This window comes from Pseudophryne corroboree, chromosome 9 (assembly GCF_028390025.1).
Source record: "Pseudophryne corroboree isolate aPseCor3 chromosome 9, aPseCor3.hap2, whole genome shotgun sequence".
Classification (NCBI taxonomy): domain Eukaryota; kingdom Metazoa; phylum Chordata; class Amphibia; order Anura; family Myobatrachidae; genus Pseudophryne; species Pseudophryne corroboree.
The window spans coordinates 3,624,865-3,913,222 of NC_086452.1; the positions used below are offsets into that span (position 1 = coordinate 3,624,865).

General features: G+C 50.4%; 3 protein-coding genes, 1 non-coding gene and 1 pseudogene across 6 annotated transcripts in view; 4 read left to right on the forward strand and 1 right to left on the reverse strand.

Annotated features, from left to right (window-relative positions):
- The first annotated feature begins 21,494 nt into the window (after positions 1 to 21,494).
- ZYG11B (zyg-11 family member B, cell cycle regulator) lies at positions 21,495 to 170,129 on the forward strand. Of its 2 annotated transcripts, XM_063938894.1 has the most exons (14): positions 21,495 to 21,657; positions 25,335 to 25,500; positions 27,892 to 28,646; positions 30,372 to 30,512; positions 30,584 to 30,760; positions 63,754 to 63,818; positions 65,712 to 65,811; positions 116,963 to 117,013; positions 121,553 to 121,714; positions 128,124 to 128,171; positions 137,495 to 137,692; positions 154,374 to 154,426; positions 167,706 to 167,803; positions 167,889 to 170,129. In XM_063938894.1, exons 1-14 carry the CDS (start codon positions 21,655 to 21,657, stop codon positions 168,074 to 168,076), a joined length of 2,205 nt encoding a protein of 734 aa, XP_063794964.1. In that variant the 5' UTR covers positions 21,495 to 21,654; the 3' UTR covers positions 168,077 to 170,129. The 2 variants fall into 2 exon arrangements, with proteins under 2 accessions (XP_063794964.1, XP_063794963.1); XM_063938893.1 differs by lacking the exon at positions 21,495 to 21,657 and having other exon boundaries at positions 25,311 to 25,500.
- Positions 59,424 to 59,542, forward strand: LOC134959544 (U5 spliceosomal RNA). The gene has a single exon (XR_010187565.1). It is a non-coding gene; the product is annotated as a U5 spliceosomal RNA (small nuclear RNA).
- Positions 170,130 to 185,500: 15,371 nt separating the features above from the next.
- ECHDC2 (enoyl-CoA hydratase domain containing 2) lies at positions 185,501 to 254,071 on the reverse strand. Of its 2 annotated transcripts, XM_063938898.1 has the most exons (11): positions 253,846 to 253,933; positions 221,865 to 222,002; positions 210,119 to 210,186; positions 209,556 to 209,643; positions 209,263 to 209,349; positions 207,633 to 207,725; positions 207,499 to 207,555; positions 207,231 to 207,418; positions 205,894 to 205,944; positions 204,266 to 204,313; positions 185,501 to 186,547 (listed from the first exon to the last, which is right to left on the reverse strand). In XM_063938898.1, exons 3-11 carry the CDS (start codon positions 210,167 to 210,169, stop codon positions 186,470 to 186,472), a joined length of 741 nt encoding a protein of 246 aa, XP_063794968.1. In that variant the 5' UTR covers positions 210,170 to 210,186; positions 221,865 to 222,002; positions 253,846 to 253,933; the 3' UTR covers positions 185,501 to 186,469. The 2 variants fall into 2 exon arrangements, with proteins under 2 accessions (XP_063794968.1, XP_063794967.1); XM_063938897.1 differs by lacking the exon at positions 221,865 to 222,002 and having other exon boundaries at positions 253,846 to 254,071.
- Positions 254,072 to 254,211: 140 nt separating this feature from the next.
- The window catches only part of SCP2 (sterol carrier protein 2), a 135,212-nt gene continuing 101,065 nt past the window's right edge, over positions 254,212 to 288,358 (forward strand). The window contains exons 1-2 of the mRNA XM_063938895.1: positions 254,212 to 254,366; positions 283,407 to 283,458. Coding sequence (XP_063794965.1) covers positions 254,316 to 254,366; positions 283,407 to 283,458 — 103 coding nt within the window. The 5' untranslated portion in view covers positions 254,212 to 254,315. The remainder of the gene's footprint in view (positions 254,367 to 283,406; positions 283,459 to 288,358) is intronic.
- On the forward strand, positions 285,865 to 285,983 carry LOC134961860 (5S ribosomal RNA; annotated as a pseudogene).

A 288,358-nucleotide genomic window follows, 5' to 3' on the forward strand; every position in this document is an offset into this window, starting at 1 on the left:
TTCCTCCTCGTCCGCTACCTGTGCCACAGTGATGGCGGCAAGACCACCAGCCTCTGGATCCTGTGTGGCATCCACTACAGGGAGGCTGCGTGTCTTCCCCGATCTACTGAGCACAGGCAGGGGACCTGCTATGTCCACAGCAACTGGCTGTAAAGGTTCTCCTATGGGCAGAGGCCCAGAGACAACACAACCGCTGGAGTGCCCCGGCTGCCAACGCATGGCACCAGCCTTACAGTTGGTCTGGGCGTCATCCGACATTCCAGACCAGGGTAAGCTCTGTGTCAGGCACTTCAGGGTACGGTCTGTCTCCGGGTTACTGTCCAAAGGGGTTTCACTGGCAACCAACACCGGTTGTGCAGGAACTTTCCCTGAGGGGACCAGTTGGACACATTCCCTATCTGGTCTATCCCCTCCCACTTTCCTGTCTACCCTATACCTTAACCCTTCCCGCCCGGTCAAACTTCCTGCCCCAACCCTGTCAAGGCCGCTGCCAGAGTGGCGCCTCATGCCTTTCGGGGATGGTTTAGAGAGTTGAGCCTCCCTAAACTCCTGCCTGTGGCCCTCAATCTCTCCTAAATTGGGACACTCTACAGGGGGATCTAGGTGGGGACTACTAGGGTCAGTCTGGTAGGGGTCAGTCATGGAAAAGTCAGTGTGGTTTCTCATACTCACCGCCGGAGTTGGCAAACCACTTGGGTCAGGAGCATCATTGGGCACCCCCACAGGATCAAACGAGCTGGAACCGACATCCTCTGCGTTGCTAGTGGACGTGGGCATACCAGAGGCAAAAGGCATGCGGGGTCGATGTGCTGATCTAGCCGCTGTAATCTTTTCCTCTGGGCTGGTTGAAGCTGTGGTTGGCTGTGCTGGCAGTTGTCTAGCAGCTGTAGTCTTTTCCTCTGGGCTGGGCTGTGCTGGAGTAGCTGATGTCAACGGTGGGTTTGGAACTTGACTCCGGGGAATGGCGCCAACAAACGTAGTGACGATCCCACCACCCAGGTCATTTCCTAGGACCACATCAGTTGGGAGACCATCCATGACGGCAACTTCTCGCAACTCTGGTCCAGCTCCCCAGTCCAGGTAGACTCTTGCCATGGGAACCGCTTTTTCTGTTCCTTCTGCCAGGGTGATCGTGGCAGTGCGACCCTGCAATACTGCAGCAGGATCTATAAGGTGGGGGCTCACCACAGTGATTGAGGCCCCAGAGTCTCTTAGGCCTTCTCCCTGCAGGGGTCCCACGTGGACTGGCTGCAGGTGCCTCCACATGTTGTGTAGGGGCTGTTTGGCCATGCAGGTGACTCTCTCTGCAGAGTGCACCTGTCTCTCGCCACACTCCATCGGACTGACTGGAGGGGGAACAGTCTCTGTAGGCTCATCTCCTCTCGTCAAACAAGCGATCCGGGCTCCAGCACTCGGATTTGGGGCACGAGTCTGGGGTGCTTGGGATGCAGGACAGTTCATCCTCAGATGTCCGATTTTCCCACAGCCGTAGCACTTCTTCTCCAGTCGTGGCACCGATGATCTCTGATCAGTTGCAGGGACGCTGCGGTGCGGTTGCTGGCCAAGAGCACCCGGGTTGGAAGATGCTTGTCTTTGTGGTTGATGAGCTGAAGAGGGTGGTCCCCTTGGTGGTACAGTCTGTTGGAGCTGGCTGCTGGCGGGGCGCTTCTGCCCCCGTGGCCGAATTGCCACATATTTGTCGGCTAATTGGGCAGCCATTTTTAAGCTGGGTGGCTCCCGATCTAGCACCCACTCCTTCACTTCTTGGGCGCACCTGCGGTAGAACTGCTCCCTGCAGATCAGGTCGATCAGTGCGTCCCATGTAGTGGCTTCCGAATCCTTCACCCACTTCACCACGTACTGCCGCAGCTGGGTGGCGAACTGCTCATGGGTGCTGCTAGGATTCTTGGGCAAGTCTCTGAACCTCTTCCTGTAAGACTCTGGAGTGATGAAGAATCGCTGGAGGAGGGCCTTCGTGACTTCGTCGTAGTTCCCGCAGTCCTCCGTGGCCACTCCTCGATAGGCCTCCAAGGCCTCTCCATGCAGAGTGGGCACAAGGTGTCTCACCCACTCTGACTTGGGTAGATCGTGTAGTTTACAAGTCCTTTCAAAAACTTGCAAATGTCCATCAATGTCCCCATCACTGTCTGCAAACTTGGCAAACTGTATACGTCCTGATCTGTGTACAACAGCTGACAACGGCTCCCGGGGTACCACGGCCTGTGGTGCCCGCTCATCACGCCACATCTGGATGATGATCAAGCGCTCTTGCTCCGTTGCCCTTTCCCCCAATTCCGCTAGCCGATCTGCTAGGGTATCCGGGCCGCCCCCCCTGGGACGTTGGGATCCTGGCCCTGCTAGGGATTGCTGGGAAACATTGCTGCTGTGAGAGAGGGCGGGGCTTGTGGTTCTCACCGGTTCCTTACGAAGGTCCACTGTTGGGCCGTCCTCTGCGATGCTGACGCCGTCAGTGCTTTCCACCTCCGCCCGATGAGACTCCTCCACGCTCCTGAGCGCCGCCTTCATGACGCTTCTGGACGCGTTGGAAGGGATATCCACACCCTTCCCCTGGCATACGATCTCCAGATCCTCCTTGGACATTCCGCTGAATTCCGCCATCTTGTGCGTTCTCCTGCGCTGCAGTTACTCCTCTCCTGAGTAACTCGGCTTCTCCAATCGGGTGATGAAAAGCCGCCTGGGATTATCCCACCACTATGCCACCAATTTCTGTGACAGGACGGTACCGTACGAAAGCACTCGCCGCTTTCGCGTCCCGTTGACTGCGCACAGATTGGAAGGTCAAGCCGCACGAGGCCTGACCACATAGGGGATTCCCGCTTACCGTCAGTAACCGCCTGTTACTGACTCCACCCACTGCGCTGTGGGCGGGTTCTTGCTGCCACCACCAAACTCCTAACCTGCCGTGGCGTTTGGAACCACGGTTCTGCTCTGTATGTGCCGACGCACTGCTTTACCACACCTGTGTGGTGTCGACGAATCCCCACTAGCCACTTGCTAGGCCTCTACCGGTAGCTGGCGGAAGGCGGAGCTTGGAGACGTCAGGTGCTTCCCTGGACAGCCGGAGAACGGGGCTAGGTTTGGCCTAACCCTGTAGGTCACAAGATGAAGCAGTCTTCTTGAGGCAAAGGTGTTTATTGCTCAAATAACCTTTAAAAAGGCTCCTCCCTATTGCTAGGGGCAACAGCATACAATCAAGATGTTTTCAGCAGAAGAAGATGTTACAATACACACTCCTATGGGCCAACTGCCCTTCTTTTATCCCTCTCCAAGACCCCTTACCACAGGGGGTAAGCCCGCCCTGTGGTGCACAACCAATCAATGTTTACCCATGAGCTGTGCATGCTCTGGTCTCATGCACACCTAACATTGTTCCCTATGGACAGTGGGGAGTGGTCGGTCTCCTTTGTCTCTCCCATCTGGGAGAGCAGGGTACTCCCACGGTGCCGTTCAGTCTGGCTGGGGGGAGGTTTTCCCTCCTAAACTGACTTCCAGAAACCTGCCCGGGACCCCTCTCACTGCCTGCAGCCTGGATTTGGGCTCCAGAGCTGGGCAGCCGGGCTCCCCGGTCCAGGTTTCTTGGCACTACGGCTGATCTCCATGGAGCTCCAAGAAACCACTCAGCTTGTTTTATAGCTAAGCTGCTTCTCTTTCTCCCTGTACCCTTTGGAACTGTGAGGCTGGATGGGAAAACATTCCGTTTTTGGGGAAAGGGTCTGGGAGAATCCATCAGCCTGCACAGCTATGGATTCCCCCCTCCTGGGACACACAATCAAGTAAGTGCACTTTCTCTTTAAATATATTACATTTAAAATCACACTGTACATTGCTGAGCCTGTGCCTTGCACAGACTCTACATACTCAGGCACTGCAGTGCCTTCCCTAGCCCTGCAGCCTGGCTGCTAGGGCTCTCCCTCTCAGTGCTGGAGGTATGGGGCTGGCTTCCCCCATCCTCCAGCCTGCTTTCCTGCCTCTGGGGTTCCAGGGAGCTGGCTCTCCCTGTCCCCCCAGTGTGGCACTAACCAGTGGCCTCGCCGCACGCAGCGGCGCACCCCCCTGTACCGAAGTCCGGCGGCCCGGGACACTTGTCCCGGCCGCCGGGACCCTGGCTTGTTTCAGCGCTGAGGCGCCGGGAGCGTAGCTCCCGGACCCCAGTGCTTCACCATCCTGCTCGGCAGCCTAATTTGCCCACGCCGCTAGGGAGCCGGCTAGCCCGGTCCCCCACGAGCGGCGCCTGTCTTGTGGCCTCGCTGCAGCGTCCGGCGGGGAGCCGGGCTGCAGCGCACCCCCCTCGCCGGCTAGCAGCCCGGGACGTCCGTCCCGGCTGCTGCGGCTGGCCACCTGTGCTGGGCTGAGGCGCTGGGAGCAGAGCTCCCGGCCCCCAGCGGCGGCTCTCACAGAGAGCACTGCAGCGGGAGCCGAGCTCCCAGCCGCAGCGCTCACCCTTCTCCCCGGCGCGCACACTCCAGTGCGCCCGGGGCTACACTGACCGCTGCCGGGAGCGGAGCTCCCGGACTCCGGCGGTCAGCGGCTGCCTCCTCTCCCCCGGCGCGCACACACTGCTGAGCGCGCCGGGGGGCTGTCCTCCCTGCCGTGGTCCCCGGAGAGGTCCGGGACCACGGCACACTTAAAAATACATTTTTACACATTTTACACATCACGGCGCCTAGCGCCCAACATAATTCAAATTTGGCGCCAAGCGCCCCTTTGTCTTTAAAAATGGCGCCGGGCACTAGGGGTTAACCCCTTCAGTGCCGCAGGCGGCCATTTGCCTCGTGGCTGGGGCTCTCCGGCCACATACAGTAAGAGGGAAGAGCAGGAGCAGAGCATTGTGTCCTCCTGGAGAGGGTCATGTTGGGAGGTATGACATAGGTGTAAGCACTGGGTCAGTATTAGGGTACAGCACAGGTGATGGTAATCATACAGTAAGAGGGAAGAGCAGGAGCAGAGCATTGTGTCCCTCCTGGAGAGGTCATGTTGGGAGGTATGACATAGGTATGAGCACTGGGTCAGAATTAGGGTACAGCACAGGTGATGGTAATCATACAGTAAAAGGGAAGAGCAGAAGCAGAGCATTGTGTCCTCCTGGAGAGGTCATGCTGGGAGGTATGACATAGGTATGAGCACTGGGTCAGTATTAGGGTACAGCACAGGTGATGGTAATCATACAGGAAGAGGGAAGTGCAGGAGCAGAGCATTGTGTCCTCCTGGAGAGGTCATGTTGGGAGGTATGACATAGGTATGAGCACTGGGTCAGTATTAGGGTACAGCACAGGTGATGGTAATCATACAGTAAGAGGGAATAGCAGGAGCAGAGCATTGTGTACCTCCTGGAGAGGTCATGTTGGGAGGTATGACATAGGTATGAGCACTGGGTCAGTATTGGGGTACAGCACAGGTGATGGTAATCATACAGTAAGAGGGAAGAGCAGGAGCAGAGCATTGTGTCCTGGAGAGGGTCATGTTGGGAGGTATGACATAGGTATGAGTACTGGGTCAGTATTAGAGTACAGTACAGGTGATGGTGATCATACAGTAAGAGGGAAGAGCAGGAGCAGATCATTGTGTCCTCCTGGAGAGGGTCATGTTGGGAGGTATGACATAGGTATGAGCACTGGGTCAGTATTAGGGTACAGCACAGGTGATGGTAATCATACAGTAAGAGGGAAGAGCAGGAGCAGAGCATTGTGTACCTCCTGGAGAGGTCATGTTGGGAGGTATGACATAGGTATGAGCACTGGGTCAGTATTAGGGTACAGCACAGGTGATGGTAATCATACAGTAAGAGGGAAGTGCAGGAGCAGAGCATTGTGTCCTCCTGGAGAGGTCATGTTGGGAGGTATGACATAGGTATGAGCACTGGGTCAGTATAAGGGTACAGCACAGGTGATGGTAATCATACAGTAAGAGGGTAGAGCAGGAGCAGAGCATTGTGTCCTCCTGGAGAGGTCATGCTGGGAGGTATGACATAGGTATGAGCACTGGGTCAGTATTGGGGTACAGCACAGGTGATGGTAATCATACAGTAAGAGGGTAGAGCAGGAGCAGAGCATTGTGTCCTCCTGGAGAGGTCATGCTGGGAGGTATGACATAGGTATGAGCACTGGGTCAGTATTAGGGTACAGCACAGGTGATGGTAATTATACAGTAATAGGGAAACGCAGGAGCAGAGCATTGTGTCCTGGAGAGGTCATGTTGGGAGGTATGACATAGGTATGAGCACTGGGTCAGTATTAGGGTACAGCACAGGTGATGGTAATTATACAGTAATAGGGAAACGCAGGAGCAGAGCATTGTGTCCTCCTGGAGAGGTCATGTTGGGAGGTATGCCATACCTGTCATACTGGCCTGTGCACCAGAGACCTGACCACATCATAGAGTATATGATAAATACAGAGAATACATGAGAAATATCTTCTCTGCATTACTCATTATTATAGTCAGTACTCTGGAGTAAAAAGTCTATGAGGGTGACACAGTGTATACAGACCCTCCAACGTGACCCGCCCCACTAGGTACAAAATGCTCTGTTCCTGGACTTCCCTCTTAATTTATGATTTTCATCACCTGTGTTGAACTAGTTAAATGATAAGAAAGCTGTTCCTTCACAGGTGATGGCAATAATAAATTAAGAGGGAAGTCAAGAAACAGCATTTTGTACCTAGTGGGGTCATGTTGGAGGCTATGTGTATATACCGCTGCACCTGTGTACAATGCCCACATGTATATACCGCCGCACCTGTGTATAATGCCCACGTGTATATACCGCCGCACCTGTGTATAATGCCCACATGTATATACTGCTGCACCTGTGTATAATGCCCACGTGTATATACCGCCGCACCTGTGTATAATGCCCACGTGTATATACCGCCGCACCTGTGTATAATGCCACATGTATATACCGCCGCACCTTTGTATAATGCCACATGTATATACCGCCGCACCTGTGTATAATGCCCACATGTATATACCGCCGCACCTGTGTATAATGCCCACATGTATATACCGCCACACCTGTGTATACTGCCCACATGTATATACCGCCGCACCTGCGTATAATGCCCACATGTATATAACGTCGCATCTGCGTATAATGCTCACGTGTATATACTGCTGCACCTGTGTATAATGCCCACATGTATATACTGCTGCACCTGTGTATAATGCCCACGTGTATATACCGCCGCACCTGTGTATAATGCCCACGTGTATATACCGCCGCACCTGTGTATAATGCCACATGTATATACCGCCGCACCTGTGTATAATGCCACATGTATATACCGCCGCACCTGTGTATAATGCCCACATGTATATACCGCCGCACCTGTGTATAATGCCCACATGTATATACCGCTACACCTGTGTATACTGCCCACATGTATATACCGCCGCACCTGCGTATAACGCCCACATGTATATACCGTCGCATCTGCGTATAATGCTCACGTGTATATACTGCTGCACCTGTGTATAATGCCCACATGTATACTGCTGCACCTGCGTATAACGCTCACATGTATATACCGCCGCACCTGCGTATAACGCCCACATGTATATACCGCCGCACCTGTGTATACTGCCCACATGTATATACCGCCGCACCTGCGTATAATGCCCACATGTATATACCGTCGCATCTGCGTATAATGCTCACGTGTATATACTGCTGCACCTGTGTATAATGCCCACATGTATATACTGCTGCACCTGCGTATAACGCTCACATGTGACAGTGCTGTGCAGTGTAATGTGAGTAACGGACGCCGCTAGGCACTGTCAGAAATAAATCTATCTACAGACAAGGGTTGGGGGAGATGTACTAAGCCTTGAAAAGTGATACATTTCACGGTGATAAAGGACCAGCCAATCAGCTCCTCACTGTCATGTTACAGGCTGGGATTGAGAAATGACAGGAGCTGGTTGTCTGGTACTTTATCTCCGTGAAATTTATCACTTTTCAAGGCTTAGTACATCTGGCCCAAATAATTATCCAGTAAAGGAGCGCAGCACACCACACTCATATCTTTTATTTAAAACCACTCAGTCCTGGCTATGGGGTGTACTTAATTAGAGTCGGAAACTGCCATCTTGTCGGAAAGACGTCAGTTTCCGACTAGAATAGGTCGGAAGGCGTTCTGACCTATTCAATCTGGCCTCATTTTTCAGACAAGTTGGGAAATCCGACTTGTCGGAAAGCAAATAGATCAGCGGAATAGCCGCCAATCCGCGTGCTTCTGTCAGAAAGGGGACCAAATCCGACAGGTTGTGGCCACCTTTCCGACAAGCTCAATCCGACTGGAAAACAGGTCGGATTGAGGTGAGGAGACGGGGGGCGGGATGTACTAACCTGTCCTGCCACGTTAACTGCTTTACTCTGCGCTCCCCTGATATTGTCCACGGTAACCTGATGTCTCCAGCTCCCCCCCCCCCCCCCCCCCCCCCCCCCCGGCGCTGCTATTTGCTCCTTGCTTACTCATGCACCGCCGCGGCGCTCGGCTTTATTAAAGCTGAGACCTGAGTGGCTGCTGCGGTGCATGTGTTACCGTGGACAATATCAGGGGAGCGCAGAGTAAAGCAGTTAACGCGGCGGGACAGGTCAGTATATCCCGGGAGCAGTGCGGCTGGGGGAGCTGAGATCGGTGGCTGGCGGGGGGAGGCACTGCAGGGAGAGAAGTGCCTGTCCTGACAGCAGCGGCTGGACAGAACCCTGGGTACGGCCAAATCCGACAGTCGGATTTGGCCGTCCATTGAATAGGCGTTGTCGGATCCATTCTAACAACTGCATGTCAGAACGGATCTGAATCTTATTGAATATACCCCTAAGAGCTGCTGCGGTTACCATACCACAACCAGACTGAGGCCTCCCGCAATCTGCGCCAGGTGAACTGGAGCTATTGGTTACAAGGGGCTGCCTAATCTGAATGTGACCACACAGACTGATCCTTCCTAGCAGACCTCGGTCAAGCAGTCACGCTTCACACTGTTCCTATTAAGCAAAAAGAGAATGGGGTTGTACTGCTAGGTGCACTGAATTGAGATAAAATTTAACTTTTATTATTATATTATATTAAAAGACCGATATTTCGGACCGTGTGCGAAAGATAGGGTTAAAAATTGAATAAAGAATCCAACTGTGTGCTCAAAGATATAGACGTGATAAGAAGTAAAAGATGTGTCTGCTCCTCTGATTACACTGACTCTTGGGGTTTTTGAAATATATTTAATGTGTCTCACATATGTTATATACCCCTGATAAAGAAAAGACCCAATCACTTGTATTTTAAGGGTACCGATCCTATCATGACACACCATATATTGGGTAAAGATGTGTTATATCGGGTAAGAATAGACTCTGTTGTTTCTATTAATCCCACTAGTTACATTTGTCTATATTTGTTAAGAATTCAAATTATATCGTAAGATACCAGATGCTCATTTTCCATAATGGTAGGATGCCAATTGCTATCTATGAAATCGGCCGCTGCAGATCCACAGACTGCTGATCCTACGTCAGCAGAAAGAGATATACGCTGGAATTTATATGCTGATATACCAAATCTCAGGACTGGTCACAGTGTGTTCCACACCCCACAGACCCACAGATATTGTGTATCACTTCACATGAACGGTGCCCTGGTGATTCAACTGTAACAACTGATACAGGTAAAATTATGATGATACTGACAACATTGGGCAGATGACAGTATCTGTATGTATTCATTAAACCTCTATCCCATGAGTTGCTGGTATTGTGTTTTCTTATATTACTGGTGTGGGTATTCTATACATTTAATACGTCTAGTATTTGTTTTATGACACGAAATAAACTGCCACAGACATACAGTCCATTGAGCCCATGTGATAATTATTTATGACGCAAATTGCACTACTACAGACATTTAGACCATAAAGCCTGTATCAATTGCGGCTATATCTACAGAGAACCCTGTATAGTGTGTTAGTGAATCACATATTGACTATGAATTGCCCCGAGCTTTATTGGTGTGTATCCACTTCATACTGATTCACATTGATATTGCCCCGGTATTTATATACTGATAGGCTGTCTACAATTTAACAATGGCAGTGATGGTAATCAGTATGTAGAATCTGCACATAGGACAATTCTGATATGTGATTGATCAGGCTAGATTATTCAGCAATCACCGGCCACTGTTCATTGTCAGTTGTATAACTTTATATTGCAATGGACCGTGTTCATATAACAAATTCCTATATTTGTGTAATACTGCTACACCAGATCTGTGAATTGATCCACAATATGACAGTATATTTATTGTTCCTGATACTATGCTGTTGTAATGGATCAAGGAATGACTGTGGGGTATCCCGTGCCTATTGGATCTGAATCTCCTCAATATTAATTTCAATACATATCGCTCTGCCAATTATGTAGTGTCAATTATCTTGAATACCATAAAAATTGTCAGGAGCAATACTAATATAATATGCACATGGGACACGTCCAATATATGTTGTGAGGCAAACTGAAATCCTACGTATGCATAGCCCGCTGTGCCTACACTGAAATTCTACATGTGCACAGACCGCTGAGCCTGCACTGAAATTCTACACAAACATAGACCGCTGAGCCTACATCTGCTGGAGACTGTGTATGCAGATTGTTGTATAAATGTGTGTGTCAATTGAATGTAGAGATGTGATATCGCACCAGGAATCTATAAGTGAATCAGCATTAATATGATATGCAAAATATATTCTGATTTCTGGTGCTTAGCACTACACCAATATCACATTCTCTCTAGTACATTTATACAACAATCTGCATACACAGTCTCCAGCAGATGTAGGCTCAGCGGTCTATGTTTGTGTAGAATTTCAGTGCAGGCTCAGCGGTCTGTGCACATGTAGAATTTCAGTGTAGGCACAGCGGGCTATGCATACGTAGGATTTCAGTTTGCCTCACAACATATATTGGACGTGTCCCATGTGCATATTATATTAGTATTGCTCCTGACAATTTTTATGGTATTCAAGATAATTGACACTACATAATTGGCAGAGCGATATGTATTGAAATTAATATTGAGGAGATTCAGATCCAATAGGCACGGGATACCCCACAGTCATTCCTTGATCCATTACAACAGCATAGTATCAGGAACAATAAATATACTGTCATATTGTGGATCAATTCACAGATCTGGTGTAGCAGTATTACACAAATATAGGAATTTGTTATATGAACACGGTCCATTGCAATATAAAGTTATACAACTGACAATGAACAGTGGCCGGTGATTGCTGAATAATCTAGCCTGATCAATCACATATCAGAATTGTCCTATGTGCAGATTCTACATACTGATTACCATCACTGCCATTGTTAAATTGTAGACAGCCTATCAGTATATAAATACCGGGGCAATATCAATGTGAATCAGTATGAAGTGGATACACACCAATAAAGCTCGGGGCAATTCATAGTCAATATGTGATTCACTAACACACTATACAGGGTTCTCTGTAGATATAGCCGCAATTGATACAGGCTTTATGGTCTAAATGTCTGTAGTAGTGCAATTTGCATCATAAATAATTATCACATGGGCTCAATGGACTGTATGTCTGTGGCAGTTTATTTCGTGTCATAAAACAAATACTAGACGTATTAAATGTATAGAATACCCACACCAGTAATATAAGAAAACACAATACCAGCAACTCATGGGATAGAGGTTTAATGAATACATACAGATACTGTCATCTGCCCAATGTTGTCAGTATCATCATAATTTTACCTGTATCAGTTGTTACAGTTGAATCACCAGGGCACCGTTCATGTGAAGTGATACACAATATCTGTGGGTCTGTGGGGTGTGGAACACACTGTGACCAGTCCTGAGATTTGGTATATCAGCATATAAATTCCAGCGTATATCTCTTTCTGCTGACGTAGGATCAGCAGTCTGTGGATCTGCAGCGGCCGATTTCATAGATAGCAATTGGCATCCTACCATTATGGAAAATGAGCATCTGGTATCTTACGATATAATTTGAATTCTTAACAAATATAGACAAATGTAACTAGTGGGATTAATAGAAACAACAGAGTCTATTCTTACCCGATATAACACATCTTTACCCAATATATGGTGTGTCATGATAGGATCGGTACCCTTAAAATACAAGTGATTGGGTCTTTTCTTTATCAGGGGTATATAACATATGTGAGACACATTAAATATATTTCAAAAACCCCAAGAGAGAGTCAGTGTAATCAGAGGAGCAGACACATCTTTTACTTCTTATCACGTCTATATCTTTGAGCACACAGTTGGATTCTTTATTCAATTTTTAACCCTATCTTTCGCACACGGTCCGAAATATCGGTCTTTTAATATAATATAATAATAAAAGTTAAATTTTATCTCAATTCAGTGCACCTAGCAGTACAACCCCATTCTCTTTTTTCTTAATAGGTGTTATACATGGTTGTCTTAGGTAGCACCCCCGATACGAGACTATAGGATCTTTCCAGAGATTATAATCGGGGTCCTGTTTAGATATCCTATATGGTATTTGGAGAGTGCAGATTTCTTTTTTGTTTTTTGTTGTCGGATTCACACTGTTCCTGCAAGTTACTGCCCCCCATACATCAACGGCTGCGATTATCCAATCCGTCGGCACCTCTGATCTGCCGATCAGCGATCCATTGAGAAATCAGGGAAATGACATGTTAAAAAAATACCTGATTTGCTGATCCCGACTGTTTTTTAGTCGGGAAGTGTGAGGTGTGTCCAGACTGATGGCTAAATGTATTATACATGCCGCTCTAACACTTCATCATTAACGAGGCGAACAGGAAGGGACATTGACAAGATGTATTACCATCTGCCGAGTGCTCCCTCCTCCGGCGATGTTCCCCTGAGCTCACAGCTGTGTCTCCCTGTCCGGCCGGCTCCACTGTGCACGTGCGGTATCTCATACTCACGCGAGATCCCCTACGCAGCCCGGAGCCGGCACCCGCCACAGCTCTGTCCCTGCTGCGGTGTATGGGCATCGCCACCTGCAGCTGTGGAAAGTGTTAGATAGCAGTGGCGATATGGACAGGGCTCTATCTGAGCTATAACGTGCGCTGATTCCGCTTCTCCTCCATAGCGGGGGGTAATACATTTACCCCTATAATCTAAAGTGCAGTGTAGAAATGAAGCTGTCCAGTATTTGTGGGATACAACCCAATCTAAATCGCTCTGCACATGTTATATCAGCCCCACGTGGTTTTGCCCAGTTGTGTTCTTTTTGCCTTTGCTTACAACTCTGACTCAGGCCCTGAGTGACACCACCACTTCCACATGCTGTTTGATGCATTGGACGGGCACCAGCGCATGTTGGTAAAATATTGAGGTGTGCCGGAAACGCTGTGACTGTTTTTTTGTAATTTTTCCAAAAATTGTCAAAAATCTAGAATCCCATAATTTGGGCCTTTTTGTGTTCCCAGAGTATTACTGACCTCAATAACATTCATTTTATTTTATTAATAAACCATAGTTTGTGTTTTTTGTGTTGTTTTTCTTCAGACAGGTATATGCTTCATTTAAGCAAAGAGGAGGAGGAGATTGAAGTGGGTAAAGGAAGGTGGGTAGCTATGCCCTCCTCACGGCACAGACCACACCCCCATATCAGTAGTCACACCCCCTGCGGCAGCCCACAATAGGCCCTTTATAAATTTCAGCTCCAGGCACATCGGGACCTTAATCTGGCACTGGGCACAGCTATAAGTAGACACTGAGCCATATAAAGAGGGTGGCAGAGCTCCGGCATGTGCCCGCGGTCGTCATCTCCTGCTGTCACCTCTGGCCTGCCCCATTTTCTGGCGCCCGGAGCTCACGCTCCACCTTCGCTACAGTCCTGTATAGACCCCTGGAGTATCTATGAGTACGGCACATCACGCAGAGTCCTGGCTTCTGCCACACTGCAGTCACTGGAGGAAGGGTCAGCGGGGTAACTCAGCAGCAGCAGACACTGGAGGAGGGGTCAGTGGGGTAACTCAGCAGCAGCAGACACTGGAGGAGGGGTCAGTGGGGTAACTCAGCAGCAGCAGACACTGGAGGAGGGGTCAGTGGGGTAACTCAGCAGCAGCAGACACTGGAGGAGGGGTCAGTGGGGTAACTCAGCAGCAGCAGCAGACACTGGTGGAGGGGTCAGTGGGGTAACTCAGCAGCAGCAGACACTGGAGGAGGGGTCAGTGGGGTAACTCAGCAGCAGCAGACACTGGAGGAGGGGTCAGTGGGGTAACTCAGCAGCAGCAGACACTGGTGGAGGGGTCAGTGGGGTAACTCAGCGGCAGACACTGGTGGAGGGGTCAGTGGGGTAACTCAGCGGCAGACACTGGTGGAGGGGTCAGTGGGGTAACTCAGCAGCAGCAGACACTGGAGGAGGGGTCAGTGGGGTAACTCAGCAGCAGCAGACACTGGAGGAGGGGTCAGTGGGGTAACTCAGCAGCAGCAGACACTGGTGGAGGGGTCAGTGGGGTAACTCAGCGGCAGACACTGGTGGAGGGGTCAGTGGGGTAACTCAGCAGCAGACACTGGAGGAAGGGTCAGTGGGGTAACTCAGCAGCAGACACTGGAGGAGGGGTCAGTGGGGTAACTCAGCAGCAGACACTGGAGGAGGGGTCAGTGGGGTAACTCAGCAGCAGCAGACACTGGAGGAGGGGTCAGCGGGGTAACTCAGCAGCAGCAGACACTGGAGGAGGGGTCAGCGGGGTAACTCAGCAGCAGCAGACACTGGAGGAGGGGTCAGCGGGGTAACTCAGCAGCAGCAGACACTGGAGGAGGGGTCAGTGGGGTAACTCAGCAGCAGCAGCAGACACTGGAGGAGGGGTCAGTGGGGTAACTCAGCAGCAGCAGACACTGGAGGAGGGGTCAGTGGGGTAACTCAGCAGCAGCAGACACTGGAGGAGGGGTCAGCGGGGTAACTCAGCAGCAGCAGCAGACACTGGAGGAGGGGTCAGTGGGGTAACTCAGCAGCAGCAGCAGCAGACACTGGAGGAGGGGTCAGTGGGGTAACTCAGCAGCAGCAGACACTGGAGGAGGGGTCAGTGGGGTAACTCAGCAGCAGCAGACACTGGAGGAGGGGTCAGTGGGGTAACTCAGCAGCAGCAGACACTGGAGGAGGGGTCAGTGGGGTAACTCAGCAGCAGCAGCAGACACTGGAGGAGGGGTCAGTGGGGTAACTCAGCAGCAGCAGACACTGGAGGAGGGGTCAGTGGGGTAACTCAGCAGCAGCAGACACTGGTGGAGGGGTCAGTGGGGTAACTCAGCAGCAGCAGACACTGGAGGAGGGGTCAGTGGGGTAACTCAGCAGCAGCAGACACTGGAGGAGGGGTCAGTGGGGTAACTCAGCAGCAGACACTGGAGGAGGGGTCAGTGGGGTAACTCAGCAGCAGCAGCAGACACTGGAGGAGGGGTCAGTGGGGTAACTCAGCAGCAGCAGACACTGGAGGAGGGGTCAGCGGGGTAACTCAGCAGCAGCAGCAGACACTGGAGGAGGGGTCAGTGGGGTAACTCAGCAGCAGCAGCAGACACTGGAGGAGGGGTCAGTGGGGTAACTCAGCAGCAGCAGCAGACACTGGAGGAGGGGTCAGTGGGGTAACTCAGCAGCAGCAGCAGACACTGGAGGAGGGGTCAGTGGGGTAACTCAGCAGCAGCAGCAGACACTGGTGGAGGGGTCAGTGGGGTAACTCAGCAGCAGCAGACACTGGTGGAGGGGTCAGTGGGGTAACTCAGCAGCAGCAGCAGACACTGGTGGAAGGGTCAGTGGGGTAACTCAGCAGCAGCAGACACTGGAGGAGGGGTCAGTGGGGTAACTCAGCAGCAGCAGACACTGGAGGAGGGGTCAGTGGGGTAACTCAGCAGCAGCAGACACTGGAGGAGGGGTCAGTGGGGTAACTCAGCAGCAGCAGACATTGGAGGAGGGGTCAGCGGGGTAACTCAGCAGCAGCAGACACTGGAGGAGGGGTCAGTGGGGTAACTCAGCAGCAGCAGACATTGGAGGAGGGGTCAGCGGGGTAACTCAGCAGCAGCAGACACTGGAGGAGGGGTCAGTGGGGTAACTCAGCAGCAGCAGCAGACACTGGTGGAAGGGTCAGTGGGGTAACTCAGCAGCAGCAGACACTGGAGGAGGGGTCAGTGGGGTAACTCAGCAGCAGCAGCAGACACTGGAGGAGGGGTCAGTGGGGTAACTCAGCAGCAGCAGACACTGGAGGAGGGGTCAGTGGGGTAACTCAGCAGCAGCAGCAGACACTGGTGGAGGGGTCAGTGGGGTAACTCAGCAGCAGCAGACACTGGTGGAGGGGTCAGTGGGGTAACTCAGCAGCAGCAGACACTGGAGGAGGGGTCAGTGGGGTAACTCAGCAGCAGCAGCAGACACTGGAGGAGGGGTCAGTGGGGTAACTCAGCAGCAGCAGACACTGGAGGAGGGGTCAGTGGGGTAACTCAGCAGCAGCAGACACTGGAGGAGGGGTCAGTGGGGTAACTCAGCAGCAGCAGCAGCAGCAGACACTGGAGGAGGGGTCAGTGGGGTAACTCAGCAGCAGCAGACACTGGAGGAGGGGTCAGCGGGGTAACTCAGCAGCAGCAGACACTGGAGGAGGGGTCAGTGGGGTAACTAAGCAGCAGCAGACACTGGAGGAGGGGTCAGTGGGGTAACTCAGCAGCAGCAGCAGACACTGGAGGAGGGGTCAGTGGGGTAACTCAGCAGCAGCAGACACTGGAGGAGGGGTCAGCGGGGTAACTCAGCAGCAGACACTGGAGGAGGGGTCAGTGGGGTAACTCAGCAGCAGCAGACACTGGAGGAGGGGTCAGTGGGGTAACTCAGCAGCAGCAGACACTGGAGGAGGGGTCAGTGGGGTAACTCAGCAGCAGCAGACACTGGAGGAAGGGTCAGTGGGGTAACTCAGCAGCAGCAGACACTGGAGGAGGGGTCAGTGGGGTAACTCAGCAGCAGCAGACACTGGAGGAAGGGTCAGTGGGGTAACTCAGCAGCAGCAGACACTGGAGGAAGGGTCAGTGGGGTAACTCAGCAGCAGCAGCAGACACTGGAGGAGGGGTCAGTGGGGTAACTCAGCAGCAGCAGACACTGGAGGAGGGGTCAGTGGGGTAACTCAGCAGCAGACACTGGAGGAGGGGTCGGTGGGGTAACTCAGCAGCAGCAGACACTGGAGGAAGGGTCAGTGGGGTAACTCAGCAGCAGCAGCAGACACTGGAGGAGGGGTCAGTGGGGTAACTCAGCAGCAGCAGACACTGGAGGAGGGGTCAGTGGGGTAACTCAGCAGCAGCAGACACTGGAGGAGGGGTCAGTGGGGTAACTCAGCAGCAGCAGACACTGGAGGAGGGGTCAGTGGGGTAACTCAGCAGCAGACACTGGAGGAGGGGTCAGTGGGGTAACTCAGCAGCAGCAGACACTGGAGGAAGGGTCAGTGGGGTAACTCAGCAGCAGCAGCAGACACTGGAGGAGGGGTCAGTGGGGTAACTCAGCAGCAGCAGACACTGGAGGAGGGGTCAGTGGGGTAACTCAGCAGCAGCAGCAGACACTGGAGGAGGGGTCAGTGGGGTAACTCAGCAGCAGCAGCAGACACTGGAGGAGGGGTCAGCGGGGTAACTCAGCAGTAGACACTGGAGGAGGGGTCAGTGGGGTAACTCAGCAGCAGCAGCAGACACTGGAGGAGGGGTCAGTGGGGTAACTCAGCAGCAGCAGACACTGGAGGAGGGGTCAGCGGGGTAACTCAGCAGTAGCAGACACTGGAGGAGGGGTCAGTGGGGTAACTCAGCAGCAGCAGACACTGGAGGAGGGGTCAGTGGGGTAACTCAGCAGCAGCAGACACTGGAGGAGGGGTCAGTGGGGTAACTCAGCAGCAGCAGACACTGGAGGAGGGGTCAGCGGGGTAACTCAGCAGCAGCAGACACTGGTGGAAGGGTCAGTGGGGTAACTCAGCAGCAGCAGACACTGGAGGAGGGGTCAGTGGGGTAACTCAGCAGCAGACACTGGAGGAGGGGTCAGTGGGGTAACTCAGCAGCAGCAGACACTGGAGGAAGGGTCAGTGGGGTAACTTAGCAGCAGCAGCAGACACTGGAGGAGGGGTCAGTGGGGTAACTCAGCAGCAGCAGACACTGGAGGAGGGGTCAGTGGGGTAACTCAGCAGCAGCAGCAGACACTGGAGGAGGGGTCAGTGGGGTAACTCAGCAGCAGCAGCAGACACTGGAGGAGGGGTCAGCGGGGTAACTCAGCAGTAGACACTGGAGGAGGGGTCAGTGGGGTAACTCAGCAGCAGCAGACACTGGAGGAGGGGTCAGCGGGGTAACTCAGCAGCAGCAGACACTGGAGGAGGGGTCAGTGGGGTAACTCAGCAGCAGCAGACACTGGAGGAGGGGTCAGTGGGGTAACTCAGCAGCAGCAGACACTGGAGGAGGGGTCAGTGGGGTAACTCAGCAGCAGCAGACACTGGAGGAGGGGTCAGTGGGGTAACTCAGCAGCAGCAGACACTGGAGGAGGGGTCAGCGGGGTAACTCAGCAGCAGCAGACACTGGAGGAGGGGTCAGCGGGGTAACTCAGCAGCAGCAGCAGACACTGGAGGAGGGGTCAGTGGGGTAACTCAGCAGCAGCAGACACTGGAGGAGGGGTCAGTGGGGTAACTCAGCAGCAGCAGACACTGGAGGAGGGGTCAGCGGGGTAACTCAGCAGCAGCAGACACTGGAGGAGGGGTCAGCGGGGTAACTCAGCAGCAGCAGACACTGGAGGAGGGGTCAGCGGGGTAACTCAGCAGCAGCAGACACTGGAGGAGGGGTCAGCGGGGTAACTCAGCAGCAGCAGCAGACACTGGAGGAGGGGTCAGTGGGGTAACTCAGCAGCAGCAGACACTGGAGGAGGGGTCAGTGGGGTAACTCAGCAGCAGCAGCAGACACTGGAGGAGGGGTCAGTGGGGTAACTCAGCAGCAGCAGACACTGGAGGAGGGGTCAGTGGGGTAACTCAGCAGCAGCAGACACTGGAGGAGGGGTCAGCGGGGTAACTCAGCAGCAGCAGCAGACACTGGAGGAGGGGTCAGTGGGGTAACTCAGCAGCAGCAGACACTGGAGGAGGGGTCAGCGGGGTAACTCAGCAGCAGCAGCAGCAGCAGACACTGGAGGAGGGGTCAGCGGGGTAACTCAGCAGCAGCAGACACTGGAGGAGGGGTCAGTGGGGTAACTCAGCAGCAGCAGACACTGGAGGAGGGGTCAGTGGGGTAACTCAGCAGCAGCAGCAGACACTGGAGGAGGGGTCAGTGGGGTAACTCAGCAGCAGCAGACACTGGAGGAGGGGTCAGTGGGGTAACTCAGCAGCAGCAGCAGACACTGGTGGAGGGGTCAGTGGGGTAACTCAGCAGCAGCAGACACTGGAGGAGGGGTCAGTGGGGTAACTCAGCAGCAGCAGACACTGGAGGAGGGGTCAGTGGGGTAACTCAGCAGCAGCAGACACTGGTGGAGGGGTCAGTGGGGTAACTCAGCAGCAGCAGACACTGGAGGAGGGGTCAGTGGGGTAACTCAGCAGCAGCAGACACTGGAGGAGGGGTCAGTGGGGTAACTCAGCAGCAGACACTGGAGGAGGGGTCAGTGGGGTAACTCAGCAGCAGCAGCAGACACTGGAGGAGGGGTCAGTGGGGTAACTCAGCAGCAGCAGACACTGGAGGAGGGGTCAGCGGGGTAACTCAGCAGCAGCAGCAGACACTGGAGGAGGGGTCAGCGGGGTAACTCAGCAGCAGCAGCAGACACTGGAGGAGGGGTCAGCGGGGTAACTCAGCAGCAGCAGCAGACACTGGAGGAGGGGTCAGTGGGGTAACTCAGCAGCAGCAGCAGACACTGGAGGAGGGGTCAGCGGGGTAACTCAGCAGCAGCAGCAGACACTGGTGGAGGGGTCAGTGGGGTAACTCAGCAGCAGCAGACACTGGTGGAGGGGTCAGTGGGGTAACTCAGCAGCAGCAGCAGACACTGGTGGAAGGGTCAGTGGGGTAACTCAGCAGCAGCAGACACTGGAGGAGGGGTCAGTGGGGTAACTCAGCAGCAGCAGACATTGGAGGAGGGGTCAGCGGGGTAACTCAGCAGCAGCAGACACTGGAGGAGGGGTCAGTGGGGTAACTCAGCAGCAGCAGCAGGCACTGGTGGAAGGGTCAGTGGGGTAACTCAGCAGCAGCAGACACTGGAGGAGGGGTCAGTGGGGTAACTCAGCAGCAGCAGCAGACACTGGAGGAGGGGTCAGTGGGGTAACTCAGCAGCAGCAGACACTGGAGGAGGGGTCAGTGGGGTAACTCAGCAGCAGCAGACACTGGTGGAAGGGTCAGTGGGGTAACTCAGCAGCAGCAGACACTGGAGGAGGGGTCAGTGGGGTAACTCAGCAGCAGCAGCAGACACTGGAGGAGGGGTCAGTGGGGTAACTCAGCAGCAGCAGACACTGGAGGAGGGGTCAGTGGGGTAACTCAGCAGCAGCAGACACTGGAGGAGGGGTCAGTGGGGTAACTCAGCAGCAGCAGCAGCAGCAGACACTGGAGGAGGGGTCAGTGGGGTAACTCAGCAGCAGCAGACACTGGAGGAGGGGTCAGTGGGGTAACTCAGCAGCAGCAGACACTGGAGGAGGGGTCAGTGGGGTAACTCAGCAGCAGCAGCAGCAGCAGACACTGGAGGAGGGGTCAGTGGGGTAACTCAGCAGCAGCAGACACTGGAGGAGGGGTCAGTGGGGTAACTCAGCAGCAGCAGACACTGGAGGAGGGGTCAGTGGGGTAACTCAGCAGCAGCAGCAGACACTGGAGGAGGGGTCAGTGGGGTAACTCAGCAGCAGCAGACACTGGAGGAGGGGTCAGTGGGGTAACTCAGCAGCAGCAGACACTGGAGGAGGGGTCAGTGGGGTAACTCAGCAGCAGCAGACACTGGAGGAGGGGTCAGTGGGGTAACTCAGCAGCAGCAGACACTGGAGGAGGGGTCAGTGGGGTAACTCAGCAGCAGCAGCAGACACTGGAGGAGGGGTCAGTGGGGTAACTCAGCAGCAGCAGACACTGGAGGAGGGGTCAGCGGGGTAACTCAGCAGCAGCAGACACTGGTGGAAGGGTCAGTGGGGTAACTCAGCAGCAGCAGCAGACACTGGTGGAAGGGTCAGTGGGGTAACTCAGCAGCAGCAGCAGACACTGGTGGAAGGGTCAGTGGGGTAACTCAGCAGCAGCAGACACTGGAGGAGGGGTCAGCGGGGTAACTCAGCAGCAGCAGACACTGGTGGAAGGGTCAGTGGGGTAACTCAGCAGCAGCAGACACTGGAGGAGGGGTCAGTGGGGTAACTCAGCAGCAGCAGCAGCACATACACAGACTGTATATACCAGCGGCCTCTAGCACCACCCAGTGGACAGAGCGGGCACAGCACAGACGTGCGCCCATACAAGTGCTGTGCGGCCCCTTTAAGAGCGGTTACCTGGCAACGCGTTCCCTTCCCTGCCTGCTGCTGCTGCTGCTGCTGCGTCCGGCCTCCTCGGCCTCCTCCTCCCCGGGCCCGGCTCAGCCTGTGCTCCCTCCTCCCCGCCGCCTCCTGCAGCCCGAGGTGCGCCGGGGCCCGAGCCGCCGGAAGCCGCCATGGTAGGTACCCCGGAGCACCCCCCGCACTCGTCCGCGTACATGCGTGTGCTTAGTATGTTGCTGCAGCTGTGTGCCGGCCTGAGGGCCCGCACACACATCATACACACGCAGCAGCACTTGTCATACATGTACAGGCTGACAGGACAACATGTGAGTCATACATGTACAGGCTGACAGGACAACATGTGAGTCATACATGTACAGGCTGGAGGGACAACATGTGAGTCGTACATGTACAGGCTGGAGGGACAACATGTGAGTCGTACATGTACAGGCTGGAGGGACAACATGTGAGTCATACATGTACAGGCTGACAGGACTACATGTGAGTCATACATGTACAGGCTGGAGGGACAACATGTGAGTCGTACATGTACAGGCTGGAGGGACAACATGTGAGTCATACATGTACAGGCTGACAGGACAACATGTGAGTCATACATGTACAGGCTGACAGGACAACATGTGAGTCATACATGTACAGGCTGACAGGACAACATGTGAGTCATACATGTACAGGCTGACAGGACAACATGTGAGTCATACATGTACAGGCTGACAGGACAACATGTGAGTCATACATGTACAGGCTGGAGGGACAACATGTGAGTCATACATGTACAAGCTGACAGGACAACATGTGAGTCATACATGTACAGGCTGACAGGACAACATGTGAGTCATACATGTACAGGCTGGAGGGACAACATGTGAGTCATACATGTACAAGCTGACAGGACAACATGTGAGTCATACATGTACAGGCTGACAGGACAACATGTGAGTCATACATGTACAGGCTGACAGGACAACATGTGAGTCATACATGTACAGGCTGGAGGGACAGCATGTGAGTCATACATGTATAGGCTGACAGGACAACATGTGAGTCGTACATGTACAGGCTGGAGGCACAACATGTGAGTCGTACATGTACAGGCTGGAGAGACAACATGTGAGTCGTACATGTACAGGCTGGAGGGACAACATGTGAGTCGTACATGTACAGGCTGGAGGGACAACATGTGAGTCGTACATGTACAGGCTGGAGGGACAACATGTGAGTCGTACATGTACAGGCTGGAGGGACAACATGTGAGTCGTACATGTAAAGACTGGACAGACAACATGTGAGTCATACATGTACAGGCTGACGGAACTACATGTGAGTCATACATGTACAGGCTGACAGGACAATATGTGAGTCATACATGTAAAGACTGGACAGACTACATGTGAGTCATACATGTACAGGCTGACGGGACTACATGTGAGTCATACATGTAAAGACTGGACAGACAACATGTGAGTCATACATGTACAGGCTGACGGGACCACATGTGAGTCATACATGTACAGGCTGACGGGAAAACATGTGAGCCATACATGGACAGACATGTGAGTCATACATGTACAGGCTGCCGGGACTACATGTGAGTCATACATGTACAGGCTGACAGGACAAAATGTGAGACATACATGTACATGCTGACGGGACTACATGTGAATCATACATGTACAGGCTGACGGGACTACATGTGAGTCATACATGTACAGGCTGACGGGACTACATGTGAGTCATACATGTACAGGCTGACGGGACTACATGTGAGTCATACATGTACAGACTGGAGGGACAACATGTGAGTCACACATGTACAGGCTGACAGGACAACATGTGAGTCACACATGTACAGGCTGACAGGACAACATGTGAGTCATACATGTACAGGCTGACAGGACAACATGTGAGTCATACATGTACAGGCTGACAGGACAACATGTGAGTCATACATGTACAGGCTGACAGGACAACATGTGAGTCACACATGTACAGGCTGACAGGACAACATGTGAGTCATACATGTACAGGCTGACAGGACAACATGTGAGTCATACATGTACAGGCTGACAGGACAACATGTGAGTCATACATGTACAGGCTGACTGGACCACATGTGAGTCATACATGTACAGGCTGACAGGACAACATGTGAGTCATACATGTAAAGACTGGACAGACAACATGTGAGTCATACATGTACAGGCTGACGGGACCACATGTGAGTCATACATGTACAGGCTGACTGGACCACATGTGAGTCATACATGTACAGGCTGACGGGACAACAAGTGAGTCATACATGGACAGACGTGAGTCATAAATGTACAGGCTGACGGGACTACATGTGAGTCATAAATGTACAGGCTGACGGGACTGCATGTGAGTCATAAATGTACAGGCTGACGGGACTACATGTGAGTCATACATGTACAGGCTGACGGGACTACATGTGAGTCATACATGTACAGGCTGGAGGGACTACATGTGAGTCATACATGTACAGGCTGGAGGGACTACATGTGAGTCATACATGTACAGGCTGGAGGGACTACATGTGAGTCATACATGTACAGGCTGGAGGGACTACATGTGAGTCATACATGTACAGGCTGGAGGGACAACATGTGAGTCATACATGTACAGACTGGAGGGACAACATGTGAGTCATACATGTACAGACTGGAGGGACAACATGTGAGTCATACATGTACAGGCTGACAGGACAACATGTGAGTCATACATGTACAGGCTGGCCGCCGGCGTACCCTACTACACCCTTCTAGCACAGCATACTGCGTTCTAGCACGGGTGGTCTTCAGTTTATGCCGGCGTACCCTACTACACCCTTCTAGCACAGCATACTGCATTCTAGCACGGGTGGTCTTCAGTTTATGCTGGCGCCGGCATACCCTACTACACCCTTCTAGCACAGCATACTGCGTTCTAGCACGGGTGGTCTTCAGTTTATGCTGGCCGCCGGCGTACCCTACTATACCCTTCTAGCACAGCATACTGCGTTCTAGCACGGGTGGTCTTCAGTTTATGCCGGCCGCCGGCATACTCTACTACACCCTTCTAGCACAGCATACTGCGTTCTAGCACGGGTGGTCTTCAGTTTATGCCGGCCGCCGGCGTACCCTACTACACCCTTTTAGCACAGCATACTGCGTTCTAGCACGGGTGGTCTTCAGTTTATGCCGGCCGCCGGCATACCCTACTACACCCTTCTAGCACAGCATACTGCGTTCTAGCATGGATGGTCTTCAGTTTATGCCGGCCGCCGGCGTACCCTGCTACACGCTTCTAGCACACATACTGCGTTCTAGCACGGGTGGTCTTCAGGTTATGCCGGCCGCCGGCGTGCCCTACTACCCCCTTCTAGCACAGCATACTGCGTTCTAGCACGGGTGGTTTTCAGTTTATGCCGGCCGCCGGCGTACCCTACTATACCCTTCTAGCACAGCATACTGCGTTCTAGTACGGGTGGTCTTCAGTTTATGCCGGCCGCCGGCGTATCCTACTACACCCTTCTAGCACAGCATACTGCGTTCTAGTACGGGTGGTCTTCAGTTTATGCCGGCCGCCGGCGTACCCTACTACACCCTTCTAGCACAGCATGCTGTGTTCTAGCACCCGGCGCCTGCCCAGTGAGGAGGGCAAACAGTAGCTGTTGTGATGTATCATGTCTAAAATCTGCCCTCCCCACTAATTTCATGGTGCTAGACCAAACACTACATACTGGTACCGCTGGTGAGTATTTAGACTGTAAGCTCTTGCGCTGTATTGTATATGATTATGCATGTTGTGAATGAGTCATGTCTCTCTCCCGCAGGAGGAAGCCTCTCCCAAGTCGCTGATTGACATAACCCTGCATTACTTAAGCTCTCACCTTGAAAAGTTCTGCTGGGAAAGACCGGATGGAACCTTCTGCCTGCAAGATGCGGCCATGTTTCCCCAGGAGGTTGCGGATCGGCTGCTGCGGACCATGGCCATTCAGAGTAATCTACATTCTGCCCTTTATTCCCCGTTATCACTCCGTTCTAACGCTGTGTCTGTATCACATGTGCGTCATGGTGTGTCTGACACGGGGGGGCGCTCCTTACACACAGGTGTAGTCTTACACAGCGTATCTAGCATCCCCCGTCTAGTTTACCTGTGTCAGGAGCTGCAATCTGATGTAGTAGAGCAGGGCTTCCATCTGTCAGCCCAGGAGCGTACAACATCTTTTTCTGTCTTATTTATTTTCATTTACATGAATGAATATATGCCCAGTATAAGCCGAGTGGCCAGCATCTTGTCAGGGTTTAATGTGTGTGATTGGGTGGAAGGGGGGAATGTGGACAGAGCTTCCAGTATTAAATGTCCCACTGGTAGGTGAGGTCTATAATATTTTCTAGTATTATAGCAGATCAACGGCCCACTTCATATAAATACTAATATACTGCAATTATAAAAATAACCTGAGTTTGTCTGACTCACTGGGCCCTGTATTTTATTCAATGCTTTGGGGTGTGTGTCTGACTCGCTGGGCCCTGTATTTTATACAATGCTTTGGGGTGTGTGTCTGACTCGCTGGGCCCTGTATGTTATACAATGCTTTGGGGTTTGTGTCTGACTCGCTGGGCCCTGTATTTTATACAATGCTTTGGGGTTTGTGTCTGTCTCGCTGGGCCCTGTATTTTATACAATGCTTTGGGGTTTGTGTCTGTCTCGCTGGGGCCTGTATTTTATACATTGCTGTGGGGTTTGTGTCTGACTCGCTGGGCCCTGTATTTTATACAATGCTTTGGGGTTTGTGTCTGTCTCGCTGGGCCCTGTATTTTATACAATGCTTTGGGGTTTGTGTCTGTCTCGCTGGGGCCTGTATTTTATACATTGCTGTGGGGTTTATGTCTGACTCGCTGGGCCCTGTATTTTATACAATGCTTTGGGGTGTGTGTCTGACTCGCTGGGCCCTGTATTTTATACAATGCTTTGGGGTGTGTGTCTGACTCGCTGGGTCCTGTATTTTATACAATACTTTGGGGTTTGTGTCGGACTCGCTGGGCCCTGTATTTTATATGATGCTTTGGGTTGTGTGACTGACTCGCTGGGCCCTGTATTTTATACAATGCTTTGGGGTGTGTATGACTCGCTGGGCCCTGTATTTTATACGATGCTTTGGGGTGTGTCTGACTCGCTGAGTCCTGTATGTTATACAGTACTTTGGGGTGTGTGTCTGACTCGCTGGGCCCTGTATTTTATACAATGCTTTGGGGTGTGTCTGACTCGCTGGGGCCTGTATTTTATATGATGCTTTGGGGTTTGTGTCTGACTCGCTGGGCCCTGTATTTTATACAATGCTTTGGGGTTTGTGTCTGACTGGCTGGGCCCTGTATTTTATACAGTACTTTGGGGTGTGTGTCTGACTCGCTGGGCCCTGTATTTTATACAGTACTTTGGGGTGTGTGTCCGACTCGCTGGGCCCTGTATTTTATATGATGCTTTGGGGTTTGTGTCTGACTCGCTGGGCCCTGTATTTTATACAATGCTTTGGGGTTTGTGTCTGACTGGCTGGGCCCTGTATTTTATACAGTACTTTGGGGTGTGTGTCTGACTCGCTGGGCCCTGTATTTTATACAGTACTTTGGGGTGTGTGTCTGACTCGCTGGGCCCTGTATTTTATATTATGCTTTGGGGTTTGTGTCTGTCTCGCTGGGCCCTGTATTTTATACAATGCTTTGGGGTTTGTGTCTGACTCGCTGGGCCCTGTATTTTATATGATGCTTTGGGGTTTGTGTCTGACTTGCTGGGGCCTGTATTTTATATGATGGTTTGTGTCTGACTCGCTGGGCCCTGTATTTTATACAATGCTTTGGGGTGTGTGTCTGACTCGCTGGGCCCTGTATTTTATACAATGCTTTGGGGTGTGTGTCTGACTCGCTGGGCCCTGTATTTTATACAGTACTTTGGGGGGGGAGGGGGTCTGACTCGCTGGGCCCTGTATTTTATACGATGCTTTGGGGTGTGTGTCTGACTCGCTGGGCCCTGTATTTTATACAGTACTTTGGGGGGGGGTCTGACTCGCTGGGGCCTGTATTTTATACGATGCTTTGGGGTGTGTGTCTGACTCGCTGGGTCCTGTATTTTATACAATGCTTTGGGGTGTGTGTCTGACTCGCTGGGTCCTGTATTTTATACAATGCTTTGGGGTGTGTCTGACTCGCTGGGCCCTGTATTTTATACGATGCTTTGGGGGGGGTGTCTGACTCGCTGGGCCCTGTATTTTATACGATGCTTTGGGGTGTGTGTCTGACTCGCTGGGCGGTAGAGGGTTGGAGAACGCTCTATTCTGTACAATGCTTATCCTGCCAGTATAAGTCTCTGGTCTGTATTATCATTATCTCTAGGACAACTGAACGAGGTGACGGTAGGAATCTTCAGAGGGAGCCAGCTGCGACTGAAGCGAGCTTGTATCCGCAAGGCTAAGATCTCAGCGGTAGCCTTCCTCCGAGCCTTCTGCCACCACAAACTGGTGGAACTGGATGCCACTGGTGTCAATGCCGACATAACCATTACTGACATCATTAGCGGGCTCAGTAGCAGCAAATGGATCAGGGACAACCTCCAGTGCCTGATCCTCAACTCTCTGACTCTGTCTCTGGAGGACCCCTATGAACGCTGCTTCAGCTGCTTGTCTGGACTCCGTGCTCTCAGCATCACCAACGTCCTGTTCTATAATGAAGATCTGGCAGACGTGGCTTCCCTCCCCAGACTGGAAAGCCTGGATATCTCCAACACCTCCGTAACGGACATTACTGCGCTGCTGGGCTGCAAAGACCGACTCAAGTCCCTCACTATGCACCATCTGAAGTGTCTAAAGATGACAACCACACAGATCCTGGAAGTCCTCAAGGAGCTGAAGCACCTCAGCCACTTGGATATATCTGATGACAAGCAGTTCACGTCGGACATAGCGTGCCGTTTGCTGGAGCAGAAAGACATCCTGCGCGGTTTGGTCTCATTAGACATCTCTGGGAGAAAGCATGTTACAGATAAAGCCGTGGAGGCCTTCATCATGCAGCGCCCTCAGATCCAGTTTGTTGGACTCCTGGCCACCGAGGCCGGCTACTCGGAGCAGCTTTCTGGAGAGGAGCATGTTAAGGTGCGACATTTATATACTGTGCTGATTTAGGGGCGTGTGTCCGCATCTTCTATGTAATGGTAGAACTTATGAGGGTACCGCTGTGGTTGGTCTTCTATCCTTTACCAGTCCCCATAGATGTCTATGGGCAAATTTACCAAGATCCCAAAACTACCTAAAGTAACCTCCTCCTCAGATGGCGTCACCCCATAGTAGCCGACGGTCTTCTTTTCCGCTTATTTCCTTAGAGGGGTGGCTCCCTTACATTTTGGCCTGTGCTGTTGCTGCGCAGCCTCGCCGGGCACCTACCTGGAAGCGAAGCAGTAGCTATTACTTCTAGCTCTTGGTAGTGCTCGTGTCCCAGCAAGAGACACCAGGTAAGTACCATATTATCATTTCTTATTGCAGCGAGAAGAAGTTATATTTAACGAGTCAAAATTCCTAATATTGCTAGATATGCCCACAGTCAGTCATTGAGTGCGTGTTACGGTGCCCACGCGCGGTAGTTGCATAGGATGTGGTTGTAAGACGCCCTATACTTTGCCCTCTCTGCTTAGGTTTGTACTTGTAATAGAGTTTATTGTACGATACAGTAAAGTGATATCATTTATCAAGTGCCAGAAGTTACCTATAATTGATGGAGTGCAATTATTTTAGCTACTATCCTGCAGCTTTTAGTGGTTTATAATCTACTGACCCCCGACAGCATCACTCCGGCAGAATCAGCCGCCAGAAAGTGCCTCCAATCTGTATGATCATTCCTGTAGTGCAGATTATTAGAGGGAAGGGACTGATCTGGTTCCTGTACAGAATGTAAGTGACTCCATGTGTTTGGGTAATTACAGCTGGCTGACCCCTGACCTGCTGGGACGTATGGAGCATTAGAGAGACTCGGGTCGCCTGTCGTTATTGTACACATATGCTTAGTCTGGCGCCGCGGGTCGGATAGAGAACACAGTCTGATTTGTATAAAAGAGCTATGGGGGCGTAATCCAGACTCTGGGGGTCATTCCGAGGTGATCGCTCGCTAGCTGTTTTTAGCAGCCGTGCAAACGCCAAGCCGCCGCCCTCTGGGAGTGTATTTTAGCTGAGCAGAAGTGCGAACGAAAGGATCGCAGAGCGGCTACAAAAAAAGATTGTGCAGTTTCAGAGTACAGTAGCTCCAGACCTACTCAGCGCTTGCGATGACTTCAGACGTCAGTTCCTGTTTTGACGTCACGAACACGCCCTACGTTCGCCTAGCCACTCCTGCGTTTTTCCTGGCACGCCTGCATTTTTTTGAACACTCCCTGAAAACGGTCAGTTGACACCCAGAATCGCCCCCTTCCTGTCAATCACTCTGCGGCCAGCACTGCGACTGAAAAACTTCGCTAGACCCTGTGTGAAACTACATCGGCCATTGCGAAAGTACGTCGCGTGTGCGCCGCATGCGCAGAAGTGCCGTTTTTTTTGCATCATCGCTGCGCAGCGAACGAAAGCAGCTAGCGATGAACTCTGAATGACCCCCTCTGTCAGGACTTGCACCTGGAGAGGAGGAATACACCTGGGTTTGTGTAGACTCTGCGGAGTAGCTGCCCCATGCACTCAGCGTTGTCCTCACAACCTGCGCACGCCCTTATACTCTCATAGGATGCGGTAACCGCTCAGCCCGGGAGTTTACATTCCTGCTATGGAATATACGCTGTATATTGTACATCATATATATATATATCTTACTGTGACTCCTTTCTCTGTGTGTACGTGCAGGTGTCTGGAGAAGCCAATCAGACCCAGATCGCAGAAGCTCTACGGCGATATAGCGAGCGATCCTTCTTTGTGCGTGAGGCGCTCTTCCACCTGTTCAGTCTGACGCATATCATGGAGAAAGCCAGCCCGGAGATGCTGAAGGTAACACTTCCCGTCACATACATGAGGTTCCCTCAGGAGACCAGGCTTTATCTCTGCTCTTTATGTTGCAGCTAGTGGTGGTCGGCATGAGAAACCACCCAACCAACCTACCTGTGCAGCTGGCGGCCAGCGCCTGTGTCTTCAACCTCACCAAGCAGGACCTAGCGGCCGGCATGCCTGTGAAGCTCCTGGCTGATGTCACTCACTTACTGCTAGAAGCCATGAAACACTTCCCCAATCACCAGCAGGTATGGTAGAGCCGGCGGCATAGGTGAGCCATCAATATGAGACCCCTCTCACCGCACTCATCTGCTGGTGTGTGCTGTGTGTGCTGTGTGTGTGTGTATGCTGTGTGTGTGTGTGCTGTGTGTGTGTGTGCTGTGTGTGTGTTAATAGTTTATTTTTATCAATTAACAAAATGCAGAGTGAATGACCAGAAGAGAAATGTAAATCATCAGTATGTGGTGTGACCATCCTTTGCCTTCAAAACAGCATCAATTCTTCTGGGTACACTTGCACACAGTTTTTGAAGGAACTCTGCAGGGAGGTTGTTCCAGACATCTAGGAGAACTAACCACAGATCTTCTGCGGATGTATCTTTCTCAAATCCTTCTGTCTCTTTACGTAATCTCAGACTCCATGATGTTTAGATTAGGGCTCTGTGGGGCCATATCATCACTTCCAGGACTCCTTGTTCTTCTTTACGCTACATTTTGAGCCAGTCAGATGCCTTCCTGATGGTATTTCATGATGGATAAGTACCTGCCCGTATTTCTTCCACACCTGCCTAGTGTTCCCTCTAGAAATGAAATAGGGCAGGGCTCCGGGGGCATATTTTGCAGTGCGCACGGCCATGTAAATTTAGTGGGCGGTGCGGCCCACAGACGTTGCTGTAGGGGGCGTCCGTGGCCAACGGCATCACTGTTGGGGGCTTCCCCCAGCTCTCTCCAATAGCGTGAATGGATGCCGTGCGCATACACAGGTGCAGCGGTATATACATGTGGGCATTATACACAGGTGCAGCGATACATACATGTAGGCATTATACACAGGTGCAGCAGTATATACATGTGGGCATTATACACAGGTGTAGCGGTATATACATGTGGGCATTATACACAGGTGCAGCGATACATACATGTAGGCATTATACACAGGTGCAGCGATACATACATGTAGGCATTATACACAGGTGCAGCAGTATATACATGTGGGCATTATACACAGGTGTAGCGGTATATACATGTGGGCATTATACACAGGTGCAGCGGTATATACATGTGGGCATTATACACAGGTGCAGCGGTATATACATGTGGGCATTATACACAGGTGCAGCAGTATATACATGTGGACATTCTACACAGGTGCACAGTGTATAGCTCCTAGGCCCTGGTTCTTCTTAAAAGCCTGCAGTGTTTCCCCTGGGAGCCTCCCAGGGGAGGATGGATCCTCCTGGGGAGGAGGATGATGGAGAGTCCCAGGCTGCAAGGCCTGAGGGAGGCCCTGGGAATTCTGACCTACCGATTGCAGTGGAAGCCTCAGTGCTGGAGGATTTGGACAGTACAGCGTTTCCAGTGATTGTGGGTCCGGTGATGAAACCGGATCCCCAACTGGAGACCCCCAAACCACAGGATGCCGGCTCTCTGGGTGAGGTAACCCAGGGAGGTGATAAGGTGAATGAGCTTGCCTGTGGTGGGGCGGGGGTTAGTGCTGCAGGTGGAGATGCTGAGGTTTCTGACAGCAGCCTGGAGGATTCATCATCCTCTAGTGATAAATACATGAATATGAGTCTAGAGGAATTAAGAATGGAGCAGAACCGTATATACTCCCGCATTACTTATAAAAAAAAGAAGGCGTAACTGTAGCAGCAGATGGGAGAGAGTTGCCCTGAAAGATGAACTTTGGGAGCTGAATGACAGTTTGGCTGCAGTTAAAAAGAGGATTAAAATGTTGCAGGATCAGGCTCTATTGCAAAAGGAAAAAGCACTGCTAGAGTCCATACCAGGACAAGATGGCGGATGTGATGGCGGCCCGGTCCCGGCGGGTTCTGTGGCGGCATCTGGGCTCATATTTCCAGTGGAAGACATGGAGGTGGGCAGCCAGACTGCGGAGGAAGTGGTGGATATCGTGGGCCATGATGGAGGTGAAACCTCTGGGATTGCGTCTGGTGCCGTGGATACCGAGGGGAACCCTGCGATGACGTCATCCTGTGCTTTCCATGAGGGGGAGGCGTCTCTCCCAGAGAGAGTGCTGGGTGGTGGCAGTGCAGGGGGCATGGTGGCTGCCGGGGTGACGGCGGGTGCCGGAGCTCTGGTGGCTGCTACTGCTTCCTGTGGACTTGCTCCCGATGCACTTGTCTCTGAAGCTGCGGATATGGGGACGGCGCGGGCCGTGGTAGATGCTGAGGCTGGCTCTCCCTGTAAGCCAGCAGCGACTGGCTCTGGCTTAGTCGCTGTGGTGGCTGAGGGGGGCGGGGCCAAAGACGCATCATGTGTGACATCACGAGTGACATCATTAACTGCATCAATGGGAATTCCGGAGTATGAAGCCATATTAAAAACTGGGCAAAGATTGGCCCAAGGACTGCCTGCAGTTGATAAGAGCAGCTTAACCCCTGAGGAGACTACACTAGTAGAAACAGTTTACGGAGATATGGATATGCCTGTGAGGGCTTTAGCGGCCGTAAGCTTGATCCAGGCAAACCAAACTAGGATGGCTGGTGGGGCTGGTAGTGCGGGTATAGAGGTCAGTAAGAAGGTAAATGTTCAGGCACCCAAGGGTCTCCCTGTAATCTCTCCTGTGGTTAGACCAGGATCTGGTTCATATGCCAAAACTTTGGAGGGTTCTGGTTGGGCTAGTACTGGTCCTCAGCTTGGGGTAAGTGGGGGTCAGCCTATAAAAAGGCGTAATGTGGTTCAGTTTAGATGGGTAGGGGAAGGGGAGGCTCCTTCAAAGTTGGAGTTCTTGGATATAGTATTCTCGCTGGGTTTTAGGGCCGCAGACCTTTTTGCGTGCATCCATCCGGTGAGAACTCCTGACTTTGATCTGAGCTTCCTCTCCCTGAATGGCTTGTAAGCTTTTGGCTCCCAATGGGAGAAGAACAAGACCAAGGAGCCGTACTGCCATTTTAAAACCAACACCATCACCAGGCAGGATAGGGTAAAGATTACTGTTCTGGTGCGCATTGAGTCACTACCGTCCGCGGATATCGCATATTGGTTGTCCTGGTCCTGCACAGTGTTGTCCCCACTTGAGACATTTGATTACACTAAGAGGGTCTGGGGTGGTGCCTATTCGACCTTTGTGAGATTGCACCAGGTAGGGGCTGAGACTAAGCACATACCATCTGCTGCTTATATTGGCTGTGACCGGCTTCAGTGTTTCTATCCTGGGCAGCCCAGAACTTGTCACAAGTGTGGTAACTTTCGCCACCTTAGTAATGATTGTACGGTTGTTAAATGTGCTTTGTGTGGCCAGATGGGGCACGGGTCCCGTGAGTGTAATAAGGTGAGGTGCAATCTCTGCGGAGCGGATGGCCATCCCTATAGTCGGTGCCCTAAAGCATTGCATAATCATGATGCAGGGGTGGTTGAGGAGGCACTAGAAATCAGGCCCAGTCATGAGGATAACATGGTGGTTGCTTTACAGCATCAGGATATGTTGAGGAAACTAGAAGCTGATGGGGTAGGGAAAGTCCAGGTCGAAAGGGGGGAAGCATCTTTTCAGGCAGTGAGTAAAGGCAGGAGGAAGAAGCTGAAAAAGAGGGGGGTGGATGTTGTATGCTCTAATAGGTTTGACGTTTTGTCCTCTGCTGATGATGAGGATGAGGGGGAGGTAGTCATGGTTGGGGGAAAAGAGTTAGTGTTTGTTCCGAATACTTCTAAAAGTAAAAAGCCGAAACACCTCTAATCTGTCTGTTGATGGGGTGGCAGTTACGGTCAAAGCTAAACAGGGGATGTGGTAAAGTTCAGAGCAAAACCAAGCACTTAGATAGATCTCAGGGGGATCTAGAGTGGGATCCTACAGGGACAGAGTTAAGCCAGGCCTTGGGACCGCTATTAAATAAGGTTGAGGTAGTGCAGAGTTCAGAGGGGAAGGCCCCTCAATCTACGGGAGAGGTGATTGTGGTGGAGGAGACTCCTAGCCTTGAGGCGGGGAGCCTTACCTATTCTCCTTTGGCGTTCTCTGGTGGGGATGATCCTGGGGGCGGTTCTTGTATTATTGCCCCAAAAGCCCCTGATCCGGATCCTCCCCCAGACAGGGTTGCAAATGGGGAGGGGTGTGATATTAGGGAGGGTGTTGTTGTAGAGGGATCTAAGGGTCTGTTCTGTGAGACTGCGGTCTCAGTTGTTGGTGGGGTGGAGGAGGGGGAGGTGGAAGAAATCTTTGTCCGATGAGGATGTTCTTCCCTTCGGGGTTACGTATAAAAGAGTAGGGTCCTCGGACGAGGATTCTAAAAGACAAGCAAAGAAAAAGTGAATGGGGTCCTACCTCTATAATTCAAGAAACATGGATCCCCAACCTATACGATATGCCACCATTAATGTGGCTTCCGTGTTTTCTGAACGTGCTCGTTTCTTGGCCTTCGATTTTTTTCAACACGGTTGATGTTGACTTTTTATTTTTGCAGGAGACCAGGGTAGGTGACTTGGCCACACTCCATCGGGCCAAGTGTCAGTGGAAGCGGGGGCCTTCCTTCTGGTCTCTTGCGGCCGAGGCGTCCAGTGGGTTGGCAGTGCTTTTTACTGATATGGTAAACGTGCACAGGATTATAGATTTACAGGTAGGTAGGCGCATGGTTTTGGATGTCAACCTGGGAGGACATGACCTGAGGCTAATAAACATCTATGGGCCCCATTCAAAGTGGGATAGGAAATGTCTTTTCAGGGAGATAAAACCGTTTCTTTTTACGGCCCGGCAGATTGTCTTTGGAGGTGATTTTAACACCGTCATTAGGCCAAAAGACATAGGGGACACAAAGGCGACCCTGGGCTATGATTCCAATTTTTTAGTTAGCATGGTTAGAGAGGCTGGTTTGGTGGATGTGCACGTTCACCATTTCCCAGACCTCACAGGTTTCACCTATCATTGTGGTAGTCGTAGGTCTAGGATAGATAGGTTTTTTGTTAAGGAGTCCTCGAAAACTTTGCCTCCTGAGACAAAGGCAGTAGAGTTCTCCGATCACGTTTTTCTGTGTGTTGCTTTGAACGTCTCGGAAACCCCTCAGAAAGGGCGGGGCCTTTGGCGTTTGAATTCCGAGCTCCTAAAGGAGGAGGGAGTTAGACAGTCCTTTAGAGACTTTCTTCAACTACAGGAAACACTTCTGGAGGCTGGTTGGAGTAGGTCTGAGTGGTGGGAGGAGTGTAAAAAGAGGACTCGAAGGCTTTTTCAAAGGCTGGTAGCCAGGAAAAACTTGACAAAAAGATGTATCTACCAGAGCCTGAGAAAGAAACTGGATTTCTTGATCTCTGAGCGTGGAGATAGTGGGGAAATCTCCCGGGTGAAGGCTCAGATGAAGGAATATCAGTACGATCGACTGGCTTCTTTGATTCTGGAGAGGGATTATGGAAAGTACCACTCACCTGATCCCTACCAGAGTTGCAGAAAATCAGTTGATTTGAGGGAGGTCCGGGGCCTGTTTGATGACCAGGGTACTCTTCATGAAGACAGGGAGGGTATTTTGGGAGTCATCAGGTCCTATTACTCCAGCCTTTTGTCTGAGCAGCCACTCATCAGAGAGAGGATGGATCAGTTTCTGAGGGAGACACCTGGGCTTGAGCAACTTGATCCTTCTTTTGACTCTTTGGGGAGTGATGTGACAGTGGAGGAGGTCAAGAAAGCCATAGACTGTTTGTCTATAAAAAAATCTCCAGGCCCAGATGGGCCAACATCTGAAGTTTTTAAAGCTTTTTCAGACATCTTGGCTCCTCATCTCATGGAGGTATTTAATGAAAGCCTGGGTAAGGGATCACTCCCTCCCTCTATGAGATCCTCTGCTCTCATATTATTGTCTAAAGGTAGGGACCCGGTGCGTGTTGAGAACTGGCGCCCCATCGCTCTTCTCAATACGGACAGAAAGATTCTGGCAAAGGTACTTTTTAATCGGCTGATGGAAGTTTCCGGGCTGTTACTTTCTCCGTCTCAGCATTGCACTGTAAAAGGCCGAAGCACCTTAAGTGTTGTCCTTGGCATCCGGGAGGCTGTGGAGCAATGTCGTGCTGAAAAAAGGGGGTAAGTATTTGCTGGCATTGGATCAGTCCAAGGCTTTTGACCGAGTTAATCATCAGTACCTGTGGGCTGTGCTGGAGAGGTATGGTCTTCCAGCGAGGGTGGTAGATTGGCTTTGTGTCATTAACAATCAGGCTGAGAGCTTCCCACTTGTCAATGGCTGGGTGGGCCCTGCTTTTGCGGTCGACTCGGGTGTCCGTCAGGGGTGTCCCCTGAGCCCCCTTCTATATGTATTTGCAATTGATCCTTTTGTGCGGAGGATTGAGAGTGGTGCTGTGGCAGGGGTTCAGCTGGGCCCTGGGTTACCGCTGAGGGTAGTGGCCTACGCAGACGATGTTACTGTGGTCCTGTCATCTGTGGCAGAGGCACGTGGCATGGAACATCTTATCTGTGAGTACTCTGAGGCTTCGTGCTCCAGAATCAATCAGGATAAGTGTGAAGCTTTCTGGATGGGGGAGGAAGGTGATGAATTTACCCTTCCGGATAGCCTCCCCCGCGCCAGTCCAGAGATAAAAATTCTAGGTATCAAATTTGGCCGTGGTGATTATGCCACTCAGAATTGGGAGAAGAGGCTGGAAGACGCTACCATGAAGGTGCAGTCCTGGAGAAGGTGGCAACTTTCTCTCAGGGAGAGGGTTGACTTATGCAAAACCTATCTGATTCCGCTTTTTCTGTATGTCAGTTATGTGTGCTTCTTGCCACAGTCTTTGTGGACCAAGATGAATTCTTATTCTTCCTGATGTTATGGGGGAATAGAATGAATCTGGTCAAGAGAGGGATCACCTACAGATCGAGGGAACAGGGGGGGCTGAGTATGGTCAACCCTGTGGTGTTTTTTGCTACAACGTTTTTAAAACTGAACCTAGGGAGTTTGTTCCTAAGAACTCCCCCTCGATGGGTAGAGAGTTTTAGGGCCTGGGTGTTTCCCTTCCTCAGGTTATGGATGGATGGTGGCCAAGTAAAAACCTTTCGAGTCCGGCATGGCTACCTCCCGATCTACGTTATACTGTGCTTGAAGATGACGAGGCTTTGGGGGCTGGAGGTGGGTGAAGTCAAAAACTTCTCTAGAAGGGAGTTGGAGAGAAGAATTTGCGGACTCACTTTTATGCTCCGCTGTCGTTGAGGGACTGCCCAGGCAGTGTCTGCTCAGATGGGTTGTCTTTGATTAATTCTCAAAGAATCCCACTGAAGTTCAGAGATATTGCCTGGCTTTCTTTCCAAGGGAGGCTTTATGTGCGGGGTAACCTCAAGTGTCGAAAGTGCCAATGATCGTGGCTGCCCACGTGAGGAATGTCTAGGGGAGGTGGAGACAATGGACCATTTCCTCCTTGAGTGTCCCTTCAATATAAAGGTTTATAGAGCAGTATCAAGGGCCTTACGCATCCCGTGCCTTTCGGGGCTTAGTTACCCTGAGTGGGTTTATGGGGCGTTCAAAGGGTATAGAAGGTTTGATTTAACCACAGTTTTTATAGTTAGTTTAGCAGTTAGGTTTCACACATGGGGTGCACGGTGTCAGGTTTCCCTCAGAGCAAAGGTCCTCCCCTGTGAGGAGGTGGTGGGAAATATTCTGCACGAGGTTAAGAGGATGATGGATATGGATAGGAAGAGGTTGGATGCTGTCGGTTGGTCCAGGCTCTGGCGCCACCTGAAACCCCCTTGAGTGGGTAGCAGAAGTCCTTTTCTTGTTCATCTTATGGCTTCCTATCCTTCACCTTCCCGTAGATTTTCTTTTTTCTGTTTTTTTCATTAAAGCGGTTTGCATGTGACTAAAAGACTTTATTCATCTTTTCATTGCTTATGGTTATGAGATGTATTGTTCGAATACAGTAGGTTGTTTTTTGCTTAGATGTTAAGCAATATTGACATTGCGTATAGTTATACAAGCTTTGTTGCTTTTTGGTTTGGATTATTGGGCAACAATTCAATGTATATTGTATGTCCTATTTTTATGAGTTTTACCATATTTATGTAATGTATGTTGCAATTTTTCTTAATAAAAGATAGCAGTAAATACATGTGGGCAGTATACACAGATGCAGCGGTATATACATGTGGGCATTATACACAGGTGCAGCGATACATACATGTAGGCATTATACACAGGTGCAGCGGTATATACATGTGGGCATTATACACAGGTGCAGCGGTAAATACATGTGGGCATTATACACAGGTGCAGCAGTATATACACATGGGCATTATACACAGGTGCAGCGTTATATACATGTAGGCATTATACACAGGTACAGCGGTATATACATGTGGCCATTATACACAGGTGCAGCGGTATATACATGTGGGCGTTATACACGGGTGCAGCGGTAAATACATGTGGGCATTATACACAGGTGTAGCAGTATATACATGTGGGCATCATACACAGGTGCAGCAGTATATACATGTGGTCATTGTACACAGGTGCTTTGAAACTACACATCCCAGCTTGCCCTATTAGCAAAGCTGTGGCAGGGCATGCTGGGATGTTTAGTTCGACAGCAGCTGGATTGCTACATGTTGAATACCCCTTACCTAAAACTTCTGTTAGTGAACTCATAGGCTGTCTGCGATATGCATTGATGGACCTTCAGGCCACAACCTTCAGTGTTCCTGCATTCCCGTACCTCTGTATACATACGTTATGTACAGGTGAGGGGTAGCGGATACCTCTGTATACATACGTTATTTACAGGTGAGGGGTAGCGGATAGCTCTGTATACATACATTATGTACAGGTAAGGGGTAGCTCTGTATACATACATTATGTACAGGTGAGGGGTAGCGGATAGCTCTGTATACATACATTATGTACAGGTAAGGGGTAGCTCTGTATACTTACGTTATGTACAGGTGAGGGGTAGCGGATACCTCTATATACATACGTTATTCACAGGTGAGGGGTAGCGGATAGCTCTGTATACATACATTATGTACAGGTGAGGGGTAGCTCTGTATACATACATTATGTACAGGTGAGGGGTAGCGGATAGCTCTGTATACATACATTATGTACAGGTGAGGGGTAGCGAATAGCTCTGTACACATACATTATGTATAGGTGAGGGGTAGCGGATAGCTCTGTGTACATACATTATGTACAGGTGAGGGGTAGCGGATAGCTCTGTATACATACATTATTTACAGGTGAGGGGTAGCGGATAGCTCTGTATACATACATTATGTACAGGTGAGGGGTAGCGGATAGCGCTGTATACATACATTGTGTACAGGTGAGGGGTAGCGGATAGCTCTGTATACAGTATGTACAGGTGAGGGGTAGCGGATAGCTCTGTATACATACATTGTGTACAGGTAAGGGGTAGCGGATAACTCTGTATACATACATTGTGTACAGGGGAGGGGTAGCGGATAGCTCTGCATACATACATTATGTACAGGTGAGGGGTAGCGGATAGCTCTGCATACATACATTATGTACAGGTGAGGGGTAGAGGATAGCTCTGTATACATACATTGTGTACAGGTGAGGGGTAGCGGATAGCTCTGTATACATACATTATGTACAGGGGAGGGGTAGCGGATAGCTCTGTATACATACATTGTGTACAGGTGAGGGGTAGCGGATAGCTCTGTACACATACATTATGTACAGGTGAGGGGTAGCGGATAGCTCTACATACATACATTGTGTACAGGTGAGAGGTAGCGGATAGCTCTGTACACATACATTGTGTACAGGTGAGGGGTAGCGGATAGCTCTGTATACATACATTATGTACAGGTGAGGGGTAGCGGATAGCTCTGTATACATACATTATGTACAGGTGAGGGGTAGCGGATAGCTCTGTACACATACATTATGTACAGGTGAGGGGTAGAGGATAGCTCTGTATACATACATTGTGTACAGGTGAGAGGTAGCGGATAGCTCTGTATACATACATTATGTACAGGGGAGGGGTAGCGGATAGCTCTGTATACATTGTGTACAGGTGAGAGGTAGCGGATAGCTCTACATACATACATTATGTACAGGTGAGGGGTAGCGGATAGCTCTGTATACATACATTATGTACAGGTGAGGGGTAGCGGATAGCTCTGTATACATACATTATGTACAGGTGAGGGGTAGCGGATAGCTCTGTACACATACATTATGTACAGGTAAGGGGTAGCGGATAGCTCTACATACATACATACATTGTGTACAGGTGAGAGGTAGCGGATAGCTCTGTATACATACATTATGTACAGGGGAGGGGTAGCGGATAGCTCTGTATACATTGTGTACAGGTGAGAGGTAGCGGATAGCTCTACATACATACATTATGTACAGGTGAGGGGTAGCGGATAGCTCTGTATACATACATTATGTACAGGTGAGGGGTAGCGGATAGCTCTGTATACATACATTATGTACAGGTGAGGGGTAGCGGATAGCTCTGTATACATACATTATGTACAGGTGAGGGGTAGCGGATAGCTCTGTATACATTGTGTACAGGTGAGGGGTAACGGAAAGCTCTGTATACATACATTATGTACAGGTGAGGGGTAGCGGATAGCTCTGTATACATACATTATGTACAGGTGAGGGGTAGCGGATAGCTCTGTATACATACATTATGTACAGGTGAGGGGTAGCGGATAGCTCTGTATACATACATTATGTACAGGTGAGGGGTAGCGGATAGCTCTGTATACATTGTGTACAGGTGAGGGGTAACGGAAAGCTCTGTATACATACATTATGTACAGGTGAGAGGTAGCGGATAGCTCTGTATACATACATTGTGTACAGGTGAGGGGTAGCGGATAGCTCTGTATACATACATTATGTACAGGTGAGGGGTAGCGGATAGCTCGGTATACATACATTATGTACAGGTGAGGGGTAGCGGATAGCTCTGTATACATACATTATGTACAGGTGAGGGGTAGCGGATAGCTGTGTAATACATACATTATGTACAGGTGAGAGGTAGCGGATAGCTCTGTATACATACATTATTTACAGGTGAGAGGTAGCGGATAGCTCTGTATACATACATTATGTACAGGTGAGGGGTAGCGGATAGCTCTGTATACATTGTGTACAGGTGAGAGGTAGCGGATAGCTCTGTATACATACATTATGTACAGGTGAGGGGTAGCGGATAGCTCTGTATACATACATTATGTACAGGTGAGGGGTAGCGGATAGCTGTGTAATACATACATTATGTACAGGTGAGAGGTAGCGGATAGCTGTGTATACATACATTATGTACAGGTGAGGGGTAGCGGATAGCTCTGTATACATTGTGTACAGGTGAGAGGTAGCGGATAGCTCTGTATACATACATTATGTACAGGGGAGGGGTAGCGGATAGCTCTGTATACATTGTGTACAGGTGAGAGGTAGCGGATAGCTGTGTATACATACATTATGTACAGGTGAGGGGTAGCGGATAGCTCTGTATACATACATTGTGTACAGGTGAGGGGTAACGGATAGCTCTGTATACATACATTGTGTACAGGTGAGAGGTAGCGGATAGCTCTGTATACATACATTGTGTACAGGTGAGAGGTAGCGGATAGCTCGGTATACATACATTATGTACAGGTGAGAGGTAGCGGATAGCTCTGTACACATGCATTGTGTACAGGTGAGGGGTAGCGGATAGCTCTGTATACATACATTGTGTACAGGTGAGAGGTAGCGGATAGCTCTGTATACATACATTATGTACAGGGGAGGGGTAGCGGATAGCTCTGTATACATTGTGTACAGGTGAGAGGTAGCGGATAGCTCTACATACATACATTATGTACAGGTGAGGGGTAGCGGATAGCTCTGTATACATACATTATGTACAGGTGAGGGGTAGCGGATAGCTCTGTATACATACATTATGTACAGGTGAGGGGTAGCGGATAGCTCTGTACACATACATTATGTACAGGTGAGGGGTAGCGGATAGCTCTACATACATACATTGTGTACAGGTGAGAGGTAGCGGATAGCTCTGTATACATACATTATGTACAGGGGATGGGTAGCGGATAGCTCTGTATACATTGTGTACAGGTGAGAGGTAGCGGATAGCTCTACATACATACATTATGTACAGGTGAGGGGTAGCGGATAGCTCTGTATACATACATTATGTACAGGTGAGGGGTAGCGGATAGCTCTGTATACATTATGTACAGGTGAGGGGTAGCGGATAGCTCTGTATACGTACATTATGTACAGGTGAGGGGTAGCGGATAGCTGTGTATACATACATTATGTACAGGTGAGGGGTAGCGGATAGCTCTGTATACATACATTGTGTACAGGGGAGGGGTAGCGGATAGCTCTGCATACATACATTATGTACAGGTGAGGGGTAGCGGATAGCTCTGTATACATACATTATGTACAGGTGAGGGGTAGCGTATAGCTCTGTATACATACATTGTGTACAGGTGAGGGGTAGCGGATAGCTCTGTATACATACATTATGTACAGGTGAGGGGTAGCGGATAGCTCTGTATACATTGTGTACAGGTGAGAGGTAGCGGATAGCTCTGTATACATACATTATGTACAGGGGAGGGGTAGCGGATAGCTCTGTATACATTGTGTACAGGTGAGAGGTAGCGGATAGCTGTGTATACATACATTATGTACAGGTGAGGGGTAGCGGATAGCTCTGTATACATACATTGTGTACAGGTGAGGGGTAGCGGATAGCTCTGTATACATACATTGTGTACAGGTGAGAGGTAGCGGATAGCTCTGTATACATACATTGTGTACAGGTGAGAGGTAGCGGATAGCTCGGTATACATACATTATGTACAGGTGAGAGGTAGCGGATAGCTCTGTACACATACATTGTGTACAGGTGAGGGGTAGCGGATAGCTCTGTATACATACAGTATGTACAGGTGAGGGGTAGTGGATAGCTCTGTATACATACATTATTTACAGGTGAGGGGTAGTGGATAGCTCTGTATACATACATTATGTACAGGTGAGGGGTAGCGGATAGCTCTGTATACATACATTATGTACAGGTGAGGGGTAGCGGATAGCTCTGTACACATACATTATGTACAGGTGAGGGGTAGCGGATAGCTCTGTATACATACATTGTGTACAGGTGAGAGGTAGCGGATAGCTCTGTATACATACATTATGTACAGGGGAGGGGTAGCGGATAGCTCTGTATACATTATGTACAGGTGAGGGGTAGCGGATAGCTCTGTATACATACATTGTGTACAGGTGAGGGGTAGCGGATAGCTCGGTATACATACAGTATGTACAGGTGAGGGGTAGCGGATAGCTCTGTATACGTACATTATGTACAGGTGAGGGGTAGCGGATAGCTCTGTATACGTACATTGTGTACAGGTGAGGGGTAGCGGATAGCTCTGTATACATACATTATGTACAGGTGAGGGGTAGCGGATAGCTCTGTATACATACATTATGTACAGGTGAGGGGTAGCGGATAGCTCTGTATACATACATTGTGTACAGGTGAGAGGTAGCGGATAGCTCTGTATACATACATTATGTACAGGTGAGAGGTAGCGGATAGCTCTGTATACATTGTGTACAGGTGAAAGGTAGCGGATAGCTGTGTATACATACATTATGTACAGGTGAGAGGTAGTGGATAGCTCTGTATACATTGTGTACAGGTGAAAGGTAGCGGATAGCTGTGTATACATACATTATGTACAGGTGAGAGGTAGCGGATAGCTCTGTATACATACATTATGTACAGGTGAGGGGTAGCGGATAGCTCTGTATACATACATTGTGCACAGGTGAGGGGTAGCGGATAGCTGTGTATACATACATTATGTACAGGTGAGAGGTAGCGGATAGCTCTGTATACATTGTGTACAGGTGAAAGGTAGCGGATAGCTGTGTATACATACATTATGTACAGGTGAGGGGTAGCGGATAGCTGTGTATACATACATTATGTACAGGTGAGGGGTAGCGGATAGCTCTGTATACATACATTGTGTACAGGGGAGGGGTAGCGGATAGCTCTGCATACATACATTATGTACAGGTGAGGGGTAGCGGATAGCTCTGTATACATACATTATGTACAGGTGAGGGGTAGCGTATAGCTCTGTATACATACATTGTGTACAGGTGAGGGGTAGCGGATAGCTCTGTATTTATACATTATGTACAGGTGAGGGGTAGCGGATAGCTCTGTATACATACATTGTGTACAGGTGAGGGGTAGCGGATAGCTCTGTATACATACATTGTGTACAGGTGAGGGGTAGCGGATAGCTCTGTATACATACATTGTGTACAGGTGAGGGGTAGCGGATAGCTCTGTATACATACATTATGTACAGGTGAGGGGTAGCGGATAGCTCTGTATACATACATTATGTACAGGTGAGGGGTAGCGGATAGCTCTGTATACATACATTGTGTACAGTTGAGAGGTAGCGGATAGCTCGGTATACATACATTATGTACAGGTGAGGGGTAGCGGATAGCTCTGTATACATTGTGTACAGGGGAGGGGTAGCGGATAGCTCTACATACATACATTGTGTACAGGTGAGAGGTAGCGGATAGCTCTGTATACATACATTATGTACAGGGGAGGGGTAGCGGATAGCTCGGTATACATACAGTATGTACAGGTGAGGGGTAGCGGATAGCTCGGTATACATACATTATGTACAGGTGAGGGGTAGCGGATAGCTCTGTATACATACATTGTGTACAGGTGAGGGGTAGCGGATAGCTCTGTATACATACATTATGTAAAGGTGAGGGGTAGCGGATAGCTCTGTATACATACATTATGTACAGGTGAGGGGTAGCGGATAGCTCTGTATACATACATTGTGTACAGGTGAGAGGTAGCGGATAGCTCTGTATACATACATTATGTACAGGTGAGGGGTAGCGGATAGCTCTGTATACATTGTGTACAGGGGAGGGGTAGCGGATAGCTCTACATACATACATTGTGTACAGGTGAGAGGTAGCGGATAGCTCTGTATACATACATTATGTACAGGGGAGGGGTGTCACAACTGAGGGCCTGAGCTGACGGGAGGCAGTCTCAGTTGTAGGGGCTGAGATGTAACGGAACCTGGGAGGTTGTATCAGACCCCTAGACATGTAAGTAACATGTAGAATAACTGCCCGAAGGCGTGACCACGACAACCAGGATAAAAGTCAATGATGTTTATTATGACAAACTCCGTAACACAGCAGCAGTAAAAGGAAACATAAAAGTCAACAGAGGATAAATACAATTCCTGGGTACTACAGGGTGGCAAGGGCCACAGGCACTGGTAGTGTGAGACAGTTCTTATAATCTTCTAGTTGGAAAGTCCTTACCAGGCCTTACTGTAGCAGTGGAGAGAACCCAGGATCGTACCAGCTGATGTTCCAGGAACGGCTGGGCTGCTGAAGGTAAAACGGCTGCTGTGGATACTGGCTGGAACCAGACTGTTGTTGGTACGGAGTGGATACTGGCTGGAACCAGTTAAATAATAAACGAACTTGAGAGCGATGAAATAATAATGAAGTTTGGAGTTTGAGAGCGGTGAAATAATAATACCGGTGGAGAGTGGTAAACTGCAGAAAAGGACACCGGCCCTTTAAGAGAAGCTATACACTGCTGGAAGCAGGTGATTGTTTGAGAGCGGTGAAATAATAATACCGGTGGAGAGTGGTAAACTGCAGAAAGGACACCGGCCCTTTAAGAGAAGCTGTACACTGCTGGAAGCTGGGCTGGAAGCAGGTGATTGTTGTAGCTGGAAACAGGTGAGTCCAGAATGGATCGGAGAGTCAGGCTACACCGCAGATGGAATGCTGGTGCGGGTCTCTATAGCAGAAGTCTGGAGACAGGAGCTGGAACCTGGAAGACAACCACAGGAGAGAGACAAACTGGAACTAGGTTAGACAACCAAAGCACTGACGCCTTCCTTGCTCAGGCACAGCATACTTATACCTGCAGCAAGGAAGGGGTTGGCTAGGCAATTATGCAAATCAACAATACAGACAGCAGATTGGTGGAAATAATCAGATGACAAAATCCAAGATGGCTGCGCCCATGCAGACACTTGGAGGGAAGTTTGGTTTGTAATCCATGTGAGAATTGAAACAGTAATGGCGACGCCGGCCACAGGAGACAGGAGACGCCAGACTGACAAGCGCACATTTAACCACGCAGGCACAGCGGAGGCCGCGGCTGATGAAATCACCACTCTGACATTCTGCATGTGGAAACTCAGGAACAGCGGAATCCGGTCCTGGAACGCTGAGCCAGCCTTAGGAGGCATCTGAAGGGTAAGTAATGGCGTCCAGATACCCGGATCGTGACAGCACCCCCCCCTTTAGGAGTGGCCCCAGGACACTTCTTAGGCTTTAAAGGAAACTTTGCGTGGAAATTTCGGACCAAGGCAGGAGCATGGACGTCTGAGGCATTGGTCCAAGAGCGTTCTTCAGGACCATAGCCCTTCCAGTCAATGAGGCATTGTAACTGACCGTAACGGAAACGTGAGTCCAAAATCTTGGCCATCTCGTACTCGACTCCCCGTTGAGTCTGAACTTTGGGAGCTGGAGGAAGTGCGGAATGAAACCGATTCAGGATCAGCGGTTTCAACAAAGAAACATGAAATGTCCTGGGTATTTTCAAGAAGGATGGTAACTGTAACCTGTAGGCAACAGGATTGATGACTTGTTCAATCTTGAAGGGTCCGATGTAGCGAGGTGCAAATTTCATGCTGGGAACTCTCAACCTCAAATTCTTCGTGGACAGCCACACACGATCACCCACCTTGAGAGCAGGAACCGCTCTACGCTTCCTATCGGCAAACTTCTTATACCTGAATGAGGCTTTAAGCAGGGCTGCGCGGACGTTCCTCCAGTTATTTGAAAACTGACGCAAGGTGACATCCACTGCTGGAACAGAAGTTGCGGGAAGCGGTTGGAATTCTGGGACTTTAGGGTGGAATCCATAATTAATGAAGAATGGTGTAGAAGAAGATGAGGAATGGTATTGATTGTTGTGGCTGAACTCGGCCCAAGGAAGGAGTTGAACCCAGTCATCTTGAGAGGAAGACACATATATACGGAGGAAGGCCTCCAAGTCCTGATTCACCCTCTCGGTTTGACCATTGGTCTGAGGATGGTAAGCCGTGGAAAACTTTAACTTGACTTGGAGGGCTTGACACAAACTTCGCCAAAATTTAGCTACAAATTGTACTCCACGATCCGAGATGATCTCTTCAGGAAGACCGTGAAGTCGGAAGATCTCTTGTATAAACACTTGAGCCAACTTGGAAGCTGACGGAAGACCGGTGAGAGGGATGAAATGTGCCATCTTGGTGAACCGGTCAACTACCACCCAGATGGTATTAAACTTGTTGCAGATAGGTAGATCGGAAACAAAGTCCATCGACAAATGGGTCCAAGGTCGACGGGGAACAGATAATGGAACCAGTTGCCCCGCAGGCGACTGGCGGGAGACTTTGTGTTGGGCACACTTTGGGCAGGAGGCAATAAATTCCATAACGTCCTTTTTCAGAGTTGGCCACCAGTAGGACCTAGAAATAAATTCAAGGGTTTTCTGAATGCCTGTATGTCCAGCAAAACGGGAAGCATGGGCCCAATGCATGAGCTTCTTCCTTAGAACTGGCTTAACAAAACTTTTCCCTGGTGGAGGCGTAGAGTCCATCCCTACCGTGGAGAATGCCAACGGATTAATAATAGGATGCTTGTCTGCAGACTCGGACTCATTTTCTTGCTCCCATGAGCGGGAAAGGGCATCGGCCTTACGATTCTGAGAACCCGGACAGAACTGGAGTTTAAAGTCAAACCTAGAGAAGAAAAGTGCCCATCTGGCCTGACGAGGATTCAGACATTGTGCGCCTTTGAGATATAAAAGATTTTTGTGGTCGGTAAGTATGGTGATTGAGTGGGAAGCTCCCTCCAACAGGTATCTCCACTCCTCCAGAGCGAGCTTGATGGCTAGCAACTCCTGATCGCCAATGGCATAGTTGCGCTCAGCTGGGGAGAACTTCCGGGAGAAGAAACTGCAAGGATGTAGATGTCCATCTTTGGCCCTCTGGGATAACACTGCTCCTACTCCAACGGAGGAGGCATCTACCTCTAAGATAAAAGGAGAGTCGGTGTCGGGCTGTTTCAGAACTGGTGCAGAGATGAACCGTTGCTTCAGAAGGTGAAAGGCCTGTGTAGCTTCCTCGGACCACTTGGACGGATTAGCACCTTTCTTGGTTAATGCAGTGATAGGCGCCACGATGGTGGAAAAGTCTCGTATAAATTTTCTATAATAATTGGCGAACCCTAAGAACCTCTGGACCCCTTTGAGGCTTAAGGGTATAGGCCAATTCTGGATTGCTTGGAGTTTCTCAGGATCCATCTCTAGTCCGGAACCGGACACAATGTAACCTAGAAACGGAATGGTTTTAACTTCAAACACACATTTCTCCAATTTACAATAGAGGTGAATGACACGGAGACGGGAAAGAACCTCTTTTACCCAGAAACGATGATCTTCGAGATTATTAGCAAAGATGAGGATGTCGTCTAGATAAACCACGACATGGCGGTACAAGATGTCCCTGAAAATCTCATTTACGAAGTGCTGGAAGACTGCTGGAGCGTTGCTCAATCCGAAGGGCATGACGAGGTACTCATAATGTCCGTCACGGGTGTTAAAGGCGGTCTTCCACTCGTCACCCTCACGGATTCGGATGAGATTGTAGGCACCCCTCAAGTCCAGCTTTGTGAAAATAGTTGCACCACTAACTCTATCAAAGAGCTCGGTAATCAGGGGTAAAGGGTATCGGTTCTTGACGGTAATGTCGTTCAGAGCTCTGTAGTCTATGCACGGACGCAGACCACCGTCTTTCTTCTTAACGAAGAAGAAGCCTGCGCCGGCTGGAGAAGAAGATGGTCGGATGAAACCCTTCGCCAGGTTCTCTTTGATGTACTCTTCCATGGAGTGTGTCTCAGGCAGAGACAACGGATAAGTTCGGCCTCGCGGTGGAACCTTCCCTGGAATGAGGTCGATTGGGCAGTCCCATTCTCTATGAGGAGGAAGGATATCAGCAGAGGCTTTACTGAACACGTCCGTGAAGTCTTGATATGGAGGAGGCGGAACATCAGATGACCTGGGGAAGGAAGAACAAACAGGAAGAACTTTGGCTAAACAAGTCTCAGCACAGGAGGGACCCCATGCCAGTATTTGCGTAGTCGTCCAGTCAATTGATGGGTTGTGGAGACGGAGCCATGGAAGGCCTAAAACCACTGGATGTGTGGCTCTTGGAATCACTAAAAAAGAAATATACTCAGAATGAAGAACTCCCACTCTCAGACGAACTGGAAGAGTCCTTAAGGAAATGACTGCGTCAAAAATCTTGCTGCCATCCACGGCAATCAAAGAGATGGACGAGGACAGTCTCTCGGTGGGTAGGGACCACCGTTTAACATAAGCTTCGGTTATGAAATTCCCAGCTGCTCCGGAATCAAGGAGGGCAATGACGTTCCTGTAACGTTGAGCAATTTGGAGCGACACTGGGAGGTTACAGTCATGAGGAGATGGAGAGGAGATCATTACTCCTAGCCGGCCCTCTCCTTGGCGAGCTAGGATCTGGAGTTTCCCGGACGTTTGGGACAGGCATTGATAGTGTGCGACGGAGCTGCACAGTAGAGACAGAGAGACTCAGAGAGACGTCTTCGGCGCTCAGCGGGAGATAGACGGGAACGACTAATTTGCATAGGCTCATCCTTGGATGGAGATGGTTGACGAGGAGGAGGAGCAGAAGATTTAGGAGTAGATGATCTTCCTCGCTCGGTTGCTCTCTCTCTGAAACGTAGATCAACCTTCGTGCAAAGAGAAATTAGCTCATCCAACTTAGAGGGCAAGTCTCTGGTAGCTAACTCATCCTTGATGCGTTCTGATAAGCCATGCCAGAATGCAGCATACAGGGCCTCGTCGTTCCATGCCAGTTCGGATGCCAGGATTTTAAACTGTATAAGATACTGTCCCACAGTACGTGTTCCCTGGCGTAAACGGAGAATCTCAGATGAAGCAGATGTTATCCGGCCTGGCTCGTCGAAGATGCGCCTGAATGTAGCTACAAAGTCAGTATAGGAGGATAGCAGGGGATCAGACTTCTCCCATAAAGGTGATGCCCAGTCAAGGGCTGAGCCACTGAGAAGGGAGATGATATAGGCAATTTTGGTACGGTCACTGAAGAAATTGCCAGGTAGAAGCTCAAAGTGGATTTCACATTGATTGAGAAATCCCCTGCAGAACCTTGGAGATCCATCACATTTTGCTGGCGTTGGAAGATGAAGATGTGGACTGGAAATGGGTAAGGTGGGTGGGGTTACAGCTGGTGATACTGTAGTGGACGCACCGGACGTGCCAGGTCCACGGAGGGTCGTTTGAATCCCATCCAGCCGTGTAGAGAGATCCTGGAGACAGCGGATGATGTGGCCCTGTGCAGCCTCCTGATGTTCAAGTCGGGCTGCCAGTTCTTGCATCGGCCTGGCCGCTTGATCCTGGTCTCCGGCTGGATTCATTAGGTCAGTGCTTACTGTCACAACTGAGGGCCTGAGCTGACGGGAGGCAGCCTCAGTTGTAGGGGCTGAGATGTAACGGAACCTGGGAGGTTGTATCAGACCCCTAGACATGTAAGTAACATGTAGAATAACTGCCCGAAGGCATGACCACGACAACCAGGATAAAAGTCAATGATGTTTATTATGACAAACTCCGTAACACAGCAGCAGTAAAAGGAAACATAAAAGTCAACAGAGGATAAATACAATTCCTGGGTACTACAGGGTGGCAAGGGCCAGAGGCACTGGTAGTGTGAGACAGTTCTTATAATCTTCTAGTTGGAAAGTCCTTACCAGGCCTTACTGTAGCAGTGGAGAGAACCCAGGATCGTACCAGCTGATGTTCCAGAAACGGCTGGGCTGCTGAAGGTAAAACGGCTGCTGTGGATACTGGCTGGAACCAGACTGTTGTTGGTACGGAGTGGATACTGGCTGGAACCAGTTAAATAATAAACGAACTTGAGAGCGATGAAATAATAATGAAGTTTGGAGTTTGAGAGCGGTGAAATAATAATACCGGTGGAGAGTGGTAAACTGCAGAAAAGGACACCGGCCCTTTAAGAGAAGCTATACACTGCTGGAAGCTGGGCTGGAAGCAGGTGATTGTTTGAGAGCGGTGAAATAATAATACCGGTGGAGAGTGGTAAACTGCAGAAAGGACACCGGCCCTTTAAGAGAAGCTGTACACTGCTGGAAGCTGGGCTGGAAGCAGGTGATTGTTGTAGCTGGAAACAGGTGAGTCCAGAATGGATCGGAGAGTCAGGCTACACCGCAGATGGAATGCTGGTGCGGGTCTCTATAGCAGAAGTCTGGAGACAGGAGCTGGAACCTGGAAGACAACCACAGGAGAGAGACAAACTGGAACTAGGTTAGACAACCAAAGCACTGACGCCTTCCTTGCTCAGGCACAGCATACTTATACCTGCAGCAAGGAAGGGGTTGGCTAGGCAATTATGCAAATCAACAATACAGACAGCAGATTGGTGGAAATAATCAGATGACAAAATCCAAGATGGCTGCGCCCATGCAGACACTTGGAGGGAAGTTTGGTTTGTAATCCATGTGAGAATTGAAACAGTAATGGCGACGCCGGCCACAGGAGACAGGAGACGCCAGACTGACAAGCGCACATTTAACCACGCAGGCACAGCGGAGGCCGCGGCTGATTAAATCACCACTCTGACATTCTGCATGTGGAAACTCAGGAACAGCGGAATCCGGTCCTGGAACGCTGAGCCAGCCTTAGGAGGCATCTGAAGGGTAAGTAATGGCGTCCAGATACCCGGATCGTGACAAGGGGTAGCGGATAGCTCGGTATACATACAGTATGTACAGGTGAGGGGTAGCGGATAGCTCTGTATACATACATTATGTACAGGTGAGGGGTAGCTCTGTATACATACATTATGTACAGGTGAGGGGTAACTGATAGCTCTGTATACATACATTATGTACAGGTGAGAGGTAGCGGATAGCTCTGTACACATACATTATGTACAGGTGAGGGGTAGCGGATAGCTCTGTATATATACATTATGTACAGGTGAGGGGTAGCGGATAGCTCTGTATATATACATTATGTACAGGTGAGGGATAGCGGATAGCTCTGTATACATACATTATGTACAGGTGAGGGGTAGCGGATAGCTCTGTATACATACATTATGTACAGGTGAGGGATAGCGGATAGCTCTGTATACATACATTATGTACAGGTGAGGGGTAGCGGAAAGCTCTGTATACATACATTGTGTACAGGGGAGGGGTAGCAGATAGCTCTGTATACATTATGTACAGGTGAGGGGTAGCGGATAGTTCTGTATACATACATTATGTACAGGTGAGGGGTAGCGGATAGCTTTGTATACATACATTATGTACAGGTGAGGGGTAGCGGATAGCTCGGTATACATGCATTATGTACAGGTGAGGGGTAGCGGATAGCTCTGTATACATTATGTACAGGTGAGGGGTAGCGGATAGTTCTGTATACATACATTATGTACAGGTGAGGGGTAGCGGATAGCTTTGTATACATACATTATGTACAGGTGAGGGGTAGCGGATAGCTCTGTATACATACATTATGTACAGGTGAGGGGTAGCGGATAGCTCGGTATACATGCATTATGTACAGGTGAGGGGTAGCGGATAGCTCTGTATACATTATGTACAGGTGAGGGATAGCGGATAGCTCTGTATACATGCATTATGTACAGGTGAGGGGTAGCGGATAGCTCGGTATACATGCATCATGTACAGGTGAGGGGTAGCGGATAGCTCGGTATACATTTATGTACAGGTGAGGGGTAGCTGATAGTTCTGTATACATACATTATGTACAGGTGAGGGGTAGCGGATAGCTCTGTATACATACATTATGTACAGGTGAGGGGTAGCGGATAGCTCTGTATACATACATTATGTACAGGTGAGGGGTAGCGGATAGCTCTGTATACATAATGTACAGGTGAAGGGTAGCAGATAGCTCTGTATACATACATTATGTACAGGTGAGGGGTAGCGGATAGCTCTGTATACATTGTGTACAGGTGAGGGGTAGCGGATAGCTGTGTATACATACATTATGTACAGGTGAGGGGTAGCGGATAGCTCTGTATACATACATTGTGTACAGGTGAGGGGTAGCGGATAGCTCTGTATACATTATGTACAGGTGAGGGGTAGCGGATAGTTCTGTATACATACATTATGTACAGGTGAGGGGTAGCGGATAGCTCTGTATACATAATGTACAGGTGAAGGGTAGCAGATAGCTCTGTATACATACATTATGTACAGGTGAGGGGTAGCTCTGTATACATACATTATGTACAGGTGAGGGGTAGCGGATAGCTCTGTATACATACATTGTGTACAGGTGAGGGGTAGCGGATAGCTCTGTATACATACATTGTGTACAGGTGAGGGGTAGCGGATAGCTCTGTATACATACATTGTGTACAGGTGAGGGGTAGCGGATTGCTGTGTATACATACATTATGTACAGGTGAGAGGTAGCGGATAGCTCTGTATACATACATTATGTACAGGTGAGGGGTAGCGGATAGCTCTGTATACATACATTATGTACAGGTGAGAGGTAGCGGATAGCTCTGTATACATACATTATGTACAGGTGAGGGGTAGCGGATAGCTCTGTATACATACATTATGTACAGGTGAGAGGTAGCGGATAGCTCTGTATACATTGTGTACTGGTGAAAGGTAGCGGATAGCTGTGTATACATACATTATGTACAGGTGAGAGGTAGCGGATAGCTCTGTATACATTGTGTACAGGTGAAAGGTAGCGGATAGCTGTGTATACATACATTATGTACAGGTGAGAGGTAGCGGATAGCTCTGTATACATACATTATGTACAGGTGAGGGGTAGCGGATAGCTCTGTATACATACATTATGTACAGGTGAGGGGTAGCGGATAGCTCTGTATACATACATTGTGTACAGGTGAGGGGTAGCGGATAGCTGTGTATACATACATTATGTACAGGTGAGAGGTAGCGGATAGTTCTGTATACATTGTGTACAGGTGAAAGGTAGCGGATAGCTGTGTATACATACATTATGTACAGGTGAGAGGTAGCGGATAGCTCTGTATACATACATACATTATGTACAGGTGAGGGGTAGCGGATAGCTCTGTATACATACATTATGTACAGGTGAGGGGTAGCTCTGTATACATACATTATGTACAGGTGAGGGGTAGCGGATAGCTCTGTTATACATACATTATGTACAGGTGAGGGGTAGCTCTGTATACATACATTATGTACAGGTGAGGGGTAGCGGATAGCTCTGTATACATACATTGTGTACAGGTGAGGGGTAGCGGATAGCTCTGTATACATACATTGTGTACAGGTGAGGGGTAGCGGATAGCTGTGTATACATACATTGTGTACAGGTGAAGGGTAGCGGATAGCTGTGTATACATACATTGTGTACAGGTGAGAGGTAGCGGATAGCTGTGTATACATACATTGTGTACAGGTGAGAGGTAGCGGATAGCTGTGTATACATACATTACGTACAGGTGAGGGGTAGCTGTGTATACATACATTGTGTACAGGTGAGGGGTAGCGGATAGCTCTATATATACATTATGTACAGGTGAGGGGTAGCGGATAGCTCTGTATACATACATTATGTACAGGTGAGGGGTAGCGGATAGCTCTGTATACGTACATTATGTACAGGTGAGGGGTAGCGGATAGCTCTGTATACATACATTGTGTACAGGTGAGGGGTAGCGGATAGCTCGGTTTACATACATTATGTACAGGTGAGAGGTAGCGGATAGCTCTGTATACATACATTATGTACAGGTGAGGGGTAGCGGATAGCTCTGTATACATACATTATGTACAGGTGAGGGGTAGCGGATAGCTCTGTATATACATTATGTACAGGTGAGGGGTAGCGGATAGCTCTGTATACATACATTATGTACAGGTGAGGGGTAGAGGATAGCTCTGTATACATACATTATGTACAGGTGAGGGGTAGCGGATAGCTCTGTATACATATACATTATGTACAGGTGAGGGGTAGCGGATAGCTGTGTATACATACATTATGTACAGGTGAGAGGTAACGGATAGCTCTGTATACATACATTATGTACAGGTGAGGGGTAGCGGATAGCTCTGTATACATACATTATGTACAGGTGAGAGGTAGCGGATAGCTCTGTATACATACATTATGTACAGGTGAGGGGTAGCGGATAGCTCTGTATACATACATTATGTACAGGTGAGAGGTAGCGGATAGCTCTGTATACATTGTGTACAGGTGAAAGGTAGCGGATAGCTGTGTATACATACATTATGTACAGGTGAGAGGTAGCGGATAGCTCTGTATACATTGTGTACAGGTGAAAGGTAGCGGATAGCTGTGTATACATACATTATGTACAGGTGAGAGGTAGCGGATAGCTCTGTATACATACATTATGTACAGGTGAGGGGTAGCGGATAGCTCTGTATACATACATTATGTACAGGTGAGGGGTAGCTCTGTATACATACATTATGTACAGGTGAGGGGTAGCGGATAGCTCTGTATACGTACATTATGTACAGGTGAGGGGTAGCTCTGTATACATACATTATGTACAGGTGAGGGGTAGCGGATAGCTCTGTATACATACATTGTGTACAGGTGAGGGGTAGCGGATAGCTCTGTATACATACATTGTGTACAGGTGAGGGGTAGCGGATAGCTGTGTATACATACATTGTGTACAGGTGAAGGGTAGCGGATAGCTGTGTATACATACATTGTGTACAGGTGAGAGGTAGCGGATAGCTGTGTATACATACATTGTGTACAGGTGAGAGGTAGCGGATAGCTGTGTATACATACATTACGTACAGGTGAGGGGTAGCTGTGTATACATACATTGTGTACAGGTGAGGGGTAGCGGATAGCTCTATATATACATTATGTACAGGTGAGGGGTAGCGGATAGCTCTGTATACATACATTATGTACAGGTGAGGGGTAGCGGATAGCTCTGTATACGTACATTATGTACAGGTGAGGGGTAGCGGATAGCTCTGTATACATACATTGTGTACAGGTGAGGGGTAGCGGATAGCTCGGTTTACATACATTATGTACAGGTGAGAGGTAGCGGATAGCTCTGTATACATACATTATGTACAGGTGAGGGGTAGCGGATAGCTCTGTATACATACATTATGTACAGGTGAGGGGTAGCGGATAGCTCTGTATATACATTATGTACAGGTGAGGGGTAGCGGATAGCTCTGTATACATACATTATGTACAGGTGAGGGGTAGCGGATAGCTCTGTATACGTACATTATGTACAGGTGAGGGGTAGCGGATAGCTCTGTATACATACATTATGTACAGGTGAGGGGTAGCGGATAGCTCTGTATACATTATGTACAGGTGAGGGGTAGCGGATAGCTCTGTATACGTACATTGTGTACAGGTGAGGGGTAGCGGATAGCTCTGTATACGTACATTATGTACAGGTGAGGGGTAGCGGATAGCTCTGTATACGTACATTATGTACAGGTGAGGGGTAGCGGATAGCTCTGTATAGGTCCATGAAACCAAACCGACTGGCAAAGGTGCTGACTGGTTTTCTGGTCTGATTCTGGCCAGCCCACATGATGAATGGTAACGTTGGGCTCAGTGGATTTCTTTATCATCCACTAGGGGTCACTGGAGTACTCTTGGGATATGGACGGGCGGAGCCGAACAAAGGCACTGAATATTCAAATTTAGGACTCTCCCCCCCTCCATATCCCCGAGTACCTCAGTGTACTTTGTCAGTGTTTTTTCGGTGCTCACAGCACGAACATAGGCTTGTGGTATACCCACACTTGGATTTTTATTTTTCATTTTTATTTTTTATTTTTAATTTTACACATCCCTTCCCAGTTTCTGGAAAAACATGGGTCCGGGATAGTGCCGCTGCAGGGACAGCGCATGGCGTGTCGGTCCTCACAAAGAGCACCCTCACAGCCACAGACAGCATGGCGTGTCGGTCCTCACAAAGAGCACCCTCACAGCCACAGACAGCCCACTGCTTCTAAAAGAGCAGCCAGGACTAGAGAGCTGGACGGCCTTGCACAGAAGAAGCCCGTCGCAGCCATAGATCACTGGGACGCTGACTGGAACGGAGCTTACACATCGAAGCCCCGTCACAGCCAGGACTACAGAGCTGAACGGAGCTTACACAAAGAAGCCCCGTTGCAGCCAGGACTACAGAATGACTCACACTGGAACAGCATGAGTCACATCAATGAAGACTGGACGGAGCTTACACAGAAGAAGCCCGTCACAGCCATGACTCACTTCACTGAAACGGAGCTTACACACAAGAAGCCCCGTCACAGCCAGGAGTTACAGCGTCGCAAAGGTAGGCTGGGGAACGGGGCGGTCAGCGCAGGCTGCCGCCCCGCTATGAGGGGGTTAAGTGCCTCGCGCTTATACTGAGCTCCGTCCGGCTGCACAGCAGGGGGAGCTCAGACGCGCTATGCCCAGCCGCTACGCAGAGCGCTCCGTTCGGCAACACGTGGCTGCTCTCCTCACTCAAAGGCAGCAGAGCAGGGGGATAATACTTATAGCCGCTCTGTCCGGGTTTAGCCAGCGGTAGAAGCGCTCCAGGCACGCAGCTGATCTCCCTACTCAGGAGCCCTCCCAACGGCCACAGCAGACCTCAGTGCAGGGATGATTTCTTCTCAGAGGCTGTCGGCCGCCGCAGCAGTCTCAGTACAGAGACGGTGGGGGGAAGAGAGCTGGCAGGTAAAAGAAGTCCTGACAGTAATAGGCTTTTGAGCCTATATATATATATATATTGTACATAGGTTTGAGCCTATATATAGATATATTAAATATATATATATTAATCTATATTACTGTCTGTGATGGCAGTATAATAGGCTTTTGAGCATATATATATAATGGAAATAGGTTTTTGAGAGCCTATGTGTGTTGTAAATAGGCTTTTGAGCCTATATATATTAAATATATATAAATGTATCTATATTACTGTCTGTGACGGCAGTATAATAGGCTTTTCAGCATATATATAATGGAAATAGGCTTTTGAGCCTATATATTAATGGCTGTTATTAACATTGTAAAAAGGCTATTGAGCCTATATTCATGCTGTATAAATATATTAATCTGGAATATATATATTTATTTATTCATAGAGCATGTGTTGTACCCGGCCTGTGATTATACTGTATAATAGTCTAGATTAACACGGGAACAGTTGTAATTTGTTCTGTGATTATCACAGTCAGCATGGCAAAGGGGCCATTTTAAACATTCTTCCTGTTGTTTTCCAGTTTGTAATTCTGGAACATTCCTGCCCTACATCTCTGAGCCACCAGAGGCGCAGGGGTGTTAGTAGGAATTTTTTGGTCAGCATAAGTTAGCCATGTAAACTGTATTTCTACATAATTCTAGAACATTCCTGCCCTACATCTCTAAGCCACCAGAAGGCGCAGGGGTGTTAGTAGGAATTTGGTTCGGGTTTCATATGAATATCAACTGCTTTTCATAAAGATTACTGGTTTCTCTTCACAGCGAATAAATCTTTCGTTTTTTACTAAAGATTTCCGTAGAGAGAAACAACCAGGAGTTTAATATAAATATGCTGTTCAGCAATAAAATATATATATAACATAATAACGTCATAGGCGTGCAATGTCTGTCCGTTGCCTATTGTGGTGTCTGTCTGCATAGCGAGTAAGGCTCTAGCGCAGACCAAAAATAATTTTAAACCTATTTTAAGCATTGGCAATTCAAATAAACATAGGAGTCTCGGAAGTTATTCCGCCAGCTCTAACAAAAGACAGTCTTTCCAAAGGGCCAATTTTCCTTTGGGTATCACAGTGTTTATTTAACTGATCTTATAATATAATGCACGATTCTATGTCAAATCTCACACCGATAACTACGAGTGAGAAGGCTACATTAAACCAGCACTCAGATAGTGCAGGGTTGTTGCCAACATACATTGCTAAATTACAGTGAGTCAATGTCTCCATTTTTACACTTAGTACACTTTGACCACTATTTAATCGTTTCCAAGATGACGCCATACGCCATTGCTAAATGCGTCTGTGTCAAACATTATAAAGGCCCAAGAAACATTTGGGTCACTAGACTATGTATGGAAACAATGAGATTTCTGTTAAAAGAAGCTGCAGGTAATATCTGTAAAGCTTCTTCTAACGACGGTACTGCGAATCTCACTTTTCATTGTCGCTAGTTCAGCACGACAAGGCCACAGCTTGTTGGTCCTAAATTTGTTATTCAGCCATTACCGCATTCAGTATCAAAACAGAATACTTGGCCCGGCATTTAATCCCTTTAGACTTCAGTTTTTCAAGGCGTTGGTACAAAACACTCACGCTTTGTAACGACAGGACGCTACGGTCAGCAAGCCAGTAGTTTCATGACCTCTTTTCCTATTGTGGAAGCGTGTCTTTAAATGTTACTTTTGGAGGGGTTTCCAAACTTCAACTCATGAAGAACATGACTGCCTCAGTCGAACGGTTTGGCAGGTGGCCATTTGGTCTCTGCTGGGTTTCAGCTGTCTTTATAATACAGGCAGTAGTACAACAACAGAGTCAGGGTTGTTTATTCCCCTCTGTTTGGGGTAACAAAACCATACAGCTCCGTCGCAGTTTCAATCAGCAAGTCACTTACTGCAGGTTGAAAATGGATTTGCTGCGTTTAGTATTGGCATATTGGAGCCACAAAATTGCATATTTTGCACTTGATCTTCACAATGCATATATATCCATTCCGGTTTGCTCATCACAGGTTTAGCGTTTGCAGATCGCCACAACCATTAACCATTTCAGGTCTACCGTTTCTTATACTCTGGTATTTACCAAAGTGATGTTGGAAGATGATAGTTCATCTCACATAAGAACTCTGTCGCAACAGAGTTTCTCTATCTTAGATGATCTGCTCATAAGAACTCTGTCTCAACAAAGTTCCTCTAACTTGAGCTACTAAGGTATACTGCGGTGGCAGATCACGTTCAAAATACAATTCCGTCTAAACGATCTCAAATCCTAGGTAATATTATAAATACAGTAAATCAAAGCATTTACCTACTACACCAGCAAGAACAAATGTACATCTAGTAATTAGTGCAAATCACGCACACTAACGGTACATTGGTGTATTCACCTAGTTAAGATAATAATGCGTTTTAAAGCGCTTTAGGTCGCCGGCCTTCACTCGCCGTTCCCACAGAGGGCCGAGGGTGTATAATACTCTGGACGAGAGTCGCAGAGGTTCAGGAGTTGTAGTTTACAAAAGATCAGCGACAGAGGTTCTAAAACACGATAGATTGCTGTCGATAAATGTTCTGGAACTACGTGAATTTTACAATGCACTACATGCTTCGCTTTCAGTCTGACCACGGGCAGTCAAACAACGCAACGGCAGTTGCATACAGAGAAAAAAGCCGCATGGCAATGCGGCAGGTAACTCCAATCCTCAATGGCTCAGAACACTATTATGTGAAAATGTCAAGAGATTATTCCGTGAGTGGACATCTGTTAGACAGATGATCTCACCCGTCAGAATTGGGATCCTGAAAACTGGACATTAAATCCAGAGGTGTTTCATATGTGAGTCCACAGAAGGGAGTTACCCTCAGGTATACATGATGGCATCTCGCCACAATTACAAAAGCTCAGTATGTGTACAAAACAACAGATCACAAGGGCAGTGGCGGTGGAGTCTCTCACATTCATGTGGTCATTCAGCATCGTGTATCTGGCTCCACCATTTTCCGCTGCTCTCTCCGTTGTCAAAACGGATCATAAGACAGTTCGTCACAGTCATACTGATGGTATCTCATGTGTGTCGGAGAAGTTGTTTCTCGAAATTCCAAGGAATACTTGCACACGATCTTGGGGCGCTCATAATACGTCCAACCTGTTACATCAGGGAACGTTCTTTTACCCATAGTTACCTAGGTGCCTATTACCTATGTACCGCAGCTGCGGTTGATGGGGTGAGGGTTCAAACCGCCCTCTTAAGAAATAGAGCATTAAAATATCGGTTATACCAACCATGTTACCAGCTAGTAGACCGCTTAAGGCAGCTCATTATTACAAAATTTCGTGTGCTTACATAAGTCGTAAACCTCGGAAGTTTCCGACATCATCCTTCGAAGTTACCCGTATTTTGTTAAACGGGGTGGTATGGAAAACTGCGTTTACTTGCACGGAGGGTGCAGGTATCTGTGTAGTAAACTTATCTTCAAAGACGTTTGTCTTTATTGCGTCTGTACACACCATTATACAAGGTGTCACCAAAGTTCAGACTCTATTTATCTCACCTACAACGCCAGGCGACTTGAGGTTGAGTTCAGATTTCTTACAGTTTTCATATTTTGAACCCTTACAACAAATGGGGATTAAGTTTCTCACTTTGGAAAACATTTTTCTTCTAGCCTTGGCTTCGGCAAGGGTTTAGTTTTCATATTTGGGTGCTTTGTATTCCAAGCCACCGTATTTGAGTTTTCTCATGACAAAGCAGATCTTCCGACGAATTCCGCTTTCGTATCCTTCACATCTATATACCAATAGTGGTTCCTGTGTGGACAGCACATTCTATTCTAGAATTCTGAATGTGGTACACGCATTACGCGTTTATATATGTCCCGAACGTCTACAGTACGTGATATGAATACGTTGTTTGTTCTCTATGATACTGCCAACTGGGGTTAACCAGTTTCTCAGCAGACATTATCCAGTTGAATAATAATAATGACTACAAGTCAGGGTTCCTTTAAGGCTAAGTTACAATCGCCTACGTCAGTAATAGCTCATCCCACAGGTTCTGTGGGAATGTCAGACCCAGCGGGTCGGGGAGCGTCTACGACGCGGCTACATAGCCTTCAGTGCACCACGTTTGTGCACGTTTACACGTTATAATGGTGGCGCCATCAGCATCTAGCTTTGGTCTGCCTACTGTTACAAGTATCAAACAGCTCTCCCGCCCACGAGGGAAGCTTTGGTACGTCCCAAGAGTACTCCAGTGACCCCTAGTGGATGATAAAGAAAATAGGATTTTGGTACTTACCAGGTAAATCCTTTTCTTTGAATCCATAGGGGGCACTGGACGCCCACCCAGAGCAGTTTTACCTGGGTTGTTTTAAGCTCAAGGGAGCTTAGGGTCACAAGTTTTACTTGGTTTATATTAAGCTCAGAGGAGCTTGTGGTAACACATTTTCACCGATTGGTTCAAATTATAAGGTTCTATCGGTTAAGGTGTCAACTGTTTAGTTGACAATAAGGTTATGGGTCAACTTTGTTGTTGTCCGTTATGTTATAGGTATTCTCCATTGTCAACCTCTCTATATCCTGTTCGCTCAGTAAAAAACACTGACAAAGTACACTGAGGTACTCGGGGATATGGAGGGGGGGAGAGTCCTAAATTTGAATATTCAGTGCCTTTGTTCGGCTACGCCCGTCCATATCCCAAGAGTACTCCAGTGCCCCCTATGGATTCAAAGAAAAGGATTTACCTGGTAAGTACCAAAATCCTATTTTCAGAATCACAAGAGACGTGAAGTTTCCTGTGGGTTAGAGACTAGTGTATCCTTCATAGTTATACTGTAGACCGGAGTGGCCTGAAATCATTATTTTGTGCCTTCATTCCTGGATTCAGGTCAGACAGTGGCCGTATTATGGTCTGTAATGTCTGCCTTAGTGATAACAGCTGTAGGTAGGAATCCTTAGGTGACCTATAAGTACAGATGTGTGGCTGTAGGTGTGTGCTTGCACACCCGCCGTTCTGTCACTGGTGTCATTACGGCTTGCTGAGACGCATTGTATTTACACTCACTTTATTTTTTCTTTTAGCTGCAGAAAAACTGTCTCCTCTCCCTCTGCAGTGACCGAATCTTACAGGACGTCCCATTTAACAGGTACGTGTTCAGGGAATGTGCGTTAGATGACACTGGGGCCTGTGTAACTAGTAATGTGATTGGTCACCGCACATCACAGTGATCAGAAATTATATTAAGTGTGTTGTGACCGGACGGTCCTGTACAAAAGACCTCACCGCTTTCGGGTCCCGTCCCCAGTACACAGAATGGATGTTTAGGTCACACGGGACTTGGCCTCCTAGGGGATTCCCGCTTACCGTCAGTAACCGCTTGTTACTGACTCAACCCACTGCGCAGTGGGCAGGTTTACGCTGCCACCACCAAACTCCTAACCTGCCGTGGCGTTTGGAACCACGGTTCTGCTCTGTATGCGTTGACATGCCGCCTTACCACCCCTGTGTGGTGTTGACGAATCCCCAAACATTGCTTGCCCAAGCACAGCACGGTAGCAGGCCGAAGGCGGAGCTTGGAGACGCTGGTTACACCCTGGACAGCCGGTGAACGGAGCTAGGTTTCGCCTAGCCCTGCAGGTCACAAGATGAAGCTATCGTCTTTAGGCAAATTAGAACTATTTTTGGCATATAAATATAAGGAGAACTCTTCCCTATTGCTAGGGGAAACAGCATACAGCAAGATGTTCACAGCAGAAAGTAGTTGGTATAATACACTCTGGAGGCACGCAGGCCTCCTTTTTATCTCAGTTCTACACACAGTACCACAGGGGGGTAAGCCCTCCCTGTCTTCTCCAACCAATCAGATTATCGCACAAAATATAAATAAATACAAGTTACATTTCAAAAGATAATCATTAGATAAAGCGCATTCCTGCTCCTCTTCATATATAACCAAACCAGCGGCTTTCACAAACACAATCTGATTACCATGCTCCCGTCTCTCTCAAATCTCCATGTAAAACCAGCATGGCTTATCACACAACAGGAAAGGCTGGAAACACAAACAGTCTTCTTCCCAAACCTTCACTTGTATCTCAAAGAAAATGTTTGGCCACCAAATGGCCGGCTTATTGACACTTACCTGTACATAGCAAGTCTGGAGCTAGGACAATTACCATATGACTGGCTATGTACAAGGGGCTGAAGAACAATCAAAGCCCTTTAGAATCAAAATAACTCAGACTGTACTTTTCTCATAAGTGCTCTGTCCATGCCGTCCTATAACCGCGCAGTCCATCATTCTCCAACTACGCACTGCGCAGCGATATAACATATGACACATTATTAAACATACATTTAGTCATGTATAGTGCATGGTGCCTAGAGCCAAGTGGTCCTTTTTAAAATGGCACCTAGTGCCCTTTGTCCATTTAAAATGGCGCCTGGCAGCTGGGGGGTCTCTGCGGCCACATGTGTATTTAACAAAAACGTCTGATCAGATCTTGTCCCAGTAAAGTGCTTGCTATAACCCCTCACTACTGGCGCATGTGTACCTGCCATACCCCGAGGCAGGGGAGGGATCAGGAGATGCGTTCTTCAGTAATGGGGTAGCCCATAGGCATGTAAAGATGGCATTACATATTGGCACCAAGTATTTTGGAACATGGACCAGCGGCAGTCTCCCTGGGTGAGGCTGCAGTAACCATGCATGTCCCATATTCCCGACAGCACCTCTAGCCTCGGCCGGGGCCTGCGCTCTAGCCTCGGCCGGGGCCTGCGCTCTAGCCTCGGCCGGGGCCTGCGCTCTAGCCTCGGCCGGGGCCTGCGCTCTAGCCTCGGCCGGGGCCTGCGCTCTAGCCTCGGCCGGGGCCTGCGCTCTAGCCTCGGCCGGGGCCTGCGCTCTAGCCTCGGCCGGGGCCTGCGCTCTAGCCTCGGCCGGGGCCTGCGCTCTAGCCTCGGCCGGGGTCGGCGCTCTAGCCTCCGCTGGCAGGGACGTGGCACCTGTACTGTGTAGTGACATAATACACTTTCTCCGCAGGTTTGATGCGGCAAAGCTGGTGATGCAGTGGTTGTGTAACCATGAAGACCAGAACATGCAGAGGATGGCGGTGGCCATTATTTCTATCCTCGCTGCAAAGGTTTGTATTGCGCTCTCTGTCCTATAGGCGGTATAAGTCATCTCTCTTTCACACCCTGGCCGGCTTCTAGCTGCGTTGTTTTCTCGCTGTCCCCTAGGGGGCGCTGCAGATTTGTGGACTTTACCACATACATGATAGATGGGACAAGCCACAGGGCCTCAGACTTCTGCTTCTCAGATGCCTCCACAATACACTATATTCTAGATGATCTGCAGATGTGCCACATACACCTGTCCTCAGAACGCACCAAATAGCCACCGCCTTTCTACTCAGCTGGGCCCAAGCACCTAGTACACCCTGGGCCTGATTCACATGAGGTTGGAAGCTGCGGTGATAGCGCTGTATGGGGATGCAGCAGGAGGCGTCTGTTACATGCTGTGGTGATAGCGCTGTATGGTGATGCAGCAGGAGGCGTCTGTTACATGCTGTGGTGATAGCGCTGTATGGTGATGCAGCGGGAAGCGTCTGTTACGTGCTGTGGTGATAGCGCTGTATGGTGATGCAGCAGGAAGCGTCTGTTACGTGCTGTGGTGATAGCGCTGTATGGTGATGCAGCAGGAAGCGTCTGTTACATGCTGTGGTGATAGCGCTGTATGGTGATGCAGCAGGAGGCGTCTGTTACATGCTGTGGTGATAGCGCTGTATGGTGATGCAGCAGGAGGCGTCTGTTACATGCTGTGGTGATAGCGCTGTATGGTGATGCAGCAGGAAGCGTCTGTTACATGCTGTGGTGATAGCGCTGTATGGTGATGCAGCAGGAGGCATCTGTTACGTGCTGTGGTGATAGCGCTGTATGGTGATGCAGCAGGAGGCGTCTGTTACGTGCTGTGGTGATAGCGCTGTATGGTGATGCAGCAGGAAGCGTCTGTTACGTGCTGTGGTGATAGCGCTGTATGGTGATGCAGCAGGAAGCGTCTGTTACATGCTGTGGTGATAGCGCTGTATGGTGATGCAGCAGGAGGCGTCTGTTACATGCTGTGGTGATAGCGCTGTATGGTGATGCAGCAGGAGGCGTCTGTTACGTGCTGTGGTGATAGCGCTGTATGGGGATGCAGCAGGAGGCGTCTGTTACATGCTGTGGTGATAGCGCTGTATGGTGATGCAGCAGGAGGCGTCTGTTACGTGCTGTGGTGATAGCGCTGTATGGTGATGCAGCAGGAGGCGTCTGTTACATGCTGTGGTGATAGCGCTGTATGGTGATGCAGCAGGAAGCGTCTGTTACATGCTGTGGTGATAGTGCTGTATGGTGATGCAGCAGGAAGCGTCTGTTACATGCTGTGGTGATAGCGCTGTATGGTGATGCAGCGGGAGGCGTCTGTTACGTGCTGTGGTGATAGCGCTGTATGGTGATGCAGCAGGAAGCGTCTGTTACATGCTGTGGTGATAGCGCTGTATGGTGATGCAGCGGGAGGCGTCTGTTACGTGCTGTGGTGATAGCGCTGTATGGTGATGCAGCAGGAGGCGTCTGTTACATGCTGTGGTGATAGCGCTGTATGGTGATGCAGCAGGAAGCGTCTGTTACATGCTGTGGTGATAGCGCTGTATGGTGATGCAGCAGGAGGCGTCTGTTACATGCTGTGGTGATAGCGCTGTATGGTGATGCAGCAGGAAGCGTCTGTTACGTGCTGTGGTGATAGCGCTGTATTGTGATGCAGCAGGAGGCGTCTGTTACGTGCTGTGGTGATAGCGCTGTATGGTGATGCAGCAGGAAGCGTCTGTTACATGCTGTGGTGATAGCGCTGTATGGTGATGCAGCAGGAGGCGTCTGTTACATGCTGTGGTGATAGCGCTGTATGGTGATGCAGCGGGAGGCGTCTGTTACGTGCTGTGGTGATAGCGCTGTATGGTGATGCAGCAGGAGGCGTCTGTTACGTGCTGTGGTGATAGCGCTGTATGGTGATGCAGCAGGAGGCGTCTGTTACGTGCTGTGGTGATAGCGCTGTATGGTGATGCAGCAGGAGGCGTCTGTTACATGCTGTGGTGATAGCGCTGTATGGTGATGCAGCAGGAAGCGTCTGTTACGTGCTGTGGTGATAGCGCTGTATGGTGATGCAGCAGGAGGCGTCTGTTACGTGCTGTGGTGATAGTGCTGTATGGTGATGCAGCAGGAGGCGTCTGTTACGTGCTGTGGTGATAGCGCTGTATGGTGATGCAGCAGGAGGCGTCTGTTACGTGCTGTGGTGATAGCGCTGTATGGTGATGCAGCGGGAGGCGTCTGTTACGTGCTGTGGTGATAGCGCTGTATGGTGATGCAGCAGGAGGCGTCTGTTACATGCTGTGGTGATAGCGCTGTATGGTGATGCAGCGGGAGGCGTCTGTTACGTGCTGTGGTGATAGCGCTGTATGGTGATGCAGCAGGAGGCGTCTGTTACGTGCTGTGGTGATAGCGCTGTATGGTGATGCAGCAGGAAGCGTCTGTTACGTGCTGTGGTGATAGCGCTGTATGGTGATGCAGCAGGAAGCGTCTGTTACGTGCTGTGGTGATAGCGCTGTATGGTGATGCAGCAGGAAGCGTCTGTTACGTGCTGTGGTGATGGCGCTGTATGGTGATGCAGCAGGAGGCGTCTGTTACATGCTGTGGTGATAGCGCTGTATGGTGATGCAGCAGGAAGCGTCTGTTACATGCTGTGGTGATAGCGCTGTATGGTGATGCAGCAGGAGGCGTCTGTTACGTGCTGTGGTGATAGCGCTGTATGGTGATGCAGCAGGAGGCGTCTGTTACGTGCTGTGGTGATAGCGCTGTATGGTGATGCAGCAGGAGGCGTCTGTTACATGCTGTGGTGATAGCGCTGTATGGTGATGCAGCAGGAGGCGTCTGTTACGTGCTGTGGTGATAGCGCTGTATGGTGATGCAGCAGGAAGCGTCTGTTACGTGCTGTGGTGATAGCGCTGTATGGTGATGCAGCAGGAGGCGTCTGTTACGTGCTGTGGTGATAGCGCTGTATGGTGATGCAGTAGGAAGCGTCTGTTACGTGCTGTGGTGATAGCGCTGTATGGTGATGCAGCAGGAGGCGTCTGTTACGTGCTGTGGTGATAGCGCTGTATGGTGATGCAGTAGGAAGCGTCTGTTACGTGCTGTGGTGATAGCGCTGTATGGTGATGCAGCAGGAGGCGTCTGTTACGTGCTGTGGTGATAGCGCTGTATGGGGATGCAGCAGGAGGCGTCTGTTACGTGCTGTGGTGATAGCGCTGTATGGTGATGCAGCAGGAGGCGTCTGTTACATGCTGTGGTGATAGCGCTGTATGGTGATGCAGCAGGAGGCGTCTGTTACGTGCTGTGGTGATAGCGCTGTATGGTGATGCAGCAGGAAGCGTTTGTTACGTGCTGTGGTGATAGCACTGTATGGTGATGCAGCAGGAGGCGTCTGTTACATGCTGTGGTGATAGCGCTGTATGGGGATGCAGCAGGAGGCGTCTGTTACATGCTGTGGTGATAGCGCTGTATGGTGATGCAGCAGGAGGCGTCTGTTACGTGCTGTGGTGATAGCGCTGTATGGGGATGCAGCAGGAGGCGTCTGTTACATGCTGTGGTGATAGCGCTGTATGGTGATGCAGCAGGAGGCGTCTGTTACGTGCTGTGGTGATAGCGCTGTATGGTGATGCAGCAGGAGGCGTCTGTTACGTGCTGTGGTGATAGCGCTGTATGGTGATGCAGCAGGAGGCGTCTGTTACATGCTGTGGTGATAGCGCTGTATGGTGATGCAGTAGGAGGTGTCTGTTACGTGCTGTGGTGATATCGCTGTATGGTGATGCAGCAGGAGGCGTCTGTTACGTGCTGTGGTGATAGCGCTGTATGGTGATGCAGCAGGAGGCTTCTGTTACGTGCTGTGGTGATAGCGCTGTATGGTGATGCAGCAGGAGGCGTCTGTTACGTGCTGTGGTGATAGCGCTGTATGGTGATGCAGCGGGAGGCGTCTGTTACGTGCTGTGGTGATAGCGCTGTATGGTGATGCAGCAGGAGGCGTCTGTTACGTGCTGTGGTGATAGCGCTGTATGGTGATGCAGCAGGAGGCGTCTGTTACGTGCTGTGGTGATAGCGCTGTATGGTGATGCAGTAGGAAGCGTCTGTTACGTGCTGTGGTGATAGCGCTGTATGGTGATGCAGCAGGAGGCGTCTGTTACGTGCTGTGGTGATAGTGCTGTATGGTGATGCAGAAGGAGGCGTCTGTTACATGCTGTGGTGATAGCGCTGTATGGTGATGCAGCAGGAAGCGTCTGTTACGTGCTGTGGTGATAGCGCTGTATGGTGATGCAGCAGGAGGCGTCTGTTACGTGCTGTGGTGATAGCGCTGTATGGTGATGCAGCAGGAGGCGTCTGTTACGTGCTGTGGTGATAGCGCTGTATGGTGATGCAGCAGGAAGCGTCTGTTACGTGCTGTGGTGATAGCGCTGTATGGTGATGCAGCAGGAGGCGTCTGTTACGTGCTGTGGTGATAGCGCTGTATGGGGATGCAGCAGGAAGCGTCTGTTACGTGCTGTGGTGATAGCGCTGTATGGTGATGCAGCAGGAGGCGTCTGTTACGTGCTGTGGTGATAGCGCTGTATGGTGATGCAGCAGGAGGCGTCTGTTACATGCTGTGGTGATAGCGCTGTATGGTGATGCAGTGGGAGGCGTCTGTTACGTGCTGTGGTGATAGCGCTGTATGGTGATGCAGCAGGAGGCGTCTGTTACGTGCTGTGGTGATAGCGCTGTATGGTGATGCAGTAGGAAGCGTCTGTTACGTGCTGTGGTGATAGCGCTGTATGGTGATGCAGCAGGAGGCGTCTGTTACGTGCTGTGGTGATAGCGCTGTATGGTGATGCAGTAGGAAGCGTCTGTTACGTGCTGTGGTGATAGCGCTGTATGGTGATGCAGCAGGAGGCGTCTGTTACGTGCTGTGGTGATAGCGCTGTATGGGGATGCAGCAGGAGGCGTCTGTTACGTGCTGTGGTGATAGCGCTGTATGGTGATGCAGCAGGAGGCGTCTGTTACATGCTGTGGTGATAGCGCTGTATGGTGATGCAGCAGGAGGCGTCTGTTACGTGCTGTGGTGATAGCGCTGTATGGTGATGCAGCAGGAAGCGTTTGTTACGTGCTGTGGTGATAGCGCTGTATGGTGATGCAGCAGGAGGTGTCTGTTACATGCTGTGGTGATAGCGCTGTATGGTGATGCAGCAGGAGGCGTCTGTTACGTGCTGTGATGATAGCGCTGTATGGTGATGCAGCAGGAGGCGTCTGTTACGTGCTGTGGTGATAGCGCTGTATGGTGATGCAGCAGGAGGCGTCTGTTACGTGCTGTGGTGATAGCGCTGTATGGTGATGCAGCAGGAGGCGTCTGTTACGTGCTGTGGTGATAGCGCTGTATGGTGATGCAGCAGGAGGCGTCTGTTACATGCTGTGGTGATAGCGCTGTATGGTGATGCAGCAGGAGGCGTCTGTTACATGCTGTGGTGATAGCGCTGTATGGTGATGCAGCAGGAGGCGTCTGTTACATGCTGCGGTGATAGCGCTGTATGGTGATGCAGCAGGAGGCGTCTGTTACGTGCTGTGGTGATAGCGCTGTATGGTGATGCAGCAGGAGGCGTCTGTTACATGCTGTGGTGATAGCGCTGTATGGTGATGCAGCAGGAGGCGTCTGTTACATGCTGTGGTGATAGCGCTGTATGGTGATGCAGCAGGAGGCGTCTGTTACGTGCTGTGGTGATAGCACTGTATGGTGATGCAGCAGGAGGCGTCTGTTACGTGCTGTGGTGATAGCGCTGTATGGTGATGTAGCAGGAGGCGTCTGTTACGTGCTGTGGTGATAGCGCTGTATGGTGATGCAGCAGGAAGCGTCTGTTACGTGCTGTGGTGATAGCGCTGTATGGTGATGCAGCAGGAGGCGTCTGTTACATGCTGTGGTGATAGCGCTGTATGGTGATGCAGCAGGAGGCGTCTGTTACATGCTGTGGTGATAGCGCTGTATGGTGATGCAGCAGGAGGCATCTGTTACATGCTGTGGTGATAGCGCTGTATGGTGATGCAGCAGGAGGCATCTGTTACATGCTGTGGTGATAGCGCTGTATGGTGATGCAGCAGGAGGCATCTGTTACATGCTGTGGTGATAGCGCTGTATGGTGATGCAGCAGGAGGCGTCTGTTACGTGCTGTGGTGATAGCACTGTATGGTGATGCAGTAGGAAGCGTCTGTTACGTGCTGTGGTGATAGCGCTGTATGGTGATGCAGTAGGAAGCGTCTGTTACGTGCTGTGGTGATAGCGCTGTATGGTGATGCAGTAGGAAGCGTCTGTTACGTGCTGTGGTGATAGCGCTGTATGGGGATGCAGTAGGAAGCGTCTGTTACGTCCTGTGGTGATAGCGCTGTATGGTGATGCAGCGGGAGGCGTCTGTTACGTGCTGTGGTGATAGCGCTGTATGGGGATGCAGCAGGAGGCGTCTGTTACATGCTGTGGTGATAGCGCTGTATGGTGATGCAGTAGGAAGCGTCTGTTACGTGCTGTGGTGATAGCGCTGTATGGTGATGCAGTAGGAAGCGTCTGTTACGTGCTGTGGTGTTAGCGCTGTATGGTGATGCAGCAGGAGGCGTCTGTTACGTGCTGTGGTGATAGCGCTGTATGGTGATGCAGCAGGAAGCGTCTGTTACGTGCTGTGGTGATAGCGCTGTATGGTGATGCAGCAGGAGGCGTCTGTTACGTGCTGTGGTGTTAGCGCTGTATGGTGATGCAGCAGGAGGCGTCTGTTACGTGCTGTGGTGATAGCGCTGTATGGTGATGCAGCAGGAAGCGTCTGTTACGTGCTGTGGTGATAGCGCTGTATGGTGATGCAGCAGGAGGCGTCTGTTACGTGCTGTGGTGATAGCGCTGTATGGTGATGCAGCAGGAGGCATCTGTTACGTGCTGTGGTGATAGCGCTGTATGGTGATGCAGCAGGAAGCGTCTGTTACGTGCTGTGGTGATAGCGCTGTATGGTGATGCAGCAGGAGGCGTCTGTTACGTGCTGTGGTGATAGCGCTGTATGGTGATGCAGCAGGAGGCATCTGTTACGTGCTGTGGTGATAGCGCTGTATGGTGATGCAGCAGGAGGCATCTGTTACGTGCTGTGGTGATAGCGCTGTATGGTGATGCAGCAGGAGGCGTCTGTTACGTGCTGTGGTGATAGCGCTGTATGGTGATGCAGCGGGAGGCGTCTGTTACGTGCTGTGGTGATAGCGCTGTATGGTGATGCAGCGGGAGGCGTCTGTTACGTGCTGTGGTGATAGCGCTGTATGGTGATGCAGCGGGAGGCGTCTGTTACGTGCTGTGGTGATAGCGCTGTATGGTGATGCAGCGGGAGGCGTCTGTTACGTGCTGTGGTGATAGCGCTGTATGGTGATGCAGAAGGAAGCGTCTGTTACGTGCTGTGGTGATAGCGCTGTATGGTGATGCAGCAGGAGGCGTCTGTTACGTGCTGTGGTGATAGCGCTGTATGGTGATGCAGCAGGAAGCGTCTGTTACGTGCTGTGGTGATAGCGCTGTATGGTGATGCAGCAGGAAGCGTCTGTTACGTGCTGTGATGATAGCGCTGTATGGTGATGCAGTAGGAAGCGTCTGTTACATGCTGTGGTGATAGCGCTGTATGGGGATGCAGCAGGAGGCGTCTGTTACGTGCTGTGATGATAGCGCTGTATGGTGATGCAGCAGGAGGCGTCTGTTACGTGCTGTGGTGATAGCGCTGTATGGTGATGCAGCAGGAGGCGTCTGTTACGTGCTGTGGTGATAGCACTGTATGGTGATGCAGCAGGAAGCGTCTGTTACGTGCTGTGGTGATAGCGCTGTATGGTGATGCAGCAGGAGGCGTCTGTTACATGCTGTGGTGATAGCGCTGTATGGTGATGCAGCAGGAGGCGTCTGTTACATGCTGTGGTGATAGCGCTGTATGGTGATGCAGCAGGAGGCGTCTGTTACGTGCTGTGGTGATAGCGCTGTATGGTGATGCAGCAGGAGGCGTCTGTTACATGCTGTGGTGATAGCGCTGTATGGTGATGCAGCAGGAGGCGTCTGTTACATGCTGTGGTGATAGCGCTGTATGGTGATGCAGCAGGAGGCGTCTGTTACGTGCTGTGGTGATAGCGCTGTATGGTGATGCAGGAGGAAGCGTCTGTTACGTGCTGTGGTGATAGCGCTGTATGGTGATGCAGCAGGAGGCGTCTGTTACGTGCTGTGGTGTTAGCGCTGTATGGTGATGCAGCAGGAAGCGTCTGTTACGTGCTGTGGTGATAGCGCTGTATGGTGATGCAGCAGGAAGCGTCTGTTACGTGCTGTGGTGATAGCGCTGTATGGTGATGCAGCAGGAGGCGTCTGTTACATGCTGCGGTGATAGCGCTGTATGGTGATGCAGCAGGAGGCGTCTGTTACGTGCTGTGGTGATAGCGCTGTATGGTGATGCAGCAGGAGGCGTCTGTTACGTGCTGTGGTGATAGCGCTGTATGGTGATGCAGCAGGAGGCGTCTGTTACGTGCTGTGGTGATAGCGCTGTATGGTGATGCAGCAGGAAGCGTCTGTTACGTGCTGTGGTGATAGCGCTGTATGGTGATGCAGCAGGAGGCGTCTGTTACGTGCTGTGGTGATAGCGCTGTATGGTGATGCAGCAGGAAGCGTCTGTTACGTGCTGTGGTGATAGCGCTGTATGGTGATGCAGCAGGAGGCGTCTGTTACGTGCTGTGGTGATAGCGCTGTATGGTGATGCAGCAGGAAGCGTCTGTTACATGCTGTGGTGATAGTGCTGTATGGTGATGCAGGAGGAAGCGTCTGTTACATGCTGTGGTGATAGCGCTGTATGGTGATGCAGCAGGAAGCGTCTGTTACGTGCTGTGGTGATAGCGCTGTATGGTGATGCAGCAGGAAGCGTCTGTTACATGCTGTGGTGATGGCGCTGTATGGTGATGCAGGAGGAAGCGTCTGTTACGTGCTGTGGTGATAGCGCTGTATGGTGATGCAGCAGGAAGCGTCTGTTACGTGCTGTGGTGATGGCGCTGTATGGTGATGCAGCAGGAAGCGTCTGTTACGTGCTGTGGTGATAGCGCTGTATGGTGATGCAGCAGGAGGCGTCTGTTACGTGCTGTGGTGATAGCGCTGTATGGTGATGCAGCAGGAAGCGTCTGTTACGTGCTGTGGTGATAGCGCTGTATGGTGATGCAGCGGGAGGCGTCTGTTACATGCTGTGGTGATAGCACTGTATGGTGATGCAGCAGGAGGCGTCTGTTACATGCTGTGGTGATAGCGCTGTATGGTGATGCAGCAGGAAGCGTCTGTTACGTGCTGTGGTGATAGTGCTGTATGGTGATGCAGCAGGAGGCGTCTGTTACATGCTGTGGTGATAGCGCTGTATGGTGATGCAGCAGGAAGCGTCTGTTACATGCTGTGGTGATAGCGCTGTATGGTGATGCAGCAGGAGGCGTCTGTTACATGCTGTGGTGATAGCGCTGTATGGTGATGCAGCAGGAAGCGTCTGTTACATGCTGTGGTGATAGCGCTGTATGGTGATGCAGCAGGAGGCGTCTGTTACGTGCTGTGGTGATAGCGCTGTATGGTGATGCAGCAGGAGGCGTCTGTTACGTGCTGTGGTGATAGCGCTGTATGGTGATGCAGCAGGAGGCGTCTGTTACGTGCTGTGGTGATAGCGCTGTATGGTGATGCAGCAGGAGGCGTCTGTTACATGCTGTGGTGATAGCGCTGTATGGTGATGCAGCAGGAGGCGTCTGTTACGTGCTGTGGTGATAGCGCTGTATGGTGATGCAGCAGGAGGCGTCTGTTACATGCTGTGGTGATAGCACTGTATGGTGATGCAGCAGGAGGCGTCTGTTACATGCTGTGGTGATAGCGCTGTATGGTGATGCAGCAGGAAGCGTCTGTTACATGCTGTGGTGATAGCGCTGTATGGTGATGCAGCAGGAGGCGTCTGTTACGTGCTGTGGTGATAGCGCTGTATGGTGATGCAGCAGGAGGCGTCTGTTACGTGCTGTGGTGATAGCGCTGTATGGTGATGCAGCAGGAGGCGTCTGTTACGTGCTGTGGTGATAGCGCTGTATGGTGATGCAGCAGGAGGCGTCTGTTACATGCTGTGGTGATAGCGCTGTATGGTGATGCAGCAGGAAGCGTCTGTTACGTGCTGTGGTGATAGCGCTGTATGGTGATGCAGCGGGAGGCGTCTGTTACGTGCTGTGGTGATAGCGCTGTATGGTGATGCAGCAGGAGGCGTCTGTTACGTGCTGTGGTGATAGCGCTGTATGGTGATGCAGGAGGAAGCGTCTGTTACGTGCTGTGGTGATAGCGCTGTATGGTGATGCAGGAGGAAGCGTCTGTTACGTGCTGTGGTGATAGCGCTGTATGGGGATGCAGCAGGAGGCGTCTGTTACGTGCTGTGGTGATAGCGCTGTATGGTGATGCAGCAGGAGGCGTCTGTTACGTGCTGTGGTGATAGCGCTGTATGGTGATGCAGCAGGAGGCGTCTGTTACGTGCTGTGGTGATAGCGCTGTATGGTGATGCAGCAGGAAGCGTCTGTTACATGCTGTGGTGATAGCGCTGTATGGGGATGCAGCAGGAGGCGTCTGTTACATGCTGTGGTGATAGCGCTGTATGGTGATGCAGCGGGAAGCGTCTGTTACGTGCTGTGGTGATAGCGCTGTATGGTGATGCAGCAGGAGGCGTCTGTAACGTGCTGTGGTGATAGCGCTGTATGGTGATGCAGCGGGAGGCGTCTGTTACATGCTGTGGTGATAGCGCTGTATGGTGATGCAGCAGGAGGCGTCTGTTACGTGCTGTGGTGATAGCGCTGTATGGTGATGCAGCGGGAAGCGTCTGTTACGTGCTGTGGTGATAGCGCTGTATGGTGATGCAGCAGGAGGCGTCTGTTACATGCTGTGGTGATAGCGCTGTATGGTGATGCAGCAGGAGGCGTCTGTTACGTGCTGTGGTGATAGTGCTGTATGGTGATGCAGCAGGAGGTGTCTGTTACGTGCTGTGGTGATAGCGCTGTATGGTGATGCAGCAGGAGGCGTCTGTTACGTGCTGTGGTGATAGCGCTGTATGGTGATGCAGCAGGAGGCATCTGTTACATGCTGTGGTGATAGTGCTGTATGGTGATGCAGGAGGAAGCGTCTGTTACGTGCTGTGGTGATAGTGCTGTATGGTGATGCAGCAGGAGGCGTCTGTTACGTGCTGTGGTGATAGCGCTGTATGGTGATGCAGGAGGAAGCGTCTGTTACGTGCTGTGGTGATAGTGCTGTATGGTGATGCAGCAGGAGGCGTCTGTTACGTGCTGTGGTGATAGTGCTGTATGGTGATGCAGCAGGAGGCGTCTGTTACGTGCTGTGGTGATAGCGCTGTATGGTGATGCAGCAGGAGGCGTCTGTTACGTGCTGTGGTGATAGCGCTGTATGGTGATGCAGCAGGAGGCGTCTGTTACGTGCTGTGGTGATAGCGCTGTATGGTGATGCAGCAGGAGGCGTCTGTTACATGCTGTGGTGATAGCGCTGTATGGTGATGCAGCAGGAGGCGTCTGTTACATGCTGTGGTGATTAGTGCTGTATGGTGATGCAGCAGGAGGCGTCTGTTACGTGCTGTGGTGATAGCGCTGTATGGTGATGCAGCAGGAGGCGTCTGTTACGTGCTGTGGTGATAGCGCTGTATGGTGATGCAGCAGGAGGCGTCTGTTACATGCTGTGGTGATAGCGCTGTATGGTGATGCAGCAGGAAGCGTCTGTTACGTGCTGTGGTGATAGTGCTGTATGGTGATGCAGCAGGAGGCGTCTGTTACGTGCTGTGGTGATAGTGCTGTATGGTGATGCAGCAGGAGGCGTCTGTTACGTGCTGTGGTGATAGCGCTGTATGGTGATGCAGCAGGAGGCGTCTGTTACATGCTGTGGTGATAGCGCTGTATGGTGATGCAGCAGGAAGCGTCTGTTACATGCTGTGGTGATAGCGCTGTATGGTGATGCAGCAGGAGGCATCTGTTACGTGCTGTGGTGATAGCGCTGTATGGTGATGCAGCAGGAAGCGTCTGTTACGTGCTGTGGTGATAGCGCTGTATGGTGATGCAGCAGGAAGCGTCTGTTACGTGCTGTGGTGATAGCACTGTATGGTGATGCAGCAGGAGGCGTCTGTTACGTGCTGTGGTGATAGCGCTGTATGGTGATGCAGCAGGAAGCGTCTGTTACATGCTGTGGTGATAGCGCTGTATGGTGATGCAGCAGGAGGCGTCTGTTACATGCTGTGGTGATAGCGCTGTATGGTGATGCAGCAGGAAGCGTCTGTTACGTGCTGTGGTGATAGTGCTGTATGGTGATGCAGCAGGAAGCGTCTGTTACATGCTGTGGTGATAGCGCTGTATGGTGATGCAGCAGGAGGCGTCTGTTACGTGCTGTGGTGATAGTGCTGTATGGTGATGCAGCAGGAGGTGTCTGTTACATGCTGTGGTGATAGTGCTGTATGGTGATGCAGCAGGAGGCGTCTGTTACATGCTGTGGTGATAGCGCTGTATGGGGATGCAGCAGGAGGCGTCTGTTACGTGCTGTGGTGATAGCGCTGTATGGTGATGCAGCAGGAGGCGTCTGTTACGTGCTGTGGTGATAGCGCTGTATGGTGATGCAGCAGGAGGCGTCTGTTACGTGCTGTGGTGATAGCGCTGTATGGGGATGCAGCAGGAGGCGTCTGTTACATGCTGTGGTGATAGCGCTGTATGGTGATGCAGCAGGAAGCGTCTGTTACATGCTGTGGTGATAGCGCTGTATGGTGATGCAGCAGGAAGCGTCTGTTACGTGCTGTGGTGATAGTGCTGTATGGTGATGCAGCAGGAAGCGTCTGTTACATGCTGTGGTGATGGTGCTGTATGGTGATGCAGGAGGAAGCGTCTGTTACGTGCTGTGGTGATAGCGCTGTATGGTGATGCAGCAGGAAGCGTCTGTTACATGCTGTGGTGATAGCGCTGTATGGTGATGCAGCAGGAGGTGTCTGTTACATGCTGTGGTGATAGCGCTGTATGGGGATGCAGCAGGAGGCGTCTGTTACGTGCTGTGGTGATAGCGCTGTATGGTGATGCAGGAGGAAGCGTCTGTTACATGCTGTGGTGATAGCGCTGTATGGTGATGCAGCAGGAGGCGTCTGTTACATGCTGTGGTGATAGCGCTGTATGGTGATGCAGCAGGAAGCGTCTGTTACGTGCTGTGGTGATAGCGCTGTATGGTGATGCAGCAGGAAGCGTCTGTTACTTGCTGTGGTGATAGTGCTGTATGGTGATGCAGCAGGAAGCGTCTGTTACGTGCTGTGGTGATAGCGCTGTATGGTGATGCAGCAGGAAGCGTCTGTTACGTGCTGTATGGTGATGCAGCAGGAGGCGTCTGTTACGTGCTGTGGTGATAGCGCTGTATGGTGATGCAGCAGGAGGCGTCTGTTACATGCTGTGGTGATAGCGCTGTATGGTGATGCAGCAGGAAGCGTCTGTTACGTGCTGTGGTGATAGCGCTGTATGGTGATGCAGCAGGAGGCGTCTGTTACGTGCTGTGGTGATAGCGCTGTATGGTGATGCAGCAGGAAGCGTCTGTTACGTGCTGTGGTGATAGCGCTGTATGGTGATGCAGCAGGAAGCGTCTGTTACGTGCTGTGGTGATAGCGCTGTATGGTGATGCAGCAGGAAGCGTCTGTTACGTGCTGTGGTGATGGCGCTGTATGGTGATGCAGCAGGAGGCGTCTGTTACATGCTGTGGTGATAGCGCTGTATGGTGATGCAGCAGGAGGCGTCTGTTACGTGCTGTGGTGATAGCGCTGTATGGTGATGCAGCAGGAGGCGTCTGTTACATGCTGTGGTGATAGCGCTGTATGGTGATGCAGCAGGAGGCGTCTGTTACGTGCTGTGGTGATAGCGCTGTATGGTGATGCAGCAGGAAGCGTCTGTTACGTGCTGTGGTGATAGCGCTGTATGGTGATGCAGCAGGAGGCGTCTGTTACGTGCTGTGGTGATAGCACTGTATGGTGATGCAGCAGGAAGCATCTGTTACGTGCTGTGGTGATAGCGCTGTATGGGGATGCAGCAGGAGGCGTCTGTTACGTGCTGTGGTGATAGCGCTGTATGGTGATGCAGCAGGAAGCGTCTGTTACGTGCTGTGGTGATAGCGCTGTATGGTGATGTAGCAGGAGGCGTCTGTTACATGCTGTGGTGATAGCGCTGTATGGTGATGCAGCAGGAAGCGTCTGTTACGTGCTGTGGTGATAGCGCTGTATGGTGATGCAGCAGGAAGCGTCTGTTACGTGCTGTGGTGATAGCGCTGTATGGTGATGCAGCAGGAAGCGTCTGTTACGTGCTGTGGTGATAGCGCTGTATGGTGATGCAGCAGGAGGCGTCTGTTACGTGCTGTGGTGATAGCGCTGTATGGTGATGCAGCAGGAAGCGTCTGTTACGTGCTGTGGTGATAGCGCTGTATGGTGATGCAGCAGGAGGCGTCTGTTACGTGCTGTGGTGATAGCGCTGTATGGGGATGCAGCAGGAAGCGTCTGTTACGTGCTGTGGTGATAGCGCTGTATGGGGATGCAGCAGGAAGCGTCTGTTACGTGCTGTGGTGATAGCGCTGTATGGTGATGCAGCAGGAGGCGTCTGTTACGTGCTGTGGTGATAGCGCTGTATGGTGATGCAGCAGGAAGCGTCTGTTACGTGCTGTGGTGATAGCGCTGTATGGTGATGCAGCAGGAGGCGTCTGTTACGTGCTGTGGTGATAGCGCTGTATGGTGATGCAGCAGGAGGCGTCTGTTACATGCTGTGGTGATAGTGCTGTATGGTGATGCAGCAGGAGGCGTCTGTTACATGCTGTGGTGATAGCGCTGTATGGTGATGCAGCAGGAAGCGTCTGTTACGTGCTGTGGTGATAGTGCTGTATGGTGATGCAGCAGGAAGCGTCTGTTACGTGCTGTGGTGATAGCGCTGTATGGTGATGCAGCAGGAGGCGTCTGTTACATGCTGTGGTGATAGCGCTGTATGGTGATGCAGCAGGAGGCGTCTGTTACGTGCTGTGGTGATAGCGCTGTATGGTGATGCAGCAGGAAGCGTCTGTTACGTGCTGTGGTGATAGCGCTGTATGGTGATGCAGCAGGAGGCGTCTGTTACGTGCTGTGGTGATAGCGCTGTATGGTGATGCAGCAGGAGGCGTCTGTTACGTGCTGTGGTGATAGCGCTGTATGGTGATGCAGCAGGAGGCGTCTGTTACGTGCTGTGGTGATAGCGCTGTATGGTGATGCAGCAGGAGGCGTCTGTTACATGCTGTGGTGATAGCGCTGTATGGTGATGCAGCAGGAAGCGTCTGTTACATGCTGTGGTGATAGCGCTGTATGGTGATGCAGCAGGAGGTGTCTGTTACGTGCTGTGGTGATAGCGCTGTATGGTGATGCAGCAGGAGGCGTCTGTTACGTGCTGTGGTGATAGCGCTGTATGGTGATGCAGCAGGAGGCGTCTGTTACGTGCTGTGGTGATAGCACTGTATGGTGATGCAGCAGGAGGCGTCTGTTACGTGCTGTGGTGATAGCACTGTATGGTGATGCAGCAGGAGGCGTCTGTTACATGCTGTGGTGATAGCGCTGTATGGGGATGCAGCAGGAGGCGTCTGTTACATGCTGTGGTGATAGCGCTGTATGGTGATGCAGCAGGAGGCGTCTGTTACGTGCTGTGGTGATAGCGCTGTATGGGGATGCAGCAGGAGGCGTCTGTTACATGCTGTGGTGATAGCGCTGTATGGTGATGCAGCAGGAGGCGTCTGTTACGTGCTGTGGTGATAGCGCTGTATGGTGATGCAGCAGGAGGCGTCTGTTACGTGCTGTGGTGATAGCGCTGTATGGTGATGCAGCAGGAGGCGTCTGTTACATGCTGTGGTGATAGCGCTGTATGGTGATGCAGTAGGAGGTGTCTGTTACGTGCTGTGGTGATATCGCTGTATGGTGATGCAGCAGGAGGCGTCTGTTACGTGCTGTGGTGATAGCGCTGTATGGTGATGCAGCAGGAGGCTTCTGTTACGTGCTGTGGTGATAGCGCTGTATGGTGATGCAGCAGGAGGCGTCTGTTACGTGCTGTGGTGATAGCGCTGTATGGTGATGCAGCGGGAGGCGTCTGTTACGTGCTGTGGTGATAGCGCTGTATGGTGATGCAGCAGGAGGCGTCTGTTACGTGCTGTGGTGATAGCGCTGTATGGTGATGCAGCAGGAGGCGTCTGTTACGTGCTGTGGTGATAGCGCTGTATGGTGATGCAGTAGGAAGCGTCTGTTACGTGCTGTGGTGATAGCGCTGTATGGTGATGCAGCAGGAGGCGTCTGTTACGTGCTGTGGTGATAGCGCTGTATGGTGATGCAGCAGGAGGCGTCTGTTACGTGCTGTGGTGATAGCGCTGTATGGTGATGCAGCAGGAAGCGTCTGTTACGTGCTGTGGTGATAGCGCTGTATGGTGATGCAGCAGGAGGCGTCTGTTACGTGCTGTGGTGATAGCGCTGTATGGTGATGCAGCAGGAAGCGTCTGTTACGTGCTGTGGTGATAGCGCTGTATGGTGATGCAGCAGGAGGCGTCTGTTACGTGCTGTGGTGATAGCGCTGTATGGGGATGCAGCAGGAAGCGTCTGTTACGTGCTGTGGTGATAGCGCTGTATGGGGATGCAGCAGGAAGCGTCTGTTACGTGCTGTGGTGATAGCGCTGTATGGTGATGCAGCAGGAGGCGTCTGTTACGTGCTGTGGTGATAGCGCTGTATGGTGATGCAGCAGGAGGCGTCTGTTACATGCTGTGGTGATAGCGCTGTATGGTGATGCAGTGGGAGGCGTCTGTTACGTGCTGTGGTGATAGCGCTGTATGGTGATGCAGCAGGAGGCGTCTGTTACGTGCTGTGGTGATAGCGCTGTATGGTGATGCAGTAGGAAGCGTCTGTTACGTGCTGTGGTGATAGCGCTGTATGGTGATGCAGCAGGAGGCGTCTGTTACGTGCTGTGGTGATAGCGCTGTATGGTGATGCAGTAGGAAGCGTCTGTTACGTGCTGTGGTGATAGCGCTGTATGGTGATGCAGCAGGAGGCGTCTGTTACGTGCTGTGGTGATAGCGCTGTATGGGGATGCAGCAGGAGGCGTCTGTTACGTGCTGTGGTGATAGCGCTGTATGGTGATGCAGCAGGAGGCGTCTGTTACATGCTGTGGTGATAGCGCTGTATGGTGATGCAGCAGGAGGCGTCTGTTACGTGCTGTGGTGATAGCGCTGTATGGTGATGCAGCAGGAAGCGTTTGTTACGTGCTGTGGTGATAGCGCTGTATGGTGATGCAGCAGGAGGTGTCTGTTACATGCTGTGGTGATAGCGCTGTATGGTGATGCAGCAGGAGGCGTCTGTTACGTGCTGTGATGATAGCGCTGTATGGTGATGCAGCAGGAGGCGTCTGTTACGTGCTGTGGTGATAGCGCTGTATGGTGATGCAGCAGGAGGCGTCTGTTACGTGCTGTGGTGATAGCGCTGTATGGTGATGCAGCAGGAGGCGTCTGTTACGTGCTGTGGTGATAGCGCTGTATGGTGATGCAGCAGGAGGCGTCTGTTACATGCTGTGGTGATAGCGCTGTATGGTGATGCAGCAGGAGGCGTCTGTTACATGCTGTGGTGATAGCGCTGTATGGTGATGCAGCAGGAGGCGTCTGTTACATGCTGCGGTGATAGCGCTGTATGGTGATGCAGCAGGAGGCGTCTGTTACGTGCTGTGGTGATAGCGCTGTATGGTGATGCAGCAGGAGGCGTCTGTTACATGCTGTGGTGATAGCGCTGTATGGTGATGCAGCAGGAGGCGTCTGTTACATGCTGTGGTGATAGCGCTGTATGGTGATGCAGCAGGAGGCGTCTGTTACGTGCTGTGGTGATAGCACTGTATGGTGATGCAGCAGGAGGCGTCTGTTACGTGCTGTGGTGATAGCGCTGTATGGTGATGTAGCAGGAGGCGTCTGTTACGTGCTGTGGTGATAGCGCTGTATGGTGATGCAGCAGGAAGCGTCTGTTACGTGCTGTGGTGATAGCGCTGTATGGTGATGCAGCAGGAGGCGTCTGTTACATGCTGTGGTGATAGCGCTGTATGGTGATGCAGCAGGAGGCGTCTGTTACATGCTGTGGTGATAGCGCTGTATGGTGATGCAGCAGGAGGCATCTGTTACATGCTGTGGTGATAGCGCTGTATGGTGATGCAGCAGGAGGCATCTGTTACATGCTGTGGTGATAGCGCTGTATGGTGATGCAGCAGGAGGCATCTGTTACATGCTGTGGTGATAGCACTGTATGGTGATGCAGTAGGAAGCGTCTGTTACGTGCTGTGGTGATAGCGCTGTATGGTGATGCAGTAGGAAGCGTCTGTTACGTGCTGTGGTGATAGCGCTGTATGGTGATGCAGTAGGAAGCGTCTGTTACGTGCTGTGGTGATAGCGCTGTATGGGGATGCAGTAGGAAGCGTCTGTTACGTCCTGTGGTGATAGCGCTGTATGGGGATGCAGCAGGAGGCGTCTGTTACATGCTGTGGTGATAGCGCTGTATGGTGATGCAGTAGGAAGCGTCTGTTACGTGCTGTGGTGATAGCGCTGTATGGTGATGCAGTAGGAAGCGTCTGTTACGTGCTGTGGTGTTAGCGCTGTATGGTGATGCAGCAGGAGGCGTCTGTTACGTGCTGTGGTGATAGCGCTGTATGGTGATGCAGCAGGAAGCGTCTGTTACGTGCTGTGGTGATAGCGCTGTATGGTGATGCAGCAGGAGGCGTCTGTTACGTGCTGTGGTGTTAGCGCTGTATGGTGATGCAGCAGGAGGCGTCTGTTACGTGCTGTGGTGATAGCGCTGTATGGTGATGCAGCAGGAAGCGTCTGTTACGTGCTGTGGTGATAGCGCTGTATGGTGATGCAGCAGGAAGCGTCTGTTACGTGCTGTGGTGATAGCGCTGTATGGTGATGCAGCAGGAGGCATCTGTTACGTGCTGTGGTGATAGCGCTGTATGGTGATGCAGCAGGAGGCATCTGTTACGTGCTGTGGTGATAGCGCTGTATGGTGATGCAGCAGGAGGCGTCTGTTACGTGCTGTGGTGATAGCGCTGTATGGTGATGCAGCGGGAGGCGTCTGTTACGTGCTGTGGTGATAGCGCTGTATGGTGATGCAGCGGGAGGCGTCTGTTACGTGCTGTGGTGATAGCGCTGTATGGTGATGCAGCGGGAGGCGTCTGTTACGTGCTGTGGTGATAGCGCTGTATGGTGATGCAGCGGGAGGCGTCTGTTACGTGCTGTGGTGATAGCGCTGTATGGTGATGCAGAAGGAAGCGTCTGTTACGTGCTGTGGTGATAGCGCTGTATGGTGATGCAGCAGGAGGCGTCTGTTACGTGCTGTGGTGATAGCGCTGTATGGTGATGCAGCAGGAAGCGTCTGTTACGTGCTGTGGTGATAGCGCTGTATGGTGATGCAGCAGGAAGCGTCTGTTACGTGCTGTGATGATAGCGCTGTATGGTGATGCAGTAGGAAGCGTCTGTTACATGCTGTGGTGATAGCGCTGTATGGGGATGCAGCAGGAGGCGTCTGTTACGTGCTGTGATGATAGCGCTGTATGGTGATGCAGCAGGAGGCGTCTGTTACGTGCTGTGGTGATAGCGCTGTATGGTGATGCAGCAGGAGGCGTCTGTTACGTGCTGTGGTGATAGCACTGTATGGTGATGCAGCAGGAAGCGTCTGTTACGTGCTGTGGTGATAGCGCTGTATGGTGATGCAGCAGGAGGCGTCTGTTACATGCTGTGGTGATAGCGCTGTATGGTGATGCAGCAGGAGGCGTCTGTTACATGCTGTGGTGATAGCGCTGTATGGTGATGCAGCAGGAGGCGTCTGTTACGTGCTGTGGTGATAGCGCTGTATGGTGATGCAGCAGGAGGCGTCTGTTACATGCTGTGGTGATAGCGCTGTATGGTGATGCAGCAGGAGGCGTCTGTTACATGCTGTGGTGATAGCGCTGTATGGTGATGCAGCAGGAGGCGTCTGTTACGTGCTGTGGTGATAGCGCTGTATGGTGATGCAGGAGGAAGCGTCTGTTACGTGCTGTGGTGATAGCGCTGTATGGTGATGCAGCAGGAGGCGTCTGTTACGTGCTGTGGTGTTAGCGCTGTATGGTGATGCAGCAGGAAGCGTCTGTTACGTGCTGTGGTGATAGCGCTGTATGGTGATGCAGCAGGAAGCGTCTGTTACGTGCTGTGGTGATAGCGCTGTATGGTGATGCAGCAGGAGGCGTCTGTTACATGCTGCGGTGATAGCGCTGTATGGTGATGCAGCAGGAGGCGTCTGTTACGTGCTGTGGTGATAGCGCTGTATGGTGATGCAGCAGGAGGCGTCTGTTACGTGCTGTGGTGATAGCGCTGTATGGTGATGCAGCAGGAGGCGTCTGTTACGTGCTGTGGTGATAGCGCTGTATGGTGATGCAGCAGGAAGCGTCTGTTACGTGCTGTGGTGATAGCGCTGTATGGTGATGCAGCAGGAGGCGTCTGTTACGTGCTGTGGTGATAGCGCTGTATGGTGATGCAGCAGGAAGCGTCTGTTACGTGCTGTGGTGATAGCGCTGTATGGTGATGCAGCAGGAGGCGTCTGTTACGTGCTGTGGTGATAGCGCTGTATGGTGATGCAGCAGGAAGCGTCTGTTACATGCTGTGGTGATAGTGCTGTATGGTGATGCAGGAGGAAGCGTCTGTTACATGCTGTGGTGATAGCGCTGTATGGTGATGCAGCAGGAAGCGTCTGTTACGTGCTGTGGTGATAGCGCTGTATGGTGATGCAGCAGGAAGCGTCTGTTACATGCTGTGGTGATGGCGCTGTATGGTGATGCAGGAGGAAGCGTCTGTTACGTGCTGTGGTGATAGCGCTGTATGGTGATGCAGCAGGAAGCGTCTGTTACGTGCTGTGGTGATGGCGCTGTATGGTGATGCAGCAGGAAGCGTCTGTTACGTGCTGTGGTGATAGCGCTGTATGGTGATGCAGCAGGAGGCGTCTGTTACGTGCTGTGGTGATAGCGCTGTATGGTGATGCAGCAGGAAGCGTCTGTTACGTGCTGTGGTGATAGCGCTGTATGGTGATGCAGCGGGAGGCGTCTGTTACATGCTGTGGTGATAGCACTGTATGGTGATGCAGCAGGAGGCGTCTGTTACATGCTGTGGTGATAGCGCTGTATGGTGATGCAGCAGGAAGCGTCTGTTACGTGCTGTGGTGATAGTGCTGTATGGTGATGCAGCAGGAGGCGTCTGTTACATGCTGTGGTGATAGCGCTGTATGGTGATGCAGCAGGAAGCGTCTGTTACATGCTGTGGTGATAGCGCTGTATGGTGATGCAGCAGGAGGCGTCTGTTACATGCTGTGGTGATAGCGCTGTATGGTGATGCAGCAGGAAGCGTCTGTTACATGCTGTGGTGATAGCGCTGTATGGTGATGCAGCAGGAGGCGTCTGTTACGTGCTGTGGTGATAGCGCTGTATGGTGATGCAGCAGGAGGCGTCTGTTACGTGCTGTGGTGATAGCGCTGTATGGTGATGCAGCAGGAGGCGTCTGTTACGTGCTGTGGTGATAGCGCTGTATGGTGATGCAGCAGGAGGCGTCTGTTACATGCTGTGGTGATAGCGCTGTATGGTGATGCAGCAGGAGGCGTCTGTTACGTGCTGTGGTGATAGCGCTGTATGGTGATGCAGCAGGAGGCGTCTGTTACATGCTGTGGTGATAGCACTGTATGGTGATGCAGCAGGAGGCGTCTGTTACATGCTGTGGTGATAGCGCTGTATGGTGATGCAGCAGGAAGCGTCTGTTACATGCTGTGGTGATAGCGCTGTATGGTGATGCAGCAGGAGGCGTCTGTTACGTGCTGTGGTGATAGCGCTGTATGGTGATGCAGCAGGAGGCGTCTGTTACGTGCTGTGGTGATAGCGCTGTATGGTGATGCAGCAGGAGGCGTCTGTTACGTGCTGTGGTGATAGCGCTGTATGGTGATGCAGCAGGAGGCGTCTGTTACATGCTGTGGTGATAGCGCTGTATGGTGATGCAGCAGGAAGCGTCTGTTACGTGCTGTGGTGATAGCGCTGTATGGTGATGCAGCGGGAGGCGTCTGTTACGTGCTGTGGTGATAGCGCTGTATGGTGATGCAGCAGGAGGCGTCTGTTACGTGCTGTGGTGATAGCGCTGTATGGTGATGCAGGAGGAAGCGTCTGTTACGTGCTGTGGTGATAGCGCTGTATGGTGATGCAGGAGGAAGCGTCTGTTACGTGCTGTGGTGATAGCGCTGTATGGTGATGCAGCAGGAAGCGTCTGTTACGTGCTGTGGTGATAGTGCTGTATGGTGATGCAGCAGGAGGCGTCTGTTACGTGCTGTGGTGATAGTGCTGTATGGTGATGCAGCAGGAGGCGTCTGTTACGTGCTGTGGTGATAGCGCTGTATGGTGATGCAGCAGGAGGCGTCTGTTACATGCTGTGGTGATAGCGCTGTATGGTGATGCAGCAGGAAGCGTCTGTTACATGCTGTGGTGATAGCGCTGTATGGTGATGCAGCAGGAGGCATCTGTTACGTGCTGTGGTGATAGCGCTGTATGGTGATGCAGCAGGAAGCGTCTGTTACGTGCTGTGGTGATAGCGCTGTATGGTGATGCAGCAGGAAGCGTCTGTTACGTGCTGTGGTGATAGCACTGTATGGTGATGCAGCAGGAGGCGTCTGTTACGTGCTGTGGTGATAGCGCTGTATGGTGATGCAGCAGGAAGCGTCTGTTACATGCTGTGGTGATAGCGCTGTATGGTGATGCAGCAGGAGGCGTCTGTTACATGCTGTGGTGATAGCGCTGTATGGTGATGCAGCAGGAAGCGTCTGTTACGTGCTGTGGTGATAGTGCTGTATGGTGATGCAGCAGGAAGCGTCTGTTACATGCTGTGGTGATAGCGCTGTATGGTGATGCAGCAGGAGGCGTCTGTTACGTGCTGTGGTGATAGTGCTGTATGGTGATGCAGCAGGAGGTGTCTGTTACATGCTGTGGTGATAGTGCTGTATGGTGATGCAGCAGGAGGCGTCTGTTACATGCTGTGGTGATAGCGCTGTATGGGGATGCAGCAGGAGGCGTCTGTTACGTGCTGTGGTGATAGCGCTGTATGGTGATGCAGCAGGAGGCGTCTGTTACGTGCTGTGGTGATAGCGCTGTATGGTGATGCAGCAGGAGGCGTCTGTTACGTGCTGTGGTGATAGCGCTGTATGGGGATGCAGCAGGAGGCGTCTGTTACATGCTGTGGTGATAGCGCTGTATGGTGATGCAGCAGGAAGCGTCTGTTACATGCTGTGGTGATAGCGCTGTATGGTGATGCAGCAGGAAGCGTCTGTTACGTGCTGTGGTGATAGTGCTGTATGGTGATGCAGCAGGAAGCGTCTGTTACATGCTGTGGTGATGGTGCTGTATGGTGATGCAGGAGGAAGCGTCTGTTACGTGCTGTGGTGATAGCGCTGTATGGTGATGCAGCAGGAAGCGTCTGTTACATGCTGTGGTGATAGCGCTGTATGGTGATGCAGCAGGAGGTGTCTGTTACATGCTGTGGTGATAGCGCTGTATGGGGATGCAGCAGGAGGCGTCTGTTACGTGCTGTGGTGATAGCGCTGTATGGTGATGCAGGAGGAAGCGTCTGTTACATGCTGTGGTGATAGCGCTGTATGGTGATGCAGCAGGAGGCGTCTGTTACATGCTGTGGTGATAGCGCTGTATGGTGATGCAGCAGGAAGCGTCTGTTACGTGCTGTGGTGATAGCGCTGTATGGTGATGCAGCAGGAAGCGTCTGTTACTTGCTGTGGTGATAGTGCTGTATGGTGATGCAGCAGGAAGCGTCTGTTACGTGCTGTGGTGATAGCGCTGTATGGTGATGCAGCAGGAAGCGTCTGTTACTTGCTGTGGTGATAGTGCTGTATGGTGATGCAGCAGGAGGCGTCTGTTACGTGCTGTGGTGATAGCGCTGTATGGTGATGCAGCAGGAGGCGTCTGTTACATGCTGTGGTGATAGCGCTGTATGGTGATGCAGCAGGAAGCGTCTGTTACGTGCTGTGGTGATAGCGCTGTATGGTGATGCAGCAGGAGGCGTCTGTTACATGCTGTGGTGATAGTGCTGTATGGTGATGCAGCAGGAGGCGTCTGTTACATGCTGTGGTGATAGCGCTGTATGGTGATGCAGCAGGAGGCATCTGTTACGTGCTGTGGTGATAGCGCTGTATGGTGATGCAGCAGGAAGCGTCTGTTACGTGCTGTGGTGATAGCGCTGTATGGTGATGCAGCAGGAAGCGTCTGTTACGTGCTGTGGTGATAGCACTGTATGGTGATGCAGCAGGAGGTGTCTGTTACATGCTGTGGTGATAGCGCTGTATGGTGATGCAGCAGGAGGCGTCTGTTACATGCTGTGGTGATAGCGCTGTATGGTGATGCAGCAGGAAGCGTCTGTTACGTGCTGTGGTGATAGTGCTGTATGGTGATGCAGCAGGAAGCGTCTGTTACATGCTGTGGTGATAGCGCTGTATGGTGATGCAGCAGGAAGCGTCTGTTACGTGCTGTGGTGATAGCGCTGTATGGCGATGCAGCAGGAGGCGTCTGTTACATGCTGTGGTGATAGCGCTGTATGGGGATGCAGCAGGAGGCGTCTGTTACGTGCTGTGGTGATAGCGCTGTATGGTGATGCAGCAGGAGGCGTCTGTTACATGCTGTGGTGATAGCGCTGTATGGTGATGCAGCAGGAGGCGTCTGTTACATGCTGTGGTGATAGCGCTGTATGGTGATGCAGCAGGAAGCGTCTGTTACGTGCTGTGGTGATAGCGCTGTATGGTGATGCAGCGGGAAGCATCTGTTACGTGCTGTGGTGATAGCGCTGTATGGTGATGCAGCAGGAGGCGTCTGTTACGTGCTGTGGTGATAGCGCTGTATGGTGATGCAGCAGGAGGCGTCTGTTACGTGCTGTGGTGATAGCGCTGTATGGTGATGCAGCAGGAGGCGTCTGTTACGTGCTGTGGTGATAGTGCTGTATGGTGATGCAGCAGGAGGCGTCTGTTACGTGCTGTGGTGATAGCGCTGTATGGTGATGCAGCAGGAAGCGTCTGTTACGTGCTGTGGTGATAGTGCTGTATGGTGATGCAGCAGGAAGCGTCTGTTACGTGCTGTGGTGATAGCGCTGTATGGTGATGCAGCAGGAAGCGTCTGTTACTTGCTGTGGTGATAGTGCTGTATGGTGATGCAGCAGGAGGCGTCTGTTACGTGCTGTGGTGATAGCGCTGTATGGTGATGCAGCAGGAAGCGTCTGTTACATGCTGTGGTGATAGCGCTGTATGGTGATGCAGCAGGAGGCGTCTGTTACGTGCTGTGGTGATAGTGCTGTATGGTGATGCAGCAGGAAGCGTCTGTTACGTGCTGTGGTGATAGCGCTGTATGGTGATGCAGCAGGAAGCGTCTGTTACGTGCTGTGGTGATAGCGCTGTATGGTGATGCAGCAGGAGGCGTCTGTTACGTGCTGTGGTGATAGTGCTGTATGGTGATGCAGCAGGAAGCGTCTGTTACGTGCTGTGGTGATAGCGCTGTATGGTGATGCAGCAGGAAGCGTCTGTTACGTGCTGTGGTGATAGCGCTGTATGGTGATGCAGCAGGAGGCGTCTGTTACATGCTGTGGTGATAGCGCTGTATGGGGATGCAGCAGGAGGCGTCTGTTACATGCTGTGGTGATAGCGCTGTATGGTGATGCAGCAGGAGGCGTCTGTTACGTGCTGTGGTGATAGCGCTGTATGGTGATGCAGCAGGAGGCGTCTGTTACGTGCTGTGGTGATAGCGCTGTATGGTGATGCAGGAGGAAGCGTCTGTTACGTGCTGTGGTGATAGCGCTGTATGGTGATGCAGCAGGAAGCGTCTGTTACATGCTGTGGTGATAGTGCTGTATGGTGATGCAGCAGGAGGCGTCTGTTACGTGCTGTGGTGATAGCGCTGTATGGTGATGCAGCAGGAAGCGTCTGTTACATGCTGTGGTGATAGCGCTGTATGGTGATGCAGCAGGAGGCGTCTGTTACGTGCTGTGGTGATAGTGCTGTATGGTGATGCAGCAGGAGGCGTCTGTTACGTGCTGTGGTGATAGCGCTGTATGGTGATGCAGCAGGAGGCGTCTGTTACGTGCTGTGGTGATAGCGCTGTATTGTGATGCAGCAGGAGGCGTCTGTTACATGCTGTGGTGATAGCGCTGTATGGTGATGCAGCAGGAGGCGTCTGTTACGTGCTGTGGTGATAGCGCTGTATGGTGATGCAGCGGGAGGTGTCTGTTACGTGCTGTGGTGATAGCGCTGTATGGTGATGCAGCAGGAGGCGTCTGTTACGTGCTGTGGTGATAGCGCTGTATGGTGATGCAGCAGGAGGCGTCTGTTACGTGCTGTGGTGATAGCGCTGTATGGTGATGCAGCGGGAGGTGTCTGTTACGTGCTGTGGTGATAGCGCTGTATGGTGATGCAGCAGGAGGCGTCTGTTACATGCTGTGGTGATAGCGCTGTATGGTGATGCAGCAGGAGGCGTCTGTTACGTGCTGTGGTGATAGCGCTGTATGGCGATGCAGCAGGAGGCGTCTGTTACATGCTGTGGTGATAGCGCTGTATGGTGATGCAGCAGGAGGCGTCTGTTACGTGCTGTGGTGATAGCGCTGTATGGTGATGCAGCGGGAGGTGTCTGTTACATGCTGTGGTGATAGCGCTGTATGGTGATGCAGCGGGAGGCGTCTGTTACATGCTGTGGTGATAGCGCTGTATGGTGATGCAGCGGGAGGCGTCTGTTACATGCTGTGGTGATAGCGCTGTATGGTGATGCAGCAGGAGGCGTCTGTTACGTGCTGTGGTGATAGCGCTGTATGGTGATGCAGCAGGAGGCGTCTGTTACGTGCTGTGGTGATAGCGCTGTATGGTGATGCAGCAGGAGGCGTCTGTTACGTGCTGTGGTGATAGCGCTGTATGGTGATGCAGCGGGAAGCGTCTGTTACGTGCTGTGGTGATAGCGCTGTATGGTGATGCAGCAGGAGGCGTCTGTTACGTGCTGTGGTGATAGCGCTGTATGGTGATGCAGCAGGAGGCGTCTGTTACGTGCTGTGGTGATAGCGCTGTATGGTGATGCAGCGGGAGGTGTCTGTTACGTGCTGTGGTGATAGCGCTGTATGGTGATGCAGCGGGAGGCGTCTGTTACGTGCTGTGGTGATAGCGCTGTATGGTGATGCAGCAGGAGGCGTCTGTTACATGCTGTGGTGATAGCGCTGTATGGTGATGCAGCAGGAGGCGTCTGTTACGTGCTGTGGTGATAGCGCTGTATGGTGATGCAGCGGGAGGTGTCTGTTACATGCTGTGGTGATAGCGCTGTATGGTGATGCAGCGGGAGGCGTCTGTTACATGCTGTGGTGATAGCGCTGTATGGTGATGCAGCAGGAAGCGTCTGTTACATGCTGTGGTGATGGCGCTGTATGGTGATGCAGCAGGAGGCGTCTGTTACGTGCTGTGGTGATAGCGCTGTATGGTGATGCAGCAGGAGGCGTCTGTTACATGCTGTGGTGATAGCGCTGTATGGTGATGCAGCAGGAGGCGTCTGTTACATGCTGTGGTGATAGCGCTGTATGGTGATGTAGCAGGAGGCGTCTGTTACGTGCTGTGGTGATAGCGCTGTATGGTGATGCAGCAGGAGGCGTCTGTTACGTGCTGTGGTGATAGCGCTGTATGGGGATGCAGCAGGAGGCGTCTGTTACGTGCTGTGGTGATAGCGCTGTATGGTGATGCAGCAGGAGGCGTCTGTTACGTGCTGTGGTGATAGCGCTGTATGGTGATGCAGCAGGAGGCGTCTGTTACGTGCTGTGGTGATAGCGCTGTATGGGGATGCAGCAGGAGGCGTCTGTTACATGCTGTGGTGATAGCGCTGTATGGTGATGCAGCAGGAAGCGTCTGTTACGTGCTGTGGTGATAGTGCTGTATGGGGATGCAGCGGGAGGTGTCTGTTACGTGCTGTGGTGATAGCGCTGTATGGTGATGCAGCAGGAGGCGTCTGTTACGTGCTGTGGTGATAGCGCTGTATGGGGATGCAGCAGGAGGCGTCTGTTACGTGCTGTGGTGATAGCGCTGTATGGGGATGCAGCAGGAGGCGTCTGTTACATGCTGTGGTGATAGCGCTGTATGGTGATGCAGCAGGAAGCGTCTGTTACATGCTGTGGTGATGGTGCTGTATGGTGATGCAGGAGGAAGCGTCTGTTACGTGCTGTGGTGATAGCGCTGTATGGTGATGCAGCAGGAGGTGTCTGTTACATGCTGTGGTGATAGCGCTGTATGGTGATGCAGCAGGAGGTGTCTGTTACATGCTGTGGTGATAGCGCTGTATGGGGATGCAGCAGGAGGCGTCTGTTACGTGCTGTGGTGATAGCGCTGTATGGTGATGCAGGAGGAAGCGTCTGTTACATGCTGTGGTGATAGCTCTGTATGGTGATGCAGCAGGAGGCGTCTGTTACATGCTGTGGTGATAGCGCTGTATGGTGATGCAGCAGGAAGCGTCTGTTACGTGCTGTGGTGATTAGCGCTGTATGGTGATGCAGCAGGAGGAAGCGTCTGTTACGTGCTGTGGTGATAGCGATGTATGGTGATGCAGCAGGAAGCGTCTGTTACGTGCTGTGGTGATAGCGATGTATGGTGATGCAGCAGGAGGCGTCTGTTACGTGCTGTGGTGATAGCGCTGTATGGTGATGCAGAAGGAGGAAGCGTCTGTTACGTGCTGTGGTGATAGCGCTGTATGGGGATGCAGCAGGAAGCGTCTGTTACGTGCTGTGGTGATAGCGCTGTATGGTGATGCAGCAGGAGGCGTCTGTTACGTGCTGTGGTGATAGCGCTGTATGGTGATGCAGAAGGAGGAAGCGTCTGTTACGTGCTGTGGTGATAGCGCTGTATGGGGATGCAGCAGGAAGCGTCTGTTACGTGCTGTGGTGATAGTGCTGTATGGTGATGCAGCAGGAAGCGTCTGTTACATGCTGTGGTGATATCGCTGTATGGTGATGCAGCAGGAGGTGTCTGTTACGTGCTGTGGTGATAGCGCTGTATGGTGATGCAGCAGGAGGTGTCTGTTACATGCTGTGGTGATAGCGCTGTATGGGGATGCAGCAGGAAGCGTCTGTTACGTGCTGTGGTGATAGCGCTGTATGGTGATGCAGCGGGAGGTGTCTGTTACGTGCTGTGGTGATAGCGCTGTATGGTGATGCAGCAGGAAGCGTCTGTTACATGCTGTGGTGATAGCGCTGTATGGTGATGCAGCAGGAGGCGTCTGTTACATGCTGTGGTGATAGCGCTGTATGGGGATGCAGCGGGAGGTGTCTGTTACGTGCTGTGGTGATAGCGCTGTATGGTGATGCAGCAGGAAGCGTCTGTTACGTGCTGTGGTGATAGCGCTGTATGGGGATGCAGCAGGAAGCGTCTGTTACGTGCTGTGGTGATAGCGCTGTATGGGGATGCAGCGGGAGGTGTCTGTTACGTGCTGTGATGATAGCGCTGTATGGTGATGCAGCAGGAAGCGTCTGTTACGTGCTGTGGTGATAGCGCTGTATGGTGATGCAGCAGGAGGCATCTGTTACGTGCTGTGGTGATGGTGCTGTATGGTGATGCAGCAGGAGGCGTCTGTTACGTGCTGTGGTGATAGCGCTGTATGGGGATGCAGCAGGAAGCGTCTGTTACGTGCTGTGGTGATAGCGCTGTATGGTGATGCAGCAGGAGGCGTCTGTTACATGCTGTGGTGATAGCGCTGTATGGGGATGCAGCAGGAAGCGTCTGTTACGTGCTGTGATGATAGCGCTGTATGGGGATGCAGCAGGAAGCGTCTGTTACATGCTGTGGTGATAGCGCTGTATGGTGATGCAGCGGGAGGCGTCTGTTACATGCTGTGGTGATAGCGCTGTATGGTGATGCAGGAGGAAGCGTCTGTTACGTGCTGTGGTGATAGCGCTGTATGGTGATGCAGCAGGAGGCGTCTGTTACATGCTGTGGTGATAGCGCTGTATGGGGATGCAGCAGGAAGCGTCTGTTACGTGCTGTGATGATAGCGCTGTATGGGGATGCAGCAGGAAGCGTCTGTTACATGCTGTGGTGATAGCGCTGTATGGTGATGCAGCGGGAGGCGTCTGTTACATGCTGTGGTGATAGCGCTGTATGGTGATGCAGGAGGAAGCGTCTGTTACGTGCTGTGGTGATAGCGCTGTATGGTGATGCAGCAGGAGGCGTCTGTTACGTGCTGTGGTGATAGCGCTGTATGGTGATGCAGCAGGAAGCGTCTGTTACGTGCTGTGGTGATAGCACTGTATGGTGATGCAGCAGGAGGCGTCTGTTACGTGCTGTGGTGATAGCGCTGTATGGTGATGCAGCAGGAAGCGTCTGTTACGTGCTGTGGTGATAGCACTGTATGGTGATGCAGCAGGAAGCGTCTGTTACATGCTGTGGTGATAGCGCTGTATGGTGATGCAGCGGGAGGTGTCTGTTACGTGCTGTGGTGATAGCGCTGTATGGTGATGCAGCAGGAGGCGTCTGTTACGTGCTGTGGTGATAGTGCTGTATGGTGATGCAGCAGGAGGCGTCTGTTACATGCTGTGGTGATAGCGCTGTATGGTGATGCAGCAGGAAGCGTCTGTTACATGCTGTGGTGATAGCGCTGTATGGTGATGCAGCAGGAGGCGTCTGTTACGTGCTGTGGTGATAGTGCTGTATGGTGATGCAGCAGGAGGCGTCTGTTACGTGCTGTGGTGATAGCGCTGTATGGTGATGCAGCAGGAGGCGTCTGTTACGTGCTGTGGTGATAGCGCTGTATGGTGATGCAGCAGGAGGCGTCTGTTACGTGCTGTGGTGATAGCGCTGTATGGTGATGCAGCGGGAGGCGTCTGTTACGTGCTGTGGTGATAGCGCTGTATGGTGATGCAGCAGGAGGCGTCTGTTACGTGCTGTGGTGATAGCGCTGTATGGTGATGCAGCGGGAGGCGTCTGTTACGTGCTGTGGTGATAGCGCTGTATGGTGATGCAGCGGGAAGCGTCTGTTACATGCTGTGGTGATAGCGCTGTATGGTGATGCAGCGGGAAGCGTCTGTTACGTGCTGTGGTGATAGCGCTGTATGGTGATGCAGCAGGAGGCGTCTGTTACGTGCTGTGGTGATAGCGCTGTATGGTGATGCAGCAGGAGGCGTCTGTTACGTGCTGTGGTGATAGCGCTGTATGGTGATGCAGCAGGAGGTGTCTGTTACGTGCTGTGGTGATAGCGCTGTATGGTGATGCAGCAGGAAGCGTCTGTTACGTGCTGTGGTGATAGTGCTGTATGGTGATGCAGCAGGAAGCGTCTGTTACATGCTGTGGTGATAGCGCTGTATGGTGATGCAGCAGGAAGCGTCTGTTACGTGCTGTGGTGATAGTGCTGTATGGTGATGCAGCAGGAAGCGTCTGTTACATGCTGTGGTGATAGCGCTGTATGGGGATGCAGCAGGAGGCGTCTGTTACGTGCTGTGGTGATAGCGCTGTATGGTGATGCAGCAGGAAGCGTCTGTTACATGCTGTGGTGATAGCGCTGTATGGTGATGCAGCAGGAGGCGTCTGTTACGTGCTGTGGTGATAGCGCTGTATGGTGATGCAGCAGGAGGCGTCTGTTACGTGCTGTGGTGATAGCGCTGTATAGTGATGCAGCAGGAGGCGTCTGTTATGTGCTGTGGTGATAGCGCTGTATGGTGATGCAGCAGGAGGCGTCTGTTATGTGCTGTGGTGATAGCGCTGTATGGTGATGCAGCAGGAGGCGTCTGTTACGTGCTGTGGTGATAGCGCTGTATGGTGATGCAGCAGGAGGCGTCTGTTACGTGCTGTGGTGATAGCGCTGTATGGTGATGCAGCAGGAGGCGTCTGTTACATGCTGTGGTGATAGCGCTGTATGGGGATGCAGCAGGAGGCGTCTGTTACGTGCTGTGGTGATAGCGCTGTATGGTGATGCAGCAGGAGGCGTCTGTTACGTGCTGTGGTGATAGCGCTGTATGGTGATGCAGCAGGAAGCGTCTGTTACGTGCTGTGGTGATAGCGCTGTATGGGGATGCAGCAGGAGGCGTCTGTTACGTGCTGTGGTGATAGCGCTGTATGGGGATGCAGCAGGAGGCGTCTGTTACATGCTGTGGTGATAGCGCTGTATGGCGATGCAGCAGGAGGCGTCTGTTACATGCTGTGGTGATAGCGCTGTATGGTGATGCAGCAGGAGGCGTCTGTTACGTGCTGTGGTGATAGCGCTGTATGGTGATGCAGCAGGAGGTGTCTGTTACGTGCTGTGGTGATAGCGCTGTATGGTGATGCAGCAGGAGGCGTCTGTTACGTGCTGTGGTGATAGCGCTGTATGGTGATGCAGCAGGAAGCGTCTGTTACATGCTGTGGTGATAGCGCTGTATGGTGATGCAGCAGGAGGCGTCTGTTACGTGCTGTGGTGATAGCGCTGTATGGTGATGCAGCAGGAGGTGTCTGTTACATGCTGTGGTGATAGCGCTGTATGGTGATGCAGCAGGAGGCGTCTGTTACGTGCTGTGGTGATAGCGCTGTATGGTGATGCAGCAGGAGGCGTCTGTTACATGCTGTGGTGATAGCGCTGTATGGTGATGCAGCAGGAAGCGTCTGTTACGTGCTGTGGTGATAGCGCTGTATGGTGATGCAGCAGGAGGCGTCTGTTACGTGCTGTGGTGATAGCACTGTATGGTGATGCAGCAGGAAGCGTCTGTTACATGCTGTGGTGATAGCGCTGTATGGTGATGCAGCAGGAGGCGTCTGTTACATGCTGTGGTGATAGCGCTGTATGGTGATGCAGCAGGAGGCGTCTGTTACGTGCTGTGGTGATAGCGCTGTATGGTGATGCAGCAGGAGGTGTCTGTTACGTGCTGTGGTGATAGCGCTGTATGGTGATGCAGTAGGAAGCGTCTGTTACGTGCTGTGGTGATAGCGCTGTATGGTGATGCAGCAGGAAGCGTCTGTTACGTGCTGTGGTGATAGCGCTGTATGGTGATGCAGCAGGAGGCGTCTGTTACATGCTGTGGTGATAGCGCTGTATGGTGATGCAGCAGGAAGCGTCTGTTACGTGCTGTGGTGATAGCGCTGTATGGTGATGCAGCAGGAGGCGTCTGTTACATGCTGTGGTGATAGCGCTGTATGGTGATGCAGTAGGAAGCGTCTGTTACGTGCTGTGGTGATAGCGCTGTATGGTGATGCAGTAGGAAGCGTCTGTTACATGCTGTGGTGATAGCGCTGTATGGTGATGCAGCAGGAGGCGTCTGTTACATGCTGTGGTGATAGCGCTGTATGGTGATGCAGCAGGAGGCGTCTGTTACATGCTGTGGTGATAGCGCTGTATGGTGATGCAGCAGGAGGTGTCTGTTACGTGCTGTGGTGATAGCGCTGTATGGTGATGCAGCAGGAAGCGTCTGTTACATGCTGTGGTGATAGTGCTGTATGGTGATGCAGCAGGAAGCGTCTGTTACATGCTGTGGTGATAGTGCTGTATGGTGATGCAGCAGGAAGCGTCTGTTACGTGCTGTGGTGATAGCGCTGTATGGTGATGCAGCAGGAGGCGTCTGTTACGTGCTGTGGTGATAGTGCTGTATGGTGATGCAGCAGGAGGCGTCTGTTACGTGCTGTGGTGATAGCGCTGTATGGTGATGCAGCAGGAGGCGTCTGTTACGTGCTGTGGTGATAGCGCTGTATGGTGATGCAGCAGGAAGCGTCTGTTACATGCTGTGGTGATAGCGCTGTATGGTGATGCAGCAGGAGGCGTCTGTTACATGCTGTGGTGATAGCGCTGTATGGTGATGCAGCAGGAAGCGTCTGTTACGTGCTGTGATGATAGCGCTGTATGGTGATGCAGCGGGAGGCGTCTGTTACATGCTGTGGTGATGGCGCTGTCTGGTGATGCAGCAGGAAGCGTCTGTTACATGCTGTGGTGATAGCGCTGTATGGTGATGCAGCAGGAGGCGTCTGTTACATGCTGTGGTGATAGCGCTGTATGGTGATGCAGCAGGAAGCGTCTGTTACGTGCTGTGGTGATAGCGCTGTATGGCGATGCAGCAGGAGGCGTCTGTTACGTGCTGTGGTGATAGCGCTGTATGGTGATGCAGAAGGAAGCGTCTGTTACATGCTGTGGTGATAGCGCTGTATGGTGATGCAGCAGGAGGCGTCTGTTACATGCTGTGGTGATAGCGCTGTATGGTGATGCAGCAGGAGGCGTCTGTTATGTGCTGTGGTGATAGCGCTGTATGGTGATGCAGCATGAGGCGTCTGTTACGTGCTGTGGTGATAGCGCTGTATGGTGATGCAGCAGGAGGCGTCTGTTATGTGCTGTGGTGATAGCGCTGTATGGTGATGCAGCATGAGGCGTCTGTTACGTGCTGTGGTGATAGCGCTGTATGGTGATGCAGCAGGAGGCGTCTGTAACGTGCTGTGGTGATAGTGCTGTATGGTGATGCAGCAGGAAGCGTCTGTTACGTGCTGTGGTGATAGCGCTGTATGGTGATGCAGCAGGAGGCGTCTGTTACGTGCTGTGGTGATAGCGCTGTATGGTGATGCAGCGGGAGGCGTCTGTTACATGCTGTGGTGATAGCGCTGTATGGTGATGCAGCAGGAGGCGTCTGTTACATGCTGTGGTGATAGCGCTGTATGGTGATGCAGCAGGAGGCGTCTGTAACGTGCTGTGGTGATAGTGCTGTATGGTGATGCAGCAGGAAGCGTCTGTTACGTGCTGTGGTGATAGCGCTGTATGGTGATGCAGCAGGAAGCGTCTGTTACATGCTGTGGTGATAGCGCTGTATGGTGATGCAGCAGGAAGCGTCTGTTACGTGCTGTGGTGATAGCGCTGTATGGTGATGCAGCAGGAAGCGTCTGTTACGTGCTGTGGTGATAGCGCTGTATGGTGATGCAGCAGGAAGCGTCTGTTACATGCTGTGGTGATAGCGCTGTATGGTGATGCAGCAGGAAGCGTCTGTTACGTGCTGTGGTGATAGCGCTGTATGGTGATGCAGCAGGAGGCGTCTGTTACATGCTGTGGTGATAGCGCTGTATGGTGATGCAGCAGGAGGCGTCTGTTACGTGCTGTGGTGATAGCGCTGTATGGTGATGCAGCAGGAGGCGTCTGTTACATGCTGTGGTGATAGCGCTGTATGGTGATGCAGCAGGAGGCGTCTGTTACGTGCTGTGGTGATAGTGCTGTATGGTGATGCAGCAGGAAGCGTCTGTTACGTGCTGTGGTGATAGCGCTGTATGGTGATGCAGCAGGAGGCGTCTGTTACATGCTGTGGTGATAGCGCTGTATGGTGATGCAGCAGGAGGCGTCTGTTACGTGCTGTGGTGATAGCGCTGTATGGTGATGCAGAAGGAGGAAGCGTCTGTTACGTGCTGTGGTGATAGCGCTGTATGGTGATGCAGCAGGAAGCGTCTGTTACATGCTGTGGTGATAGCGCTGTATGGTGATGCAGCAGGAAGCGTCTGTTACATGCTGTGGTGATAGCGCTGTATGGTGATGCAGCAGGAAGCGTCTGTTACATGCTGTGGTGATAGCGCTGTCTGGTGATGCAGCAGGAGGCGTCTGTTACGTGCTGTGGTGATAGCGCTGTATGGTGATGCAGAAGGAAGCGTCTGTTACATGCTGTGGTGATAGCGCTGTATGGTGATGCAGCAGGAGGCGTCTGTTACGTGCTGTGGTGATAGCGCTGTATGGTGATGCAGCATGAGGCGTCTGTTACATGCTGTGGTGATAGCGCTGTATGGTGATGCAGCAGGAGGCATCTGTTACATGCTGTGGTGATAGCGCTGTATGGTGATGCAGCAGGAGGCGTCTGTTACGTGCTGTGGTGATAGTGCTGTATGGTGATGCAGCAGGAAGCGTCTGTTACGTGCTGTGGTGATAGCGCTGTATGGTGATGCAGCAGGAGGCGTCTGTAACGTGCTGTGGTGATAGTGCTGTATGGTGATGCAGCAGGAAGCGTCTGTTACGTGCTGTGGTGATAGCGCTGTATGGTGATGCAGCAGGAGGCGTCTGTAACGTGCTGTGGTGATAGTGCTGTATGGTGATGCAGCAGGAGGCGTCTGTTACATGCTGTGGTGATAGTGCTGTATGGTGATGCAGCAGGAGGCGTCTGTAACGTGCTGTGGTGATAGTGCTGTATGGTGATGCAGCAGGAAGCGTCTGTTACGTGCTGTGGTGATAGCGCTGTATGGTGATGCAGCAGGAAGCGTCTGTTACGTGCTGTGGTGATAGCGCTGTATGGTGATGCAGCAGGAAGCGTCTGTTACGTGCTGTGGTGATAGCTCTGTATGGTGATGCAGCAGGAAGCGTCTGTTACGTGCTGTGGTGATAGCACTGTATGGTGATGCAGCAGGAGGCGTCTGTTACATGCTGTGGTGATAGCACTGTATGGTGATGCAGCAGGAGGCGTCTGTTACGTGCTGTGGTGATAGCGCTGTATGGTGATGCAGCAGGAGGCGTCTGTTACATGCTGTGGTGATAGCACTGTATGGTGATGCAGCAGGAGGCGTCTGTTACGTGCTGTGGTGATAGCGCTGTATGGTGATGCAGCAGGAAGCGTCTGTTACGTGCTGTGGTGATAGCGCTGTATGGTGATGCAGCAGGAAGCGTCTGTTACGTGCTGTGGTGATAGCACTGTATGGTGATGCAGCAGGAGGCGTCTGTTACGTGCTGTGGTGATAGTGCTGTATGGTGATGCAGCAGGAAGCGTCTGTTACGTGCTGTGGTGATAGCGCTGTATGGTGATGCAGCAGGAGGCGTCTGTTACATGCTGTGGTGATAGCGCTGTATGGTGATGCAGCAGGAAGCGTCTGTTACATGCTGTGGTGATAGCGCTGTATGGTGATGCAGCAGGAGGCGTCTGTTACGTGCTGTGGTGATAGTGCTGTATAGTGATGCAGCAGGAGGCGTCTGTTACGTGCTGTGGTGATAGCGCTGTATGGTGATGCAGCAGGAGGCGTCTGTTATGTGCTGTGGTGATAGCGCTGTATGGTGATGCAGCATGAGGCGTCTGTTACGTGCTGTGGTGATAGCGCTGTATGGTGATGCAGCAGGAGGCGTCTGTTACATGCTGTGGTGATAGCGCTGTATGGTGATGCAGCAGGAAGCGTCTGTTACATGCTGTGGTGATAGTGCTGTATGGTGATGCAGCAGGAAGCGTCTGTTACATGCTGTGGTGATAGCGCTGTATGGTGATGCAGCGGGAGGCGTCTGTTACGTGCTGTGGTGATAGCGCTGTATGGTGATGCAGCAGGAAGCGTCTGTTACATGCTGTGGTGATAGCGCTGTATGGTGATGCAGCGGGAGGCGTCTGTTACGTGCTGTGGTGATAGCGCTGTATGGTGATGCAGCAGGAGGCGTCTGTTACATGCTGTGGTGATAGCGCTGTATGGTGATGCAGCAGGAAGCGTCTGTTACATGCTGTGGTGATAGCGCTGTATGGTGATGCAGCAGGAGGCGTCTGTTACATGCTGTGGTGATAGCGCTGTATGGTGATGCAGCAGGAAGCGTCTGTTACGTGCTGTGGTGATAGCGCTGTATTGTGATGCAGCAGGAGGCGTCTGTTACGTGCTGTGGTGATAGCGCTGTATGGTGATGCAGCAGGAAGCGTCTGTTACATGCTGTGGTGATAGCGCTGTATGGTGATGCAGCAGGAGGCGTCTGTTACATGCTGTGGTGATAGCGCTGTATGGTGATGCAGCGGGAGGCGTCTGTTACGTGCTGTGGTGATAGCGCTGTATGGTGATGCAGCAGGAGGCGTCTGTTACGTGCTGTGGTGATAGCGCTGTATGGTGATGCAGCAGGAGGCGTCTGTTACGTGCTGTGGTGATAGCGCTGTATGGTGATGCAGCAGGAGGCGTCTGTTACATGCTGTGGTGATAGCGCTGTATGGTGATGCAGCAGGAAGCGTCTGTTACGTGCTGTGGTGATAGCGCTGTATGGTGATGCAGCAGGAGGCGTCTGTTACGTGCTGTGGTGATAGTGCTGTATGGTGATGCAGCAGGAGGCGTCTGTTACGTGCTGTGGTGATAGCGCTGTATGGTGATGCAGCAGGAGGCGTCTGTTACGTGCTGTGGTGATAGCGCTGTATGGTGATGCAGCGGGAGGCGTCTGTTACGTGCTGTGGTGATAGCGCTGTATGGTGATGCAGCAGGAGGCGTCTGTTACATGCTGTGGTGATAGCGCTGTATGGTGATGCAGCGGGAGGCGTCTGTTACGTGCTGTGGTGATAGCGCTGTATGGTGATGCAGCAGGAGGCGTCTGTTACGTGCTGTGGTGATAGCGCTGTATGGTGATGCAGCAGGAAGCGTCTGTTACGTGCTGTGGTGATAGCGCTGTATGGTGATGCAGCAGGAAGCGTCTGTTACGTGCTGTGGTGATAGCGCTGTATGGTGATGCAGCAGGAAGCGTCTGTTACGTGCTGTGGTGATGGCGCTGTATGGTGATGCAGCAGGAGGCGTCTGTTACATGCTGTGGTGATAGCGCTGTATGGTGATGCAGCAGGAGGCGTCTGTTACGTGCTGTGGTGATAGCGCTGTATGGTGATGCAGCAGGAGGCGTCTGTTACATGCTGTGGTGATAGCGCTGTATGGTGATGCAGCAGGAGGCGTCTGTTACGTGCTGTGGTGATAGCGCTGTATGGTGATGCAGCAGGAAGCGTCTGTTACGTGCTGTGGTGATAGCGCTGTATGGTGATGCAGCAGGAGGCGTCTGTTACGTGCTGTGGTGATAGCACTGTATGGTGATGCAGCAGGAAGCATCTGTTACGTGCTGTGGTGATAGCGCTGTATGGGGATGCAGCAGGAGGCGTCTGTTACGTGCTGTGGTGATAGCGCTGTATGGTGATGCAGCAGGAAGCGTCTGTTACGTGCTGTGGTGATAGCGCTGTATGGTGATGTAGCAGGAGGCGTCTGTTACATGCTGTGGTGATAGCGCTGTATGGTGATGCAGCAGGAAGCGTCTGTTACGTGCTGTGGTGATAGCGCTGTATGGTGATGCAGCAGGAAGCGTCTGTTACGTGCTGTGGTGATAGCGCTGTATGGTGATGCAGCAGGAAGCGTCTGTTACGTGCTGTGGTGATAGCGCTGTATGGTGATGCAGCAGGAGGCGTCTGTTACGTGCTGTGGTGATAGCGCTGTATGGTGATGCAGCAGGAAGCGTCTGTTACGTGCTGTGGTGATAGCGCTGTATGGTGATGCAGCAGGAGGCGTCTGTTACGTGCTGTGGTGATAGCGCTGTATGGGGATGCAGCAGGAAGCGTCTGTTACGTGCTGTGGTGATAGCGCTGTATGGGGATGCAGCAGGAAGCGTCTGTTACGTGCTGTGGTGATAGCGCTGTATGGTGATGCAGCAGGAGGCGTCTGTTACGTGCTGTGGTGATAGCGCTGTATGGTGATGCAGCAGGAAGCGTCTGTTACGTGCTGTGGTGATAGTGCTGTATGGTGATGCAGCAGGAGGCGTCTGTTACATGCTGTGGTGATAGCGCTGTATGGTGATGCAGCAGGAAGCGTCTGTTACGTGCTGTGGTGATAGTGCTGTATGGTGATGCAGCAGGAAGCGTCTGTTACGTGCTGTGGTGATAGCGCTGTATGGTGATGCAGCAGGAGGCGTCTGTTACATGCTGTGGTGATAGCGCTGTATGGTGATGCAGCAGGAGGCGTCTGTTACGTGCTGTGGTGATAGCGCTGTATGGTGATGCAGCAGGAAGCGTCTGTTACGTGCTGTGGTGATAGCGCTGTATGGTGATGCAGCAGGAGGCGTCTGTTACGTGCTGTGGTGATAGCGCTGTATGGTGATGCAGCAGGAGGCGTCTGTTACGTGCTGTGGTGATAGCGCTGTATGGTGATGCAGCAGGAGGCGTCTGTTACATGCTGTGGTGATAGCGCTGTATGGTGATGCAGCAGGAGGCGTCTGTTACATGCTGTGGTGATAGCGCTGTATGGTGATGCAGCAGGAAGCGTCTGTTACATGCTGTGGTGATAGCGCTGTATGGTGATGCAGCAGGAGGTGTCTGTTACGTGCTGTGGTGATAGCGCTGTATGGTGATGCAGCAGGAGGCGTCTGTTACATGCTGTGGTGATAGCGCTGTATGGTGATGCAGCAGGAGGCGTCTGTTACGTGCTGTGGTGATAGCGCTGTATGGTGATGCAGCAGGAAGCGTCTGTTACGTGCTGTGGTGATAGCGCTGTATGGTGATGCAGCAGGAGGCGTCTGTTACGTGCTGTGGTGTTAGCGCTGTATGGTGATGCAGCAGGAGGCGTCTGTTACGTGCTGTGGTGATAGCGCTGTATGGTGATGCAGCAGGAGGCGTCTGTTACATGCTGTGGTGATAGCGCTGTATGGTGATGCAGCAGGAGGCGTCTGTTACATGCTGTGGTGATAGCGCTGTATGGCGATGCAGCAGGAAGCGTCTGTTACGTGCTGTGGTGATAGCGCTGTATGGCGATGCAGCAGGAGGCGTCTGTTACGTGCTGTGGTGATAGCGCTGTATGGTGATGCAGCAGGAGGCGTCTGTTACGTGCTGTGGTGATAGCGCTGTATGGTGATGCAGCAGGAGGCGTCTGTTACGTGCTGTGGTGATAGCGCTGTATGGTGATGCAGCAGGAAGCGTCTGTTACGTGCTGTGGTGATAGCGCTGTATGGCGATGCAGCAGGAGGCGTCTGTTACGTGCTGTGGTGATAGCGCTGTATGGCGATGCAGCAGGAGGCGTCTGTTACGTGCTGTGGTGATAGTGCTGTATGGTGATGCAGCAGGAAGCGTCTGTTACGTGCTGTGGTGATAGCGCTGTATGGTGATGCAGCAGGAAGCGTCTGTTACATGCTGTGGTGATAGCGCTGTATGGTGATGCAGCAGGAAGCGTCTGTTACGTGCTGTGGTGATAGCGCTGTATGGTGATGCAGCAGGAGGCGTCTGTTACGTGCTGTGGTGATAGCGCTGTATGGTGATGCAGCAGGAGGCGTCTGTTACATGCTGTGGTGATAGCGCTGTATGGGGATGCAGCGGGAAGCGTCTGTTACATGCTGTGGTGATAGCGCTGTATGGCGATGCAGCAGGAGGCGTCTGTTACGTGCTGTGGTGATAGTGCTGTATGGTGATGCAGCAGGAAGCGTCTGTTACATGCTGTGGTGATAGCGCTGTATGGTGATGCAGCAGGAGGCGTCTGTTACGTGCTGTGGTGATAGCGCTGTATGGTGATGCAGCAGGAGGCGTCTGTTACATGCTGTGGTGATAGCGCTGTATGGTGATGCAGCAGGAGGTGTCTGTTACGTGCTGTGGTGATAGCGCTGTATGGGGATGCAGCAGGAGGCGTCTGTTACATGCTGTGGTGATAGCGCTGTATGGTGATGCAGCAGGAAGTGTCTGTTACGTGCTGTGGTGATAGCGCTGTATGGTGATGCAGCAGGAGGCGTCTGTTACGTGCTGTGGTGATAGCGCTGTATGGTGATGCAGCGGGAGGCGTCTGTTACATGCTGTGGTGATTAGTGCTGTATGGTGATGCAGCAGGAGGCGTCTGTTACATGCTGTGGTGATAGCGCTGTATGGTGATGCAGCAGGAGGCGTCTGTTACATGCTGTGGTGATAGCGCTGTATGGTGATGCAGCAGGAGGCGTCTGTTACGTGCTGTGGTGATAGCGCTGTATGGTGATGCAGCAGGAGGCGTCTGTTACATGCTGTGGTGATAGCGCTGTATGGTGATGCAGCAGGAGGCGTCTGTTACGTGCTGTGGTGATAGCGCTGTATGGTGATGCAGAAGGAAGCGTCTGTTACATGCTGTGGTGATAGCGCTGTATGGCGATGCAGCAGGAGGCGTCTGTTACGTGCTGTGGTGATAGCGCTGTATGGTGATGCAGCAGGAGGCGTCTGTTACGTGCTGTGATGATAGCGCTGTATGGCGATGCAGCAGGAAGCGTCTGTTACGTGCTGTGGTGATAGCGCTGTATGGTGATGCAGCAGGAGGCGTCTGTTACATGCTGTGGTGATAGCGCTGTATGGTGATGCAGCAGGAGGCGTCTGTTACGTGCTGTGGTGATAGCGCTGTATGGTGATGCAGCGGGAGGCGTCTGTTACGTGCTGTGGTGATAGCGCTGTATGGTGATGCAGCGGGAAGCGTCTGTTACATGCTGTGGTGATAGCGCTGTATGGTGATGCAGCAGGAAGCGTCTGTTACGTGCTGTGGTGATAGCGCTGTATGGTGATGCAGCAGGAGGCGTCTGTTACGTGCTGTGGTGATAGCGCTGTATGGTGATGCAGCAGGAGGCGTCTGTTACATGCTGTGGTGATAGCGCTGTATGGGGATGCAGCGGGAAGCGTCTGTTACATGCTGTGGTGATAGCGCTGTATGGTGATGCAGCAGGAGGCGTCTGTTACATGCTGTGGTGATAGCGCTGTATGGCGATGCAGCAGGAGGCGTCTGTTACGTGCTGTGGTGATAGCGCTGTATGGTGATGCAGCAGGAGGTGTCTGTTACGTGCTGTGGTGATAGCGCTGTATGGTGATGCAGCAGGAGGCGTCTGTTACATGCTGTGGTGATAGCGCTGTATGGGGATGCAGCAGGAGGCGTCTGTTACATGCTGTGGTGATAGCGCTGTATGGTGATGCAGCAGGAGGCGTCTGTTACATGCTGTGGTGATAGCGCTGTATGGTGATGCAGCAGGAGGCGTCTGTTACGTGCTGTGGTGATAGCGCTGTATGGTGATGCAGCAGGAGGTGTCTGTTACGTGCTGTGGTGATAGCGCTGTATGGGGATGCAGCAGGAGGCGTCTGTTACATGCTGTGGTGATAGCGCTGTATGGCGATGCAGCAGGAGGCGTCTGTTACGTGCTGTGGTGATAGCGCTGTATGGCGATGCAGCAGGAGGCGTCTGTTACGTGCTGTGGTGATAGCGCTGTATGGTGATGCAGCAGGAGGTGTCTGTTACGTGCTGTGGTGATAGCGCTGTATGGGGATGCAGCAGGAGGCGTCTGTTACATGCTGTGGTGATAGCGCTGTATGGCGATGCAGCAGGAGGCGTCTGTTACGTGCTGTGGTGATAGCGCTGTATGGTGATGCAGAAGGAAGCGTCTGTTACATGCTGTGGTGATAGCGCTGTATGGCGATGCAGCAGGAGGCGTCTGTTACGTGCTGTGGTGATAGCGCTGTATGGTGATGCAGCAGGAGGTGTCTGTTACGTGCTGTGGTGATAGCGCTGTATGGGGATGCAGCAGGAGGCGTCTGTTACATGCTGTGGTGATAGCGCTGTATGGCGATGCAGCAGGAGGCGTCTGTTACGTGCTGTGGTGATAGCGCTGTATGGTGATGCAGAAGGAAGCGTCTGTTACATGCTGTGGTGATAGCGCTGTATGGCGATGCAGCAGGAGGCGTCTGTTACGTGCTGTGGTGATAGCGCTGTATGGTGATGCAGCAGGAGGTGTCTGTTACGTGCTGTGGTGATAGCGCTGTATGGGGATGCAGCAGGAGGCGTCTGTTACGTGCTGTGATGATAGCGCTGTATGGGGATGCAGCAGGAAGCGTCTGTTACGTGCTGTGGTGATAGCGCTGTATGGTGATGCAGCAGGAGGCGTCTGTTACATGCTGTGGTGATAGTGCTGTATGGTGATGCAGCGGGAGGCGTCTGTTACGTGCTGTGGTGATAGCGCTGTATGGGGATGCAGCAGGAGGCGTCTGTTACGTGCTGTGATGATAGCGCTGTATGGGGATGCAGCAGGAAGCGTCTGTTACGTGCTGTGGTGATAGCGCTGTATGGTGATGCAGCAGGAGGCGTCTGTTACATGCTGTGGTGATAGTGCTGTATGGTGATGCAGCGGGAGGCGTCTGTTACGTGCTGTGGTGATAGCGCTGTATGGTGATGCAGCAGGAGGCGTCTGTTACGTGCTGTGGTGATAGCGCTGTATGGTGATGCAGCAGGAAGTGTCTGTTACGTGCTGTGGTGATAGCGCTGTATGGGGATGCAGCAGGAGGCGTCTGTTACGTGCTGTGATGATAGCGCTGTATGGTGATGCAGAAGGAAGCGTCTGTTACGTGCTGTGGTGATAGTGCTGTATGGTGATGCAGTAGGAAGCGTCTGTTACGTGCTGTGGTGATAGCGCTGTATGGTGATGCAGCAGGAGGTGTCTGTTACGTGCTGTGGTGATAGCGCTGTATGGGGATGCAGCAGGAGGCGTCTGTTACGTGCTGTGATGATAGCGCTGTATGGGGATGCAGCAGGAAGCGTCTGTTACGTGCTGTGGTGATAGCGCTGTATGGTGATGCAGCAGGAAGTGTCTGTTACGTGCTGTGGTGATAGCGCTGTATGGTGATGCAGCAGGAAGTGTCTGTTACATGCTGTGGTGATAGCACTGTATGGTGATGCAGCAGGAGGCGTCTGTTACGTGCTGTGGTGATAGCGCTGTATGGTGATGCAGCAGGAAGCGTCTGTTACATGCTGTGGTGATAGCGCTGTATGGTGATGCAGCAGGAGGCGTCTGTTACGTGCTGTGATGATAGCGCTGTATGGGGATGCAGCAGGAGGCGTCTGTTACGTGCTGTGATGATAGCGCTGTATGGTGATGCAGAAGGAAGCGTCTGTTACATGCTGTGGTGATAGCGCTGTATGGCGATGCAGCAGGAGGCGTCTGTTACGTGCTGTGGTGATAGCGCTGTATGGTGATGCAGCAGGAAGCGTCTGTTACGTGCTGTGGTGATAGCGCTGTATGGTGATGCAGCAGGAGGCGTCTGTTACGTGCTGTGGTGATAGCGCTGTATGGTGATGCAGCAGGAGGCGTCTGTTACATGCTGTGGTGATAGCGCTGTATGGGGATGCAGCGGGAAGCGTCTGTTACATGCTGTGGTGATAGCGCTGTATGGCGATGCAGCAGGAGGCGTCTGTTACGTGCTGTGGTGATAGCGCTGTATGGTGATGCAGAAGGAAGCGTCTGTTACATGCTGTGGTGATAGCGCTGTATGGTGATGCAGCGGGAGGTGATAGCACCTCTTGAAATCTTTTTATTAGGGTGTGCAGTCCAGGCCCCCCTTTTTCCCGATGCAGCAGGAAGCGTCTGTTACATGCTGCAGTAGTGATCTCTGTCATCATCTGACAGCTGCACGTCACTGTGGCCAGGAAATCTCTGTCCTTTGACAGATCCGCGGCCTGTTCCCTCACCCTAAACAGCGACGATACGCCTCCATTTTCTCTATCGTCCTAGTGGATGCTGGGGTTCCTGAAAGGACCATGGGGAATAGCGGCTCCGCAGGAGACAGGGCACAAAAAGTAAAGCTTTAGGATCAGGTGGTGTGCACTGGCTCCTCCCCCTATGACCCTCCTCCAAGCCTCAGTTAGATTTTTGTGCCCGGCCGAGAAGGGTGCAATCTAGGTGGCTCTCCTAAAGAGCTGCTTAGAAAAGTTTAGCTTAGGTTTTTTATTTTACAGTGAGTCCTGCTGGCAACAGGATCACTGCAACGAGGGACTTAGGGGAGAGAAGTGAACTCACCTGCGTGCAGGATGGATTGGCTTCTTGGCTACTGGACATTAGCTCCAGAGGGACGATCACAGGTACAGCCTGGATGGTCACCGGATATGGAGATATTTAACCCCTGCCAAACTTCACTAAAGAGCGGGAGACGAGGCCGCCGGAAAAGGGGCGGGGCCTATCTCCTCAGCACACAGCGCCATTTTCTCTCACAGAAAGGCTGGAGAGAAGGCTCCCAGGCTCTCCCCTGCACTGCACTACAGAAACAGGGTTTAAACAGAGAGGGGGGGCACTAATTGGCGATATAAATATCTATATAAAGATGCTATTAGGGAGAAACACTTATATAAGGTTGTCCCTATATAAAATTATAGCGTTTTTGGTGTGTGCTGGCAAACTCTCCCTCTGTCTCTCCAAAGGGCTAGTGGGTCCTGTCCTCTATCAGAGCATTCCCTGTGTGTGTGCTGTGTGTCGGTACGTGTGTGTCGACATGTAGGAGGACGATGTTGGTGAGGAGGCGGAGCAATTGCCTGTAATGGTGATGTCACTCTCTAGGGAGTCGACACCGGAATGGATGGCTTATTTAGGGAATTACGTGATAATGTCAACACGCTGCAAGGTCGGTTGACGACATGAGACGGCCGACAAACAATTAGTACCGGTCCAGACGTCTCAAAAACACCGTCAGGGGTTTTAAAACGCCCGTTTACTTTAGTCGGTCGACACAGACAGGGACACTGAATCCAGTGTCGACGGTGAATAAACAAACGTATTCCTTATTAGGGCCACACGTTAAAGGCAATGAAGGAGGTGTTACATATTTCTGATACTACAAGTACCACAAAAGAGGGTATTATGTGGGATGTGAAAAAACTACCATAGTTTTTCCTGAATCAGATAAATTAAATAAAGTGTGTGATGATGCGTGGGTTTCCCCCGATAGAAAATTATTGGCGGTATACCCTTTCCCGCCAGAAGTTAGGGCGCGTTGGTAAACACCCCTTAGGGTGGATAAGGCGCTCACACGCTTATCAAAACAAGTGGCGGTACCGTCTATAGATAGGGCCGTCCTCAAGGACCAGCTGACGGGAGGCTGGAAAATATCATAAAAAGTATATACACACATACTGGTGTTATACTGCGACCAGCGATCGCCTCAGCCTGGTTGTGCAGAGCTGGGGTGGCTTGGTCGGATTCCCTGACTAAAAATATTGATACCCTTGACAGGGACAGTATTTTATTGACTATAGAGCATTTAAAGGATGCATTTCTATATATGCGAGATGCACAGAGGGATATTTGCACTCTGGCATCAAGAGTAAGTGCGATGTCCATATCTGCCAGAAGATGTTTATGGACACGACAGTGGTCAGGTGATGCAGTTTCCAAACGGCACAAAGGTGTATTGCCGTATAAAGGAGTTATTTGGGGTCGGTCCATCGGACCTGGTGGCCACGGCAACTGCTGGAAAATCCACCGTTTTTACCCTAAGTCACATCTCTGCAGAAAAAGACACCGTCTTTTCAGTCTCAATCCTTTCGTCCCTATAAGATCATATCTGCCCAGGGATAGAGGAAAGGGAAGAAGACTGCAGCAGGCAGCCCATTCCCAGGAACAGAAGCGTTCCACCGCTTCTGACAAGTTCTCAGCATGGCGCTGCGACCGTACAGGACCCCTGGATCCTACAAGTAGTATCCCAGGGGTACAGATTGGAATGTCGAGACGTTTCCCCTTCGCAGGCTCCTGAAGTCTGCTTTACCAAGGTCTCCCTCCGACAAGGAGGCAGTATGGAAAAAAATTCACAAGCTGTATTCCCAGCAGGTGATAATTAAATTACCCCTCCTACTACAAGAAAGGGGTATTATTCCACACTATATTGTGGTACTGAAGCCAGAAGGCTAGGTGAGACTTATTCTAAAAAATTTTTTGAACACTTACAAAGGTTCAAATCAAGATGGAGTCACTCAGAGCAGTGATAACGAACCAGGAAGAAGGGGACTATATAGTGTCCCGGGACATCAGGGATGCTTACCTCTATGTCCCAAATTTGCCCTTCTCACTAAGGGTACCTCAGGTTCGTGGTGCAGAACTGTCACTATCAGTTTCAGACGCTGCCGTTTGGATTGTCCACGGCACCCCGGGTCTTTACCAAGGTAATGGCCGAAATGATGATTCTTCTTCGAAGAAAAGGCGTCTTAATTATCCCTTACTTGGACGATCTCCTGATAAGGGCATAGTCCAGGGAACAGTTGGAGGTCGGAGTAGCACTATCTCGGATACTGCTACAACAGCACGGGTGGATTCTAAATATTCCAAAATCGCAGCTGATCCCGACGACACGTCTGCTGTGCCTAGGGATGATTCTGGACACAGTCCAGAAAAAGGTGTTTCTCCCGGAAGAGAAAGCCAGGGAGTTATCCGAGCTAGTCAGGAACCTCCTAAAAACAGTGCATCATTGCACAAGGGTCCTGGTAAAAATGGTGGCTTCCTACGAAGCAATTCCATTCGACAGATTTCACGCAAGAACTTTTCAGTGGGATCTGCTGGACAAATGGTCCGGATCGCATCTTCAGATGCATCAGCGGATAACCCTATATCCAAGGACAAGGGTGTCTCTCCTGTGGTGGTTATAGAGTGCTCATCTTCTAGAGGGCCGCAGATTCAGCATTCAGGATTGGATGCTGGTGACCACGGAGCCCAGCCCGAGAGGCTGGGGAGCAGTCACACAAGGAAAAAATTTCCAGGGAGTGTGATCAAGTCTGGAGACTTTTCTCCACATAAATATACTGGAGCTAAGGGTAAATTTATAATGCTCTAAGCTTAGCAAGACCTCTGCTTCAAGGTCAGCCGGTATTGATCCAGTGGGAAAAACATCACGGCAGTCGCCCACGTAAACAGACAGGGCGACACAAGAAGCAGGAGGGCAATGGCAAAAACTGCAAGGACTTTTCGCTGGGCGGAAAATCATGTGATAGCACTGTCAGCAGTGTTTCATCCCGGGAATGGAAACTGGGAAGCAGACTTCCTCAGCAGGCACGACCTCCACCCGGGAGAGTGGAAACTTCATCGGGAAGTTTTTTCCACATGATTGTAAACCGTTGGGAAATACCAAAGGTGGACATGATGGCGTCCCGTCTGAACAAAAAACGGGACAGGTATTGCGCCAGGTCAAGAGACCCTCAGGCAATAGCTGTGGACGTTCTGGTAACACCGTGGGTGTACCAGTCGGTGTATGTGTTCCCTCCTCTGCTTCTCATACCTAAGGTGCTGAGAATTATAAGACGTAGAGGAGTAAGAACTATACTCATGGCTCCGGATTGGCCAAGAAGGACTTGGTACCCGGAACTTCAAGAGATGCTTACAGAGGTCTTATGGCCTCTGCCGCTAAGAAGGGACTTGCTTCAGCAAGTACCATGTCTGTTCCAAGACTTACCGCAGCTGCGTTTGTCGGCATGGCGGTGGAAAGCCGGATCCTAAGGGAAAAAGGCATTCCGGAAGAGGTCATTCCTACCCTGGTCAAAGCCAGAAAGGAGGTGACCGCACAACATTATCACCACATGTGGCGAAAATATGTTGCGTGGTGTGAGGCCAGGAAGGCCCCACAAAGAAATTTCAACTCGGTCGTTTCCTGCATTTCCTGCAAACAGGAGTGTCTATGGGCCTCAAATTGGGGTCCATTAAGGTTCAAATTTCGGCCCTGTCGATTTTCTTCCAATAAGAATTGGCTTCAGTTCCTGAAGTCCAGAAGTTTGTCAAGGGAGTATTGCATATACAACCCCCTTTTGTGCCTCCAGTGGCACTGTGGGATCTCAACGTAGTTCTGGGATTCCTCAAATCACATTGGTTTAAAACCAGTCAAATCTGTGGATTTGAAGCATCTCACATGAAAAGTGACCATGCTCTTGGCCCTGGCCTGGACCTGGCGAGTGTCAAATTGGTGGTTTTTTCTCAAAAAAGCCCATATCTGTTTGTCCATTCGGACAGGGCAGAGCTGCGGACTCGTCCCCAGTTCTCTCCCTAAGGTGGTGTCAGTGTTTCACCTGAACCAGCTTATTGTGGTGCCTTGCACCTACTAGGGACTTGGAGGACTCCAAGTTGCTAGATGTTGTCAGGGCCCTGAAAATATGTTCCAGGACGGCTGGAGTCAGGAAAACTGACTTGCTGTTATCCTGTATGCACCCAACAAACTGGGTGCTCTTGCTTCTAAGCAGACTATTGCTAGTTGGATGTGTAATACAATTCAGCTTGCACATTCTGTGGCAGGCCTGCCACAGCCAAAATATGTAAATGCCCATTCCACAAGGAAGGTGGGCTCATCTTGGGCGGCTGCCCGAGGGGTCTCGGCTTTACAACTTTGCCGAGCAGCTACTTGGTCAGGGGCAAACACGTTTGCTAAATTCTACAAATTTGATACCCTGGCTAAGGAGGACCTGGAGTTCTCTCATTCGGTGCTGCAGAGTCATCCGCACTCTCCCGCCCGTTTGGGAGCTTTGGTATAATCCCCATGGTCCTTTCAGGAACCCCAGCATCCACTAGGACGATAGAGAAAATAAGAATTTACTTACCGATAATTCTATTTCTCGGAGTCCGTAGTGGATGCTGGGCGCCCATCCCAAGTGCGGATTATCTGCAATACTTGTACATAGTTACAAAAATCGGGTTATTATTGTTGTGAGCCATCTTTTCAGAGGCTCCGCTGTTATCATACTGTTAACTGGGTTTAGATCACAAGTTGTACGGTGTGATTGGTGTGGCTGGTATGAGTCTTACCCGGGATTCAAAATTCCTCCCTTATTGTGTACGCTCGTCCGGGCACAGTACCTAACTGGCTTGGAGGAGGGTCATAGGGGGAGGAGCCAGTGCACACCACCTGATCGGAAAGCTTTACTTTTGTGCCCTGTCTCCTGCGGAGCCGCTATTCCCCATGGTCCTTTCAGGAACCCCAGCATCCACTACGGACTCCGAGAAATAGAATTATCGGTAAGTAAATTCTTATTTTCCCAAACTGAGGCAGTCACCCCCCCATCCCCGCCACAGACGACAGCAGAATGCCAATCGCTTACAGTCTGCTGCCGTCCTGCGTTGTTGGCGCACGTGCATAGCGACTCCTGCGCATAGTAGTGAATATCGGTGCTGTTACTATGGGTGCAGGACTGACCATTATGCGAATGAGGACACAAAGTTGAGGAAATAGGTAAAAGACAGGTGTGATGGGAGTGACCAGCACTACACGTCGCTCCATCTGCAGCTGAATACTAATTCCTGTGCTACACACCATGCGGGAGAGAAGAGGAGGACGCAGCTGTAGGACGCTCTGATTATACAGTGTTTAGATGTTATAGGAACATTGTCACCTCACGTAATACATGAGTCTGTAGGATATGTGACACGTGTAAGGCAGGCGATCTCTGTGTAATGTGTGGTGAGCGCAGCTCTGGGAGGATATACAGTATGTAACCCGGAGGTTCCCAAACACGCTCCTGGTTTTATATGTATCCATGCTTGGCCACAGGTGACTGAATTAGCACCTTAGTCAAGTTGATATAACCATCTGTGATGAGCCAGGGATATACCTAACACCTGGACTGCTGGGTGCCTCGAGGACCGCGTTTGGGAACCTCTGATTTAAGGTCTTATTTCATTTCTTTCAGCTGTCAACGGAACAGACGGCTCAGCTGGGGGCCGAACTCTTCATTGTCAGGGTATGTATCGCCCTGCACGTGGGGTGTGTGTGTATCGCCCTGCACGTGGGGTGTGTGTGTATCGCCCTGCACGTGGGGTGTGTGCGTGTATCGCCCTGCACGCGGGGTGTGTGCGTGTATCGCCCTGCACTCGGGGTGTGTGTATCGCCCTGCACGTGGGGTGTGTGCGTGTATCGCCCTGCACGTGGGGTGTGTGCGTGTATCGCCCTGCACGCGGGGTGTGTGTATCGCCCTGCACGTGGGGTGTGTGCGTGTATCGCCCTGCACTCGGGGTGTGTGTATCGCCCTGCACGTGGGGTGTGTGCGTGTATCGCCCTGCACGTGGGGTGTGTGCGTGTATCGCCCTGCACGCGGGGTGTGTGTATCGCCCTGCACGTGGGGTGTGTGCGTGTATCGCCCTGCACGTGGGGTGTGTGCGTGTATCGCCCTGCACTCGGGGTGTGTGTATCGCCCTGCACGTGGGGTGTGTGCGTGTATCGCCCTGCACGTGGGGTGTGTGCGTGTATCGCCCTGCACTCGGGGTGTGTGTATCGCCCTGCACGTGGGGTGTGTGCGTGTATCGCCCTGCACGTGGGGTGTGTGCGTGTATCGCCCTGCACGCGGGGTGTGTGTATCGCCCTGCACGTGGGGTGTGTGCGTGTATCGCCCTGCACGTGGGGTGTGTGCGTGTATCGCCCTGCACGCGGGGTGTGTGCGTGTATCGCCCTGCACTCGGGGTGTGTGTATCGCCCTGCACGTGGGGTGTGTGCGTGTATCGCCCTGCACGTGGGGTGTGTGCGTGTATCGCCCTGCACGCGGGGTGTGTGTATCGCCCTGCACGTGGGGTGTGTGCGTGTATCGCCCTGCACTCGGGGTGTGTGTATCGCCCTGCACGTGGGGTGTGTGCGTGTATCGCCCTGCACGTGGGGTGTGTGCGTGTATCGCCCTGCACGCGGGGTGTGTGTATCGCCCTGCACGTGGGGTGTGTGCGTGTATCGCCCTGCACGTGGGGTGTGTGCGTGTATCGCCCTGCACTCGGGGTGTGTGTATCGCCCTGCACTCGGGGTGTGTGTATCGCCCTGCACGTGGGGTGTGTGCGTGTATCGCCCTGCACGTGGGGTGTGTGCGTGTATCGCCCTGCACGCGGGGTGTGTGTATCGCCCTGCACGCGGGGTGTGTGTATCGCCCTGCACGTGGGGTGTGTGCGTGTATCGCCCTGCACGTGGGGTGTGTGCGTGTATCGCCCTGCACGCGGGGTGTGTGTATCGCCCTGCACGTGGGGTGTGTGCGTGTATCGCCCTGCACGTGGGGTGTGTGCGTGTATCGCCCTGCACTCGGGGTGTGTGTATCGCCCTGCACGTGGGGTGTGTGCGTGTATCGCCCTGCACGTGGGGTGTGTGCGTGTATCGCCCTGCACGTGGGGTGTGTGCGTGTATCGCCCTGCACGTGGGGTGTGTGCGTGTATCGCCCTGCACGTGGGGTGTGTGCGTGTATCGCCCTGCACGCGGGGTGTGTGCGTGTATCGCCCTGCACGCGGGGTGTGTGCGTGTATCGCCCTGCACGCGGGGTGTGTGCGTGTATCGCCCTGCATACGGGTTGTGGGTGTGTATCGCCCTGCACGTGGGGTGTGTGCGTGTATATCCCTGCACGTGTGGGGGGGGGGGGTGTATCGCCCTGCACGTGGGGTGTGTGCGTGTATCGCCCTGCACGCGGGGTGTGTGCGTGTATCGCCCTGCACGCGGGATGTGTGCGTGTATCGCCCTGCACGCGGGGTGTGTGCGTGTATCGCCCTGCACGTGGGGTGTGTGCGTGTATCGCCCTGCACGTGGGGTGTGTGTGTATCGCCCTGCACGTGGGGTGTGTGTGTATCGCCCTGCACGTGGGGTGTGTGCGTGTATCGCCCTGCACGTGGGGTGTGTGCGTGTATCGCCCTGCACGTGGGGGGTGTGCGTGTATCGCCCTGCACGTGGGGGGTGTGCGTGTATCGCCCTGCACGTGGGGGGTGTGCGTGTATCGCCCTGCACGTGGGGGGTGTGCGTGTATCGCCCTGCACGTGGGGGGTGTGCGTGTATCGCCCTGCACGTGGGGGGTGTGCGTGTATCGCCCTGCACGCGGGGTGTGTGCGTGTATCGCCCTGCACGTGGGGTGTGGGGTGTGTGCGTGTATCGCCCTGCACGTGGGGTGTGTGCGTGTATCGCCCTGGGTGTGGGGTGTGTGCGTGTATCGCCCTGCACGTGGGGTGTGTGCGTGTATCGCCCTGCACGTGGGGTGTGTGCGTGTATCGCCCTGCACGTGGGGTGTGTGCGTGTATCGCCCTGCACGTGGGGTGTGTGCGTGTATCGCCCTGCACTCGGGGTATGTGTGTGTATCGCCCTGCACGTGGGGGGTGTGTGTGTATCGCCCTGCATACGGGTTGTGGGTGTGTATCGCCCTGCACTTGGGGTGTGTGTGTATCGCCCTGCACTTGGGGTGTGTGTGTAATGCCCTGCATATGGGTTGTGGGTGTGTATCGCCCTGCACTTGGGGTGTGTGTGTATCGCCCTGCACATGGGGTGTGTGTGTATCGCCCTGCACGTGGGGTGGGTGTGTATCACCCTGCACGTGGGGTGTGTGTGTATCGCCCTGCATACGGGTTGTGGGTGTGTATCGCCATGCACGTGCGGTGTGTGTGTATATCCCTGCACGTGGGGGGGGGGGGGGGTGTATCGCCCTGCACGTGGGGTGTGTGTGTGTGTATCGCCCTGCACGTGGGGGGTGTGTGTGTGTATCTGCACGCGGGCGGGGGTGTATCGCCCTGCACGTGGGGGGTGTGTGTATCGCCCTGCATACGGGTTGTGGGTGTGTATCGCCATGCACGTGGGGTGTGTGTGTGTATATCCCCGCACGTGGGGGGGGGGGGGGGGGGGTGTATCGCCCTGCACGTGGGGGGGGGGGGTGGATCGCCCTGCACGTGGGGGGGGTGTATCGCCCGGAACGTGGGGTGGGTGTGTATCGTCCTGCACGTGGGGTGTGTGAGTGGGTGTGTATCGCCCTGCACGCGGGGTGTGTGAGTGGGTGTGTATCGCCCTACACGCGGGGTGTGTGTGTGTGGCCCCACGCTGGGTGTGTATCACTACGCAGCTCTCAAGTGCACTTCTCTGCACACCCTCACTGTCTGATGCTGTGGCGGTGATGGTGACGGTGACCTGTGGCTGTGACGGTGACCTGATGCTGTGACGATGACGGTGACCTAATGCTGTGGCTGTGACGGTGACCTGATGCTGTGACGATGACGGTGACCTGATGCTGTGAAGGTGACCTGTTGCTGTGACCTGATGCTGTGACGGTGACCTGATGCGGTGACGGTGGCAGTGACCTGATGCTGTGACGGTGACCTGATGCTGTGACGGTGGCAGTGACCTGATGCTGTGACGGTGACCTGATGCTGTGACGGTGGCACTGACCTGATGCTGTGACGGTGACCTGATGCTGTGACGGTGACCTGATGCTGTGACGGTGGCACTGACCTGATGCTGTGACGGTGACCTGATGCTGTGACGGTGTCTGATGCTGTGACGGTGTCTGATGCTGTGACGGTGACCTGATGCTGTGACTGTGACCTGATGCTGTGACGGTGGCCGTGACCTGATGCTGTGACGATGACGGTGACCTGATGCTGTTGCTGTGACGGTGACCTGATGCTGTGACGGTGACCTGATGCTGTGACGGTGACCTGATGCTGTGACGGTGACCTAATGCTGTGGCTGTGACGGTGACCTGATGCTGTGACGATGACGGTGACCTGATGCTGTGAAGGTGACCTGATGCTGATGCTGTGACGGTGACCTGATGCTGTGACGGTGACCTGATGCGGTGACGGTGGCAGTGACCTGATGCTGTGACGGTGACCTGATGCTGTGACGGTGGCAGTGACCTGATGCTGTGACGGTGACCTGATGCTGTTGCTGTGACGGTGACCTGATGCTGTGACGGTGACCTGATGCTGTGACGGTGACCTGATGCTGTGACGGTGACCTGATGCTGTGACGGTGACCTGATGCTGTGACGGTGGCACTGACCTGATGCTGTGACGGTGACCTGATGCTGTGACGGTGTCTGATGCTGTGACGGTGTCTGATGCTGTGACGGTGACCTGATGCTGTGACTGTGACCTGATGCTGTGACGGTGGCAGTGACCTGATGCTGTGACGATGACGGTGACCTGATGCTGTGACTGTGACCTGATGCTGTGACTGTGGCAGTGACCTGATGCTGTGACGGTGACCTGATGCTGTGACGGTGGCACTGACCTGATGCTGTGACGGTGACCTGATGCTGTGACGGTGACCTGATGCTGTGACGGTGGCACTGACCTGATGCTGTGACGGTGACCTGATGCTGTGACGGTGACCTGATGCTGTGACGGTGACCTGATGCTGTGACGGTGTCTGATGCTGTGACGGTGACCTGATGCTGTGACGGTGACTTGATGCTGTGACGGTGACTTGATGCTGTGACGGTGACCTGATGCTGTGTATAAGGAGAGATAGTAATGTCTGGTATTCTCTTCTCTCTGTGAAGCAACTTCTGCAGATAGTGCGCCAGAAGAGCAGCCAGAGCCTGGTGGACACCACCCTGAAGTTTACGCTCAGTGCCTTATGGAACCTGACTGATGAATCGCCGACGACATGCCGACACTTCATAGAGAACCAAGGCCTGGAGCTGTTCATGAAGGTGATTGAGGTAAAGGAGAATTGCCCTCCGCACACAGGTCACACTGACGCGGCCACCCTCAGCGTGATGCGTCCTCTCCTCCCCTGTGTGTGACCAGTGGATAGTGATTCCCCCACAGATCACACACGGAACCATTATTGTGATATGTCCCAGATAATTCTGCTCATCTGCAAAAGAAAAGAACAAAATTAATGCTAAAAAGTGGCCTAAAAATGATGGAATACCCCATTTACTGTATCTGCAATATTATGTTATCCACGTTCTATCGCGTCAGGACCAATAGTGTCACTTATTCCACTAATCATCATTATCGCTTTTCTATGTGTTACTAGTAGTCCTTTCTCTTTTATTTCCAATTATTATGACTTTCTTATTAGATGATTATTACTGAGCTATTATATTATTATGACTTTCTTATTAGATGATTATTACTCGGTTATTATATTATGGCTTTCTTATTAGATGATTATTACTCGGTTATTATATTATGACTTTCTTATTAGATGATTTTCTCTAACGTCCTAGTGGATGCTGGGGACTCCGTAAGGACCATGGGGATAGACGGGCTCCGCAGGAGACAGGGCACTTTAAGAAAGAATTTAGGTTCTTGTGTGCACTGGCTCCTCCCTCTATGCCCCTCCTCCAGACCTCAGTTTGATACTGTGCCCAGACGAGCTGGGTGCTTTTCAGTGAGCTCTCCAGAGTTTACTGATAGAAAGTATTTTGTTAGGTTTTTTTATTTTCAGGAAGCTCTGCTGGCAACAGACTCCCTGCATCGAGGGACTGAGGGGAGAGAAGCAGCCCTACTCTCTGCAGATAGGTCCTGCTTCTTAGGCTACTGGACACCATTAGCTCCAGAGGGATCGTACGCAGGATCTCACCCTCGCCGTCCGATCCCAGAGCCGCGCCGCCGTCCCCCTCGCAGAGCCGGAAGACAGAAGCTGGGTGAGTATGAGAAGCAAGAAAAGACCAATCTGTGCGCAACAGGATCACACTTAGATATAAATTGTTTTATTAATAATCCAATATTGGATGTAGATAAGAAAAATAAAATATAATTTATAATCTTTAGGAGTGACCACACAATATAATAAAACAATTATCACAAATAAATTTTAAACCATCTAAAACTCATAAGTAAAACCCGCAAAGATATCACAGTCTCTCTAAGATAGAACTAATCTGAACTGGTGTTGGTATATTAATTCAGAATATATTCCTCAAATAATAATCTCAATTCAGTGCACTGATTCATTAATTATGAACTGTCCACATAGGCTGGCCAGCCTGTATTTAAATGAGATGCAATTCACAAAAAAAGTTCATCCAAAGGAGTCAGTTAATTTGTATGAAAAGTGTCTGTGACACAATACTGGAATTAGAGTAATGAAGAAAAGGTCACCGTACAGTTGGACCGCTTACATACCAACCAATTGAGTAGCGTGGGTATATAACGAGTGTCCCCTCCAGCCGAGCGGTATTTATCCTCCCCGTGCCGCTGGTGTATAGAGCTGTTTACTGGGGACAATTATGTCAGGCAACCGTCTTGTGCTGCCTCTTAGCGACACCCGCACTGGTTCGCTTGCTGGGATCACCCGAGACCTCCGCTGTCTGTACTCCACGTATCGGCATTCACAGCGCTGTCTGGGTGCTAGCCAGATAGCGCGGCTGGGTAGTCCTTTAGAGCCGGAATCCAATGTACAGAAATATACGGAGTCCCTTGCAGCGGGTTTTAAATGTTATAATTGTTACCCAGCAAGGTCACTCCAAAGCCGTAACCTAACGCGTTTCTCGACCATTAGCCCCGGTCGTTTCATCAGAGGTAGATAGAATCTACGACCGGGGCTAATGGTCGAGAAACGCGTTAGGTGACGGCTTTGGAGTGACCTCTTCATTTGGATCATCTACTACTGCCCTATTGCTGGGTAACAATTATAACATTTAAAACCCGCTGCAAGGGACTCCGGAGGAGCACAACGCAGCTAGCTCCCAGGAACAGAAGTCCTCCCCGGCCTCTACAAAATCCGCCGCATGACGCTGGGGCTCCACAAGCGGAGCTAGGCCCGGTGGGGGCGCGTCTTCGAAATTTCAGCCACAAGTGGGTTCACTCCCAGTTGGATCCCTGGGCAATAGAGATTGTGTCTCAGGGATACAAGCTGGAATTCAAGGAAATGCCACCTCACCGATACCTCAAATCGGCCCTGCCAGCTTCTCCCCACGAGAGGGAAATAGTGTTAACTGCAATTCACAAATTGTATCTTCAACGGGTGGTGGTCAAGGTTCCCCTCCTTCAACAAGGAGGGGGTTATTATTCGACCATGTTTGTAGTCCCGAAACCGGACGGTTCGGTCAGACCCATATTGAATTTAAAATCTCTGAACATATACCTGAAAAGGTTCAAGTTCAAGATGGAATCGCTGAGAGCGGTCATCGAAAGCCTGGAAGGGGGGATTTTATGGTGTCTCTGGACACAAAGGATGCATACCTTCATGTCCCCATTTATCCACCTCATCAGGCGTACCTCAGATTTGTGGTACAGGATTGTCATTACCAATTTCAGACCAGAAAAGGGTTTATCTCCCGATGGAGAAAGCTCAGGAACTCATGACACTGGTCAGGAACCTATTAAAACCAAAACAGGTGTCAGTGCATCACTGCACTCGGGTCCTGGGAAAGATGGTGGCATCATACGAGGCCATTCCCTTCGGCAGGTTCCATGCAAGGACCTTTCAATGGGACTTACTGGACAAGTGGTCCGGATCACATCTTCAGATGCATCGGTTAATCACCCTATCCCCCAGGGCCAGGGTGTCACTCCTGTGGTGGCTACAGAGCGCTCACCTTCTCGAGGGCTGCAGATTCGGCATTCAGGACTGGGTCCTGGTGACCACGGACGCAAGCCTCCGAGGTTGGATTGCAGTCACACAGGGAAGAAATTTCCAAGGTCTGTGGTCAAGTCAAGAGACTTGCCTTCACATCAACATCCTGGAACTAAGGGCCATATACAACGCCCTATGTCAAGCGGAGACCCTGCTTCGCGACCAACCGGTTCTGATTCAGTCAGACAACATCACCGCAGTAGCTCATGTAAACCGTCAAGGCGGCACAAGGAGCAGAGTGGTGATGGCGGAAGCCACCAGGATTCTTCGCTGGGCGGAGAATCACGTAAGCGCACTGTCAGCAGTGTTCATCCCGGGAGTGGACAACTGGGAAGCAGACTTCACCAGCAGACACGACCTACACCCGGGAGAGTGGGGACTTCATCAGGAAGTCTTCGCACAGATTACAAGTCGGTGGGAACTGCCACAGGTGGACATGATGGCATCCCGCCTCAACAAAAATGCTACAGAGGTATTGCGCCAGGTCAAGAGACCCTCAGGCGATAGCTGTAGACGCCCTGGTGACACCGTGGGTGTTCCAGTCGGTCTATGTATTTCCTCCTCTTCCTCTCATACCCAAGGTGCTGAGGATAATAAGAAAGAGAGGAGTGAGAACAATACTCATTGTTCCAGATTGGCCACGAAGGACTTGGTATCCAGATCTGCAAGAAATGCTCACAGAGGACCCGTGGCCTCTTCCTCTAAGACAGGACTTGTTGCAACAGGGGCCCTGTCTGTTCCAAGACTTACCGCGGCTGCGTTTGACGGCATGGCGGTTGAACGCCGGATCCTAGCAGAGAAAGGCATTCCGGATGAGGTCATTCCTACGCTGATAAAGGCTAGGAAGGACGTGACAGTTCAACATTATCACCGTATATGGCGAAAATATGTTGCTTGGTGTGAGGCCAGGAATGCTCCTAAGGAGGAATTCCAGCTGGGCCGTTTCCTTCACTTCCTATAGTCCGGAGTGAATTTGGGACTAAAATTGGGTTCCATTAAGGTCCAGATTTCGGCCCTATCCATTTTCTTTCAAAAAGAGTTGGCTTCTCTGCCTGAAGTTCAGACGTTTGTAAAGGGAGTGCTGCATATTCAGCCCCCTTTTGTGCCTCCAGTGGCACCTTGGGATCTTAACGTGGTGTTCAGTTTCCTGAAATCCCACTTATTTGAACCACTCAAAACGGTGGAGTTGAAATATCTCACGTGGAAGGTGGTCATGCTATTAGCCTTGGCTTCGGCTAGGCGTGTGTCAGAGTTGGCGGCTTTGTAACATAAAAGCCCCTATCTGGTTTTCCATGCGGATAGAGCAGAATTGCGGACCCGTCCACAATTCCTACCGAAAGTGGTTTCATCCTTTCATATAAACCAACCTATTGTGGTGCCTGTGGCTACTACTGACTTGGAGGACTCCAAGTTGCTGGACGTAGTCCGGGCTTTGAAGATTTATGTAACCAGAACGGCTGGAGTCAGGAAAACTGAGTCGCTGTTTATCCTGTATGCTTCCAACAAGCTGGGTGCTCCTGCTTCAAAGCAAACTATTGCTCGCTGGATCTGTAACACGATTCAGCAGGCTCATTCTGCGGCTGGATTGCCGCTTCCAAAATCAGTTAAGGCCCATTCCACAAGGAAGGTGGGCTCTTCTTGGGCGGCTGCCCGAGGGGTCTCGGCATTACAGCTTTGCCGAGCGGCTACTTGGTCAGGTTCAAACACTTTTGCAAAGTTCTACAAGTTTGATACCCTGGCTGAGGAGGACCTTGTGTTTGCTCAATCGGTGCTGCAGAGTCATCCGCACTCTGCTGCCCGTTTGGGAGCTTTGGTATAATCCCCATGGTCCTTACGGAGTCCCCAGCATCCACTAGGACGTTAGAGAAAATAAGATTTTACTTACCGGTAAATCTATTTCTCGTAGTCTGTAGTGGATGCTGGGCGCCCGTCCCAAGTGCGGACTTCTTCTGCAATACTTGTATATAGTTATTGCTTCAATAAGGGTTAAGTTATGGTTGCATCAGGGTTGGACCTGATGCTCTGTTTTTTGTCATACTGTTAACTGGTTGTTATCACGTTATACGGTGTGATTGGTGTGGCTGGTATGAGTCTTACCCTGGATTCCAAAATCCTTTCCTTGTACTGTCAGCTCTTCTGGGCACAGTTTCTCTAACTGAGGTCTGGAGGAGGGGCATAGAGGGAGGAGCCAGTGCACACCAGAACCTAAATTCTTTCTTAAAGTGCCCATGTCTCCTGCGGAGCCCGTCTATCCCCATGGTCCTTACGGAGTCCCCAGCATCCACTACGGACTACGAGAAATAGATTTACCGGTAAGTAAAATCTTATTATTACTCAGTTATTACATTATGACTTTCTTATAAGATGATCATTACTCGGTTATTATATTATGACTTTCTTATTAGATGATTATTACTCCGTTATTATATTATGACTTTCTTATTAGAGGATTATTACTCGGTTATTATATTATGACTTTCTTATTAGATGATTATTACTCAGTTATTATATTATGGCTTTCTTATTAGATGATTATTACTCAGTTATTATATTATGGCTTTCTTATTAGATGATTATTACTCAGTTATTATATTATGGCTTTCTTATTAGATGATTATTACTCAGTTATTATATTATAGCTTTCTTATTAGATGATTATTACTCAGTTATTATATTATGGCTTTCTTATTAGATGATTATTACTCAGTTATTATATTATGGCTTTCTTAAGAGATGATTATTACTCAGTTATTATATTATGACTTTCTTATTAGATGATTATTACTCAGTTATTATATTATGGCTTTCTTAAGAGATGATTATTACTCAGTTATTATATTATGACTTTCTTATTAGATGATTATTACTCAGTTATTATATTATAGCTTTCTTATTAGATGATTATTACTCAGTTATTATATTATAGCTTTCTTATTAGATGATTATTACTCGGTTATTATATTATAGCTTTCTTATTAGATGATTATTACTCAGTTATTATATTATGGCTTTCTTTTAGATGATTATTACTCAGTTATTATATTATGGCTTTCTTAAGAGATGATTATTACTCAGTTATTATATTATAACTTTCTTATTAGATGATTATTACTCAGTTATTATATTATAGATTTCTTATTAGATGATTATTACTCAGTTATTATATTATGGCTTTAAGAGATGATTATTACTCAGTTATTATATTATGACTTTCTTATTAGATGATTATTACTCAGTTATTACTCTTTACCAGCTCAGAAACTCTCACATACACCAATTGCTTCTCACAGGCCACAATACCCAGTCCTATATAATAAAAGGGTAACGCTGCTCCTCGCCTCTTTGGGGGGAATTCAAGGCTGCGGCCACTAGATGGTGCCTGATTGAGCAATTAAAGTGTAGTTCCGTTCGGGCGCGCACAGCCGCCGGCGCTGACGGGCTGGTAACTAGTCCTGTATAAAATGCTATTTTGATGAATGATGTAGGACAGGAAAACATAGAGGACACTTCAGTTTATTTTATCTTTTATTCTTTTTCAGACTTTTCCGTCCGAGTCTTCCATCCAGCAGAAAGTTCTGGGGCTGTTGGTAAGAAACGTGACCTTTATCTATCTACTCGGCGCTTTATAGAGGATGATTAATCATTCAGTCCCTTCCCCAGAGACACTTAGGGGTACATTTACTAAGATGGGATGTTGCCCATAGCAACTAATCAGATTTTACTTCTCATTTATCTAAAAGATAATACCTGCAATCTGGTTGCTATGTTGAATAGAAATCCCTTCTTAGTAAATGTACCCCCAGTCTTCCCAATATCACAAGCCGGTACTTTGTAGCTGCATATCGGTAAAATGTTCCTGTAAGAGCTGCGGGAATCCAGCGCAATAACCGATCTGCGGCTGTACAGCGTGCTCATGAATGAGGAGTACTCAGCACTGTGCTGGATGAATGTGTGATTACTTCCGTGTGAGACAGATCCAGCACGGGGATTACACTGTGTTCCTGTTCTCTGAAGGGTCTGATCTACATGAGCAGCCAGTGATCTGGAAAGCTGCTGTACGGGGCGGTGTGTACTCAGCACTGTGCTGGATGAATGTGTGATTACTTCCGTGTGAGACCAGATCCAGCACGGGGATTACACTGTGTTCCTGTTCTCTGAAGGGTCTGATCTACATGAGCAGCCAGTGATCTGGAAAGCTGCTGTACGGGGCAGTGTGTACTCAGCACTGTGCTGGATGAATGTGTAATTACTTCCGTGTGAGACCAGATCCAGCACGGGGATTACACTGTGTTCCTGTTCTCTGAAGGGTCTGATCTACATGAGCAGCCAGTGATCTGGAAAGCTGCTGTACGGGGCAGTGTGTACTCAGCACTGTGCTGGATGAATGTGTGATTACTTCCGTGTGAGACCAGATCCAGCACGGGGATTACACTGTGTTCCTGTTCTCTGAAGGGTCTGATCTACATGAGCAGCCAGTGATCTGGAAAGCTGCTGTACGGGGCAGAGTGTACTCAGCACTGTGCTGGATGAATGTGTGATTACTTCCGTGTGAGACCAGATCCAGCACGGGGATTACACTGTGTTCCTGTTCTCTGAAGGGTCTGATGTACATGAGCAGCCAGTGATCTGGAAAGCTGCTGTACGGGGCGGTGTGTACTCGGCACTGTGCTGGATGAATGTGTGATTACTTCCGTGTCAGACCAGATCCAGCACGGGGATTACACTGTGTTCCTGTTCTCTGAAGGGTCTGATCTACATGAGCAGCCAGTGATCTGGAAAGCTGCTGTACGGGGCAGAGTGTACTCGGCACTGTGCTGGATGAATGTGTAATTACTTCCGTGTGAGACCAGATCCAGCACGGGGATTACACTGTGTTCCTGTTCTCTGAAGGGTCTGATCTACATGAGCAGCCAGTGATCTGGAAAGCTGCTGTACGGGGCAGTGTGTACTCAGCACTGTGCTGGATGAATGTGTAATTACTTCCGTGTGAGACCAGATCCAGCACGGGGATTACACTGTGTTCCTGTTCTCTGAAGGGTCTGATCTACATGAGCAGCCAGTGATCTGGAAAGCTGCTGTACGGGGCAGAGTGTACTCAGCACTGTGCTGGATGAATGTGTGATTACTTCCGTGTGAGACCAGATCCAGCACGGGGATTACACTGTGTTCCTGTTCTCTGAAGGGTCTGATCTACATGAGCAGCCAGTGATCTGGAAAGCTGCTGTACGGGGCGGTGTGTACTCAGCACTGTGCTGGATGAATGTGTGATTACTTCCGTGTGAGACCAGATCCAGCACGGGGATTACACTGTGTTCCTGTTCTCTGAAGGGTCTGATCTACATGAGCAGCCAGTGATCTGGAAAGCTGCTGTACGGGGCAGAGTGTACTCGGCACTGTGCTGGATGAATGTGTAATTACTTCCGTGTGAGACCAGATCCAGCACGGGGATTACACTGTGTTCCTGTTCTCTGAAGGGTCTGAACTACATGAGCAGCCAGTGATCTGGAAAGCTGCTGTACGGGGCAGAGTGTACTCAGCACTGTGCTGGATGAATGTGTGATTACTTCCGTGTGAGACCAGATCCAGCACGAGGATTACACTGTGTTCCTGTTCTCTGAAGGGTCTGATCTACATGAGCAGCCAGTGATCTGGAAAGCTGCTGTACGGGGCGGTGTGTACTCAGCACTGTGCTGGATGAATGTGTGATTACTTCCGTGTGAGACCAAATCCAGCACGGGGATTACACTGTGTTCCTGTTCTCTGCAGGGTCTGATCTACATGAGCAGCCAGTGATCTGGAAAGCTGCTGTACGGGGCGGTGTGTACTCGGCACTGTGCTGGATGAATGTGTGATTACTTCCGTGTCAGACCAGATCCAGCACGGGGATTACACTGTGTTCCTGTTCTCTGAAGGGTCTGATCTACATGAGCAGCCAGTGATCTGGAAAGCTGCTGTACGGGGCAGAGTGTACTCAGCACTGTGCTGGATGAATGTGTGATTACTTCCGTGTGAGACCAGATCCAGCACGGGGATTACACTGTGTTCCTGTTCTCTGAAGGGTCTGATCTACATGAGCAGCCAGTGATCTGGAAAGCTGCTGTACGGGGCAGAGTGTACTCAGCACTGTGCTGGATGAATGTGTAATTACTTCCGTGTGAGACCAGATCCAGCACGGGGATTACACTGTGTTCCTGTTCTCTGAAGGGTCTGATCTACATGAGCAGCCAGTGATCTGGAAAGCTGCTGTACGGGGCAGTGTGTACTCAGCACTGTGCTGGATGAATGTGTGATTACTTCCGTGTCAGACCAGATCCAGCACGGGGATTACACTGTGTTCCTGTTCTCTGAAGGGTCTGATCTACATGAGCAGCCAGTGATCTGGAAAGCTGCTGTACGGGGCAGAGTGTACTCAGCACTGTGCTGGATGAATGTGTGATTACTTCCGTGTGAGACCAGATCCAGCACGGGGATTACACTGTGTTCCTGTTCTCTGAAGGATCTGATCTACATGAGCAGCCAGTGATCTGGAAAGCTGCTGTACGGGGCAGTGTGTACTCAGCACTGTGCTGGATGAATGTGTGATTACTTCCGTGTGAGACCAGATCCAGCACGGGGATTACACTGTGTTCCTGTTCTCTGAAGGGTCTGATCTACATGAGCAGCCAGTGATCTGGAAAGCTGCTGTACGGGGCAGTGTGTACTCAGCACTGTGCTGGATGAATGTGTGATTACTTCCGTGTGAGACCAAATCCAGCACGGGGATTACACTGTGTTCCTGTTCTCTGAAGGGTCTGATCTACATGAGCAGCCAGTGATCTGGAAAGCTGCTGTACGGGGCAGAGTGTACTCAGCACTGTGCTGGATGAATGTGTGATTACTTCCGTGTGAGACCAGATCCAGCACGGGGATTACACTGTGTTCCTGTTCTCTGAAGGGTCTGATGTACATGAGCAGCCAGTGATCTGAAAAGCTGCTGTACGGGGCGGTGTGTACTCGGCACTGTGCTGGATGAATGTGTGATTACTTCCGTGTCAGACCAGATCCAGCACGGGGATTACACTGTGTTCCTGTTCTCTGAAGGGTCTGATCTACATGAGCAGCCAGTGATCTGGAAAGCTGCTGTACGGGGCAGAGTGTACTCGGCACTGTGCTGGATGAATGTGTAATTACTTCCGTGTGAGACCAGATCCAGCACGGGGATTACACTGTGTTCCTGTTCTCTGAAGGGTCTGATCTACATGAGCAGCCAGTGATCTGGAAAGCTGCTGTACGGGGCAGAGTGTACTCGGCACTGTGCTGGATGAATGTGTGATTACTTCCGTGTCAGACCAGATCCAGCACGGGGATTACACTGTGTTCCTGTTCTCTGAAGGGTCTGATCTACATGAGCAGCCAGTGATCTGGAAAGCTGCTGTACGGGGCAGTGTGTACTCAGCACTGTGCTGGATGAATGTGTAATTACTTCCGTGTGAGACCAGATCCAGCACGGGGATTACACTGTGTTCCTGTTCTCTGAAGGGTCTGATCTACATGAGCAGCCAGTGATCTGGAAAGCTGCTGTACGGGGCAGAGTGTACTCAGCACTGTGCTGGATGAATGTGTGATTACTTCCGTGTGAGACCAGATCCAGCACGGGGATTACACTGTGTTCCTGTTATCTGAAGGGTCTGATCTACATGAGCAGCCAGTGATCTGGAAAGCTGCTGTACGGGGCAGAGTGTACTCAGCACTGTGCTGGATGAATGTGTAATTACTTCCGTGTGAGACCAGATCCAGCACGGGGATTACACTGTGTTCCTGTTCTCTGAAGGGTCTGATCTACATGAGCAGCCAGTGATCTGGAAAGCTGCTGTACGGGGCAGAGTGTACTCAGCACTGTGCTGGATGAATGTGTGATTACTTCCGTGTCAGACCAGATCCAGCACGGGGATTACACTGTGTTCCTGTTCTCTGAAGGGTCTGATCTACATGAGCAGCCAGTGATCTGGAAAGCTGCTGTACGGGGCAGAGTGTACTCAGCACTGTGCTGGATGAATGTGTGATTACTTCCGTGTCAGACCAGATCCAGCACGGGGATTACACTGTGTTCCTGTTCTCTGAAGGGTCTGATCTACATGAGCAGCCAGTGATCTGGAAAGCTGCTGTACGGGGCAGTGTGTACTCAGCACTGTGCTGGATGAATGTGTGATTACTTCCGTGTGAGACCAGATCCAGCACGGGGATTACACTGTGTTCCTGTTCTCTGAAGGGTCTGATCTACATGAGCAGCCAGTGATCTGGAAAGCTGCTGTACGGGGCGGTGTGTACTCAGCACTGTGCTGGATGAATGTGTGATTACTTCCGTGTGAGACCAGATCCAGCACGGGGATTACACTGTGTTCCTGTTCTCTGAAGGGTCTGATCTACATGAGCAGCCAGTGATCTGGAAAGCTGCTGTACGGGGCAGAGTGTACTCGGCACTGTGCTGGATGAATGTGTAATTACTTCCGTGTGAGACCAGATCCAGCACGGGGATTACACTGTGTTCCTGTTCTCTGAAGGGTCTGATCTACATGAGCAGCCAGTGATCTGGAAAGCTGCTGTACGGGGCAGAGTGTACTCAGCACTGTGCTGGATGAATGTGTGATTACTTCCGTGTCAGACCAGATCCAGCACGGGGATTACACTGTGTTCCTGTTCTCTGCAGGGTCTGATCTACATGAGCAGCCAGTGATCTGGAAAGCTGCTGTACGGGGCAGAGTGTACTCAGCGCTGTGGATCACGTGTGTTATAGGATAATATAAGTGCCGCCTCGTGTGAACCTGCAGGAGATTGTACTAGTGACGGGTGGCAGGACCCGGATTACAGCACTGAGCAAGGCCAATCCGAATCACTTACCCCTGTCTGTATGACTGCTAGCAGTTATTGTGGGGGGGATTTCATGCCCGATCCTTGTACCCCGCTCACACTGCCTGCAGTTACCCAATGCGTATGGTCCTGTCTGCGGAATGCAGGATCCCGACAGCCAGAATCCCGGCGCTCAAAGTCTATTCCCATTGCGCTCGCCCCGCTGCCGGCATGTAGTTATCTGTATACTGAACCCCCGTCCGCCCCCTCCTGTCCCCTCTCACAGTAGCGCGGAAGGGCCGCGTCAGTCCCGTTTTAGCTTCTACACCCTCCAGTCACCTCCTTACATGATGATTTTCCAACTAAATCTTCAAATCTTTTCCCGCTTTTAATGTAACAATTTGCGACAGGTGAGAACTGTGTGAATGCCCCTAAGAAAATAATTATGCAATTAAATACCTTTCTAGAAAAGCGGGTATGTCCGTCCTTTGAGAGACCCGTTTTTGGAATTACCCCCTCGGCACACAAAGTGGACAACTAGATTAGGAGGTTTGCAATCCTCATAAGTAACATTACATTTACTAGCCGAGGTGCATTGGAGTGTGATCTTACCGTGTAACATATCCTACACCTAGACGTGCAAGATGAGGCGGCCATCTTGGGTGCAGTACATGGGTTACACTGGGCAGAAGAGACCATGCCTGAGAGATATGACATGTAATGGGAAGATAATAGGTAAGATAAATGATGCTTGCAGACCCAGGCATTACTCATCCTGCACAAGGGAGGACCAGGCGGGGCAGCCATCTTGGGTGCAGTACATAGGTTATACTGGGCAGAAGAGGTGATGACTGGAAGAGAGGGCACATGAAGCGAGATGCAGGATCCTTACATAATCATCAGACCCAGGCATTACTCATCCTGCACAAGGGAGGACCAGGCGGGGCAGCCATCTTGGGTGCAGTACATAGGTTATACTGGGCAGAAGAGGTGATGACTGGAAGAGAGGGCACATGAAGCGAGATGCAGGATCCTTACATAATCATCAGACCCAGGCATTACTCATCCTGCACAAGGGAGGACCAGGCGGGGCAGCCATCTTGGGTGCAGTACATGGGTTACACTGGGCAGAAGAGGTAATGACTGGAAGAGAGGGCACATGAAGCGAGATGCAGGATCCTTACATAATCATCAGACCCAGGCATTACTCATCCTGCACATGGGAGGACCAGGCGGGGCAGCCATCTTGGGTGCAGTACATAGGTTACACCGGGCAGAAGAGGTAATGACTGGAAGAGAGGGCACATGAAGCGAGATGCAGGATCCTTACATAATCATCAGACCCAGGCATTACTCATCCTGCACAAGGGAGGACCAGGCGGGGCAGCCATCTTGGGTGCAGTACATGGGTTACACTGGGCAGAAGAGGTAATGCCTGGAAGAGAGGGCACATGAAGCGAGATGCAGGATCCTTACATAATCATCAGACCCAGGCATTACTCTTCCTGCACAAGGGAGGACCAGGCGGGGCAGCCATCTTGGGTGCAGTACATGGGTTACACTGGGCAGAAGAGGTAATGCCTGGAAGAGAGGGCACATGAAGCGAGATGCAGGATCCTTACATAATCATCAGACCCAGGCATTATTCATCCTGCACAAGGGAGGACCAGGCGAGGCAGCCATCTTGGGTGCAGTACATGGGTTACACTGGGCAGAAGAGGTAATGCCTGGAAGAGAGGGCACATGAAGCGAGATGCAGGATCCTTACATAATCATCAGACCCAGGCACTGTTCATCCTGCACATGGGAGGACCAGGCGAGGCAGCCATCTTGGGTGCAGTACATAGGTTATACTGGGCAGAAGAGGTGATGACTGGAAGAGAGGGCACATGAAGCGAGATGCAGGATCCTTACATAATCAGACCCAGGCATTATTCATCCTGCACATGGGAGGACCAGGCGAGGCAGCCATCTTGGGTGCAGTACATAGGTTATACTGGGCAGAAGAGGTGATGACTGGAAGAGAGGGCACATGAAGCGAGATGCAGGATCCTTACATAATCATCAGACCCAGGCATTACTCATCCTGCACATGGGAGGACCAGGCGGGGCAGCCATCTTGGGTGCAGTACATGGGTTACACCGGGCAGAAGAGGTGATGCCTGGAAGAGAGGGCACATGAAGCGAGATGCAGGATCCTTACATAATCATCAGACCCAGGCACTGTTCATCCTGCACATGGGAGGACCAGGCGGGGCAGCCATCTTGGGTGCAGTACATGGGTTACACCGGGCAGAAGAGGTAATGCCTGGAAGAGAGGGCACATGAAGCGAGATGCAGGATCCTTACATAATCATCAGACCCAGGCATTACTCATCCTGCACATGGGAGGACCAGGCGGGGCAGCCATCTTGGGTGCAGTACATGGGTTACACTGGGCAGAAGAGGTAATGCCTGGAAGAGAGGGCACATAAAGCGAGATGCAGGATCCTTACATAATCATCAGACCCAGGCATTACTCATCCTGCACATAGGAGGACCAGGCGGGGCAGCCATCTTGGGTGCAGTACATGGGTTACACTGGGCAGAATAGGTAATGCCTGGAAGAGAGGGCACATGAAGCGAGATGCAGGATCCTTACATAATCATCAGACCCAGGCATTACTCATCCTGCACATGGGAGGACCAGGCGGGGCAGCCATCTTGGGTGCAGTACATGGGTTACACTGGGCAGAAGAGGTAATGCCTGGAAGAGAGGGCACATAAAGCGAGATGCAGGATCCTTACATAATCATTAGACCCAGGCACTGTTCATCCTGCACATGGGAGGACCAGGCAGGGCAGCCATCTTGGGTGCAGTACATAGGTTACACTGGGCAGAAGAGGTGATGACTGGAAGAGAGGGCACATGAAGCGAGATGCAGGATCCTTACATAATCATCAGACCCAGGCACTGTTCATCCTGCACATGGGAGGACCAGGCGGGGCAGCCATCTTGGGTGCAGTACATGGGTTACACTGGGCAGAAGAGGTAATGACTGGAAGAGAGGGCACATAAAGCGAGATACAGGATCCTTACATAATCATCAGACCCAGGCACTGTTCATCCTGCACATGGGAGGACCAGGCGGGGCAGCCATCTTGGGTGCAGTACATGGGTTACACTGGGCAGAAGAGGTAATGACTGGAAGAGAGGGCACATGAAGCGAGATGCAGGATCCTTACATAATCATCAGACCCAGGCATTACTCATCCTGCACATGGGAGGACCAGGCGGGGCAGCCATCTTGGGTGCAGTACATAGGTTATACTGGGCAGAAGAGGTGATGACTGGAAGAGAGGGCACATGAAGCGAGATGCAGGATCCTTACATAATCATCAGACCCAGGCATTATTCATCCTGCACATGGGAGGACCAGGCAGGGCAGCCATCTTGGGTGCAGTACATAGGTTACACTGGGCAGAAGAGGTAATGACTGGAAGAGAGGGCACATGAAGCGAGATGGAGGATCCTTACATAATCATCAGACCCAGGCATTACTCATCCTGCACATGGGAGGACCAGGCGGGGCAGCCATCTTGGGTGCAGTACATGGGTTACACCGGGCAGAAGAGGTAATGACTGGAAGAGAGGGCACATGAAGCGAGATGCAGGATCCTTACATAATCATCAGACCCAGGCATTACTCATCCTGCACATGGGAGGACCAGGCGGGGCAGCCATCTTGGGTGCAGTACATAGGTTACACTGGGCAGAAGAGGTGATGACTGGAAGAGAGGGCACATGAAGCGAGATGCAGGATCCTTACATAATCATCAGACCCAGGCATTACTCATCCTGCACATGGGAGGACCAGGCGGGGCAGCCATCTTGGGTGCAGTACATGGGTTACACTGGGCAGAAGAGGTGATGCCTGGAAGAGAGGGCACATGAAGCGAGATGCAGGATCCTTACATAATCATCAGACCCAGGCATTACTCTTCCTGCACATGGGAGGACCAGGCGGGGCATCTTGGGGTCACTGCATGGACTGTTCTAATCTCTGATTTGTAAGACTGAGTGTGTACCTTGTGCTCCTTGTAGAACAACATTGCGGAGGTGAAGGAGCTGCACTCGGAGCTGATGTGGAAGGATTTCATTGATCAGATCAGTAAGCTCCTGCACAGCGTGGAGGTGGAGGTCAGCTACTTTGCTGCAGGGATCGTCGCACACCTGGTGTCCCGGGGAGAGGAGACCTGGACTTTAAGCACAAGCTTGCGAGAGACTCTGCTGGAACAGTTGGTACGTCCAGCACAGCACTGTGTATTTTGTCAGGCTTGGCTTATATGGAGAGTAGCGCAATAGGTGACAGCGCTGACCTCTGACACTAAGGGGTTTATTTACTAAAGGTCGATTATCATCAATTTCAAATCAGTGACGATCGATCTACATCAATGTTTGGTTTCCAGGGCTAAAACACACATTTACTAACAGACCATTTCTGGTAGTCATTTAAAGATGTTAGTAAATGTGTGTGTTAGCCCTGGAAACTCCTCAATAAGAAATCCATAACAAAAATAAGAATTTACTTAACGATAATTCTATTTCTCGTAGTCCGTAGTGGATGCTGGGGACTCCGTCAGGACCATGGGGAATAGCGGCTCCGCAGGAGACAGGGCACAAAAGTAAAAGCTTTAGGATCAGGTGGTGTGCACTGGCTCCTCCCCCTATGACCCTCCTCCAAGCCTCAGTTAGGATACTGTGCCCGGACGAGCGTACACAATAAGGAAGGATTTTGAATCCCGGGTAAGGCTCATACCAGCCACACCAATCACACTGTACAACCTGTGATCTGAACCCAGTTAACAGCATGATAACAGAAGAGCCTCTGAAAAGATGGCTCAACAATAATAACCCGATTTTTGTAACAACAACTATGTACAAGTATTGCAGACAATCCGCACTTGGGATGGGCGCCCAGCATCCACTACGGACTACGAGAAATAGAATTATCGGTAAGTAAATTCTTATTTTCTCTGACGTCCTAAGTGGATGCTGGGGACTCCGTCAGGACCATGGGGATTATACCAAAGCTCCCAAACGGGCGGGAGAGTGCGGATGACTCTGCAGCACCGAATGAGAGAACTCCAGGTCCTCCTCAGCCAGGGTATCAAATTTGTAAAACTTTTCAACGTGTTTGCCCCTGACCAAGTAGCAGCTCGGCAAAGTTGTAAAGCCGAGACCCCTCGGGCAGCCGCCCAAGATAAGCCCACCTTCCTTGTGGAATGGGCATTTACATATTTTGGCTGTGGCAGGCCTGCCACAGAATGTGCAAGCTGAATTGTACTACACATCCAACTAGCAATCGTCTGCTTTGAAGCAAGAGCACCCAGTTTGTTGGGTGCATACAGGATAACAGCAAGTCAGTTTTCCTGACTCCAGCCGTCCTGGAAACCTATATTTTCAGGGCCCTGACCACATCTAGCAACTTGGAGTCCTCCAAGTCCCTAGTAGCCGCAGGTACCACAATAAGCTGGTTCGGGTGAAACACTGACACCACCTTAGGGAGAAACTGGGGACGAGTCCGCAGCTCTGCCCTGTCCGAATGGACAATCAGATATGGGCTTTTGTGAGACAAAGCCGCCAATTCTGACACTCGCCTGGCCGAGGCCAGGGCCAACAGCATGGTCACTTTCCATGTGAGATATTTCAAATCCACAGATTTGAGCGGTTTAAACCAATGTGATTTGAGGAATCCCAGAACTACGTTGAGATCCCACAGTGCCACTGGAGGCACAAAAAGGGGGTTGTATATGCAGTACTCCCTTGACAAACTTCTGGACTTCAGGAACTGAAGCCAATTCTTTTTGGAAGAAAATCGACAGGGCCGAAATTTGAACCTTAATGGACCCCAATTTGAGGCCCATAGACACTCCTGTTTGTAGGAAATGCAGGAATCGACCGAGTTGAAATTCCTCCGTGGGGGCCTTCCTGGCCTCACACCACGCAACATATCTTCGCCACATGTGGTGATAATGTTGTGCGGTCACCTCCTTCCTGGCTTTGACCAGGGTAGGAATGACCTCTTCCGGAATGCCTTTTTCTCTTAGGATCCGGCGTTCCACCGCCATGCCGTCAAACGCAGCCGCGGTAAGTCTTGGAAACAGACATGGTACTTGCTGAAGCAAGTCCCTTCTTAGCGGCAGAGGCCATGAGTCCTCTGTGAGCATTTCTTGAAGTTCCGGGTACCAAGTCCTTCTTGGCCAATCCGGAGCCACGGGTATAGTTCTTACTCCTCTACGTCTTATAATTCTCAGTACCTTGGGTATGAGAAGCAGAGGAGGGAACACATACACCGACTGGTACACCCACGGTGTTACCAGAACGTCCACAGCTATTGCCTGAGGGTCTCTTGACCTGGCGCAATACCTGTCCAGTTTTTTGTTCAGGCGGGACGCCATCATGTCCACCTTTGGTCTTTCCCAACGGTTCACAATCATGTGGAAGACTTCCCAATGAAGTCCCCACTTTCCCGGGTGGAGGTCGTGCCTGCTGAGGAAGTTTGCTTCCCAGTTGTCCACTCCCGGAATGAACACTGCTGACAGTGCTATCACATGATTTTCCGCCCAGCGAAGAATCCTTGCAGTTTCTGCCATTGCCCTCCTGCTTCTTGTGCCGCCCTGTCTGTTTACGTGGGCGACTGCCGTGATGTTGTCCCACTGGATCAATACCGGCTGACCTTGAAGCAGAGGTCTTGCTAAGCTTAGAGCATTGTAAATTGTCCTTAGCTCCAGTATATTTATGTGGAGAGAAGTCTCCAGACTTGATCACACTCCCTGGAAATTTTTTCCCTGTGTGACTGCTCCCCAGCCTCTCAGGCTGGCATCCGTGGTTACCAGGACCCAGTCCTGAATGCCGAATCTGCGGCCCTTTAGTAGATGAGCACTCTGCAGCCACCGCAGAAGAAACACCCTTGCCCTTGGAGACAGGGTTATCCGCTGATGCATCTGAAGATGCGATCCGGACCATTTTTCCAGCAGATCCCACTGAAAAGTTCTTGCGTGAAATCTGCCGAATGGAATCGCTTCGTAAGAAGCCACCATTTTTCCCAGGACCCTTGTGCAATGATGCACTGACACTTTTCCTGGTTTTAGGAGGTTCCTGACTAGCTCGGATAACTCCCTGGCTTTCTTCTCCGGGAGAAACACCATTTTCTGGACTGTGTCCAGAATCATCCCTAGGAACAGTAGACGTGTCGTCGGAAACAGCTGCAATTTTGGAATATTTAGAATCCACCCGTGCTATCGTAGAACTACTTGAGATAGTGCTACTCCGACCTCTAACTGTTCTCTGGACCTTACCCTTATCAGGAAAGCGTCCATATTTCTTTTAAGAAGAATCATCATTTCGGCCATTACCTTGGTAAAGACCCGGGGTGCCGTGGACAATCCAAACGGCAGCGTCTGAAACTGATAGTGACAGTTCTGTACCACGTACCTGAGGTACCCTTGGTGAGAAGGGCAAATTGGGACATGGAGGTAAGCATCCCTGATGTCCAGGGACACCATATAGTCCCCTTCTTCCTGGTTCGCTATCACTGCTCTGAGTGACTCCATCTTGATTTGAACCTTTGTATGTAAGTGTTCAAATATTTTAGATTTAGAATAGGTCTCACCGAGCCATCTGGCTTCAGTACCACAATATAGTGTGGAATAATACCCCTTTCCTTGTTGTAGGAGGGGTACTTTGATTATCACCTGCTGGGAATACAGCTTGTGAATTGTTTCCAATACTGCCTTCCTGTCGGAGGGAGACGTTGGTAAAGCAAACTTCAGGAACCTGCGAGGGAGAGACGTCTCGAATTTCCAATCTGTACCCCTGGGATACTACTTGTAGGATCCAGGGGTCCACTTGCGAGTGAGCCCACTGCGTGCTGAAACTCTTGAGACGACCCCCCACCGCACCTGTTTGTACGGCCCCAGCGTCATGCTGAGGACTTGGCAGAAGCGGTGGAGGGCTTCTGTTCCTGGGAATGGGCTGCCTGCTGCAGTCTTCTTCCCTTTCCTCTATCCCTGGGCAGATATGACTGGCCTTCAGATATGGACATCGCACTTACTCTTGATGCCAGAGTGCAAATATCCCTCTGTGCATCTCGCATATATAGAAATGCATCCTTTAAATGCTCTATAGTCAATAAAATACTGTCCCTGTCAAGGGTATCAATATTTTCAGTCAGGGAATCCGACCATGCCAACCCAGCACTGCACATCCAGGCTGAGGTGATCGCTGGTCGCAGTATAACACCAGTATGTGTGTATATACTGTTTAGGATATTTTCCAGCCTCCTATCAGTTGGCTCTTTGAGGGCGGCCGTATCTGGAGACGGTAACGCCACTTGTTTTGATAAGCGTGTGAGCGCCTTATCCACCCTAAGGGATGTTTCCCAACGCGCCATAACTTCTGGCGGGAAAGGGTATACCGCCAATAATTTTCTATCGGGGGAAACCCACGCATCATCACACACTTCATTTAATTTATCTGATTCAGGAAAAACCACATGTAGTTTTTTCACACTCCACATAATACCCTTCTTGTGGTACTTGTAGTATCAGAAATATGTAACATCTCCTTCATTGCCCTTAACAAGTAACGTGTGGCCCTAAAGGAAAATACGTTTGTTTCTTCACCGTCGACACTGGAGTCAGTGTCCCTGTCTGTGTCTGTGTCGACCGACTGAGGTAAATGGGCGTTTTAAAGCCCCTGACGGTGTTTGAGACGCCTGGACAGGTACTAATTTGTTTGCCGGCCGTCTCATGTCGTCAACCGACCTTGCAGCGTGTTGACATTATCACGTAATTCCCTAAATACGCCATCCATTCCGGTGTCGACTCCCTAGAGAGTGACATCACCATTACAGGCAATTGCTCCGCCTCCTCACCAACATCGTCCTCATACATGTCGACACACACGTACCGACACCCAGCACACACACAGGGAATGCTCTGATAGAGGACAGGACCCCACTAGCCCTTTGGGGAGACAGAGGGAGAGTTTGCCAGCACACACCAAAACGCTATAATTATACAGGGACAACCTTTATATAAGTGTTTTCCCCTTATAGCATCTTAATATATAATCATATCGCCAAATAAGTGCCCCCCCCCTCTCTGTTTTAACCCTGTTTCTGTAGTGCAGTGCAGGGGAGAGCCTGGGAGTCTTCCAACCAGCAGTTGTGTGAGGGAAAATGGCGCTGTGTGCTGAGGAGAATAGGCCCCGCCCCCTTTTCGGCGGGCTTCTTCTCCCGTTTTTCTGACAACCTGGCAGGGGTTAAATACATCCATATAGCCCCAGAGGCTATATGTGATGTATTTTTAGCCAGTATAGGTATTTTCATTGCTGCCCAGGGCGCCCCCCCCAGCGCCCTGCACCCTCAGTGACCGTTGGTGTGAAGTGTGCTGAGAGCAATGGCGCACAGCTGCAGTGCTGTGCGCTACCTCATGAAGACTGAGAAGTCTTCAGCCGCCGATTTCTGGACCTCTTCTCTCTTCAGCATCTGCAAGGGGGTCGGCGGCGCGGCTCCGGTGACCCATCCAGGCTGTACCTGTGATCGTCCCTCTGGAGCTAGTGTCCAGTAGCCTAAGAAGCAAATCCATCCTGCACGCAGGTGAGTTCACTTCTTCTCCCCTAAGTCCCTCGTTGCAGTGAGCCTGTTGCCAGCAGGACTCACTGAAAATAAAAAACCTAATAAAACTTTTACTCTAAGCAGCTCTTTAGGAGAGCCACCTAGATTGCACCCTTCTCGGCCGGGCACAAAAACCTAACTGAGGCTTGGAGGAGGGTCATAGGGGGAGGAGCCAGTGCACACCACCTGATCCTAAAGCTTTTACTTTTGTGCCCTGTCTCCTGCGGAGCCGCTATTCCCCATGGTCCTGACGGAGTCCCCAGCATCCACTTAGGACGTCAGAGAAATAAACCTTTAGTAAAGATAACTCAGATCCCAGTATTTCCGCTGTATTGTAGTCGGATACACAGTCCGGTCTTCTGCCGTTCCTGGTACAGAATCCAGTTGGCCGTCTTTTTGTAGACCTTGGTCTGCAGGCCGTATGGCGGGGGTCTTTCAGTAGGCCTAAACCCAAACAAATGCGAGCGTCTAAGTAAAGGAGGGCGACCTGTAAGTAATGTGGCTGCAGAATTTGCTGTTGGAGCTGCAGCTGAAGGTTACTCAGACCGGTGCTGCAGTCACTCATTCAGATAATTGGGATGCCTAGTGGCGCCTGTCTCCATGTGCAAGAGCCAGCGCTAAACTCTATGTAAATGCAATTTATTTTATACATGGTTAAGTCCTTTTCCGTCAGACCAGTGGGAGACATTGGGGATAGAGGGACTCAGCTGGAGTTTGGGCACTTTTTTTAAATGTTTCCTAATAGTCTAAGCACCTCCCCCCTTATACCCCACAGCATGCTGGGTTACTTACGTTATTTTCAAACTAAGCTCTAAAGGACAGAACAATGAGGAACCCAATGGGAGCAGAACAACGAAGGGTCTCCAAAAACATAACTGTTTTACTCTAAGCCATTGCACAAAGAGAACAAGAACGTAAAGGGCGGGATATAGTGTCCCTCATTGCACAAAGAGAACAAGAACGTAAAGGGCGGGATCTAGTGTCCCCATTGCACAAAGAGAACAAGAACGTAAAGGGCGGGATCTAGTGTCCTCATTGCACAAAGAGAACAAGAACGTAAATGGCGGGATCTAGTGTCCTCATTGCGCAAAGAGAACAAGAACGTAAAGGGCGGGATCTAGTGTCCCCATTGCACAAAGAGAACAAGAACGTAAAGGGCGGGATCTAGTGTCCCCATTGCACAAAGAGAACAAGAACGTAAAGGGTGGGATCTAGTGTCCCCATTGCACAAAGAGAACAAGAACGTAAAGGGCGGGATCTAGTGTCCCTCATTGCACAAAGAGAACAAGAACGTAAAGGGCGGGATCTAGTGTCCCCATTGCACAAAGAGAACAAGAACGTAAAGGGCGGGATCTAGTGTCCTCATTGCACAAAGAGAACAAGAACGTAAAGGGCGGGATCTAGTGTCCTCATTGCACAAAGAGAACAAGAACGTAAAGGGCGGGATCTAGTGTCCCCATTGCACAAAGAGAACAAGAACGTAAAGGGTGGGATCTAGTGTCCCCATTGCACAAAGAGAACAAGAACGTAAAGGGCGGGATCTAGTGTCCCTCATTGCACAAAGAGAACAAGAACGTTAAGGGCGGGATCTAGTGTCCCTCATTGCACAAAGAGAACAAGAACGTAAAGGGCGGGATCTAGTGTCCCTCATTGCACAAAGAGACAAGAACGTAAAGGGCGGGATCTAGTGTCCCTCATTGCACAAAGAGAACAAGAATGTAAAGGGCGGGATCTAGTGTCCCTCATTGCACAAAGAGAACAAGAACGTAAAGGGCGGGATCTAGTGTCCCTCATTGCACAAAGAGAACAAGAACGTAAAGGGCGGGATCTAGTGTCCCTCATTGTACAAAGAGAACAAGAACGTAAAGGGCGGGATCTAGTGTCCCTCATTGCACAAAGAGACAAGAACGTAAAGGGCGGGATCTAGTATCCCTCATTGCACAAAGAGACAAGAACGTAAGGGGCGGGATCTAGTGTCCCCATTGCACAAAGAGAACAAGAACGTAAAGGGCGGGATCTAGTGTCCCTCATTGCACAAAGAGAACAAGAACGTAAAGGGCGGGATCTAGTGTCCCTCATTGCACAAAGAGACAAGAACGTAAAGGGCGGGATCTAGTATCCCTCATTGCACAAAGAGAACAAGAACGTAAAGGGCGGGATATAGTATCCCTCATTGCACAAAGAGAACAAGAACGTAAAGGGAAGGATCTAGTGTTCCCATTGCACAAAGAGAACAAGAATGTAAAGGGCGGGATCTAGTGTCCCTCATTGCACAAAGAGACAAGAACGTAAAGGGCGGGATCTAGTATCCCTCATTGCACAAAGAGAACAAGAACGTAAAGGGCGGGATATAGTATCCCTCATTGCACAAAGAGAACAAGAACGTAAAGGGAGGGATCTAGTGTTCCCATTGCACAAAGAGAACAAGAATGTAAAGGGCGGGATCTAGTGTCCCTCATTGCACAAAGAGAACAAGAATGTAAAGGGCGGGATCTAGTGTCCCTCATTGCACAAAGAGAACAAGAATGTAAAGGGCGGGATCTAGTGTCCCCATTGCACAAAGAGAACAAGAACGTAAAGGGCGGGATCTAGTGTCCCCATTGCACAAAGAGAACAAGAACGTAAAGGGCGGGATCTAGTGTCCTCATTGCACAAAGAGAACAAGAACGTAAAGGGCGGGATCTAGTGTCCCCATTGCACAAAGAGAACAAGAACGTAAAGGGCGGGATCTAGTGTCCTCATTGCGCAAAGAGAACAAGAACGTAAAGGGCGGGATCTAGTGTCCTCATTGCGCAAAGAGAACAAGAACGTAAAGGGCGGGATCTAGTGTCCCCATTGCACAAAGAGAACAAGAACGTAAAGGGCGGGATCTAGTGTCCCCATTGCACAAAGAGAACAAGAACGTAAAGGGCGGGATCTAGTGTCCCCATTGCACAAAGAGAACAAGAACGTAAAGGGCGGGATCTAGTGTCCCCATTGCACAAAGAGAACAAGAACGTAAAGGGCGGGATCTAGTGTCCTCATTGCACAAAGAGAACAAGAACGTAAAGGGCGGGATCTAGTGTCCCCATTGCACAAAGAGAACAAGAACGTAAAGGGCGGGATCTAGTGTCCTCATTGCACAAAGAGAACAAGAACGTAAAGGGCGGGATCTAGTGTCCCCATTGCACAAAGAGAACAAGAACGTAAAGGGCGGGATCTAGTGTCCCTCATTGCACAAAGAGAACAAGAACGTAAAGGGCGGGATCTAGTGTCCCTCATTGCACAAAGAGAACAAGAACGTAAAGGGCGGGATCTAGTGTCCCTCATTGCACAAAGAGACAAGAACGTAAGGGGCGGGATCTAGTGTCCCTCATTGCACAAAGAGAACAAGAACGTAAAGGGCGGGATCTAGTGTCCCTCATTGCACATAGAGAACAAGAACGTAAGGGGCGGGATCTAGTGTCCCCATTGCACAAAGAGAACAAGAACGTAAAGGGCGGGATCTAGTGTCCCTCATTGCACAAAGAGACAAGAACGTAAAGGGCGGGATCTAGTATCCCTCATTGCACAAAGAGAACAAGAACGTAAAGGGCGGGATATAGTATCCCTCATTGCACAAAGAGAACAAGAACGTAAAGGGCGGGATCTAGTGTTCCCATTGCACAAAGAGAACAAGAATGTAAAGGGCGGGATCTAGTGTCCCTCATTGCACAAAGAGAACAAGAATGTAAAGGGCGGGATCTAGTGTCCCCATTGCACAAAGAGAACAAGAACGTAAAGGGTGGGATCTAGTGTCCCTCATTGCACATAGAGAACAAGAACGTAAGGGGCGGGATCTAGTGTCCCCATTGCACAAAGAGAACAAGAACGTAAAGGGCGGGATCTAGTGTCCCTCATTGCACAAAGAGAATAAGAACGTAAAGGGCGGGATCTAGTGTCCCTCATTGCACAAAGAGACAAGAACGTAAAGGGCGGGATCTAGTATCCCTCATTGCACAAAGAGAACAAGAACGTAAAGGGCGGGATATAGTATCCCTCATTGCACAAAGAGAACAAGAACGTAAAGGGCGGGATCTAGTGTTCCCATTGCACAAAGAGAACAAGAACGTAAAGGGCGGGATCTAGTGTCCCTCATTGCACAAAGAGACAAGAACGTAAGGGGCGGGATCTAGTGTCCCTCATTGCACAAAGAGAACAAGAACGTAAAGGGCGGGATCTAGTGTCCCTCATTGCACATAGAGAACAAGAACGTAAGGGGCGGGATCTAGTGTCCCCATTGCACAAAAAGAACAAGAACGTAAAGGGCGGGATCTAGTGTCCCTCATTGCACAAAGAGAATAAGAACGTAAAGGGCGGGATCTAGTGTCCCTCATTGCACAAAGAGACAAGAACGTAAAGGGCGGGATCTAGTATCCCTCATTGCACAAAGAGAACAAGAACGTAAAGGGCGGGATATAGTATCCCTCATTGCACAAAGAGAACAAGAACGTAAAGGGCGGGATCTAGTGTTCCCATTGCACAAAGAGAACAAGAATGTAAAGGGCGGGATCTAGTGTCCCTCATTGCACAAAGAGAACAAGAATGTAAAGGGCGGGATCTAGTGTCCCCATTGCACAAAGAGAACAAGAACGTAAAGGGTGGGATCTAGTGTCCCCATTGCACAAAGAGAACAAGAACGTAAAGGGCGGGATCTAGTGTCCCCATTGCACAAAGAGAACAAGAACGTAAAGGGCGGGATCTAGTGTCCCTCATTGCACAAAGAGAACAAGAACGTAAAGGGCGGGATCTAGTGTCCCTCATTGCACAAAGAGAACAAGAACGTAAAGGGCGGGATCTAGTGTCCCTCATTGCACAAAGAGAACAAGAACGTAAAGGGCGGGATCTAGTGTCCCTCATTGCACAAAGAGAACAAGAACGTAAGGGGCGGGATCTAGTGTCCCCATTGCACAAAGAGAACAAGAACGTAAAGGGCGGGATCTAGTGTCCCTCATTGCACAAAGAGAACAAGAACGTAAAGGGCGGGATATAGTGTCCCTCATTGCACAAAGAGAACAAGAACGTAAAGGGCGGGATCTAGTGTCCCTCATTGCACAAAGAGAACAAGAACGTAAAGGGCGGGATCTAGTGTCCCTCATTGCACAAAGAGAACAAGAACGTAAAGGGCGGGATCTTGTGTCCCTCATTACACAAAGAGACAAGAACGTAAAGGGCGGGATCTAGTGTCCCCATTGCACAAAGAGAACAAGAACGTAAAGGGTGGGATCTAGTGTCCCCATTGCACAAAGAGAACAGGAACGTAAAGGGCGGGATCTAGTGTCCCTCATTGCACAAAGAGAACAAGAACGTAAAGGGCTGGATCTCTAGTGTCCCTCATTGCACAAAGAGAACAAGAACGTAAAGGGCGGGATCTAGTGCCCTCATTGCACAAAGAGAACAAGAACGTAAAGGGCGGGATCTAGTGTCCTCATTGCACAAAGAGAACAAGAACGTAAAGGGTGGGATCTGGTGTCCCTCATTGCACAAAGAGAACAAGAACGTAAGGGGCGGGATCTAGTGTCCCTCATTGCACAAAGAGAACAAGAACGTAAAGGGCGGGATCTAGTGTCCCTCATTGCACAAAGAGAACAAAAACGTAAAGGGCGGGATCTAGTGTCCCTCATTGCACAAAGAGAACAAGAACGTAAAGGGCGGGATATAGTGTCCCCATTGCACAAAGAGACAAGAACGTAAAGGGCGGGATCTAGTGTCCCTCATTGCACAAAGAGAACAAAAACGTAAAGGGCGGGATCTAGTGTCCCTCATTGCACAAAGGGCGGGATCTAGTGTTCCCATTGCACAAAGAGACAAGAACGTAAAGGGCGGGATCTAGTGTCCCTCATTGCACAAAGGGCGGGATCTAGTGTCCCTCATTGCACAAAGAGAACAAGAACGTAAAGGGCGGGATCTAGTGTCCCTCATTGCACAAAGAGAACAAAAACGTAAAGGGCGGGATCTAGTGTCCCTCATTGCACAAAGGGCGGGATCTAGTGTTCCCATTGCACAAAGAGACAAGAACGTAAAGGGCGGGATCTAGTGTCCCTCATTGCACAAAGAGAACAAGAACGTAAAGGGTGGGATCTAGTGTCCCCATTGCACAAAGAGAACAAGAACGTAAAGGGCGGGATCTAGTGTCCCCATTGCACAAAGAGAACAAGAACGTAAAGGGTGGGATCTAGTGTCCCTCATTGCACAAAGAGAACAAGAACGTAAAGGGTGGGATCTAGTGTCCCTCATTGCACAAAGGGCGGGATCTAGTGTTCCCATTGCACAAAGAGACAAGAACGTAAAGGGTGGGATCTAGTGTCCCTCATTGCACAAAGAGAACAAGAACGTAAAGGGTGGGATCTAGTGTCCCCATTGCACAAAGAGAACAAGAACGTAAAGGGTGGGATCTAGTGTCCCCATTGCACAAAGAGAACAAGAACGTAAAGGGTGGGATCTAGTGTCCCCATTGCACAAAGAGAACAAGAACGTAAAGGGTGGGATCTAGTGTCCCCATTGCACAAAGAGAACAAGAACGTAAAGGGCGGGATCTAGTGTCCCTCATTGCACAAAGAGAATAAGAACGTAAAGGGCGGGATCTAGTATCCCTCATTGCACAAAGAGAACAAGAACGTAAAGGGCGGGATATAGTATCCCTCATTGCACAAAGAGAACAAGAACGTAAAGGGCGGGATCTAGTGTTCCCATTGCACAAAGAGAACAAGAATGTAAAGGGCGGGATCTAGTGTCCCTCATTGCACAAAGAGAACAAGAATGTAAAGGGCGGGATCTAGTGTCCCCATTGCACAAAGAGAACAAGAACGTAAAGGGTGGGATCTAGTGTCCCCATTGCACAAAGAGAACAAGAACGTAAAGGGCGGGATCTAGTGTCCCCATTGCACAAAGAGAACAAGAACGTAAAGGGCGGGATCTAGTGTCCCTCATTGCACAAAGAGAACAAGAACGTAAAGGGCGGGATCTAGTGTCCCTCATTGCACAAAGAGAACAAGAACGTAAAGGGCGGGATCTAGTGTCCCTCATTGCACAAAGAGAACAAGAACGTAAAGGGCGGGATCTAGTGTCCCTCATTGCACAAAGAGAACAAGAACGTAAGGGGCGGGATCTAGTGTCCCCATTGCACAAAGAGAACAAGAACGTAAAGGGCGGGATCTAGTGTCCCTCATTGCACAAAGAGAACAAGAACGTAAAGGGCGGGATATAGTGTCCCTCATTGCACAAAGAGAACAAGAACGTAAAGGGCGGGATCTAGTGTCCCCATTGCACAAAGAGAACAAGAACGTAAAGGGCGGGATCTAGTGTCCCCATTGCACAAAGAGAACAAGAACGTAAAGGGCGGGATCTAGTGTCCCTCATTGCACAAAGAGAACAAGAACGTAAAGGGCTGGATCTCTAGTGTCCCTCATTGCACAAAGAGAACAAGAACGTAAAGGGTGGGATCTAGTGTCCCCATTGCACAAAGAGAACAAGAACGTAAAGGGCGGGATCTAGTGCCCTCATTGCACAAAGAGAACAAGAACGTAAAGGGCGGGATCTAGTGTCCCTCATTGCACAAAGAGAACAAGAACGTAAAGGGCGGGATCTAGTGTCCTCATTGCACAAAGAGAACAAGAACGTAAAGGGTGGGATCTGGTGTCCCTCATTGCACAAAGAGAACAAGAACGTAAGGGGCGGGATCTAGTGTCCCCATTGCACAAAGAGAACAAGAACGTAAAGGGCGGGATCTAGTGTCCCTCATTGCACAAAGAGAACAAGAACGTAAAGGGTGGGATCTAGTGTCCCCATTGCACAAAGAGAACAAGAACGTAAAGGGTGGGATCTAGTGTCCCCATTGCACAAAGAGAACAAGAACGTAAAGGGCGGGATCTAGTGTCCCCATTGCACAAAGAGAACAAGAACGTAAAGGGTGGGATCTAGTGTCCCTCATTGCACAAAGAGAACAAGAACGTAAAGGGTGGGATCTAGTGTCCCTCATTGCACAAAGGGCGGGATCTAGTGTTCCCATTGCACAAAGAGACAAGAACGTAAAGGGTGGGATCTAGTGCCCCCATTGCACAAAGAGAACAAGAACGTAAAGGGTGGGATCTAGTGTCCCCATTGCACAAAGAGAACAAGAACGTAAAGGGTGGGATCTAGTGTCCCCATTGCACAAAGAGAACAAGAACGTAAAGGGCGGGATCTAGTGTCCCCATTGGACATACAGGAAGCGCACATCTGGAGTGGAGCACATATCTTGTTGTCCACTCGTCTGGTGTGCAGTCCAGTGCCAGCTCCTGGTGCCCGATGGCGCTGGTGTGTCGGGCCTGCGCCTAGTTCTCTGCCCCTGGAGGCAGTCTCTTGTTGTACGTGGAACCTCGCACATCCGCGGCAGCTGTGTAAATGCCGGTCAGGCTGGCACAGGTAAAAATAATCCAGATGCCATCAGCCTTTGACAATGCGCCCAACTCTGGCAGGCTTTTCAGACAAGTGAGTTGTCCCAGCGGGCTGTGGGGTATATTGGGGGGGAGGTTAGATTTGTAATGGTTAAACTCCAGCTGAGCTCTGTATACCTGGAGCCCCTATGGGTGAAAGAGAAAATGCCATTCCGGATAGTCCAGGGAGACTGGGTGGCAGCTGTCATTCTAATCACAACACAGAGGGGTCTTTTCTTTATTATCAATCTTCAAATATTTCAAGTATCTAATACTGCTGATCTTCTGTGTGATGTGGGAATGTGGATCCACTATGCTGGTCTTCTGTGTGATGTGAGAATGTGGATCCACTATGCTGGTCTTCTGTGTGGTGTGGGAATGTGGATCCACTATGCTGGTCTTCTGTGTGATGTGAGAATGTGGATCCACTATGCTGGTCTTCTGTGTGGTGTGGGAATGTGGATCCACTATGCTGGTCTTCTGTGTGGTGTGGGAATGTGGATCCACTATGCTGGTCTTCTGTGTGATGTGAGAATGTGGATCCACTATGCTGGTCTTCTGTGTGATGTGAGAATGTGGATCCGATATGCTGGTCTTCTGTGTGGTGTGGGAAGGTGGATCTACTATGCTGGTCTTCTGTGTGGTGTGGGAATGTGGATCCACTATGCTGGTCTTCTGTGTGGTGTGGGAATGTCCAGATATGCTGGTCTTCTGTGTGGTGTGGGAAGGTGGATCCACTATGCTGGTCTTCTGTGTGATGTGAGAATGTGGATCCACTATGCTGGTCTTGTGTGGTGTGGGAATGTGGATCCAGACATGCTGGTCTTCTGTGTGGTGTGAGAATGTGGATCCAGATATGCTGGTCTTCTGTGTGATGTGGGAATGTGGATCCACTATGCTGGTCTTCTGTGTGGTGTCAGAATGTGGATCCAGATATGCTGGTCTTCTGTGTGATGTGGGAATGTGGATCCACTATGCTGGTCTTCTGTGTGGTGTCGGAATGTGGATCCACTATGCTGGTCTTCTGTGTGGTGTCGGAATGTGGATCCACTATGCTGGTCTTCTGTGTGATGTGGGAATGTGGATCCACTATGCTGGTCTTCTGTGTGGTGTTGGAATGTGGATCCAGATATGTTGGTCTTCTGTGTGGTGTGGGAATGTGGATCCACTATGCTGGTCTTCTGTGTGATGTGAGAATGTGGATCCACTATGCTGGTCTTCTGTGTGATGTGAGAATGTGGATCCACTATGCTGGTCTTCTGTGTGGTGTGAGAATGTGGATCCGATATGCTGGTCTTCTGTGTGGTGTGGGAAGGTGGATCCACTATGCTGGTCTTCTGTGTGGTGTGGGAAGGTGGATCCACTATGCTGGTCTTCTGTGTGATGTGGGAATGTGGATCCACTATGCTGGTCTTCTGTGTGGTGTGATAATGTGGATCCACTATGCTGGTCTTCTGTGTGATGTGAGAATGTGGATCCACTATGCTGGTCTTCTGTGTGGTGTCGGAATGTGGATCAATATGCTGGTCTTCTGTGTGATGTGGGAATGTGGATCCACTATGCTGGTCTTCTGTGTGATGTGGGAATGTGGATCCACTATGCTGGTCTTCTGTGTGGTGTGGGAATGTGGATCCAGATATGCTGGTCTTCTGTGTGGTGTGGGAATGTGGATCCAGATATGCTGGTCTTCTGTGTGGTGTGGGAATGTGGATCCACTATGCTGGTCTTCTGTGTGGTGTGGGAATGTGGATCCAGATATGCTGGTCTTCTGTGTGATGTGAGAATGTGGATCCAGATATGCTGGTCTTCTGTGTGGTGTGGGAATGTGGATCCACTATGCTGGTCTTCTGTGTGCTGTGGGAATGTGGATCCACTATGCTGGTCTTCTGTGTGATGTGGGAATGTGGATCCACTATGCTGGTCTTCTGTGTGATGTGGGAATGTGGATCCACTATGCTGGTCTTCTGTGTGGTGTCGGAATGTGGATCCAGATATGCTGGTCTTCTGTGTGGTGTCGGAATGTGGATCCAGATATGCTGGTCTTCTGTGTGGTGTCGGAATGTGGATCCAGATATGCTGGTCTTCTGTGTGGTGTGGGAATGTGGATCCAGATATGCTGGTCTTCTGTGTGGTGTGGGAATGTGGATCCAGATATGCTGGTCTTCTGTGGTGTGGGAATGTGGATCCACTATGCTGGTCTTCTGTGTGCTGTGGGAATGTGGATCCACTATGCTGGTCTTCTGTGTGATGTGGGAATGTGGATCCACTATGCTGGTCTTCTGTGTGATGTGGGAATGTGGATCCACTATGCTGGTCTTCTGTGTGGTGTGGGAATGTGGATCCAGATATGCTGGTCTTCTGTGTGGTGTGGGAATGTGGATCCAGATATGCTGGTCTTCTGTGTGGTGTGGGAATGTGGATCCAGATATGCTGGTCTTCTGTGTGGTGTGGGAATGTGGATCCAGATATGCTGGTCTTCTGTGTGGTGTGGGAATGTGGATCCACTATGCTGGTCTTCTGTGTGGTGTGGGAATGTGAATCCACTATGCTGGTCGTCCAGATATGAGGAACGTCCGTTGTGGTTCCCTAAACCAGCTAGGCCAGGGGTGTATAGTCTATGCATCATTTGATTGGCCGTGACTCCTGTCCAATCATACGATCAGACATCACAAACCATACACGCCTACAGGGAAGCTAAATTGAGCCAACATTGGCTCTCTGCTCATTATGGTGACGGTCCGGCTGCTAAGAGGGAACCATGAGGACCGTTTAATGAAGGGCTGCGAGGAAGGGGCCAGACCAGCTTATGGGTCTTTACGGCTAGAATATGTAGATTTCCATTACTCTGACTTCTCTCTCCTGTTTGCAGCATTCTGCCATACTCAGCTGGCCAACCCCGGAGTGTGAGATGGTGGCGTACAGGTGAGCAGCGCCCTGGCTTTGTGGTCTCTCCGTCAGATGTTGCAGGACAAGCCTCAGCTACAGGATTGTTTGTTAGAACGAGTAACTGTATATTTTCTGCATGGGCATATAGTGATCCGGCATCTACCTGCGTGTTACAGGTGCGTCCTGCGCTGTAACGCTCGGGGACAGTATTGGTGATGCAGCAGGAGTGTAACGCGCAGTGACGGTATTGGTGATGTAGCAGGAGTGTAACGCGTAGTGATGGTATTGGTGATGTATCAGGAGTGTAACGTGCAGTGACGGTATTGGTGATGTATCAGGAGTGTAACGCGCGGGGACGGTATTGGTGATGTAGCAGGAGTGTAACGCGCGGGGACGGTATTGGTGATGTAGCAGGAGTGTAACGCGCGGGGACGGTGTTGGTGATGCAGCAGGAGTGTAACGCGCAGTGACGGTATTGGTGATGTATCAGGAGTGTAACGCGCGGGGACGGTATTGGTGATGTAGCAGGAGTGTAACGCGTAGTGATGGTATTGGTGATGTATCAGGAGTGTAACGCGCAGTGACGGTATTGGTGATGTATCAGGAGTGTAACGCGCGGGGACGGTATTGGTGATGTAGCAGGAGTGTAATGCGCGGGGACGGTATTGGTGATGCAGCAGGAGTGTAACGCGTAGTGACGGTATTGGTGATGTAGCAGGAGCGTAACGCGTAGTGACGGTATTGGTGATGTAGCAGGAGCGTAACGCGCAGTGATGGTATTGGTGATGTAGCAGGAGGGTAACGCGTGGGGACGGTATTGGTGATGTAGCAGGAGTGTAACGCGTAGTGACGGTATTGGTGATGCAGCAGGAGTGTAACGTGTGGGGATGGTATTGGTGATGTAGCAGGAGTGTAACGTGCGGGGATGGTGTTGGTGATGTAGCAGGAGTGTAACGTGCGGGGATGGTGTTGGTGATGTAGCAGGAGTGTAACGTGTGGGGATGGTATTGGTGATGTAGCAGGAGTGTAACGTGCGGGGATGGTGTTGGTGATGTAGCAGGAGTGTAACGTGTGGGGATGGTATTGGTGATGTAGCAGGAGTGTAACGTGCGGGGATGGTGTTGGTGATGTAGCAGGAGTGTAACGTGCGGGGATGGTGTTGGTGATGTAGCAGGAGTGTAACGTGCGGGGACGGTATTGGTGATGTAGCAGGAGTGTAACGTGCGGGGATGGTGTTGGTGATGTAGCAGGAGTGTAACGTGTGGGGATGGTATTGGTGATGTAGCAGGAGTGTAACGTGTGGGGATGGTATTGGTGATGTAGCAGGAGTGTAACGTGTGGGGACGGTGTTGGTGATGCAGCAGGAGTGTAACGTGTGGGGACGGTATTGGTGATGTATCAGGAGTGTAACGCGTGGGGACGGTATTGGTGATGTAGCAGGAGTGTAACGCGCAGTGACGGTATTGGTGATGTAGCAGGAGTGTAACGCGCGGGGACGGTATTGGTGATGCAGCAGGAGTGTAACGTGTGGGGACGGTATTGGTGATGTAGCAGGAGTGTAACGCGTGGGGACGGTATTGGTGATGCAGCAGGAGTGTAACGCGTAGTGACGGTATTGGTGATGTAGCAGGAGTGTAACGCGTGGGGACGGTATTGGTGATGTAGCAGGAGTGTAACGCGTGGGGACGGTATTGATGATGTAGCAGGAGTGTAACGCGTAGTGACGGTATTGGTGATGCAGCAGGAGTGTAACGCGTAGTGACGGTATTGGTGATGTAGCAGGAGTGTAACGCGTGGGGACGGTATTGATGATGTAGCAGGAGTGTAACGCGTAGTGACGGTATTGGTGATGCAGCAGGAGTGTAACGCGTAGTGACGGTATTGGTGATGTAGCAGGAGTGTAACGCGTGGGGACGGTATTGGTGATGTAGCAGGAGGGTAACGTGCGGGGACGGTATTGGTGATGTAGCAGGGGTGTAACGCGCAGTGATGGTATTGGTGATGTAGCAGGGGTGTAACGCGTAGTGACGGTATTGGTGATGCAGCAGGAGTGTAACGCGTGGGGACGGTATTGGTGATGTAGCAGGAGGGTAACGTGCGGGGACGGTATTGGTGATGTAGCAGGGGTGTAACGCGTAGTGACGGTATTGGTGATGTAGCAGGAGTGTAACGCGTAGTGACGGTATTGGTGATGTAGCAGGAGTGTAACGTGTGGGGACGGTATTGGTGATGTAGCAGGAGTGTAACGTGTGGGGACGGTATTGGTGATGCAGCAGGAGTGTAACGCGTGGGGACGGTATTGGTGATGTAGCAGGAGTGTAACGTGTGGGGACGGTATTGGTGATGTAGCAGGAGTGTAACGCGTAGTGACGGTATTGGTGATGCAGCAGGAGTGTAACGCGCAGTGACGGTATTGGTGATGTAGCAGGAGTGTAACGCGTAGTGACGGTATTGGTGATGTAGCAGGAGTGTAACGTGTGGGGACGGTATTGGTGATGCAGCAGGAGTGTAACGCGCAGTGACGGTATTGGTGATGTATCAGGAGTGTAACGCGTAGTGACGGTATTGGTGATGTAGCAGGAGTGTAACGCGTAGTGACGGTATTGGTGATGTAGCAGGAGTGTAACGTGTGGGGACGGTATTGGTGATGCAGCAGGAGTGTAACGCGCAGTGACGGTATTGGTGATGTAGCAGGAGTGTAACGTGTGGGGACGGTATTGGTGATGCAGCAGGAGTGTAACGCGTGGGGACGGTATTGGTGATGTAGCAGGAGTGTAACGCGTAGTGACGGTATTGGTGATGCAGCAGGAGGGTAACGCGTGGGGACGGTATTGGTGATGTAGCAGGAGTGTAACGTGTGGGGACGGTATTGGTGATGTAGCAGGAGTGTAACGTGTGGGGACGGTATTGGTGATGCAGCAGGAGTGTAACGCGCAGTGACGGTATTGGTGATGTATCAGGAGTGTAACGCGTAGTGACGGTATTGGTGATGTAGCAGGAGTGTAACGCGTAGTGACGGTATTGGTGATGTAGCAGGAGTGTAACGTGTGGGGACGGTATTGGTGATGCAGCAGGAGTGTAACGCGCAGTGACGGTATTGGTGATGTAGCAGGAGTGTAACGTGTGGGGACGGTATTGGTGATGCAGCAGGAGTGTAACGCGTGGGGACGGTATTGGTGATGTAGCAGGAGTGTAACGCGTAGTGACGGTATTGGTGATGCAGCAGGAGTGTAACGCGTGGGGACGGTATTGGTGATGTAGCAGGAGGGTAACGTGCGGGGACGGTATTGGTGATGTAGCAGGGGTGTAACGCGCAGTGATGGTATTGGTGATGTAGCAGGGGTGTAACGCGTAGTGACGGTATTGGTGATGCAGCAGGAGTGTAACGCGTGGGGACGGTATTGGTGATGTAGCAGGAGGGTAACGTGCGGGGACGGTATTGGTGATGTAGCAGGGGTGTAACGCGTAGTGACGGTATTGGTGATGTAGCAGGAGTGTAACGCGTAGTGACGGTATTGGTGATGTAGCAGGAGTGTAACGTGTGGGGACGGTATTGGTGATGTAGCAGGAGTGTAACGTGTGGGGACGGTATTGGTGATGCAGCAGGAGTGTAACGCGTGGGGACGGTATTGGTGATGTAGCAGGAGTGTAACGTGTGGGGACGGTATTGGTGATGCAGCAGGAGTGTAACGCGTGGGGACGGTATTGGTGATGTAGCAGGAGTGTAACGCGCAGTGATGGTATTGGTGATGTAGCAGGAGCGTAACGCGTAGTGACGGTATTGGTGATGTAGCAGGAGTGTAACGCGTAGTGACGGTATTGGTGATGCAGCAGGAGTGTAACGCGCAGTGACGGTATTGGTGATGTAGCAGGAGTGTAACGCGTAGTGACGGTATTGGTGATGTAGCAGGAGTGTAACGTGTGGGGACGGTATTGGTGATGCAGCAGGAGTGTAACGCGCAGTGACGGTATTGGTGATGTATCAGGAGTGTAACGCGTAGTGACGGTATTGGTGATGTAGCAGGAGTGTAACGCGTAGTGACGGTATTGGTGATGTAGCAGGAGTGTAACGTGTGGGGACGGTATTGGTGATGCAGCAGGAGTGTAACGCGCAGTGACGGTATTGGTGATGTAGCAGGAGTGTAACGTGTGGGGACGGTATTGGTGATGCAGCAGGAGTGTAACGCGTGGGGACGGTATTGGTGATGTAGCAGGAGTGTAACGCGTAGTGACGGTATTGGTGATGCAGCAGGAGGGTAACGCGTGGGGACGGTATTGGTGATGTAGCAGGAGTGTAACGTGTGGGGACGGTATTGGTGATGTAGCAGGAGTGTAACGTGTGGGGACGGTATTGGTGATGCAGCAGGAGTGTAACGCGCAGTGACGGTATTGGTGATGTATCAGGAGTGTAACGCGTAGTGACGGTATTGGTGATGTAGCAGGAGTGTAACGCGTAGTGACGGTATTGGTGATGTAGCAGGAGTGTAACGTGTGGGGACGGTATTGGTGATGCAGCAGGAGTGTAACGCGCAGTGACGGTATTGGTGATGTAGCAGGAGTGTAACGTGTGGGGACGGTATTGGTGATGCAGCAGGAGTGTAACGCGTGGGGACGGTATTGGTGATGTAGCAGGAGTGTAACGCGTAGTGACGGTATTGGTGATGTAGCAGGAGTGTAACGCGCAGTGACGGTATTGGTGATGCAGCAGGAGGGTAACGCGTAGTGATGGTATTGGTGATGTAGCAGGAGTGTAACGCGCAGTGACGGTATTGGTGATGCAGCAGGAGGGTAACGCGTAGTGATGGTATTGGTGATGTAGCAGGAGTGTAACGCGCAGTGATGGTATTGGTGATGTAGCAGGAGTGTAATGTGCGGGGACGGTATTGGTGATGCAGCAGGAGTGTAACGCGTGGGGACGGTATTGGTGATGTATCAGGAGTGTAACGTGTGGGGACGGTATTGGTGATGTATCAGGAGTGTAACGTGTGGGGACGGTATTGGTGATGTATCAGGAGTGTAACGCGTGGGAACGGTATTGGTGATGTATCAGGAGTGTAACGTGCGGGGACGGTGTTGGTGATGTATCAGGAGTGTAACGCGTAGTGACGGTATTGGTGATGTAGCAGGAGTGTAACGTGCGGGGACGGTGTTGGTGATGTAGCAGGAGGGTAACGCGTAGTGACGGTATTGGTGATGTAGCAGGAGTGTAACGCGTAGTGATGGTATTGGTGATGTAGCAGGAGTGTAACGTGCGGGGACGGTGTTGGTGATGTAGCAGGAGTGTAACGTGCGGGGACGGTATTGGTGATGTAGCAGGAGTGTAACGCGTAGTGATGGTATTGGTGATGTAGCAGGAGTGTAACGCACAGTGATGGTGTTGGTGATGTAGCAGGAGTGTAACGCGCAGTGATGGTATTGGTGATGTAGCAGGAGTGTAACGCGTAGTGATGGTATTGGTGATGTAGCAGGAGTGTAACGTGTGGGGACGGTATTGGTGATGTATCAGGAGTGTAACGCGCAGTGACGGTATTGGTGATGTAGCAGGAGTGTAACGCGTAGTGATGGTATTGGTGATGTATCAGGAGTGTAACGTGTGGGGACGGTATTGGTGATGTAGCAGGAGTGTAACGTGTGGGGACGGTATTGGTGATGTAGCCGGAGTGTAACGTGCGGGGACGGTATTGGTGATGTAGCAGGGGTGTAACGCGTAGTGACGGTATTGGTGATGCAGCAGGAGTGTAACGTGTGGGGACGGTATTGGTGATGCAGCAGGAGTGTAACGCGTAGTGATGGTATTGGTGATGTAGCAGGAGTGTAACGCGTAGTGACGGTATTGGTGATGTAGCAGGAGTGTAACGTGCGGGGACGGTGTTGGTGATGTAGCAGGAGGGTAACGCGTAGTGACGGTATTGGTGATGTAGCAGGAGTGTAACGCGTAGTGATGGTATTGGTGATGTAGCAGGAGTGTAACGTGCGGGGACGGTGTTGGTGATGTAGCAGGAGTGTAACGTGCGGGGACGGTATTGGTGATGTAGCAGGAGTGTAACGCGTAGTGATGGTATTGGTGATGTAGCAGGAGTGTAACGCACAGTGATGGTGTTGGTGATGTAGCAGGAGTGTAACGCGCAGTGATGGTATTGGTGATGTAGCAGGAGTGTAACGCGTAGTGATGGTATTGGTGATGTAGCAGGAGTGTAACGTGTGGGGACGGTATTGGTGATGTATCAGGAGTGTAACGCGCAGTGACGGTATTGGTGATGTAGCAGGAGTGTAACGCGTAGTGATGGTATTGGTGATGTATCAGGAGTGTAACGTGTGGGGACGGTATTGGTGATGTAGCAGGAGTGTAACGTGTGGGGACGGTATTGGTGATGTAGCCGGAGTGTAACGTGCGGGGACGGTATTGGTGATGTAGCAGGGGTGTAACGCGTAGTGACGGTATTGGTGATGCAGCAGGAGTGTAACGTGTGGGGACGGTATTGGTGATGCAGCAGGAGTGTAACGCGTAGTGATGGTATTGGTGATGTATCAGGAGTGTAACGCGTAGTGACGGTATTGGTGATGTATCAGGAGTGTAACGTGTGGGGATGGTATTGGTGATGTAGCAGGAGTGTAACGTGTGGGGATGGTATTGGTGATGTAGCAGGAGTGTAACGCGTAGTGATGGTATTGGTGATGTAGCAGGAGTGTAACGCGTAGTGACGGTATTGGTGATGCAGCAGGAGTGTAACGCGCAGTGACGGTATTGGTGATGTAGCAGGAGTGTAACGCGTAGTGACGGTATTGGTGATGTAGCAGGAGTGTAACGTGTGGGGACGGTATTGGTGATGCAGCAGGAGTGTAACGCGCAGTGACGGTATTGGTGATGTATCAGGAGTGTAACGCGTAGTGACGGTATTGGTGATGTAGCAGGAGTGTAACGCGTAGTGACGGTATTGGTGATGTAGCAGGAGTGTAACGTGTGGGGACGGTATTGGTGATGCAGCAGGAGTGTAACGCGCAGTGACGGTATTGGTGATGTAGCAGGAGTGTAACGTGTGGGGACGGTATTGGTGATGCAGCAGGAGTGTAACGCGTGGGGACGGTATTGGTGATGTAGCAGGAGTGTAACGCGTAGTGACGGTATTGGTGATGCAGCAGGAGGGTAACGCGTGGGGACGGTATTGGTGATGTAGCAGGAGTGTAACGTGTGGGGACGGTATTGGTGATGTAGCAGGAGTGTAACGTGTGGGGACGGTATTGGTGATGTAGCAGGAGTGTAACGCGTAGTGACGGTATTGGTGATGTAGCAGGAGTGTAACGCGCAGTGACGGTATTGGTGATGCAGCAGGAGGGTAACGCGTAGTGATGGTATTGGTGATGTAGCAGGAGTGTAACGCGCAGTGACGGTATTGGTGATGCAGCAGGAGGGTAACGCGTAGTGATGGTATTGGTGATGTAGCAGGAGTGTAACGTGCGGGGACGGTATTGGTGATGTAGCAGGAGTGTAACGCGTAGTGATGGTATTGGTGATGTAGCAGGAGTGTAACGCGCAGTGACGGTATTGGTGATGCAGCAGGAGGGTAACGCGTAGTGATGGTATTGGTGATGTAGCAGGAGTGTAACGTGCGGGGACGGTGTTGGTGATGTAGCAGGAGTGTAACGTGTGGGGACGGTATTGGTGATGTAGCAGGAGTGTAACGCGTAGTGATGGTATTGGTGATGTAGCAGGAGTGTAACGCGTAGTGACGGTATTGGTGATGCAGCAGGAGTGTAACGCGCAGTGACGGTATTGGTGATGTAGCAGGAGTGTAACGCGTAGTGACGGTATTGGTGATGTAGCAGGAGTGTAACGTGTGGGGACGGTATTGGTGATGCAGCAGGAGTGTAACGCGCAGTGACGGTATTGGTGATGTATCAGGAGTGTAACGCGTAGTGACGGTATTGGTGATGTAGCAGGAGTGTAACGCGTAGTGACGGTATTGGTGATGTAGCAGGAGTGTAACGCGTAGTGATGGTATTGGTGATGTAGCAGGAGGGTAACGCGTAGTGACGGTATTGGTGATGTAGCAGGAGGGTAACGCGTAGTGACGGTATTGGTGATGTAGCAGGAATGTAACGCGTGGGGACGGTATTGGTGATGCAGCAGGAGGGTAACGCGTGGGGACGGTATTGGTGATGTAGCAGGAGGGTAACGTGCGGGGACGGTATTGGTGATGTAGCAGGGGTGTAACGCGTAGTGACGGTATTGGTGATGTAGCAGGAGTGTAACGCGTAGTGACGGTATTGGTGATGTAGCAGGAGTGTAACGTGTGGGGACGGTATTGGTGATGCAGCAGGAGTGTAACGCGCAGTGACGGTATTGGTGATGCAGCAGGAGTGTAACGCGTGGGGACGGTATTGGTGATGTAGCAGGAGTGTAACGTGTGGGGACGGTATTGGTGATGCAGCAGGAGTGTAACGCGTGGGGACGGTATTGGTGATGTAGCAGGAGTGTAACGCGCAGTGATGGTATTGGTGATGTAGCAGGAGCGTAACGCGTAGTGACGGTATTGGTGATGTAGCAGGAGTGTAACGCGTAGTGACGGTATTGGTGATGCAGCAGGAGTGTAACGCGCAGTGACGGTATTGGTGATGTAGCAGGAGTGTAACGCGTAGTGACGGTATTGGTGATGTAGCAGGAGTGTAACGTGTGGGGACGGTATTGGTGATGCAGCAGGAGTGTAACGCGCAGTGACGGTATTGGTGATGTAGCAGGAGTGTAACGCGTAGTGACGGTATTGGTGATGTAGCAGGAGTGTAACGCGTAGTGACGGTATTGGTGATGTAGCAGGAATGTAACGTGTGGGGACGGTATTGGTGATGTATCAGGAGTGTAACGCGTAGTGATGGTGTTGGTGATGTATCAGGAGTGTAACGCGTAGTGACGGTATTGGTGATGTATCAGGAGTGTAACGTGTGGGGACGGTATTGGTGATGTATCAGGAGTGTAACGTGTGGGGACGGTATTGGTGATGTATCAGGATGGTAACGTGTGGGGACGGTATTGGTGATGTATCAGGAGTGTAACGTGTGGGGACGGTATTGGTGATGCAGCAGGAGTGTAACGCGTAGTGATGGTATTGGTGATGTAGCAGGAGTGTAACGCGTAGTGACGGTATTGGTGATGTAGCAGGAGTGTAACGTGTGGGGACGGTATTGGTGATGCAGCAGGAGTGTAACGCGTGGCGACGGTATTGGTGATGTAGCAGGAGTGTAACGTGTGGGGACGGTATTGGTGATGTAGCAGGAGTGTAACGTGTGGGGACGGTATTGGTGATGCAGCAGGAGTGTAACGTGTGGGGACGGTATTGGTGATGTAGCAGGAGTGTAACGCGTAGTGATGGTATTGGTGATGCAGCAGGAGTGTAACGCGTGGGGACGGTATTGGTGATGTAGCAGGAGTGTAACGCGTGGGGACGGTATTGGTGATGTAGCAGGAGTGTAACGCGTGGGGACGGTATTGGTGATGTAGCAGGAGTGTAACGCGTGGGGACGGTATTGGTGATGTAGCAGGAGTGTAACGCGTGGGGACGGTATTGGTGATGTAGCAGGAGTGTAACGCGTGGGGACGGTATTGGTGATGTAGCAGGAGTGTAACGCGCAGTGACGGTATTGGTGATGTAGCAGGAGTGTAACGTGTGGGGACGGTATTGGTGATGTAGCAGGAGTGTAACGTGTGGGGACGGTATTGGTGATGTATCAGGAGTGTAACGCGTAGTGACGGTATTGGTGATGTAGCAGGGGTGTAACGTGTGGGGACGGTATTGGTGATGTAGCAGGAGTGTAACGCGTAGTGACGGTATTGGTGATGCAGCAGGAATGTAACGTGTGGGGACGGTATTGGTGATGTAGCAGGGGTGTAACGTGTGGGGACGGTATTGGTGATGTAGCAGGAGGGTAACGCGTGGGGACGGTATTGGTGATGCAGCAGGAGTGTAACGTGTGGGGACGGTATTGGTGATGTAGCAGGAGTGTAACGCGCAGTGATGGTATTGGTGATGTAGCAGGAGTGTAACGCGTAGTGACGGTATTGGTGATGTAGCAGGAGTGTAACGTGTGGGGACGGTATTGGTGATGTAGCAGGAGTGTAACGAGTGGGGACGGTATTGGTGATGTAGCAGGAGTGTAACGTGTGGGGACGGTATTGGTGATGTAGCAGGAGTGTAACGTGTGGGGACGGTATTGGTGATGTAGCAGGAGTGTAACGCGTAGTGACGGTATTGGTGATGTAGCAGGGGTGTAACGTGTGGGGACGGTATTGGTGATGTAGCAGGAGTGTAACGCGTAGTGACGGTATTGGTGATGCAGCAGGAATGTAACGTGTGGGGACGGTATTGGTGATGTAGCAGGGGTGTAACGTGTGGGGACGGTATTGGTGATGTAGCAGGAGTGTAACGTGTGGGGACGGTATTGGTGATGCAGCAGGAGTGTAACGTGTGGGGACGGTATTGGTGATGTAGCAGGAGTGTAACGCGTAGTGACGGTATTGGTGATGTAGCAGGAGTGTAACGTGTGGGGACGGTATTGGTGATGTAGCAGGAGTGTAACGAGTGGGGACGGTATTGGTGATGTAGCAGGAGTGTAACGCGTAGTGACGGTATTGGTGATGTAGCAGGAGTGTAACGTGTGGGGACGGTATTGGTGATGTAGCAGGAGTGTAACGAGTGGGGACGGTATTGGTGATGTAGCAGGAGTGTAACGTGTGGGGACGGTATTGGTGATGCAGCAGGAGTGTAACGTGTGGGGACGGTATTGGTGATGTAGCAGGAGTGTAACGCGTAGTGACGGTATTGGTGATGTAGCAGGAGTGTAACGTGTGGGGACGGTATTGGTGATGTAGCAGGAGTGTAACGAGTGGGGACGGTATTGGTGATGTAGCAGGAGTGTAACGCGTAGTGACGGTATTGGTGATGTAGCAGGAGTGTAACGTGTGGGGACGGTATTGGTGATGTAGCAGGAGTGTAACGAGTGGGGACGGTATTGGTGATGTAGCAGGAGTGTAACGCGCGGGGACGGTATTGGTGATGTAGCAGGAGTGTAACGCGTAGTGACGGTATTGGTGATGTAGCAGGAGTGTAACGTGTGGGGACGGTATTGGTGATGTAGCAGGAGTGTAACGTGTGGGGACGGTATTGGTGATGTAGCAGGAGTGTAACGAGTGGGGACGGTATTGGTGATGTAGCAGGAGTGTAACGCGCGGGGACGGTATTGGTGATGCAGCAGGAGTGTAACGTGTGGGGACGGTATTGGTGATGTAGCAGGAGTGTAACGTGTGGGGACGGTATTGGTGATGTAGCAGGAGTGTAACGTGTGGGGACGGTATTGGTGATGCAGCAGGAGTGTAACGTGTGGGGACGGTATTGGTGATGTAGCAGGAGTGTAACGTGTGGGGACGGTATTGGTGATGTAGCAGGAGTGTAACGCGTGGGGACGGTGTTGGTGATGTAGCAGGAGGGTAACGCGTGGGGACGGTATTGGTGATGTATCAGGAGGGTAACGCGTGGGGACGGTATTGGTGATGTAGTAGGAGTGTAACGCGTGGGGACGGTATTGGTGATGTAGCAGGAGGGTAACGCGTGGGGACGGTGTTGGTGATGTAGCAGGAGTGTAACGCGTAGTGATGGTATTGGTGATGTAGCAGGAGTGTAACGCGTAGTGATGGTATTAGTGATGCAGCAGGAATGTAAAGCGTGGGGACGGTATTGGTGATGTAGCAGGAGTGTAACGCGTAGTGATGGTATTGGTGATGTAGCAGGAGGGTAACGCGCAGTGACGGTATTGGTGATGTAGCAGGAGTGTAACGTGTGGCGACGGTATTGGTGATGTAGCAGGAGTGTAACGCGCAGTGATGGTATTGGTGATGCAGCAGGAGTGTAACGCGCGGTGACGGTATTGGTGATGTAGCAGGAGTGTAACGCGTGGGGACGGTATTGGTGATGCATCAGGAGTGTAACGTGTGGCGACGGTGTTGGTGATGTAGCAGGAGTGTAACGCGTAGTGATGGTATTGGTGATGCAGCAGGAGTGTAACGCGCGGTGACGGTATTGGTGATGTAGCAGGAGTGTAACGCGTGGGGACGGTATTGGTGATGTATCAGGAGTGTAACGCGCAGTGACGGTATTGGTGATGTAGCAGGAGTGTAACGCGTAGTGATGGTATTGGTGATGTAGCAGGAGTGTAACGCGCAGTGATGGTATTAGTGATGCAGCAGGAATGTAAAGCGTGGGGACGGTATTGGTGATGTAGCAGGAGTGTAACGCGTGGCGACGGTATTGTAGCTATGACAGCCCGTAGCCGCGTGAGTAGATAATGTATCCGGTACGGTCGGTCACTTAGATCCGGCTTAGACGAAGGCCAGGGTTCTGTACTTCCATGTAACCGATCAGGAGGACTGAAGAGCTGGTGACTTCGTAGAACCACTTTGTGGGGGGCTGTGGGGTCCCCCCATACTCCAGCACTAACCAGGTAATTGTCAAACTTGTGCTCATCCAGAAACAAAGATAATTACCGTGTCACAATTGCTGACCATACATAAGTGACAACTGTTGTCTGGTTGCTATTGGAAACTACAGTCTTTCTGTGCACTAGTCTTCAGAACTGTCCCCTTCCCAACCTATGTTTTAATAATCTATTGACTGTTCTAGTTTTTAGCTACTCTGGGGGTCATTCCAAGTTGATCGCTCGCTAGCAGTTTATAGAAGCCGCGCAAGCGCTATGCCGCCGCCCTCTGGGAGTGTATTTTAGCTTAGCAGAAGTGCGAACGAAAGGATCGCAGAGCGGCTACAAAAAATATTGTGCAGTTTCTGAGTAGCTTCAGACCTACTCAGCGCTTGCGATCACTTCAGACCATTCAGTTCCGGATTTGACGTCACAAACACGCCCTGCGTTTTTCCTGGCACGCCTGCATTTTTTCGAACACTCCCTGAAAACGGTCAGTTGACACCCAGAAACGCCCTCTCCCTGTCAATCACTCTGCCGCCAGCAGTGCGACTGAAATGCTTTGCTAGACCTTGTGTAAAACTGCATCGGCCATTGTGAAAGAACGTCGTGCGTGCGCATTGCTACGCATGCGCAGAAGTGTCATTTTTTTCCCTTAATCGCATCGCAGCAAACATTTTCAGCTAGCGATCAACTCGGAATGACCCACTCTGTACGGGGGAGATGTATAAAAGTGCGGAGAAGTTGCTTTGGGCAACGTCTCCACTTTATCTCTGTCTAAGGCTTGATACATCCCACCCTAAGTGATGTTGGATTGAGGTGGAGATATCACATCTTGCACTTCTCTCCCTTCCAGGTCTTTTAACCCCTTCTTCCCGCTGCTAGCGTGCTTTGACACACCTGGGGTGCAGCTGTGGGCAGTTTGGGCCATGCAACATGTGTGCAGCAAAAACCGTATGTATCCTACGTGTACTGTATGAGACGTGAGTGTAGAATAAGCCCGTGTTCTGCAGTAACATTATCCCGTTCCTCTCGCCAGCGGTGCGGTATTGCAGCATGTTGATCGATGAGGGAGGCTTGGCGAAACTTCACCGTATTAGAGACCACGCAAGTGCCAACCCAGATGTTCTCCGTATGACTGTCGCCATCCTAGACAACCTTGACAGACACTTAACGCGGCACGGCAACTCTCTCTGTCCAGGGCCGCCATCCACCAAACAAGCCTAGGGCGTCCGCTCCAGACCCGCCTGCTGCCGTTTGTGGATTGAAGCTTGTGTGTGGGACATTGGGTAAAAGGAACTTTTCTATTGAAAGAGGATTTCAGTGTCTCCGTTCTGCTCCTGTTACTCATTCCTGCGTTTGAGGAAAACAAAGAGAAGGAAGTGTTCACCCTTATGTTTTATTTCCGGCACAGCTCCCCCGTCCCAGCTCTGGGGTAGTCCCGCATACTGTGTTCAGAGCCACTAGTTTTTATTACATTGTTAGTCTGCATTGGCCTGTACAACTCGCACAATGCTGGCCCCTGTGCGCAGCCGACAAATGCACTTTACTGGGTTCTTTATATGTAATATATGAGCCACACGCTCTCGGCCTGCAGTGGGTGTAGCCTGACCATGATGAGACTTCACGCATTAGCCGCAGTTCCCGGACCATTCAGGATCTGATGTGACCGGGGCGGCGCAATGACTATAAAGTGACTGTAATTGGCGCCAGTCTGCACATTGCTCCATTCTGCTTTACTCCTGCCACAAGTTGTGGCCATTGAAACTTTCTAGTACTTGTCAACACAGCCCGTCGGCCTCTCTTCCGTATTGAATTAGGTTACACAGCCGGCTGTCCCGTCGGTGTATAAGGACATAGAACTGTAAAATTGTAGAGACGTGGTGAAAGTGTATATATGTTGCGTACTGTACGTTTTATTATTTGGAGATTTAATTGGGACGTTATATTAACAATGATGTTTCCTATTTAACTAAGTTATTTGCATTTTATAGTTTGTTTATGATGAGGAAACTACATTTGTGTTTAGAAAACCCCAATCCATTTCCCCTGGAAGTTCCACTTTCTATCCGCTCCCAGCCCGTCAGCTAGCGCAACGCAGTGGCACCGGAATAGCGCTGCATGGCGGGGAAACCTGTGATCACAGTCCCGTTACAGACGTGAGTCGAGGTCTCCTCCAGCTGCGTCTCTGCCAATGACACCACCGTATGGTAGGGAAATTTGCGATCACAGTCTCCTCCAGCTGCGTCTCTGCCGGTGACACCACTGTATGGTAGGGAAATTTGCGATCACAGTCTCCTCCAGCTGCGTCTCTGCCGGTGACACCATTGTATGGCGGGGAAACCTGCGATCAGTCTCCTCCAGCTGCGTCTCTGCCGGTGACACCATTGTATGGCGGGGAAACCTGCGATCAGTCCCCTCCAGCTGCGTCTCTGCCGGTGACACCATTGTATGGCGGGGAAACTTGCGATCAGTCTCCTCCAGCTGCGTCTCTGCCGGTGACACCATTGTATGGCGGGGAAACCTGCGATCAGTCTCCTCCAGCTGCGTCTCTGCCGGTGACACCACTGTATGGCGGGGAAACCTGCGATCAGTCTCTGCCGGTGACACCATTGTATGGCGGGGAAACCTGCGATCAGTCTCCTCCAGCTGCGTCTCTGCCGGTGACACCATTGTATGGCGGGGAAACCTGCGATCAGTCTCCTCCAGCTGCGTCTCTGCCGGTGACACCACTGTATGGCGGGGAAACCTGCGATCAGTCTCTGCCGGTGACACCATTGTATGGCGGGGAAGCCTGCGATCACAGTCTCCTCCAGCTGCGGCATGATGCATCTTCCAGCCACTACAATTTCCATGCATGGCATCTGTGCCTTCCAGGAACCAGACAGAAGGGCACGTTGAGCTTTGTTCTAGCTGAAGCACCGCGTTAAGCGCACAATAGAGCAGACCTGGGCAGCCCTTTAGCTGTTTTGGAGCCACGAGGCCCAGCACGTACGGCCAGGGGTCCTTGCCGCAGACATCGGGGTCTGTACTCGGTAGCAGCAATGGGGTCAGGCTGGGACACTTCGCCGGCTTAGTACATACAATACAGTGGTTACTTTCAGTGCAGTTGGGTTGATATATTTTTTTTTACCAAACTTACCACTATTGTTACAGTATAAACGGCATCCGCAGGGACTGAGCGACCACACGGCAGTATTCGCGGCGTGCCAGCTTGCTGTGTGTGCGCCTGACATTCTGCAGAACGCTCTTGAACAAAACAATAAATCTGCTGCGACTACCTGCTTGTGCGTCTTTCCTCTGGCCATTACCACCAGCATCTGTATAGCCTACAGGCTGCGCTATGTGCACCGCTCCTCTGTGATCCCCACAACTATATTCTTCCCAGCGCCGCGTCTGATCTTCACCAGAAGGTACTAGATCAGGGCTGGCCAAAACGAGATCTACCAACAGTTCACATTTTCCAGACCTCCTAGCTGGAGCACAGGTGTAGTCATTACTAATAAGATGTGCTGCATTCATTCCTGACTGACAATTCTACAGAGCTACAGGAGGCCTGGAAAACATGAACTGTTGGTAGATCTCGAGGACCGGTTTGGCCAGCCCTGTACTAGATAAACATGATGTCAGCTGCGGCCGGCGCAGTTCCCTCCTTCGCTGCGGTGTGGAAGCGCGTTGGGTGCTGCGATCCCAGTGTAAAGTTAGTCTCGCTGCCAGGTGGTCGTGTGACTGGCACTTCTGGTACCAGGTAAACCATTTACTTTTACAGAAATGATGATACTCTAGGGCAGTCCTGGCCTGTGGTTATCCAGCTGTTGTGAAACTACACATCCCAGCATGCCCTCCCACACTTAGAATTCGTTAATAGCAAAACTGTGGCAGTGCATGATGGGACTTGTAGTTTCACAACAGCTGGAGCCACAGATTGGCCGTGAACCATTGGTGTAGGTCATGAGTTCCTCCAGCCGCAGCCCTGCCTCTTCCTTTATACATGAGCTAAATGATTACACCGGTGCGCAGAGCCGTCGTGCCCCTCGCTATCACCACTACACTACACAGAGCCGTCGTGCCCCTCGCTATCACCACTACACTACACAGAGCCGTCGTGCCCCTCGCTCTCACCACTACACTACACAGAGCCGTCATGCCCCTCACTCTCACCACTACACTACACAGAGCCGTCGTGCCCCTCGCTCTCACCACTACACTACACAGAGCCGTCGTGCCCCTCGCTATCACCACTACACTACACAGAGCCGTCGTGCCCCTCGCTCTCACCACTACACTACACAGAGCCGTCGTGCCCCTCGCTCTCACCACTACACTACACAGAGCCGTCGTGCCCCTCGCTCTCACCACTACACTACACAGAGCCGTCGTGCCCCTCGCTCTCACCACTACACTACACAGAGCCGTCGTGCCCCTCGCTCTCACCACTACACTACACAGAGCCGTCGTGCCCCTCGCTCTCACCACTACACTACACAGAGCCGTCGTGCCCCTCGCTCTCACCACTACACTACACAGAGCCGTCGTGCCCCTCGCTCTCACCACTACACTACACAGAACCGTCGTGCCCCTCGCTCTCACCACTACACTACACAGAGCCGTCATGCCCCTCGCTCTCACCACTACACTACGCAGAGCCGTCGTGCCCCTCGCTCTCACCACTACACTACGCAGAGCCGTCGTGCCCCTCGCTCTCACCACTACACTACGCAGAGCCGTCGTGCCCCTCGCTCTCACCACTACACTACGCAGAGCCGTCGTGCCCCTCGCTCTCACCACTACACTACGCAGAGCCGTCGTGCCCCTCGCTCTCACCACTACACTACGCAGAGCCGTCGTGCCCCTCGCTCTCACCACTACACTACACAGAGCCGTCGTGCCCCTCGCTCTCACCACTACACTACACAGAGCCGTCGTGCCCCTCGCTCTCACCACTACACTACGCAGAACCGTCGTGCCCCTCGCTCTCACCACTACACTACGCAGAGCCGTCGTGCCCCTCGCTCTCACCACTACACTACGCAGAGCCGTCGTGCCCCTCGCTCTCACCACTACACTACGCAGAGCCGTCGTGCCCCTCGCTCTCACCACTACACTACACAGAGCCGTCGTGCCCCTCGCTCTCACCACTACACTACACAGAGCCGTCGTGCCCCTCGCTCTCACCACTACACTACACAGAGCCGTCGTGCCCCTCGCTCTCACCACTACACTACACAGAGCCGTCGTGCCCCTCGCTCTCACCACTACACTACACAGAGCCGTCGTGCCCCTCGCTCTCACCACTACACTACGCAGAACCGTCGTGCCCCTCGCTCTCACCACTACACTACGCAGAACCGTCGTGCCCCTCGCTCTCACCACTACACTACGCAGAACCGTCGTGCCCCTCGCTCTCACCACTACACTACGCAGAACCGTCGTGCCCCTCGCTCTCACCACTACACTACGCAGAGCCGTCGTGCCCCTCGCTCTCACCACTACACTACGCAGAGCCGTCGTGCCCCTCGCTCTCACCACTACACTACGCAGAGCCGTCGTGCCCCTCGCTCTCACCACTACACTACGCAGAGCCGTCGTGCCCCTCGCTCTCACCACTACACTACGCAGAGCCGTCGTGCCCCTCGCTCTCACCACTACACTACGCAGAGCCGTCGTGCCCCTCGCTCTCACCACTACACTACGCAGAGCCGTCGTGCCCCTCGCTCTCACCACTACACTACGCAGAGCCGTCGTGCCCCTCGCTCTCACCACTACACTACGCAGAACCGTCGTGCCCCTCGCTCTCACCACTACACTACGCAGAGCCGTCGTGCCCCTCGCTCTCACCACTACACTACGCAGAGCCGTCGTGCCCCTCGCTCTCACCACTACACTACGCAGAGCCGTCGTGCCCCTCGCTCTCACCACTACACTACGCAGAGCCGTCGTGCCCCTCGCTCTCACCACTACACTACGCAGAGCCGTCGTGCCCCTCGCTCTCACCACTACACTACACAGAGCCGTCATGCCCCTCGCTCTCACCACGCCGCTACACAGCCGCCGTGCCCCTCGCTATCACCACACCGCTACGCAGAGCCGTCATGCCCCTCACTCTCACCACGCCGGCGAGCAGAGCCATCGTGCCCCTCGCTCACCACGCCGCTACACAGAGCCGCAGTGCCCCTCGCTATCACCACTACACTACGCAGAGCCGTCGTGCCCCTCGCTCTCACCACTACACTACGCAGAGCCGTCATGCCCCTCGCTCTCACCACTACACTACACAGAGCCGTCATGCCCCTCGCTCTCACCACGCCGCTACACAGCCGCCGTGCCCCTCGCTATCACCACACCGCTACGCAGAGCCGTCATGCCCCTCACTCTCACCACGCCGGCGAGCAGAGCCATCGTGCCCCTCGCTCACCACGCCGCTACACAGAGCCGCAGTGCCCCTCGCTATCACCACACCGCTACGCAGAGCCGTCATGCCCCTCGCTCTCACCACTACACAGAACCGTCATGCCCCTCGCTCTCACCACTACACTACGCAGAGCCGTCGTGCCCCTCGCTCTCACCACTACACTACGCAGAGCCGTCGTGCCCCTCGCTCTCACCACTACACTACACAGAGCCGTCGTGCCCCTCGCTCTCACCACTCCACTACACAGAGCCGTCATGCCCCTCGCTCTCACCACTACACTACACAGAGCCGTCATGCCCCTCGCTCTCACCACTACACTACGCAGAGCCGTCATGCCCCTCGCTCTCACCACTACACTACACAGAGCCGTCATGCACTACACTACACAGAGCCGTCATGCCCCTCGCTCTCACCACTACACAGAGCCGTCGTGCCCCTCGCTCACCACGCCGCTACACAGAGCCGCAGTGCCCCTCGCTATCGCCACACCGCTACGCAGAGCCGTCATGCCCCTCGCTCTCACCACACTACGCAGAGCCGTCGTGCCCCTCGCTCTCACCACTACACTACACAGAGCCGTCGTGCCCCTCGCTCTCACCACTACACTACACAGAGCCGTCGTGCCCCTCGCTCTCACCACTACACAGAGCCGTCGTGCCCCTCGCTCTCACCACTACACTACGCAGAGCCGTCGTGCCCCTCGCTCTCACCACTACACTACGCAGAGCCGTCGTGCCCCTCGCTCTCACCACTACACTACGCAGAGCCGTCGTGCCCCTCGCTCTCACCACTACACTACGCAGAGCCGTCGTGCCCCTCGCTCTCACCACTACACTACGCAGAGCCGTCGTGCCCCTCGCTCTCACCACTACACTACACAGAGCCGTCATGCCCCTCGCTCTCACCACTACACTACGCAGAGCCGTCATGCCCCTCGCTCTCACCACTACACTACACAGAGCCGTCATGCCCCTCGCTCTCACCACGCCGCTACACAGCCGCCGTGCCCCTCGCTATCACCACACCGCTACGCAGAGCCGTCATGCCCCTCACTCTCACCACGCCGGCGAGCAGAGCCATCGTGCCCCTCGCTCTCACCACTACACTACGCAGAGCCGTCGTGCCCCTCGCTCTCACCACTACACTACGCAGAGCCGTCGTGCCCCTCGCTCTCACCACTACACTACGCAGAGCCGTCGTGCCCCTCGCTCTCACCACTACACTACGCAGAGCCGTCGTGCCCCTCGCTCTCACCACTACACTACGCAGAGCCGTCGTGCCCCTCGCTCTCACCACTACACTACGCAGAGCCGTCGTGCCCCTCGCTCTCACCACTACACTACGCAGAGCCGTCGTGCCCCTCGCTCTCACCACTACACTACGCAGAGCCGTCGTGCCCCTCGCTCTCACCACTACACTACGCAGAGCCGTCGTGCCCCTCGCTCTCACCACTACACTACACAGAACCGTCGTGCCCCTCGCTCTCACCACTACACTACACAGAACCGTCGTGCCCCTCGCTCTCACCACTACACTACACAGAGCCGTCGTGCCCCTCGCTCTCACCACTACACTACACAGAGCCGTCATGCCCCTCGCTCTCACCACTACACAGAACCGTCGTGCCCCTCGCTCTCACCACTACACTACGCAGAGCCGTCGTGCCCCTCGCTCTCACCACTACACTACACAGAGCCGTCGTGCCCCTCGCTCTCACCACTACACTACACAGAGCCGTCATGCCCCTCGCTCTCACCACTACACTACGCAGAGCCGTCATGCCCCTCGCTCTCACCACTACACTACACAGAGCCGTCATGCCCCTCGCTCTCACCACGCCGCTACACAGCCGCCGTGCCCCTCGCTATCACCACACCGCTACGCAGAGCCGTCAAGCCCCTCACTCTCACCACGCCGGCGAGCAGAGCCATCGTGCCCCTCGCTCACCACGCCGCTACACAGAGCCGCAGTGCCCCTCGCTATCACCACACCGCTACGCAGAGCCGTCATGCCCCTCGCTCTCACCACTACACTACACAGAACCGTCATGCCCCTCGCTCTCACCACTACACTACGCAGAGCCGTCGTGCCCCTCGCTCTCACCACTACACTACGCAGAGCCGTCGTGCCCCTCGCTCTCACCACTACACTACACAGAGCCGTCGTGCCCCTCGCTCTCACCACTCCACTACACAGAGCCGTCATGCCCCTCGCTCTCACCACTACACTACACAGAGCCGTCATGCCCCTCGCTCTCACCACTACACTACGCAGAGCCGTCATGCCCCTCGCTCTCACCACTACACTACACAGAGCCGTCATGCACTACACTACACAGAGCCGTCATGCCCCTCGCTCTCACCACTACACAGAGCCGTCGTGCCCCTCGCTCACCACGCCGCTACACAGAGCCGCAGTGCCCCTCGCTATCACCACACCGCTACGCAGAGCCGTCATGCCCCTCGCTCTCACCACTACACTACGCAGAGCCGTCGTGCCCCTCGCTCTCACCACTACACTACACAGAGCCGTCGTGCCCCTCGCTGTCACCACTACACTACACAGAGCCGTCGTGCCCCTCGCTCTCACCACTACACTACGCAGAGCCGTCGTGCCCCTCGCTCTCACCACTACACTACGCAGAGCCGTCGTGCCCCTCGCTCTCACCACTACACTACGCAGAGCCGTCGTGCCCCTCGCTCTCACCACTACACTACGCAGAGCCGTCGTGCCCCTCGCTCTCACCACTACACTACGCAGAGCCGTCGTGCCCCTCGCTCTCACCACTACACTACGCAGAGCCGTCGTGCCCCTCGCTCTCACCACTACACTACGCAGAGCCGTCGTGCCCCTCGCTCTCACCACTACACTACGCAGAGCCGTCGTGCCCCTCGCTCTCACCACTACACTACGCAGAGCCGTCGTGCCCCTCGCTCTCACCACTACACTACGCAGAGCCGTCGTGCCCCTCGCTCTCACCACTACACTACGCAGAGCCGTCGTGCCCCTCGCTCTCACCACTACACTACGCAGAGCCGTCGTGCCCCTCGCTCTCACCACTACACTACGCAGAGCCGTCGTGCCCCTCGCTCTCACCACTACACTACGCAGAGCCGTCGTGCCCCTCGCTCTCACCACTACACTACGCAGAGCCGTCGTGCCCCTCGCTCTCACCACTACACTACGCAGAGCCGTCGTGCCCCTCGCTCTCACCACTACACTACGCAGAGCCGTCGTGCCCCTCGCTCTCACCACTACACTACGCAGAGCCGTCGTGCCCCTCGCTCTCACCACTACACTACGCAGAGCCGTCGTGCCCCTCGCTCTCACCACTACACTACGCAGAGCCGTCGTGCCCCTCGCTCTCACCACTACACTACGCAGAGCCGTCGTGCCCCTCGCTCTCACCACTACACTACGCAGAGCCGTCGTGCCCCTCGCTCTCACCACTACACTACGCAGAGCCATCGTGCCCCTCGCTCTCACCACTCCACTACACAGAGCCGTCATGCCCCTCGCTCTCACCACTACACTACACAGAGCCGTCATGCTCCTCGCTCTCACCACGCCGCTACGCAGAGCCGTCGTGCCCCTCACTCTCACCACTCCGCTACAGAGCCGCCGTGCCCCTCGCTATCACCACACCGCTACGCAGAGCCGTCATGCCCCTCGCTCTCACCACTCCGCTACAGAGCCGCCGTGCCCCTCGCTATCACCACACCGCTACGCAGAGCCGTCATGCCCCTCGCTCTCACCACGCCGCTACGCAGAACAGTCATGCCCCTCGCTCTCACCACTACACGGAACCGTCATGCCCCTCGCTCGCTACGCAGAGCCGTCATGCCCCTCGCTCTCACCACTACACTACACAGAACCGTCATGCCCCTCGCTCTCACCACGCCGGTGAGCAGAGCCATCGTGCCCCTCGCTCACCACGCCGCTACGCAGAGCCGTCGTGCTCCTCGCTCTCACCACGCCGGTGAGCAGAGCCATCGTGCCCCTCGCTCACCACGCCGCTACGCAGAGCCGTCGTGCTCCTCGCTCTCACCACGCCGCTACGCAGAGCCGTCGTGCCACTCGCTCTCACCACTCCGCTACAGAGCCGCCGTGCCCCTCGCTATCACCACACCGCTACGCAGAGCCGTCGTGCCCCTCACTCTCACCACACCGCTACGCAGAGCCCCCGTGCCCCTCGCTCTCACCACTCCGCTACACAGAGCCCCCGTGCCCCTCGCTCTCACCACTCCACTACAGAGCCCCCGTGCCCCTCGCTCTCACCACTCCGCTACACAGAGCCCCCGTGCCCCTCGCTCTCACCACTCCGCTACACAGAGCCCCCGTGCCCCTCGCTCTCACCACTACACTACACAGAGCCGTCATGCTCCTCGCTCTCACCACGCCGCTACGCAGAGCCGTCGTGCCCCTCACTCTCACCACTCCGCTACAGAGCCGCCGTGCCCCTCGCTATCACCACACCGCTACGCAGAGCCGTCATGCCCCTCGCTCTCACCACGCCGCTACGCAGAACAGTCATGCCCCTCGCTCTCACCACTACACGGAACCGTCATGCCCCTCGCTCGCTACGCAGAGCCGTCATGCCCCTCGCTCTCACCACTACACTACACAGAACCGTCATGCCCCTCGCTCTCACCACGCCGGTGAGCAGAGCCATCGTGCCCCTCGCTCACCACGCCGCTACGCAGAGCCGTCGTGCTCCTCGCTCTCACCACGCCGGTGAGCAGAGCCATCGTGCCCCTCGCTCACCACGCCGCTACGCAGAGCCGTCGTGCTCCTCGCTCTCACCACGCCGCTACGCAGAGCCGTCGTGCCACTCGCTCTCACCACTCCGCTACAGAGCCGCCGTGCCCCTCGCTATCACCACACCGCTACGCAGAGCCGTCGTGCCCCTCACTCTCACCACACCGCTACGCAGAGCCCCCGTGCCCCTCGCTCTCACCACTCCGCTACACAGAGCCCCCGTGCCCCTCGCTCTCACCACTCCACTACAGAGCCCCCGTGCCCCTCGCTCTCACCACTCCGCTACACAGAGCCCCCGTGCCCCTCGCTCTCACCACTCCGCTACACAGAGCCCCCGTGCCCCTCGCTCTCACCACTCCGCTACAGAGCCGCCGTGCCCCTCGCTATCACCACCGCTACGCAGAGCCGTCGTGCCCCTCGCTCTCACCACTCCACTACAGCGCCCCCGTGCCCCTCGCTATCACACCGCTACGCAAAGCCGTCGTGCCCCTCGCTATCACCACACCGCTACGCAGAGCCGTCGTGCCCCTCGCTCTCACCACTCCACTACAGAGCCCCCTTGCCCCTCGCTATCACCACACCGCTACGCAGAGCCGTCGTGCCCCTCGCTATCACCACACCACTACGCAGAGCCGTCGTGCCCCTCGCTATCACCACACCGCTACGCAGAGCCGTCGTGCCCCTCGCTATCACCACACCGCTACGCAGAGCCGTGGTGCCCCTCGCTCTCGCCACACCAGCAAGCAGAGCCGTGGTGCCCCTCGCTCTCACCACTCCGCTACAGAGCCGCCGTGCCCCTCGCTCTCACCACACCGCTACGCAGAGCCGTGGTGCCCCTCGCTATCACCACTCCACTACAGAGCCGCCGTGCCCCTCGCTCTCACCACACCGCTACGCAGAGCCGTGGTGCCCCTCGCTCTCGCCACACCAGCAAGCAGAGCCGTGGTGCCCCTCGCTCTCACCACTCCGCTACAGAGCCGTCGTGCCCCTCGCTTTCGCCACGCCAGCAAGCAGAGCCGTCGTGCCCCTCGCTCTCGCCACGCCAGCACCCTCGCCACGCCAGCAAGCAGAGCCGTCATGCCCCTCGCTCTCGCCACACCAGCAAGCAGAGCCGTCGTGCCCCTCGCTCTCGACATGCCAGCAAGCAGAGCCGTGGTGCCCCTCGCTCTCACCACTCCGCTACAGAGCCGTCGTGCCCCTCGCTTTCACCACGCCAGTGTTATGATACCAGTACGTCTGACCAGAGGTGATCTTATGACGGAGGTTAGAGTACTGGAATGGAATGCTGGTTACGGGAGCAGGAAAGCCTAGTAACCCCTGGCGCCCTAACTCCGTTGTCTCGCCCGTGTTATCAGAAATCCCCTGCGAGACTATGGTTGCTTGAGCCCATGGCAGCCGCGTTTGAAGGGCGTATTATGTCTGCCCAACTCCAATGCCCCCTCAGGTCTTAATGGGAGACAAAGGGAAATCCGAGACAGGGTGATAACAAGGGGCCCTCTGACTAAGCAACCAGGCCAGGGGCTACAAGCTAACTAACTTAAACCAGAAGTATGTGCGGACAAACCGCCAGGGAAAAGGACAACCAAAAATCCACGAATCCGTTACTCCTATCCAGCACCGCTGGATACCAGAGTGGATTTGTGGGAGCGGAATCCTCCGCAAAAAGCTCCGAAACACAATATAACCAAATAATAAATAGTAAGCGGTCAAGCCGCAACACACGGCTACGCCGCGACTCACGAACACCACAGGATGTTAAAGGTGCTCGGTCAGGACTCCAGGAAAAGATGACAACTTCCGAGTATTGGACCACTGAGGACAGGAACGACCGGATAGACAGGACTGGAAAACTCTCTGCAACAGACACAGCAAACAGGAAGCTATTACCGGCGTCTGTGAGAAGTCCAGAGAGTGCTTTTAACTGGGAGCTCTCCAATCAGGAGCCAGACAGGGTAATTAACAATCATGCCGTGCAGCTGCATGCTGCACGGCCAGGATACCAATGAGGTGATTAATCTAGACCCAGCAACGGGGAACGCGGTCCGACAGTGGCGTCCCCGTTGCTAGGGTCTGAGCGGCTCCGTGCGCCCGGCGTCTAGCGTTGCTAGGGAGCCGGCGGCTGTCCGCATGCGGCGTCCCTAGTTGCTAGGCGCCGGGCCGCACTGACGGGCGGACCCTCGGCGCCTAACAGTACCCCCCCCTTGAGGAGGGGTCAAGGAACCCCTAAGGCCAGGTTTCTGAGGAAATTCTCGAAAAAATGCCTTTTTGAGCCTCGGGGCATGGAGATCCTCATCCAGGACCCAAGACCTTTCTTCTGGACCATAACCTCTCCAATGTACCAAAAAATAAAGCCGACCCCGGGACAACTTGGAATCGAGAACCTTCTCCACCAAGAACTCCTGCTGACCCTGTACATCTATTGGTGATTTCCCCTGAGAGATCTTCCGAGGAAATCTACTGGAAGAAACGTATGGTTTCAACAGGGAGCAATGGAAAGTATTTCCGATCCGGAGAGTTCTTGGTAAACGTAACCAGAAAGCAACTGGATTGATTTTTTTTATAATATGAAATGGTCCAATAAATTTAGGGCCCAATCTGGCTGAGGTTTGTCGAAGTCTAATGTTGCGAGTCGACAACCACACCCTATCTCCAACTTTAAAAGTGCACGGCCGCCGGAGCCTGTCAGAAAATTTTTTCTCCCGAAATGCTGCTTTTCTGAGAGCAAGGTGCACTTTTCTCCAAATGAGTCTGAGATGAGCGGTCAAGGTCAGTGAGGAGACACAGGAATGTTGAAAAAAGGAATTAGCTCTGGGGTGAAAACCAAAAACTGTAAAAAATGGAGACACATTGGTGGAGGAATGACAGGCATTATTGTAAGCAAACTCCGCCAACGGAAGAAACTCGGACCAGTCATTTTGGAGTTTGGCCGAGTACAAACGCAAATATTGTTTTAATGATTGATTAACTCGCTCAGTCTGCCCGTTGGATTGGGGATGGTAGCCAGACGTTAAAGACAATTTCATCTTTAAAGAGGCACAAAAAGACTTCCAAAATTGTGCAATGAATTGTGGACCCCGATCAGAAACAATATCAGTGGGTAACCCATGGAGTCTGAAAACATGGCGGAGGAACAAAACTGCCAATCCCTGGGCAGATGGCAATCGGGGAAGAGCAATGAAATGGGCCATCTTGCTAAAACGGTCAACTACCACCCATATGACTCGGCATCCGGCTGACAGAGGGAGGTCCACCACAAAATCCATGGAAATATGAGACCATGGCCTGAGAGGAACATTCAAGGGCATAAGTTGACCGATAGGCAAGGAACGGGGAACTTTATGCTGTGCACAGACCTGACACGAAAAAACAAACTCCTTAATGTCTTTGGAAAGACCAGGCCACCATACTGAGCGGGAGACTAATTCCAAAGTCTTAGCGATCCCCAGATGCCCGGCAACTTTGCTATCATGAAACTCCGTCAAAACAGTTGCTCTCAAAAACTCAGGGACATAAAGACGACCAGCAGGAGTATTTCCAGGAGCTTGATGTTGAAGCTGCTTTAACTGGGTAAATAAATCTTGTGTGAGGCCTGCCCGAATGACTGAAGACGGAAGTATGGGAGTAACAGGACTGTTATCATGAACTGGAAGAAAACTGCGTGACAGGGCATCCGCCTTGGCATTCTTGGAACCTGGCCTGAAGGTGATAATAAACTTGAAACGAGTAAAAAATAAAGCCCAACGAGCTTGCCGGGCATTCAGCCGTTTAGCTGATTCAATGTACTGAAGATTTTTGTGATCAGTCAAAACTGAAATGGTATGTGTTGCTCCCTCAAGCCAATGCCTCCACTCCTCGAAAGCCCATTTAATAGCCAGTAATTCCCGGTTACCAACATCGTAGTTGGATTCAGCAGATGAGAATTTCCTGGACATAAAGGCACAAGGATGTAATTCTAGAGAATCCGGATCCTTCTGAGATAGGATAGCCCCTACTCCAACCTCAGAGGCATCAACCTCAACAATGAAAGGCAATTCTGGGTTGGGATGTCTGAGGACCGGGGCTGAGACAAAGGCTTGTTTCAAGGCCTGAAAAGATAACTCAGCTTCACGTGACCAGTTGGTTGGATCCGCTCCCTTCTTAGTCAGTGCCACAATGGGAGCAACTAGGTCGGAGAAAGAGTGAATAAATCTTCTATAATAATTCGCAAACCCTAAAAAGCGCTGAATTGCTTTTAAGTTGGTGGGTTGCGCCCAACTAAGGATGGCTTGGAGCTTCTTCGGTTCCATACAGAATCCCCGAGGGGAAATAATGTACCCTAAAAAGGATACCTCCGTGACATGAAATTCACACTTCTCCAGCTTGGCATATAGGTGATTTTCACGTAATTTTTTTAGAACCTGACACACCTGGGTAACGTGTTGTTCAATAGAGTCAGAATATATCAAGATATTGTCTAAATAGACTACTACGAATCTTCCAAGAAAATCACGGAGCACATCGTTAATGAGATCCTGGAAAACTGCCGGAGCGTTAGACAGGCCGAATGGCATAACCAGATACTCATAGTGACCCGACTGAGTACTGAATGCCGTTTTCCACTCATCCCCTGACTTGATTCGGATGAGGTTATATGCTCCTCTCAGGTCAATCTTAGAAAAAATCACAGCCGAACGTAGCTGATCAAAGAGGACAGAAATCAGCGGCAAAGGGTAAGTATTTTTTACTGAGATTTTATTCAAGGCTCTAAAGTCAATGCAAGGTCTGAGTGATCCATCCTTCTTCTCCACAAAGAAGAAGCCTGCACTTAAAGGGGATTTAGACGGCCTGATAAATCCTTTCCCTAGGCTTTCTTTAACATATTCATTCATGGCCACAGTTTCTGGTCCGGACAATGCATATAACCTTCCCTTAGGCAAAGTGGCACCAGGAATTAGCTCAATAGCACAATCATAAGGCCGATGGGGAGGCAGAATGTCCGCATTGCCCTTGGAAAATACATCAACAAAATCCTGGTATTCCACAGGAATGGGTGCGGGAATGACAGCAGCTATTCTGATGGGAAGCGTAATACATTCCTTATTACAGATGGTACCCCACTGTGAGATCTCCCCCGACTGCCAATCAATGATGGGATTATGAAAGGCCAGCCAAGGGTGACCCAGAACCACTGGAACTGCTGGGCAATGGGTAAGGAAAAATTCAATTTTTTCGGAATGAAGAGCTCCTACCGTAAGTAGTACAGGGGGTGTACAGAGAGAAATAACCCCATTGGACAAGGGACTCCCATCTAAACCATGCATGGTGATACACCTACCCAAGGCTAACTGAGGAATACCTAAGGCCTTGGCCCACGTTAAGTCCATAAAGTTCCCTGCAGCTCCACTGTCAACAAAAGCCGACACTGAGGAACAGAGGCTGCCAAAGGAAACTCTAGCTGGGACTAACAGTGAATTATTTGAGGAGATAAGCTGCAGACCAAAGTGAACCCCCTCACAATTCACTTGGTCGAGGCGTTTCTCGACTTGTTCGGACAATTACGGGCAAAATGTCCCTTACTCCCACAGTACAAACAAAGACCAGAATTTTGCCTTCTGGTTCTTTCTTCAGGAGACAGCTTGGAGAGACCTATCTGCATGGGCTCCTCTATGTCCACAGGAATGGAAACAACACCAGGAGTAGACCCGACAGATGCTCCTTTTTCAGCCCTCCGCTCTCTGAGACGACGATCAATCTTAATAGAAAGCTCCATGAGTTTATCAAGAGTCTCAGGAGCGGGATACTGAAGGAGACTGTCTTTTATAGACTCAGATAAGCCGAGGCGAAACTGACTGCGCAGGGCTGGGTCATTCCATCCACAGTCGTTCGACCAACGGCGAAACTCCGTACAATAAATCTCTGCGGGATTCTTACCCTGTCTGAGAGCACGCAAATGACTCTCGGCGGATGCCTCTCTATCAGGGTCATCATACAATAGCCCTAAAGACCCCAGAAAGGCGTCTACAGACAACAATGCCGGATCGTCAGTTCTTAAACCAAAAGCCCAGGTCTGGGGATCCCCCTGAAGTAAAGAAATAATAATTCTGACCCGCTGAGATTCCGTACCTGAGGAGACTGGTCTTAAACGAAAATAAAGTTTACAAGACTCTTTAAAATTAAAAAACTGCTTTCTATCCCCAGAAAAACGGTCAGGCAAATGCATTTTTGGTTCAGGAACGACCCTCGGGGAAGTCCGTAACAGATCTTCCTGTGACCTCACCCGAAGGGATAGATCCTGAACCATCTGAGTAAGTTCTTGAATCTGACTAACTAGAAGCTGGCCAGGATTTGGCCCTACACCAGTGGGATTCATGAGGCCGACAAATCTTCCAAACTGAAATAAGGGAAAAAATCAAACCCTGTTTAATTTTAAATTTTAGTCTGGCCGGTAATAATGTTATGATTCCAGTACTTCTGACCAGAGGTGATCTTATGACGGAGGTCAGAGTACTGGAATGGAATGCTGGTTACGGGAGCAGGAAAGCCTAGTAACCCCTGGCGCCCTAACTCCGTTGTCTCGCCCGTGTTATCAGAAATCCCCTGCGAGACTATGGTTGCTTGAGCCCATGGCAGCCGCGTTTGAAGGGCGGATTATGTCTGCCCAACTCCGATGCCCCCTCAGGTCTTAATGGGAGACAAAGGGAAATCCGAGACAGGGTGATAACAAGGGGCCCTCTGACTAAGCAACCAGGCCAGGGGCTACAAGCTAACTAACTTAAACCAGAAGTATGTGCGGACAAACCGCCAGGGAAAAGGACAACCAAAAATCCACGAATCCGTTACTCCTATCCAGCACCGCTGGATACCAGAGTGGATTTGTGGGAGCGGAATCCTCCGCAAAAAGCTCCGAAACACAATATAACCAAATAATAAATAGTAAGCGGTCAAGCCGCAACACACGGCTACGCCGCGACTCACGAACACCACAGGATGTTAAAGGTGCTCGGTCAGGACTCCAGGAAAAGATGACAACTTCCGAGTATTGGACCACTGAGGACAGGAACGACCGGATAGACAGGACTGGAAAACTCTCTGCAACAGACACAGCAAACAGGAAGCTATTACCGGCGTCTGTGAGAAGTCCAGAGAGTGCTTTTAACTGGGAGCTCTCCAATCAGGAGCCAGACAGGGTAATTAACAATCATGCCGTGCAGCTGCATGCTGCACGGCCAGGATACCAATGAGGTGATTAATCTAGACCCAGCAACGGGGAACGCGGTCCGACAGTGGCGTCCCCGTTGCTAGGGTCTGAGCGGCTCCGTGCGCCCGGCGTCTAGCGTTGCTAGGGAGCCGGCGGCTGTCCGCATGCGGCGTCCCTAGTTGCTAGGCGCCGGGCCGCACTGACGGGCGGACCCTCGGCGCCTAACAGCCAGCAAGCAGAGCCATCGTGCCCCTCGCTATCATATTAACACAGACTGTACCGATATTACACAGGAAAGAGTACGCAGAATATATAAGATTTATTGTGATCGCTCAAATGCTCTCCTTACACTATTATATGGTGCATGTATATTATACTGTTACATGGCATCTTCCACTTGCTGCATAGTACCTATCTGCAAGCTCTGCTGTACTGACGCCATAGTACACAATGCAACGCTGCGCACCTGGTGGTTCTGTCTGCAAGCTCTGCTGTACCGACGCTGTAGTATACAATGCAACACTGCGCACCTGGCGGGTCTGTCTGCAAGCTGTTATACTGACACTGTAGTATACAAGACAACACTGCGCACCTGGCGGGTCTATCAGCAAGCTGTTATACTGACACTGTAGTATACAAGACAACACTGCGCACCTGGCGGGTCTATCAGCAAGCTGTTATACTGACACTGTAGTATACAAGACAACACTGCGCACCTGGCGGGTCTATCAGCAAGCTGTTATACTGACACTGTAGTATACAAGACAACACTGCGCACCTGGCGGGTCTATCAGCAAGCTCTGCTGTACTGACGCTATAGTATACAAGACAACACTGCGCACCTGGCGGGTCTATCAGCAAGCTGTTATACTGACACTGTAGTATACAATACAACGCTGCGCACCTGGCGGGTCTCTCTGCAAGCTCTGCTGTACTGACGCTATAGTATACAAGACAACGCTGTGCAACCTGGTGGTTCTGTCTGCAAGCTGTTATACTGACACTGTAGTATACAATACAACGCTGCGCACCTGGCGGGTCTCTCTGCAAGCTCTGCTGTACTGACGCTGTAGTATACAAGACAATGGATAAAGTTATAATGCAGGTACTCAGAATGCACTGCGCATACAATAGGATTGGGTTCTGCATGACGCGGCCTGATCGTCACTATTACATAGAGTTATTGGAATAGACAATTGGATTGCTGTGACTGGCCACAGGGGAGACCCCTCTCGCTTCCTACTCCAGCACCAGCCTCCGACGGCTCCGGCTGCTACTCTCCTGTGTAATGAGCCGCACGCTTCTCCTGGAACGCCGCCATTCCTTCTAGCCGATCTTTGGTGGGAATGACCTAAAGGACACGAGCAGTTACATTATTTTATTTTTTTTAACATAATTTTTTTATTGAAGCAATATATGCAAAACATACATAAACGTTCGTTATATTTCAAATCATCGGTAGAAGGGTATTTTATAAAAACAGAGCAAGGAAGAATACATTTGAGACCTTAATCAAGGGAGACATCCATTATAAGCAATCAACAGCATCACATCTGCACGAAACAAGTCCCTGGAGACCATCTGTTTTACCGAACCAAAGTTCAGCTCAGTCGGTTGACCCAGACTTACACTTTCGAATATAAGAAGAAAAAAAGAAAAAAAAGGTACCCGATTTCCTCACCCACCCGCCCCCAGCACCCCGACCGTCAGTCACCTTTAAAGCACAATCGGCGGATCTCCCGCAGCTGTTCTAGTTAGAAACTATTCTGTGTTAGACAACGAGTCTTGGAGCTGTTTCCTAACCGTTATCGACAAGGTCGTTATATAACTCTCCCAAACTTCAAAGAAATTATGTATGACATGTCCATAGGCAGTGAAATATATCCGCCTGAGGAGTGCCACATTTCCAACATGCATGTTCATCAGCAAATCCTATCAAGTGTCGCCTATGGGGTGACAAATAAGTCCTGTGTAAAATATTGAGAGACATTTCTTTGTATCTAGAAGAGGGAAATAATTTGCAGGTTTTAACATGCGCCGCTAGTAGGTCTGTAAATTCAACGTCTGGGAGACAAACCTTCCAAGACATAATCCCTCCCAGTCCCCTCGAGTAGTCTAGGGCGTTTCGAAAGTACCCATATGCAGTCGAAATTGCCTTCTTAACCTTAGGGGTTTGTTTCAGCATTTTATCCAACGGATTATCCCAATCCCCAGGTGAAAAACATCCTATAGTGGATGAAACATAATGTTGAGCCAAAAGAAAGGCCACTGGATAGGCCAGCAAGGTTGGGTGTAGAAAAAAAAAAGAGAAAAGATACTACTTCACCAGCGCCTGCCCCGTATATAACGGGGTAATCCACCAGCAAGGTTGGGTATTTAGTAGTGGCCTCCTGGAACGTGAGCGGCCTCGAGCCCCGCATGTCCACTAGATCACCGATCCTGGACACACACCCCAGCCGCCATATATTAAACGGATATTGTGCCCGACCCTCTTGGAAGTCAGGATTAGCCATGAATGGAAGATGTAATGATTTGTGGGCATTTAGATTAAGTTTATGTCGCATATCTGTATAAAAAAGCAAGGTGTAGAGGACTGCGCTCGTAAGCTATTCCTAATCAACTAAAGCAGCTAGGGAGTATAGATGAGGATATCCACTATCCCCACAGAAATGCCAATAAAAAGAATGTCTCCCAGCGCTATTATTATTAGGTATATAGTAGTTATTTAATGGTGATATTGGCACAAGAAATAAAAATATTCATAAAATCAATGTTAATTAAAAGAATATATAATGTTTTATTAACACAAGAAAAAACACTTTTCAAGAATATCTTGTTCCCTAAAAGTGATCCTAATACCGGTATACACAAACAATCACATACAACATTGAACATATATAGGTATACCCGTGATACGCTAGATAGCGATTTATTCACTGGATATGAGTTTTATTTTCCTCAGGTAAATGCAGGTATATATATGTGGTAGTTATATCACAGTCCCTTATTATGTATGGAATTTGTCCAAAAAAGTCTTGATTAATACCAGCTGCTTGCTGTGGATTCTTTTCCAGAATGGAAATTAGCACATGCGGCCAAAGATCCTCAAATCCTTACTAGGAAATGTCCAAAAGTCAATGTTGTATGTGATTGTTTGTGTATACCGGTATTAGGATCACTTTTAGGTAACAAGATATTCTTGAAAAGTGTTTTTTCTTGTGTTAATAAAACATTATATATTCTTTTAATTAACATTGATTTTATGAATATTTTTATTTCTTGTGCCAATATCACCATTAAATAACTACTATATACCTAATAATAATAGCGCTGGGAGACATTCTTTTTCTTTTTATGTCGCATATCTGGCCATAGTTTTTTAATGTTCCACACTAAGGGGTTCCTCCTCCGCTCCTCGGACACCCCCCGATCGTGCGTATGTAGAAAGGTAATGAGATCTCCCCCTTGTATAAATTCTCTATCTAAATCTGTGTTTGTGTACGTGTTGTCATTGTGCATCCAGTCATGTAGGTATCGTAATTGGGCCGCCTGGGAGTACCAGAGGATATTTGGGAAGTTAATTCCCCCATTCCCTGCAGTCTGCTGGAGTTTGATTAACGCTATACGCGGTCTCCCTCCCTGCCAAATAAATTTTCTAAAAAGAAAATTGAGACGTTGGACGTCTTTAGGTAGAAGTGCATGCGGCATGGCTTGAATGAAGTACATCAGACGAGGGAATGATATCATCTTAATCAAGTTAGCCGTCCCCAAATACGATAAAGGCATAGATTTCCAGGTCTCAAGTTCTGTTTCAATTGTTCAGATGGCCGAGGTAAAATTTAGGGCATATAATCGCATCGGCTTTCTCGGTATTCGAATCCCTAAATAAGTTATGTGATCTGAACTCCATTGTAATGGTAGGTTCCTCACCCCCTGTTTCAAAAATGAACCATTCCCCAATCTGAGTGCCACCGATTTTGCCCAGTTAACGTTGAAGCCTGATATTTGTCCATAAGCCTGCAGTAAATTAAATATATGGGTCAGTGAAGCCTCCGGGTCTGAGATATATAGCAGAAGATATTCGGCAAAAGCAGTAAGTTTTAGGTCTCTGCGCCCATCCTGAATTCCATGAAACTGGGTATCATTTAACAGCAAACGTTGTAGGGGATCTATGGCCAAGTTGAACAGCAGGGGAGACAAGGGGCAACCTTGCCGCATGCCACGGTACATAACCACCGGGTTGCTAATATATCCATTAAGCAAGAGGGAAGTCGAGGGAGAGTCGTATAAGTATCGAATAATATCGATGAAGTCTTGATGGAATAGTCTACGTTCTAGGACCTTGAATAGATGGGGCCAGAGTACTGTATCGAAGGCCTCAGTGGTGTCTAAACTGAGGAGTATGTTTCTGGATTGGGGCGATTGAGCAGAAGCTATAACTGCCGCGACCGCCGCCCTAATTCCCTTAACCGAATGAGTATTGCGGACAAAGCCAAGCTGGTGATTAGTTAAAGTGTGGGGGAGAATAGTTTGTAGCCGGTTTGCTAAAATCTTAGTAAATAGTTTTATGTCGGTATTTAGCAACGTAATGGGCCTATATGAAGACACCAATTGTGGGTCTTGTGCGGGTTTAGGGATTAAAATAGTATGTGCTGTTGTGAAGTGGTGGAAGGGGGAACGCTGATGTAAAAGGCTGTTGAACACTTCCAGCAGAGTCAGAACTACGTGAGGCTGGAGGATTTTATAAAATTCATTGGAGAGGCCGTCAGGGCCTGGAGACTTGTGCAATTTGAGTTTGGACATTGCCGAGACTAGTTCTTCCTCAGTGATAGCACTCACCAGTAAATCCGACTGTGCACTCGTTATTGGTGGTAATACAGTGTCTGGTAGGAGTGTGGTATGGGTAGATTCGCTGAAGGGGAGATCAGAGTACAGGTCGGCAAAGTAAGATTCAAAATGGTCTAATATGGCCGGGGAGCTGGTCAGGTGTCCCGAAGCTCGGTGTTTAATCGCTGTTATGAATTTGCGAGTAGTTTTTTTCCTAGCCATATTTGCCAGTAATCGACCGGATTTATTTCCCCATTGGTAATATTTATGGGAAGAAAATACCACGTCACGTTTTGCTTGCGCTAGTAAGTGGTCGTTTAAGAGCTGTTTAGCCTGTAAGTAAAGCTGCAAAGACTCCTCAGTCTGTATGGTAAGGTGACGCTGCATTGCATCAGTTAATTCTGAAGAGCAGTTACATTATTAGTATTATTCAGGGGAACAGAGATAAAAGTTACTGCGATGGAATAAACACCAAGGGGCTACAGTTACTACGTGGAGGCGCTGACGCATTTATAGGGACAATTTATTCAAAACAACACGGCCGGTTCTGTATTGAATATAACTGCCCCTTTAAAACCAGCGCCTGAAACTGCAGCAGTGTACACTTTGCCCTGAGTGCCCATTGTATTGTGAGACAGAAGATACACACGAATGTAATGCGTGTGTGTGTCGTCGTCGTCGTCGTCTCCTCCCCCCCCCCCAAAAAAAAAGGATTTTAAACCTACCGGTAAATCTTTTTCTCCTAGTCCGTAGAGGATGCTGGGGACTCCGTAAGGACCAAGGGGTACAGACAGGCTCCGCATGAGACATGGGCACTCTAAAGACTTTAGATGGGTGTGCACTGGCTCCTCCATCTATGCCCCTCCTCCAGACCTCAGTTAGAGAACTGTGCCCAGAGGAGACGGACAATACGAGGAAAGGATTTTTGTTAATCTATGGGCAAGATTCATACCAGCCACACCAATCACACCGTATAACCTGGAATATACGAACCAGTTAACAGTATGAAACAAGACAGCATCAGCACGAGACTGATCTCAACTGTAACATAACCCTTATGTAAGCAAAACTATATACAAGTCTTGCAGAATTTAGTCCGCACTGGGACGGGCGCCCAGCATCCTCTACGGACTAGGAGAAAAAGATTTACCGGTAGGTTTAAAATCTTATTTTCTCTAACGTCCTAGAGGATGCTGGGGACTCCGTAAGGACCATGGGGTTTATACCAAAGCTCCAGACGGGGCAGGAGAGTGCGGATGACTCTGCAGCACCGATTGAGCAAACAGGAGGTCCTCCTCAGCCAGGGTATCAAACTTGTAGAATTTAGCAAAAGTGTTTGAACCCGACCAAGTCGCCGCTCGGCAAAGCTGTAATGCCGAGACGCCTCGGGCAGCCGCCCAAGAAGAGCCCACCTTCCTAGTGGAATGGGCCTTTACCGAATTTGGTACCGGCAATCCAGCCGTAGAATGAGCCTGCTGAATCGTGTTACAGACCCAGCGAGCAATAGTCTGTTTAGAAGCAGGAGCGCCAACCTTGTTAGCTGCACACAGGACAAACAGTGCCTCTGTTTTCCTAACCCGAGCCGTCTTGGCTATATACATTTTTGAGGCCCTGACTACATCAAGGGACTTGAAATCCTCCAAGTCACCCGTAGCCACAGGCACCACGATAGGTTGGTTCATATGAAAAGATGAAACCACCTTAGGCAAAAATTGAGGACGAGTCCTTAATTCTGCTCTATCCACATGAAAAATCAGATAGGGGCTCTTGTGAGACAAAGCCGCCAATTCGGACACCCACCGTGCAGATGCCAAGGCCAACAACATGACCACCTTCCAAGTGAGGAATTTCAAATCCACCGTTTGAAGAGGCTCAAACCAGTGAGATTTTAGGAACTGTAACACCACGTTAAGGTCCCCTGGTGCCACTGGAGGCACAAAAGGAGGCTGGATGTGCAGCACTCCCTTTACAAAAGTCTGGACTTCTGGGAGAGAAGCCAATTCCTTCTGAAAGAAAAGTGATAGGCTCCATTAAGGTACAGATTTCGGCCCTAACTTTAGGCCCATATCCAATCCTAACTGTAGAAAGTGGAGAAAACGGCCCAGATGGAAATCTTCAGTAGGAGCATTCTTGGCCTCACACCAAGATACATACTTTCTCCAGATGCGGTGATAATGTTTTGCCGTCACCTCCTTCCTATCCTTAATCAGAGTAGGGATGACTTCCTCCGGAATACCTTTCCTCGCTAGGATTTGGTGTTCAACCGCCATGCCGCCAAACGTAACCGCGGTAAGTCTTGGAACACGCAGGGCCCCTGCTGCAATAGGTCTTCCCTGAGAGGAAATGGCCACGGATCTTATGTGAGCATTTCCTGAAGATCTGAATACCAGGCCCTTCGAGGCCAATCCGGAACAATGAGTATTGTCTGCACTCTTTTTCGTCTTATGCTTCTCAGTATTTTTGAGATGAGCGGAAGAGGAGGGAACACATAGACCGACTGAAACACCCATGGTGTCACCAGGGCGTCCACCGCTACTGCCTGAGGGTCCCTTGACCTGGCACAATACCTCCGAAGCTTCTTGTTGAGGCGTGACGCCATCATGTCTATTTGTGGAAGTCCCCACTGACTTGTTATCTCTGCAAAAACTTCTTGATGAAGTCCCCATTCTCCTGGATGGAGATCGTGTCTACAGAGGAAGTCTGCTTCCCAGTTGTCCACTCCCGGAATGAAGACTGCTGACAGAGCGCTTGCGTGATTTTCCGCCCAGTGAAGAATCCTGGTAGCTTCCGCCATTGCCACTCTGCTCCATGTCCTGCCTTGGCGGTTTACATGACCCACAGCTGTGACGTTGTCTGATTGAATCAGAACCGGTAGGTCGCGAAGAAGATTCTCCGCTTGTCGTAGGCCGTTGTATATGGCCCTCAATTCCAGTACGTTGATGTGCAGACAAGCCTCCTGGCTTGACCATAGTCCCGGAAAATTTCTTCCTTGTGTGACTGCTCCCCATCCTCGGAGGCTCGCGTCCGTGGTCACCAGAACCCATCTTGAATGCCGAACCTGCGACCTTCGAGAAGGTGAGCACTCTGCAGCCACCACAGTAGACACACCCTGGCCCTGGGGGACAGGCTTATTTTCTGATGTATTTGTAGATGGGACCCCGACCACTTGTCCAGAAGGTCCCACTGAAACATCCTCGCATGGAACCTGCCGAAGGGGATGGCCTCGTAGGTCGCCACCATTTTTCCCAGTACTCGAGTGCATTGATGGACTGACACTTTTTTCGGTTTTAACAGGTCTCTGACCATGTTCTGGAGTTCCTGGGCTTTTTCCATCGGGAGAAAAACCCTCTTTTGTTCCATGTCCAGAATCATGCCTAAGAAAGATAGCCGAGTCATTGGAATCAACTGTGACTTTGGTAGATTTAGAATCCAGCCGTGCTGCTGCAGCACTCTCAGGGAGAGCGACACGCTTTTCAGCAACTGATCTCTCGATCTCGCTTTTATCAGGAGATCGTCCAAGTACGGGATAATTGTGACTCCCTGCCTGCGCAGGAGCACCATAATTTCCGCCATTACCTTGGTGAAAATCCTCGGGGCCGTGGAAAGCCCAAACGGCAACGTCTGAAACTGGTAATGACAGTCCTGTACAGCGAATCTCAGGTATGCCTGATGAGGGGGTTATATGGGGACATGAAGGTATGCATCCTTTATGTCTAGTGACACCATAAAATCCCCCTCTTCCAGGCTGGAGATAACTGCCCGGAGCGATTCCATCTTGAATTTGAACTTTTTCAAGTACAGGTTTAGGGATTTTAGTTTAGAATGGGTCTGACCGAGCCATCCGGTTTCGGGACCACAAACAGGGTTGAATAGTACCCCTTCCCCTATTGCACTAGGGGAACCTTGACAATCACTTGTTGACACAGTTTTAGCTGCAATTCAAAAACTATCTCCCTTTCTGGGGGAGAAGCTGGTAAAACCATTTTGAAAAATCGGCGAGGAGGCACGTCTTCGAATTCCAGCTTGTAGCCTTGGGATACAATTTCCATCGCCCAAGGATCCACGTCTGACTGAACCCAGACATGGCTGAAGAGTCGAAGACGTGCCCCCACCGGTGTGGACTCCCGCAGAGGAGCCCCAGCGTCATGCGGTGGAATTAGTAGAAGCCGGGGAGAACTTCTGCTCCTGGGAACTAGCCGTAGCAGGCATTCTTTTCCCTCTAACCTTACCTCTAGCGAGGAATGAAGAGCCCTGACCTCTTCTGGACTTATGCGACCGAAAGGACTGCATCTGATATTGTGGTGTTTTCTTTTGCTGTGGGGGAACATAAGGTAAAAAAGTAGATTTACCCGCGGTAGCTGTGGAAAACAGGTCCGCGAGACCTTCCCTAAATAAAACCTCACCCTTGTAAGGCAAAACTTCCATATGTCTCTTTGAGTCGGCATCACCCGTCCATTGGCGGGTCCACAGGGCTCGCCTAGCAGAAATCGCCATGGCGTTGACTCTCGTACCTAACAGCCCAACGTCTCTGGAAGCGTCTCTCATATATAAGACTGGGTCTTTAATGTGACCTAAGGTCAATAAAATGCTATCCCTATCCAGGGTATCAATGTCAGATGACAAGGTATCTGCCCAAGCTGCTACAGCGCTACAAACCCAAGCCGATGCTATTGCCGGTCTGAGCAAGGCACCCGTATGTGCATAAATTAATTTTAAGGTAGTCTCCTGTCTGCGATCAGCAGGATCCTTGAGGGCTGCCGTGTCTGGAGACGGTAACGCCACCTTTTTGGACAAGCGTGTTAAAGCCTTGTCCACCTTGGGCGAAGATTCCCACCGTAACCTGTCCTGTGCAGGGAAAGGATACGCCATAAGAATTCTCGTGGGAATCTGCAGTTTCTTGTCTGGAGTTTTCCAAGCCTTTTCAAATAACGCGTTCAGCTCATGAGATGGGGGAAAGGTTACCTCAGGTTTCTTTTCCTTAAACATGCAGACCCTCGTATCAGGGACAGAGGGGTCATCTGTGATATGCAAAACATCTTTTATTGCAATAATCATATAATGAATACTTTTGGCCACCCTTGGGTGTAACCTCGCATCATCGTAGTCGACACGAGTCAGAATCCGTGTCGGTATCAGTGTCTGCTACTTGGGACAGGGGACGTTTCTGAGACCCTGGAGGGCCCTGTGATACAGCCAAAGCTGTGGATTGACTCCCTGCCTTTTCCCTGGACTCTGCTTTATCCATTCTCTTATGTAATAAAGACACATTTGCATTTACAACATTCCACATATCCAGCCAATCAGGTGTCGGCGTCGCCGACGGAGACACCACAATCATCTGCTCCACCTCCTCCTTAGATGAGCCTTCCGCTTCAGACATGCCGACACACGTACCGACACCCCCACACACTCAGGGATATATATATGTGGAGACAGTCCCCCAATAAGGCCCTTTGGAGAGACAGAGAGAGAGTATGCCAGCGCCACCGGAATAAAATCCCAGTCAGTACAGCGCTTTTATAAATGTACTCACTGCGCCAATTAAATGTGCCCCCCCCCCCCCCTCTCTTTTTTGCCCTCTGTACTTGTGTTCAGCAAGGGGAGCCAGCTTCTCTGCAGTGTGCTGTGGAGAAAATGGCGCTGGTTAGTGCTGAGGAATCAAACTCTGCCCCCTTACCGGCGGGCTTTGATCCCGCTCAAATCTTTAAATCGAGGGTGAGACCTGCGTTCCGACCCTCTGGAGCTAATGGTGTCCAGTAGCCTAAGAAGCAGAGCCTATCAGTGAAGTAGGTCTGTTTCTCTCCCCTCAGTCCCACGATGCAGGGAGCCTGTTGCCAGCAGTGCTCCCTGAACATAAAAAACCTAACAAAAGTCTTTATCAGAGAAACTCAGTAGAGCTCCCCTGCAGTGCACCCAGTCTCCTCTGGGCACAGGATCTAACTGAGGTCTGGAGGAGGGGCATAGTGGGAGGAGCCAGTGCACACCCATCTAAAGTCTTTAGAGTGCCTATGTCTCCTGCGGAGCCCGTCTATACCCCATGGTCCTTACGGAGGCACTAGCATCCTCTAGGACGTAAGAGAAAAACAAACCGCTTCTATACACTCAGGTGTCGCCCCTTCAATGTGTGCAGTTTCTGCCGCTAGGTGGCTCCATCTAGTCTGATATAAGGCATGGGTCTTCAACCTGTGGCCCTCCAGCTGTTGTGGAACTACACATCCCAGCATGCCCTGCCACAGTTTTGCTATTAAGGTATCTACTAACTGAGGCAGGGCATGCTGGGATGTATAGTTCCGCAGCAGCTGGAGGGCCGCAGGTTGAAGACCCATGATGTAAGGCAGCTTTTCCCAACCTCAGTCCTCAAGTACCCCCAACAGTTCATGTTTTCCAGGTCGCCTAGCTGGTGCACAGGTGTATTCATTACTCACTGACCCATTATAAAAGACCCACAGGTGGAGCAAATTATTTCACTTGCAGTCCTGTGAGGAAACCTGGAAAACATTAACTGTTGGGGGTACCTGAGGAGCGAGGTTGAGAAGCTCTGATGTGAGGCCTTGCTTCTACAGGCTGGACATGGTGGTGTGCAGACACTGGTTCTCAATGAATGGCTAGACCTGGAATCTGTTACGGAAGTTCTTCCTGTATACAGGCGGCGTCACACAACTGCTGCTTGTGGTGCAGGAGGGTCTTGCTCTATCCAATCTGCTGACTAGGGGTAGACACTGGATGGAGTCAGGACACAGACGATCACATAACCTCCCCCTACATCCCGCTCTCTCACAATCCCGACCAAAAGGGACTTTTCCCACTGGTGGGTGTCTACACCACCTACAGAGTGGAAATAGAATCCGTCACTACCGAGCCCGCACATACGACGTGATGACCCCACTGACATTTCTTATGATGCTTCGTTTTCACAGTGGGAAAAGCAGGGGTAGAACTGTACGCTCGCTGACCGGTGACCGAGGGGCAGCTGGAGATCTAGACAGAGGGAGCATGAATACAACGAGAGGGAAGGTCTGCGCTAGTATACAGGTGTGTCAGGACAGGGATTATGGAACAAGCTCATTCATTCCATCAGTCACAGCGCTCTAGATTCTGACATAATAAAATAATTCAACTGATCAGATGTACGGGGAACAGTATTACTTTATAAGGAATGTATATAATCTATATACTCCCCCACCCAGCACAGGTGCCCACAAGTGGGAATAGGCAGAAGGCAGGATGGGTTATTCCAGTTTCTTATATAGTGCAGAATAGTCCATTGCGCTTTACAACTGGAAACAGCAGTGATAAAACAAAACTGGATAATAACAGTCAGAGGTAGGAGGGCCCTGCTCGTAGGCTTACACACTATAGGGAAATAGGCATAGATACACAAGGATAGGCACTATAGATTACATAGCTGTCCACCAGATTGCAGAGGTTCTTGGTGGGCTGTATGATATGGCCACACAGTGATGTTGGCCTGAGGTCAGGAGGGTGGGAAAGCGATAACTTGAGGATATGTGTGGACTGTACAGTGGGGATGTAATTGGATAGGAAAGCTTGTGAAGGTTATATGTGGACCGTTCCAGAATGTGATAAGCTGTCTGAAGAGAAGAGTTTTAAGAAAACGCTTGAAGGTTTGGAGACTAGAGGCGAGTCTTACTGTGCGTGGGAGGGCATTCCACAGAGTGGGTGCAGCCCGGATAAAGTCCTGTAATTTTGTGGGTGAACAAGTAATGCATGTGGATGAGAGACGCAGATCTTGTGAAGAGCGGAGAGGTCGGGTTGGGAGATATTATGAGATAAGAGAAGTGATGTGATGTACGTTAGTGTAGTTTGGGTAATAGCCTTGTGTGTGAGTAAAAGTATTTTATAGTGAATATGGTAGAGTACAGGTAACCAATGGAGGGACTGGCAGAGCGGATCTGCAGACGATGAACGTCTAGCGAGGAAGATTAGCCTCGCAGCTGCAGTCAGAATGGATTGTAGTGGTAATAGCCTATGTTTGGGAAGACCGGTCAGGAGACTATTACAATAATCAATGCGGGAGATAATGAGAGCGTGGATTAGAGTGTTTGCTGTGTCTTGTGTAAGATATGGTCGTATTTTGGATATGTTTCTTATGTTTATTGAAAAATTAGTAGCAATAACAAGCGGTTAACATACAGATAGTCGCAATAACAAATAGTGTCATAATAGAAGTGTAAGCCTGTCTATCTCCTATGTTCAATAACAGGAGAGCACATACTCAATGTTTCGTAACAGCTCAATCACAAAGAACGGTATAATTAAATAGTCAAACACATCTTGTTAACCTTATTAAACCAAAGCGAGAACAATCTAAAGAAGAAAAGGAAAGAAAAGACACAGAAAGAGGTAGAGGGAAAAAAAAAAGGGGGAAAGGACAAGAACCAGAATCACCCGGTCCACAGCGCGAGTCTCTCGCTTATCTCATAACAAAAAATGGTACATTGAGGTGAGGAGATGTCTAAGAGGGCGTAGAGGAACTGGAGGAGAGGATGGACCGAAAGGTTGGGGAGTCTTTAAAAAGTAGCCATCGAGCCCACGTATCTCTGAAGGATGAATAGCCCCCATCAACAGATGCCATTATATCATCCAAATCCATATAAAGATCTACTCTATTCAACCAATCTCTAATAGTTGGAGCGCCAGCGGACAGGAATCACCGCCTTGGCGGCATTGTTGAGATGGCACAATAAAGAGTGTTTATAGCTCGAGATGGGCTTGGACGAGTAGTGAAACAGCCAAAACAGGGGATCCGTTGGAACCTCATCTCCCATAATTTCAGCAGAAAGTGAAAGTATCTCCTTCCAGTAGGGTTGGAGCAAGGGGCACGACCACCATATATGGAGCGGGTTCCCGGGGCCAGAAGAGCAGCGCCAACAGGTATTGGGGAAACCAAGACCCATCTTAGAAAGAATATCCGGGCATCTATACCACTGATAGATCAATTTGTACTGGGTCTCCACTACCAGTGTACTAGGGGAGCAAGCGTTAGCCAGCTTGAGAATTTTCACCCAAACGTCCTCGCCAAGCTCCCTGCCGAGATGTCTATCCCACGTCTCAGTAAAGGGAGGAAGAGCTGGGCTGGAGTCTTGCAATAGAGGGTTGTATATCAGGGAGATAGAGTGGGGCGGGGGGTGACAGGCTATCGCAGAGGCGTTCAAACGGCGTGAGGGCCGGGGGCCTCCCTCCAGGATAACCCAGAGGACACCAGAAAGTGGCGAACTTGCAAATAACGCCAAAAGTCTCTGGGCGGCAAATGCCATTTTTCTCGTAGATTCGAAAAGGAGACAACCCCACCCCCATCCATCAGCTGTCCGACCCTCCAAAGTCCCAAGTCATACCAAGACTGGAAGGCCCGCTTGGCCATACCAGGGGGGAATCGTTCATTAAATAAAAAGGAAATGTAAGCAGAAGTCGGCAAGGAAACAGGGGGATTTCCTAATCACTTTCCAACACGTCAAAGTGGGGCCTATAGTGGGATGGGAAATGGCAGGGAGGGTATGCAGCCACGGAGCGACAGCAATTGGTGACGGGAGTACCTGACTTTCTATCTGCAACCATTGTTTAGATGGGGAAGTTCTAGACCACCAGAGGATCCTTTGGAGATGGCAGGCTCGATAGTAGCCCTGTATATCTGGCAGGCGGAGGCCACCCTTGTCTCTCTGCCTGGCCATTATGGAAAATTTCAAGCGCGGCCTCTTGCCTCCCCAGATAAATTCTCTAAATAGTAGTTGTACCTCCCGAAACCATGTTGAAGGAATTTTGATCGGTTGGGTCTGTAATAGGTACAAGATTTTGGGGAGGGAATTCATCTTGAGGATACCCAGTCTGCCCAGCCAGGAAAAAGACTTGGAAGTCCAGGACTGAAGGTCTGCACGAAGTTTAGTTAGGAGGGGGGTAAAGTTAGAGTCGTAAAGACGTGAAAGATCCCTGGTAATACTTGGTCCCCAAGTATTTCAAGTGAGAGGTGTGCCAGGTGAAGGGGAGAGCAGCTTTAAGTCCAGATACCATGGCAGACGGGGCATTAAGATTCAGGGCCACCGATTTTGAATAATTTATTTTAAAATTGGAGAGCTCTCCAAAGAGCTTAAACTCATCCATTAAATTAGGCAAGGAGACTGTGGGGTTTGTGAGCGTGGCCAGTAAATCATCGGCGAAGAGGGCAAGTTTATATTCTACATCCTGGAGCCTGATCCCAGATATATTTGGATTAAGCCTAATCGCCCTTGCTAAGGCCTCCATGCAGAGAATAAAAATCATGGGGGAGAGGGGGCAGCCCTGCCTAGTCCCGTTATTAATATCGAACGATCCGGATAAGGAACCGTTAATCACAATTCTGGCTGAAGGGGAGGTGTAAAGGGCAAGAACGCGATGCAAGCAAGTCGGACCCAGTCCCATGTGTCTCAACACCCCAGCCATGAACCCCCAGTCAATTCTATAAAACGCCTTTTCGGCGTCAGTAGATAGTAGGATCGTCGGGGAGTCCTTTGAGGAAACAGTGTATAAGAGCTATGATCTTAGACGTATTGTCCTTCGCCTCTCGACCAGGGACAAACCCCACTTGGTCATCATGTATAAGGGAGGGTAAGAGGGATCTGAGCCTATTAGCCAGGAGCTTGGCGAAGAGCTTGACGTCAACATTGAGAAGGGATATAGCTGGGACACAGGGAGGGGTCCTTACCTTCCTTAGGGATGATTGTGATGTGCGCCTCAAGGGATTGCCTAGAAAAAGGGTTAGTATCGGGGACTGTGTTGCATGCGTCTAAGAGGAGAGGGGACAATTTATCCCCGAAAGGCTTTATAATAATTAATGGTAAAACCGTCAGGGCCAGGACTCTTTCCAGAAGGAGTGGATTTAATGGCATCATCGAGTTTTTGGGGAGTAAAGGGCTTTTCCAACTCCTCCCCGGCATCTTCCGAGAGTTTAGGGAAGCCAATCTTTGTAAGTTAAGTGTCCACGTCGCGCGAACGATCCCTGGCTGAATCGGGGGAGGGGGAGATTGTAAAGGGAGGTGTAGTACAAACAGAATGTCTCCACAATTTTGTCCGTGTTGTGGAGCAGACGACCCTGTGCGTCCTTTATGGAGGGAATAAATGAGAGCGCCCCCTGGGAACGTAAAGCCCTGGATATGTTTCTTAGATGTATGTAACATGATTTAGAGACAGACTGAATGTGGGGATAAAGGACAGAGTCAGGGATGACACCTAGGCAGCGAGCTTGTGGGGTAGGGATGATTGCTGAATACTCAGCAGTGATAGAGATATCAGGTTGGTAACTACTATGGCCGGTGGAAATATAATTAATTCTGTTTTGGAAATATTCAGTTTGAGGTGGCGAGATGTCATCCAAGATGAAATGGCAGACATTCATCCAGTGACACGGACCAGTACACATAGTGGGTGAATGGCGGCCCGTGCTTCTCTTGCCCACAGTCTTAACCAATCTGAGGGTGTCCTCTTGTTGGGGGTTCCTGGTGTTGGTAGCGATTACCCTGGGCATGCTCTTACAATTGGGACATAAACCAGCCCCTTCTTCTCGGTCCTCCTACAGTGCCTGTATTCCGATGTGTGTGGAGAATAGTTACCATAGTGACTGCCGCGTGCCTTCCAGACCTCTGGGTACTTGTGGGGTCCCAGCTGAATGCATGCTCTACTCTTCCAGACCAACAGACACGAAAGGATGGTGAAGTAGGAATTTGGTGTCCTTCCACAGGGAGCTTACCACACCTCGTGGTGTCGGCTGCCAGGTTCCACAGGGCGCTTACTCAGCCTCATGGTGTCGGTTACCAGGTTCCACAGGGCGCTTACCCAGCCTCGTGGTGTCGGCTACCAGGTTCCACAGGGCGCTTACTCAGCCTCGTGGTGTCGGCTACCAGGTTCCACAGGGCGCTTACCCAGCCTCGTGGTGTCGGCTACCAGGTTCCACAGGGCGCTTACCCAGCCTCGTGGTGTCGGCTGCCAGGTTCCACAGGGCGCTTACTCAGCCTCGTGGTGTCGGCTACCAGGTTCCACAGGGCGCTTACCCAGCCTCGTGGTGTCGGCCACCAGGTTCCACAGGGCGCTTACCCAGCCCCGTGGTGTCGGCCACCAGGTTCCACAGGGCGCTTACCCAGCCCCGTGGTGTCGGCTACCAGGTTCCACAGGGCGCTTACCCAGCCCCGTGGTGTCGGCTACCAGGTTCCACGGGGAACTTACCCAGCCTCATTGAGTCGGCTACAAGGATCCACAGGGAGCTTACCCCGCCACGTGGGTATAATGTGTCATATGTTATATCGCTGCGCTGTGCGCAGTTGGAGAATGATGGACTGCGCGGTTATAGGACGGCATGGACAGGGCACTTATGAGAAAAGTACAGTCTGAGTTATTTTGATTCTAAAGGGCTTTGATGATTGTTCTTCAGCACCTGGTACATAGCCAGTCTTATGGTAATTGTCCTAGCTCCAGACTTGCTGTGTACAGGTAAGTGGCGATTAGCCGGCCTTTTGGTGGCCAAACATTTTCTTTGAAATACAAACGAAGGTTTGGAAGGAAGACTGGTTGTGATATCAGCCTTTCCTGCTGTAATCCCCAAAACTAGGTTTGCATGGAGATGTGAATGAGACAGAAACATGTTAATTAGATTGTGTTTTATGAATGCAAACTAGTGGGTTTCTTTTAACAACAGTTTGATGTAAGATTTCCTAGGCTGTATTATGTAGGATGCAGATTTATGTTTAAATTACAGGAACTTTGTGAGAGTGAAGAAGGAAATTGCTGTTTTGCACTTATATCCTTTTAAAATGTAATTTATTTATATTTTGTAAGATATCCTGATTGGATGGAAAGGACTCGGGGAGTAGAGGAGGGTGAAATAGGGCGGAACTAAGGACTCGGGGAGTAGAGGAGGGGGGTGAAATGGGGCGGAACTACCCCCTGAGATGCAGTGTGGTTTTACTGTATTAAAAGAGGAGGCCTGTGAGCATCCCGCTGTATTATACCAACTACTTTCTGCTGTAGCATCTTGCTGTATGCTGTTGCCCCTAGCAATAGGGAAGAGTTCTCTTTAGACATATTGCAAATAAACATAATTTGCCTCAAGAGGACCGCTTCATCTTGTGACCTGCAGGGCTAGGTGAAACCTAACTCCGTTTTCTGGCTGTCCAGGTTACATCCAGTGTCTCCAAGCTCCGCCTTCTGCCTGCTACCGGGCTGTGCTTAAGCAAGAGACAATTGGGGGATTCGTCAACACCACACAGGTGTGGTAAGATAGCGTGTCGACGACTACAGAGCAAAACCATGGTTCCAGACGCCAGAGCGTATAGGAGTCTGGTGGTGGCTGCATAGAACCTGCCCACTGCGCAGTGGGTGGAGTCAGTAACAGGCAGTTACTGACGGTAAGCTGGAATCCCCGATGTGGCCAGGTCTCCGTGTGACCTAAAACTCCATTCTGTGACTGGGGACGGGAGGTGAAGTGGTGAGATCTCTCGTACAGGACCGTCCGGTCACAAAATGTATATACACGTTTCATACTCCTGGATGCAGTGCTCTAATATAATTATCATACAATTGGGAGCGTTTTTACAGAATACCGTATACACATTTACATATACTAGCCGACGTGCTTCGGGACGCAACCCTTCCCTTGGTGCTGTGCTGGGAATTACACCCCCGACACTCCGATGTAGATCACTAAATACTGCAGTCATAGCCCAGGTCCCCTTCCAGTGACGCAGACGCCCGCTTCGCCATTAGCCCAGGTCCCCTCCAGTGACGCAGACAGCTGCTTCGCCATTAGCCCAGGTCCCCTCCAGTGACGCAGACAGCTGCTTGGCCATTAGCCCAGGTCCCCTTCCAGTGACGCAGACGGCAGCTTCACCATTAGCCCAGGTCCCCTCCAGTGACGCAGATGGCCGCTTCGCCAGTATACCGCAGCGCATGAATCCACCACCTGTAAGACTAGCAGCCTCTAAAATGCTCATTGTACATCTTATGTCTTACATACTAGATTAATATTCATGATAACGTAGGCGGAATCAGTGACATGACTTGCAGCATAAATTCCCCCTATAATTAATAACAGCATTACACAGGCATTAATTACCATTTATTTATATAGTGCCACCATTTGCTGCAGAGCCGTTCAGTACCTGCCCCACTGAAGAACCCACACAGAGAGAACATACAAACTACACACAGATGGGGCCCAGGATGTAACGGAGCCCATATAGAGAGCGACTGTTAATCTCACCTGCCCGTAGCATATTCCCTCAATGGCCATCCCAGACGCTATATCCACCTGTAGAGGACAAGAGCTGGCACCATTAGTCCGCCTCGGGCGACCTATATACATCATACTATGTGTCTTTACATACATGCACACTATGGGGTAAGTGGCTTCTGTACTAGTGTCCATACGTGGCGCAGCTTATGTGACCATCCATGAAGGATTCTCACTAGCATAGGAACATACATAGGTGACTGTCCCTCTGCACAATACAGTGCTCATACAGAGCTCCTTCTCACCGCCCCTCATCTATTATCACATTGCACAGGAAGGAGACCAATGCACCAGGCAGCCTTCTAGTTCAGCAATACAAAATAGTAGTTGCTCAATCAAGTTAACAAACTCTCAGGTGTATAAAATAGACAAGAAAAAACAATTCCCCCAGCACACTGCAAAAGTATCGTCAATGAGATTTGACTCCTACATGATACCAGAAATACAGAGATCTCAGTTGCATATATTTGCAAATAGATGGTTAAGCCACCAGGCTGCATCAATGTATCTCTGTTTCTGGCGGTCCCTACATGATAACACCACCCACTAATATTGCTATTATTGCGTAGTGTTACGGACCGTCAGAACAGAGGCGCATTAACGCGTCCTGGTGGTTTAATCATATCTCTGCAAATATATGCTACAGAGATCTCTGTATTGCTATTATGTAGTGTTCAGGTCTCATTGCTGATACTTTGCAGTATGCAGGGGGATATTTTACCTTTTCCTTGTCAGGTCTACTAGTTTACAAAGAGGAATGACCAGTGCTTCCAGTATGGCGGTATGGGGCGGTACTGCGTACCGGTAAGAAATGGACAGCCACTACACAGTAGTGCCTGCCCGCCCCTCTTGCTTGCAGGCACTGCCGTGTGCGAGGGGAGGAGAGAGCAGCACGTGCCTCTCCTGCCCTTTAGTGCCAAGTCCGGTCGATGACGGCGTGTATCTCGAACACAGGCGCCGGTTCATTAGGCAGTCAGAGCTCGCGGACCAGCACTGGCAGCTCCTGATTTGAGATAAATGCCGTCGCCGGAGACTGGACTGAGGGGCGGGGGCAGCGCACGCTGTGCTCTCCTCCCCTCACACACACAGAAGCAGCAACCGCAGCAGTGGCAGGGCGGGCGAGCAGCACCGTGGGGCCATGTGTGAACCCTGCACTGTGGGGGCATATCTGGCACTACGGAGGCATACTGTGTATCTGGCACTATTGGGGGCATAGGTGTATCTGGCACTGCAATATTGGAGTCTATGTGTATCTGGCCCCCCATATGTGTTATACGCCCCATTTTCACTGGCCATTTTTGGCACGCATACAGTACCACTAACAAGTTTTTTCTACTTACACCACTGGGAACGTCAGGGCAATTACACTTTTCTGTGTCCAACACTATTAAGAACAAAAAGCCTGAATACAATCCCATTTTTGAGGACAACAGACTCTCCTCCATCCCCCCCCCCCCCCCCCCCCCCCCCCCCCAGTCAGTGACATATAGCGGATATAAATGGAGATCTGGATGGGGACTGCAAATATCCGACGCTGAGCTGTGAGGGCAAATCAATCTACACATAAGGTATAAACATCCCGACATCAAGGGAATTACCTCTATTCCTTTGTTCACCGCCAGCTTGGCCATTCTCAGTGCGATTGGAGCCTGGAGGAGATTGCAGAGAATGAGACAGCGTCACAGCTTACAACACGCATCCAGAGAAACCGGGTACATCAATCTTAAGGAGATTTTAGTCTAAAAACTAAACGATAACGACATAAATGTCGTTACAGTTTATTTTTAGGTTTATATTGTCCAGTGTGTATGGGGTGATATTGGTGACCGAAGAATAATACGCGCTCCCGCACGCCGCTCAGCGATCACCAATGTCGGGCTGAGCTGCATGTCCGGAAATGCCGGCACTGAATGTGACGTCACTGAATGTGATCGTTGAACGATATAGTCATCCATCGCCGGCAATCCCCGTCACCTAGTGTGTACCCGCTTTTAGTCCCAAGTATCGATAAGCGAGCATGGTAAGGATACAGTCTGATTGCTGTCCCACCACCTGACCTGCACTGACCCCCAAATGATTGCCCCACTGTACTGCCCGATGTGGCTATCCAGCCCGGGGCAGCTTCATGCTCAGATGCTTTCTCCGCCGGCAGACCGTAACGTTACTCAGATAGTGGCGTGGTTGGTGCCCCACAGCCTACGCAGGGGACGGTCACGGAGAACATTGCTGTGTGACCGCTCAGTGGAAGCGGCACACACGGGGCACATTCAATAGTAAAAGTGTTTTCATTTCTACCACCTTATGTTTGTAGTGCAGCATATATTATATACACCCACGCCATAGACAGGCGGCACTCCCGTTACCGGTTCCTCAGCCCCGGATGCCCTCCGTGGGTCCCCTGGCATGGATTCCAGCATACATTATTATATACACCCACGCCATAGACAGGCGGCACTCCCGTTACCGGTTCCTCAGCCCCGGATGCTCTCCCTGGGTGCCCCTGGCATGAATTCCAGCATACATTATTATATACACCCACGCCATAGACAGGCGGCACTCCCGTTACCGGTTCCTCAGCCCCGGATGCCCTCCCTGGGCGCCCCTGGCATGAATTCCAGCATACATTATTATATACACCCACGCCATAGACAGGCGGCACTCCCGTTACCGGTTCCTCAGCCCCGGATGCCCTCCGTGGGTGCCCCTGGCATGGATTCCAGCATACATTATTATATACACCCACGCCATAGACAGGCGGCACTCCCGTTACCGGTTCCTCAGCCCCGGATGCCCTCCGTGGGTGCCCCTGGCATGGATTCCAGCATACATTATTATATACACCCACGCCATAGACAGGCGGCACTCCCGTTACCGGTTCCTCAGCCCCGGATGCCCTCCGTGGGTGCCCCTGGCATGTATATATGTGCTTCTGTACCTGTGGTAGGATCTCGTGAGCCAGTTCCAATGCCCGCTTGTAGGCGGAGTCTCCGGCCTCATTTTGTGGAACAGCGTCATTCACCAGCCCGATTCTGTACGCCTGCGTGCCCTCGATCTGCCGCCCCGAGAAGATAAGTTCCTTAGCTAAACCAACACCTACCAGGCGCGGGAGCCGCTGGGAGCCTCCTGCAATAGAAGCGGCTCAGGGTAAGACCCAGCTGTGTGCAGTGTGGGCATCATACCAGTCTGGCGGTGGCCGCACTCACCCGCTCCTGGCAGTAGCCCTCTTGTAGTCTCTACGAGACCCATCTTCGCGGACGATGCTGCAACATAAAACATTTCTTATGGAATCCAATTATGTCCGAGATTATAATAAATAACACGCCTCGTCATTACATACCTGCAACACGGAGATCACACGCCAGGGCTAGCTCCAGGCCGCCACCCAGGGCATAACCGTCTATTGCAGCGATTGTGGGCATCGGTAGGGCCGCTGGGAAGAGAACAGAGAAAATGATCTATGGAGAACAGGCTGAGCTGGGTCTGAGTACAGCTAGAGACAAGCTGCCATACTGCTGCCCACACACAACACAGTCCGAGTAACGCCCACAGAGAACGCAGCCAGAGTCACGCCACACACAGAACGCAGCCCGAGTCACGCCCACACAGAACGTAGCCCGAGTCACGCCCACACAGAACGTAACCCGAGTCACGCCCACACAGAACGTAGCCCGAGCCACGCCCACACAGAACGTAGCCCGAGCCACGCCCACACAGAACGTAGCCCGAGCCACGCCCACACAGAACGTAGCCCGAGTCACGCCACACAGAAGGTAGCCCGAGTCACGCCAACACAGAACGTAGCCCGAGCCACGCCCACACAGAACGTAGCCCGAGCCACGCCCACACAGAACGTAGCCCGAGTCACGCCACACAGAACGCAGCCCGAGTCACGCCCACACAGAACGTAGCCCGAGCCACGCCCACACAGAACGTAGCCCGAGCCACGCCCACACAGAACGTAGCCCGAGTCACGCCACACAGAACACAGCCCGAGTCACGCCCACACAGAACGTAGCCCGAGCCACGCCCACACAGAACGTAGCCCGAATCATGCCACACAGAACATAGCCCGAGTCACGCCACACAGAACGTAGCCCGAGTCACGCCACACAGAACGTAGCCCGACTCACACCCACACAGAACGTAGCCCGAGTCACGCCACACAGAACGCAGCCCGAGTCACGCCCACACAGAACGTAGCCCGAATCATGCCACACAGAACATAGCCCGAGTCACGCCACACAGAACGTAGCCCGAGTCACGCCACACAGAACGTAGCCCGACTCACACCCACACAGAACGTAGCCCGAGTCACGCCACACAGAACGCAGCCCGAGTCACGCCCACACAGAACGTAGCCCGAGCCACGCCCACACAGAACGTAGCCCGAATCACGCCACACAGAACATAGCCCGAGTCACGCCACACAGAACATAGCCCGAGTCACGCCCACACAGAACGTAGCCCGAGCCACGCCCACACAGAACGTAGCCCGAGTCACGCCCGCACAGAACGTAGCCCGAGTCACGCCACACAGAACGTAGCCCGAGCCCCGCCCACACAGAACGCAGCCCGAGTCACGCCCACACACTGCCCCAGTGCGAGTCACAGTGATACATGCACTAAGCTTAGACAACTGGGCCTCATCCAGTTACAGACTGATAGCGCTGCCTCGGCAGCACCAGGGTCACTTGTAGCCACGCCCACCATATCAGTGGCTCCTCCCATTCCTAGACCCCACCATGTGCATCCTACGCTATTCATCTATACCGCTGAGGAAACTGAGACATGCAACTGACATACACGCAATATGCGCCCATGATGGCATGTGACAGGAGAACGCCGCGCCCAGCCCCGTAGCAGTTTATTATATGCACTCATTCTGACGTCTGCGTATTCCTCTGAAGCAGTAACACATACACAGAAATGTTGCTCTGCGCTCTGCTAGCCTGGCCTGGCCAACTCACCAATCTCGCTCATTAACTTCCGCAGATCCTGAACAAAGAGAGTCGCCTCAGAATTGTCCATCTTGGCTCGCTCCTTGAGGTCTGCGCCTGTGAGTGACAGGAGGGACGCAGTCAGCACTTTATAGGGTGGTTATAGCACGGAGTGATTGGGCGGACAGCGACACGTGCGCAGGGCGGGAGAGGCGATACTCACCAGGTCATCTTCATCGCAGCAATAAATAGAAGCAGACACGGATTAATCTCAGGCATGTGAAGGCCGCACAAGCACAGGAGCGGACCGCGCTGCGCCTTACCTGCACAGAACACTCCCGGGACAGCGCTCCGAACCACCACCACTCGCACGCCTGCGTCATGGCGAAGACGGTCTACAGAGTGGAAAAGCTGGAAACAAATGCGTGTGATAAACAGAAATGGCGATCACTAGTGAGAGGGACTGCCCTAAACATGTTCTATTCTAAACTATGGAGGAGATGGATCAAGCTTTGGAGAGATAACGCTTCTGTCATTTCATAGACTTCATGCTAAATGACAGAAGACGATTGGGCAACGTCACCTCTTCCTCTTTCTACAAGGCTGGATACATGTCTCGCTACTTAGCGTATTGGGAAACTATGGGTCGTTCTGCAACAAGGCGCCAAGAAATTAACTTTATCAACAAGTGTGGCTTAAAGGGGTCTATGTACTAAGCCGCGAGGAGAGATAAAGTAGCAGCCAATCAGCTCCTGTCAAACACAGCCTGTAACATGGCAGCTATGTCCATGGCTTAGTACAATGGCCTGTAAGTCATTCTAGTTCTAGGTGTAAGAGGCGATACATTGTGTAATACTCGTTACAGTAAGTGTCTTGTTGTCATTACCTCGTTAACAAAGAGTTTTCCCAATGAGTTCAGAGCACGCGGCCTGCACATGACGATCTCCGCAATACCTGAGACATAAAAGGACACAGAACTATTATTTCACACCGTGTTGTACTACAAATCCCAGCTTAAGCTTATTCACATTCAAGGGCGCCCATCTGCTTTCTCTCTTATACATTAATAAATACATAGAAATTGCACTAAAAATCAGTGAAATAAGATTCAGTGACGCTGTACCGGAATAATCACAATACGCCACTGACGCTGTACCGGAATAAGCGCAATACGCCACTGACGCTGTACCGGAATAATCACAATACGCCACTGACGCTGTACCGGAATAATCACAATACGCCACTGACGCTGTACCGGAATAATCACAATACGCCACTGACGCTGTACCGGAATAATCACAATACGCCACTGACGCTGTACCGGAATAATCACAATACGCCACTGACGCTGTACCGGAATAATCACAATACGCCACTGACGCTGTACCGGAATAATCACAATACGCCACTGACGCTGTACCGGAATAATCACAATACGCCACTGACGCTGTACCGGAATAATCACATTACACCACTGACGCTGTACCGGAATACGGATATTTATGGTAAGAACTTACCATTGTTAAAACTTTCTGCGAGGTACACAGGGAATAACATCGGGGTGTAGAGTTGAATCTTGATCCGAGGCACCAACGGGCTAAAGCTTTGACTGTTCCCAGGATGCACTGCACCGCCTCCTCTATATCCCCGCCTCCAGGCACTGGAGCACAGTTTTGTTAACCAGTCCAATGGTACCAGAGACTACAACCGTTAGTAGCCACATACACCACACACTCACCACAGGAGAAGGGACCAGCGGCTAATGCCATACAAACCCAAAGAAGCCATGTGCGCCAGGGTGGGCGACCTGTGGAACCCAGTGTACCTCGCAGAAAGATTTAACAATGTTAAGTTCTTACCATAAATCTCCTTTTCTGCTGCGGGGTACACTGGGCTCCACAGGGAATAACATCAGGGATGTCCTAAAGCAGTTCCTCATGGGAGGGGACGCACTGTAGCGGGCACAAGAACCCGGCGTCCAAAGGGAGCATCCTGGGAGGCAGAAGTATCAAAAGGCATAGAACCTGATGAACGTGTTCACTGAGGACCACATAGCCGCCTTGCACAATTGTTCTAGGGATAAGCCACGGCGGGCCGCCCAAGAAGGTCCAACAGACCGAGTAGAATGGGCCTTGATAGTAGCCGGAGCTGGAAGTCCAGCCTGTACATAAGCTTGTACAATCACCATTCTAATCCATCTGGCCAAGGTCTGCTTATCAGCAGGCCAGCCACGTTTGTGAAAACCAAAAAGGACAAAGAGAATCAGATCTCCTAAGAGAGGCGGAGAGCCCGTACCACATATATACGGAGAGCCCGTACCACATCCAAAGACCATTCTTTGGAGGACAAACCAGGAGAGATAATGGCCGGAACCACAATCTCTTGGTTAAGGTGGAAAGACACCACCTTAGGCAGATAACCAGGGCGAGTTCTAAGTACCGCAGTGTCACGGTGAAAAATTAGAAAGGGTGACTGACAGGATAAGGCACCAAAATCTGAAACCCGTCTAACAGAGGCAATAGCCATCAAAAATAAAACCTTAAGTGTAAGCCATTTATAGGTACACAGACTCAAGAGGCTCATACGGAGACTCTTGTAGGGCAACCAAAACAACCGACAAATCCCAAGGAGCCACAGGAGGGACATAGGGGGTAATTCTGAGTTGATCGCAGCAGGATCTTTGTTAGCAATTGGGCAAAACCATGTGCACTGCAGGGGAGGCAGATTTAACATGTGCAGAGAGAGTTAGATTTGGGTGTGGTGTGTTCAATCTGCAATCTAAATTGCAGTGTAAAATAAAGCAGCCAGTATTTACCCTGCACAGAAACAAAATAACCCACCCAAATCTAACTCTCTCTGCACATGTTATATCTGCCTCCCCTGCAGTGCACATGGTTTTGCCCAACTGCTAACAAAAATCCTGCTGCAATCAACTCAGAATTACCACCCACTGGAGGGACATAGGGAGGTTGAATCCGTAAAACACCCTGAAAGTATGAACGTCAGGCAAAGTCGCAATTTTTCTCTGAACCATACCGACAAGGCTGAAATATGAACCTTGAGGGAAGCCAGATTAAGGCCGAAGTCCAGGCCCTGTTGCAGAAAAACCAAGAGTTTGGCAGTACTGAAATCGTATGCATCATAATCCTTAGCCGCACACCAGGTGAAGCAAGAATACCACACTCCACAATAAATCAGAGCTGAAGCTGGTTTTCGGGCTTTTAACATAGTTTGAATGACCACCTCAGAAAATCCTTTGGCCCTCAGAAATGAAGCTTCAAGAGCCATGCTGTCAAAGCCAGTCAGGCCAGATCCTGGTAGACACAAGGGCACTGAATGAGGAGGTCTGGGCGTTTCGGAAGTAGAAGAAGACGCTCTATCGACAGACCCTGCAGAACCAATGCCATCTGGACCACGCTGGAGCGATTAGAAGTAGTAATTCACCTTCTTGCTTGAACTTCCTTATTACCCTGGGCAGGAGTGATACTGGAGGGAACACGTATGCCAGCCGAAAGTTCCATGGAATTGCCAGTGCGTCCACGAACACTGCTTGAGGATCCCTTGTCCTTGCTCTGAAGACCGAAACCTTGCGATTGTGTCGAGACGCCATCAGGTCTACATCTGGTATGCCCCACTTGTCCACTAGGAGTTCAAAGACTTCCGGATGAAGGCTCCACTCTCCGGCGTGTACGTCTTGATGACTGAGGAAGTCCGCTTCCCAGTTGAGGACCCCCGGAATGAACACTGCCGATATGGCTGACAGATGGCGTTCCGCCCATAGAAGAATATTTGACACTTCCATCATTGCCATGCGGCTTTGAGTGCCACCTTGATGATTTATGTATGCCACCGTGGTAGCGTTGTCCGACTGTACTTGAACAGGCCTGTTCTGTACCAGAGGCAGGGCCAGTTTCAGAGCATTGAACACTGCCCGCAACTCCAGAATGTTTATCGGAAGGAGAGATTCCTCCCTGGTCCACCGACCCTGATGAGTGTGTTGCTCCAACACTGCAGACTGGCATCCGTCGTTGGGAGGACCCAGTTGGAGATCCAGAAGGGACGACCCCTGATCAATCGTTGGTCCTGGAGCCACCAGCTCAGAGAGTCAAGGAGATCATGTGAGATCTGATCCGGTGAGGCAGGCCGTCCCACTTGGAAAGGATTAACCTCTGCAGAGGGCGAGAATGAAATTGAGCATACTCTACCATGTCGAAAGCAGACACCATGAGGCCTAGTAATTGCATCGCAGAGTGTATCTATACACGAGGGCGAGAAAGGAAGCATCATATCCTGTCCTGAAAGTTTCAGGACCTTCTCCGGAGACAAGAACAAGCGTTGGTTGTGTGTGTCCAGTAATACCCCCAGGTGCACCATGCTCTGAGCAGGAACCAGTGAGGATTTCTTCCAGTTGATGAGCCACCCGTGGGCTTGTAGGAACTGGACCGTAAGCTCCAGATGATGGAGGAGAACCTCTGGGGAGTTCGCCAGGATCAACAAGTCGTCAAGATACGGCAGGATCCAGATACCTTGACGGCGGAGAAGGGCTGTCATGACCTTGGTGAAGATTCATGGAGCCGTGGTCAGTCCAAAAGGCAAGGCATGGAATTGATAATGTAGGTTGCCAATAGCAAACCGCAGGTATTGCTGATGCGACATGGCAATAGGTATATGTAGGTAAGCATCCTGAATGTCCAGGGATACCGTATAGACCTTGGGCTCCAAGGCCAGAACAATAGAGCGAAGAGTTTCCATACGGATTTTGGAAACCTTCACATATTTGTTCAAAGACTGGAGGTTGAGAATGGGCTGTGAGGTCCCATTCAGTTTCGGAACAGCGTTGAATAGTACCCCCTGCCTCTCTGAGACTGAGGCACCGGCACTATCACTCGTGTCAAGACTGTACCACCAAATGGAGAGTTTGTGTTTTTGGTTTTTTTTTTTAAGCTTTTTTTATTTATTGAAGCATGAATAAATAAATACAATCATTCACAAGACGTGTCCATACAGAATGAATACAATAATGTATTAGCATGACAAATAATACCATATAGCGTTATTCATTGGTACAAAGAGTAATAAAATGGTATGCAATAATCAATTAATATAAAATATACAAATACAAATCAAAACCCAGTAGAAAGTGTGATGAACATCACCCACAGCAGAATAAAGTTCGGGGGAGCGAATTAATCAAAAACAATGGGAGGATCCCGGTCTAGGTTGCGTAAGGCATACCACGAAGTTAGACGTAGGCTTTTGTGAATTCCTTCACGTATTGAGACAGTTTGTGTTGCAATGTAGCACTCTCAGACATCAAAGAATGGACCAACCCGTTTTTCTTTTTCAAACATGGTTTCCACCCAATCCATTCTGAAAATGTTATGAAGCTTTTCTTTATATAGGAGGAATGACGGAGGGTGACGGTGTATCCAATTTTGCAATACTGTTTTTTTAACTGCTGAACTTGTGGCTAAAAGGAGCTTCCTCCCTCCCTTGGTAATATGGTTGGATTTTTTTTTTTTGGGGGGGGGCAAAATGGCCCACGCGGGGGGGGACGGGACGGACATAATTAATTTAGTTTCTGCATCACATTTGACCTTCATCCAGAAACCTCTAATTATGGGACAGTCCCAGAAGCAATGGTATAAATCTGCAAGACCCCGAGTACATTTGGGACAACTATCAGATGGGATTAAGCCCATAAGAAACTGTTCGGAGAAAGAGGAGTTTTATGTATGATACTATAAAACAGTTCTTGGTACATACTTGAAGATAAAAGTTTGCAAGAGACATTAAGAAATATCAAAATGTCCTGAGTTGAGAGAGTTGGGAAGTGGACCAACCACTGGCTCAACCCTGATTGTATGAACGTGTGATCTATGGAGTCACCCAGAAATATATAGTGAGGGAAAATCGCTTTTTGTGAGTGGATCCCTGACGAATAATAATATCTAAAAGGTTACCCAATCGGGATTTTTTAAGTTCCCTCAGCACAGTAGAGATATAGTGTTGTGCTTGTAAAAAAAGTCAATGGGTAAGACTGAAGAATTTCAAATGTAACCACTGCTTCTGAGGTGAGGGGTCTTTTATCTTTCAAATGAATTAAAGTCCCCAATTGAGATGATCCCTCCTATCCGCCAGAGTGAAGGGGTGAGATGCCATGCCGCCCTGAAAGCCTGGGTTTTTAGTAAAATGGGAGGTGTATGGAGAAACGAGCATTAAACCCATTTTTAGGTCTCAAAATATGCCAGACCCTTCTCGTGTTCCATAGGAGAAGATTGTCTCGAAGAATAATCGGAATATCCTGGTCACGAGTGTGAAGAAAACTAACAGTATTTAAATTGCCTAACATCTGGGAGTCAAGTAGTGTATTTGCATACACATTAGTACCATGGATCCAGCCAATGAGATATCTTAAGTGGGCTGCATGACTATATCGCACCATGTCTGGGAAATTAATTCCACCATTGGCCTTAGTCTGGCATAGTTTGAGAAAATTAATGCAAGATCTCTTTCCTCACTATATAAAGGAGCGAAACTGACTATTGATGTGTTTTACATCTCATTGAGTAAGTAACAGAGGAAGAACCTGCAATAAATAGAGTAATCTAGGAAAAGTGATCATTTTGATCAGGTTTGCTCTTTCAAAGTAGGAAAGAGTTAGATGCTTCTAGCCCCTTAACTCAGAGATATTTTGAATTGCCTTGGTGATATTGTATTTATATAAATGAGAAGTGTTTCTAGTTAAAGTTATGACCAAATAGGTTAAAGAAGAAGTCTATTTGATGGGAAATGAATGACTCCATTGCGGAATAAGCCTACCCAAACCTAAAGGCATTCCCAATGATTTATCTGCATTAATGACCAATCTAGAGACGTCGACATAAGAGTTAATTTTGTCCAAAATAAGAGGGACTGTGTCACGGAGGTTATTAATGTATAAAAGAAGGTTATCTGCGAAGGCAGATATTTTTATTTCACTCGATCCACTACGTACACCTTGGAATTGTGGCCAGTGTTGAAGAATCCGTAGTAAAGGGTCAAGTGATAAATTAACAAGCAGGGGAGAAAGAGGACATCCCTGACAGGTGCCTCTGTAGAGGATCAATGCAGTGCTTCTCAACCCATTAACCAAAAGTGAAGTAGTGGGAGAACGATAAAAAAAAAAAAAAGAAATTAATCTTATGAAATCCATATCAAAGTCCCTATGTTCCAATATAGAGAATAGGTGTGGCCAAAGCACTGTATTATTATTATTATTATTATTATTACATTTTATTTATAGGGCGCCACAAGTGTTTTGCAGCGCCGTACAAAGGACAGTACAGGGAGACAAAACTTAGCATAACAGTAAATAAATAACAAAAATGGAGTTCAGGTAACAAAGAGCAACACAATTCTCAAAACATAATACAGCTTAGATGTAAGTAGTGAGGGAGTAATCATTGTACTACTTGGGGCTGGCAGCCATAGATAGAGATGAGCCTTTACCAGCAGGAGAGAAAGCAGGTAAAGATGGTCGCTGAGTGAAATGTGTCAAGAAGAGGGTTTAGACAAGAGGAAAGAGGGCCCTGCTCTGAAGAGCTGACAATCTAGTGGGGAGGGGCAACAGACAGATGACATGAGGTGCAAGCCGGTAGAAGCCTGATGGTGGTATGCGAGCAAAGCAGAGATGTCCAAGGCATGGGGCAGGGGGATGGAGGAGCAGCCTAAGGACTAGGTTATGCATTGGAGGGGTACGCTTTGATGAATAGGTGGGTTTTCAATGCCCGTTTGAAGCTTTGCAAGGTCGGGGAGAGTCTAATGGAGCGGGGGAGCGCATTCCACTGAAGGGGTGCAGCACGGGCAAAATCCTGAACTCGTGATGGGAAGCAGTGACCAAGGCAGAGGAGAGGCGACGGTCATCAGCCGACCGTAGTGGGCGGGAGGGAGTATGAAGGGAGAGGAGGTTGGAGATGTAGGGAGCAGTGGAATTAGAGATGGCCTTGTATGTGAGGGTGAGGAGTTTGAAGAGGATTCTGTAGGGGAATGGGAGCCAGTGTAGATTTTGTTGAAGGGGAGTGGCAGAAGTGGAGCGGCGGGAGAGGAAGATGAGCCTAGCTGCAGAGTTGAGGACAGATTGGAGGGGAGCGATGTGGGAGCAAGTGAGGCCAGTGAGGAGCACATTGCAGTAGTCAAGTCGTGAGATGACCAGTGAGTGGATGATAAGTTTAGTTGCACTCTGGGAGAGAAATGGCCTGATGCGAGCAATGTTGCGTAGCTGGAACCGACAAGATTGCGCCAGAGCTTGGATGTAGGGTGCAAAGGAGAGGGAGGAGTCAAGAGTGACACCCAGGCAGCGGAGTTGGGGAACGGGGGAGATGATAGTGTTGTCAACAGTGATAGAGATGTTTGTAGGGGGTGTTGCTCTGGCTGGGGGAAAGATAATAAGTTCAGTTTTATCCATGTTGAGCTTCAGAGAGAGCTCAGACATCCAGGAGGAGATGGCAGAGAGGCAGCTGGAGACCTGAGAGAGGACAGAGGGGGACAGATCAGGAGAGGAGAGGAGAGGTAGAGTTGTGTGTCATCAGCATAGAGGTGGTATTGAAGGGCAAAGGAGTTAATGAGCGCACCCAGGGAAGAGGTGTAGAGGGAGAACAGAAGGGGGCCTAGGACAGAACCCTGAGGGACACCAACAGGAAGGATGGAAGGGTGTGAGGTGGTTCTGGAGGCAGACACAGAGAAGGAGCGGTTAGTGAGGTATGAGGTAAACCAGTCAAGGACGGTGCTAGAGAGGCCAACATTTTGGAGTGTGCGGAGGAGGAGAGGGTGATCCACGGTGTCAAAGGCAGCAGAGAGGTCCAGAAGGATGAGCAAAGAGAAGTGGCCCTTGGATTTGGCCGAAAGCAGGCCACTGGTGACTTTCACCAGGGCAGTCTCGGTGGAGTGGAGTGGGCGAAAGCCAGATTGTAGTGGATCAAGGATGGAATGGTCAGAGAGGTAGCTTGTGAGACGGCTGTAGACCAGTCGTTCAAGTAGATTGGAGGCGAAAGGGAGAAGAGAGATGGGGCGGTAGTTAGTGAGTGATGAAGGGTCGAGGTTGCCTTTGAGAATAGGGGACACCAGAGCATGTTTGAATGGTGAGGGAAAGATGCCAGTAGAGAGCGATAGGTTAAAGAAGTGAGCAAGGTGGGAGCATGCAGAGGGGGGGAGGGAGCGGAGAAGACGGGAGGGGAGGGGGTCCAAGTGGCAGGTTGTGGGGGGAGAGGATAAGATGAGGGAGTGGACTTCCTTGTCTGAGGTGGGACGGAAGCAGGACAGAGTGGGATAGATGGACGGGAGGGATGGTGGGAGCAGGGGGGCAGCAGAGGGGTGACGGGAGGAGATGTAATTTTGAATATCCTCAATTTTGGAGATGAAGAAGGAGGCAAAGTCAGTGGGAGTGAGGGAAGAGGGGAGGGGAGGAGGAGGAGGGCGAAGGAGAGTGTTGAAAGTTTCAAAGAGTCGGCGTGGACTGGAGGACTGAGAAGAGATGAGTGTTTGGAAAAAGGATTGCTTGGCGAGAGAAAGAGCAGAGCTATAGGAAGAGAGGATAAACTTGAACTGGAGAAAGTCCGCCAGAGAGTGGGATCTCCTCCAGGAGCGTTCTGCAGACCGTGAACATTTTTGTAGGAATCGTGTGAGTTTGGTGTGCCAGGGTTGGGGTTTGGAGCGGCGGAGGGGGACAGATGAGAGGGGGGCCACAGAGTCAAGAGCAGCAGTAAGGGAAGAGTTATAGAAGGAGGCTGCCTGGTTGGGACAAGTCATAGTGGAAAGAGGAGAGAGGAAGGTCTCGAGGGAGGACATGATAGTGGGGTTGAGGGACCCGAGATTGCGTCTGGTGATGGTGGGTCTGGGTGTGGAGCAGAGAGGGGAAGATGAGAGGGTGAAAGAAAGCAGATGGTGGTCAGAGAGAGGGAAGGAAGAGTTAGAGAAATCAGAGAGATCACATCGGTGGGTGAAGACAAGGTCGAGGGAGTGGCCGAGATTGTGAGTAGGGGTGGAGGACCATTGAGAAAGTCCAAAGGAGGTGGAAAGAGCAAGAAGGTTAGAGGAAGCTGCATTAGTGATGTCGATAGGGATGTTAAAGTCACCGAGGATGATAGAGGGGAGGTCGGAGGAGAGAAAGTGGGGAAGCCAGGCAGCAAAGTTGTCAAGGAAAGGTGTACAGCGGCCAGGGGGGCGGTAGATCACTGCCACATGGAGGTGAATGGGGTAGAAGAGGCGGATAGTGTGGACCTCAAAGGTGGAGAAGGTGAGAGAGGGCTCAGGTGGGATGACACGAAAGGTGCAGTTAGGAGAGAGAAGGATGCCCACGCCTCCACCCTGGCGGCCATCAGGTCTGACCGTGTGGGTGAAGGAGAGGCCTCCGTAGGAGAGGGCAGCAGGGGAGGTGGTGTCAGAGGAGGAGAGCCAGGTTTCAGTGATGGCGAGAAGGTTAAAAGAGTGGGAGATGAAGAGGTCGTGGATAGTTGGCAACTTGTTGCAGATTGATCTAGCATTCCAGAGTGCACAGGAGAAGGGAAGGGAGGGGACGGGGGAAATGGGGATCAGGTTGGCTGGGTTCTGAATGCGTGTGGGTAGTCTGGAAATTTGGGTGGCGGGTGATCTAGCAGTGAGGATTGGTATGGTACAGGATCGAGGAGCCATAATTCCGGCTCAGTAGTGTTGTTCTGAGGAATAATATTGAATGGAGTGGCTGTAATAAAGAAATAACAATAAGAAGGGGGATGTAGTCAAAGCAGAGACAGTGGAGACCAGTTTTTCTGTAAATAATGGAGGGAATGGAAACACAGAATGTTACACAGTGGTTGAAGAGAGTATAAATGAGGAGCAGAAAGCAATGTGTGTGTCACAACTGAGGGCCTGAGCTGACGGGAGGCAGCCTCAGTTGTAGGGGCTGAGATGTACCGGAACCTGGGAGGTTGTATCAGACCCCTGGACATGTAAGTAACATGAATAATAACTGCCCGAAGGCGTGACCACGACAACTTGGATAAAAGTCAATGATGTTTATTATGACAACTCCGCAACACAGCAGCAGTAAAAGAAAACATAAAAGTCAGCAAAGAATAAATACAGTTCCTGGGTACTACAGGGTGGCAGGAGCCACAGGGCACTGGTAGTGTGAGATAGTTCTTATAATCTTCTAGATGGAAAGTCCTTACCAGGCCCGACTGTAGCAATGGAGATAACCCAGGATTGTACCAGCTGGTGTTCCAGGAAAAGCTGGGTTGCTGAAGATAAAACGGCTGCTGTGGATACTGGCTGGAACCAGACTGTTGTTAGCACGGAGTGGATACTGGCTGGAACCAGTTAAATAATAAATGAAGCTTGAGAGCGATGCAATATGAATGAAATGTAGAACTTGAGAGCGGAGAAATAATAATACCGGTGGAGAGTGGTAAAGTGTAGAAAGGACACCGGCCCTTTAAGAGAAGCTGTACTCTGCTGGAAGCTGGGCTGGAAGCAGGTAATGTTGTAGCTGGAAACAGATGAATCCACAATGGATTGGAGAGTCAGGCTACACCGCAGGTGGAATGCTGGTGCGGGTCTCTATGGTGGAAGTCTTGAGACAGGAGCTGGAACCTGGAAGACAATCACAGGAGAGAGACAAACAGGAACTAGGTTTGAAAACCAAAGCACTGACGCCTTCCTTGCTCAGGCACAGCATATTTATACCTGCAGCAAGGAAGGGGTTGGCTAGGCAATTATGCAGATTAACAATACAGACAGCAGATTGGTGGAAATGATCAGATGACAAAATCCAAGATGGCTGCGCCCATGCAGACACTTGGAGGGAAGTTTGGTTTGTAATCCATGTGAGAATTGAAACAGCAATGGCGGCGCCGGCCACAGGAGACAGGAGACGCCAGACTGATGATTGCACATCTAAACCACGCGGGCACAGCGGAGGCCGCGGCTGACGTAATCGCCACTCTGACACTCTGTATGCAGGAACTCAGGAACAGCGGCGGAGGCCGCGGGAGACGCCATTCCAGATGTAACATGGCGCCGCGGTGACCGCGTCTCAGAGTGACAGGAGAGGATGCGGGAATGTGCACATCAGGATAACAGATGGGATCCGGTCCTGGAGCGCTGAGCCAGCCTTAGGAGGCATCTGATAGGTAAGAAATGGCGTCCAGATACCCGGATCGTGACAGTGTGAGAGCAGTATGGCTGTTACTTAAGCAGACAGGGAGGTCAGTGTCCAGGCTGTGTGGATTGCAGGCGTTGGTGGTACTGGATTAGGTTACTCTCTGTAGGCTGTTGATTGCAGGTGTGGAAGATAGTCTGCTGTCCTTCTGTTCTTATCCTGTTTATCTCCGATTATCTCCAAGGTCATATCGCCATACTTAACACTAACATACTTCACAGCTAAGATGCTATACAGCCAGAGGCTTATACAGCCAGTATGTACTGATTAAATAAAGATACAGTCTAGATTGCTAACAGCACCCACCCACTGAGACCCCACCCACTGAGACCCCACCCACAACAAAAGGTCAGCTACAGGTGTGAACAACAATAGAGCAGGACATCCCCCACTAGTAAACAGTGAACTCCTACTATAGTAGTGGTTAGGAATAACTATAAACAAAGACACAGGTTACCTATCACAATTCATAAAGTAAGCATAGAGCTTGCAGGGATGAGAGTCATGTAGGAGTGAGATAAAGTACCTATCACAATTCATAAAGTAAGCATAGAGCTTGCAGGGATGAGAGTCATGTAGGAGTGAGATAAAGTACCTGAGGAAGACAAGAGAAGATAGGGGTCACGTCAGCTGAAGCATCTCCGATTATCTCCAAGGTCATATCGCCATACTTAACACTAACATACTTCACAGCTAAGATGCTACACAGCCACTCAAACGCTTTGTGAGTATCTACACTAAGCAACATTGTTCGAACTGGGCGACTGAAAAGAGGAAATAGTTGCTGCTATCGCAGATCTTATAGCACGAACTGAGGGTCTACCCGCTACAAAGCCAAGTTGTTGATCAGTAAGTAAATTCGGAAAAAATTTGATGCAGTCGATTAGCCATAATTTTAGATAAAATTTTAAAATCAGGTTTCGGTATTAAGATTGTATGCGATTCGTTGAATGATGGGTTAATAGGACAGTATAGGTATAATACCTGTATCATGAAGAATTTTATAATAGTCTCCTGACAGACCATCTGGTCCTGGGGCTTTGCGAGGAGCAAGCTTCTTGATGACCTGAGAAATTTCTTCCAAGGTAATGGCACCACTTAGTTGATCTCTTTGGATTTGTGATAATTTTGGAAGACGGGCTTCTTGAAGAATACTGTTTTGCAAGTCTGGATCAATCACCTGATCTGCATAAAGGTTGCTATAATAGTCATGGAACAAATTTAGGATACGTTTTGAGTCCATGACAAGGGTACGAGTGTGAGGATTTTTAATAGCCACAATCTGAATCCTAGTTTTCCAGGGACGGGACATGGTAGCCAAGTGTCTGCCTGCCTTATTTCCCCACCTATAATATTTATGTTTAGAATCTCCAGTGAGATTTTGGTCTGAGTGATAAGAAAGGTCTCTAACAGTTGCCTAGCTTTTTTATATGATTCCAAGGTATTATTTGGGGTTGAAGAATATGCAACAAAGCTGGATGAAACTTCCGCCCTGAGGGCATTATAAGTGGCCACAGATTCCGTATTTTTTTTTTGTTAGCCACATAACTTATAATGTGCCCCCTCATTACCGCCTTTGAAGATTCCCAAAAAAGAAGGGGAGAATCCCAATATTCAGTGTTATCTGTGAATTCTGCCCAGCGCGTGTTTAAAAAGAAAAGTTTAAAGTCTTCAGAAGCAATTAAGGGAGATGGGAATCTCCAAATTCTATCTGGGGACGGGGCAAATCCTACACTTAATACAACAGATATGGGAGCATGATCCGAAATTACAATACCATGTAGTGTTGCGTTAAATAGATTAGTCATAAGAGAGTCAGAAATCATAAAAGAGTCTATTCTGGAGAAAGACCTATGCACACCTGAGTGGAATGTGTACGATTTATCAGAGGGGTTAAGTAATCGCCACGGATCTGATAAGTGTAACGACGCGGTAAATGGAGAGATAGTTCCCCATTGAGAAGAGTGTGGATTAATGGCTGGAGGGGACTTGTCTAGTGTGGGATCCGCAACGGTGTTAAAATCCCCTCCAATTATTAAGGGGAAATTATCTCTTTGGTTAAGAACTACGTTTGGTGCGTAAATATTGACCAGTGTATACTGAGAATATCTATGTTCAGGATGATATCTCTCCCTTCCGGGTCGATAACCTGATTCAAAAGGGTTAATGGCAATGATCTGTTTATCAGTATGGCGACACCTGTGGATTTGGTACGGTAAGATGCGTCAACACATTGGCCTATCCAAGGGGAACGAAGAGAAGATCCTTCCCCAGTTTTCCAATGGGTTTGCTGAAGGAACATTATATCAGCATTAAATTTGCAGATATGCGTAAGAATGCGTTTACGTTTAACTGGACTATTAGCTCCACCCACATTCCACGACAGAAGGCGTAGGTGGGATGGGGAATTGGAAGCAGTACCATCACCGGGTGGCATGGCTAACCCACCCCCTCCCGGGGCAACTGACTAGATACAGATACTGAGCACTTTGGGACAAGTTGTGATGAGATTTCAGTGTAAAAACATGTGGGTTAGTGCAGTTTCAGCAAGTGGAACTGATCTTGTGGGAGTGAACGCCACACGTCCTGTACAAAACATTAATAGTACCTATATATATCCATGTCTCAAAGCAACAACTTTTCAAGTTTTCCTGTAACAGAGTATATAAGGGCCACGCAGAATTGAAGCTGTCTGAGGCCACGAACACAAACAAGTAAAAATGGGGGGGAAAGGGAAGAGAAAGATAAGAACAAAGAAAAGAAAAGAATTTAATACCGACATGTTTCTGTATCTCTCTCTCTTTTTTATATATATATATATATATATATATATATATATATATATATATATATATATATATATATATATATATATATATATATATATATACACACACACACACACACACACACACACACACATACACATACATACACTGCTCAAAAAAAAAAAATATACGTTATGGTAAGAACTTACCGTTGATAACGTGATTTCTCTTATGTCCACAGGTATCCACAGGATAACATTGGGATATTGTCGAGCGACAGCGAAAATGGCACCAACACGGTCACGAGCTTTCTGGCCTCCCAGGATGCATTGGGGCCTCCACTATATAGTCCCGCCCACTGACTCAGTCAGATCAGTTCTTTCCACAGCGATTTTAGGCAGGAACATTAGGTAGAGACCTGTACAGGCGATAAGAACACACATGCACACCCTTCCATACAAGAAGGAAGAGGTTTTTAGTGTTGTCTAGATCCTCAAATCAGATGCGTCAGGGTGGGATCCCTGTGGATACCTGTGGACATAAGAGAAATCACGTTATCAACGGTAAGTTCTTACCATAACGTATATTTCTCTGGCTGGGTCCACAGGATTATCCACAGGATAACATTGGGATTCCCAAAGCCATTTTAGTGGTGGGGACGCTCCCGATTGGACAGGAGAACCTTTCGCCCGAAGTCTGCGTCATGAGAGGCAAAAGTATCCAAGGCATAATGTCTGATGAATGTGTTTATGGAAGACCATGTGGCTGCCTTACATATCTGTTCTGCTGATACACCCTGTTCTGCTGCCCAAGAAGGACCTACCTTACGTGTAGTGTGTAGAGAGACATTAGCCGGAATAGGGAGATCTGCATGAGAATAAGCTTCTGATATTACCATTCGGAGCCATCTCGCCAGCGTCTGTTTACTAGCAGGCCAACCTCTCCTATGGAATCCGTAGAGGATGAAGAGGGAATCTGTTTTCCTGATGGCACTAGTACGATCTATGTAGATTTTTAAAGCCCGGACCACGTCCAGCGACGCTTCTCCCGCAGATAGTCCCGATACCTGAAAGGCTGGGACTACAATCTCTTCATTCAGGTGAAACTTTGACACCAACTTTGGAAGATAACTAGATCTCGTTCTGAGAACTGCTCTGTCTGGAAAAAAACTTAGGAAAGGAGACTTACAAGATAATGCTCCTAAATCTGACACTCTTCTGGCTGACGCCATTGCCAGTAAAAAAAGAACTTTAACCGTTAACCACTTAAGATCTGTTCTCTCAAGTGGTTCAAACAGAGGACCCTGGAGAAATTTAAGAACTAAATTCAAATCCCAGGGAGCTGCAGGAGGAACAAATGGAGGTTGAATATGTACTACTCCTTGGAAAAACGTACGTACATCCTGTAGGTCAGCAATCTTCTGCTGGAACCATACAGTCAACGCTGAGACTTGCACCCTCAAGGAAGCAACCTTCAACCCTTTATCCAATCCTGCCTGCAGGAAATCCAAAATCCCAGCTACTTTAAAAGATCTCGGATTGATATTTTTTACAGTACACCAATAAATATAGGCTTGCCATATTCTATGATACACACGCGCTGAAGAAGGCTTTCTTGCTCTAAGCATGGTTTGGATTACTTGCTTTGAAAATCCTTTAGCCTCTAAGATAGAGGTTTCAACAGCCACACAGTCAAAGACAGGCGATCCAGATGACTGTGACAACAAGGACCCTGCATTAACAGATCCGGACGTTGAGGGAGCAATATTGGTGCTTCCACGGACATTCTCAACAGATCTGTGTACCAATGCCTTCTTGGCCAAGCTGGAGCTATTAGAATGATTGCTCCTTTTGCTTGTTTTATCTTTCTCACTACTCTGGGTAACAGAGATATTGGAGGGAACAGATACGCCAGCTGAAACCTCCATTCTACTGACAGTGCGTCTATCAGGACCGCTCCTGGGTCCCTTGTTCTTGATCCGTACCTCGGAACTTTGTTGTTTAGACGAGACGCCATAAGGTCCATCTCTGGTAGACCCCATCTGTTCACCATTGTCTGAAACACTTCTGGGTGTAGTGCCCATTCGGTTTCCTGAATGGTGTGCAGACTGAGAAAATCTGCTTCCCAATTTAGTACACCCGGGACAAATACTGCTGACAATGCCGGGAGATGGAGTTCTGCCCATTTTAGAATGGGAGTTACTTCCTCCATCAGACTCCTGCTGTGAGTTCCTCCTTGATGATTGAGGTATGCTACTGCCGTCGCATTGTCTGAGCGGATATGGACTGGTCTTCCTTGTAGATTGTCCTTTGCCTGAACTAGAGCCAAGTAAACCGCCCTTATCTCCAACAGATTTATCGGCAGGCGACTTTCCCTTGCGGTCCATTTTCCCTGGAACCATAGGCTTCCGAGTACCGCCCCCCAGCCTTGCAGGCTGGCATCTGTTGTCAGGACTTGCCACTCTTTTATCCAAAAGGGTCTCCCCTTGTTTAAATGGTCTGTCTGTAGCCACCACGCTAGAGACCTTTTTACCTTTACTGGAATCTTTATCATCTGTTTCTTTATCGTCTGATGATTTCCGTTCCATTTGGTCAGAATAAGGTGCTGCAATGGTCTGGAGTGGAATTGCGCATATTCCACCATGTCGAAGGTTGATACCATCAGACCCAACAGTCGCATTGCTGCATGGACTGACATTGTCTGGGCTTGCAACGCTTCCTGAGCCATGATCTGCACCTTGACTATCTTTCTCTGGTAAGAGAACTCTCTGTAGGTCTGAATCCAATATGGCCCCCAAATGAACCATCCTCTGTGACGGATTCAGGGACGACTTCTCCCAATTTATGAGCCACCCGTGTCTCTGTAAACAAACTATCGTCTGTTGAAGATGGCTCAACAGTAAATCTTGCGACTGTGCTAAGATTAATAGGTCGTCTAGGTATGGGAATATTCTTATCCCTTGCTTGCGCAGACAAGCTGCCATAACCACCATGATCTTGGTAAACACCCTGGGTGCTGTAGCTAGCCCGAAAGGCAGAGCTTGGAACTGGAAATGTTCCTGGAGGATGGCAAACCTGAGGTAACACTGATGTGACAGTGCTATAGGCACATGTAGGTGAGCATCCCGTACATCCAGAGATACCATGTAGTCTCCCGGTTCCATAGCCAACATTATTGAGCGTAACGTCTCCATGTGGAACTTCGGGATCCATATGTAGTTGTTCAACATTTTCAGATTTAGAATTGGTCGATATGACCCATTTGGTTTCTGGATTAGAAATAGATTGGAGTAATACCCCTGTCCCTTTTGTGATGGAGGTACTGGGACAATCACACCTGACTGCAGTAATTTTTGGACTGCTTCTTGTAGGGCATTGGCCTTCGACTCTATACGAGACGGGCTGGTGCAAAAAAATCTTTGAGGAGGCTGCCTCCTGAATGGAAACCCATACCCCTGAGATACTACCTTCTGCACCCAGGCATCTGCTGTTGACTGTTGCCATATGTGTGCAAATTGAAGGAGTCGGCCACCAACCCTGGAATCCTCCAGGCGGAGGCCCATCTCTTCAGGCTGAGGGTTTCTGTTCAGGTTTGGAAGCTGGCTTCTTGCTAGCCCACTGCCTCCTACCCCTGGAGTTAAACTGGGGTTGTTTAGGCTCCTCTTTAGCTTTTGCTTTGCCAGCGAAATGAGCAAAATTTTAAACCCTTGTACTTAGGGTTATAAGCAGCCGGAAATCTGACCTTTTTCGATTCAGCCTCTGACTCTAGGATATCCGATAAAGGTTTTCCAAATAATATATTACCCACAAAAGGCAATGCTTCCAATTCCTTCTTGGATTCCGCATCTGCCTTCCAGGTACGTAGCCAAACTGCTCTGCGAGCGACTACTGTCAAGGCTGAAGCTTCAGAAGCAACTGTACCTACATCAATTGCTGCTTCTTCTAAATACTGGGCAGATTGTCTTAAACGGCAAAGACGATCCTCTTGCTCCCTAGTAGGAGAGGGGATGTCATTCTCTAGTTCCTCTATCCATTCGCCCATTGCCTTTGCTACCCAGGCCGAAGCCATAGCAGGTCTTACCACTGCACCCACAAGAGAAAAAATATTTTTCAACAGGCTCTCTACCCTTCTGTCTGTGACATCATTCAATGAGGTAGATGACAGTGGTAAAGCAGATTTATGCACGAGTCACAGAACATGTGCATCTACTTTTGGAGGAACTTCTCTCTTCGAACAATCCCCAGCAGGAAATGGATAATAAGAATCCCATCTCTTAGGAATCTTATACTTTTTACTGGGCTCCGCCCAAGACTCATCCATCATTTCCGTCAGCTCCTCTGACGCTGGAAATTCAGCTTTCACTGATTTTGTTCGTTTAAATACAGGTGCTTTTGCTTTTAACGCTGTCTTGGCTGGTTCTTCCAGAGAAAGCACAACCTTTACTGCATTAATGAGTTCAGCTACATCATCTGAACTAAAGCTCTGCGACTGATCATCATACGGAGTTGAATCTATTGTTTCCGCATCATCATCCGATGTATCATCTTGTGTAGTCTGCCATACAGACGTATCTGTCTTAGTCTTACCTGCCCCTTGGTTGCTTGTAGAAGCTACTGGAACCAAACCATAGGAAGGGAGCTGCATGTATGGGTTCATAGTGTAACCTAACCCTTGAGGTGGTGCTACCGGAGTTAACCTGTCCGCTATTGAAGATAGAGTCTTTGCGAACATATTCCATGGTGGCTCTGTTGGTGGTTGAACCAACTCCTGTTTTTTACTTCGCTGAAAAGCGAAACAGTTTGCACACAAACCCTCATAAGTGACCAATTGATCCACATCAATTACCCCTGACTTACAAGATAAGCATGTTAGGGATGTAGGAGTGCTTGACAAATTCTCCTCATCACTTTTGCCGCTCACAGACATGGTATTAACCTGTTATTGACTACACAATTTGTGACTGAAAATCACCCTATATGTCAGTATATAGAGGTGAGATCAATCTGACCACAGTGCACCTGATTTGAGGGTCAGAACAGGACTGACATTACACAGAAAAGTCAGCACACATACTAGCAGTCAGTCACATGTTAAAGCATTAGACATTGCCATATGAGAATACAACCTCCATAATAACTTATACATAAGTAGGAAAATTGTACTTCTGTTTTAACTGGTTCTATTTTCAATAACATGCAGAAAACACAGTAATATACAGGTCTCATATGCAATAGGTACTAAAAATTAACAATACATACTAAGAAGTAGAGAGACTTTCTAGTACTGTATACCCTGCCTCCGTAGAGCGGGATACAGGGAGACTCACCACACTTCCATATCCAAGCAAATACGCTCGTAAGACGCTGAGTGGATTCAGACGCTACTGGTGTACACTGCCGCTCTTGATAACTGATAACGGACACGGACGCTGAGCGACTTCCACGTGTATGCAGACGCTAAGGCCTGCAACTCGGTCTGGCGGGTTTTATCGCCAGTGTACACAACCGCAGCGTCTAAGCTGCGACCGAGTACCCTCGTGGTAGCGTCTGAGCCGGTAGTGAGGTCATTCAGTTCATGAAATGAGAGACACGCGGGAACTGGCCATGAACTCGGAGGAGGGACGGCCAGGAGAGCGTCTGAAACCCCCTGTTGACTTAAACTCCCAGGATCGCGGCCTCACCTAGTCCTGGCGCCTATGATCCCCAGAGCGTAGCGCTGTCACACTCGAGATGTTCGGCGCATCAACACACTGTTTGTAGTCTCCACCAAATCAGTGTAGCTGTGTCCTGACCCCTCTAGTAAGAGGAAGTCCATAGACTCACCGTCTCCCCATGCTCCGGCCACAGCCTGGTTACGTCTGCTGGACCTGCTAGAACATCCGACACAGACGCCCGTCGAGAAAGCACTGATACCCGAAGGCAAGCGTTGTTGCGACCCGGTGGGGAGTTGTTGGAGCGACTCTTTCTAATATGCGTTTAAGACGCTGTTAAGATAAGTCGCTCTAAAAATACAGTAAGTCTATAAAAATAAATTAATGAAAACTTAAGGCTGCTTTCACAGCAGCCCTGTGACCATGCGGCTTCCTGCCGCACCAAGCAAAAAACTGATCTGACTGAGTCAGTGGGCGGGACTATATAGTGGAGGCCCCAATGCATCATGGGAGGCCAGAAAGCTCGTGACCGTGTTGGTGCCATTATCGCTGTCGCTCGACAATATCCCAATGTTATCCTGTGGATAATCCTGTGGACCCAGCCAGAGAAAAAGGGAACACTTAAACAACAAAATGTAACTCCAAGTCAATCACACTTCTGTGAAATCAAACTGTCCACTTAAGAAGCAACACTGATTGACAATCAATTTCACATGCAGTTGTGCAAATGGAATAGATGACAGGTGGGAATTATAGGCAATTAGCAAGACACCCCCAATAAAGGAGTTGTTCTGCAGGTGGTGACCACAGACCACTTCTCAGCTCCTATGCTTTCTGGCTGATGTTTTGGTCACTTTTGAAAGCTGGCGGTGCTTTCACTCTAGTGGTAGCATGAGACGGAGTCTACAACCTACATAAGTGGCTCAGGAAGTGCAGCTCATCCAGGATGGCACATCAATGCGAGCTGTGGCAAGGTTTGCTGTGTGTCAGCGTAGTGTCCAGAGCATGGAGGCGCTACCAGGAGAGAGGCCAGTACATCAGGAGACGTGGAGGAGGCCGTAGGAGGGCAACAACCCAGCAGCAGGACTGCTACCTCCGCCTTTGTGCAAGGAGGAACAGGAGGAGCACTGCCAGAGCCCTGTAAAATGACCTCCAGCAAGCCACAAATGTGCATGTGTCTACTGAAACGATCAGAAACAGACTCCATGAGGGTGGTATGAGGGCCCGACGTCCACAGGTGGGGGTTGTGCTTACAGCCCAACACCGTGCAGGACGTTTGGCATTTGCCAGAGAACACCAAGATTGGCAAATTTGCCACTGGCGCCCTGTGCTCTTCACAGATGAAAGCAGGTTCTCACTGAGGACATGTGACAGACGTGACAGAGTCTGGAGACGCCAAGGAGAACGTTCTACTGCCTGCAACATCCTCCAGCATGACCGGTTTGGCAGTGGGTCAGTAATGGTGTGGGGTGGCATTTCTTTGGGGGGCCGCACAGTCCTCCATGTGCTCACCAGAGGTAGCCTGACTGCCATTAGGTACCAAGACGAGATCCTCAGACCCCTTGTGAGACCATATGCTGGTGCGGTTGGCCCTGGGTTCCTCCTAATGCAAGACAATGCTAGACCTCATGTGGCTGGAGTGTGTCCGCAGTTCCTGCAAGACCTGAATCCAATTGAGCACATCTGGGATATCATGTCTCGCTCCATCCACCACAGACTGTCCAGGAGTTGGCGGATGCTTTAGTCCAGGTCTGGGAGGAGATCCCTCAGGAGACCATCCGCCACCTCATCAGGAGCATGCCCAGGCGTTGTAGGGAGGTCATACAGGCACGCGGAGGCCACACAACTACTGAGCCTCATTTTGACTTGTTTTAAGGACATTACATCAACGTTGGATCAGCCTGTAGTGTGTTTTTTCACTTTAATTTTGAGTGTGACTCCAAATCCAGACCTCCATGGGTTAATGAATTTGATTTCCATTGATAATTTTTGTGTGATTTTGTTGTCAGCACATTCAACTATGTAAAGAACAAAGTATTTAATAAAAATATTTCATTCATTCAGATCTAGGATGTGTTATTTTAGTGTTCCCTTTATTTTTTTGAGCAGTGTATAAAAGTAGTATGAAATGGACAACTTGACTCAAAGCTACACGAGACTCTCAGGATCACAGACTTCTCTAGGTCAGATAAAAGAAGTGTCCAATACTCTGAGTATCAAATGCCAATGAGGGAAAGAGTTAAAGGAAACCTCGGAGTCAATTAAATTATCCTTCATATACCAGACAGTAGTAGTTCTTATATTAATTGTGTGACGTAACTGAAGAGGGAAAAGAGCACCAACTTAGCTACATCATGACCCCACTGAGCTATGGGGACCGGGATGGTGAGCGAGTAGACATTAGTTGGAGTTTCGCCAAATGAGGATTGTCGAAATATACTGGCTGGCCATCTATTATTACTCAGAGTTTTGCTGGGTAGAGTAAGGTGAAACGCTTGTCATGGAGGAAACAACATATCTCTGAGAATGCGTTACGCTTCTGGGAAACACTCGCAGAGAAGTACTGGAAAATGTAAATTCTGTGATCTTTAACGGTCACCGGGCTGTGATCTGCGGTATTGAGCTAAGGTTTTTTCCTTAACTCTGTAATCTAAGAATTTGGCCACAACCGGTCTAGATCAGCCCTTTCAATTTGTGGCACAGGGAAATCTCCACTGAAGCCCAGAGCTGGCGGTATATCAGTACTGATAAAATCTAATAATTGAGAGTCAGGAATTGACTCTGGGACCCCTATAAATCAGAGATTGTTTCGCAAATTGCGGTTCCCCAAATCATCAATTTGGTTCTGGAGGGTTTGAATAACATTGGATTGTGAGCTTCCTTGTTGTTGAACTGTGTGGAGGGAGTCCTCTACATCACTAGTTCTTTGTTCTAGAGTGTCTAGGCGAGTGGAGTGGGAGTCTAGCCAATGCAGCATCCAATTTAGTATTTAAATCCTCAAGGGGCTTGTTTAGAAGGGGTAAAATTATTTTAGACATTTCTTTCGCCATGTGTCAGCCAATGGAAGAGATTCCACTGAAATCACCTGTAGGGTGGTGGGTGTATGCGAGTCTTGTGAGTCTCCTGAATCAGAGGCCGAGTGTGGTGGGACAACCTTATCTCCCTTAACTTTGTTTCTCACCATGGCTGAAGTGGAAGGAGATTGGTGTGAAGCCATTAATTTGTCCACAAATTTATCCATGCCCTACCCAGGGCCAACCAGTAAGAATAAGGTACCCTAGTTACTCAGTGGAGAGCCAGTAAATAGAAGCAAAGTTAACACTTGTAGTTTACAATGTGGTCACACACTATGATTGATAAATAACCCTTATCCCCCCTTCTATAAGGCTAACATCCTAAATCACATGGTACAACTTATTAGAATGCAGAACTTAGAAAGTGTAAGCTAAAACGTCTTAAGATTACAAAATCAACAACGGGGCTGTTAGAGAGATTGTGACAGAGCCCAATGCAATAACGAACACTAAACCGGTGAGAAGTGACTATTATCACTGTGTGGATCAATATTCTGTGATAAACGACATGATCTCAATGGAAATATTATATAAAATGAAATAGGAGGAGATGTCAGATGTGGATATCTTCACTGAATAGAGTAAAAAAAAACAATCTCTTCAATATTTTAACAGTATGGGAATAAATCCGTTAACACGAGACAATCATAGTGATATATCCAATTATTCAAAACTAGAATAACAAACAGGGCATTTGCTTAGTGAGTTATATAACCCATGCCAAAGTAAACAATATTTAAAAGCAAATATTCCTCAGAAGTGATAACAGTGTCTTAAAGACCGGAAGTGGCAAAGTATAAAAAACAATGAGCACTAGGGAGCAGTAGTGCAATAAAGACGCACTATATCTACATGGAAAGGTAATTACTGCGTGGTGAAATGGATACACACCCAGTGAAAGTACTGAGCTATAGTGTATAAGATGGCAGCAGTACACATAAATATCAGACAACAGTTAACAAAAATGGGAAACACTAATTTAAAGAATCTCAAAACAGTTTAGTAGGCTGTGAGAATATATATATTTTTTGTTTGTGAGAGTTTTTGCTTTTAACAGATCCGAAGGGATAATCGTTGAGCAAAACTGGCGAGGGGGACGTCTCTTGAAAAAGATGGCTTATCCGTGAGACCACTTCCTGCACCCAGGCGTCCGAAGTGGTCTTTAATCATACCTGGGCGAACTGCAGAAGTCGGCCTCCCACCCTGGGGTCCCCCAGGGGGAGGCCCGCCTCGTCATGCAGCAGGCTTGTCTGGTTTGGAAGTAGGCTGATGGGCAGCCCAGGAACGTTTAGGTTTGGGCTTAGAGGATTTGGAAATGCGAGCCTGTTTTGGGTACACCTGACCTTCTGCTTTTCCTGGAGGTCGAAAGGAACGAAAAGTAGGACTCTTTGCCTTTGGAACCGAAGGATTAGTACTTGGGAGAAACGCAGTCTTGGCAGACGCCAAGTCAGTCACAATCTTGTTCAGATCATCTCCAAACAGTATATCTCCCTTAAAAAGGAGCACCTCCAAGGTCTTCTTAGAGTCCAGGTCCACCGACCAGGACCGTATCCACAGAATCCAGCGAGACAGGAAAGACGTAGTAGACGCCTTGGCCGCCATAACGCCTGCATCAGAGGCCGCCTCCTGAATATAGTGGGAGGCTGTGGTAATATATGACAGATATTGTCTGTCAGTGTCAGAAAAAATAGGATTTTAATACCTACCGGTAAATCCTTTTCTCTTAGTCCGTAGAGGATGCTGGGGTCACCATTAGAACCATGGGGTATAGACGGGATCTGCAGGAGACATGGGCACTTTAAGACTTTCAAAGGGGTGTGAACTGGCTCCCCCCTCTATGCCTCTCCTCCAGACTCCAGTTATAGGAACTATGCCCAGGGAGACGGACATTTCGAGGAAAAGGATTTATTGTTAAACTAAGGTGAGATACATACCAGCTCACACCACAAGCACGCCGTACAACATGGCATTCAACAGAACACACGCCAACGGCATGAACAATGTCAGCAACAGGCTGACTATAAACGTAACACAACATGTGTGTAACCACAACTAATAACTGCAGATACAGTACGCACTGGGACGGGCGCCCAGCATCCTCTACGGACTAGGAGAAAAGGATTTACCGGTAGGTATTAAAATCCTTTTTTCTCATACGTCCTAGAGGATGCTGGGGTCACCATTAGAACCATGGGGTTATACCAAAGCTCTAGAATGGGCGGGAGAGTGCGGATGACTCTGCAGCACCGATTGACCAAACTTGAGGTCATCATCGGCCAGGATATCAAACTTGTAAAACTTTGCAAAAGTGTTTGAACCCGACCAAGTAGCTGCTCGGCAAAGTTGTAAATGCCGAGGCACCCCGGGCAGCCGCCCAGGAGGAGCCCAGCTTTCTAGTAGAATGGGCTTTCACCAATTTCGGTAACGGTAATCCAGCCGTGGACTGAGCATGCTGAATCGTATTACAGATCCAGTGTGCAATGGTCTGCTTGGAAGCAGGACACCCAATCTTGTTGAGAGCATACAGGACAAACAGAGCCTCCGTTTTCCTAATCTGAGCCGTTCTGGTGACAAACTTTTAAAGCTCTGACCACATACAGAGACTTTGACTCAACTAAGGCGTCAGCAGCCACTGGCACCACAATAGGTTGGTTCATGTGGAAAGATGAAACCACCTTCGGCAGAAATTGCTGACGAGTCCTCAACTCTGCTCTATCTTCATGGAAGATCAAATAAGGGTTCTTGTGAGACAAGGCCGCTAACTCAGACACCCACATTGCGGATGCCAAGGCTAACAGAATGACCACTTTCCAAGTGATGAATTTCAACTCCACCTTCTGTAAAGGTTCAAACCAATGTGACTGAATGAACTGCAACACCACGTTAAGATCCCATGGTGCCACTGGGGGCACAAATGGAGGTTGGATGTGCAACACACCTTTCACGAAAGTCTGCACTTCTGGAAGGGTGGCCAATTGTTTTTGAAAGAAAACCGATAAGGCTGAAATCTGTACCTTAATTGAGCCCAACTTTAGGCCCGCATCCACACCTGCTTGTAGAAAATGGAGAAAACGTCTTATCCGAAATTCTTCCGTAGGAGCCTTCTTGGATTCACACCAAGAAACATATTCTCTCCAAATACGGTGGTAATGTTTAGACGTTACTCCTTTCCTGGCCTGAAGAAGTGTGGGAATGACTTCACTGGGAATACCCTTTCGGGCTAGGATTTGGCGTTCAACCGCCATGCCGTCAAACGTAGCCGCGGTAAGTCTTGATACACGCACGTCCCCTGCTGTAACAGGTCCACTCGTAGAGGAAGAGGTCAGGGATCTCCTATGAGTAATTCCTGAAGATCTGGATACCAAGCCCTCCTTGGCCAGTCTGGGACAATGAGGATCGCTTGAATCTTTATTCTTCTTATGATCTTTAGCACTTTTGGAATGAGAGGAACTGGAGGGAATACATACACCGACTGAAACACCCGTGGTGTCACCAGTGCATCCACTGCTATTGGTTGAGGGTCCCTCGACCTGGAATAATATCTCTTAAGTTTCTTGTTGAGACGAGATGCCATCATGTCTATTTGAGGAATTCCCCAAATGACTTGTCACGTCTTGGAAGACCTCTTGATGAAGGCCCCACTCTCCTGGATGGAGATCGTGTCTGCTGAGGAAGTCTGCTTCCCAGTTGTCCACTCCTGGAATGAAGATCGCTGACAGAGCGCTTGTATGTTACATTGTCCGACTAAATCAGTACGGGCAGATTGCGAAGATGTTCCGCTTGTAGAAGCCCGTTGTAAATGGCCCTTAACTCCAGAACGTTTATGTGGAGACAAGTTTCCTGCTTTGACCAACTTCCTTGGAAGTTTTTTCCCCTGTGTGACTGCTCCCCAGCCTCGGAGACTTGCATCCGTGGTTACTAGGATCCAGTCCTGGATCCCGAAGCTGCGCCCCTCTAGGAGGTGAGAGCTGTACAGCCACCACAGGAGTGATATTCTGGTCTTGGAAGACAGGATTATCCTTCGGTGCATGTGCAGGTGGGATCCGGACCACTTGTCCAACAGGTCCCACTGAAACACTCTGGCATGGAATCTGCCAAACTGAGTGGCCTCGTAGGCCGCAACCATCTTCCCCAGCAACTGAGTGCATTGATGGTTTGACACTCTTGCTGGTTTCAGAATTTGTTTGACCAGACTGACGTTCCAGAGCCTTTTCCACTGGAAGAAAAACTCTGTAGTTCCGTGTCCAGTATCATTCCCAAAAACGACAACTGCGTCGCCGGAATCATATGTGATTTTTGGCAAGTTTAGGACCCAACCATGTTGCTGAAGAACTGTCAGGGAGAGTGCAATGTTTTACACCAACTGGTCCCTGGATCTCGCCTTTATCAGGAGATCGTCCATGTATGGGATAATCGCGATTCCTTGCTTACGAAGGAGAACCATCATTTCCGCCATCACCTTGTAAGAAAATCCTCGGAACCGTGGATAGACCAAACGGTACGTCTGACATTGGTAATGACAATCCTGGATTGCAAATCTCAGGTAAGCTTGATGCAGAGAAAAATGGGAACATGTAAGTAGGCATCCTTTATGTCCACTGAAAACATGACTGGAGATTAACGCCCTGAGAGATTCCATCTTGAAATTTTAATTTCTTCAGGTAGAAATTTAGGGATTTCAGGTTCAGGATTGGTCTAACAGAGCCGTCCGGCTTCGTGACCACGAAAAAGCTGGAATAAAAGCCTTCTCCGTGTTGTGATGGGGGAACCAGGATAACAACTTGATTCTAACACAACTTTTGTATAGCCTCGCATACTACCTCCCTTTCCGGAGGAGAAACTGGTAATACCGATTTGAAAAATCGGTGAGGGGGAACGTCTTGAACTCCAGTTTGCACCCTTGGGACACTATTTGTAAAAGCCCACGGGTCTAGACCCGAACGAACCCAGAACTGACTGAAGAGTTTGAGACGCGCCCCCCACCGGTGCGGACTCTCGCACGAGAGCCCCAGCGTCCTGCGGTGGATTTGGCAGAAGCCGGGGAAGACTTCTGCTCCTGCGAGCCAGACAAGGCTGGTGATCTTTTATCTCTTCCCCTTCTCTACAAGCAAAGAAGGAAGAGCCTCGCCCTCTTCTATTGGGCCGAAAGGACTGCATCTGATAGTGGTGCGTTTTCCTTTGTTGCTGAGGGACAAAAGGCAAAACAGGATGACTTACCCGCGGTAGCCATAGACACCAAATCATCGAGGCCACCTCCAAACAAGACACCACCTTTATATGGGAGACACTCCATATTTTTCTTGGAGTTTGCATCAGCATTCCATTGGTGAATCCACAATGCTCGCCTAGCCGAGACCGCCATGGCATTGGCTTTTGATCCCAAAGGGCCAATATCTCTTGCAGATTCCCTGAGGTACACCGCAGCATCCTTGATATAACCCAGCGTCAAGAGTATGCTATCCATATCCAGTGTATCTATAGCAGATGACATTATCTTGTTTACGATCTGCTGGGTCCTTAATGCCCGCCGTGCCCGGTGCCGGCAGAGCCACCTTTTTAGATAACCGGGACAGGGCCTTGTTCAAAATGGGGGTTGACTCCCCGTTTTTCCTGTCCTCAGTGGGAAAGGATAAGCAACCGGAATCCTATTGGGAATTTGAAATTTTTCTGTCAGGGCTGTCCCAGACTTTTTCAAATAGAGCGTTCAGTTCATGAGAGGGAGGAACGTTACCTCCGGTTTCTTTTCTTTATACATACAGACCAGTTTATCAGGAACAACAGGGTCCTCAGTGATACGCCATACATCTTTTATAGCCACAATCACATACTGAATGCTCTCTTTGCCAATTTCGGATCTAATCTGGAATCACTATAGTCGACACTGGAATTAGTGTCCGTGTCGGTATCAGTGTTAACCAACTGGGCAAACGAACGTTTTTTGTGACCGAGAGGGGTCCTGGACCTGCGATAACACATCCTCTACAGATCTTTTTTTTTTTTTATGCCTGGGACTGAAACTCAGACTTATTACTGATACGAGCCATATTCGCAATCAAGACATTCACCCGGTCAGGAGTCGGCGGTGCAGACAGGGTCTCACCCACATTTATCCGTGTCACCAATACAGTCTCCTCCTGGGAAGAGCACTCAGCCTCAGACATGTCGACACCCGTGTACCAAACACTCACAGACACACTGGGCTTATAAGGGGACAAACCCACAGTAAAGTCTGTTAGAGTGACAGAGAGGATTTGCCAGCTCACAACCCAGCGCCAAACAACAACCCTGAAAACACTAAATATTGCCTCAGAAATTGTAGCGCTTTTCTGCCAATATATATTGCACCAAAAATGTACTGCACCCCCCCCCCCCCCCCCCCCCCCGTTTTGCACCCCGGTACTTGTGTCAGACAGTGGAAGGGAGGACCAGCGTCTCTGCAGCCTTGTGAGAGGAAATGGCACCGAGCAGTGAGCTGAGGGAGTGAGGAAGAAGCCCGTAATAACGCGCTTCTGCCCGCTCCTAAAAAAAATAAATAATTATACTGGCGGGGGTTCGGACAGTGTCTAGGCACTAATGTCCTCTCTTGCCAGGTCAAACTGAGGATTTTATGCTGCCCAGGTCGCCTCCTCCCGCGCCCTGCACCCTGCAGTGCCTGTGATTTGTGTGGGAGCATGGCGCGCAGCGTCTCACCCGCCGCGCAGTACCTCATAAAGCCGTCACTGAAGAGAAGTTTTCTTTTCTTCTCATACTCACCTGTCTTCTGACTCTCTAAGGGGATGACGGCAGGCTGCGGGAGTGAGCATCTAGGCGTACCCAGCGATCATCACCCTCAGGAGCTAATGGTGTCCTGTAGCCAGAAGCAGAGCCATTGAACTCACTAGAAGTAGGTCTGACTTCTCTCCCCTAAGTCCCAGGAAGCAGGGAGTCTGTTGCCAGCAGCCTCCCTGAACATAAAAAACCTAACATAAGTCTTTTCAGAGAAACTCAATAGAGCAGCCATGTAGTGCGTCCAGTCTCACTGGGCACAATTCTAAAACTGGAGTCTGGAGGAGGGGCATAGAGGGAGGAGCCAGTTCACACCCTTTCAAAGTCTTAAAGTGCCCATGTCTCCTGCGGATCCCGTCTATACCCCATGGTTCTAATTGTGACCCCAGCATCCTCTAGGACGTATGAGAAATTAAGAGGTAGCTCTTCCACAATTGCTTGAACCCATGCTTCAATGCCTTTTGCAGCCCAGGGGGCTGCCATAGTGGGTCTATGTACAGCACCGGTAAGAGTGTAAATAGACTTCAAGTAACCCTCCACACGCTTATCCGTCGGTTCCTTCAGAGAGGTGACGGTGGTGACAGGCAGAGTAGATGACACCACAAGACGGGTGACATGAGAGTCCACCGGCAGCGGTGTTTCCCAATTGATACTCAACTCCGCAGAGATAGCATAACGAGCTAGCATCTTCTTAGACAGGGAAAACTTCTTTCCTGGAGACTCCCAGGATTCCGGACGTATGTCAATTAAATGGTCAGAATGTGGTAAGACTAATTTAGTGACCTTCTGACGTTTGAACTTATCAGGTTTCTTAGATGTATCAGGAGGGTCAATCTCATCATCAGTCTGGAGAATCAGCGTAATAGCCTCCACTAGGTCAGGAACATCCACCTGGGTTGTAGATTCCTCGTCAGAAGCATCTGAATCAGCGTCTGATGGATCAGTATATTCCCCATCCTCATCGGATGAAGTATCTGAAACATGCGTGGATTGTGAGGAAGAAATGTGCCGCTTAGATGACCCTTTGGTCCTAGGAGGGCGAGGGTCAGGTTTTTGTTTAACCAAAGACTGATTTAATTGCTGTAACTGGGTTGACAGAATATCCGCCCACGGGGGATTAACTACAGGGACAATATGCGGCTGTAATGGCACAGGAGGTCCCACAGGGGGCGTAAGTTGTGTTACAAGCGTAGTCAGCAGATTTGAAAATGTATCTGCCACAGGTGCCGAGGGCTGACTAGGGGGTGCAGAACACCCAGCACCTGAACCCTGCCCTGGTGGATATAGTGGGGTCCCTGCACGGCCACAGTGTCCACGCCAGCGGCGTAGTCCGTCTCCTGGAACCGCGATTTCGGCGGGTCCCACCTGGGGGACCCACTTACCTCCTCCCTGCAGTGTGATCATGCAATCCAGGAGAGCAGCGGCGGTATGTGTGCCTGATGATACCGGAGCGCCTCCGCTGTAAGTACCTGGCAAGCAGGACGCGGGAGTATACAGCGCCACTGGGGGAGGTGATGGAGCCGCAGCATGACATACCATCTAGTGCCTGTGCTGCGGCCCCTAAAGTCTTCTTTCTCGTCAGAAAAGCTCTTTCCAGGGCTGCCTAGCGCAGCTCTCCCTGTTACCTGCCTGCACTGCAGGTTCCATCTTACACACTGAGCTCCAGTGCATGGAGGCAGGGATAGAGAGGAGGCGGTGCAATGCATCCTGGGAACAGTCAAAGCTTTACCCTGTTGGTGCCTCGGATCAAGATCCAACTCTACACCCCAATGTTATTTCCTGTGGAATCCAGTGTACCCCGCTGCAGAAATATTATATATAGTGATTATGGGGTTGGGAACCTTTGTTAGGTTGATATATGAGCCTGGGTCATGATGACGGTACCCCACAGGGGTTGGACAGTTTTGTATTAATTCATGGTCTCACTCTTTGGTTTCTGTACTAGGTGGTTGGAGGTGGAGGTAGCACTTCGTAATAGGGACTCACTCCTTGAGTCGCATGGGCCGTGTGTGCGGTCGCGCAGGCGCATTGTGGCGGAGACAGGCGTTATGCATGTAGCGGTGTCTTTCTATCTAAATCACCTCTTGGTTCTCCATGATTCCTTAGCTAGCGCAAACCTGAGGGGCCAGTTGGTCCGGGGGTTTGTTACCCTGGTTGCTGTGGATACAGTCCCGCCCACGGTTCCTATGGTTACCGTCGGGACGGAGACGGGCGTATGACGTCATTGCGCTGGTGCCGGAAACGCGGGAGCGGCAAGAGGGATTTCTCACGCTCTGGTGGTATAAAGGTATGTGGTTTGTACATTGTTTGTATCCTGACGAAAGGCGCAAATAAAAGAGTCTGAAACGTTGATTGAAAAAGCTTGTGAAGCTGTGTAATCTTTTTACAAATCCTTGGAGTGCCGCCCACCAACTTGTGCTAGTGATTATGTATATAGATGGGTATATGAGGTATATAGGGGTAGGTATATACAGTAGGGGGATATACGGGGGGATATACACACAGGAGAAAGGGGGATGTATATAGATGGGTATATGAGGTATATAGGGGGTAGGTATATACAATAGGGGGATAAATATACACAGGGGAAGGGGGACGTATATAGATGGGTATATGAGTTATATAGGGGGAAGGTATATACAGTAGGGGGTATACAGGGCGGGGGTATATACACACAGGGGGAAGGGGGTGTATATAGATAGGTATATGAGGTATATAGATGGGTATATGAGGTATTTATGGGTGTATATAGATGAGTATATGAGGTATATGGGGGGGATGTATATAGATGGGTATATGAGGTATATAGGGGGTGTATATAGATGGGTATATGAGGTATATGGGAGGATGTATATAGATGGGTATAAGAGGTATATAGGGGGTGTATATAGATGGGTATATGAGGTATATGGGGGGGTATATAAAGATGAGTATATAGAAGTAGGTATATAGAGGGTAGGTATATACAGTAAGGGGATATATGGGGGGCGGGGGGTATATACACAGGGGGAATGGGGTGTATATAGATGGGTATATGAGGTATATAGAGGAGTGTATATAGATGGGTATATGATGTATATAGGGGGTGTATATAGATGGGTATACGATGTATATAGGGGGTGTATATAGATGGTATACGAAGTATATAGGGGTGTATATAGATGGCTATACAATGTATATAGGGGTATTATAAATGGCTATACTATGTATATAGGGGGTGTATATAGATGGGTATATGAGGTATATATGGGGTGCATATAGATGGGTATATGAGATATATAGGGGGTGCATATAGATGGGTATATAGGGGTGTACATACATGGGTATATGGTAGGTACATGAGGTATATAGGGGTGTATATATATTGCTATACAAGGTATATAGGGGTGTATATAGATAGGTATATAGGGGGTGTATAGAGAAGGGTATATGAGATATAGAGGTAGGTATATAGAGGTAGTTATATAGGGGGTAGGTATATACAGTAGGGGGAAATACGGGGCGGGGGTATATACACACAGGGGGAAGGGGGGTGTATATAGATGGGTATATGCGGTATATAGAGGTAGGTATATAGATGGGTATATGAGGTATACAGATGGGTATATATGGGGGCGGGGTATATACACACAGGGGGAAGGGGATGTATATAGGGGTAGGTATATAGATGGGTACATGAGGTATTATTGATTTATGGAATCATATTTATGAATATTAATATTTAATATTTCATATATGGTTATTAATATATGGATATATTTTAATTGATATGCGTTTATCATATATATCTGCAAATATATTATGTCAGGCTTACAAATTAAATGGCTGATAAGTCATATATATAAGGACTGCATATATTTATGAAATTATGAAGTTAAGATTCCTTAAAGAGAGTTCAAGCTTGAATATTACTGCTCTTTTTATATGATTATTTATTTACAGGCAGATCAAATCGTACAGAATAAGATATACACAGTAGTGAGATAGATATATATATATATATATATATATATATATATATATATATATATATATATATATATATAATACTAATTATCTATGCTTCCTTAGTTATATAACATAAAACAACATGACATAAGTTTTACAAACATATTCAATGACTAACATAAAGTGTATACTTGCAAGTTACAGATCCTTTCCTCCCTGCATCTTCTTCATTACTTCTTCTCCTGACTGACATCCTTCTCTCCTTCTGACTCCTCTACCACTGACTGACTCAAGTATATATGCCTATACTGTTAACCATCTGCTGGTATATTCTCATATTGTTCTCATTGTAAAAGATTATAAATTTGCCAGATTCCAAGGTGTTGTAAAACAAACATTGATCTGAGCTGTCGTGTCCTGTTCACGGAGGGATGGTGTCATAAAATGTTACTTCCTTCATCAAAGTTCTTACTATTTCCCTGTAAATATTATCACTTGGTTTGGGGGTTACAGTTTCAATAGATCTTCTGTTGTCATTGTCACTGGTCTGCAATATAACTAGACAATACAATAGGCCAGCTAGTTTATAATTGCCAAAGGCAATTTGAGCTTTGATTCCAATCTACTGTAAGCACATCTGTGAGTTCCAGTGTCCAAGTGACCAAAAGAGCTCTCAGTCACATATCTATTATCATTTATGGCCTAAAACCTTTTCTCTACAATGACTCATGATCTTACTGTAAAACACAAATATATATACAGTATACACACAATGTAGTTTTGTAAATTCCTTAAACATTTAACTTATACATATACAAACCTAAATCAGCTAAACATTATCTCATACATTCAAACTTATTTAATATCTATTCCTTACTATATATATATATCCACTATACTATTCACTATGGTTACATCACCTTGTTTATAATGAATGATATTTTAATTCAGACAATATCCATTGCCCTAATTTTATACAGAGTGCGGACAATTACCTATATGGCAACAGTATATAGATGGGTATATAGGGGGGTGTATATAGATGGGTATAGGGGGTATATAGGGGGTAGGTATATATGGGGGGAAGGGGGTGTATGTAGATGGTATATAGGGGGGCTTATATAGATGGGTATAGGAGGTATATAGGGGGTAGGTATATATGGGGGGTATATACACAGGGGGAAGGGGGTGTATGTAGATGGTATATAGGGGGGTGTATATATAGATGGGTATAGGAGGTATATAGGGGTAGGTATATATGACGGGGTATATACACAGGTGGAAGGGGGTGTATGTAGATGGTATAAAGGGGGGTGTATATAGATGGGTATAGGAGGTATATAGGGGTAGGTATATATGGGGGGTATATACACAGGTGGAAGGGGGTGTATGTAGATGGTATATAGGGGGGTGTATAGAGTTGGGTATATGAGGTATATAGGGGGAAGGTATATACAGTAGGAGTATATATGGGGGGCGGGGTATATACACAGGAGGAAAGGGGGTGTATATAGATGGTATGTAGCGGGGTGTATATAGATGGGTATATGAGGTATATAGGGGGTGTATATAGATAGGTATATAGGGAGGAGGTATATATAGGGGGGCAGGGTATATACACACACAGGGGGAAGGGGGTGTATATAGATGGTATATAGGAGGGTGTATATAGATGGGTATATGAGGTATATAGGAGGTAGGTATATACATTAGGGGTATTTTTTTTTGGGGGGGGGGGTATATACACACTGGGGGAAGGGGGTGTATATAGGGGGTAGGTATATACAGTAGGGGTATATATGGGGGGCGGGGTATATACACACAGGGGGAAGGGGGTGTATATAGATGGTATATAGGAGGGTGTATATAGATGGGTATATGAGGTATATAGGGGGTAGGTATATACAGTAGGGGTATATATGGGGGGCGGGGTATATAAACACAGGGGAAAGGGGGTGTATATAGATGGTATATAGGAGGGTGTATATAGATGGGTATACGAGGTATATAGGAGGTAGGTATATACAGTAGGGGTATATATGGGGGGGTATATACACACTGGGGGAAGGGGGTGTATATAGATGGGTATATAGGGGGTAGGTATATACAGTAGGGGTATATAGGGGGGCGGGGTATATACACACAGGGGGAAGGGGGTGTATATAGATGGTATATAGGAGGGTGTATACAGATGGGTATATGAGGTATATAGGAGGTAGGTATATACAGTAGGGGTATATATGGGGGGGTATATACACACTGGGGGAAGGGGGTGTATATAGATGGGTATATAGGGAGTAGGTATATACAGAAGAGGTATATATGGGGGGGGCGGGGTATATACACACAGGGGTAAGGGGGTGTATATAGGAGGGTGTATATAGATGGGTATATGAGGTATATAGGGGGTAGGTATATACAGTAGGGGTATATATGGGGGGGCGGGGTATATACACACCAGGGACGTGCGGTGAGCTAAATAGCTCAGGAGGCACTGACTAGCACCAGAGCAAGATATACATACAATATATATGCCAAAGGGTACATCTGGACATTATACACAGGTGCAGCAGTATAAACTCCTGGAAATTTGGTGAAATTTGATCAGAGATGTGTGGAAAGGATACACAGGTGAGGCACTGCCTCACCTGCCATAGACTTTTTACTCCAGAGTTTTGGCTATAAAAATGATTAGAATAATGCAAAGAAGATATTTTAAACATATTTTTTTGTATTATTCATATACTTTACGCAGTCAAAACTCTGGTGCCAACGTTAGTATGACAGGAAAGGCTCTGCCTCACCCCACCGCACGTCACTGATACACACAGGGGAAGGGGGTGTATATAGATGGTATATAGGAGGGTGTATATAGATTGGTATATGAGGTATATAGGAGGTAGGTATATACAGTAGGGGTATATAGGGGGGGCGGGTATATACACACAGGGGGAAGGGGGTGTATATAGATGGTATATAGGAGGGTGTATATAGATGGGTATATGAGGTATATAGGGGGTAGGTATATACAGTAGGGGTATATATGGGGGGTGGGGTATATACACACAGGGGGAAGGGGGTGTATATAGATGGTATATAGGAGGGTGTATATAGATGGGTATATGAGGTATATAGGGGTAGGTATATACAGTAGGGGTATATATGGGGGGGCGGGGTATATACACACAAGGGGAAGGGGGTGTATATAGATGGTATATAGGAGGGTGTATATAGATGGGTATATGAGGTATATAGGAGGTAGGTATATACAGTAGGGGTATATAGGGGGGCGGGGTATATACACACAGGGGGAAGGGGGTGTATATAGATGGTATATAGGAGGGTGTATATAGATGGGTATATGAGGTATATAGGGGGTAGGTATATACAGTAGGGGTATATATGGGGGGACGGGGTATACACACACAGGGGGAAGGGGGTGTATATAGATGGTATATAGGAGGGTGTATATAGATGGGTATATGTGGTACATAGGGGTAGGTATATACAGTAGGGGTATATATGGGGGGCGGGGTATATACACACAGGGGGAAGAAGGTGTATATAGATGGTATATAGGAGGGTGTATATAGATGGGTATATGAGGTATATAGGGGGTAGGTATACACAGTAGGGGTATATATGGGGGGCGGGGTATATACACACAGGGGGTGTATATAGATGGTATATAGGAGGGTGTATATAGATGGGTATATGAGGTATATAGGGGGTAGGTATATATGGGGGGGCGGGGTATATACACACAGGGGGAAGGGGGTGTATATAGATGGTATATAGGAGGGTGTATATAGATTGGTATATGAGGTATAATAAGATTTTACTCACCGGTAAATCTATTTCTCGTAGTCCGTAGTGGATGCTGGGAACTCCGTAAGGACCATGGGGAATAGCGGCTCCGCAGGAGACTGGGCACAACTAAAGAAAGCTTTAGGACTACCTGGTGTGCACTGGCTCCTCCCTCTATGACCCTCCTCCAGACCTCAGTTAGGATACTGTGCCCGAAAGAGCTGACACAATAAGGAAAGGATTTTGAATCCCGGGTAAGACTCATACCAGCCACACCAATCACACCGTATAACTCGTGATACTATACCCAGTTAACAGTATGAAATATAACTGAGCCTCTCAACAGATGGCTCAACAATAACCCTTTAGTTAAACAATAACTATATACAAGTATTGCAGACTTGGGACGGGCGCCCAGCATCCACTACGGACTACGAGAAATAGATTTACCGGTGAGTAAAATCTTATTTTCTCTGACGTCCTAGTGGATGCTGGGAACTCCGTAAGGACCATGGGGATTATACCAAAGCTCCCAAACGGGCGGGAGAGTGCGGATGACTCTGCAGCACCGAATGAGCGAACTCTAGGTCCTCCTCAGCCAGGGTATCAAACTTGTAGAATTTAGCAAATGTGTTTGACCCCGACCAAGTAGCTGCTCGGCAAAGTTGTAGAGCCGAGACCCCTCGGGCAGCCGCCCAAGAAGAGCCCACCTTCCTCGTGGAATGGGCTTTTACAGATTTAGGATGCGGCAGTCCAGCCGCAGAATGTGCAAGTTGAATCGTGCTACAGATCCAGCGAGCAATAGTCTGCTTTGAAGCAGGCGCACCCAACTTGTTGGGCGCATGCAGGATAAATAGCGAGTCAGTCTTTCTGACTCCAGCTGTCCTGGAAACATAGATTTTTAGGGCCCGGACTACGTCCAGCAACTTGGAGTCCTCCAAGTCACGAGTAGCCGCAGGCACCACAATAGGCTGGTTCAAATGAAACGCTGAAACCACCTTTGGGAGAAATTGGGGACGAGTCCTCAATTCCGCCCTATCCATATGGAAAATCAGATAAGGGCTTTTACAAGACAAAGCCGCCAATTCTGACACACGCCTGGCCGAAGCCAAGGCCAACAGCATGACCACTTTCCACGTGAGATATTTTAGTTCCACGGTTTTAAGTGGTTCAAACCAATGCGACTTTAGGAAATCCAACACCACGTTGAGATCCCAAGGTGCCACTGGGGGCACAAAAGGGGGCTGAATATGCAGCACTCCCTTAACAAATGTCTGAACTTCAGGTAGTGAAGCCAGTTCTTTTTGGAAGAAAATCGATAGAGCCGAAATCTGGACCTTAATGGAACCCAATTTTAGGCCCATAGTCACCCCTGACTGTAGGAAGTGCAGAAATCGACCTAGCTGAATTCCTCCGTTGGGGCCTTCCTGGCCTCACACCACGCAACATATTTCCGCCATATGCGGTGATAATGGTTTGCGGTCACTTCTTTCCTAGCTTTAATTAGCGTAGGGATAACTTCCTCCGGAATGCCCTTTTCCTTCAGGATCCGGTGTTCAACCGCCATGCCGTCAAACGCAGCCTCGGTACATCTTGGAACAGACAGGGCCCCTGCTGCAGCAGGTCCTGTCTGAGCGGCAGAGGCCATGGGTCCTCTGAGATCATTTCTTGAAGTTCTGGGTACCAAGATCTTCTTGGCCAATCCGGAACCACGAGTATAGTTCTTACTCCTCTCCTTCTTATTATTCTCAGTACCTTGGGTATGAGAGGCAGAGGAAGGAACACATACACCGACTGGTACACCCACGGTGTTACCAGAGCGTCCACAGCTATCGCCTGAGGGTCCCTTGACCTGGCGCAATAACATTTGAGCTTTTTGTTGAGGCGGGACGCCATCATGTCCACCTGTGGCCCTTCCCAATGGTGTACAATCATTTGGAAGACTTCTGGATGAAGTCCCCACTCTCCCGGGTGGAGGTCGTGTCTGCTGAGAAAGTCTGCTTCCCAGTTGTCCACTCCGGGAATGAACACTGCTGACAGTGCTAACACCTGATTTTCCGCCCATCTGAGAATCCTTGTGCCATTGCCATCCTGCTTCTTGTGCCGCCCTGTCGGTTTACATGGGCGACCGCCGTGATGTTGTCTGACTAGATCAGCACCGGCTGGTTTTGAAGCAGGGGTCTTGCCTGACTTAGGGCATTGCAAATGGCCCTTAGTTCCAGAATATTTATGTGTAGGGAAGTCTCCTGACTTGACCATTGTCCTTGGAAGTTTCTTCCCTGTGTGACTGCCCCCCAACCTCGAAGGCTGGCATCCGAGGTCACCAGGACCCAGTCCTGTATGCCGAATCTGCGGCCCTCTGGAAGATGAGCACTCTGCAGCCATCACAACAGCGACACCCTGGCCCTTGGAGACAGGGTTATCAGCCGATGCATCTGAAGATGCGATCCGGACCACCTGTCCAACAGATCCCACTGAAAGATCCTTCCATGGAACCCTCCGAATGGAATTGCTTCGTAAGAAGCCACCATCTTTCCCAGGACTCGCGTGCAATGGTGCACCGACACCTGTTTTGGTTTTAGGAGGTCTCTGACTAGAGATGACAACTCCTTGGTCTTCTCCTCCGGGAGAAACACTTTTTTCTGTTCTGTGTCGAGAACCATCCCCAGGAACAGTAGACGCGTTGTAGGAACCAGCTGCGACTTCGGAATGTTCAGGATCCAGCCGTGCCGTTGTAGCACTGCCCCAGCTAGTGCTACTCCGATCAACAACTGTTCCCTGGACCTCGCCTTTATAAGGAGATCGTCCAAGTACGGGATAATTATAACTCCCTTCCTTCGGAGTATCATCATCTCTGCCATTACCTTGGTAAATACCCTCGGTGCCGTGGACAGACCAAATGGCAACGTCTGGAATTGGTAATGACAGTCCTGTACCACAAATCTGAGGTACTCCTGGTGAGGGGGGTAAATGGGGACATGCAGGTAAGCATCCTTGATGTCCAGTGATACCATGTAATCCCCTTCGTCCAGGCTTGCAATAACCGCCCTGAGCGATTCCATTTTGAACTTGAACCTTCGTATAAAAGTGTTCAAGGATTTTAAATTTAAAATGGGTCTCACCGAACCGTCCGGTTTCGGTACCACAAACATTGTGGAATAGTAACCCCGTCCCTGTTGAAGAAGGGGTACCTTAACTATCACCTGCTGGGAATACAGCTTGTGAATTGCCTCCAGCACTGCCTCCCTGTCTGAGGGAGCTGTCGGCAAGGCAGATTTGAGGAAACGGCGAGGGGGAGACGTCTCGAATTCCAGCTTGTACCCCTGAGATACTACCTGTAGAATCCAGGGATCCACCCGTGAGCGAGCCCACTGGTCGCTGAAATTCTTGAGACGGGCCCCCACCGTACCTGGCTCCGCCTGTGGAGCCCCAGCGTCATGCGGTGGACTTAGAGGAAGCGGGGGAGGACTTTTGTTCCTGGGAACTGGCTGTATACTGCAGCTTTTTCCCTCTACCTCTGCCTCTGGGCAGAAAGGACGCGCCTTTAACCCGCTTGCCTTTCTGGGGCCGAAAGGACTGTACCTGATAATACGGTGCTTTCTTTGGCTGTGAGGGAACATGGGGTAAAAAGGCTGACTTCCCAGCTGTCGCTGTGGAAACGAGGTCCGAGAGACCATCCCCAAACAACTCCTCACCCTTGTAAGGCAAAACTTCCATGTGCCTTTTAGAATCAGCATCACCTGTCCACTGCCGAGTTCCTGGCAGAAATGGACATTGCGTTTATTTTAGATGCCAGTCGGCAATTATCCCTCTGTGCATCTCTCATGTATAAGACTGCGTCTTTAATATGCTCTATACAGAGATTCTGACCACGCAGCTGCAGCACTGCACATTCATGCTGAAGCAATAGCTGGTCTCAGTATAATACCTGTGTGTGTGTATACAGACTTCAGGATAGCCTCCTGCTTTCTATCAGCAGGCTCCTCTAGGGCGGCCGTGTCCGGAGACGGTAGTGCCACCTTCTTTGACAGACGTGTGAGCGCTTTATCCACCCTAGGGGATGTCTCCCAACGTGACCTATCCTCTGGCGGGAAAGGGTACGCCATTAGTAACTTTTTAGAAATTACCAGTTTCTTATCGGGGGAAACCCACGCTTCTTCACACATTTAGTTCATCAGATGGGGGAAAAACCACTGGAAGCTTTTTTCTCCCCAAACATAATACCCTTTTTTGTGGTACCTGGGGTAATATCAGAAATGTGCAACACATTTTTTATTGCCGTAATCATGTAACGGGTGGCTCTATTGGAATGTACAGTAGTCTCATCGTCGTCGACACTGGAGTCAGTATCCGTGTCGACATCTGTGTCTGCCATCTGAGGTAGTGGGCGTTTTAGGGCCCCTGATGGCTTTTGAGACGCCTGGGCAGGCGCGGGCTGAGAAGCCGGCTGTCCCACATCTGCTATGTCGTCAAACCTTTTATGTCACGTAATTCCTTCCACATGTCCATCCACTCAGGTGTCGACTTCGCAGGGGGTGACATCACATTTATCGGCATCTGCTCCGCCTCCACATAAGCCTCCTCATCAAACATGTCGACACAGCCGTATCGACACACCGCACACACACAGGGAATGCTCTGACTGAGGACAGGACCCCACAAAGTCCTTTGGGGAGACAGAGAGAGAGTATGCCAGCACACACCAGAGCGCTATATAATGCAGGGATTCACACTACCCACAGTGATTTTTCCCTTATAGCTGCTATAATACACAGATTTGCGCCTAAATTTAGTGCCCCCCCTCTCTTTTTAACCCTTTGAGCCTGAAAACTACAGGGGAGAGCCTGGGGAGCTGTCTTCCAGCTGCACTGTGAAGAGAAAATGGCGCCAGTGTGCTGAGGGAGATAGACCCGCCCCTTTTTCGGCGGACTTCTCCCGCTCTTATAATCATAATGTGGCAGGGGTATTTTACACATATATAGCTTATTAGGCTATATTATGTGTGATTTGCCACTCTTAAGGTACTCTAATTGCTGCCCAGGGCCCCCCCCCCCCCCAGCGCCCTGCACCCATCAGTGACCGGAGTATGTGGTGTGCATAGGGAGCAATGGTGCACAGCTGCAGTGCTGTGCGCTACCTTAATGAAGACCAGAGTCTTCTGCCGCCGATTTCCTGGACGTTCTTCTTGCTTCTGGCTCTGCAAGGGGGACGGCGGCGCGGCTCCGGGACCGGATGACCGAGGCTGGGCCCTGTGTTCGATCCCTCTGGAGCTAATGGTGTCCAGTAGCCTAAGAAGCCCAAGCTACCACCAGTTAGGTAGGTTCGCTTCTTCTCCCCTTAGTCCCTCGTTGCAGTGAGCCTGTTGCCAGCAGGTCTCACTGTAAAATAAAAAACCTAAATACACTTTCTTTCTAGGAGCTCAGGAGAGCCCCTAGTGTGCATCCAGCTCAGCCGGGCACAGAAATCTAACTGAGGTCTGGAGGAGGGTCATAGTGGGAGGAGCCAGTGCACACCAGGTAGTCCTAAAGCTTTCTTTAGTTGTGCCCAGTCTCCTGCGGAGCCGCTATTCCCCATGGTCCTTACGGAGTTCCCAGCATCCACTAGGACGTCAGAGAAATAGGAGGTAGGTATATATACAGTAGGGGTATATATGGGGGGCGGGGTATATACACACAGGGGGAAGGGGGTGTATATAGATGGTATATAGGAGGGTGTATATAGATGGGTATATAGGGTGTAGGTATATACAGTAGGGGTATATATGGGGGGGCGGGGTATATACACACAGTGGGAAGGGGGTGTATATAGATTGTATATAGGAGGGTGTATATAGATTGGTATATGAGGTATATAGGAGGTAGGTACATACAGTAGGGGTATATATGGGGGGCGGGGTATATACACACAGGTGGAAGGGGGTGTATATAGATGGTATATAGGAGGTTGTATATAGATGGGTATATGAGGTATATAGGAGGTAGGTATATACAGTAGGGGTATATAGGGGGGGTATATACACACAGGGGGAAGGGGGTGTATATAGATGGTATATAGGAGGGTGTATATAGATTGGTATATGAGGTATATAGGAGGTAGGTACATACAGTAGGGGTATATAGGGGGGGGCGGGGTATATACACACAGGTGGAAGGGGGTGTATATAGATGGTATATAGGAGGGTGTATATAGATTGGTATATGAGGTATATAGGAGGTAGGTATATACAGTAGGGGTATATAGGGGGGCGGGGTATATACACACAGGTGGAAGGGGGTGTATATAGATGGTATATAGGAGGTTGTATATAGATGGGTATATGAGGTATATAGGAGGTAGGTATATACAGTAGGGGTATATAGGGGGGGGGGGGGGGGGGGGGCGGGGTATATACACACAGGGGAAGGTGACCCCGGCACAGCCACTCACCCGCACTGCGCCCCTCTAGCGGGGTAACTCGGACCTCCTTGTGCCCCGGGGCAGAGCCGCTGAGTCCCCGCAGCCACCTCCAGCACAGCCCGCCCCGGGCCCCGGCACTCAGCGGTCCCCGCGATAAGCTCCACATTCTCCGGCCGGACCTGGGTATAACGGAGAGCGCCCCCTGCGGTGACCGCACGTAATTACCGCTACACTTAGGGGCGTGGCTCGTATGACTGACAGCTCAGCCCGCCTCTGCCAGCGCAGCTGTCACCTGAGTGCGCTGTGATTGGTCTCTGTGCTGTCTATAGACACGCCTTCTTAAAGCATCCCAGAGCCCAATCAGTGGGTTCTGAGCAGGCGGGGAGCCGTCGCCGCTTTATGTGTCCGGCGCTGCTGGGTATATACACAGTCCCGTGTAGCGTCTTCCTGTCACCCTCAGCGCTCTCCTCTGTCACCGACATCTCATCATCAGCAGCAGCATGAAGCCGACGCAGCGCAGAGTCTACGTGGTGGGGGTCGGCATGACCAAGGTCCGCTCCTCTCCCCCCCCTCCCCGTGTGTCAGTGTACAGTGTGCTGTGTGTATAGTGTGTGACAGTGTGCTGTGTGTATAGTGTGTGACAGTGTGCTGTGTGTGACAGTGTGCTGTGTGTATAGTGTGTGACAGTGTGCTGTGTGTATAGTGTGTGACAGTGTGCTGTGTGTATAGTGTGTGACAGTGTGCTGTGTGTATAGTGTGTTGTGTGTGACAGTGTACTGTGTGTATAGTGTGTGACAGTGTGCTGTGTGTATAGTGTGTGACAGTGTGCTGTGTATAGTGTGTGACAGTGTATAGTGTGTGACAGTGTGCTGTGTGTATAGTGTGTGACAGTGTGCTGTGTGTGACAGTGTGCTGTGTGTATAGTGTGTGACAGTGTGCTGTGTGTGACAGTGTATAGTGTGTGACAGTGTGTGACAGTGTGCTGTGTGTATAGTGTGACAGTGTACAGTGTGTATAGTGTGTGACAGTGTGCTGTGTGTATAGTGTGTGACAGTGTGCTGTGTATAGTGTGTGACAGTGTGCTGTGTGTGACAGTGTGCTGTGTGTATAGTGTGTGACAGTGTGCTGTGTGTGACAGTGTACAGTGTGTATAGTGTGTGACAGTGTGTTGTGTGTGACAGTGTACTGTGTGTATAGTGTGTGACAGTGTGCTGTGTGTATAGTGTGTGACAGTGTGCTGTGTATAGTGTGTGACAGTGTATAGTGTGTGACAGTGTGCTGTGTGTATAGTGTGTGACAGTGTGCTGTGTGTGACAGTGTGCTGTGTGTATAGTGTGTGACAGTGTGCTGTGTGTGACAGTGTATAGTGTGTGACAGTGTGTGACAGTGTGCTGTGTGTATAGTGTGACAGTGTACAGTGTGTATAGTGTGTGACAGTGTGCTGTGTGTATAGTGTGTGACAGTGTGCTGTGTATAGTGTGTGACAGTGTGCTGTGTGTATAGTGTGTGACAGTGTGCTGTGTGTATAGTGTGTGACAGTGTGCTGTGTGTGACAGTGTACAGTGTGCTGTGTCTATAGTGTGTCAGTGTGCTGTGTGTATACAGTGTGTGACAGTGTACAGTGTGCTGTGTGTATACAGTGTGTGACAGTGTATAGTGTGCTGTGTGTGTATAGTGTGTGACAGTGTACAGTGTGCTGTGTCTATACAGTGTGTGTCAGTGTGCTGTGTGTATACAGTGTGTGACAGTGTACAGTGTGCTGTGTGTATACAGTGTGTGTGTATACAGTGTGTGACAGTGTGCTGTGTGTATAGTGTGTGACAGTGTGCTGTGTGTGACAGTGTACAGTGTGTATAGTGTGTGACAGTGTGCTGTGTGTATAGTGTGTGACAGTGTGCTGTGTGTATAGTGTGTGACAGTGTGCTGTGTGTATAGTGTGTGACAGTGCTGTGTGTGACAGTGTACAGTGTGTATAGTGTGTGACAGTGTGCTGTGTGTATAGTGTGTGACAGTGTGCTGTGTATAGTGTGTGACAGTGTGCTGTGTGTATAGTGTGTGACAGTGTGCTGTGTATAGTGTGTGACAGTGTATAGTGTGTGACAGTGTGCTGTGTGTATAGTGTGTGACAGTGTGCTGTGTGTATAGTGTGACAGTGTACAGTGTGTATAGTGTGTGACAGTGTGCTGTGTGTATAGTGTGTGACAGTGTGCTGTGTATAGTGTGTGACAGTGTGCTGTGTGTATAGTGTGTGACAGTGTGCTGTGTGTATAGTGTGTGACAGTGTGCTGTGTGTGACAGTGTACAGTGTGCTGTGTCTATAGTGTGTCAGTGTGCTGTGTGTATACAGTGTGTGACAGTGTACAGTGTACTGTGTGTATAGTGTGTGACAGTGTGCTGTGTGTATAGTGTGTGACAGTGTGCTGTGTATAGTGTGTGACAGTGTATAGTGTGTGACAGTGTGCTGTGTGTATAGTGTGTGACAGTGTGCTGTGTGTGACAGTGTGCTGTGTGTATAGTGTGTGACAGTGTGCTGTGTGTGACAGTGTATAGTGTGTGACAGTGTGTGACAGTGTGCTGTGTGTATAGTGTGACAGTGTACAGTGTGTATAGTGTGTGACAGTGTGCTGTGTGTATAGTGTGTGACAGTGTGCTGTGTATAGTGTGTGACAGTGTGCTGTGTGTATAGTGTGTGACAGTGTGCTGTGTGTATAGTGTGTGACAGTGTGCTGTGTGTGACAGTGTACAGTGTGCTGTGTCTATAGTGTGTCAGTGTGCTGTGTGTATACAGTGTGTGACAGTGTACAGTGTGCTGTGTGTATACAGTGTGTGACAGTGTATAGTGTGCTGTGTGTGTATAGTGTGTGACAGTGTACAGTGTGCTGTGTCTATACAGTGTGTGTCAGTGTGCTGTGTGTATACAGTGTGTGACAGTGTACAGTGTGCTGTGTGTATACAGTGTGTGTGTATACAGTGTGTGACAGTGTGCTGTGTGTATAGTGTGTGACAGTGTGCTGTGTGTGACAGTGTACAGTGTGTATAGTGTGTGACAGTGTGCTGTGTGTATAGTGTGTGACAGTGTGCTGTGTGTATAGTGTGTGACAGTGTGCTGTGTGTATAGTGTGTGACAGTGTGCTGTGTGTGACAGCGTACAGTGTGTATAGTGTGTGACAGTGTGCTGTGTGTATAGTGTGTGACAGTGTGCTGTGTATAGTGTGTGACAGTGTGCTGTGTGTATAGTGTGTGACAGTGTGCTGTGTATAGTGTGTGACAGTGTATAGTGTGTGACAGTGTGCTGTGTGTATAGTGTGTGACAGTGTGCTGTGTGTATAGTGTGACAGTGTGCTGTGTGTATAGTGTGTGACAGTGTGCTGTGTATAGTGTGTGACAGTGTGCTGTGTGTATAGTGTGTGACAGTGTGCTGTGTGTATAGTGTGTGACAGTGTGCTGTGTGTGACAGTGTACAGTGTGCTGTGTCTATAGTGTGTCAGTGTGCTGTGTGTATACAGTGTGTGACAGTGTACAGTGTGCTGTGTGTATACAGTGTGTGACAGTGTATAGTGTGCTGTGTGTGTATAGTGTGTGACAGTGTACAGTGTGCTGTGTCTATACAGTGTGTGTCAGTGTGCTGTGTGTATACAGTGTGTGACAGTGTACAGTGTGCTGTGTGTATACAGTGTGTGTGTATACAGTGTGTGACAGTGTGCTGTGTGTATAGTGTGTGACAGTGTGCTGTGTGACAGTGTACAGTGTGTATAGTGTGTGACAGTGTGCTGTGTGTATAGTGTGTGACAGTGTGCTGTGTGTATAGTGTGTGACAGTGTGCTGTGTGTATAGTGTGTGACAGTGTGCTGTGTGTATAGTGTGTGACAGTGTACAGTGTGTATAGTGTGTGACAGTGTGCTGTGTGTATAGTGTGTGACAGTGTGCTGTGTATAGTGTGTGACAGTGTGCTGTGTGTATAGTGTGTGACAGTGTGCTGTGTATAGTGTGTGACAGTGTATAGTGTGTGACAGTGTGCTGTGTGTATAGTGTGTGACAGTGTGCTGTGTGTATAGTGTGACAGTGTACAGTGTGTATAGTGTGTGACAGTGTGCTGTGTATAGTGTGTGACAGTGTGCTGTGTGACAGTGTACAGTGTGTATAGTGTGTGACAGTGTGCTGTGTGTATAGTGTGTGACAGTGTGCTGTGTGTATAGTGTGTGACAGTGTGCTGTGTGTATAGTGTGTGACAGTGTACAGTGTGTATAGTGTGTGACAGTGTGCTGTGTGTATAGTGTGTGACAGTGTGCTGTGTATAGTGTGTGACAGTGTGCTGTGTGTATAGTGTGTGACAGTGTGCTGTGTATAGTGTGTGACAGTGTATAGTGTGTGACAGTGTGCTGTGTGTATAGTGTGTGACAGTGTGCTGTGTGTATAGTGTGACAGTGTACAGTGTGTATAGTGTGTGACAGTGTGCTGTGTATAGTGTGTGACAGTGTATAGTGTGTGACAGTGTACAGTGTGTATAGTGTGTGACAGTGTGCTGTGTGTGACAGTGTGCTGTGTGTGACAGTGTACAGTGTGTGACAGTGTACAGTGTGCTGTGTGTATAGTGTGCTGTGTGTGACAGTGTACAGTGTGCTGTGTCTATACAGTGTGTCAGTGTGCTGTGTGTATACAGTGTGTGACAGTGTACAGTGTGCTGTGTGTATACAGTGTGTGACAGTGTACAGTGTGCTGTGTATACAGTGTACAGTGTGCTGTGTGTGACAGTGTATAGTGTGCTGTGTGTGTATAGTGTGTGACAGTGTACAGTGTGCTGTGTCTATACAGTGTGTGACAGTGTGCTGTGTGTGACAGTGTGCTGTGTGTATACAGTGTGCTGTGTGTATACAGTGTGTGTGTTGTGTGTATACAGTGTGTGACTGTACAGTGTGCTGTGTATACAGTGTGTCAGTGTGCTGTGTGTGACAGTGTGCTGTGTGTATAGTGTGTGACAGTGTGCTGTGTGTATACAGTGTGTGTCAGTGTGCTGTGTGTATACAGTGTGTGACAGTGTAGAGTGTGCTGTGTGTATACAGTGTGTCAGTGTGCTGTGTGTATACAGTGTGTGTGTCAGTGTGCTGTGTGTATACAGTGTGTGTGTATACAGTGTCAGTGTGCTGTGTGTATACAGTGTGTGACAGTGTACAGTGTGTGTCTGTGTGCTGTGTGTGTACAGTGTGTGTCAGTGTGCTGTATGTATAGTGTGTGACAGTGTGCTGTGTGTATACAGTGTGTCAGTGTGCTGTGTGTGACAGTGTACAGTGTGCTGTGTGTATACAGTGTGTGTCTGTGTGCTGTGTGTGACAGTGTACAGTGTGCTGTGTGTATACAGTGTGTGACAGTGTGCTGTGTGTGTGACAGTGTACAGTGTGCTGTGTGTATACAGTGTGTCAGTGTACAGTGTGCTGTGTGTATACAGTGTGTGACAGTGTGCTGTGTGTATAGTGTGTGACAGTGTGTAGTGTGTGTGACAGTGTACAGTGTGCTGTGTGTATACAGTGTCAGTGTGCTGTGTGTATACAGTGTGTACAGTGTGCTGTGTATACAGTGTGTGACTGTGTACAGTGTGCTGTCTGTATACAGTGTGTCAGTGTAGTGTGTGTGTGTGTGTGTCAGTGTGCTGTGTGTATACAGTGTGTCAGTGTGCTGTGTGTATACAGTGTGTCAGTGTGTTGTGCGTATACAGTGTGTCAGTGTGCTGTGTGTATACAGTGTGTGTATACAGTGTGTGTGTGTGTGTGTATACAGTGTGTCAGTGTGCTGTGTGTATACAGTGTGTGACAGTGTACAGTGTGCTGTGTGCTGTGTGTGTACAGTGTGCTGTGTGTATAGTGTGTGTCAGTGTGCTGTATGTATAGTGTGTGACAGTGTGCTGTGTGTATACAGTGTGTCAGTGTGCTGTGTGTATAGTGTGTGACAGTGTGCTGTGTGTATACAGTGTGTGTCTGTGTGCTGTGTGTATACAGTGTGTGACAGTGTGCTGTGTGTGTGACAGTGTACAGTGTGCTGTGTGTATACAGTGTGTCAGTGTACAGTGTGCTGTGTGTATACAGTGTGTGACAGTGTGCTGTGTGTGTGACAGTGTACAGTGTGCTGTGTGTATACAGTGTGTCAGTGTACAGTGTGCTGTGTGTATACAGTGTGTGACAGTGTGCTGTGTGTATAGTGTGTGACAGTGTGTAGTGTGTGTGACAGTGTACAGTGTGCTGTGTGTATACAATGTCAGGGTGCTGTGTATACAGTGTGTGACAGTGTACAGTGTGCTGTCTGTATACAGTGTGTCAGTGTACTGTGTGTGTGACAGTGTGCTGTGTGTATACAGTGTGTCAGTGTGCTGTGTGTATACAGTGTGTGACAGTGTGCTGTGTGTATACAGTGTGCTGTGAGTGTGTGTATACAGTGTGCTGTGTGTCAGTGTGTGTGTATACAGCGTGTCAGTGTACAGTGTGTATAATGTGTGACAGTGTGCTGTGTGTGTATACAGTGTGTCAGTGTACTGTGTGTGTCAGTGTACTGTGTATACAGTGTGTTTGTGTGTGTGTATACAGTGTCAGTGTGTTGTGTGTATACAGTGTGTGACAGAGTACAGTGTGTGTGTGTGTGTATACAGTGTGTTGTGTATATACAGTGTGTCAGTGTGTTGTGTGTATACAGTGTGTCAGTGTGTTGTGTGTATACAGTGTGCTCTGTGTGTGTCAGTGTGTGTGTGTATACAGTGTGTTGTGTGTGTATACAATGTGTTAGTGTGTTGTGTGTGACAGTGTGCTGTGTGTGTACAGTGTGTGTGTTTACAGTGTGTTGTGTGTGTGTGTGTATATAGTGTCAAGTGTGCTGTGTGTGTACACAGTGTGTCCGTGTGCTGTGTGTGTCAGTGTACAGTATGCTGTGTGTATACAATGTGGGTCAGTGTACAGTGTGCTGTGTGTATACAGTGTGTTCGTGTACAGTTTGCCGTGTGTCAGTGTGTGTGTGTGTGTGTGTGTATACAGTGTGCTGTGTGTGTATACAGTGTGCTGTGTGTGTACCCTACTAAATGGGGTAAAATTAGGGGATTCTGTACTGGAAAAGGACTTAGGTGTCCACATAGATAGCAAGCTAAGCAGTAGTACCCAAAGTAGGACTGCAGCAAAGAAGGCTAATAAGATATTAGCATGCATAAAACGGGGAATTGATGCTAGGGACGAGAGTATTATACTCCTGTTATATAAATCACTAGTGAGGCCACATCTTGAATACTGTGTACAATTCTGGGCACGTTACTACAAAAAGGATATCCTGGAGCTAGAAAAGGTTCAAAGGCGGGCGACCAAACTAATTAAGGGAATGGAGACGCAGGAATACGAGGAAAGGCTTGCAAGACTAGGCATGTTTACACTGGAAAAGAGGAGATTAAGAGGGGACATGATCAACATTTACAAATATATAAGGGGATGATATACAGATCTTGCGCGGGACCTGTTTTTGGTTAGATCAACACAGAGAACTCGTGGACACTCGCTCAGGTTAGAGGAGAGGAGATTCCACACAATACGGCGTAAAGGCTTTTTCACGGTAAGGACGATACGTGTTTGGAATTCCCTGCCTGAGGCAGTTGTAATGGCCGACTCAGTCAACACCTTTAAGAATGGGTTAGATAAATTCCTAATGGATAAGGATATCCAGGGTTACAGGGCATAGTCACGCACTATGGTTATTATAAAAAAGAGGGGTTAATCGGAACGGCAGTCATCAACCTCCGTCAAAGAGACCACAAATAGGTTGAACCCGATGGACAATTGTCTTTTTTTCAACCTTAGATACTATGTTACTATGTTACAGTGTACTGTGTGTGTGTACAGCGTGTGTCAGTGTGCTGTGTGTGTCAGTGTACAGTGTGCTTTGTGTGTGTGTATACAGTGTGTCTATGTGCTGTGTGTATACAGTGTGTACAGTGTGCTGTGTAGTGTCAGTGTGCTGTGTGTGTATACAGTGTGTATACAGTGCGCTGTGTGTGTATACAGTGTGCTGTGTGTGTCCGTGTACAGTGTCAGTGTGCTGTGTGTGTATACAGTGTGTCTATGTACAGTGTGCTGTGTGTGTATACAGTGTGTGTGCTGTGTGTGTATACAGTGTGCTGTGTGTATAGTGTCAGTGTACAGTGTGTATACAGTGTGCTGTGTGTATAGTGTCAGTGTACAGTGTGTGTGTGTATACTGTGTGTGTGTGTGTGTGTGTGTGTGTGTGTATATACAGTGTCTATGTGCTGTGTGTGTCAGTATACAGTGTGCTGTGTGTGTCAGTGTACAGTGTGCTGGATAGGAATGACAACACTGTGCTGTGATAGAGGAATGAGAACGCCGTGTGCTGTGATAGAGGAATGAGAACACTGTGCTGTGATAGAGGAATGAGAACACTGTGCTGTGATAGAGGAATGAGAACGCTGTGTGCTGTGATAGAGGAATGAGAACGCTGTGATAGAGGAATGAGAACGCTGTGTGCTGTGATAGAGGAATGAGAACACTGTGCTGTGATAGAGGAATGAGAACACCGTGTGCTGTGATAGGGGAATGAGAACACTGTGTGCTGTGATAGGGGAATGAGAACACTGTGCTGTGATAGAGGAATGAGAACACTGTGTGCTGTGATAGAGGAATGAGAACGCCGTGTGCTGTGATAGGGGAATGAGAACACTGTGCTGTGATAGAGGAATGAGAACACTGTGTGCTGTGATAGAGGAATGAGAACGCCGTGTGCTGTGATAGGGGAATGAGAACACTGTGCTGTGATAGAGGAATGAGAACGCTGTGCTGTGATAGAGGAATGAGAACACCGTGTGCTGTGATAGGGTAATGAGAACACTGTGTGCTGTGGTAGAGGAATGAGAACACCGTGTGCTGTGATAGAGGAATGAGAACACTGTGTGCTGTGATAGAGGAATGAGAACGCTGTGTGCTGTGATAGAGGAATGAGAACACTGTGCTGTGATAGAGGAATGAGAACACCGTGTGCTGTGATAGGGGAATGAGAACACTGTGCTGTGATAGAGGAATGAGAACGCCGTGTGCTGTGATAGGGGAATGAGAACACTGTGCTGTGATAGAGGAATGAGAACGCCGTGTGCTGTGATAGAGGAATGAGAACGCCGTGTGCTGTGATAGAGGAATGAGAACACTGTGTGCTGTGATAGAGGAATGAGAACACTGTGCTGTGATAGAGGAATGAGAACGCTGTGTGCTGTGATAGAGGAATGAGAACGCTGTGATAGAGGAATGAGAACGCTGTGTGCTGTGATAGAGGAATGAGAACACTGTGTGCTGTGATAAAGGAATGAGAACACTGTGCTGTGATAGAGGAATGAGAACACCGTGTGCTGTGATAGGGGAATGAGAACACTGTGCTGTGATAGAGGAATGAGAACGCCGTGTGCTGTGATAGGGGAATGAGAACACTGTGCTGTGATAGAGGAATGAGAACACTGTGTGCTGTGATAGAGGAATGAGAACGCCGTGTGCTGTGATAGGGGAATGAGAACACTGTGCTGTGATAGAGGAATGAGAACGCTGTGCTGTGATAGAGGAATGAGAACACCGTGTGCTGTGATAGGGTAATGAGAACACTGTGTGCTGTGGTAGAGGAATGAGAACACCGTGTGCTGTGGTAGAGGAATGAGAACACCGTGTGCTGTGATAGAGGAATGAGAACGCTGTGTGCTGTGATAGAGGAATGAGAACACTGTGTGCTGTGATAGAGGAATGAGAACGCTGTGTGCTGTGATAGAGGAATGAGAACACCGTGTGCTGTGATAGGGGAATGAGAACACTGTGCTGTGATAGAGGAATGAGAACACTGTGCTGTGATAGAGGAATGAGAACGCTGTGCTGTGATAAAGGAATGAGAACACTGTGCTGTGATAGAGGAATGAGGACACTGTGCTGTGATAGAGGAATGAGAATGCTGTGTGCTGTGATAGAGGAATGAGAACACTGTGTGCTGTGATAGAGGAATGAGAACGCTGTGCTGTGATAAAGGAATGAGGACACTGTGTGCTGTGATAGAGGAATGAGAACACCGTGTGCTGTGATAGGGGAATGAGAACACTGCTGTGATAGAGGAATGAGAACACTGTGTGCTGTGATAGGGGAATGAGAACACTGTGCTGTGATAGAGGAATGAGAACACTGTGCTGTGATAGAGGAATGAGAACGCTGTGCTGTGATAAAGGAATGAGAACACTGTGCTGTGATAGAGGAATGAGAATGCTGTGTGCTGTGATAGAGGAATGAGAACACTGTGCTGTGATAGAGGAATGAGAACGCTGTGCTGTGATAAAGGAATGAGAACACTGTGCTGTGATAGAGGAATGAGAACGCTGTGTGCTGTGATAGAGGAATGAGAACACCGTGTGCTGTGATAGGGGAATGAGAACACTGTGCTGTGATAGAGGAATGAGAACGCTGTGCTGTGATAAAGGAATGAGAACACTGTGCTGTGATAGAGGAATGAGAACACTGTGCTGTGATAGAGGAATGAGAACACTGTGCTGTGATAGAGGAATGAGAACGCTGTGCTGTGATAAAGGAATGAGGACACTGTGTGCTGTGATAGGGGAATGAGAACACCGTGTGCTGTGATAGAGGAATGAGAACGCTGTGCTGTGATAGAGGAATGAGAACGCTGTGCTGTGATAAAGGAATGAGGACACTGTGTGCTGTGATAGGGGAATGAGAACACTGTGCTGTGATAAAGGAATGAGGACACTGTGTGCTGTGATAGGGGAATGAGAACGCTGTGCTGTGATAAAGGAATGAGGACACTGTGTGCTGTGATAGGGGAATGAGAACACCGTGTGCTGTGATAGAGGAATGAGAACACTGTGCTGTGATAGAGGAATGAGAACGCTGTGCTGTGATAGAGGAATGAGAACACTGTGTGCTGTGATAGAGGAATGAGAACGCTGTGTGCTGTGATAGAGGAATGAGAACGCTGTGTGCTGTGATAGAGGAATGAGAACGCTGTGTGCTGTGATAGAGGAATGAGAACACTGTGCTGTGATAGAGGAATGAGAACACTGTGCTGTGATAGAGGAATGAGAACACCGTGTGCTGTGATAGAGGAATGAGAACGCTGTGTGCTGTGATAGAGGAATGAGAACACTGTGTGCTGTGATAGAGGAATGAGAACACTGTGTGCTGTGATAGAGGAATGAGAACGCTGTGCCGGCTCTAGATTTGGCAGCACGCCAGATGTAGTCAGATCACTCACGTTACCGCTGGGTGAAATGAACGTTTTTGTTTTTTGTCCCCTCCCTCAGCACACATTGCGCTGTGTGCTGAGCGGTCTGTGCACGGTGGCGATACTATTACATGTTTAGGGTAGCCCTCTGCCTATCACAGGGCTTCAGCGTGCAAACTCTGTCACCGCAGCGTTCCGTGCTGAACTAGGCCCTCAAACGTATAGCCACTCAATCTGCAGCGGTGTAACAGTGTACAGAGACACTCACAGCGGCCAGTACCCAGGGGAAGAGTGTAACCACCATATTACTGCAGCCGTGACTTCTCCAGAAGACGCAAGAGCGCAGTAATGCTCCCGGATCCTGGGACCTATGGGTGTTCACCTCCGCTTAGTATCATCCTGCAGCAGCTGCGAAGCTCCCTGTGTGTGTGTGTGTGTGTGTGTGTGTGTGTGTGTGTGTGTGTATATATATATATATATATATATATATATATATATATAATATGACATGATCAGGCGTCCATATAGGCCCTCATTCTGAGTTGATCGCTCGCTAGCTAGTTTTAGCAGCCGTGCAAACGCTATGCCGCCGCCCTCTGGGGAGTGTATTTTAGCTTAGCAGAAGTGGGAACGCATGTGCAGCCGAGCTCTGCAAAAACAGTTTGTGCAGTTTCTGTGTAGCTCTGAACATACTCAGCGCTTGCGATCACTTCAGCCTATTCGTGTCCGGATTTAACGTCATACACCCGCCCAGCGAACAACCAGCCACGCCTGCGTTTTTCTCAGCCACGCCTGCGTTTTTCTCAGCCACGCCTGCGTTTTTCTCAGCCACGCCTGCGTTTTTGCAAGCAGTCCCTGAAAACGGTCAGTTGCCACCCAGAAACGCCCCCTCCCTGTCAATCTTCTTGATTGCGGGGCATACACATGCACCGATTAGCCAATTTTTAGCCTGAAAGCTGCGCTGCGAACAACTGCCGCTAGCGATCATCTCGGAATGACCCCCATAGTTCAGCTGGGATTTGATTTCAAAGTTATTGAGTCCTTCAAAAAAGACTTGAGCAGCAGCGGTGTCCGGGTGGGGCAGATTGTGTCTCCTGGAATATACCCTCCCCCCACAACACCGCGCACATCTGCCTCTTATAAGTCAAATATCTGAATTCTTTTTATTCACAACGTACAGGATAATAAGCTTTAGAAATTGCTTCTTACATCATAGAATAATGATACACAGACCCAACGGCAACCAGGAACAGATCGTATATACTTCCACCTACCGCCCTATAGGATGTGAGCTCAAAAGTGATGTCGGCAGACGGATCAGACCAGCAATACTCGCACAGCAGCCATCAGATCTGAACTGCGTATGCCAGGCACCCGACGGCCCTGCGATCGCCTCTGCCTGATTGACAGGCGGGGGCGGGCCAGCGGCGTTCAGCCTGCGTTTAGGGGGCGTGGTCCGGGACACGCAGCCTCTGCGGCCCTCACAGCTACGAGTAGCTCCCTGCCAGCGCACAGAAGCCGCGCTGGCGGGGAGCTACTCTTCCACTACAGAAGCATCGCCGCTGTGCTCTGCTTGTGTACTTGTGTGGCGGGGCAGGGACTGACGTGCAGGGGGGGCGGCACTGACACGCGGGGCGGACTAGCTCTGTGCTGGGCGTCCCCCCGCATGTCAGAGTAAATGATCATTGTCGTGCAAAATTTATCACATCTACGATCAGGTCTGAATTAGGCCCAGAATGCAGGATTCCCAGCCAGTAATAACACATGCAGATTTACACAGCTTGTGACTCTCTAGCTGCTGTGGAACTAGAAGTACCAGCATGCCTGGCTGGTGGAAGTAGTTCCACTAGAGCTGAGGAGCCCTGCGCGTCTGTCTGTGTGCGGGGCGCTGTCTGTGTGCGGGGCGCTTCCTGCGCGGCTGTCTGTGTGTGCGGGGCGCATCCTGCGCGGCTGTCTGTGTGTGCGGGGCGCATCCTGCGCGGCTGCCTGTGTGCGGGGCGCATCCTGCGCGGCTGCCTGTGTGCGGGGCGCATCCTGCGCGGCTGCCTGTGTGCGGGGCGCATCCTGCGCGGCTGCCTGTGTGCGGGGCGCATCCTGCGCGTCTGTCTGTGTGCGGGGCGCATCCTGCGCGTCTGTCTGTGTGCGGGGCGCATCCTGCGCGGCTGTCTGTGTGCGGGGCGCATCCTGCGCGGCTGCCTGTGTGCGGGGCGCATCCTGCGCGGCTGTCTGTGTGCGGGGCGCATCCTGCGCGGCTGTCTGTGTGCGGGGCGCATCCTGCGCGGCTGCCTGTGTGCGGGGCGCATCCTGCGCGGCTGTCTGTGTGCGGGGCGCATCCTGCGCGGCTGTCTGTGTGCGGGGCGCATCCTGCGCGGTTGTCTGTGTGCGGGGCGCATCCTGCACCTACAGCTGGCGACCTTGGGGGTAATTCCAAGTTGATCGCAGCAGGACATTTTTTAGCAGTTGGGCAAAACCATGTGCACTGCAGGGGGGCAGATGTAACATGTGCAAAGAGAGTTAGATTTGGGTGGGTTATATTATTTCTGTGCAGGGTAAATACTGGCTGCTTTATTTTTCTCTGACGTCCTAGTGGATGCTGGGAACTCCGTAAGGACCATGGGGAATAGAAGGGCTCCGCAGGAGACTGGGCACTCTAAGAAAGATTTAGTACTACTGGTGTGCACTGGCTCCTCCCTCTATGCCCCTCCTCCAGACCTCAGTTAGAATCTGTGCCCGGCCAGAGCTGGATGCACTTAGTGGGCTCTCCTGAGCTTGCTAGAAAGAAAGTATTTGTTAGGTTTTTTATTTTACAGTGAGACCTGCTGGCAACAGACTCACTGCTACAAGGGACTGAGGGGAGAGAAGCGAACCTACCTGCTTGCAGCTAGCTTGTGCTTCTTAGGCTACTGGACACCATTAGCTCCAGAGGGTTCGAACACAGGGCCTGACCTCGATCGTCCGTTCCCGGAGCCGCGCCGCCGTCCCCCTTGCAAAGACAGAAGAGAAGGAGATGAAATCGGCGGCAGAAGACTCCGGTCTTCATTAAGGTAGCGCACAGCACTGCAGCTGTGCGCCATTTCTCCCACTGCACACCACACACTCGGGTCACTGTAGGGTGCAGGGCTCGGGGGGGGGGGGGGCCCTGGGCAGCAATAAAATACCTTTTGGCATAAAAATACACATAATACAGTCTGGGACTGTATATGTGTAAAACCCCCGCCATTTTTCAGTCAGAAACTGCAGGGAGAAGCCCGCCGCTGAGGGGGCGGGGCCTTCTTCCTCAGCACACCAGCGCCATTTTTCCTTCACAGTTCCGCTGGAAGCAGTTACCCAGGCTCTCCCCTGCAGTATTCCTGATACAAGAAGGGTAAAAAAGAGAGGGGGGCACATAAATTTAGGCGCAAATAATATATATTAAGCAGCTATTGGGAAAAATCACTCATTATAGTGAAAATCCCTGTGTTATATAGCGCTGTGGTGTGTGCTCTCTCTGTCTCCCCAAAGGACTTTGTGGGGTCCTGTCCTCAGTCAGAGCATTCCCTGTGTGTGTGCGGTGTGTCGGTACGGCTGTGTCGACATGTTTGATGAGGAGGGTTATGTGGAGGCGGAGCAAGGGCAGATAAGTGTGGTGTCGCCCCCGACGGGGCCGACACCGGATTGGATGGATATGTGGAAGGTCTTAACAGACAGTGTCAACTCCTTACATAAAAGGTTCGATGACGCAGCAGCCTTAGGACAGCCGGGATCTCAGCCCGCGCCTGCCCAAGCGTCTCAGAGGCCATCAGGGGCTCATAAACGCCCGCTAGCTCAAAGCGTGGAGTTCCCCCGATAAGAAACTAGTGATTTCTAAGAGGTTACTGATGGCGTACCCTTTCCCGCCAACGGATAGGTTACGCTGGGAGACATCCCCTAGGGTGGACAAGGCGCTCACACGCTTATAAAAAAAGGTGGCACTGCCGTCTCAGGAAACGGCCGCCTTTAAAGGAGCCTGCAGATAGAAAGCAGGAAGCTATCCTGAAGTCTGTGTATACACACTCAGGTACTATACTGAGACCTGCTATTGCTTCAGCATGGATGTGTAGTGCTGCAGCCGCATGGTCTGATACCCTGTCAGACAACATTGATTCCCTCGACAGGGATACTATTTTGCTAACCATAGAACATATAAAAGACGTCGTCTTATATATGCGGGATGCACAGAGGGACATTTGCCTGCTGGCATCTAGAATTAATGCAATGTCCATTTCTGCCAGGAGAGTATTATGGACTCGGCAGTGGACAGGTGATGCTGATTCTAAAAGACACATGGAGGTTTTGCCTTATAAGGGTGAGGAATTGTTTGGGGACGGTCTCTCGGACCTCGTATCCACGGCAACAGCCGGGAAGTCAACTTTTTTACCTCAGGTTCCCTCACAGCCTAAGAAAGCACCGTATTATCATGTACAGTCCTTTCGGCCTCAGAAAGGCAAGCGGATCAGATGCGCATCCTTTCTGCCCAGAGGCAGCGGTAGAGGAAAGAAGCTGCACCAGGCAGCCAGTTCCCAGGAACAAAAATCCTCCCCCGCTTCCTCTAAGTCCACCGCATGACGCTGGGGCTCCACAGGCGGAGCCGGGTGCGGTGCGGGCGCGTCTCCGAAACTTCAGCAACCAGTGGGTTCGCTCACAAGTGGATTTCTGGGCTGTTCAAATTGTATCTCAGAGATACAAGCTGGAGTTCGAGGCGACTCCCCCTCGCCGTTACCTCAAATCAGCCTTGCCAGCTGCGCCCAGGGAAAGGGAGGTAGTACTGGCGGCAATTCACAAGCTGTACCTCCAGCAGGTGATAATCAAGGTTCCCCTCCTTCAACAGGGACGGGGTTACTATTCCACAATGTTTGTGGTACCGAAACCAGACGGTTCGGTGAGACCCATTCTAAATTTAAAATCCTTGAACACTTCTATAAGGAAGTTCAAATTCAAAATGGAATCGCTCAGGGCGGTTATTACAAGCCTGGAAGAGGGGGATTTTATGGTGTCGCTGGACATCAAGGATGCTTACTTGCATGTCCCCGTTTACCCACCTCACCAGGAGTACCTCAGGTTTGTGGTACAGGATTGTCATTACCAATTCCAGACGTTGCCGTTTGGTCTATCCACGGCACCGAGAGTATTTACCAAGGTAATGGACGAAATGATGATACTCCTTCGGAAGAAGGGAGTTATAATTATCCCGTACTTGGACGATCTCCTTATAAAGGCGAGGTCCAGAGAGCAGTTGTTAGTCAGCGTAGCACTTTCTCGGGAAGTGTTGCTACAGCACGGCTGGATTCTGAATATCCCAAAGTCGCAGCTGATTCCTGCGACGCGTCTGCTCTTCCTGGGCATGATTCTGGACACAGAACAGAAGAAGGTGTTTCTCCCGGTGGAGAAGGCCCGGGAATTGTCATCTCTGGTCAGGGACCTCCTGAAACCAAAACAGGTGTCGGTGCATCACTGCACGCGAGTCCTGGGAAAGATGGTGGCTTCTTACGAAGCAATTCCCTTCGGCAGGTTCCATGCAAGGATCTTTCAGTGGGATCTGTTAGACAAATGGTCCGGATCGCATCTTCAGATGCATCGGTTGATCACCCTGTCCCCAGGGGCCAGGGTGTCTCTGCTGTGGTGGCTGCAGAGTGCTCATCTTCTCGAGGGCCGCAGATTCGGCATACAGGACTGGGTCCTGGTGACCACGGACGCAAGCCTCCGAGGATGGGGGGCAGTCACTCAGGGAAGGAACTTCCAGGAACTGTGGTCAAGTCAGGAGACTTCACTACACATAAATATACTGGAACTAAGGGCCATTTACAACGCCCTGAGTCAAGCAGAGCCCCTGCTTCAGAACCAACCAGTGCTGATTCAATCAGACAACATCACGGCGGTCGCCCATGTAAACCGACAGGGCGGCACAAGAAGCAGGATGGCGATGGCAGAAGCCACAAGGATTCTCCGATGGGCGGAAAATCACGTGCTAGCACTGTCAGCAGTGTTCATTCCGGGAGTGGACAACTGGGAAGCAGACTTCCTCAGCAGGCACGACCTACACCCGGGAGAGTGGGGACTTCATCCAGAAGTCTTCACGCAGATTGTAAACCGTTGGGAACGGCCACAGGTGGACATGATGGCGTCCCGCCTCAACAAAAAGCTAAAAAAATATTGCGCCAGGTCAAGGGACCCTCAGGCGATAGCTGTGGACGCACTAGTGACACCGTGGGTGTACCAGTCGGTTTATGTGTTCCCTCCTCTTCCTCTCATACCCAAGGTACTGAGGATAGTAAGAAAGAGAGGAGTAAGAACTACACTCATCGTTCCGGATTGGCCAAGAAGAACTTAGTACCCAGAACTACAAGAAATGATCTCAGAGGAACCATGGCCTCTGCCTCTCAGACAGGACCTGTTACAGCAGGGGCCCTGTCTGTTCCAAGACTTGCTGCGTTTGACGGCATGGCGGTTGAACGCCGGATCCTAACGGAAAAGGGCATTCCAGATGAAGTGATTCCTACGCTGATAAAGGCTAGGAAAGACATGACAGCACAACATTATCACCGTATATGGCGAAAATATGTTGCTTGGTGTGAGGCCTGGAAGGCCCCTACAGAGGAATTCCAGGGGGGTCGATTCCTGCACTTCCTACAGTCAGGAGTGACTATGGGCCTAAAATTAGGATCCATAAAGGTCCAGATTTCGGCCCTATCTATTTTCTTTCAAAAAGAACTGGCTTCACTGCCTGAAGTTCAGACGTTTGTTAAGGGAGTGCTGCATATTAAGCCCCCTTTTGTGCCTCCAGTGGCACCTTGGGATCTTAACGTTGTGTTGGATTTCCTGAAATCACACTGGTTTGAGCCACTTAAGACCGTGGAGCTAAAATATCTCACGTGGAAAGTGGTCATGCTGTTGGCCTTAGCTTCGGCTAGGTGTGTGTCAGAATTGGCGGCTTTGTCTTGTAAAAGCCCTTATCTGATCTTCCATATGGACAGGGAAGAATTGAGGACCCGTCCCCAATTTCTCCCTAAGGTGGTGTCAGCGTTTCATTTGAACCAAGCTATTGTGGTGCTTGCGGCTACACGGGACTTGGAGGACTCCAAGTTACTAGATGTAGTCAGGGCTTTGAAAATCTATGTAGCCAGGACGGCTGGAGTCAGGAAAACTGACTCGCTGTTTATCCTGCATGCACCCAACAAGCTGGGTGCTCCTGCTTCAAAGCAAACTATTGCGCGCTGGATCTGTAACACGATTCAGCAAGCTCATTCTGCGGCAGGATTGCCGCATCCTAAATCAGTGAAAGCCCATTCCACAAGGAAGGTGGGCTCTTCTTGGGCGGCTGCCCGAGGGGTCTCGGCTTTACAGCTTTGCCGAGCTGCTACTTGGTCGGGTTCAAACACATTTGCTAAGTTCTACAAGTTTGATACCCTGGCTGAGGAGGACCTTGTGTTTGCTCATTCGGTGCTGCAGAGTCATCCGCACTCTCCCACCCGTTTGGGAGCTTTGGTATAATCCCCATGGTCCTTACGGAGTTCTTAGCATCCACTAGGACGTCAGAGAAAATAAGAATTTACTCACCGGTAATTCTATTTCTCGTAGTTCGTAGTGGATGCTGGGCGCCCGTCCCAAGTGCGGACTCTCTGCAATACTTGTATATAGTTATTGCTTAACTAAAGGGTTATTGTTATGAGCCATTTGTTACTGAGGCTCAGTTGTTGTTCATACTGTTAACTGGGTATGGTTATCACAAGTTGTACGGTGTGATTGGTGTGGCTGGTATGAGTCTTACCTTGGATTCCAAATCCTTTCCTTGTTGTGTCAGCTCTTCCGGGCACAGTTTCCTTAACTGAGGTCTGGAGGAGGGGCATAGAGGGAGGAGCCAGTGCACACCAGATAGTACCTAATCTTTCTTTTAGAGTGCCCAGTCTCCTGCGGAGCCCGTCTATTCCCCATGGTCCTTACGGAGTTCCCAGCATCCACTACGGACTACGAGAAATAGAATTACCGGTGAGTAAATTCTTATTTTACACTGCAATTTAGATTGCAGATTGAACTCACCCCACCCAAATCTAACTCTCTCTGCACATGTTATATCTGCCTCCCCTGCAGTGCACATGGTTTTGTCCAATTGCTAAAAAAAATTCCTGCTGCGATCAACTTGGAATTACCCCCCTTGTACACACTTCTGCACACCCTTATTAATGATTACTGTCAGTCTGACCATTGCCCTTTGTTTCTGACTACCAGAATAAACGCACGTGATCGAGCTGTATAATACACATACGTGTACGGGTTGCACTAGGTCACCCAGGCACAGTGTGTGTGAGCTACATGCAGAAACGGCAGTATTTACCCTACATGAAAAACAAATACATGTTTCTCTGACGTCCTAAGTGGATGCTGGGGACTCCGTAAGGACCATGGGGAATAGCGGCTCCGCAGGAGACAGGGCACAAAAGTAAAAGCTTTAGGATCAGGTGGTGTGCACTGGCTCCTCCCCCTATGACCCTCCTCCAAGCCTCAGTTAGGTTTTTGTGCCCGGCCGAGAAGGGTGCAATCTAGGTGGCTCTCCTAAAGAGCTGCTTAGAGTAAAAGTTTTGTTAGGTTTTTTATTTTCAGTGAATCCTGCTGGCAACAGGCTCACTGCAACGCGGGACTTAGGGGAGAAGAAGTGAACTCACCTGCGTGCAGGATGGATTGGCTTCTTAGGCTACTGGACACTAGCTCCAGAGGGACGATCACAGGTACAGCCTGGATGGGTCACCGGAGCCGCGCCGCCGACCCCCTTGCAGATGCTGAAGAGAGAAGAGGTCCAGAAATCGGCGGCTGAAGACTTCCCAGTCTTCTTAAGGTAGCGCACAGCACGGCAGCTGTGCACCATTGCTCTCAACACACTTCACACCAACGGTCACTGAGGGTGCAGGGCGCTGGGGGGGGCGCCCTGGGCAGCAATGAAAGTACCTATGCTGGCTAAAAATACATCACATATAGCCCCTGAGGCTATATGGATGTATTTAACCCCTGCCAGGTTGTCAGAAAAACCGGGAGAAGAGCCCGCCGGAAAGTGGGCGGGGCCTATTCTCCTCAGCACACAGCGCCATTTTCCTACACAGCTCCGCTGCTAGGAAGGCTCCCAGGCTCTCCCCTGCACTGCACTACAGAAACAGGGTTAAAACAGAGAGGGGGGGCCATTTTGTGTGGCGATATTATAATATATTAAGATGCTATAAGGGAAAACACTTATTATAAGATTGTCCCTGTATAATTATAGCGTTTTGGTGTGTGCTGGCAAACTCTCCCTCTGTCTCCCCAAAGGGCTAGTGGGGTCCTGTCCTCTATCAGAGCATTCCCTGTGTGTGTGCTGTGTGTCGGTACGTGTGTGTCGACATGTATGAGGACGATGTTGGTGTGGAGGCGGAGAAATTGCCTGTAATGGTGATGTCACCCCCTAGGGAGTCGACACCGGAATGGATGGCTTATTTATGGAATTACGTGATAATGTCAACACGCTGCAAGGTCGGTTGACGACATGAGACGGCCGGCAAACCAATTAGTACCTGTCCAGGCGTCTCAAACACCGTCAGGGGCTTTAAAACGGCCATTACCTCAGTCGGTCGACACAGACACAAACAAGGACACTGACTCCAGTGTCGACGGTGAAAAAACAGACGTATTTTCCAGTAGGGCCACACGTTACATGATAAGGGCAATGAAGGAGGTGTTACATATTTCTGATACTACAAGTACCACAAAAAAGGGTATTATGTGGGGTGTGAAAAAACTACCTGTAGTTTTTCCTGAATCAGATGAATTAAAAATTGCTAATATCTAAGAAATTATTGGCGTTATACCCTTTCCCGCCAGAAGTTAGGGCGCGTTGGGAAACACCCCCTAGGGTGGATAAGGCATTCACACGCTTATCAAAACAAGTGGCGTTACCGTCTCCAGATACGGCCGCCCTCAAGGAACCAGCTGATAGGAGGCTGGAAAATATCCTAAAAAGTATATACACACATACTGGTGTTATACTGCGACCAGCGATCGCCTCAGCCTGGATGTGCAGTGCTGGGGTGGCTTGGTCGGTTTCCCTGACTGAAAATATTGATACCCTTGACAGGGACAGTATTTTATTGACTATAGAGCATTTAAAGGATGCATTTCTATATATGCGAGATGCACAGAGGGATATTTGCACTCTGGCATCAAGAGTAAGTGCGATGTCCATTTCTGCCAGAAGATGTTTATGGACACGACAGTGGTCAGGTGATGCGGATTCCAAACGGCACATGGAAGTATTGCCGTATAAAGGGGAGGAGTTATTTGGGGTAGGTCTATCGGACCTGGTGGCCACGGCAACAGCTGGAAAATCCACCTTTTTACCCCAAGTCACCTCTCAGCAGAAAAAGACACCGTCTTTTCAGCCTCAGTCCTTTCGTCCCCATAAGGGCAAGCGGGCAAAAGGCCAGTCATATCTGCTTAGGGGTAGAGGACAGGAAAAAAGACTGCAGCAGGCAGCCCCTTCCCAGGAACAGAAGCCCTCCACCGCTTCTGCCAAGTCCTCAGCATGACGCTGGGGCCTTACAAGCGGACTCAGGTGCGGTGGGGGGTCGTCTCAAGAGTTTCAGCGCGCAGTGGGCTCACTCGCAAGTGGACCCCTGGATCCTACAGGTAGTATCTCAAGGGTACAGATTGGAATTCGAGACGTCGCCTCCTCGCAGGTTCCTGAAGTCTGCTTTACCAACGTCTCCCTCCGACAGGGAGGCAGTATTGGAAGCAATTCACCAGCAGGTGATAATCAAAGTACCCCTCCTACAACAAGGAAAGGGGTATTATTCCACACTATTTGTGGTACCGAAGCCAGACGGCTCGGTGAGACCTATTCTAAATCTGAAATCTTTGAACACTTACATACAAAGGTTCAAATCAAGATGGAGTCACTCAGAGCAGTGATAGCGAACCTGGAAGAGGGGACTATATGGTGTCCTTGAACATCAAGGATGCTTACCTCCATGTCCCAATTTGCCCTTCTCACCAAGGGTACCTCAGGTTCGTGGTATTGAACTGTCACTATCAGTTCAGACGCTGCCGTTTGGATTGTCCACGGCACCCCGGGTCTTTACCAAGGTAAGGGCCGAAATGATGATTCTTCTTCAAAGAAAAGACGTCTTAATTATCCCTTACTTGGGCGATCTCCTGATAAGGGCAAAGTCCAGGGAACAGTTGGAGGTCGGAGTAGCAGTACTGCTACAACAGCACGGGTGGATTCTAAATATTCCAAAATCGAAGCTGATCCCGACGACACGTCTGCTGTTCCTAGGGATGATTCTGGACACAGTCCAGAAAAAGGTGTTTCTCCCGGAGGAGAAAGCCAGGGAGTTATCCGAGCTAGTCAGGATCCTCCTAAAACCAGGAAAAGTGTCAGTGCATCATTGCACAAGGGTCCTGGGAAAAATGGTGGCTTCTTACGAAGCGATTCCATTCGGCAGATTTCACGCAAGAACTTTTCAGTGGGATCTGCTGGAAAAATGGTCCGGATCGCATCTTCAGATGCATCAGCGGATAACCCTGTCTCCAAGGACAAGGGTGTCTCTTCTGTGGTGGCTGCAGAGTGCTCATCTACTAGAGGGCCGCAGATTCGGCATTCAGGACTGGGTCCTGGTGACCACGGATGCCAGCCTGAGAGGCTGGGGAGCAGTCACACAGGGAAAAAATTTCCAGGGAGTGTGGTCAAGTCTGGAGACTTCTCTCCACATAAATATACTGGAGCTAAGGGCAATTTACAATGCTCTAAGCTTAGCAAGACCTCTGCTTCAAGGTCAGCCGGTATTGATCCAGTCGGACAACATCACGGCAGTCGCCCACGTAAACAGACAGGGCGGCACAAGAAGCAGGAGGGCAATGGCAGAAACTGCAAGGATTCTTCGCTGGGCGGAAAATCATGTGATAGCAGTGTTCATTCCGGGAGTGGACAACTGGGAAGCAGACTTCCTCAGCAGGCACGACCTCCACCCGGGAGAGTGGGGACTTCATCTGGAAGTCTTCCACATGATTGTGAACCGTTGGGAAAGACCAAAGGTGGACATGATGGCGTCCCGCCTGAACAAAAAACTGGACAGGTATTGCGCCAGGTCAAGAGACCCTCAGGCAATAGCTGTGGACGTTCTGGTAACACCGTGGGTGTACCAGTCGGTGTATGTGTTCCCTCCTCTGCTTCTCATACCCAAGGTACTGAGAATTATAAGACGTAGAGGAGTAAGAACTATACTCGTGGCTCCGGATTGGCCAAGAAGGACTTGGTACCCGGAACTTCAAGAGATGCTCACAGAGGACCCATGGCCTCTGCCGCTAAGAAGGGACTTGCTTCAGCAAGTACCATGTCTGTTCCAAGACTTACCGCGGCTGCGTTTGACGGCATGGCGGTTGAACGCCGGATCCTAAGGGAAAAAGGCATTCCGGAAGAGGTCATCCCTACCCTGGTCAAAGCCAGGAAGGAGGTGACCGCACAACATTATCACCACAGGTGGCGAAAATATGTTGCGTGGTGTGAGGCCAGGAAGGCCCCCACGAAGAAATTTCAACTCGGTCGATTCCTGCATTTCCTGCAAACAGGAGTGTCTATGGGCCTAAAATTGGGGTCCATTAAGGTTCAAATTTCGGCCCTGTCGTTTTTCTTCCAGAAAGAATTGGCTTCAGTTCCTGAAGTCCAGACGTTTGTCAAGGGAGTACTGCATATACAACCCCCTTTTGTGCCTCCAGTGGCACCGTGGGATCTCAACGTAGTTCTGGGATTCCTCAAATCACATTGGTTTGAACCGCTCAAATCTGTGGATTTGAAATATCTCACATGGAAAGTGACCATGCGGTTGGCCCTGGCCTCGGCCAGGCGAGTGTCAGAATTGGCGGCTTTGTCTCACAAAAGCCCATATCTCTTTTTCCATTCGGACAGGGCAGAACTGCGGACTCGTCCCCAGTTTTTCCCTAAGGTGGTGTCAGCGTTTCACCTGAACCAGCCTATTGTGGTACCTGCGGCTAATAGGGACTTGGAGGACTCCAAGTTGCTAGATGTTGTCAGGGCCCTGAAAATATGTTTCCAGGACGGCTGGAGTCAGGAAAACTGACTTGCTGTTATCCTGTATGCACCCAACAAGCTGGGTGCTCCTGCTTCTAAGCAGACGATTGCTCGTTGGATTTGTAGTACAATTCAGCTTGCACATTCTGTGGCAGGCCTGCCACAGCCAAAATCTGTAAATGCCCATTCCACAAGGAAGGTGGGCTCATCTTGGGCGGCTGCCCGAGGGGTCTCGGCTTTACAACTTTGCCGAGCAGCTATTTGGTCAGGGGCAAACACGTTTGCAAAATTCTACAAATTTGATACCCTGGCTGAGGAGGACCTGGAGTTCTCTCATTCGGTGTTACAGAGTCATCCGCACTCTCCCGCCCGTTTGGGAGCTTTGGTATAATCCCCATGGTCCTTACGGAGTCCCCAGCATCCACTTAGGACGTCAGAGAAAATAAGAATTTACTTACCGATCATTCTATTTCTCGTAGTCCGTAGTGGATGCTGGGCGCCCATCCCAAGTGCGGATTGTCTGCAATACTTGTACATAGTTATTGTTACAAAAATCGGGTTATTATTGTTGTGAGCCATCTTTTCAGAGGCTCCGCTGTTATCATGCTGTTAACTGGCTTCAGATCACAGGTTGTACAGTGTGATTGGTGTGGCTGGTATGAGTCTTACCCGGGATTCAAGATCCTTCCTTATTGTGTACGCTCGTCCGGGCACAGTATCCTAACTGAGGCTTGGAGGAGGGTCATAGGGGGAGGAGCCAGTGCACACCACCTGATCCTCAAGCTTTTACTTTTGTGCCCTGTCTCCTGCGGAGCCGCTATTCCCCATGGTCCTTACGGAGTCCCCAGCATCCACTACGGACTACGAGAAATAGAATTATCGGTAAGTAAATTCTTATTTTCTGCCCCCTCCCCCTTTACATTGCAGTATACGGTGTATTCCAGAAGCTAATTGCCCCGATATTATCTTTATTTTTATTTGCTCCTCGCAGTCAGTCCTAACAGTGGTGGCATGTGTGGGTACCTCACTCACATGGGGTCCTACGTCACCTTTCCTGGGTCCCATCACATTATGGGGGATTGGGGCAGGCAGCAGTTGGGGTGGAGTGAGAAGTTGGGGGTTAGGGGCAGGCAGTGATGGGGGTAGGGAGGGGTAAGGGTAGGTAGCAGCTGTGACAGTACTGGGGGTAAGGAGGGGGTTAGGGGCAGTACTGGGGGTAGGGAGGTGGTAAAGGTAGGTAGCAGCTGTGATAGTACTGGGGGTAAGGAGGGGGTTAGGGGCAGTACTGGGGGTAGGGAGGTGGTAAGGGTAGATAGCAGCTGTGACAGTACTGGGGATAAGGAGGGGGTTAGGGGCAGGCAGTGCTGGGGGTAGGGAGGGGGTAAGCGTAGATAGCAGCTGGGGCAGTACTGTGTGTAGAGATTGGGGACATGGGTAAATAGCAGTTGGTGCAGTGGTTACCTTCTGGCTGAGGCGTTGGTGATACGGCTGCGGTAAAGGCGGTACCACTGACTGGCTATAGTAGTTAGGCCATGCCCCCATAGAGCGCTCAGAGCGGGTGCTGGCGGGCAGGGAATGTAGGAGGAGCCGGTGGTGATTGGCTGGGGGACGCTGAGGATTGTTATTGGCTGCTGCGGCGATCCTGCAGGACCCACTAAGCTTTAAAAATGGCTCCCTCACTGCCTATAGCGCCTATTCTCCGATCACTGACTAATATTATAGGATTGTGTCTGTTTCCAGTTGTAGTAAAAGCTACTGAACCGATTTTCTTAAACTGCATCAGCTGTAGGAGAAACTCCCAGATATAACCTGCACTTGGTTTCCTCTCCATCCGTCCACCTAAAGCTGAGCAATCCGAAAAACCAAATGTATTGCATCATCAATGCAGGAGCTCAGCGTGGCACCATGCACGTGGCCGGTAAGGGGGGAGGGGATGCTTAGGGCCTGCATTCACTTGTAGAGGAATAAATAGGCGGAGCAAGATGTGCGCAGGTGGCGGATGAGTTGTGTGTGTGTGGCAGGATCAGTTGTGTGTGTGTGTGTGTGTGTGGCAGGATGAGTTGTGTGTGCGGGTGGCAGGATGAGTTGTGTGTGCGGGTGGCAGGATGAGTTGTGTGTGGGTGGCAGGATGAGTAGTGTGCGCGGGTGGCGGATGAGTTGTGTGCGGGTGGCAGGATGAGTTGTGTGTGCGGGTGGCAGGATGAGTTGTGTGTGCGGGTGGCAGGATGAGTTGTGTGTGCGGGTGGCGGATGAGTTGTGTGTGCGGGTGGCGGATGAGTTGTGTGTGCAGGTGGCAGGATGAGTTGTGTGTGCAGGTGGCGGATGAGTTGTGTGTGCGGGTGGCAGGATGAGTTGTGTGCGCGGGTGGCAGGATGAGTTGTGTGCGCGGGTGGCAGGATGAGTTGTGTGTGCGGGTGGCGGATGAGTTGTGTGTGCGGGTGGCAGGATGAGTTGTGTGTGCGGGTGGCGGATGAGTTGTGTGTGCGGGTGGCAGGATGAGTTGTGTGTGCGGGTGGCGGATGAGTTGTGTGTGCGGGTGGCAGGATGAGTTGTGTGCGCGGGTGGCAGGATGAGTTGTGTGTGCGGGTGGCGGATGAGTTGTGTGTGCGGGTGGCAGGATGAGTTGTGTGTGCGGGTGGCGGATGAGTTGTGTGTGCGGGTGGCAGGATGAGTTGTGTGCGCGGGTGGCAGGATGAGTTGTGTGTGCGGGTGGCGGATGAGTTGTGTGTGCGGGTGGCAGGATGAGTTGTGTGTGCAGGTGGCAGGATGAGTTGTGTGTGCGGGTGGCGGATGAGTTGTGTGTGCGGGTGGCGGATGAGTTGTGTGTGCGGGTGGCAGGATGAGTTGTGTGTGCGGGTGGCGGATGAGTTGTGTGTGCGGGTGGCAGGATGAGTTGTGTGTGCGGGTGGCGGATGAGTTGTGTGCGGGTGGCGGATGAGTTGTGTGTGCGGGTGGCGGATGAGTTGTGTGTGCGGGTGGCAGGATGAGTTGTGTGTGCGGGTGGCAGGATGAGTTGTGTGTGCGGGTGGCAGGATGAGTTGTGTGTGCGGGTGGCGGATGAGTTGTGTGCGCAGGTGGCGGATGAGTTGTGTGCGGGCATATGAGCCCTACCTTGCTATAGACAAAGCTCCATGTAGCCGGCAGTCTCGCCAGTCGTGTCCACGCGCACTTTTACTCAATTAGCCCCGTATGGCGTGCCACGCACTTTGTTGCAGCACACGTCTAATGCGACATAAGTACTATGAAGGGATACACCGCAGCGTGGCACTAGCATGTACGGCTGTGTGCGGCTCTAATCTGGGCAGTAAGGATAAAATACAGACTTCTAACACAAGGCACCGCACCTCGCGCCTCGCGCCACGTATACTTATTATTCACCTTTATAACCGTTCCTTAGTGACAGAAGTGTTAGTGTGGTGCGCCTGGTACACTGAGAATAAGAGCAAACATTTAGGACAGTGCGAATCGCTACGTGTGGCGGAACCCCCACGCCACACTAAGCGTCTCCTGCCATATGGTGCAGAACGCTAGGTGACAGCGCACCCCTCTGTAACACCCTCTCCTGCACTGCGAGGTGTGATCTGCCAGATACGTATTTTATTATCTCCAGTCTAAAGTAATTATTATACCACGGTTCCTGTACTGTGATATGACTGATCAGAGTTCCACTTACATAACCTGGTTAATGAATGCACCGTTGTAGCCCGAAGCCGTTTCTCCCTGGCCCGGTGACTGTGTGCGTAGCTTCTGCCCAGGGGTGGCTGGTATACACTGAAGGTTTTCTGTAAACACTCTGGTGTTGTAGGTGATTACAGACACAACGCTGGGACTTCTTAAAGGAAAAAAAAAGCCTATTATACTAAAAACTAGTGTTTTTATTCAGAATGTGTAGCGTCCCCCGCTAATACTCGCCTCCTGTGTGCGTTTCTCTGAAAAGAGATTTTGCAATTTGCATTTTTTTTATTACTATTCAGATTTAATTCTAAGTAATAAGTAGGACTGATGCTTAACATTAACTTCTTTGTCTTCTTTTCAGTTTCATCTCCAGGTGTACTTTTGTATATATTAATATGTTGGTCTATCTACATAGATGTAAAAGCGATTATAAGCAGTAAAAAAATGGTTTTCTTGCAAGATGTAACATAGGGGGTCATTCCGAGTTGTTCGCTCGCAAGCGGATTTTAGCAGATTTGCTCATGCTAAGCCGCCGCCTACTGGGAGTGAATCTTAGCATCTTAAAATTGCGAACGATGTATTCGCAATATTGCGATTACACACCTCGTAGCAGTTTCTGAGTAGCTCCAGACTTACTCGGCATCTGCGATCATTTCAGTGCTTGTTGTTCCTGGTTTGACGTCACAAACACACCCAGCGTTCGGCCAGACACTCCTCCGTTTCTCCGGCCACTCCTGCGTTTTTTTCCGGAAACAGTTTCCGCCCAGTAACACCCATTTCCTGTCAATCACATTACGATCGCCAGAACGATGAAAAAGCCGTGAGTAAAATTCCTAACTGCATAGCAAATTTACTTGGCGCAGTCGCAGTGCGGACATTGCGCATGCGCATTAAGCGGAAAATCGCTGCGATGCGAAGATTTTTACCGAGCGAACAACTCGGAATGACCCCCATAAGTCCTAACAAAGCCTAATAACTTTGGAATGGTAATGTTAGAAAGCAGTAAAACATGGTTGATGAAGGCTTCTACTACACAGCCAGGGGGGTAATTCCAAGTTGATCGCAGCAGGAATTTTGTTAGCAGTTGGGCAAAACCATGTGCACTGCAGGGGAGGCAGATGTAACATGTGCAGAGAGAGTTAGATTTGGGTGGGTTATTTTGTTTCTGTGCAGGGTAAATACTGGCTGCTTTATTTTTACACTGCAATTTAGATTGCAGATTGAACACACCCCACCCAAATCTAATCTCTCTGCACATGTTACATCTGCCCCACCTGCAGTGCACATGGTTTTGCCCAATTGCTAACTAAATTCCTGCTGCGATCAACTTGGAATTACCCCCCATGTTCCACAGCATTAATATAATAAGCAGGAGTCACTACATTTTTTTTCTCCTCCATCCATTAGGGGACACTGCAGCTATGACAGTGGGGTATAAATTGGTAGATGAGTAGAGCCGGCACTTTAACTTTAAAAGCGTGTAGACGTTAATGCAAAACAAAACAAAACTGGGTTAAACCCAAAAAATTAGATTTTTCCAACCCTGCTTCAGCCTCATTTTACATGATATATTTTACTTTAGTCCTACAGAAAATAATAATGAGGTTTTTGTTTGCAGTTTCTGAAGCCTCGCGATGCAGTTGACTACCCAGACATGGCTAAGGAAGCAGGTGAGAGAATGTGGGCTAGCGACGCTAGCTTGTGACGTTGCACAACCGTTTATGTGGGCAGCCTGTGTATCAAAGTGGTGGCATCTACTGGAGCTTCCAATGATCTTCTCAGGAGAGGAGCTGGTGGCATCTGGACAGATAAGGTCGTTCACTGGCGAATGTATTGTCACATAGACAAAGAGGATCTTTTTGTTGCAGTATCTAGAGGGAGATCAGTCACAGAACTCCTGAGGTCCATTCATTATTATCCTCCATTTCTCCGGCATGGTCCACAGGTTATCCACAGGATAACAATAGGATATGATGGAGCGACAGCGGATTGGCACCGAACGATCACAAGCTTTCAGACCTCCCAGGATGCAACGGGCCCGTCCATATATCCCCGACCACTGGCTCGGGCAAATCAGTTTTTTTGTTTGGTGCGGCAGGAGCCGGACCATGGTCACAGGGCTGCTGTTCTAATGGCAGCCCTAAGCTTATTTTATAGTATTTCTATGTTTTTGAGTGATCTTTCTTAACAGCGTCTTATACGAATATTGGAAAGAGTCGCTCCAACTCCGCCGGGTCGCAACAACGCTTACCCATGTGTACAGTGCTGTCTTGGCGGGCGTCTGTGTCGGATATACTAGCAGGTCCAGCAGACGTTACCAGGCTGTGGCCGGAGCACGGGGAGAAGGTAAGGCATCAGTTCCCCGTAGTCGGGAAATACGGACACAGCCGCACTGTTTTGGGAGGAGACTACCAAACAGTAGCTGACGCGCCGCCACCACGGGTGCTCCAGCGCTAGGCCTTAGTGATCATAGGCACCAGGAATAGTATGAGGCTGCGATCCCTAGGGTTGATGTCAGCGGTGGGGAGGTAGACGCTCTCCTGGTCGCCCCTCCCCCCAGTTCATGACCAGTTTCCGCGAGTCTCCCACCATGAACTGTTGCCTCACTTCCGTCTCAGACGCTACCACGAGGGGTCTCGGTTGCAGCTTAGGCCGCTGCATCTGTGTTCACTAAGCGCTACTGCGAGGAGACCCGGTCGCAATACAGGCATCTGTATGGCCGGTGCGCCTGTATGCACAGTGCGTCTGTGTTCACTAAAAGTTCCTGGAGCGGCGGTGTACACTAGTAGCGTCTGGACCACTCAGCGTTCGAGCGTTCGCCAACATATTGATCGATCTTGGAAGTGAGGTGAGTCTCCCTGTATCCCACTCTACCGAGTATGGGTTATACAGCACTAAATCTCTATCTACTTTTGTCAATATGAATAGTTAAATTTAAGTGCCTATTGCATATGAGTCTGTGTACATTACTGTGGTTTTCTTCACATTGTGTCTGAATACGTTAAGATCTGTATAAAACAGAATTCAGTAATACAGTATGTACTCCTACATATTTTAAAATGTGTTCGTAGTTGATTATATGCTCATATGACTAATATATAACATGTGACTGACTGCTAGTGTGATTGCTGACTTTTATATATGTTTGTCAGTTGGTCTTCTGGTCCTCAATGCTGGTGCATGGGTAAGGGTCAGATTGATATGACTTTAGAACAATAAAGTGGTTACAGTCACAAATTGTGTAGTATACTGTGAAAGTGCTGATTATCATGTCTAAGAGCAGCAAAAGTGACGAGAGTACACTTACAGTAACACTAACACTCATATCATGTTGTCTTGCAAAAACTGTGTGTTATCCTCTCTGATCTGGTACAGGATGGTATATGTGTAAAATGGTTTGCTTTTCAGCATAATACAAGGCAGATCCCTGATCTACGTCAAGTACAGATAAATCCCCCTTGGGCGATGTTTGCACAGACCTTGTCCAGTATAGCTGAAAGGTTAATTCCTACAGCGTCAATACCAGGAATAGGGTTCACTATTAACCCATACATGCAGCTCCCCAACAGCTTCTCCAATAAAACAAGCTGATAAACCGAGTGTAAATAAATCATCAACTGCACAGGCTACACATGATGATTCATCAGACGATGAAAGCTCTATATACACTACTTAAGCACGGTATCAGCTCAGTGAATATAGCTGAATTAATGAGAGCAGTAAAGGCCTTTCTGTCCTCAGAGGATCAGCAGAGCCTGTGTTAAAATTAAGGTACCTATGTTTACACGTCCCAAAAAATAGGGTCTCCGCATGGGGGACCCCAGCAGCTGATGGAAAAGGTTTGGGCTATACCCAATAAGGAATATAGGTTCCCAGTAAATGGGATTCCAAATATCCTTTTCCAGCTGGGGACTGTTTAAAAATAGGAAGTGCCTCCTAAAGTAGATATGCGTATCATTGATAGTGCGAAAATCTACATGGCCTTTGCCGTCAACATCAAAAGAGGGATGGTTTTCTGAAAACCATATTGTCTCTGTCTGGGGCAGTCATAAGGCCAGCCATGACTTCACCTTGCAATCTACAGCCACACCACACTGGATAGACTAAATCTCACTAGATCTTGGAAGCTAAGCAGTGTTGGGCCTGGTTAGTTCTTGGATGGGAGACCACCTTGGAATACCAGGTGCTGTAGGTACACTGGGCTGAGGTACTGGAAGACAGGTTTTCAGCGCCTGCAAGGGAGCAAGAATCCCATATAGCTCATATGGACACTAATGTTCTAGGGCAGGGATGGGGAACCTTTGGCTCTCCAGCTGCTGTTGAACTACACATCCCAGCATGCCCTGCAACAGTTTTAGCATGACCAAATAGCAAAAATGTAGTAAGGCATGCTGGTATGTGTAGTTCAACAACAGCTGGAGGGCCGAAGGTTCCCCATCCCTGTTCTAGGGCATCAGCATTAACAATAGTTCCTCGCAGAGCAGTTTTGCTTACATACATGGAAAGCTAATTCACAATCAAAGAAGGTTCTGGAAACTTTGCCTTTGGCTGGAAGTTTCTGTTTGGGAAGGAGTTAACAGATATTCTGGAGTCAGAAACAGACTCCAAGAAGGTCACGTTTCCTTCCACATATAACCCCAAACCTAGGGGTCTGGTTTTGGCCTTGTCGGTCATAAAGGAACGTAACAGCCCCAATACAATAAGTTTGGTAAGGCAAAGAAGCAAAGGTAACCAGAGGGCCAGCTTCCAAACCAGAGGATAAGCCATCAACATGATGGTGCGGGCCTCCTTCTGGGGGACCCCAAAAGGATAGGGGGCCGACTTCTTCAGTTTGCACAGATCTGGTAGCAGTCTACAAACAGATGCCTGGGTGCAAGAAGCGGTATCTCTAGGTTATGCTTTCCCTGCTAGAAGCATCCTCCTCGAAGGTTCTTCTTTTCCAGTCCGTCTTTGGTAGAGGCGAAGGACAGGGGTGTGCAAGAAGCAGTTCAGAAATTGCTTTTGTCAGGAATAGTCATTCCAGTAACCCCTGCACAATAGGGGTTTGGGTTCAGAAGGATCCTTTCACCCCATTCTCAAAATCCTAAACAGATAAGTTTGGGTACCACGGTTCACATGGAGACGTTGCGCTCCATAGTTTTTGCATGGAGCCAGGAGATTACATAGTATCCCTGGATAGTCAGGATGCTTACCTACAGGTTCCTATAGCACTGTTCCATCAGTGTTATCTCAAGGATCACCATTCTCCAGCAACATTTTCACTTCCAGACCTTACCCTTTGGGTTAGCCACAGCCCCCAGAGTATGTACCAAAATTATGATTATGGCGGCTTATCTCCACAAGAAGGGGATAAGAAAATTTCCATACCTCAACCACATTTTTTATCCTGGCACAATCACAGGAAAAGCTTCTGTGCCATCTCCAACAGACAATGACTTGTCTGCAGAGGCACGGGTGGTTCATAAATGGGGCAAAGTCATCTCTGGTTCCGTCACAATGGATGACTCGCTGTGGGGCGGTACTGAATTTAAATCTGCAGAAAATTGATTACCTCGGGACAAGATAGCCAAGGTACAGTCAAGGACTCAGGAGTTGTTACACAGTTAATCAATATCAATCCACGCAGCTATGCGACTGATGGGTTTGATGGTATCAACAATTGACATGGTGAGTATGAACAATTCCACTCAAGACCTCTGCAGCGTCTGATTCTGGCCAGATGGAATGGAATACATCAGACAATAAAGAAACAGGCAATGGTACTTTCACACAAGGTAAGAAAGTCATCAGCCTGGTGGCTACAGACATCCCATCTAGACAAGGGGAGACCCTTTTGGATATCAGATAGGGGATCCTGACAACAGATGCCAGTCTTCAGGGCTGGGGAGTAGTGTCCGGAAGATTATGGTTCCATGGACAATGGACCACAGAAGAAAGTTGCCTGCCAGTAAATCGGTTAGAACTTCGGGCCATATACATGGCAATGATTCAAGCAAAGGACATTCTGCAAGGAAGACCAGTCCAGATCCGCTCAGACAATTTAACAGCAGGGGAGTACCTCAACCATCAGGGAGGAACGCGCAGCCAAACGCAATGAAGGAGGTAAGTCACATACTAAAGTGGGCAGAACTCCATCTTCCAGCATTGTCTGCAGTATTCATTCTGGGAGTCCTAAACTGGGAAGCGGACTTTCTCAGTCGACACAATTCAAACAAGCGAATGGGCTCTACATCCGGAAGTCTTTCAGACTCTAGTAGACAAGTGGGGTTTGGCAGAGATGGATCTCATGGCGTCCCGTCTGAACAACAAAGTACCCGTGTACGGGTCAAGAACAAAGGATCCCGGAGTGATCTTTGTGGACACCCTGTCAGTGAAATGGGATTTTCATCTGGCGTATCTGTTTCCTCCAATCATCCTGCTACCCAGGGTGGTAAGGAAGATAAATGAAGCAAAGGGTTCCGTGATTCTAATAGCTCCGGCTTGGCCCAGAAGGCATTGGTACAGAGATCTGCAGAGAATGTTGATGGATGCTCCACTTCTGCTCCCTCAACGTCCAGATCTACTGATGCA

What these genes read in the sequence shown, in the direction of transcription:
- ZYG11B (XM_063938893.1), top strand. Translation starts at nt 25,311, where the DNA reads ATGAGTCATGTCTCTCTCCCGCAGGAGGAAGCCTCTCCCAAGTCGCTG. An exon ending in CTGGAGAGGAGCATGTTAAG is followed by an intron (nt 28,647 to 30,371) that starts GTGCGACATTTA and finishes GTGTACGTGCAG; the next exon opens with GTGTCTGGAGAAGCCAATCA. An exon ending in AGACTCTGCTGGAACAGTTG is followed by an intron (nt 137,693 to 154,373) that starts GTACGTCCAGCA and finishes TCCTGTTTGCAG; the next exon opens with CATTCTGCCATACTCAGCTG.
- ECHDC2 (XM_063938897.1), bottom strand. Translation starts at nt 253,981, where the DNA reads ATGTGGAGCTTATCGCGGGGACCGCTGAGTGCCGGGGCCCGGGGCGGG. An exon ending in GAAGTTAATGAGCGAGATTG is followed by an intron (nt 207,726 to 209,262) that starts GTGAGTTGGCCA and finishes TTCTCTTCCCAG; the next exon opens with CGGCCCTACCGATGCCCACA. An exon ending in AGGGCTACTGCCAGGAGCGG is followed by an intron (nt 207,419 to 207,498) that starts GTGAGTGCGGCC and finishes CTTCTATTGCAG; the next exon opens with GAGGCTCCCAGCGGCTCCCG.